The sequence below is a fragment of the Emydura macquarii genome, unplaced genomic scaffold (assembly GCF_026122565.2).
Source record: "Emydura macquarii macquarii isolate MOO-44397 ecotype Brisbane River unplaced genomic scaffold, CSIRO-AGI_Emac_v2 contig_2897, whole genome shotgun sequence".
NCBI lineage: Eukaryota > Metazoa > Chordata > Testudines > Chelidae > Emydura > Emydura macquarii.
In genome coordinates, this window is record NW_027133034.1 from 48093759 (window position 1) to 48381665 (window position 287907).

Here is a 287907-nt window from a genome sequence, read left to right on the forward strand (position 1 = left end):
ATTTCCTCAGTAACTATTCTGGAGGATCTGACTTGTCTAATTTTGATCCAGAGTCATATTAGACCCTAAACTGTACTGCAAAGACCAAAATAAATCATGAAGGCTTGCATTACCTGTTCTTAGTTCTGTGTTAAAGCTCTCTTAGTTTTACCTATTGAACACTGAGATCCAGATCACGGTAATGTGGCCTAATGGAACAAAGGGAACAGTCCAAATGAAACTGAAGCAGACGCTTAAAACAAAACAAACCAGTACACTACACGTCAAGGATGGCTTTTTATGTAAAAGACGTGAGTTATAAGGATAAAAAAATTGAAGGCAAACCACCAACCAACCCCTCAAAGGAACTAAACTCATTGAAGAGAAAATCTCCAATAATTTATTGACCTTCAGTTTCACATTGTGAAAAAAAAAATGCAGTTTTACAAAACCTTAAAATACAGTAGCAAACAGAGACACAACATAAGACATTTTACTTCTTCACTTGTACAGTTTTCTTTTTGTGTGTGAATCACATTTTCAATAGCCAGGGAAGGGGCATTATTCAGCTCTAATCATTCTTATTAGACAGGTGTCAGGCCTAGAGAAAGGGTTTACACAATTATACCAGAAGTGGAAGGCTGTCCTTTGTTGTAAGTTTCTACAGCAACCAGCCCACAAAATAAGAACCTTCCCCTCCTATCCCAAGGTTTTTGTGTGCACTCTGCTGTGAATTGCATTTGCTTCAAAGTGTGGGATATTTTGCACTGGAATGGTCAAGTAGTAAGCCAGAATTCCCACATCAATTCAAAGAGCAGAAGCCCAGAATTTTCCTGCAGGGCCTGAGGCCCACCCTGACTTCAGTTTCCTTCAGCCTACATGCAGGAATTAATCAAGCACTTGAAAGCAGACCACAACTTTGAAAACAGCTGCAGAAAATTCATTCCACTTTCAGAAGTTGTATGGTATTAGAAAACAGATTTCTGTCATAAGCTAAATAGCTATGTATGGTGCAGCTTCTAGACAGAATTATATCCCTTCAATGAAGAAAACAGAGGGAGAACGTAATCAGATGTACCTTTAGTCAAATGAGTCATCCCACTGGATCCAACACTTCACTTCTTTGTAACTTATGTATCCATGGACACCTGTGCAAAGGAGATGTAAAACACAACTCTGGATTTGGGAGCGTATCACACCCACATTGCGCAGGTGTAAATGACTACACCACATACAAGGCAGTGGAGAATACAGCCCATTTACTTTATGGGCTTGTAGGAAGGTGCTCTACCTAAGGGTGTTTAATGTTCAAAGCCAGGTAGAAGAAGGGGATTGATTTTTAAATTTTTATGTTATTTCAACAGCTCAACCTAACCTAGTGGAACTAGAACTGTAACTTGTTTACTATATAGTTGTGGAGTCCCGTTCATATTAAACCATGGGACAACCCTTTAAAAATTCTTCCTTTGTGATAAAATTTAAGGGTGAGCACTATAAATATTTTCAGATGGTAAGCTTTCAAGAGTATAGTGACCTCAGCATCATCTAGAGAAATGTAAACATCAACATTATAACTTTACTTTTCGCATGCATGCAACTAAGAATCTTTTACTTATACCACAGCAGAATACTACGACCATGTTGCTGACCACATCATTATTAAATTGGGCTCAGCAGACTTATGAAAAACACAACACGTGCTTCGCAATGAAATCTGACAAGGAAAGCACCTGTGAAACATAAGAAATGAAGAAAAAAGTGGGCTCATACCGGACTCAAACTAGACTTGAGTAAATAAAATAGGCATTTTTTTTTAATCCTTTGGTTTACCATGATCATATCTGACATTTCTCGGTATGAAAATGTCTGAAAACTTACCTGGCTGCGAGAAAATAAAAGATGCAGCAGAGCTTGAGGATTATTCGTAGGTTCTAGTTTTGCAATTTTTTATACTTTACCCTCATAACAATTGTGCTACACCTTTTGGGTCTTTGACACCATGGCACTCACATATCCCACTTATGTGCAGAGAAATGAGCCAATCCAGTCAGTGCAAGATGTTGCGTTTGTTTGTTTTTTCAATAGTTCACCAATAATCTGTTTTGTTTTTGTGAATCAGCCAGACTCCACTCTCAGTCAGGTAAATGTGGCTATGGTAAATGTCCCTAGTCTAAACCAATAAATAAATAAATAAATAACTTTGGACAATGACTTTCTCGGAGCTCTGTGTACAGAAACTATCCCACACCATCTTCTAGGTCATCAAGAGGCTGCACAAACAGAAAGCTGTAAATGGTTTTGGCTATTTCCAGATTAGGAATTCAAAGACATGAGCAGGGCAATGAGATGTAGCAGGGACACTATCTACAAGACCCACCACATGTAACCTGGGGAGTTGGTGGCCTGAGAAAGTGACCTCCAAGGCTTCTTCCTTTAGTATGCGTGTAATTTAAGATCCTGCCTTGTAATCTTTCCATTTCCGACTGAGGTAGCCATCCCCTCGCTCCCTCCCACCTCCAACTATTACTCAACAGTTTTCTTTCTTGTGTGCAGCAGAGTGAGCCAGAGACCACAAAATGTGCAAAACATACAACAATTCACACAAATCCTTACAACATGAAGACAACTGCAGGCATTGTTTGAGCATGCGAGCACTGAACAATAAATAGCTACCTCTACAAGTAACAGAGCAGGAATGGGACAGTTTAAGTCACTTATAAATACAGGGAGGAAGGAAATCAAACATTTGGGGAAAACTAGTTCTTTTTAGTTCCCCACTATTGCAAAAACTTTTTTATTTATTTTTTTAATTGTGCTGTTTCTTATCAAATGAAAGGTCACTCACTGCAGATAAGACAATAAAACATGGTGATCTAATGGATTCTTCAAGTACTGCCTATAAACAAGTTCATTCCTTTAGCAGTACTCTGCAATGACACAGATGTATCTTCAGTCACAGCAACATCTCATTGTTTCAGACTTGGCCTGCTTCCCCAGCAGCTGGTGCTGACGCTTCAAACTGTCAGTGAGAGGTGACAACCATTTCAAATTTCACACACACTCAGTGGAGTCCATGAAAATTGAGAGTTGTATGTTGCACAACTATGAAAAGGTCTGGTTTTTTTGTTTTGTTTTTCCTTTTCCCCACCCCTCTCTTTGAAGATCTGATTAATGCTGACATTAATCTATAATTACTAGCACAAGGAATCAGATCACAGGTTCATTCTTTCATATTGAAACCAGGTGCTGATGCACCAAAGACAGTTTTTTCCTCCCATTCCTTCATGTCCAGGTTAGATAATTTACAAGGTGCAGATATTTTTCTTCAAACTCAAGACACTGAATGATTTTTCTTCATTAAAAGTTTCTCCATAGCTGAGGTTCCAAGTCTCTTTTCCAAATAATAGAACTAAAAAAAAAAAAAGGGGGTGGGGAGGGTGGGGAGGAAAGATTTAGAGGATTTTAGTGAGACAATATACAATAAGGTTTTCGTTAGATGTCAAAGAAAAACAAAAATCCTTTTTGGTGTCTCTGTGTAATAACTAATTACTGATAATAAATAAACCAACCACAACATTTTGGGTCAGATTCTGCCTCCTTTATTCACCTGGCCTTACTCTGCCAACAGCCCCAGAAACTCCAAAGACTCCATGTAGTAGGGTCGTACTTCAGTACTTTAATCTGCTCCTTAGAAAATTAAAGATTAAATATTATTGGCCAATACTCTATTTTTGCTGGATTTTGCAACACACTGCTTTTTCTGTTCTTGAAAAATGGGATGGGGATATGCTTTAAAAAATGAAAATAACAACCTCATGCAACTTCCCTTCCAGAAAAGCCTCAAAAATAATTAGGGCAATCAGTTTTTTCCACTCATGGGCCAAGTCAAACTAGACTAGATTGATGTAGAAGAAAGCGCAGGGAGGGTGTGGGTGGAGAAAAGGAAGTCTCACACCAATGCCCCCTGTTCACCATGGAGAACTCTAAATTGAATTTATTCGCTGTATAGAAAGTGGACATATTAATCCCCTTATTTAAAACTTCTCTGCTATTCATTATGGCAGAAATCTGTCTCGCTTCTTTTCACATGACAATGCACCATGCCTCAACTCCACACTGGAGTCTTTTTTAAGAGGGAATTATTCTGTGAAAAATATAGTTCTTGGATGCTGAGATTTGGCTTCCATACTTCATTATGAAGCCTGCATTAAGTGCCAGGTTCCAAACCAGACACCGGCCTGATTATTAGAGTAGCTTTAGACAGCACAACTAGAATTTAGGAGGCAGCTTCTGCTGTCATTTACACTGGTGCACATGCAGAGTAACTATTGAAGTCAATGCAGTTCATCTGAATGTACACATATATGTGCAGGAGAGCAGAATGTAGCCCTATCTCTTCAGTGCCGCAATGTCTAAGAACAGCAGGGAATACTCACAGCCTTTGTTTTTGTGGATTTAAGACAGACTCTCTTCATTATTTCCAATGTAATTTTTTTGCAATTTGTTATTGCTGATTAGCGTCTCCTAGACATTCTTCAGACTAGTGTGTCATTTTTTCCCTCTTGAAAAATATATCTCAACACTGAAGCCAAAATAATGTTTCCTGTCATGGGTTGATTAACAAAAAAAAAAAAAAAAAAAAAAAAAAAAAGTAGACTCTTGCAAGGGGAAAATAAAACTAAACCTACTCAAAAGAGCAAAGTTTGAAGGAAGAAACAAAGCAGACTAAAGTCTTCCTAAACTGTGGCAGGCTAGGGCCACACAGCACCATGAAAACAGAAGGTAATCAGAAGTAATTTCCTTTTTGTCCCTCCCACCCACTGACAGAACAGCAGGAGTCAGTAAAAATCTACTTGCTAGATGAGTCTGCCGCACTGGAGAAGTTTCGGTTTACGGTTGTATTCATCCAGCTATCTTACAGGTTAGTGAAGCTAAAGTAATGGCCTTTAACAGGATATTGCAGGGCAAATGAAAAGTGTTTAGTGCCATTATGTTCAGACTACTATTTTTCAGAAAAAAAACAAACCCTCAGTTTTATGTGCTGTAAATTTTAGAACAATGAAGTCAATCTTAGGAGAATAAAAGTCAATATTTTTCTTGGCACAGATCTGAGTCCAGGCATTCATTACTACTCTTCTGATAACACTGAGCCCTGCTGAAATGAATAATAATAGAAACTGGCCAAATAGTGTGGATTTGAAGATGTGTTACCAGCTTTCCGGCTAGCAAGGAAGTAGTCTCAAAGAAGTCTACCCTTCTATTTGCTCTGTTTTTAAGTTATCGGAAGTGTGTGATTACCCTCAGACACCCAGGATATGATCTGCTTCCAGTGTTTGCTATGTTGGATGGAATCCAAGACTCTGTTTTTCTAAGACTAAATTGTGGGGGGAGATGGAAAAGTTACAGGTGGTTAGTCAACTTAAAGGCTGAAGTGTCATTGAAAACATGATCGCTACACTTCCTACTAGATTTCAGTTCTGAGTTGCTACTCTGCAGGGGCCCAAAAATGCACTCCTTACTTAGTCAAAACTCCCATTCAGCTCAAAGGGAAACTGCAAGATGAGGCATCAGCATACCATTGGGTTAAAAATTTCCACAGCAATCGCCAAATTATCAGATTTACCCTGTTACAACGACAATCAGCTGTCCTGCTATTTATTGCAAGAACCAGCTAGCCATCTCCTTGTAGTCTGGCTGCCAGTAAAAGCCTGTCAACATGACCTTCTGAAGAGGAAGATGCTATGAAGTCCATAAAAGCAGCCTGGTATCATCATCTTTCTGAAGTACCTACTTCGATCTGGAGGTTCTAGGTTACTGCAAAAGTTAATGCAAAGCCAATTTAATTATTTTAAACTGTTTTTCCTTCAATAGTTTTTCACAGGCTGGTTGGCTTTATGGTTGCATTATGCAGTATTCAAATCCCTTAATAAACTACTACTCACAGAGCCTGGATCATTTAGACAAGATAGGGTGCTTCTTAGGGTTAAACATGCCATCAGAAGTTGTTTGTAACCATGATGCTGCATTGCACTCTCTCAGAAAAAACCGAGCAATACACACTAAAGCGTGTCATATTTGTCAGTTTTAATGCAAAAAATTGAAGTAAGAACTCTAGAAAATATCAGGGGTTTAGCCTAAGTCGTGACATTATATATAGTCAGACATACAAACACAACTTTCCTTTGAAAAACAAATGTTTCTAAAGTATAATTTAGTAGAATTATACTATATTGGTAGAAGCAGGTGAAATTCCATTGATTTAAGCTGTGTTGCAGGATAGTGGACTTGGCCCAATGGGTTTGTGCAACACCTTACATATCCACTGGTCGCAATGCAGCTGCAGAAAGATTGTCCACACAGAGAGCGGTCCATGGGAACTAGTCACTATCCTGCCACAGGCTCATGATTAGAGTTTTAACAGAAGTCTTTTTAGGTCCTCATGTTGATTGACCAGTTCTGTGTAGTCAAAATACAAATAACTTACTTACCCTCCTTTGAGATACATGGATGAAAAACACTGTGAGCACTAAGTACTATTATATTTGCATTCATAAGTATAGTTTCTTACCTGATAATCTGCAATGGCAACACACACAGAGTTATGAGGGGAGGTGCTTCCACGTGCTGACAAATGCTGTGGGAATTAGCGAATAGGGAACTGTAGTTATGCTGTTCCAAACATCTAATGTGGGATCATAACAGTCCAATGTTTTACATCTTTGAATTCCAAAATAGCCTCCGACTACATACAGTTTGTTTCCAGATGCTACTGCATGGCAGCTCATTCGCTTAGCTGTCACATCTCCTACCTTAGTCCACTGGTATGTTTCACTGTTGAATTTATAAGCCGAGCATGCAGAGAATTCAGTATCTCCCCCCATAATAAAAATCTGGTTACCCAAAACTGCTGCAGCTGTGTAGCGCCAGGGCTGGGGACAGGTGGCTGGTACTGTCCATCTGTTTTCACACTGATCATAACACTGAACTTTGGGCAGCTTGTCATGGCTAACACTGGTACCGCCAAAAGCAAATAGCTTAAGCTTTGCACTAACTACAGCTGCATTGCTTACTCCTTCTCGAAGTGGGGCAACCATTGTCCATTTGTTGGTCACAGGATCATATTGTTCTACTTGCTTTAAGGATACTGAAGGGGAAGCTGGAAGGCAACCAGTTGCTGCTGTGTGTCCTCCTACTACATACAAGCAGTGTTTGAGTTCAGCAGAACCATGCCCAAACCTAGCCACCAGCATGGGGGCAGCCTTTGACCACTCCTCGTGAAGAGTGTCATACACCCAAACGTCTTTGGAGACTCCATTTTCTGATCCTCGGCCTCCAGTGATGTACACTTTGCAGCCGATAGCACAAGCACTGAACTCTTTCCGTGGACTTGGAATGTCAGCCTTTGGAATGATCTCTTTTGCCTTTTGATCCACCAGATACAGCTTGTCACACATAAAGGTCTGGCCCCCCAGAAGAAATAGTGCATGGCCAGTTTTACGAGGCCTGGCACAAAAACTGGTGACCACACCATCATTCTGTAAGATCTTTAGCTTGCATCTTATTGCTTCTTCGACTATCTCTTTGCTTTTCCTTTGCTTAGTGATAAGTTCTTCCATGGCTACGTTCTCCATAAGGTAGATGGCTGGCAAGAGAGCCAGTCTCACAGTTTGCAATAGTTCAGGTAGATAACAGTAGCGTTTATTCAGATCATAGTTAATCCAGTTAATAGCTGACTCATACACTAATCTTTCATCTTCAGTTTCCAGCTCTTCACTAGAAAGGAGCTGCACAACCATGTCTTTTGGCAGCTGGAGAAAATCTTCACTTTTACTGATGGTTTGGAAGTTGCTAAGACACATCCTCCAAGAGAGTTCATAAAGCTTGGTGCACTGGTGGGCATCTGACAATAGCAGCATGCCGAGGCAGTTGGTGGGATGAAGGTTCTTCTCCAGAAACTCTGCACAAGCATCTCTGATATCCTGGAATTCTAACATGTCTCCAGCCTCCAGCAGGGACTCTGCATTCTCTTCATTGATGATAACCCTGGAGGAGTATGCATAGTCCAGCAGAAGTTCTAAGACTTCTGGATGAATAGAATTATGGAAATTGACTTCACTAGCCTGGCTCTCTTTAAGTCCTCCACTGAACATTGCTTCAAAGTAGCGACTACAAGCAGCTAGAACAGCTCTGTGGCAAGGGAAAGTCCTGTTCCCAGCATGGAGAAGTACATCTGTAAAAAGCCGTTGTTGACGAAGAAGGTTCAGGTGAGTAAGGACACTATCAGCATATGATGATTTGTGGAACAAATATATGTTTATAGAGCCAGTGCTGGCTCTAGACTTGCGATTCTCATGCATGCTGACTGACATTTTCTTCCACACCTAAAAATAAAGAAAAATTAAATAAAATTAAGGAGTCTCATGACAAATGCTTATGACATACTTTTTTTTAATTAAAAAAATTATATACATCCCTGATAATCATTGTAAGCAGGAAGACTGTTCTGAGCCTATTATAGACATGAGAGGACAAAGAATTGTATCTACTTCAATGTCTGTTTATTTTTTTTTCCTGATGAGTTTCATAAATGACATGCCCCATTTTATTGCCCAAGAGCAGGTTTATCTTGGGAAACCTGATCTCTCACTTACATGACAATATAGTAGACAAGGAAGACTGAGGGAAAATAAAGACCTAGAGCCGATTTTCTCACCCCTCCCCAGTATAGACCAGCTGATTCATTACACACACACTTGAAACATTCTTCTGCTTTGAATCATAGTAGGAAGAGCTACTGGATAGAATACCTTATGGAATGTAAAAAAACTCGATAGAGAACAAGAACGTACTCATTCCACTTTGATGTTTTCCTTTGATATAATGATTCCATATCCAACAGCAGGGAGTGGGAAAGGTAAGAGAGAGACAAATAACATCACAAAAATATTTTTACACGAACAAAGCTTTATTGCAATATCACAGCTAAACATTACAGAGATCTACATCTTGTATATCTCCAGCAGTAGCCTGCACTGGGTGACAGTACATATGCTTACAGTCTTGGCAGGTTAATGCTGATTGTACTATCTGCTGAAATCAATGTGGACCTGCTGAGTTACCCCCTGAGTTAGGTTCTCAGTGCACAAGCAGTCTGCAGTTGTTGGTTTGGGGTGGGGGCGGGGAGGAATATTCTACATCGCTATCTATGTCCTCTCAAAACCAGCAGTTTTGCTCCCATTTTAAGGAAAACAAGTTACAACTGACCTTGGAAGGATTCAGCTGCACTCCATGGTCCCTTCCAACTATCTGCACATTTATGTATGCTGTATTGGCCAATCCTCTGGATTAAATAAAGGAAGTGGTTGGTCCTGAATTAAGCTAAACTGGTGTGCGATATGGGGACATGTCAGGGACATGGGCTGTGGATTTGCATTTACATAGATCCACTAACCAAAACACCCCTAAATAAGTAGGGCAGGGGGAACTACGCAGCATCCACAGACGTGCATCCACAGACGTACGGAGCAGCTTTACTGGTGCTCTACAGCCTGGGTTGAGGGTGGTGGGGCAGAGATTTGGTGAAGGAGTTCAGCTTCTCTGATTGCCATAAAATTCCCCTCGCTATTTACATTCCTGAACATGTATTAATTAGCAGCATAGAAATAAATAATTCTATTTCCACATGGTTCATACTTTTTAGAGGAAAACTTTACCCATATCTCTGATAAAGAGACTGCATAGGAATTTGAATAGCCTTAGAAGCCTGCATGTCATTCTTTAAAAAAAAACAAAAACACACAAACAATTTTCTGGAATAAACAATATTCCTTTAATTCTTTTAGAAATCATAGGCTGGAACTCACAGCAGAATAAAAACCCGATTTTTCCAGTATTTAATAATTTTACATTTATGTCTGCGAAATTACTGATTTCTCATACACCTGTTTAGGTCTGCAGCATACCAAATAACCTGGGCTATGCCACATGCTAGCAGCAGTATTGCATTGCTCTGCACAAATGGAATACCACAGACAATAGGATGTTTGTGACTTGCCTTTCACTTCATGATCATATAAGCACCAAATGCTGCAACCTCTTTTGCTTTAAGTTGGAACTTAATTTCCTAATGATTGTCACTAGGACTTTAAAGAAGGAACAGCATGAGACAGTGTTCGTCTTTACCAGGCCCAATCCAAAGCCCATTCAAATCCTTTCAGTTACTTCAGTAAGGTTTAGAGCAAACCATTTTCACTGCCATTGTTCAAAAACCATGAGTTGCACAATGCACTTTGGACCAATGTTTTAGGTTAACTGCAGTATCTATAAACACAAGTACAGTACAAGTAGCCACGTATGTTATTAAAATACATGTAACTACTATCACATGGTAAGCATATTTGCATTACCCATTAAATATAATCGCATTACTTGACAAATAATCAACATTCAGCTGACATTGAAGGGTCCCAAACACTAATCCAGGATTAAATTTACCCATTTACCCTATTGCCATAAGGTTATACTGAACATGTGCCTCAATTTCAGGTCTGCTGTAGCACAGAGAGGGTCATGGCTCTAGGTACTGATGCATCAACAATTTAGATGCAGATGAGAGAAGATCAACCGTCAAACATTGTGGAGCCAGATGTTAAACCCTTTACAGAGATTTTGTAATTTCGTAAGTTGTTATGATTCAACACACAACATTCTCTGTATCTGTCTGGATTGATCTGTCTCACATTTAGGGCCCAAATCATGCAACAGACCGATTGCCTCCTGTGTGGTCTGGAGCAACCTCAGTGCCAGCCACTGAAGTCAATGGGAGATGCAGTACTCAACATTTTATAGGATTAGGCGCTTAGGCACCCAAGAGCTACACTTGGACAGATCCCCACACGTATGTGCATCTGGAAATAAGTCAACAGGGGGTCCACGCAAACGCAGAGGTCCACCCATGTAGTGCTCACTGCAGGATGAAGTCTTTGATTGCAAATTCTTTATGTCTGGGACCATGTATCCCTCCTTTACTGCAGCAATGCTAAGCATTCTGACAAGACTCAGTACTAAAAAATAATTAAAAAAAAAAATGTATTAGCATTGATAAAGAAAAGCGCAAATACAGGCATTCTCCTGAGCTGTGTCTGCACAGAACCATGCAGGATCAGGTCTTGAACATGTCAAAATCAAAGCCAAGGAACAAGAGTTATCCCTATGTTTGAGTCTAATGAACTACAGACCCTATGCAGAGGGGCAGGACAGAGGCAGGAAAGTGCAGATTGCTGCATGCTGCCCAAGCTCACCTACAGCCCTAGTAAGGAATACTCCACTGCAAAAATGATAAAGAACACAGAGACTCCTGGCACAGGGAATTCAGGGTTTCACCTCATTTCTATTTTGCACACAGCGGTATCCTAAAAAACAAGATCTTGTCTTTCAGTGACCAAAGCCATTTTTATTAATTACCTGCAGTATTCACATGTTACTCTTTAGCAAACTGTAACAAAAGCATTACCTGTGTCATAATAAAATTGCCTCTTTAGAAGAATTCAAGGTGTGGCAAGTCACATTTTAGCATATTTCCTTAAAGAGAACAAATATATATATTTGTACATCTTCCCCCTCAAGTCTCACCACAGGTTTTTGAGTTGTTCTACAAGTTAATATGCAGAGGCAAAGTACCATTAAAAAAGATTCCTTATACTTTACTAGCAAAGTAGTGTTTTTGTGAAAAAGTATGGTTTGCGATTGTTGACAATGCAATTTGGTCCAAAATGTTAATAAGTATATTCAAAGCTATAAAAATATTCAAGCAGACATCTCTGATTTCTCTATTTGTTGCTGCAAATTATGCAAGCCTCAAATATTTCAGCAGAGGTAATTCATATAGTCACTGAGCAAATGTTCATCTTGAATAAAATGAGTCAACTCCCTTCAGGCAATTTTTCATCAGAAACAATAATATCTGAATGTAAAAGACAAATATATATTAATCACTATTATATATCATTAATCACTAATGAAATAGATGTTGAACCAAGGGACTGAATTATTATGTACTTCAACCAGCTACTTGTCTCAGCTATCTCAGATATGGTAGTACACACTACCGAATGTTCAACAACAACCCTCTGCCCTTCTTTTTAACACCTTTAGATTCTGAAGGTCTCAGCTCAGTCAAATGAAAAATAAGTGTTTTCAGCTATTTACACATTTATTATGTACAAGATACAACTTCCTCTTTGAACACTATAATCTCATCATTTCTCATCATTTCTCCAGTTTTTCCATCATTTCTTGGGGGGGGACACTGTTGCTAAACTATCCATTGCTTTAATTGATCCTTCTTTAAGTTACTATTGCTAAATCTGGAATGATGTCCTGAACTTTTACAGCCAACCCTTTTCTTACACTCCTTCTATATAACCCCACTGACTTCACAGAAGTTACATGAAGTGTAAATGAGGACATAGTTTGTTATTATGCATTAATTTTTTGTACAGTTCCTGGGGTTTTTGCCAAATGCAGACAATTTCAAAATGACTGAATAGTACATACCTATGTTCTCACGTGCCTATAATCTCCCCTTCTCTGTAGTATCTGAACACCTTCCCAGTATTTCAAAACAGAAACAGTATCTGTTTCTTCCCAATCTGCAGGAGAAATAACTTAATTAGTTTACACAGATTTTTGTGTTATCTTTGTGTAAATGAACATTATATTGGTTGTGTGTGAAATATGTCCTAAAGGAAAGAAAAGAAATGGGTTTTGCATTTGATTCTGAAAGTGGTGAAGTCCATGGCCATTCTAATTCTGGTTACTCAGCCTTATTAAAAAGTCATCTGATATTTCTTATGTGCATTTTCCAAATTAGTCATTTGAGAAATTTGAAAAGGGAACGACAAGAAGTCAATATCTAAGGTTAGTATCTAGCATTAAGGGAAGCAAGTGTTTCTATTTGCCAAAGACAGTCACATATGAGAGATGTCTAATGGTTAGTGTAAATATTTTCTTCAAAAGGTTGTTCTGGGCACATGATGCACAAACAGCGGGACCTGCTTTCAGGAGTGACCACAGGATGCACACTAATGCAGAGAATCTAGTCTTAGCGTGGTCTGATGTTGACATCAAGCCCACGTCGTCTTTCAATATTCAATTAGAGATCAATACACAGACACAGGTCAGGAAAGGTCTGTCGGTAGTGAAAAAGGGACGAGGCAGCTGAAAATGCGCACTGACCAGGAGGCGAAAGTCTCCCAATTTACCAGCCTCAGCGCAGCGGCGATTCACGCGCAGGCAGGTTTCGGACATCCCGCAATACAACCCAGCCAGGAGCAAGCGGATCTAGGCATGGAACCGACCCGCTCTGCTAAGCTCGGGGGGTTTTCCGCTCCCTGCCAATGCACCTTTTCAGCCGCCTGGAAGGCGGACCCAATGTCCAACCCGACCCAAGGGCTGTCTGTGGCAATGGGTCCCTCGCCTCGCTCGCCTGCTTCGGGGTGAGAATCAGAGCGATCCCTGCGAGGGGGACCAGGGCAGCCTTCTCCTCGCCACAGCCTCCCTCCCCGGGGCTGGGGAAGCCAGACGCGTGTTGTGCACAGCCAGCAGGGAGGGAAGAGCCGCTGGCTCCTTCCTTCCTTCCTCCGAGCGCTGCCGCCCGTCCCCCCTCCCCGCCTAGCTCCAGGCACCCCCCGCCCGCGAGCCCGACCAGCGACCCCGCAATGCAACAGGTCAGAGCGAAGGAACTTACAGCCGCGGCGCCGGGGCTCCCTGCTGCCTCTCGGCCGCCGCGCTCCGGACAGGCAAGAGGCGGCGGGAGCCGGTCCCGCCTCTTCCCCGGCGGCCACTTCAGCCGCCTCCAGCCCCTTTCTCCTGCCGGGCCGGGGTTGCTGGGCTGTGTGTGCGGTCCCTCCCTAGCCCGGGCTGGGGCCAGGAGAGCCGCGGGCAGCCGCACTCCAGCGGGGCGAGCGCGTGCGCGGAGTGGAGACGCTGCTGCTGCTGCTGCTGCTGCAGGGGGCGGCAGCTCGCCGGCTGCTGCTGCGAGTCTCTCTCTGGCCGAGCTGGCGGCGCGGCGAAGCGGGTATATAGGCTGCTGCGGCCGGGAAGGAGGGACGGTGGGGGGCACATATGCAAAGCGGCTGAGGGAGTGACACGCGGGGGGGCCGGCAAGGGGAGGACGCGAGCCGGAGCGGCTGCAAGAAATGCTGTCACATGGGCCAGAGGCCAGCGGGGGAGGGACGCAAAGCGAAGGGACGCGAGACACACGGCAGGGACACGGGGCACCGCGCCTAGCCTCGCACGAGACCATGTGCGCCCAATGTCCCCCGTGAGGAAGGCCGGCCCCAGCGCAGGGCCGGAGCGCCCCAAATCCTCTCCCGCCCGGTGGACCCCAGTGCAGTTAGGCACGGGCCGCACCTCCTCCTCTCTGCCTCGGCCAGGTCTGCTTCTTGACCCGGGCTCCTCAGTCCAGTAGCTTCCTCCTGAGCCGGAGACAGCGAGGAGCAAAAGGTGGCTCCTCCAGCCTCTGGGACTAAGCTCTGCCCTCCCTTAGGTGCGGCGATTTCCCCTGCCTAGCGCACCGCAGGGATACGCATGCCCTGGAGAGCTCTTGTCTCCGCACCAAAGGAAGGAGGCAGCGTCAGTCCCACTGCAAAATGCTACAGATAATGTGCTAGGAGGCGTACTCCAGCTCTGCAAGACCCTGGGATATGTTGGGAAGTGCATTTTAAGATATGAGATGGACTCAAATATATTTGACGCCCGGGGAGACTACGCTGAGGAAAAATCCATTCTCGAGCTGATTGCATATACAAATATTTAAGCTGTGATTTGCAGAAATAATAAAGCACGACATAAGATTTTTTTAACTTGTGCAGAATTTCCCCCGTGTGCGCATTGCCCAATGCAATGCAAGGGAACAGGGTGAATCAATCACATGTGGGAAGGGAAGCCAGGCTTTAGGAAGCGGAGAAAGCCGGGCAGGACTGTTTGTCTTTCAATGCTTCGCTGAGCCGGGTGGGAGCAAAACAAAGCAGTTGTTGGCAACTCCATCTAGGATCCTCCTCCGTAGAAGAAAAGCAGGCTTTGCGCTAAAAGAAGCATCTGCTGCTCGTAGTTCTAAATTAGCAGTGTTAGCCTAGATTGGGAACACACACTACGTCTCCCTTGGTCTCGGAGCGGGAGGGAAAGAGAATGGGATATATACGAGAGGGGAGAGGCCAGTTAGCAATGAGTCCTCCTCTCCCTCCACCCCCTCCACGTGTTTCCCAACCAATAACCAGCAGCGCATGATTCAAAGCAAACTGCGGTGCTCACAGTGAAAATGCTGCATGCTGGTTTCTTTCTATCTGCAGAGATAAAACACTTGGTTGTGATTGCATTTTCATTAAACCTTTGTAGTTTTATCCCTTAATGCTTACACAATACAGTAATTCAGCAGCGCAAACTTCAGCATGACTATTCTCCAATCAGCAAAGGGGAAAAAAGAAGACTGATTTTAAAAATAAAACATCTAAGTATACAATAATATATAAAAACACTGAGTAGCTCACTACATTTTAATAGATAAGAAATCTGATACTGCCATAAAAGTCTTCAAATTTTCTTCCAAGATATGTAAGGGTTTTTTGTTTGTTTTGTTTTTTAATAGTCTGAGTCTAAAATAACTACAAGAAGAAAATGGAAATGATTTTAAACCTATAGGACAGTTTGGGAAGTTCAGTCTTTCTTCATAATGAAAGAAATGTCATCTGAAGTTGATATAAACAGGCCAGTGGCCAATTCATAAATCCTGTTTCTTTTTCGGGTACATTTATGGATTCAAAATATTCCACAGAATACAGATATGCACACAATCAATTTATATTGGAGCACAACATGAGGAATTCTAGGGAGCCTAGGGACATAAGCTCATAGAAAATGGTTCAATGGTGAGCAAATGAAACAGTAATTTGTTACACAGATTTTTTTTTTAAACAAAATCATTGCATTGTGAAATTAGGCACAATAGGTACAGAGATTTTAAGATATTGCACATCTGTTGATCTGTATGTAATAACAGGTTTAGAGCCTGTTTGGGTATGTGAAATTATCAGAACTCATGAAGGGTAAGCAGCATCTTGTAACAGATGCCATAGCCTAGAAATAAAGGGCCTGATCCAGTGCCCACTGAAGTCATTGGAAAGTCTCTCATTGACTTTAAGAGGCTTTGGATTTTTGAACATTTGGGGGTGGCCATACTGACTGTCTTAGTCCACCCACAACTTAGGCCTCATCCACTCAGCACCAGGAGTTGCACCATTTTAACTAAACTGGTTAGCAACACACTTTCACTTTAGACACAGTTATACTGGCAAAAAAGTCCTTTTGTTAGCATAGTTTATTTCACTTGGGGCAATGGTATAAACTACACCAGTAACAGGGTTTTTTTTGTCAGTATGAACTACATCTACATTAGCAGGGTCTGCTGATATAGCTCTACTAGCAAACCTTTGAAAGTACAGTCCAGGCTTAAGTGCTTGCAGCACAGACTGCAATCTCATATTTAATGCTATTAACAGCTGTGTCCTGGTCTTTGTTGCCTTGTTACACTCTTAACATCATTATTTGGTTAGACTTCTAAATAAACAGCCTGGGGTTAAATGTATTAGCAGCCTTCAATGGTAATTTTTCTTCATTCCTTCCTAATTTACACTTTGACTGAATTAATTAGAATGATCTAATTAACACTGTACAACAGCCATACTGGTGTCAGACACATCTCAGGAGGATATGGCCACGCACACCTCTCAATGGCCCACACCTGTTTTACTTATCAATTTACTTTTATGGGTTTCTCCAATCTGCCTCTAAAATATAGTTCCCATTTGATGTAACCAGATTTAGTACTATATTTTCTTGTTTAATGCCAAAGATATTTTAAAGATATTGTTTGGAAAGACGGCTAAAATACAATGTTTCTTGTTGACAGTTTTTACTGGTTGTCCATTTTATGATAAAAGGAAAAAACTCAACTTTTGAGAGGAAGGGGAAAAACTACATTTTAGATTTTCTTCCAGGGGTTGTAATCTGTGGCCTTCACCCTTAAATGTCTTCACTGCATGGCTTTGAAATGCAGAGCAAAGAAAAGCCAGTTTCAGGTTGAAATTTAGTAGCCCTGTACTGCTCATAGAATTTAAGGCCAGAGCGGACCATCATGATTATCTAGTCTGACCTTTTGCACATTGCAGGCCACAGAACCTCATCCACCCCCTCCTGTAATAGACCCATAACCTCTGTCTGAGTTACTGAAGTTCTCAAATCATGATTTAAAGACTTCAGATAACAAAGAATCCAACATTTACTCTAATTTAAACCAGCAAGTGACCCACTCCCCATGCTGCAGAGGAAGGCAAAAAAACCCAAAAACCCAGGATCTTTGACAATCGACCTTGGGGAATATTCCTTCCCAACCCCAAATACGGTGATTAGTTAGACCCTGAGCATGTGGACAAGACCCACCACCCAAACACCTGTGAAAGAATTATCTGTAGTAACTCAGAGTCGTCCCCATCTAATGCCCCATCTCTAGCCATTGGGGATATTTGCTACTAGCAATCACAGATGGGCCACATGCTGTTGTAGGCAATTTCATCATACCATCCCCTCCATAAATTTACCAAAGCTCAGTGTTGAAGCCAGTTAGATTTTTGCTCAAACTGATCCATTGGAAGGCTGTTCCAGAACTTCACTCCTCTGATGGTTAGAAATATGTCTAATTTCAAGCCTAATCTTGTTGATGGCCAGTTTATATCCATTTTTTCTTGTGTCAACTCTGACACAACTTAAATAACTACTCTCCTTCTCTGGTATTTATTCCTCTGATGTATTTATAGAAAGCAATTATATCTCCCCTTAGCCTAGCCTTTGTTTGATTAGGCTAAACAAGCCAAGTTCCTTGGGTATCCTCTCCTAAGGTAGGTTTTCCAGTCCCCTGACCATCCTAGTAGCCCTTCTCTGCACCTGTTCGTTTGAATTCATCTTTCTTAAGCATAGCAGATCAGAATTGCACACAGTATTCCAGATGGGGTCTCACCAGTGCCTTGTATAATGGGAATTAACATTTCCCTGTCTCTACTGGGAATGCCTCACCTTATGAATCCTAGGACTGCACTAGCCTTTTTCACATCCGCATCATATTAGCAGCTCATAGTCATCCTGGGATCAACCAATACATCCAGATCTTTCTTCTTCTTTGTTGCTTCCAACTCAATAACATTGATAAAACTCCCAAATTAATGGGATTGCACCAATGTGACTAAGAGTTTTGGGGCCTGAATCTCTGGTCATTTACACAGCTGTAAATCATCAGTAGCTTGAAGTCTGGAATTACACCACTGTGTAATAGTTTAAGGGAGAGAAGAGGCAGGCCCTTTGTTTCCATAGATTGATTGATAAATTAGATTCTTAACATTATTGCTTAAAAGAAACCAAACTGCCTTTTTTCTATTCTGTTACATAATATTCAATCTATATGGCAATGATTGCAAATGCTTTTTTGTATTCCTACAAATGAAAATGGATTTGCTTTTAATATTGATATTTTTGAGGCAGGTTTATAACATTGGGTATTTTGGGGAGGAGGGCAAAATTATGCTAACTTGTAATGAAAAAGACGTAAGTCTCAACTTAATTTTTGGGGAGGATAGAGATGGAAAGGACCACTTGCGTTATCTCGTCTAGATGCTTAGAGATGCTTAAAGTTTCATATTGTGTGAGGCACATCATAATCATGGAAGTGCCTGGTAGATCATCTCATCGCTTATCACATTTCTGCAGTAGCCCTGTGGCAACTATTTACGTGGAGGAGTAATATTAGGGGGAAATGTAGCTATGTTTCACTGTCTTTAAAGCAAGTAAGTGTTTCGTAATTTAAAAAAAGATCACTAGTTTTGCTTTTCATTGTGTTTCCCCCATCCATCTGTTATTTTTCTGTTCCTCTCATTTTCCCCTTGCCCTACTTCTCTGGCTCTTTCTTTAGTCCCTAGAGATAGTTGCCCGATTTTTGATAAAAAGAGGACCAGGTGTCAACTCCTGTGCAGAGGACGAGCACAAAGACAATGCACCACATAAGTCACATGGAAGCTCTGTTTTGATTAGTGTGTAGCTCTTACACGGGGTCTCTGCAAATTTCCTTTCTTCTTGTAGGAGTGTAAATAGTTCTTCCATTTTCCCCCACCTTGTCAGTGGTACAACCAACCCTGTTATAAGGGTACATTCTGACATTTAGGGCCATGTGCAGATAAGGTTCAGTGCCGTGTGCAAAGGCGAGGAAAGGCGGGAAATTCCTGCATTCCTATTGGGCAGCTCTGAACTATATTAAGACTGAGAGTCCGGAAGGGCTGTCCCATTTGAGCAGCAGCAGTGGAGTCTTCCTTTGAGACATGTCTTGGACAGTCCGTCCTCAACAGTCACCGTTCTAGCCTAAGAAGAAGATTTGTTCCAGTTTACCTGTTCCTGATCCTGATCCTGGTCTGCCCTGATTTCTTGAACCTGATCCAATTCTCTGTCGCATTGATATCGGTGATTAACACCCTTTAGGGCGAAGTGAAACAGTAATGTTAAATGTTTATTCCCTGTCCCAAGTTTATGTTTTGTGGTGAGGGGCCTTGCTTTTACACCTATAATTATTAATGGTCAACTCCCAAGCAATTTTATTTCCATTTTGTTATTCACTCTTTAATAAATTCATTCAGATTTATCTTTAGTTTATAGTCGACTGCCTCATTGATAGAAATGGGAAAGCAGTGTCCAAATCTAAGTAACAGCGATGTTTCCCTTTTGTGCTAACATTTTGATGCTAGGTTCCCTTCTTCAACCAATGGCTCCAGCTCCATTGGCAACTCCTGGCTTCTCTTCTGCAGATTGCTCTCCTCTCTGTGGTGGCTCTGGTCCCTGCAAGCAGCTCCCATTTTCCTCTTGTCTTCCTATGTAGCAGTGGCCCCCAGTGGACACAACTGTGCTGGCTTCTCTTCAACTATTTTTACAGCCATGCAGACTCTTTGCAAGAAAAAGCCTGGAAGCAGAAAACTGTAGAGGAGTCATCTTCCATCTATTCACAGACCACAAGCCAGTGCTCTGTGGAACTACAGGGACCACACCGACTATAGTTTGGGATCCATTGATCTAGTCTAACCTCTTAGAGTAGGACTGCACTCTACATTAGTCACCTAAGTGTTTTAGAAATCTTTTTCTCAAAGACTTTTCGGGCTAGTCTACACTAACTGTAGCAAGTCTGATGAAGACGCTCTATGCCAACGGGAATGAGGTCTCCCATCGGCATAATAAAACCACCTCTGCAAGAGGCGGTAGCTATGTTGGGGGGAGAAGCTTGGGTCAATGTAACTTACATCACTCGGGGGGGCGGCTTATTCACATAACTTCACTGACATAACCTGTAGTGATGAACAGTATTTCAATGAAAGAATGGAATAAATCATCTAGGAAGGTCACTGAATAATTAAGGATTATGCTTATCTCCACATTTTCTGATATTATCATGTAAAGTGAATGTGTAAAAATGCACCCGTACTCACTCTGAGTGCAAAAAACACATTTGTACAGACAAATAGAGGGACTGCGTGTCTAAGTACTTGTTTATACATTCATAAGTACCAGTTTGTACGTGTATTTACATGGTGTGCATAATTTGGTACATCTGATGGGAGTGTGTATTTTTTTATGGGTGGAATTCAGGGCACTAATGTCTGAAAATTTAGACTTCGTATTTATCTCACCCTTTTCTGAAAAGTTCCAGAAGAGTAGCCGTGTTAGTCTGTATACAGCAAAAACAATGAGAGTCCTGTAGCACTTTAAAGGCTAACAAATTTAATTTCTGCAGGCATAAGCTTTCGTGGGCTGTAACCCACTGTAACCCCAGATGATGAAGTGGGTTACAGCCCACGAAAGCTTATGCCTGCAGAAATTAAATTTGTTAGTCTTTAAAGTGCTACAGAACTCTCATTGTTTTAGCCTTTTCTGAGTTAGTTTTAGGACTTTACTTATTATACAACCTTCAACCTCTTTATTTAATTGCCCCACCTCTTTCACATTGTTTCCCCTCAGGTAAGTACGGCCCTGATCCTGCACCAGAGTTGCCAACTTTGCATTTTAGTTTTTACTGACATGAAGATCTGAAGTTGATTTTTTTACTGACACGGTAAACCTTTTACTGACATCACTAAAAATACCATAAAAATACAATGTCACAATATTACAATCATATCACAATGTCAACAGCAGAGGAAAGGTAGGGCTGCTGGGCTGGAGGGATGGGAAGGGGGGAAAATCGGGGCCAGGGGCAGGAGAAGGAAAGGTAGGAATGTTGGGCCAGGAGACATGGGCTCTCGAGGCCACTCCCGGGCCAAGTAGTTCCAGTCCCACTCCCCACTGGCCGCTTGCCCGCTTAGTGCTGGAGGTGCAGTGACTGAAGCAGCCATGTGGCGCCGGTGGTGGGGCAGGACAAGGAGCGGGCGTTTGCTGAGCCACAGCTGGAGGAGGATGAGGAGGAGAAGGCGGCACATGGCAGCAGCAGCACGCAGCCAGCCAATAGCACAGGTGGGGAGCTGGGCAGCCCCAGTGGCTGGGTGGGCCAGCGGGGCTGGGAGCCAGAGCTCAGGCGGAGCTGCCACTTCTCCCTGCTGGCTGAGAGTCCTGGGAGGGGAAAGACTTGGGGGCAACGTTCTATTTTTCCAGATGTTTTTATTTTTTTATGGAGTAAAATTTTTATGCAGTAAAATTGCATATATTTTTTTTACTGACTGTCCATACATTTATGCATGGTTGGCAACCCTGTGACCTGCACCCAGTTAATGGCAAAGTTCCAACTGATTTTAAAAATGCACAGGTACTGCAGCAATTTCAGAACAGTGGGTGATCCATATGAGCTGAAATGCCCTGACTAGGATGTGTGTTCAGGCCTGAGTTTCAGATTTGATGGTAAGAAAGAAAGAGAGGGATTGTTATTTTTGTTGTATAGTACTTGGGAGACATTCAGACAGTATGGTGATATGGGACATGTAAGTATTGAGAGACAGTTAGACAGAGAATTCTATGTTTTCAGGGCAGACTCAGAGTTATTTTAAGGCATGTTTATGTGAATATAGCTTTGTCCATTTTACTGATGGGCTATTTACCAGGTACAACTGGAAAAAAGCCTACCTCGGAAGCTATCTGAACTTTGCACATCCTCAAGTGAATTTCAACAAATGGATACTTTTTGAAAGCTCCTGCCAGAATATGGAAGTTTTACCGTGGAGTCTCAATTCTCTGCTCTTACTCTGTGAAGTTGGACAATGAGGCTGTCTATGTTTGCCTGATTCCATAGTATTTTCACAGAAATGAAATGTATCATATGGATAAGGTATTTCTGTGGTTTACATCTAACCTTTGAACTCATTGGCTAGAACAGTAGAAGTATGGGTTGGATGAAAGGACTATAAAATGGATAGAGAACTGGCTAGAGCATAGGGCTCAACGAGTAGTGATCAATGGCTCCATGTCTAGCTGGCAACCGGTCACAAGTGGAGTTCCCCAGGGGTCGGTCCTGGGGCCGGTTTTGTTCAACATCTTTATTAATGATCTGGAGGATGGGGTAGATTGCACCCTCAGCAAGTTTGCGGATGACACTAAGCTGGGGGGAGTGGTAGATACCCTGCAAGGTAGGGATAGGATACAGAGTGACCTAAACAAACTGGAGGATTGGGCCAAAAGAAATCTAATGAGGTTCAACAAAGAAAAGTGCAGAGTCCTCCACTTAGGAAGAAAGAATCCCATGCACAGCTATAGACTGGGGACCGACGAGCTGGGCAGCAGCTCTGCAGAAAAGGACCTGGGGGTAACAGTGGATAAAAAGCTGGATATGAGTCAGCAGTGTGCCCTGGCTGGCAAGAAGGCCAATGGCATATTGGGCTGCATTAGGAGGGGCATTGCCAGCAGGTCACGGGAAGTGATTATTCCCCTCTATTCGGCATTGGTGAGGCCGCATTTAGAATATTGTGTCCAGTTTTGGGCCCCCCAATACAAAAAGGATGTGGACAAGTTGGAGAGGGTCCAGCGGAGGGCAACAAAAATGATTAGGGGGCTGGAGCACAGGACTTATGAGGAGAGGCTGAGGGAACTGGGCTTGTTTAGTCTGCAAAAGAGAAGAATGAGGGGGATTTGATAGCGGCCTTTAACTACCTGAAAGGGGGTTCTAGGGAGGATGGGGCTAGGCTGTTCTCGGTGGTGGCAGATGACAGAACAAGGAGCAACGGTCTCAAGTTGCAGTGGGGTAGGTCTAGGTTGGACATTAGGAAAAAGTTTTTTACTAGGAGGGTGGTGAAGCACTGGAATGGGTTACCTAGGGAGGTGGTGGAATCTCCATCTTTAGAGGTTTTTAAGCTGCGGCTTGACAAAGCCCTGGTTGGGATGATATAGCAGAGGTTAGTCCTGCTTTGAGCAGGGGGTTGGACTAGATGACCTCCTGAGGTCCCTTCCAACTCTATGATTCTATGATTCTATGAACAGGATATCAATAAGCATAGCAGCTGTTTCCCAGCAATTCTCTTAAGTATAAGTAGAGTATCTTCAACATCCTCATCCACCCATTTCAATTTAACTAGATTGATGAAGAGGGACACTTTAGTTTTTGTTTTAAAATGAGATTATGTACTCCTTCTTACCATTTATTTGAGTCTTTGCTGTTTTTGTGCATACAGGAAACTATTGACTTGGATTTTTGCCATACAGTATACGCATTATACACAAGGTTACAGGCTCTTTGTAAGGTTTAATCCTTCATTGATACCAGTAGCATTTTTTTTTTTTTTAGTAACTGGAGTGAAAGAGAAATTCACTGTTACTGTAATGCAGCTTCAGTCTCTATTGCTATGTATAACTAAGATCTTTTAAAGGAAAAACAATTTACATTTGAAGAAATTCTACATAGTTATAGGTTAAAATAACCTGAAACCTTGAAATATTTCTGTTCAGAGAATAAAACAAAACTAAATCTTGTAGATTAATTTGGTTAAAAAAAAATCTACATTATCTTTCTGCTTTAAATATTGATTAGATAAGTGAGGCCTTGTCTACACTAGAAAGTGTAGTCGACGCAAGTTACAGCGATGATCAAGAATTACAACACTTGTGCCTGCCCACACAGCACTCCTGTGGCTGAAACACATCCACAGGTGGTGCTCTAGCATCAACAGTGAGAGCTGTGCATTGTGGGTAACTATCCCACTGTGCAGCTTGCCACCTTGTGCCACTAGGACTTGAGGGAAGGCGGAGATGATCGCAGTGCATCATGGGTGTGGGCGCAACATCCCATCATACAGTGATTTCCGTCCTGTCATTCCAGATGATCTCACATTATTACTTTGAGTGAGTCTAGTAAAGATTTGTCTTTGGAGTTGGAAAGAAATGTACTACCTGTATCCAGTTTAAGCAGTGCGATGTACTGCTGCAGTTACCATTTTCTAGTTTTTACCAAATAATGTCATTGTATGTAATTCTAAGCAAATGAATAATTTATGGAATGAGTTTTCAAATTTTTAATGTTGGTGCACATAGCGGTGATAGACTGTAGAAAATGAATTTAAAAAAAACCTAATAAGCCACAAAAAACTCTAAGGCCTTGTCTACAATAGCATTTATGCTGGCAAAACTTTTGTCGCTCAGGGGTGTGAGAAAAAAACCCTCCTGAGCCACATAAGCACTTGTGTGGACAGTACTATGTCAGCAGGAGACACTCTCCCGCGACATATCTACTGCTGCTCATTTAGATGGTGTTCTTATGTCGGCAGGAAAGCTCTCGCCTATGGGCAATGTGTGAAACCCATGTTAGTGTAGGCTACCCCATGGTCCCTCCCATTACACCTGAGGTCACACCCCTTCCACCCCCTCCCTTGTTGATGCCACCACCCAGAGCTGCCCCCCCTTACTGTAGCTGAAGGAACCTCACTCCAGCCAGCCCAGCTGGCCCACCGCAAGTCCTGGCCCGGCAGCCCTGGGTAACCTGTCCCCTCAGTCGTCCTGAGTCCTGGCCAGGTGGCCCCAGCACCCGGCAGCTGCGCATGGCCCCATCCACTCTGGAGCACCAGCCAGGTGACCCAAGTGCTAGGCAGCCTCAGCTGCCCCGAGTCCCAGCTGGGCGGCCCGAGCTACCCCAAAGCAGCAGCTGCGGGGCAGGCCCGAGCTGTGCATGGCCCCAACTGCCCTGGAGCAGCAGGCACAGGGCAGGACTGAGCCACGCGTGGCCCCAATCACCCAGGAGCAGTGGCCAGGTGGTCCAAGTGCTGGGTGGCCCAAAGTCCAAGACCAATGGCTGGCTGGCTTGCCCCTTCCAGGCTGAGTGAGTCAGGAAGAGCTGCTGCCGCACCCGCCTGGGCCTGCCCCTGCCTGGGTTGGGAACAGCAGGAGGATGCACAGCAGGAAGGCGTGGGGATTTAGGGTGGTGTGTGGGTGGAGCCACGCCTGGCTGTTTGGGAAGGCTAAACCTTCCCCTGCCTCTAATACCCAGCGCCCATGCTCTCTCCCATCAACATAATGTGGCTACACAAATGCTTATGCTGGCAAAACTTATGTCACACAGGGATGTATTTTTTCACACACCTGAGCGACAAAAGTTTTGCCAGCATAAGTGCTAGTGTAGACAAGGCCTAATTATCTGAAGCAAGAAACTACACAGAATTTTGTCACTAATATTCTGGAATAAATTTAAAGTAAGGCTAACATTTAAACTCCTTTATTTTTCAGAAGTTCAGTTTTTCTTTACTCTGTCCTATCATTTACCCAGTTTTGCTTAAAGGATTACAAAACCCAGACTAGTGTTTTACATGGCAAAACAGATTATCCAATCAATTAAATGAATTAACAGACTTAAGGAATCTTTTACTTGCTAAACACTCAGTGTCACTCTTCAATAGTGAAAGTCACAAAACTCAGACAGACAGAGTTTTGTACCTATATTTCCTCCCCCTCTTGTAGCAATGCTGCTGAATATACTGGCATATGAAGATACTTGCAAATGAAATAGTATTTTTATGTTTTGGGTGAAACAAGAGCGCCCTCTTATGGTTTCAGGTTAAGGACTAATGCACATAACAGGGTAAAAACACAGAAAAAAAATCCCACCAACAAACAATCACACATCAAAAATTTTCAAATAAGACACAACAAAATATTGCCCAGGATTATGAGACTTGATCATAAACTGATTGTTTGAGCAATCTCTTAGCAGCAGTATGAGTAAACATTAAAGTTATTAAAGAGAGTGAAATCCTGGCTCCATTGAAGTACATCGGAGTTTTGCCATTCGTACATACATAAATATTCATTCATAAAACACCCATGACTGTGACACTGTTTTGCTCCACTTCTTTCTCACTTTGTGTGTGTGTTTCTCCATCCTCATATATCCTTGTCGCCCTCCCTCCATCCCAGTATAGTGAGTTTGGATATGCCATTTCTCTGAGTAGCTCCTCCTACTTTCACAATATTTGGTCTAGAAAGATGAGAGGAGCTGCAGAGAGTTGCTAAGAGTCTACACTCAGTCATGCCCTTGCAATTCTATTGACATCTATAAGGTTGCACAGGTGTAACTAAGGGCAGAATTTCACACTATTTATATAATCCAATCTCCATGCAGCTCCTTTCATTTTAGTAGGTCCCATACAGATGGATGGAGCTGTTGATAGAAAGGTCTGATCTGTAGGCCATAGTTTGTCCACTCCAATCTAGCTATACCAGTTTGAATCAATTTAACTCGAATTTCTGAAACAAATTTGTAGTCGATATTCATTTAAGAACAAATCCCAGCTCCACTGACGTCAATGGGCGTTTTGCCCACAAATTTCAGCACCTTTACTGTTCTATTCCTTGGTCACTCTTAAGCATGAACTGCCAATCATGAAGCACTATGCAGTGATTTTGGGAGGACTCCAATCCTGCTCCCAGTAAAGTCAATGAAAAAATTATTTATTGTCTCCAATGGAAACAGGATCAGGCCTTCAGAGCAGACCACCAAATGACATTTTAACCAAAGGTGAAATTCAAGCTCACATCTCCAGAGCTGACAAGCTAGAACATGACCCACAATAGCACTGTGCTCCCATGTGTGAATCTGTTTTAATAAAGATTTTCCTCTTTTTCAGAAGCCAAACCTTTCACACTTGCTGTTGAATAGTGACGCCACCTGACAATCAGCCTTTAGTAGGCTGCATGCTAATCAAGATAATTAGATTCCATGCTATTATTACATGCAAATGATTTTAAGTGGTGAGAAAACACATTGCAATTTGGTATTTAAAAAAATCCAAACCTCATTTGTTATAGGAAAGTCATCTTCAGTTCTGTAACAAATCATGAATTTTTACTTGCGTCCCTCAGCATGTAATCAAGGGTTAATAGTGCGGATATGCATTCTTTTAAGTTGATTATTCGAAAATTCAGCATATGGCAAGACAGAACTCATCATATTAAGCAGCCTCAGCTGTGCCAGAGCAGCACTTGGCACAGTGTCATCATTCCAGGTGGCTCCGGCACACCCCTTTGCAGGCAGGTGTTGTGTTGCGGATGAGCCCTTTCTTCATGTTTCCCCTCTCCCAGGGTCTCAACAAGTCCAAACAGACCAGCAGATGCTAAAGAGCACCCCTCGTGGGCCAGGGGTGTGTGTGTGTCATTTATTAACTGAAAAGCCGAAACAGAAGATAAACACATGCACTCCAGCATTTCAGCTGGGTAGCTAGGTCATTCTTAGTCCATCTATCCCCTACCTGAGTCCAGTGCTTGCTTCTACCTATGCTCTCTCCCAAGGATTCTCTCAGTTCCAGTCTCTGCCCTTGGTGTTAGGCCTCTTGCCCCTACTGGAGTAATATCCTTCTCTGGAATCACATTCAGGAAGATCCGTCCACTGCAGCTCTTCTCCATAGACAGCCAGGCTGGGCTTCTGGCCATGGTCAAGGAGACCCCTCGCTGTCACTGAGACCAGGCCCTCTTGGATGCCTGCTGACTGCAGCCCTCTGTGTAGGAGGGTCTCCTCTCTTAAAGCACCTCTTACAGGCTCCTGCTTCTGTTGAGTTCCCTGAACAGCTCACCCTCTAGGACTCCTGCTCAGGCCAATCCTATGAGCTCCTCCCGACAGGAGTTTCCTATATCCCTTTGGAGTTCCTCTCTAACTGAGTTTGTGTGACCTTTATTAGCTTCATGGGCTTATTTATTAACCAGCTACCTGGACAATCAGTTACCCCCAGATGGGGCCTTCATTAGGCATTCTTGAGCAGACTGAGTCCTAACTCCCCATAAAGGGGCAGCGGAAAGGGAATATGGCCTATGGCTGGCTATACTCGCTCTTCGTTTGGGTTTAAACCAGTCAGTCCTGGTTTTAAATGGTTTGTCCCGTCTGGTCCTGAGACAAAACCAAAGATGGTTTTCCCTGGCTGTCGGGGGCAGGCCCATGCGGATGGTGGCAGGCCCACACCATTCTGGAAGAAATGGAATGTTCAACGGCCACCCTACCTACACCATCCAAGGATTCCCTCCTACACCATGGGACTCTGTAGGTAGCTACCTAAACAGCTACTTTGTGTCTCCAGAACTGTCCAAAACAGTCTTATCAAAGGCAGAGAAATGGCCATTGACTTCTGTACATTGGGCCAAGTCTTGAAAGGTGCTAAATGCCCTCCACTCCGATTGACATCAATGGGACTGCCTTTATATAGGTATCTTCTGCAGGACTGAGCACAATGTTGGCGATGATAACAACATAGGGAAGTAAGGGTGCTCAGCATTCCCCAAGAAGTGCTGAGCATCCTGCGGAATCAAGATGTGCCCTTAAACAACTCATTTCACGTTTGTCACTAGCTTTGATGAAACTAACATATTTCAGAAACCTGGTAATTCACTACATACTCATGTGCATTTGAAATCATCAGCAGGAGTGGAAAAACAAAGAAGTTCTGACAATATAGTGACATCTGTTTTTATTTCTGAATTGGTATTTTCACTATGCTCACCAACAGAATCCCTTTTCTGACACCTTGTACTTGTTCCAATAAATGTAATGTAGACTACCTTGACACAACATCCCAGGTAACAGCAGTAGCTGCACTGATGATCAAAAGATGCGTGAGGTATTAGGTAATACATCACATGATCTCCTTTGCTGCATATACAGTATATAACCTTCAGAGCTCAGAGAACAAAAGAGATTGTTTATAAACTTACAAGACAGAAAGAAACATCTGTTGATGGTGTTTATGACAAAGAAAACAGTATTATTGTTCAGCCATAATTAAAATCATTCCTGAGCTCCCACAATCCAGAATCCACTTTAAATATATTTTACTTTATTTGAAAACTGAAATTTTCTAGGGTTTCCTTATAATTTAAAAGTGATTTCCCTCCTCCCCCAAGACATTTCATAATAAATCTTGGAATTCTTTTCAGCAAGTACAACTCTGTATAGTAAGCAATACTATTTACAAATGCTGTCTCATTTACTCACCCTGGGCACCCTAGAACAACTTTGGATTATGATTCAAAGTTATATCAGTCCTATTTTCTAAGGATCTTTGTTACAATAATTTGTAGCTGTAACTCTGTTTCTGTGTTGCATTCATGAAAGTCTTATATATTAAATGGCAAACAGCAAGACAAATGCTGAGCAACTCACTCAGTTTTGGTTAAACTCCCATTGTCATCACTGGTAGTTTGCCTTAAATTGTGAAAAAGGATTTCAGCAGAGTGAGCTAAAACAAGAAAGAAGTTTGGTCATGCTGTGGAGATTGTAACAGATAGAATTACACATTAGAAAAATGTAGGAGGAAAAAGCAAGTTCAGGCTCAAGAATTGCCCCAAGATTTCTGGTCTTCACGCCCATAAAAGATACTTGTGCAAATTATTGTGTCATTTGGGTTCCTTTTATGAAGTTTAAAGAATAGGATTCCACAGCAGCCAAGCCAACATCTCCCCAGTCTGTTTTCCATAGTAAAAGTTAATAGTGTAAGGAGAGATGTACTATGAGTACTGGAATGATATTTGTATACTTGTAACATACCCCAAATTCAGTCTGCTCTCCCTTCATGCACTTTTCTTAGAGTGGTCTATAAAACAGTCATTTGGAACTATACATATAGTGTATTTGTTCTTGAGGCTGTATTGGTTTTGTCCAGTTAAAAAGTGTAATAAAAAAGGTTCAAAAGATATCAGAAACAGAGCTGGGCGAAATGTTTTCAGCAAACAGTAAATTTGCCCAAAAAATACATTCTGGGAGTACTCTCACTATTCACAGATAAGAAATTTAGTGAATAGGTTTTTTTGGGGGGGTGGGGAGGGAGAGCCAAAATTTCAGAAATATCAAAATGATTCATTTTGAAAATGTTGAAATGAACCATTTACATTTCAAATAGTGATTAACATTTCGAATTGACATTTGAAAAGCTTCAGTCAACCCAAAACAAATGTTTTTGGTGTTTCATTTTGGCAAGAAAAAATGAAAACATTCTGTTTTCATTTCAAACCTAAACACATTTAATTTTTTTGTTTGTTTGTTTTTGTTTTTTGTTTGGTCGCTGAACCAAAAAGTCAATTATTCACTTGGCTCTAATTAGAAATTGAGTGTTCAGTTAAGGATAATGAAAATGGAATAAAGGATGTGAAACAAAAGAGACTTACAGCAAAGAAGGAAGAGAGTAATAGGGATGTGTGGTGTAGCTAGAACTTAACAGATTCAATAGGAATAGGTAGATGGGAAGCAGATCAGAGTCAAGGAGTTGTAGAGTTGGACACTGTCCCTATTGAAGTAAAAACATAAGAACGGTCATACTGGGTCAGACCAAGGGTCCATCTAGGTCATTATCCTGTCTTCCGACAGTGTCCAATGCCAGGTACTTCAGAGGGAATGAACAGAACAGGTAATCACCAAGTGATCAATCCCCTGTCGCCAATTCCCTGCTTCTGGCAAACAGAGGCTAGGGACACTTCAGAGCATGGTTTTGCATCCCTGCACATCCTGGCTAATAGCCATTGATGGATCTATCCTCCATTAACTTATCTAGTTCTTTTTTGAACCCCATTATAGTCTTGACATCGAAAGGGATCAATTTAAATAACACTAACAGCTAAAATTTCAAAGACTGCCTTTTAGAGATGCACTTAGTTACAATTTCACATGTAAATGCAGGCACAAATAACTGGAGCAATGTTTATTATGAGCCTCCAGTTATAGTCTTGGCCTTTATAACATCTCTGGCAAATAGTTCCACAGGTTGACTCTGCATTGTGTGAATAAATTCTTCCTTTTGTTCATTTTAAACCTGCTGCCTATTAATTTCATACAGTGACTCCTAGTTCTTGTATTATGAAGAGTAAATAACAATGCCTTATTTACTTTCTCCACACCAGTCATGATTTTATAGCCCCCATCATGTCCCCCTTAGTCATCTTTTTTCCAAGCTGAAAAGTCCCAGTCTTATTAATCTCTCCTCATATAGAAGCTGTTCCATACCCCTAATAATTTTTGTTGCCCTTTTCTGTACCTTTTCCAATTCCAACATATATTTTTTGAGATGAGCAACCAGATCTGAATGCAGTATTCAAGATGTGGGTATACCATGGATTTATAGAGGCAATAAGATATTTTCTGTCTTATTATCCATTCCTTTCCTAATGATTCCTGTCATTCTGTCAGCTTTTTTGTCTCCCACTGCACATTGAGTAGTTATTTTCAGAGAACTATCCACAATGACTCCAAGATCTCTTTCTTGAGTGGTAACGGCTAATGTAGACCCCATTATTTTATATGTATAGTTGGGATTATGTTTTCCAATGTGCATTATGTTGCATTTATCAACATTGAATTTCATTGGCCATTTTGTTGCCAGTCACCCAGTTTTGTGAGATCCCTTTGTAACTCTTCACAGTCTGCTTTGGATTTAACTCTCTTGAGTAATTTTTGTCATCTGCAAATTTTACCACCTCACTGTTTACCCCCCTCTTCAGATCATTTAGGAATATGTTGAACAGTACTGTCCCCCAAGGGTTTGTACTGAGACCACCACTATTTAACCTCTCTCCATTTTGAAAACTGACCATTTATTCCTACCCTTTGTTTCCTATCTTTTAACCAGTTACTGATCGGGGAGAGGACCTTCCCTCTTATCCCACGACCACTTACTTTGCTTAAGCACCTTTGGTGAAGGACCTTGTCAAAAGATTTCTGAAAATCTAAGTACCCTGTATCCACTGGAAGTAATTATGACTGAGGCTGAAGATAGCAGGGATCCTAAAAGGTGAAGAGAGGCAAAAGGGACTAAAAATAAGAGTATGAATGTTATCTACTTTTAAAATCAACTCGAGAAATAGCAGTTGTAGTAAGAAGTGAGAGCCCAGTACCACAGCAGTCATAAAAGTAAGGTGGATAGACTGTACTGGGATCACTCATCTATCACACATGTTAAATTCATCCCATTGAAACTCCATGCAGGACTATAAAACAGAGATTGTGCAGGTGGCTTACATGCAAAGTTATTATCTTAATGAGAAAATGTGAAAGGCTGGAGAATAAACATAAAGGAATAATTATTTCATAGAGCTGTAAATTTAACAGAACACAGGCCTAGTAAGGACATAAACAACTGCAAGATCAAAGGATTCTTGGATCCCATTCATTGGAATAATAAATGGAAATTTATTAGTAGAGTTCTCTCTTTTTTAAAGCCATCTCACAATAAATGCATAGTTTAATGTCAGCTTAAATTATATTTGCAGTTTTCTGACAGATTCACTCACTTTTTCAGGTTTATACCTGACACATTGACAGTTTCTAATCAATGGGATACAATTCCCTTTGAGAGTTATTAAAATATACCTTGCATTTAAATGCAATAAAAAGCATGACTGAACATGCCTCTGTTCTTCATAACACATAAATACCACATCTGGTCCATAAAAAAACCCCATGCATTATACAGCGATTGTATGGATGCCAGATCTATATTATTACATAGAACTGTTTTATCCATTTAGTCTAATTTTCCAGATGTTTTATAACTTGTAGACAAGAGTGTTGTCAAAACTGTTGCTGAAGTCCATTCATTTGAAGGGGTAAGCGGGAGAGATGGTGGGTTAAGCTACACAAAACATTTCTGCGATATTGTTAATGGTATGTCACATGACACTGACATATGATGGGGACAATCATCACATTCACTCATTACATCAGAAGAACGTAAGAATGGCCATACTAGGTCAGATCAATGGTCCATCTAGCCCAGTATCCTGTCTTCCAAAAAGTGACCAATACCAGGTGCTTCAGAGGGAATGAACAGAACATATAATCATCAAGTGATCCATCCCATTGCCCATTCCCAGCCTCTGGCAAACAGCAATCCCTGCCTATCCTGGCTAATAGCCATTGATGGATCTATCCTCCATTAACTGATCTAGTTCTTTTTTGAACCCCGTTATAGTCTTGACATCGAAAGGGATCAATTTAAATAACACTAACAGCTAAAATTTCAAAGGCTGCCTTTTAGAGATGCACTTAGTTACAATTTCACATGTAAATGCAGGCACAAATAACTGGAGGCAATGTTTACTATGAGTTAATCAAGCAACTAATGTAATCGAAACTGAAAATATTAGTGCAACGCAGTATTGCCATTCTCAAACATCCAAAGTACAGGAGTCAGACCTCAAAACGTCACGAGGTTGGCTAAAAAGTCATGATGTTTTTTTAAAATAGTGAATGTTCACTTCTCATTATTTGCTTTGAAGCCTTTAGGGATCGCTTTCAAGTTTCCTCCAAAACCATGTGGGCTGGAACTTTTATTTAAAAAAAAAAAAAAAAACAGCAGAGATTTTCATGGAATCATAGGAGTTCTGATGTAGGGGCTTTAGGACAGACACTAAATATTGTGGGGTTCATGATAAACAGTCTAGAGATGAAGGATCTTTCCTTGAATCTATTCTTATAGCTTCTTTTCACAAAAGTGTCACTACCCACATGGCTTTTCCTTTGATGATGGAGAGTGAGGAATTCATATAAAGTCTTTGACCTCCGATCATCACACACAAGGACCACTTGCTTTGAAATCAGTTCTTTTCTGTTTAAAGTTCTTCATTTCCATACCACAAGGCTTCTTCCTCATTTGATGGGTTATTTAGTTACAAGAATATACACAATGTAAATGTTTGCTACTCCATTATAACAGGATACAGATAAGTAAAAACAATGTATGTAACATCCCCTTAATTTTCATGAAGTTTAAACACCAAATACACTCTTACACGTTTAACTGTCATTTTGACCTATTATTTAAGATCTGTAAAATTGTTTGAGTATTGTGTCAGATGGAGTGCAGACACAAATGCTGTGGGCAATGATGCAAGTAACACTTGCTAGTCTATTTACCGTTTGCTCTTATCTCTATTAGCAAGGTCCTCCTCCTATATTTCTGTCCTACTTTTTGTTCAACCCACTTGTTAGGTCTTATTTTATAATGAGATTATAAGCAATTTGGCTTATTCTGTGTTTGTATGCCTAGCTCAGTGGGGTCTCATTGCTCTTTGGGGCATCTAGACAACTGTAATACAAACAGACCTAGGGAGAGGGAGAGAGGGAGAGACGTGGGAGAGAATATGCACATTCATTATTAGCAAAAGGACAGATTTGCTGACAAATAATGTTTCTTTACTTGGAAATATATGACAATTGTTCCTTTTCCTATTCCTGGACAAAAACACACACATTGGCTAAATTAATCTCAAGTCTCTGTACGGCTCTTGCTCATCTAAATAAAATTAATAAATCCATTTCTCCATATTACTGACGTCCTGCTGTCTCTGGTAGTCAAATCGGTCATTTATTCTGCATTGGTACAGTGCCTAGTGCTTTTAGGGGTACTCCAATGTAAACACATAATAATATAATTCAACATTGGCATTTTATTACATAAATTACAGAGTTTAACCTTCCTTTTTACTTTTCTCCATTTATGTCAAAAATTTTCATAGAACTATAGGACTGGAAGGGACCTTAAGAGATCATCAAATCCAGCCCCCTGCACTTAGGCAGGATGAAATAAACCTAGACCATCCCTGACAGGTGTTTGTCTAACCTGTTCTTAAAAACCTCCAATGCTGGTGGTTCCATAATCTCCCTTGACAGCCTATTCCAGAGCTTAACTACCCTGATAGTTAGAAAGTCTTTCCTAATATCTAACCTAACTCTCTGTAGCACGGGGTCCAGTCAGGCCCCGTGGTTGTGGCCCTTCTTCGGGCCCCGGCTCGGAGGAAGGCCACAGCACCTTCCTACAAGGGGGACGTTAGCATCTGTGATGAGTCTAGCGCCCCGGTCCTCAGGCAGGGTGGGCGAGCAAGCAATGTCCTCTAGTCAGGAGAGCAGGGGACGGTAATCACTCCCTGGGTGGCAAGGACAAGGGGGAGGGGAGGCGGACGCAGGCTCACCCAACTCCACTGCATCCCAGCCCAAGGCCTTAGCAGTGGCAAAGGCATTGCCACTGAGCCAGCGGGGCTCCCACCGCAACATGCCGATGGGGCTTGCCACTGTCTCAGCCACAGCTATGGCCGTCCCTGGGCCACTTCCTCCCCGTATCCCCAGGTACCTGTGTCTGTCGGGTCCTCGGGGTCGCTAGGGTACACGGCCCGGGTTAGACTTGCCAGTCCCTCCTTGTCCACAGGCAGCAAGGCGGGGAGCTCCTCTGCGAGGGGCAGCTCCTCCAGGTCACAGGGCTCGGGGGATGGCTCGGCGTCAGGCAGCTCTTCCAGGTAGGGTCCGGCCACAGGGGTGATCTCCCAGCCTTCAGACTCAGGGGACTCACTCTAGTCACTGGGGCCTAGGGGCCTGGCCCAGTCCTGGGGGCTTGTAGGCCGAAGCCAGTCTAAGAGGTCTGGGGGCCCTATCCAACCCTTAATGGGTGGTCGCTTGGGCCGCTCCTGTGGTCCTCACTCCAGGAGGCGCTCACTTGGGGCACCGGCCCGGCCCGGCCCGGTTTAGGCCTTTGCTGCAGCCGACGAGACAGGATGGCACGTCTACCTCTGGCGGCAGCTTGTCTTGTTCTGAGCTGTGGGGCCTTCTTTTTATACTCTCAGCCCTGGCTGAGGCTCTGCCCCTCTGTTGCTGGATTGGTCGGCTGGCAGGACTTATCACTAGTCGGCCTCCCAGTTACCAGGCAGACTGGGCTGCCAGCCCTTTTACTTTCCGGTCCCGTGGTTGTGGCCCTTCTTTGGGCCCCAGCTCAGAGGAAGGCCACTGCACCTTCCTACACTCTCCCTTGCTGCAGAGATTTTTACAAACATAAATAATAATATTAATACCTTTCTCTTATGTAGTGCTTTTCATCAGTAGAGCTCAAAGCGCTTTACAAAGGATGCATCATCATACCCATTTTACAGATTGGGAAACGGAGGCAGAGAGAAGTAAAGCAACTTGCCCAAGGCCACCCTGGCGGCCAATGACAGAGCCAGTTGTCCTGAGTCCCAGACCAGTACTTGATCCACTAGGCCACACTTCCTCCAAAATAGATTAATAAATATACTTATTTTTATGTCAATTTTCATCTGTAGGTCTCAAACCACTTTACAAAAGATACAGTAATATATCCCAGCCTTAACATTCTAGAAAAAATGTAATAGCGAGATCATGGAAATGGACATCTCTCTCACACACCCCACACCAAACTAAATCAGCATGGCTACAAACAATGGTAGGTAAAAACTGTTGTCATTGTCAAATTATATTTGCCAACAATACCTGGCTACTTGCCTGGTTCCCACTATCCATTTTTATAGGCAGAGCATATGTCAATGCCAGCAGTCCTCCAATAAAGGAATCTGCCATTTTAATAATGCTTTTCTTTCTAGTGCATAGGATGGTAACTCAGAGGTTTGCACATCTGAGGCTTTTTAAATACTATTTTACATATGTGTTCCCTAATAGGGACAATGGTTTCCTCTTTTTCCTTCTTTCTTTACCATTGATTTCATGGCATACAGCTTTCTCTCTTGTTTTCTATTGTGTCGTAACTGTTTATTCCACATGTTCTCTGTGTCCTGTTGGCATATGTGCTGTAATGATAACACATATTCTTATTTCATTTTATGTGGACCAGTGTAGGGGTATTTATCCACTGGTTCATTTACTGCTCCATACTGCACTTTTCTTCTATAGTCAATAAAGCGTGTGATAAAATAGAAATGTGCTTTAAGGGTCTAATTCATCCCTCTCTCTCAATAACCAACTAGATGAAGGACTTCTGGAGTTAAAGAGGTTGGGTTTCCTATTTGAGGTCACATAACAAGAGATAATATGATTTTATCTTACATCATAGCTAGGCATTGCAGCTCATCTAGCGCACAATCCTGCATTAAAGCAGAGGGAATGAATATGAATTAGCCAGTACTTAAAGACACACAGACCCACATTCAGCAAAGCACAGATATGCATGATTAATTTAAACACATGCTTAAGTCCTATTGACTTAGCAGGTGCTTAAGTGCTTTGCTGAGAAGGGATGACTTAAGCACATGCTCAGTGCTTTACTGACTTAGGCTCATAATATGACTCTTCTACAAATTTAAGAATCATATCAACCCCCCATAACCAAAGCCGAGATCATGGACATTTCCAAGTGACATTTTTTTGTATGGTAGTTGGGCATCAATTCCTCTGGCTCAGTCCTCTTCCCTGACTCTGCCCTTGTGCTCATATAGTCCCCTTCTATCCCAATCAGTCTGCTTCTAGTTCTGTTGTGTCTTTACTTCTAGTTTCACCCCCTCCGCTCGTACTTCAGAACATTTGTTGGAATTGCATCACATCAGACCATGCCTTCTGTCCCTGTTTGCACAATCCTCCCTCAAAAGACTAGCACTCCATTTGAGACACTTACCAGCATGCTACTGAGTGTTATTTCAGGCATGCATGCCATAAGTTCACTAGTGCTGATAAAAGGTCAACACTTTTCCCTAAGTCCTGGTGATTTCAGACAATATAAAAGGTAAATAACTTAATAAATAAATTGATACAAAAGAATGGGTAGGAACAAACTACGAGCCATTCATTGTCTGAGGCCCTAACTTGATTCTTTTTTTTGCCTTTGTTAGTTTAGCTGCTATGTCATTTTAACGACATTTGATTTCCTTTATTATATACCTTATGCAGCATGGGATACTTCCATGGATAGAAAATTCTGTCCCCATCTCAAACTGCAACATTTACATTCTCATTATTAACTAGAATCTTACCAAAATATCTGACTAGTGAGTTTGTGTCTTACTACTCAAAATATAAATAATTAATGGAATAAGTGTCTCATTTTCATTGATCTCCTGCATAGTAACAAAATGTAGTAATACTTGTTTATTTTGCAAGTATACAAGAACACAGCAAGGAAACAATACACACAAAGCCAAAATATAAGCAATAACCCACTGTTTGCAAATCAGCTAACAACAGACCTAGATAAGACTTTAAGAGCTAATTACACCGCAATACAATTTCATTGATTTCAACAGTTACCTCAAGGACTTAATGAAAGACATTAGTGAGAGTACAGTACCACATACTAGCTGAGATGAGACTTTCACTATTAAAGCATTCATCCACCTTCAATTGAATCCAAACAACAAATCACACAAAAACTCTACACTATGTATAGGGCTGTCTATAAATTAGATAACACATTTTTGGGGGTGATTTTCAAGACCCACCACTTCTAACACTTTGTAACACTGAACAAACAAGCAAAATTAAGGACCCACCAGCTCCTTAAGTGTTACATATTTTACGGACAGCCCCTATGCTAATGGGGTGTAGTCTGCCATTCAATCAGGTTTCCAGGTTGGTCTAACAACCCATATCTTATTTACAATCAAGGAACTAGATACACCTGTATTCTCCCTCTGTGGTCACTTGAGGACAACCATTCTAGACTCTTGTCTCCTCAGCCATCACTTCTCTTGAGTGAAGTCCCACATCCCTCTCACTCCTGACCAGGGTTTTTCCAGGATGCACAGTTCCCTGCCTATCCTGTGATATCCCCAGCAAGCCAGACTGCCTAAATAGGCCACTGTCTGTGCTTTGCTTTTTTTTTTAGAAGATCATGAACAGCTGTAATCGTCAGCAGTTATAAGTTACCACACAGCCTTTTATAAGCAAGCACATTTATTCAGAAGTTGAAAGGATTACAGAGAAAACATATTAAAAACAATACAAGAGCCTACACACATATTAATGAGCTTACCAGAGATCACAGCAAGGGCTCTGGTAGAAGTCAGTCCTTCAAACCCCACAAAGGGGTTTTTCTGTGGTTACAAGTTCATAACAGCCTTAGAACTTGCACAACCATGAATAATTCAGTCTTTACTGTATACAGCGTGCAACCCTGATCTTCAGATTCCAGAAACAGACAATCAGCAGACAAAGGCCCACTCCTCAGAGTGTAGCTTCAGAAGGCTGGGTTTTTGCATAATGGGGGTGGGGAATTTGTATTCACCCCCACAAAATATTTCCCAGGAGAGCCACTTCACACATATTGTTCCAAAAGACCATTCTTGTCTTCACATTGTTCACTATAGTCTTGTGATCTTCCAGACCCACAATTATACATAATCTTTGCATTTAATACAATGGATTCCATTCAATAAGGTTTTTCAAGGATATTGCAGGAAGTGGCCTTATCTGTCACACTAGACATTTCTCCCAGTGATGTGCTGCCAAAATGCTACCGAGGTGTTTCCTCAGAAATTTTCTCCCTTAGTCAATGATACATGGGAAATTCCCCAAGGTAAAGTTCTCTTCCCTCTACCCCAAAAATCTATCAATTCCAAACAGCCATTACTCTCAAAAAATACTGTCAATACTATACTCTTTTCTCACTCCCACCTAAAGAAATAACTCAATCCAGATTCTCCCTTGCCAAATCCATCAATCTTTTCACACCCACCTCTCTGGTCCAGTGCCTTTCAATCTACCATACATCCCCTTCCCCAGTACCTCACTTAGGCTCCACTACATGGTTCTCCCACCCAACTGGTGTTCCTCATATCTGCCATAATGGTGGCAGGCAGGCAAGTTACTATGTGGGCTGTGGATGCACAAGAGCTGGGTAAGAGGGGAGTTGGCCTTCTCTGGTGTTGGCCTGAGTGGTCAGTAGAGAAATTAGGTGGTCAGTTCTCCCCCAACCGGTGGATTCCCACAGGGAGAAGGGAAGGGTAGAGAGATGAGGATACAAATCTCTCCAAATCAGTTGAGGATTGAGCTAGGATGAGTCTATCCTGGCTGGTATGCAGTGCTAGTACCAGCTATTCAGACCTACAGCTGGGGAGGCTGTTACCAGGTGAGCTACAGTGGTTACAAAACTCTACTCAGCAATAGCAAAGCCTTAATTGCTCTCTGCCTCCTTTGTACTTCTGGAGTGGCTGGCAGGGGAATGGATTGATGGGACTATATGGGAATCCCCTGTGCGCACCTAGAAATAATGGTGTGGAGTAGGGGGACACCTTTGCAACAGCTACTGCAGTCACAACAATAGTGAGTGCACTCAGAGAAGGCTGGAAGTAGAGCTGGCCTTATTTTGCCATAATTGTTTTGCCACCTCCGTCCTCCCATAAACTATGCCCAATTTCTATCAATGACTATCACACCACTATGCTTAGCAAGATGAGTCTTTGGGATACACGCTACATTTCACTGACTCATTTTACATAAGACTTGTTGAACGGGAAAGTCTCTATGTCACCCACATCTGCCTGCTTCAGAATTGGAGCCCAACTGTGTATTTTTTTTAATCTTAGCAATCAGTTTGTATTTTCAAGGTTTCCCCAAGGCCAGAAACTTTAAGATAAATGCCTAGATTTCTTCAAACAAATACATTTGTTAGTCTTTAAGGTGTCACAGAACTCTCGTTGTTTTGCTAGGTTCTTCTGTACAAGACTCAGAGGCCAGCTCCTGCAGCAAGAGGATCAGATAAGCACCCTCCAGCTCATCACTGATTTCTGCTTGCAATATATATATATTTTTAATTTCCATAGAAATGCAAAGTATTATTAACTACTGTTACTCGTTTTAAAAATGTCAGACATGGGCTATAAACTTACACAAGACTTCACAAGCATACATAAAAATATGTTCCCTGTCCTAAAAGAGTTTACAATCCAAGCAAGGAAAGACAATCAAGATAAAACTTTGGAGAACAGTCAGATTAGGGATGAGATTTTGTGCCACACCTCCAAGAGTACATCTACACTTCAAAAAAAACAAAAAACAACCCCAAACCCAGCTGCAGCAAGGCTACAGACTCAGGCTTGCGGGGGTTGTGCTACTGCACTAAAAATAACCATGGAGATATTCCAGCTCAGTTCTGAAACCCACTCCCCTTGCAGGGCTTCAGAGCCCAAACTCCAGCCTAAATCAGAATATCTACGTGGTTATTTTTAGCACTGTAAGGTGAGCCCAAGTCTGTAGACTTGGGATCTGAGACTTGCTACCTGAGGTCACGGTTTTTTGTTGTTTTTCTGTTTGTTTGTTTTTTGCAGTGTAGATATAACCTTCATTGAGTTCAAAACTTGCAGCCCTGGGGGAGGAATGGTGGTCAAGGTGGCTATATGCCACTTTTGCAGTCCTATGATTCCAGGCTGCTGCGGAAGCCAAGATGGTTCCTAGTGCAAGTTACAAGCACCTCCCCCAGTTGCTTTATCTCTTAGCAGCACAAAACTAGAATGGTCCATAGAGAAAGTTTACTTTAGTTTAGCAGAAGCATTTGCTAGCAGAAGTAGCATGGAAGCATGATAATATCACCACATGTGAGGCTGCATCTTGATTCACCATTTAAACCTCTTTGTAACTCAGGCCACATGCCCTTTTAAAAAGCTAAAACCACTCCTAGTGGTGCTTTGGAATTTCATAGTCTATTTAGCACATAACATGTTCCAGGTCCATAAACAGGGAGGGTCCCACAGTCCAGGCTCCAACCCAACCCCAAATGTCCACACTGCAATTTTTATAGCCCTGCAACCAGAGCCCCACAGACCCAAGTTAGCTGACACAGGCCAGCTGCAGGTGTTATATTGCAGTGTAGACATGCCCAATGAGACTGGAGAGTTCTCACAGCTGTGGAGATTGTAGCACCTCTCTGACACTAATCCTAGCTGCTACTCCCCCATTTCCTTGGAGAAGAGTAGAAGATCCCCCCCACAATTCTGCCTTCTCCACACTTACTCCCCAACTCCATCCCAGCACTACTCTCTTCTCTGCCCCCCAATATCTTTCCTTTCCCCCCAAGTTACTAACCCCTACATGAGTATATACAAATAAAAGTTAAACAACACAGGAAGTTCCCACAAACAAGAACTTCTTTAAGATGCAGACAAGGGTAAAAATCCAACCACACAAGCCCTTCAAAATAAGGAAATTACAAGTTTGGGGAACCTTCTTTAACATGCCTCCTAAAGGCATCAGCTGAGAAAAATTCAGGAGGGGGATGGAAGCTATGTCAGTGTATAGAACACTGTAAGTGATTATATTATACCCTGCAAAGTCAGAGGGAGGAGTAAAAAGTGGTGCACGTATATCTATGAAAAGTCAAGGGCGGGGGGAAGCAAACACAACTGCCATAGAAATTACACCCCTGATATCTTGCCACCCCCACATCCCATTAGTCATTCCCACCAACAGAAGCCACACCTTCCTTTAGCCTCTGAAACATTAAAATAACAAACACACCACTCACAGACAATACCACTACAGCACCTGAACTCTGATCTTAGTCACATATGTATGTGCACTGGCCAAGTGGGTGGTTTCATATGCTCTTAAGGGAGGTATGAGGATGGAGTTCCTTGTTTTGAATGGTTTGTGTTTCTCCGAAACACCCTTATCTGTTTTTAATCAAGTTTTTGTTTGTGGGAATCTCATCATATACAGGATTTATTAACATAAAGGAGGCTGATGCACACTATTAACTTCAAACACAAAATTGCAAACGCAAAACAGTATGAAAAAAAACCTATGCAAGTCCTCACCATTTATGTCTATTAAAGACAGTGCAGCACTCTTTTAGAAAGCAAGGGTGTTAATAAAGGCCAGATAATCAGCTGGAAGTAAAGTCCTGAGACAATTCCATCTACATTCCTAACCAGGACTCTGGAGCAGTTAAAGACTGCCACAAAAGAGACTACCATCTCAAGTTTTATACTTGACCCAGTGCATGCTGGGAGAGAACTTCACTGGTGTGGAGAAAGTAAATAAGGAAGTGTTATTTACTCCTTCTCACAACATAAGAACTAGGGGTCACCAAATGAAATTAATAGGCAGCAGGTTTAAAATGAATAAAAGGAAGTATTTCTTCACACAACACACAGTGTGTGCCCTGAAGTCAATTAAGGACCTACCTGGGGCCTGTTAAAAGCCTTTCCTTCAGCCAGACAGGACTGAATAGTAGAAATTGTGAGAGTGAGGCAAGCTGCTGAAGAGGTGAGAGGTGCAGACCTGGACAAAAACCAGGAGGGTGCAGAGGGAGGAGTGGAATGCCGGGGGAAGAATCCCACAGGTACAGAGGCTGGGGGAGAGTCCTGTCCAAGCAGGACTGAGGTCCTTTCAACTGAACTGAGTGTTTGCTTGGCGCTACCATGCCCAGAAGGGCTACCAGAGACTGAGAGACTCTCCAGGCACAGAGGCCATAAGAGGCCTGGCTTAAACAGTGTAGACACTTGAGCCAAGTGGCCGTGGGGAAGGAAGCCAGGGAACGAGGAGCATTCTAGAAACCAGCAGCACAAGACTGCTACTTGTAGGGCCCCTGGGTTGGGGTCTGGAATAGAGGGTGTGGCCAGGCCCCCCTCATTGGCCATTCGCTGGAGTAGCCAAAGCCTCAACGATGAGGCGAGAGCCTAGCAAGTCCAGAGACTGCACTGGAAGCAGGGGAATGGCCATTTTGGAGAAACAGTGTTAACTTCACCCACCTTGAGGCAGGGGGGAGACTCTGAGGGAGAAAGATATACCCTGTTCTGTCACTAGAGAAAAGTGCTGGACCCACTATTGTGGAGAAGGTGTTCTGTCACAACTGCTAGTTATTTACTTTAATGATGAGTCTTAGAAGATTAATTCAAAAAGCTCAGTGATCTTAAACATTACATCATTTGTTTTAATCAATTTGACATGACTGTACACTGGCTATACAGGGAGTTGCACTGTGTTACCTCAGGGTTGTTTTTGTTTTCTGAGAGATGGACCTGATCCCTCACTCAACTGACTACAGCCTCTCACCTTAGAGTCAGTACAACCTGCATCAGAGCTAAGCACCAAGTGCTGCAAAGATCACACACATTTGGCAAACCTTCTCAAACAGCAGGATCTGATCTGCCTGCACCCACCAACCAATATCCCACTTGCTTTTCCTAACAGAGTTCCAACCCCAGACCTGTGAATCGAATCCATGCACTTCCTGGTTTGAAAGAGAGTCATGAACAACTGGTGCCACTCCTGACTGAAACAGCCAACCCCTCATTCAGAGGTGGCATCTTCCCTTCCTCCTTCAAACGTGCAAAAGTCAGACCAACACTGAAGAAACTCACTCAAGAGACTTTAATGCTAGCCAACTATCGCCCAACGTCAAACCTATCATTCCTGTGCAAGTTCATAGAGAAGCTAGCCCAAGGCTGATTATTGGCTTCAATTCGGTAGGCTAATAGTCTAAACCTGGCACAATCTGGATTATGCCAGGACATGAAACTGAAGCTGCTTTAATGGCACAGATGGATGATCTCCTCCTGTCAATGGATGGAGGGCAGACAGCTATTCTTATCCTGCTGGGCCTCTCTGCAGTGTTTGACACTGTTGACCATGAGGCACTGCTGTTCTGACTGAAAGGAGTGGCAGGAGTTCAAGGTAATGCATTAAGGGGCTGTCCATAATTTATGTGACACATATTTTGGTGGTTTTCAAGATCCACTCACCTTTTTTAACTCTTTGTAAAACTGAACATAAGAATGGCCATAGTGGGTCAGACCAATCTGGCCCAGTATCCCTGTCTTCTGACAATGGCCAATGCCAGGTGCTTCAGGAATGAATAGAACAGGTGATCATCAAATGATCCAGGTAAAACATGACACAAACATGCAAAATTAAGGATCCCTCCCAGTTCATTACATGATTTATGGACAACCCCAAAAACCATTTGAGTCCTTCCTGGAGGGACACACCCATTGAGTAATGATGGGGTACTGCACATCCAACATTAGACCTCTCACTTGTGAAGAATGAGTCCCTTTTAACATCATTCAATCACTTGGTGAACTAGTCAGATGACATGGACTCAAGTGCCAACAATATGCAGATGACACACGGTTCTACCTATCCTTCACCACATATAATTAAACCTCTCCATCAATTTGGCCCAATGCATGGATGAGATCAGCTCATAGATGAAGAACATTTGGTAGAAGTTGAACCTCAGCATGACAGGGATAATGCTGGTGGGCAGATGAAAGGATTTTGAGGATTTTGCAACCATGGTGCAGCCTTCTTTGATTGAAGGTTCACTCCACAATTGATCAATTTACTGTGTTGTCTAGGAACACTTTTGGATTCCCTGATGATGCTGAGCTCTCACATCACAACAGCCACAAGGTAATGCTTTCTACCATTTCCGATTGGCTAGGACACGCTGCCACATTGTGGTGGAAGAAGACCTGGCTTCAGTTATTCATGCCTTCATCACCTCTTGGCTGGACGACAGCAATACGATATACCTGAGCATGAAGTCTTTAGCACAAACTCCAATTAGTACAAAACACTGTAGCACATCTCCTCACCAACGCAGGCTGCTGTGATCACATCACACCTGTCTTCCACTCTCTACCCTAGCTTCCCATAGAATTTCTAATCAAATTCAAAGTCTCAGTCCATATCTTCAAAGCACTCCATGGCCTGGGCCCTATACCTAAAACACCATTTAAAGCTCCAGGAAGAAGACTGTGGTTGACAACTTTGCTTCTCTGGCACAATGGAACTCTCAACAATAAAAGTAATGCTCACCTGTGTGGGAGACAGAGCCTTCTCTTGGTGTGATTAGAGACTATGGAATGAACTCCTGCAGAAACTAAGGACAACCACAAACCTCAGCACTTTCCACTCCCATTGTAAGACACATTTCTTTGGCCTTGCCTTCTCTAATATAAACACATAGCAACAGGTATATTTAACCACAAAAACCCCAACATCCTACCAAAACAAGACACTTTCATCCACATACTTCTCCCTCTGGGAAGAGGATGAGGGAACAACAAACATGTGACAGATAATAGTCACGTTGCTTAATGCACTACAGACAGCCTGTAACAATGATTCAGAAGTGTGAACTCCTTTCTCCCTAATAATATGAATAGAGTATCAACTTTAAAGACCAATGAGGACACTTTAATTATTTAATTACAGCTGATCAAAACTCAATTTTCATTCCATGGGAAATTCTGACATTTCAAAATTTGTTTTTGTTCACATCTGAATAAAAACAAAAATTTTGGAGCTTCCTGTTGACTGAAAATTTCCAAAAATTTTTTGTTTCAGGTCAATTAAAAAAAAGTCAACATATTCCCATGGAAAATTTTGGTTTGTGACCAGCTCTTTATTCAATCACAAATCATTTCCATGGATGGTAAGAGGAGGGAGTGAAGCACACTGGAGAGGAAATCAGGAATTGCTGCAAGGAAGGAGATGCAGAAAAGAACAGAGAAAATTTACAAAGATAGAAAAGGGGAAGAGAAGCATAGAAAAGAGCATGGGAAGGAAGAGAAAAAGAGGACAGAAACATCTGTGGGCCTAAAAGGGAGCTTATTTTTTTCTCTGAGTGATGAAAGCAATTATTAGGTGTTGAACAAATTATTAGAGCCCTGCAAATCCATGGATGTCCACTTTATATCTGCAGATAGCTGCATTCGCGGATGCAGTTCTATTGTTTACCATCTTTGTGGATCGCAGATTCGATGCGGATCCAAATTTTTGCATCCATGCAGGGCTCTAACAGTGCCAGTGCAGATGTGGTTACATGTAAAAGGTGGAGTGCCGATTGCAGGTTGGATACAAGTTAATTATTGCGGATGCAGATCAGATGAGGATCCAAATTTTTGTATCCACACAGAGCTCTGCAAATAATTAATAAATAAATAACTTTAATTACTATGTAAAGGCCACATTCTGTCCCTGAACTCTGTGCAAATCTCCTACTGACATCTGTGGCCATTCCACTTTGCACTGTCTGGGGTATATAATCCTGACTATATACCCCAACCAATGGAACATAGAATTCCTCCCTTTCTCCAGATGGGTTAGACATCCCTGCTCTATATGGCAAGACACCCTATGAATCTGTGTGCTGCAGTAAAGAAATACGGTTTCTAGATAAATCATATACACATGGGAAGAGCTGGGATAAGAACACCCCACCAGCTACACAAATGTAGGTCTCCATCCCCTGAAAGATTACTCCCTAACAGCAAGCAGTGGTAAGTCTTTTATCCTTCCAGTGGGCCAGTCACAAAATTGCAGCATCACACTGGACCTGGATTTTCAAGAGTAGGCACCTCTGACCTAGGGATCTCTTCATGCCAACTGGCAGAGGGCACAGGGAATGTATCAGATTATACAGGGGTTCCCTCAGTCAAATATATGCATATTAGTTCACCAAAGGGCGGCATGTGAGGTTTCTATCAATAGCCACTAGTCATCATATCATTTTAAAATGTAAATACAGATAATATTTAAGTAGTTATGTATCTATTAAGGAAATTATATTTTCAAAGCCTTACAGTTAAGGCAGGTAAATAGGATATGACATCCTTGGACAGGTTTCTTTCAGGCAGGAGGTAACAGATGTTTATCTCCCTATCTGTGTATTGTCTATTTCACAGTGTAGGTCTATTTTCATACTGAGCCACAGACTAGTCAAGAGAGTGCAAAATCAACAAGAGATTGTGAAATCCACAAGAAAGGAATATACAGGGAAAAGCAACCAGCAGGGTGATGTTGTGTTTATGATTTAAGACAAAGGAAGGGGTTTGTTATCTGAGGAGGCAAAGGAACACACTGCTATCTTTTACCTAGCGGACAAGCTGGCATGTCACATTCATATTCATGTTGTGATGAATAAAGGATCACAGACAGGGCTGGCTGAAAAATGCTGGAAGGACTTTGGGGTGAGCATTGCTCTGTAAGACACAGAAGTATCTAGTTAAATAAGTCTAGTTCCTAAAATGCATGTTATTTTATACGTAATCATTGCTTTCCAATACTTCTACTTGCTCTCATTTGAATCTCTTCTCTTTGTTAAATAAACGGTTGCTTATTTTCACTGTACACATCTAAGTGCCAGCAGAATGGTGAGCTGAGATGGAACTGGGAAGCGGGGGTGTTCTGCTTCCTTGGGAGCAGTGAATCTGAATACCGCCAGTGTCCTGTGGACCAGGGCCTGGGCACTCCAGAGAGATTCTTGAAAGGCTGGAGGGTTGGAGTGTGCCTATTGCTAATCTGCAGAGGGACAGTGGGACCTGCGTTTGTGAGTGCTTGTGTTGCTGTGGCTCGTAGAATTGGGGAGCTGACCCATGACAAGGCTTCCTCATGCTAAGTGTAGATAGTGAGGTGTCCCATAATCCTGACTTCCCCCCAGGCAGTGCCAGAGCACCACAGACATGAAAGTGTCACGGAAGAGCACACCCACGGTGTAGTGAGATGGGCCCTGTCCGTTTATCACAGACCACAAGTAACTCCAGCTGAGATCAAATGACAGTCACCTTGATGCCCAGCAGGGTAATCAGCTCCCCCAACTTCTCCACTCATTGGGGCACAAGAGACTGTTTGGTTAAAGCGTACTGGAGATCAGGATTTTTTCTTCAAATGGTAGAGAGAAACTGAACAGGGCAGGGAAGGAGAGTCCGCCCCCAGGAAAATCAGGCATGTCACTATCCAAGGGTGGGCGTCTAGGTGTGTGTGTTTTCCTCTCGCTCTCACTCATACACACGCAAACGACAGTGATACACAACCCCGGCACCACGCTAGGGAAGGCAGGAACCCACCAGCGCCTCCGAGCTGGGGCGCTCAGTGCACAGCTGAAGGGACCCTGGCGGGGCGCCCCAGGCCAGACGCCGCGTGGAGCCACCGCCTCGGGCCGACACAGGACACGCGCTCAGCGCCGCCGCACCTCAGCAGAGCTCTGGGGGGAAGGAGCCGAAGCCGGCAGCGAGGGCGGGAGGGGATGGGGCACAAGGAGCCGCCGAATGGCCCGTGTGACAGCCTCAAGGGGAATCCGCCACATGCCGGCGCCATGGGCGGGGGGGCAGCCGGAGCTAGAAGAAGGAAGGAACCATCCAGCCAGCCACCCGCGCTGGCCTGCGCCCCTAGCCCGAAGCGGACTCGGATGGAACCTCCCATCTCGGGCGGAGCCACCAGCACCACCTGCAGCCAGGAGAGCTGGAGCCCGCCCGGCTCCGCCTCGCCATTGCTGGCCCCGTGACGGGTGGGAGGCGGAACTCGGCTCGGGGATCACTTGACTCGGTCCGGGCTCGCAGGCGAGGCGCAGCACCGAGCTATGGAGCTGGAGCGGCTGTTCCTTGGGCTTCTGTGCATCTCCGCGGCGCTGGCCGCCTCCAGCCTCCACCAGCCCCAGCCGCCAGAGGAGGAGCTGGAGCTGGAGCTGGAGCTGGAGGAGTCCTCCTACGGCTCCCTCTGGCCTCTGCCCCGCTCGCTCCTTATCCTCCCGCGCCAGCTCCAGCTGGCTCCGGCTCGCTTCCAGCTGGTGCACGGCCCTGGCTCCACGGCGGGGCCCAGCTGCACCCTCCTGCAAGACGCCTTCCGTAGGTGAGGGGCCTGGCCGGTACCGGCCGGCCGGCACCGCACGACCGAGCTGGGGAGGCTGCGGTGCGGAGCGGAGGCTCGTTCTTTTGCGCCCCGCTCGGGCCGGGCGCGCGCGCTCTCTCCTTTGCTGTGGGGTGAAAAGCAGAGTGAATGTGGGGCATGCCGCTAGCCAAATGGCTGCCGAAAACAATTTCCTTCCTCTTGGATGCAACCAAAGCACTACGGAGGGGTAGGGTGTCTGCACTCTGAGCCTCTCCGGACTGTGTGTCTCTTCTGATTGTTAGTTTTTGTAGGGTAGCTGCTAGTTGGGGGTTAGTCTGAAAATTCTGTGCCGGGGTTCCCCATACAGAATTTCCCCAGCTCGATTGCACTGGTCCTGTGCACTGACTGTGGGTTGGAGAGGCCACTGCTCACTTAAGAGCTTCCTTCCCTGGCTTTGCTTCTTATGCAGGTATTACGAGTACATCTTCGGTTATTCCAAATGGCAAAATCAGGGCCAGATACCAGTTCACGCTGGATCGGAGTTATCGCAGCTTCAAGTCATAATTGGTTCCAAAGACTCCGAGTGTGACGACTATCCCAAAATCACATCAGATGAGGCCTGTGAGTATCTGACATGGTATGAACTGTGTCTAGCTGGGAAAGGAAGGGAAAACCTATTTAAATCATACACTTCAGCTTTCTGTAGGTCAGCTTTTTTTCCTTCCACAGCTATATGAGCCATTCACAATTTCCTCACTAGCGCTTGTTTTCTAAGCATACATATCATCTGAATGTAACAGCAGCATATTTAAAGGCTCATTCTGAAACTGAGGAATAGGCTCACCCAAGCTATAAAAGACCTTGAAAACATCACTGTGGTAGCAATCTGACACTGATTGCTTCTTTTATAGCTCTGATGGTTTTTGACTTATCTTACTAGATAAGTTGGTGGAGTGACTTCAGTTTGCATTTCAGGTAAGCAGGTTAAATGGTACAACTCTTAGACTTTGTCTACGCTTACCCATGCTTGTGGTGGTGCATAGGCTACACGTAATTAGGTGTGCTACAGTGAAAAGCAGATTGTGAACGGCTTTGATAGCTGGAGCCTTTCCCTGCTGCCTCCCCCTGCCAGAGCCTTTTACTATTTCTGCAGTCTTTCAGCATGGTGGGGAAAGGCCCAGCTGTGGGGAGGCAGCAGGATGCAACCCTGCTAAAAATAGCAGCATAGACCTGTGAGGACCTGCTTTGGTCCACAGAGAGCCATGTGTAGGGTACGTACCCTAGGGTTCAGGTGTATCGGGCACGCTGCTCGCCTAAGCAGTGCGTCACTGTCTACACTGCTAGCTGGGTGCAGTCCGTACTGGGTCTGTACTGTACGTATTGCCCAAGTGTAGACCTACCACTAGTAGTGATTGATCCTGTAGTAACTGAGACTTCCCCATATCTAATTCTGCAGGACAAGATTTAGAAATATTCAAGACTTAAACATCTGTTAAAATTCTGGTAGGTGGGGGGAGGGATGGTTTCACATCTTCTTACTTACAGTTCTACTTCCTTTTGAAATCACTACATATGCAGTTGAGGTAACTTTCTTAATATAAACACTGGTGTTTAAATCACAAGAAATAGAGGAAATATTTACTGGAATTATTTTCCTATTACAACATTGTACTTCTACTTGCTTTCCTTCTGTTGGGTGGAAGTGGTCCTTTTCAGTAACATAAAATGAATTTTCATTACTAATAAATATACTAGTGCATGTGCAAAAGTACATGCATGGATGCAAAATAACCATATACTACCAGCAGTTAAACAGTATACTACCAGCAATGGAAGTCAGAGTTAAAAGTTGTTATAAGGAAAGGTTAGAATTTGTAGAGTCCTATTCTCTCATTATGTGTCTTAAAATCACTGACTTTTTTTGTTTAAAGTTAATTAATCCCTATTTTATCTTGTTGAGGAAATAACTTGTATTTTGTCAATTTTCATCCAAGATCAGCTAAGTGTAACAGAACCTGTGGCAGTATTGAAGGCAGAAAAGGTCTGGGGTGCCTTAAGAGGTAAGCTGACATTTTACATGCTGCTCTCTAAGGGTTTCAATATCTGAGTGAAGTATTTTGTTCCTGATTGTATAATTAAACCAGATACTTGGCAAGAAAACCACAGAATTACTAAAAGCGTACTCTGAACTATATCTAGTAAGTGAATGTCTTTGAGTGAAAACATCTTTCAGCATTTTATCATACTGTTTAAAGTTCTGTTTTCCTGTAACTTGTGGAAGGAGGATGTTGTCCAAATCCTCCTTAAGCTTGAAATTGAAATCAAGTGTTCACACTGAATCTAGAATTTCTCCTGTTGAGTAATTCTGTTCTCTACTATTTGAAAATAAAACTGGACTTGTCAGTATCTTGGAATTTCTTGGCTCAGAAGCACAAGCTTAGTGAAATCCTCATGCATTACTCTGGAGGGCTGTATGCATGAGTGTTTCCATTCCTTTACAAGATTATTTGGTCCTGTGGAGCAGTCTTAGCACATTTAAATTTAATATACATAGAATAATGGAGAGAAGTTTACTTGTATTCAGGATTAAGAATTTCCTCTTCCCAATTAACATAACTACAGTTGTGTTTTAGAAGGAATTGAGAAGCAGTTTATGGTGGAGAGGAGAACATATCTCAAAGGATGCCTGAAACATACTTTTTAGCTGTGTAAACTACAATAACTGGTGATGGTCCCATGTTTGACTGTGTTTTAGTGACATAAATGTTTGGATTATTCTCCGCAAACCTCAATCTCCCTTGATTTTTCTAGGTTTGGAAACCTTCAGCCAATTAGTCTATAACGGTGACTATGGGACTGTGAGTATAGCTATTCAATAAAAACATGTTCTTGGTAGCAGTAGAACCACATGCTGCTTATTGCTAGGAGACACTTCTACAGATCTTACCTAGAGACTGCATTGATGATCCTCTCCATGATGTCTTGTTTTTAAATGGTCCTCTGAAGCTAGTTAATCTAGACTTCTCACTTGATATTTGGTTAACTTAAAACTTTAGAGGTATCTTCTATTTGAGCTATATTTATGTACACTGCACTAAAGCTGAACTTAATGGTAAATTTTTGACAATCTGTTGTTTTATAACATCTTTCTAATTCTTCAAATCCTGTTTGTAATAGTTCCTTATCAATGAATCACAAATCACTGACAACCCAAGATTTGCACACAGAGGAATCTTACTTGATACATCAAGACACTTTCTACCCCTCAAAAGTATTCTTACAAACCTGGTAAGTTGGCATTTTTGTATTAACTAGTAGTTTGTCCTCAAATATCTACTCAATTCTTGTTGTACATCTTATCTTGACAGACTTCACTAAATCTGTCACTGTAAAACAGAACATTTATAAAATAATCATAGGTGGCTATTTGTTAGGAAAGCAATTAGTGCTAGAAACCTAGAGACATTAACAAACACTTATTTCAATTGGTAGGCAATTTAGAATTGCCTATAAGTGTCTAAAACTAAGTTGGTTGTTAAAAATTAGTTTCTTCTCTGTCTGGACATATAGCACGCTTTAACTTCGAAATTTAAATCTAAAAAGAAACTGATGTGTTGGATTGACTGATGGAAATGCTCTAGATTTAGAGCAGAGGGAATAACATCACCTGGCACAAATATACTTCATAACTTTATTTAATTATAAATAGCTAGAGTAACGGACCAGAAAACTGAAATGTTTGGGGGAAGGTAATTTTGTTCAGTAACTACATGCAAAGGTAAAGGCACTTTCAAAAACAACTATTTAAAAAATGAGAACGGGCAGCAAAAGTTCTCTTGCCATGTAGTAATATCAAACAAGATGAATTTCTCATTCGTAAATGGGATAATGTTTGGCCCATAACTGTTTAAGGGAGTAGGCAAATGAACCCTTATTGAATTAATATTTTTAATTTAGGCCTTCTATTTAGGATTATGGGAATAGAACTATTGGAGGGGCAGTGTGGTTTGGTGGCCTGAATTAGGAAACCTGGAACGGGGAAATTAGTGTTCTGTTTTATATACTAATGTATTGCGAAACCCTGATCAGAGGAGGCTTTCGTGCCAGCTGGGACCCAGAGATGTGGGCAGGTGACTGTTGCCCATCTTCAAGCCGGGGCACGTGAGGCTGTCCCTTGTCTCGAAGCCGGGGCACGGGTGGCTGCCGCCCAGCTCACGAGATGCAGGAGACTGCCACCGGGCTCCCACCTGGGAGCTGGGACCCGGTGGGAAGCGGGGGGGCTGCCGCACGCCTTCCCCAAAAGCCCGCGGCTACCTGCTGCCTCCCAGCTGGGAGCTATGACAGAAGTCGGCAGCTGCCACCCACCTCCCCTTCATGGTGTTTTTCCCCAGGTACCTCCTGCCTCTGTCTTGCATACCCCCAGGGGTACGTGTACCACAGGTTGAGAAACTATGATATAGACCATTACCAATTAAGTTAAAATGCTTGCTCTGTCATTAAGAAGGTGGAGGACGCCATTTTAGCAGACTATTAATGGTGTAGGTCTTAACTTGTCTTGAGAGGACTTGAAAAAGAGAAGGCAACTTTTTTTATAATCCCCAAAGTCGGGAGCCCTGTATATATCACATCTATTCTCAGTACTACAACTCCATGTGAAGAACCTGTATTCATATGGAACAGTTCCAGAGGGGTGGCCGTGTTAGTCTGTACACAGCAAAAACAAACGAGAGTTCTGTGGCACTTTAAAGACTAACACATTTCATTTTTATAGGCATCAGCTTTCGTGAGACTGAGTCTTGTAGGCTTATGCCTACAAAAATGAAATGTGTTAGTCTTTAAAGTGCCACAGAACTCTCGTTTGTTTTTGCTGTGTACAGACTAACACGGCCACCCCTCTGGAACTAACACATTTCATTTTTGTAGGCATCAGCTTTCGTGAGACTGAGTCTCGTAGGCTTATGCCTACAAAAATTAAATGTGTTAGTCTTTAAAGTGCCACAGAACTCTCGTTTTGTTTTTGCTGTATTCATATGGGAAATCTCAATTGCATCCAGTTCCCATAAGAGAAGTATTGCTGCCAAATTAACTGTAAACATGAGGGGAAAGCCAATTTTGACGAAACAGACTAAAATTCAGTTGCACACAGAACAAAGGAGAATTGTAAAAACATGTAGACTGTAGAATCCCTTGGCACACTGCTTGCATCTTAAACACATGGTATTTGGGGAAAGGGGTGGTGATGTAATACCAGCTCACTACAGCACTACATGGAGAATTAGCAGGATATGGTGTGAAATTCAAACTCTTAAATTTCTTAATTTGACAGCTGCTTTCCTAGAGTGCCAGTCAACTAGAATCAGGTTGACTACCTGCAATGGCTGGCTGGAATACAATAGGAAAAACACGTAAAAGCATATACAGAAATGCATTTAGGGTTCAAGATGGTGTGTGGCGTGGGAGGTTGGTGAGGACACTTTGCATTGTTCCATAAAGTGCTGCAGCTGAAACTAGAGCAGGACCAGTAGTAGCACCCTTCAAAACAGTGGTGAAGTGCTTAATTAAAATGTTAATCTTGCATTGTTCGTTGCAGGATGCCATGGCTTTTAACAAGTTTAACGTTCTTCACTGGCACATAGTAGATGACCATTCATTCCCTTACCAGAGTGTCACTTTCCCTGAGTTGAGTAACAAGGTGAGTCAAAAACATCAGTGGAATATTTGAACTTCTTGGCATAAAATCCTCTACAATAAAATATTTAGGCATCTGTCTCATTTTGAGGATCAACACAGACCAATAAGAGGTTGTCTTTGCTTGGCCTAAAACCCCGAGCGCCTTAAAATGCTCTACTGCTGTAGCTCCCTCTGGACTCTCCCAGCCACCGTGTGTGAGTGAGTGTGAAAGTGAGTTAAGCTGCCCTGGTTCAGCAACTCTGACTCCAGCAGCTGCTAGATACACCACAGCCAGTTTCTGGTCTCCACCAACCTTGTTTATTACTAGCCTAGGATCCACAAAACACACCCTTCAGTCCTGAATTTTCCCCAAAATATCTGCCCTGAAATGTCTAGCCATGAACCATTCAGAGCAGTAATAAGGTCAGTTGCTCCTTTATAAAGACAAAAGTCCAGCAGATCGTTGCTTTAACTGGAGTTAATCACTTAAATTCAAATGCAGCACTGGACTGGGTTAGATTAAAAGTAAAACAAGTTTGACAGAGAGGTTTTAAGTGAGTTCATGTACAAGGGATAAAGTCAGAAATGGTTATAAACTAATCAAAAGGCAGACGTGCATCTTAAAGTCTAAAGCTTAATCTAGCAAGAGACCATCTTTGTTCAAGATGGATTTTTCTCTCACCCACAGTTGTCTTCTTTCCAGCATTTTGCTGGCCAGCCTGGCTGTGACCCATCACAGAGATCAAATCACTTGGTTTTCTTGTCTGAAAGTGAAGGATGACTTAGGGGTTCGCTCATCCACTGTTTATAGTTCAGTGAACCTGAACCCCCCAGACACATTAGCTCATGCTGAGTAAAGAAGCTATGTGGTCTGGAAAATAAGGCTGTGTTGGTTCTGCCTGTGCTTGTGGTTGCTACTATGCAAATTATTTATTCCTGCTGCAGCCTCCATTACAAATGAATAGTCCATTGAACTTGGGCCACATCTGGGCTGGGATGTCAGCCGCCTTCCTTTATGTAGGCTAGACCTGTTTATCACCTTTACCTACGCTAGGCTGTCTTTGTCTTTAAACATGTTCTAGTGACATAATACAGAGGAAATCCATAACTTCACATGTAAGATTAACACATGCATTTTACAACAATATTAATAACCAGTGTGGTGGTAGCTTTCCTGTGATATCTTGCAGGGTATATTTTTATACAAATATTATCGCATTAGTGCGTAGGGTGTGAGTAGAGGGGTGTGTAGGGTCACAGCATGTGAACAGTACAAATGATGCATGAAGTTTATTGGCTGGCCTTGAAAGAGAAACATTTGTTCTTTGTCAGTGGTATCTTACATTCAACAGGCATCTGCAGCACCACAGGCTTAGCCCAGTAAATGAAGGTGGTCTTGCAACATATACAGTATTCACCAGTTTTCTTCAAGATTAGTATAAGCCTTGCCAATTGTGCATAATTCACACACAAATTGTGTGTGTGGCTTCTCTGCAGTCTTTTATGATCCAACAAACAGAGCCAATAGTAAGTTCTCCTCTTAAGTGGTTATTAATATTATATAACAGAATATTCATAGTGTACTATGAAAGTCTTAAATGACACTTCTTAATGTATGTCACTATTATGCTGGTTACTAATTCACAGTGGGTCACTTTAGCAATAATGAGGTTCTACTCTAAAGCACACACATTTGGCTCAATTTAAATTGGGTTGGATTACTCTGTTACTGGAATTCTATCCTGTTGAGTCTGACAACGAGAGAAATCTCCCAAGATTCATGCTCTTCTATTAAAAGTTGTTTGACAGCTGCTGATCTTCATATAAAAAATCCAATAGGAAGTGCTTGGGGGTAGAAGCTGTGAAGAACTTATTTAAAATCAAGGTGAGGATGCCATATGGTGCACGTGGATCAACTTTCTTGTTGCTGGCTGCAGTCTGTCCTGCCTCTTTCCAACCTCTGGGTGTGGAAGGGAGAACATCTTGCCTCAATGACCAGTTACATTTTTTTCAATGTCTGTTTCTGCAGTTGTCACCTTTTGGCTATAACTCAGAGGCTTAAGATCCTTTTGATAGCCATGAAGGGTCATGTTGTTGTCCCTTGAGAATTCACTTTGTAACTAGCATCTGCTACACCAAGTCAATAACTGGGAGAGGCTCCTGTCACTTTCAAGCTGCAGCACCATAAAATGGACACACTGGTTCCAAATCAGACAGCAGATGGAAACTGACAGCTAGAGAAATAGTACATTTAAACTGACTCCACCTCTCAACTCAATCAGCATTTTCCATTAATTTGGTCTTTCATGTGGCCAGCCAAAGGGTCCATAATGTTTCAGAACTAGAAGTGCTGGTATGACCAGATATGTGTGGGGAGAAATCTAATAAAACAATCACTGGATAAGCCAGTTGCTATAAAGTCATGGGTTTAAAAATCAGGTTTTCTTGTAACTGGAAATAAGTGACTGATTTGATTTATTAAGCATGATCTAGGACAGAATAAATCTCTTTAAATATAGACCAGTCATTCTTGGTGCATAAAAATGCAGTTCTCACTGTGCTTGGCTGCCAGACTCATTGGACCATAATTATCCCTGGTGTAACTGCACATTATTTGTCACTTGCTTCCAATCTAAACTGAAAGAATTACAAAATTTCAATACTTGCAAAAAAAAAAAAAATTTTTTTTTTTAAGTTCCTGGTATATGTTATAAAAAATTCTTTTAATGTGAACATTTCACAGGGCTCTTATTCCTATAATCACATCTATACTCCAATTGATGTCCGTCTGGTGATTGACTATGCTCGGTTAAGAGGCATTAGGGTTATTCCAGAGTTTGATACCCCGGGACATACAGAATCTTGGGGGAAAGGTAAGATCCATTTCTCTCTAACAAGATTATGACGACTAATGCTTGTATTGAGGGTGAGGCCCAGTGTAATGTGACTATGAATTACTACCCATGCTCAAAGCACTTTATGAAGATTTTGAAAGATGATTTTTTTCAATGAGAGGTAGAAGAATGATAAAAGCCCTGAGAAGGATTCAGTGAAGGTCATGACCTTAGTTTGAAAAACAAAAGTGACACTGGAATCAATAGAAATCACGCTAGATATATGCTGAGCTTTCATTTCCTTGCACAGTGGATATGCACATAATGAAATAAATACAACTATATTGATCTGAATGTGTTAGAATTTTCAGGACTCCTCCTGACATGTTCTAGTCCAATTGCTGTTGGAATGATGAATAATCTATTTGCTGGAGATACTGAGGAAGCTGATTCATGCTCTGGAATACAATTACAGTGAGGAGTGGGAGTCTCACTTTGTTTGTTTGAACTTCTTATTAAGGCAGAGATGCAATAAAATGTAAATATACTACATCATACATTACTTATTTGGGATCAGGTTAATATTCAAAGAACTTGGCTAAAGATTCTGGATTATGGTTTGCAGGAAGTCCTCTTCTGAATACATTAAAAAGGGTGACCACCCTTCTAAATACCTGTCCTCATTTTGGCCCTTCCTTTGTGTATGTACTTGGTGTGAAAGCTTGTCCATTACAAGGACAGTCCATATGTTACCATAACAGAGTTCTATAGAAGTCACATTTTTCCAATAATGCAATTCTCTACCGAAGCATAGATCACAGTGACATTGGGCACTTGTAGATGTTGGGGGTGGTAAACGCCAGAGTAACATTTAAAATACTACAACTGATACTGTACAAGGCATTGGGATGATCTAGAATTGATGGAGGTAGCCATGCCACTCGGCATTCCCGTAATGTCTATTCTGTATAGATTTTTATACTGCGCTTATCACCGTAGCATCTGAGCAGCTTCCCCAGGTGAATTAAGCAACCTGACTACACGTCTGTCACGTGTTGTTTGTTCACATACTTCTCCTGGGAAGAGGATAAGAGGAGTGGAGAGGCTGTATTTTGGTTGGGTGGCTGTGTGGGCTTTTGTTTAAATATACCTGTTGCTATGTATTTATATTAGGGAAGGCAAGGGCAAAGAAAATGTGGAAAGTGGTGACGTTTGCGATAGCCCTTAGTTCCTGTGGGGAGCTCCTTCCACAGTCTGACAGCTGCGGGGGAGGTTCTGTCTCCTGCACAGACAAGTTTTACTCCTATTGTTGAGTGTTTCATTGTGTCAGAGGAGCAAAGATGTCAAGCATGGTCTTCATCCTGGAACTTTAAACAATCTTTTCGGTAACTTGGGCCCAGGCTGGGGAGCACTTCAGGGTCTCAGTCCTTATTTGTGAACTGGATTTAGAAATTCTATGGGAAGCCAGTGTGGAAAGCAGAAGTCAGGTGTGATGTGCTCAGAGTGGCCTGAGTTGCCAAGGAGATGCACTGCAACATTTTGTATTAGTTGGAATTAAGTGCTGACTATTTCATGCCCAGGTATTGTTAGAAATCAATTTCCTTTTTCCTGCTCGTTTACCTGATTGCCGGATCTATCACCGTGTAAACCGACTGAAATCAGACTAGCCAATAACGTATAAACAAATAACTATTTATTAAGGGTGTGTCCTAAACACAATCCCTTTAAAACCACAACAAATAAACATTGGGGTCGAGTACACGATAGGGGAACTAAACCCCAGACCCAATATCACAAACATGACCGCGGGTTCCCACAGTTCATTATAGTATTTACGATATTTCTTCTCTCCCTCCGGGGAGTGCTGGTCACGACACAGGTGAATGCGTCTGCTTCTCTTCCTGGTCCGAAAGCCGTCTGCTTCTCTTCCTTGTCCGTAGCCACGCAACCCAATGACACGCTGTCACACTACCTCTAAGATGGGCAGCCCCTTGCCCTGGCACTCACTGCCTTAAATCACTTCGCACAGGGCCGTTCCTAGCCAATTGGTTGGCAGGATTTTCCCGCCTACTGGCCTTCTGCACACGGCACTTGTTTGTGCACGCGGCACTAGTCTCTATGCACATGGCACTACTTTTTCTTTGGCTTCCCGCCTTTCTCCTATCATTGGGCAGACTTCAAGTCTTGGCATCCTGCCAAGTGTCAGCATCTGACTTATCTAGGTCAGATTCCAAGATGGATTCCAAATCCACGATAGAGTCTGACCTGGACCACAACTATTTACATTTAAGAGAGGGTACATGAAAACGTTAGCTAACAGTATAGCCTGGCATCAGCCAATTTCATGTTACTTTACCGGGTCTATTGAATGAAGTCTGTTCTCCCTTCTGCAATGTAGGGAAACAGGCTCCATTTTCAAATGGGGAAATGAGGCATGCAGACTCAGTGACTTGACTAAAGTCTCACAGGAAGCTGGCAGCAAAGCTGGGAATAGCACAGAACTTCTGATTCCCACAGTTGTCCTTTTCTTTGTGCCATTGCTTATAAACAGCTTGATGCTCTTCTGGGGTGTGTGGAAAAGGTAGGCTGTTTTAAAAAGATAGATCCTTCATCTGCTCCCTTACTAGTACCCAGGAGCATAGCTTTGGTGGGAAACTGAGCAGGCACTAGCATTTGAAGTGATTCATAATTAGGAGGAGAGAGGAATAAGACCAAAAAGCTACATATGCCAAAAAGCTTTTTCTAAATCCTTAACCTATGAATGGTAGGTCCTTTTTCTATAGCCATATCGATGACCGGTCAGGGCAACTGCACCCATATTTCCCCTCAGTGGCCCAGCAAGGTTACCTGTTCTCCTGATCATCACCTCTTGGGTGGAGAATCATGTCTCTCTCCCTTCTGACTGAGGTATTTCCAGGCTGTATGTTTCCCTGCCTTCACTGTGTATGTCTCAGCAAGGACAGTCTGTCTAAATGCTCCTGCTTGCTTTCTCTTCAGAGACTGGTAACAGAACGATTGCTACAGATACATTACCATGCAGCATTTCCTATGCAAGTCTATTTTATTCTTCAGGTGAAAAGCATTACAGAGAAAACTCATTAAAAACAATAAAAGAACCTGTGTGCAAGCGCACGAACTTACCAGAGATCATTCCAACCTCGGTGTTTCTTTGTGGTTACAAGGTCACCACCGCTTCAGCTCAGAACAAGGTCTTCTGAGGCCCCATTAAGCCAAGTCCTTCCACCCTTCCATTCAGGGTGGAGGCCTGCCATAGACCAGAGGTCTTGTCTGTTTGGTGGATCAGGAAGGCTTTTATCCAAAAGTCTTTTCTTTGTTAGTCTCTGGAGAACCCAGTTTGAACTAGTTTACATGTATCTCCCTGAGGGGCTTGAAGAGCTGATAGCAGAGGAAGTACATTAGTGTCCCCTTCCCTCCTAGAGTAGGTACATACAGTGCCACAACACCACATACCCCGTTGCATTTTTAGTACAGTACCCCAAAAGTATTTAACCCTAATTCAATAAGGTTTAACTTAACTCAGTAAATCTTACCTTAATTCCATTAGGTTTGTTTATGATATTGTCACTGTCACAATAACCAAAAAGCATGGCTCTTGGACTGACCTGTGGATGAATGGTAGCCTCCAGAGTGCAATCACATGAGCCAGAGAACTGATTCTGTCCATTTCTGCTACTTTGTTTGGTCCAGGACTTCAGGGACAGCGGCAGAGAGACATTCGAGCAGTGAGCCTTAAGCATACCTCTCTGCATTCCATCTGATTATTTTGAGTCTGAGTGTCTGTCTGGTTGATTAGTTGTGATCGGATTTGTATATGACACTGCAGTTCTGGAGCAGTGACAGAAGGCCACCACAGAAATGTAGTGATTAAAAATAGTAGAGGTACAGGCAATGAGAGAAAATTGGTATAAAAATCCTGCAGTCGGGGAGAAGAAATAGGGGAGATACAAAATAGATAGAATTAAGCAGCCATTGTTTTTTTTAACCTTGTCTTCATAATATTGAAATTTCCACATAACTTTGCACTGGTTTCTGCAAGGAAGGTGTTCTGAGGATGGGTAGGTACCAAGGACCCCTGTCTTAAATTAGTGTACAGTACTAATTTTCACAGCTTATGGCCCAGTTTAGTTCATGCAAGCTGACCCTTCTTGACTTGGTGACTCAGGAGGTGGCACTCCTGCACAACTTCTTCTCTCCTCTTTTCCCTAGTTGCTTCATAGAGGTGTCTTTCTGTGCTTAGTACTGTATGTAGCAATTCAGTTAAGAAAAGTTAGTTAATCTTGGGGTGAGGCGGTAAGGCAGGGGGAGCTTTTTTCTGTATTGAGTTGTTAGAGCTGCAAACAAAAAATTTTGTGTGGGAACCTGCGATCGGAAATCAGCTTTCTAAGATGTCATCTTGAAAACCTAGCGTTGGCTTTGCTTCATTCCTAAACTGACTGTGGCACTTCCCATCCAGGGGTGCATCAAAATCTGGTTTTCCAGGTGGTAGGATGTTCTAAATATGGCACTGAACTGGGCATCAGGAAGTCTTGACTTCTAATTTTGACCCAGACTCCCTCTGTGGCTTTAGGCAAATCATTTAAACCCCATCTTTTTTTCTTGATTATATAAAGTAATACTTAAACCAGTCTTGGGAATATTAATGTTTTGTAAAGCATTTTGCCTAATTAAAGAATTAGAAGTGCTGCATATCCTCTTAATTGCTTCTTTTATTAGGTCAAAAAGACCTTCTGACACCATGTTACAATGGAGAGCAGCAGAGTGGTTCTTATGGACCTGTAAACCCGATTTTGAATACAACTTATGATTTCATGACTGAACTCTTCAAAGAAATTAGTGGTGTATTTCCTGATGCCTATATCCATTTGGGAGGAGATGAAGTGGACTTCACTTGTTGGTATGATCTGACAGTTCAAAGACTGAATGGATGCTGCATCTAAAGTCTGCAATTGTGGCATTTAGTTCAGTGATACATATGGAAAGTAATGCACCTTTCCGTTTGACGTAAGGGCCAGATCTCATGCCCCAAGAGGTCTCCTCTAATCCTAGCTACATAACACCACACATCATAGGCAAAAGGGTTTGCAACTTTCAGGAAGTGAATGGTCTGGTGTGGTGTAGGGCTAATTTGGTCTTGTGATTGACAATTTTTGAATGTTTTAAAGGTAAAGTTGAAAAATGCCTTCATAAAACTAATATGGCAAAAGGGAGCTACAGCCCTGCATAAAAGTGGTGTATGAAATAACTCATCTAAACCAAAATTGAAATCTTAATGCATTGTGAAAACTGAAAAGCAGCTTCTTAAATAAATGGTGTCTTTTTTTCTTGGAAAAAAACCAAAAAAACAAAAAAAAAATCCTTGCCTTCCCTCCACTTGCCCATCTGGGTTTAAAATGACAATAATCCAGATAGCTGCATGCTGTTTGCACTGTTTGTTATTTTAAATGGTGGTGAGCACTGAATAGTTTGTGGAGTCCGTTTGCAAGCAGAAGGAGTGACATATTGATAGAGAAATTAGGTTTGGAAACCTGTCTTGCAGGCAGGGTTCCAGTGGAACTGTGTTGAAATCAAACAGTCTCTGAAATGTTTCAGTTTTGACAAATTGGTAAATTCTGACAAATGTTCCATTGAAATTTTTCCAACCAGCTCTCCTAGACTAGAGTCTGTCTAGAATTGGGAAAGAAGAGTAGTGAAAGTTCTGAAACAAATGTTAGTTATGCAAGGCTGTACTAGTAATTTAACACTGAATACCTATAGTAAAATATCAACATTATCAACTTAGGTCAGATCTAGAAAGGATTTAGCTTTACGAGCATGCTGATTCCCGCCTCTGGTTCCTTGGTAGTCCACCAAACAGACTTGTAGAAGGGGCTTCTGGACAGCCTGCCAGATGAATGGTCCTGGTGCTGGGAATTCATCCCTTTTGGGGAACTTTGGTTTTGTTCTGAATTGGAACAAAACTCAAATTTAAGTTTCAAATTACTAAAATTCTCTGTGAAGGGGAATTGGTGCTTTTTCTCTACCTTAGACTCTAGGTTGTGACATTTAACTCTTGTCTCATCTCCTGCACCTACAAAGGGATCTCAGCAGCCGTAGCACGTAGCTAGCTGTCTCATGCTAAGTAAAAATGGTAGTACTGAAAAGTGGATTTGGGAATCTTCATAAGGAATCAAGATTACACTGCTCATATTTTCCCCTCTTAAGGAAATCTAACCCTGACGTGAGAGAGTTTATGAAACGGCAAGGATTTGGCATTGACTATGCTAAACTGGAATCTTACTATATTCAGAAGTAAGTTGTCTTCACTTTCACCAGCATATTTAATGGAACTTATTTGTTCTTTCTTCCCAGTCCTTCGCCCCATCCTCAAATTCTATAAGCCTTAAAAATACCTCATTTGTTCGACTGCATTAAGCATGTGTGATGAATTACAAGACCACCCATTTTTTCCCCTCTTCAGATGTGGAGCATGAAACTTACAACTTTGTGGTGTAGTGCAGCAGTAACGTTCAAGTGCTTGGATACTAGTGATGAGCATACTCTAAATACATGCATTGTAAATGACAAGATGTACATGTCTTAAACCAGAGTTGACTTTTGTCATTTAATATTTTGGTGGATCCAGGTATAATCTGTCTCCCTCAGAACATTTTTAAGTCAAATGATTCCCTTAATTGTTTTTTGTTTTAAACTAAAAACCCCATCCTTTTGTGATAATGAATCTCTGACTAGTCACCAGTATTGGTTCCTGCTCATGAATTTTCTGACAGTACGGCCACTTCCCTTTCACAATATTCTTTGAGCTAGTGGATGTGTGAAGGACAAGAAATACAAAGATCATGCTCTCTCTTACACAACACTGCACTGTGGCTGAAGCCTGATAAGGTACATACATCACACAGTCTCAATATTTCTGCAGCAAAATCACATCTAAGTCCTGCCCCTGTTGTTAACTATAATCCTTTTTTTTTTTTTTTTTTTTTAATTCTAGAATCTTGGATATTGTTTCCTCCGTTAACAAAGGATAAATAGTGTGGCAGGAGGTGTTTGATAATGGAGCAAAGGTAAGATCCGACAAACGGACAAATCACTTAGCACAGTACTTCAGTAGGCTTGCAAAATGCATTTGTTAACCAAGTCTCTGATCCTGCAAAGGTTTAGGCATGTGAGTAGTTCACTGACACCAATAGGACTGTACAGTTGCTGAAACTTTACAGAATTGGGGCCTAACTTGATGCATAGATTTTTAAGGTCCGAAGGGTCCATCATGATCCTCTAGTCTGACCTCCAGCACATTGCAGGCCACAGAATCTCGCCCACTCACTCCTGTAATAGACCCCTAACCTCTGGCTGAGTTATTAAAATCCTCAAATCATGATTTAAAGACTTTGTTACAGAGAATCCACTATTTACATTACTTTAAACCTGCAAGTGACCCATGCTGCAGAGGAAGGAGAATCCACCCCGGGATCTCTGTCAATCTGATCTAGGGGAAAATTCCTTCCTGACCCCGATATGGTGATCAGTTAGACTGTGGGCAAGACCCTCCAGCCAGATTCCCCTGAGTAAGAATTCTCTATAATAACTCAGTCTTCTCCATCTAGTGTCCCATCACTGGCCACTGGAAATATATGCTGCTAGCAGTTGCAGATCGGCTACATGTCAGTCTCATCATACCATCCTTTCCATAAACTTACCAAGTTGTCTTGAAGCCAGTTAAGCTTTTTGCCCCCACTACTCCCCTTGAAATTAATATTTATCAGAGTAAAATTGCTAGAACAGGCACTTTACCAGTTTCTTTTACAGTACTTGATTTGAAACTGATGGTGCTAAGGACTTCAGAACTTCTTGGTGGAAAGTGGGAAAGGCCGTAGAGTAATCGGTTTGTGCTTGGCTCTCAGAACTATTCCAATGCAGTTTCAGAGTACAGAATTATAGCTCAGATATCTGAAGTGGGAGTTAGAAAGCAGCTTATCAGTAATCATCATTTCATCCAGAGCAACCCTAAGGCCTTTATTTTCAAATACATATTCTAGGCTTCATTTTGTTATAATCACTTTAAAAAAAAAAATCATTGATATTCCAACTCCAAGAACTTAATTTTAGAGAATACTCTCATTTCTTTAGAAGTAAACAAGGAGTGGAAATCTGACATCTTTGAAATACTAGTCTTTATTAAAACAAAACCCCCCTTTGTTTTAAACTAGACTCAGGTGTTTAATAAGACAAATTGCAAAATCATGTGTAGCATTTACTTAGGTCAGTGGGTTTTTTCTTTTTTAGATAAAATCGGACACAATTGTTGAAGTGTGGATAAGGAATCTGTACACTGCAGAACTAAGCCGTGTAACAGGAGCTGGGTTCACCACTATCCTGGCAGCCCCCTGGTACCTCGACTATATTAGTTACGGACAGGACTGGAAGAAATACTACAGTGTTGAGCCGTTAGACTTCACTGGTTTGTGAAAGTGCTTTTAAATTATTAATTTCTAGTTTGGTAACAACCTGTATGTGGCTTTTCTAAGTGCATGAATATCTTTTATGAAAATCCCTTGGCTATCTAGGATATGTCTGCACAGCATTTTGGAGCCTGCAGAAGCGGGTCTTCCAGCCCAGGTCCATAGATTTGGGCTACAGGGGCTGACGCTGTCCTTCCAAAAATAGCTGTACAGACAGCACTTTGAAGTTGTGGTTTGGGCTGGAGATTGGACTCCAGGGGAGGGGGACGTCTAGGTGGCCCTTTTTTCTGGATTATTAATACAGTATAAAAACATGCAGTTATTTTCATTAAGTGCTTAAGACCTCTCCAACTAATACAAAATTCACCATAAGAGAACCACAGTAAAACATGCATGTTCGTTTGTGTTTTTAAAAAAAAAAAAAAAAAAAAAAAATACATTCAGCTATCGAAGGTGAGCAACTGCCTGTCACCATCACTTGATGGAGTAAAATGTTGATTTGCAGACTTTTTGTACTTTGAATACAGGGTGTGAAAAGCAGAAAAAGCTGGTGATAGGTGGAGAAGCCTGCCTTTGGGGAGAATTTGTGGATTCAACTAACCTCACACCACGATTATGGTATAGAACTTCTTGATCACTTTCAGATATTTTTGGAAATGGGATTGAATTAATCCCACAACATATTTAGAATTGAAGGCCAGAAAGAACTATTAGCTCCTCAAGTTTGACACATATAATAGGCCATTAAATTTCACTGTTATCCACATTGAGCTCAATAATTTGGACTCAACACAGCATTTGTCTTCAGACAAAATTGCTGTGTGCCACAGGCAAAGCAGGAGAGACTGGGGTGCCATTAATGCCTGGGGACTGATTAGGTGAGATACCCAGATGATCCATGCTGCAGAGGAAGTGAAAATCCTCAAGTTCCTGCCAGTCTGACCTAGGAGAAAATTCCTTCTTGACTTCAACGGTGACAGTCAGTTTTACCCTGAGCATGTGGGCAGGACTCAAAAGCCAAGCATCAAAGACAGAGGATTCCCTGTATGACCTCCAAGCACTGGCTCCCTCCATCAGATGGTTCTGTCTCCAGCTATGGCCAGTCCCTGATACTTGAGAGGAGGGCTAAAACACCCAGACTATGTCTAGCCAATTGTGCACCAGGTGAAAAACTGCATCCTGATCTCTGCAGGTGAACCAACTGAAGCATGAGATTTGATTAATCATCTTAGTCTCAGTGCAGAGCTGCAAATGTTTTGAGCACTTGAGGGCAAGGCAATGCTTTGCATAGTAATTGGTTGCTAATATAGGTCAGTGGTAAAAATTGTTTTCCTTGGGATCAAGCCTCAATATTAAATTCATTCTGTTCTGGGAAACAGAATAAATTCTTGAAGTTTTGATTTAATTTAATGTCTTTGTACAGGCCTCGAGCAAGTGCTGTTGGGGAAAGGCTCTGGAGCAGTGAAAATGTAACTGATATAAGGGATGCTTATAACAGATTAGTGAAGCATCGTTGTCGCATGCTCAGGTAAGACAGCAGGAGTTAAAGTAATACGCAGCTTCGTGAGAACGAATGAATTTCAATCCACTATCAAGTATGATTCTAAATTGCTTATTTGGAAACAATTCACTCTTGTTTTAGTACATTTACATTGCTGTCTTTGATGCTATGGTTTGCATGGAACAGTTACTGAACTAATATCTATAGTTAGTGGTACTTGTCGAATTAACTGAGTTTCAAAAGCTTTCTAGAAAAGCCATGCCTGTTGGGTCTGTGCAAACATGTCTTCATGCTATCAAATACTCAGACAAGGTCACATACATGGAGGCTATGGCTGTGAGGAGAAAGGTCCTTGCTCTGAGGGTTCTCATTCAGGACAAATGTCTTGACAAAATATCCAGAATTTTTTTTTGTCTAGAAAGAATGCACTAGTTTGCATTAAGACCACAATAGTCCTGCAGAAAGAGGATCAGTAGCCTTCTTACGTAGCTTCAAATCTAGGGCCTGAAATAAATTGCACATGCTTTCCAGGTATTTCTAAACCTTTCTATGGATGATTCAGATTCTTAACTTACCATGCCAGGAATAGATAAACAACTATTATCTGCAACTTATGGTGTAAAGCCACCACAGCCCATACCTAGCATAAAACTGCTACAGAATATCCCAAGGGCAAGATTTGAAAAATTCATCTCCACCGCAACAGTACGGTACTTTCGATCAGTTAAAAGGTGAAGAGCTCCACACTAGTCTTTCTGGGAGAGGACCAGGATAATAGAAGCTATAGCCAGCAGTTGGAACTTGGTAGGAGAAAGAGAGTCTTCTGGACAAGTTGTACCATACATAAGGCCCAGTCTAAATGCACCATTGCACTAGCTTAAACCAAAATCAATTTAAAAACACTTAACCTAATGCAAACCCTTATGTGGACACTGATTTGAACCTTGCTTGAACAAATCAAGTTGAGTGACTAGAGAAGAGTCAATTAAATGTTTTTAAATAGCATTTTGTTAAATGAGGGCAACTCTGTATACCTTTCCTCCTGTATTACTAATCTAAGGTGCTTCCCATTAATAATGAATCCCATCAGAGTCTTGTATGAGAGATTGAAGACAAGGGCTGAGGAGGAATTAAATTGTGTATCCAAACTGGATTATCTGCAGCACGTGGCATGGCATGGCCATAGACTGACCATTTTTCTTTACACCAAACACCTTGTAGGAGATAACAAATGCAGCAAGAAACTAGAGTTTGGAGTAACTTGTGTGTTAAGGCTGGGTGGATAAGGATGGAGACTTACCTGAACTTATCACCTGTTGTTAGCATAGTTGAGACTTCTGCAAAAGTGTCACAGATGAAGGGAACCTTTTATTCTTTTGTCACCATTAGAGATTGTGCTGTAGATTCAGTCTCCTTTGCCAGACCTCTGTGGATGAGGAAAGGAGTACAGGATCTGGTCCAAGAGGTGAATATAGCTGAACTGTTTGATAATAGTGACCCTAATAAAAGAAAATTTAACATCTCCATGGGGGGAAGAAGCACCAAGGAAGCCTACCGTGGTAGCATTTCATTTCAGAAAGGGGAACTACACAAAAGAGAAAGTTAGTTAAACAGAAATTAAAAGGGGTAGTGCCCAAACTGAAATCCCAGCAAGTGGCATGGAACCTCTTTAAAGACGCCATAATAGAAGCTCAATTTAAATGTATACCCCAAATTCAAAAAAGTAGTAAAAGGACCGAAAAAGTGCCACCTTGGCTAAAGAACAAAGTAAAAAGCAATTAGATGCAACAAGGCATCCTTTTAAAAAGAAAGAAGCATACACTCTGGCAAGTGAAGTGTAAAAATATAATTAGGAAGGCCAAAAAAGAATTTGACTCAAAGTATGTCACAAGCAGGAAGCCTGCTAAACAACCAGTGGGGCCATTGGATGATTGAGATGCTAAAGGAACACTCCAGGAAGATAAGGTGATTATGGAGAAACTAAATAAATCTTTGCATTGGTTTTCCTGGCTGAGTATGTGAGGGAGATTCCCAAACCTGAGCCATTCTTTTTAGCTGACAAATCTGAGGAACTGTCCCAGATTGAGATGTCAGAAGAGGTTATAGAACAAATTGATAAACAGTAATAAGTCACTAGGACCAGATTGTATCCACCCAAGAGTTCTGAAGGAACTCTAATATGAAACTGCAGAACTACTAACTGTGGTATGTCACCTATCATTAAAATCAGCTTCTGGCCCAGATGACTGGAGGACAGTTAACGCGACACCTATTTTTTAAAAATGCTTCACAGGTGACCCTGGCAATTACAGGCTGGTAAGCCTAACTTCAGTAATAGGCAAATTGGTTGAAACTAGAGTGAAGAACAGCATTAGACACATATATGAATATGATTTGTTGGGGAAGAGTCAACATGATTTTTGTAAAGGGCAATAAAAAAAAGTCTAGTAGATGGGTGAGGCATGGGGGAGGGGGTCAAGAAGCATGTGGAGTTTCTGCATTAAAGCATTATGTGCAAAACAAGATGATGTGCCTCATCATCTAATCGTAACACTGCAATATTTCCTGCACACTGTGCTACCCTAAAAAGAGAGTAGCCTTAGACTGAAGAGGAATCGAGTGAACCTGACATACATTAGTGTTGGAGAGAAGTCTTGTTCACCAGCGTGTTTCAGCTGTACTATAAACTGGCGTAAAGTGCAATAACTAAAGCTGCATATAAAGGCAAAATGTGATCTATTTTCATGATTCTCCTCCACCTCCATGCTGCTTGTTTTCAAATGGCAGTAGAGCTATGATGTAGCTCCTCCAACACCATGGAGCACCTTGTATTAAGTGTGCATTCACTATATGTGAGACTATTTTCTAATACACCAGTATCTCTAATTAGATCACATACTTTGTAAGTTAAGTGTCAGAGGGGTCATCCATTATTTTATTGCTTTGTACTATTAAGGCCTAATTTGCTCTGTAAACAAAGCTAGCACTGGCATCTTATTATACTACTAATTCCTTATATATATAAATATCTATAATGTATAGGGTCTAAGACAAATTTTGTTTTAACAGACGTGGAATAGCAGCTGAACCCCTCTTTGTTGGATATTGTGATAATGAAGTTTGAGGCCTCTAACTGCTACAGGAAGATTTTACCAACCTACCCAACGTGCCGTTGTGGGAAATGAATCTGCACATTCAGGACCTGAGATTTGCACTGAAAAAAAAAAATCCTGAAAGTTATGTAAATTTATGGCAGAAATCATACATGTTTTAAAATAGAGATGGGTACTAATGGAATAAAAAAATCACAGGTGTATAGAGAATCATGGATTCATGTACTGCACTGTGTCCTTACTATGTATGCAGCACCTGACCTAGATGACTGTTCATAGAAATTCTTCACTCTACCCTTCTTAAGCATGATAATCATGAGATGATTGGCAAACTATTTAGTAGTAGAGGACAACAGAACACAGCCCCTACTGTCTCAGAGCTTATAGTAAACTAGTGTTAAGTGGTAAAGGCAAGTTTTTTATATAAATTTGTGACTAAGGGATATGAACAGTATACATTTGATAAAGTACTTAGTCTATTACAGCTGTACAAGTGTGAGCAATACCAGCTTCTTCCAATGTACTCTGGATAGAGTTGGAGGAATGTTAGTTCATTATCCGTCTCTGCTCAATCCTTAGTCTACTACCTCAAATAACCCATCGGTTGCCAAGAAAACTGTAATGAGACTAAACAATTTCAGATAGACAAATACTGATCCACAGTGAGTCAGAGCTGTAAGGCTACATGACATACATTACCCTAACTCATTTAAGTTATTCCTGAGGGTCAAAGATTCTCATAATCCAGACTTTGGGTTTGTACTGAATGCTAAGAGTGGCAAGAATTCTTCCTTTGAATAAGTTTATTATTAGGCACAGATCGTTTGTGGAATGATCCTGCACTTAACCAACATTTCCTCCTTTCCTGCAAAGATTTTTGTCTTATACAACATTCTTTACTCTAACTTTTTAATCTAAATTTGTTTCATCCGTTAAACCATGATGTTTGAACTGTCCTGTTTGCTGTCTTGTTGTAGCCATGGTGGTCTCAGGACATTAGACACAAGGTGGGTGAGGTAATATAACTTACCGGACCAACTTCTGTTAGTGAAAGTCAGTCTTACACAGAATTCACTCACCTTGTGTCTCTGAGCAACTCTGTATAATACAACATTCTAACATTAAGACAAGTAATTCTTGTTTGCACAGCTTAAAATCCTTTAATGACAATAGCATCTTTCAATGTTCAGCTGAAGCTAAACCAACCGAAGATGCTGACTAGCCCAGCAGCCAATAGTTCATTTTTTATAAGTGAAATATTAACATTTTTAAAACAAGTTTTACTACATACTTAAGTGAGATAGTTCTGACATGATTCAGAAAGCCACATCACCTCTTGTGGGGGATTTGGAATGTTATCTTCTAGTAAGATATCTCCTAATAGTAGGCATGTGCAGTGTAGTACATAGAATATTATAGATCTCAACACAGTCAATTTTATTTCTCTCTCTAGTTCAACTCTCTGCATGCAAAAAAGGAAATTCCAGGATACCACAGCACTTTCATCTTTGGCATTTTCCATTTCCAGGGGAGAGTCATAGCACTTGTTACTTTAAGACAGCTCTAGCCCCACACTCTTTACCCCACCCATTTGGCAAAAAGAGGATATGTGACATACACTTCCTCTAATACAATTTTCTAGTGAGAATAAAACAGATCGTTGTTGTTGCATGGAGTAAAGTGGTCACACTAACCCACTCCTCTTCTGAAGCAGTGCACTTTGCTCTTGAATGTTCATGGCTTGGTAACGGGCTAGTTCCAGTGTAAAAGTTGCTGAGCCTGATGTTAAAGAGCGCAGAACTGTTGAGTAACCCTAGATAAAAACAAACCATATTTAAATGTAATTACTGTAATCAATCAGTTTAGGGTTGGGTGGAGATAAAGCTTTCTGCACTGGTTTAATTTATTACAGTGAGTCAGCTAGGGAGAAGACTATCACAAGCATAATCAAAAGTACAGTACCTCTTTAATAAATGCACTTTTTCACTAGGTGAAAGTGACAGCCAAAGTGAAATAACCATAGTCCCAATATTAAACAAAAGTGTTGGTGCAGCACACTATGAATGATGAGATTTTTCTTTCATAGCTGTATGAATCACACTATTTTCCACAGATCTAAATCCAGACTTTCAGCAAAATCAGAAATATCAGTTCCTGACTTCATCAAGTGAAAACAACTAAAAGAAGAGGGCTAGTATGTATCAAAAGATCAGAAAGGAGCAAGCACACTTTTTTGCTTTGCTTTCACTATTAACATGACCACATACCATCATTTCTGCTAACGGAACAGCTGCAACAACTACTTTGTTATCTTGACGACTCTGGATTTCCTGAATGCTGCCTCTCCTTTGCGCAAGGTCACCAAGCACTGCACTGAGATGATCTTCACACACTGTAATTTCCAGATTCATCAAGGGTTCCAGCATTTGTTTATGGGCTTTCTTCAAAGCCTAAAATTGAGAAGAAATAAATTATCCTTACTCCATTTTAAAATCAAAGTCTTCTAGGGTGTGGACCATTAATGAAACAAAGTTCTGTCTCACACCTTGGGATGTAGGGAATATATGTTCCTGTAGAGGGTATTAAATGAGAGAATGAACCTATACCACACTAAGTGTGTATACACACACCTCCCTTTCCCTACATATGAACCAGAGATGACAACAATTTATTACTAAGAGGCCTCAAGCCACGTCTCACCCCTAGCAGCAGTAGAAACCTATAATATGCCAGCACCAAGTGTTAGGAACAAAAGTATACAAATGTCAAGAATACCAGAATATGGTGACATGAAACTATGCCTATTGCAAGTTAATATGTTAAAAGAAAGGATACATCTGAAATGAAAGGCTTTAAAGCTTAAAAAAGCAAAACATTGTGAATTAATGGTACAGCACCTCACTTTGGAATAGGAGTAAGATTGACAGACGAGACCAAGGCTAAAGGGACAAAAATATTTTGATAGGGAAAAATGGAGGACATATAGGAGCTCAATTAAGCCAAGAACACAACTGACTTCACTCTATGCAACAAGCCATACGTTACATTGAATCTCCAATAATTAACTAATTCTGCCCAGAAGACACCTCACAAAATGGTAAGAATCGGTGTAAAAAAGTTGAGTATATTCCCACAGTGCAATCCGCAATAATCAGGGGGCTCTTGAAGGGGGTGTTAAAGAGTTTATTTCATTCCAATTGATTACACAATTTTATTTTATACAGTGCCTATCATACTTTTAGTAACTAAAATAGTTGGCAAAGTAATACGACTAGTGCTGTGACTTTAGATAAACATGTTATGCACTCAGCTTACAAAGAGTTTTAAGCACTGGAGCCAGTTTTACTGAGAATACACTGCAAAGCCCAAAACAAAAATTCTCATTTTCCAGCTGACAGTAACTGTAGCTGGCGAGTGGTACATGCCACTAAAGACAGCAAAGTGCACAAGTTCAATACAAAGTCAGAATTGATTTTTTTAAGATTAATAGGAAAGATTCTAATATGATATGTGACTTAGGCTATGTCTACACTGACGGCAGCTAAGTCGCCACCGTCAGATCTACTTATCTGGATCAACTGAGTGGTTAGTGAAGTCCTGCTCAGTCGATCCAGAAGTTGACATTATTAATCCACCCCCGCAAGTGGTGCAATGCAGTGAAGACGGCGTGCAGAAGAGAAGCACAGACGTCAACAGGAGTTACGCAAGTTCTTTGCGTACTTTGTGTAACTCCCATCGACTGCCGCCGAATCATGGAGGTAAGTGTAGACCAACCCTAAGTAATGTGCAGAGAAAGGAGAAGGTGCAAGGAACATACTCCAAGAAACTGATGGAAAGTAAAGATAGATAATGTAACGCTACATAAGAAGTAGTTATGTGTACGTTTTTAATCTGTGAAAAATCTACTGCAAAAGATCACAAAAACTGCCAACAGAACACATTGATAAAAGTCTGAGATAAAATGACTTCCAGATGTAGAGAAATTGGTGTTAATTTTCTAACCTGAAAGATTAAATGCTTATCTTGTACACCTTGAGGAGTTTAAATACTTTGGTGAAAACTATCTGGTGGAGGTGACCATCAAAATTCTGAAGGACATCAAACAAGGGGAAAAGGAAGTTTCAAGGCATTCCTTATGTTTTGAGCGTTGTATAATGTCTCTGAACAAGTAGTAAGTTTCACACCCTGCCAACTTCATAAAGGCTGGATTTTTGTCTAATTCACCAACTATCATACTTTCCCATGGAACTGCATTGTAGAATAGTTTTCTAGTTGCATTATACCTTTTGCATACAATGAGAAACACAAGCAGAAATCATAGTCAGGGAAGTTTCAGAGTGCATGGTCATGGAATACAGAGTCACTGCTACATCCTGAACTGGGAATCCCAGGAGTGGTCCTAGATAAAGAACATACGTTAGCATTTCAACGTGTCATGTCGTTTTTCATATTATTAAATCATGGGGAAAGTATTTTGGGATTAATGTGAAAGGTCTGACATCTTCTCTGACCTACTCAGTAGTTGTACTACTTGTCTTACTCCTTTCTCCAACCACCATTTCATCGCTGTCCAACTTTGCCAATAAGGGTAAATAGGCAAATCAGACATAACTTTGTGGTTTATCATCCTCCTTGGTAAACAGTATAAACAATATGTTTCAGAATTAGTTTAATGCTTTAAAAAAAAAAAAAAAAAAAAAAAAAGTCTAAATTGCAGTTAGGCAAATCTTTTTATTTTATACCTTCAGAGAATATAAAATATTTGAAAACCTACAAAACAAGTCAGATGATATAGTAAAACTATGGCATTTTCATGACTGCCTTCCACCCCACAGGTCAGTTCCATCACAACACCATTGTTTATGGAATGTCATAAGAATAATGCACTCAGGGGCATCATGTTGGATATGGAGTCAAATCAAAGTGGGGTTCAATATTGAGGTACTCAAAGGAAAAAAGTGGAGTTTTAAAAATATGCTCAATTCCCCCAAGTTTGAGTAAAAGCACATACTGTGGAAGTTGAGGGAATTTTGAAAATTTGCTTTTGCTCCTGTAATTTTAATAGTGCTACCATGATGCATTTTAGATTTCTGGCTACAAAGAAGCCCTCCTTGCCAATAGCACTCAGATCCTGTAATTTCTAACATTACATTTTATTCAAATACGTACAAAAATTTGATGATCATAATGGTTTCTTTACCTTGAAGATATGAACTATTAATTCCATTTTCTATAGCTTCTTCAAGGTCTTTCTGAAGTGGTTCCATGAAATTGTCAGCATATCCAATGATTGGTGTTACTGATGATCTCTCTCCTACACATGGTTTTACTCCCAGCTCTATGGTCACACAGTGCCGTTTATCTCCTATCGTTCTGTCCAATGTAGCTAGGGTAAGATGAAGCACATATCTGAGATACAGTTTATATGCCCCGCACTTCATCTAAAAGTTAATGTTAACTAGTCATGTCATTAGAAGACCATTTAAAAATGAGTAAGTGAACAAGTTGCAAGGACAGAAAACTAATATTCTCTGTATTCTTTCATTTTACCTGTGGCTTGGACCGAGTTTAGGATGGTTTCTCTATATGCTATCTGAAGAGGTCCTAGATAGGTTTCAATGCCATGTTCCCGTTTGATTCGGTCATGAATAATGTCAATGTGCAGCTCGCCCATGCCACAGAGAATAGTCTATTTAAAAAAGTGAAATAAAAAATTAAGTGAGAGAAAAGTAAACATGCCACACTTATGCTTATATGCAGACACAGATGGGAGCTTTTGGGATGCACTATTTACACTAGAAACTGGCTTATACATACTGTACTGTTTACATTTTAAGAAAGTTTTAAAGATTCTATAAAAAACCCATATAGTACAAGCGGGACCAAGAAAACTTTAAGAAGTATTGTTTTGAGTCACCTATCATATAAAACATTTAAGTAGAAATGGTCATTGTTGCTGCTGCTACTCCAAAAAAAGACATACTATATCAGTTTTGCAATTTAAAGACTGTTTGAACTTGCTTTTAGAGTTTAGAAAAAGAGAGGACTTAAGAAACATGCTATTTACAGAGCACAATCAAGGAAGGTGAGCTCACACTCTCTCTCAATAGGTTGTGTTCATAGGGTTTCATTTTAGTCTGATCTGACACACAGTGCCTAATGGATTTATAATACGAACAACATTTATAGGGCCTTTCACCAAAGGATAACAGAACACTAAAATAACTACTTATATAATAACTATAGGAATTAGGGAACTAAGTGTAAGTCAACAATGTATCAGCAGTCTTACTTGTCCAGTGTCAGGATCTATCTTCACTTTTAAACTTGGATCTTCACGTTGAAGGTAGTTCAATGCATTATCCAAGTCTATGTATAAATATTAAATATTGCTACATGTCAGAGAAGATTTTAGTAACTTGTTAGAACATAATTTCTAGCTATGAACAGTGATGTTAAGTGTTCACGCACAGGATCAGATCTTACCCTCAACAAGAATCAGTGGTATTGTAGGATCGAACAAGAAAAGATTTTAGCCTTAAATTCACACACTAGAAGTCAGCTCTAGGTCAGAGATAATTCTCAACCTCTGATTCTCTCCAATTATCTGAGGCATTTTATACCAGACAAAGTGCTCTGTTAACTGAAGAAGTTGGTTTCTTTATCTCATGCACAAAGCCAGCCTTTACGAGAAAAGTATAGAACCATAGTTTGCCTCATTTCAAAATAATGGATTCTTGACTCAGACAAGGTGTATTAAAGTAGAGTAGACTACTATTTACCATTAGTAGTACTATTTACCACTAGTAGTCTAGTCTACTTTATTACACCTTGTCTGAGTCAAGAATCCATTATTTTGAAATGAGGCAAACTATGGTTCTATACTTTTCTCGTAAAGGCTGGCTTTGTGACCTGTGATGGCACCTTTGATGGGGTGGGTTCTGAGTTACTACAAAGAATTCTTTCCAAGTGTCTGGCTGGTGAGTCTTGCCCATATGCTCAGAGGTTTAGCTGATGGCCATTATTTGGAGTCGGGATTTTTCACTTTCCTCTGTAGCATGGGGCACAGTTCACTTGCTGGTAGATTCTCTGTACCTTGAAGTCTTTACACCATGATTTGAGGACTTCAATAACTCAGTCATAGGTTAGGGGTCTATTACAGGAATGGGTAGGTGAGGTGCTGTGGTCTGCATTGTGCAGGTCAGACTAGATGATCATATTAGTCCCTTCTGACCTTAGAGTCTATGAGAACTGATTTACAAGTTTAAAAAAAACCACGCATTTTGTCAATGTCGTGTTTGGCACTTCTATAGCCCCTTAGAGAATCTGAAAGCATTTTATCAAGGTGGGTAAATATCCCCATTTTACAGATAAGGAAACAAGTACAAAGATTAAATGATTTGCCACTGGTTTCAACGTGAGTCAGCAGTGGAGTTCAGAATATAAACTAAGTCTTCTGACTCTCCGTCCTCTGCTCTAACTACTAGAAGGTAACAACTCCAAAAAAAGTAATGAACTAATAGCTTTGACTTGATTATGCACCTTACAATCTTTGGAAAAAACCTACAATCCAGAAGAATCCAGGAGACCAGATGGACATGCTACACGTTGTGATAGTCAACAAATCTAGGGCTAAGGAGAAAGAAAAGAGGGTTTCCAGAATCAAAGATCCAAAATTGCCCATCAAGTTCTATGAAAGATAAAAAGACCAGTGACAGTGTTCTGTGGATAAATTGTGGTAAGTGACTTCCAAACTCCTCAGCAGCAGAGATAAAGGCTACAGAGGGTGGTAGATAGGGCTGACTGGAGAAAGCACCTAGACTTGGATATGTACTTTCATTCAAACATATGGCACACACTACAATATCTTGCTCTCTCAGTCAGAGGCTGGATACCACAAACCTAATTGTGCAAGTGGCAATGGATGAGGGAAGAAAAAAATGCACCTCCCCCACCCTCCCAAACAAGGTAAGAACCAAATATCTAATCTTTACAGCTTCCGGCCAAAAAAATCATGAAAAGAATTTTAGCAAAGCATAATCAAATTATAAAACATAGCACTTACGCAAAATTATTAAGGGCCTTATTGTGTTACTGATCCACGCATGCAATTCACTGACTTCAACTGTATGTATATGCACAGATAAAGAGTACATATTAAGCTCTAAAACTGCTTAAGTAGCTGTGTGGTACCTCGCTGTTTGGCCATCGAAGGTGGTTCTATTGTACAAAAGAAGACTGGTTCGGGGACCTCTATGCCAGCCAATAAAAGGCTCTCCAGTTCACTATTACAGCCATGCTTTCTCCCAACCTCTCTTCCAGCTCGACGGGCTGCAGCCACAGCAGAGGCCTTTGATGAAACAATGGTGTCTCCTGTGGCACTCTATGCCAAACAGCAAATGACAAATCATGTTGTCTGCAAATAATTGTTTTCTTAACGCTCTTCATGATAAAAACTAAGTAATTACTATAGGTTCTTCTTCCATAATTAAATGAAAATCAAATTAAGAAGGATATCAGAAACTTTAATTCCATAGCTATCCATTCAGTATCAACTGAGTTTTTAGTAATAGTTTTTCTATATCAATGTGATTGTATTTTTAAGAGACATAACATACCACATACAGAAAACAGAGGAAATATATCAACTACATTTATTAAAAATTAATAACAGAAATCAAATGAATTTAAATATATTATACATTCAAAGCAAAAAATATTTAAAGCTAAAAGAAAATGTGATCTTGTATCTCTTATTTATGTGGTAAGGAGCTTTTCAAATAAACTCTCTTGAGAATCAAGTATCTTCCTTTACCTGTTTTAGCCCAACAGTGAGAGCAATATTGCCAGCCATTAGTGAAGATATTTCTATTTGCTGGTCAGCAAAAGGCAACAGAAGGCGACTCATTCTCTCTCTGCAAATGAATTACTCATGTTATCTACTACTCAAATAAAAATGTCAATGCTTCAATGAATATCACACTTCACTCTTACTCACGTGCAATTTTTGTTGATGTTATATACCGCTGATTGAGGTTTCAATGTGCCTGAGTAAATGCGAATAAAAACTAATGGCCCACGCTGTTTATCATGAAGAACTTTAAATGCCAGTGCACACAAGTCATCTTTGTACCACTGTCTGCAAAATATAAGCAACGAATCAGAACAGCAACAACCTCGGACAACTCATTAACGAAAAAAAACAAAAACAAAACAAAACAACAAAACAAATCCTAGTTTCAGTTTTAGCTACGTTTCCATTCATTTAGGATACTATATATTTGGTATTAATTGAGAGGCAGATTTAAAAAAAATTAACAGCATGTGCAAATTTGCACAATTGGGATTACTCTAGGTAGTCCCAATAATAGTAAAAATAGCTGTGCTGAAATATGACATAAATCAGTGGATATTAGAGATGTTCCCTATTGGGCTTTGCAGGGGTATGGTATACATTAGATACTTTTTGGGGGTGAAATTAAGAACAGAAGAGGGCTCATTCAAGGCCTTTTGTGCCATTTAAGCTCCGCAGGAAGGTCATTTTGGAGCACCTCAGGCTACTTCATAATAGTTGCAAGCCTATGATTGCTCCTATTAACAGCCAGCATGCACCAGTTCAACAGCATCAAACCTGGCAGACCATGAAATAATAATTCACATTTATAGTTTTTAAATGCACTTAGCTATGAAATAGTAGCAGTTTGCTCTGATAAATGCAGCTAAGGGCTGGGCTTTCCCACAACTTAAAAAAAAAAGAGTAACAGCAATAGAGAACTTTATAGGGAAGAGACCTAGATTTTATTTCCAGCTTCATTGCCAACATGCTGCGTAACCTTGGCAAGTCACCTAACCTGTTGGTGTTTCAGTTTCTCCACCTACAAAATGGAGAATAATATTTACCCACCTTTGTAAAACTCCTGGAACCTCAAATGAAAGGTGGTTTACAAATGTAAATTATAATTAAATAACAGGTTTTGCAGTCAAAAATATACACACATGCTTTGGATAGTACTGGCTAAGTAGCTCCAGTACTCCAGTATATTTTTATGACTGCACATCTTAGTGTTATTCCCTGTGTAAAACAGCATTTCTACTGGATAAAAAACCTCAGTAAATACTTTTAAAAATATATCCTGATTGTTTATGATTTCCAAAAATTCTACATTTTCTCCTTGTAATTTCACCAATTCATTTTCCCAAAAAGTTGTTAAATTGCTTTATCATCTCATTACACTTACAGAAAGTCATAGGAACGCTCGTTAGGTGCAGGTAAGTACAAAGCAATGGCATCCAGTAAAGGCTGTACTCCTTTATTCTTCAGTGCGCTTCCACAGAACACAGGTACTGCCTTCTGTGCCAGTGTTACTCTACGTACAGCAGACTGTAACTGCAGAAGGAGAGAAGAGTACTTTCAATTTAGGTATTTATGATTTAGCCTTTTTTAAGAAAAATTTTAATACAAGGAAGCGGTGAGGAAAATTAGGGCACAATTCCAGAAACCCTCCACACATGGGCCTTTCACTGATTTGAATGGGAGTTTTTCCTCTGAGGGCTCGCAGAAACGTGTATAATTTGTAATAACTGTAGATTACAAATCAGGTGGTTTCAGGATGGATAAAAAAAATCACGATTTTAAAAAATCCTATTCAAAATTTAAATGATTTCTTAATTTAAATCAGTTTTTTTTATTCACATATGTTAGTTCTTTATTATGTTCCCATTTAATAGTCTTAAATTGCTGAAATTGATGTTTTTTACTTGTTTCTTTACTTTCCTATTGTTAGAATTTCAGATAGAGATTTTTTTTTCCAAGGAATTTCATAGTAAAAGTGCTCATCTATCCTGAAAAAAACCCAGTCAAAGACCATTATTATAGCCTTACTGTGAGAGCACCACAAACTCAAACACAAAATTGACATGCAAATGGCCCAATACTGTATTTGCAACCAAAAATACGTCAGGAGATCATGACTTCAACAAATGAAGAAAACTGAAATGCTTCAGACAGGTTACTTGCCTCCATCAGTGTTTGTATTTGAAATTAATAGGACTTGTGCTCCTGAGTCACATAGGGTACGACTATCCAGCAAAAAAGAAATCCATGCAGCAAGTCTTACAGCCTGGATCAACTGACTACAGGAAAATGAACCCTATTTGCAAGGTCTTGGAGCCCATTCTCCAACTTGAGTGTCTACATGGCTATTTTTACCCCCATAGGAGTTGACCTAGGCTCTGAAACTTGCTGCTGTGGGTCTTTGTTTGCTGTGTAGACATACCGGTAGGTGCTTTTGAAAACCTCACCCGCAGATGTCTAAATATGGGCTTAGGAGCCTAACTTTAGACTCCTGTTCACAATTACTTAGGATATGTCTATACTGACGGTGGCAAAGTTACCACCGTCAGATCGACCTTTCTTGGATTGATTGAGCGGTCAGTGAAGACACGTTCAATCAATCCAGAAGTCGATGCTGTAAAACCACCCCCTTAAGTGGCACAGTGCAGTGAAGACACCACGCAGAAGGGAAGCACAGCTGGTGACGGGAGTTACGCAAGCTACTCTTACGCAAGTAACTCCCGTCAACTGCCGCCGAATCGCCAGGTAAGTGTAGACCAGGCCTTAGTGAAAATCTAAATAACTTTTCCATATGAACTATGAAACAATTTAATGTGGCAAAGATTTTTGGGGAAAAAAGTTGTTTTTAAAAAATACAATTTTAGCTCCTGCTGCTGCAAACACCTACATACATAAGTAACTCCAAACAGATGAGAAGTCCTACTGAATCAATGGGGCATTTGTATGAGCAAAACCGTACCTGGTTAAGTGTTTACAGCGTTAGGGCTTTGATTTTCAATATTTCACTTTTTGCCTATCGCAGTTTTATAAGCCCCAGTAAGATACCGTTCACCAGCAGTGGCTTTAAAAAAAATCCAGAGTTTATAATATAATGTAGTTCATTATAAATTTTAATCTAATCTAAAGTTACAACAGCACAAATTTTCAAATAAAGCTAATTTTATTTTTACTACAAAGCCTCAACCTGTTTTTTGCCCGGATATTAAAATAAAAATCAAACGATCTTGATTTAAATTTTCTCCACCCTCGCTGGTTTTGATTTTAACAATTAACCTTTCTGTTGGAATGTAAGTTATAACTGATAATACCATGTCCCACATTTTAACTGCTTTCCTTACATTTTAAAGGGTACCATGGGTCTATATTTGATTCTGGAAGGTTAGAGTATTTCAAACTACTGTGACTGCAGCTGTACAAAACTCACATTGGTGTAATAACACTGTGCAAAAATAGTAGCCTCCTCCAAGAGCCTGATCCAAAACCCATTGAAGTCTTTCCTCGGACTGCAATGGGCTATGGATCAGACCATAAAACAACTCCATGTTTAAGTGCTGCAACAGATAAAAGAGCCCACCTTAACATCATCATCCTGGGACCCAGATCCCATGATTTCAGAACAACAAAGTCTCATAAGGCAAGGACCATCTTTTTGTTCTGTGTTCGCACTTAGCACAATATGACAAGGACCCCAAAGGCGCTACGGTGGTAGTAATTAATAAAAGATAATAAGGCTGTCACTATTTTCCCCCATCCCTGATAAGTGGAAAGTCAATCAAGGAGCTTTATATCAGACATCCGTCCTGTGAAGTTTAAACATCCAATCAATTCACACCAAACCAAATTCTGCTCTGAGTTACACTGGTGTAAATCCAGACCCCCCCAAAGCAGAAAGTGGCCCATTAACCTCTCCCTCCAATATCCACGTAACTTTAAATAAAAATCACCCATAATAAAATTAACTTATTTTTATTAATTATGTCCAACGTGTTTGAGAATCAGATTCACTAGCAATATCAGATGAAGCCTTATATTATAAAGTCTGCATATAACACTGCTTGTTAAATTCATAGCACGTTAATCACCATCTAAACTGGTTTAATGTTTTGGTACCAAAAGAAAAGGAAACTGAACAAATCTTAAGATATTTGCTGCATCACACTTAATCCATATGCACAAGAGAAAAAAATTATCAGAATGACAGCTGGTAAAAACACGCAGTCATAGTAACTGAACAGTAAATATTTACCTTATCAGGTGGTAGTAAGTCAAAATTTTCACTAAAATCTCCTAAAACTAGCTCGGCAAATTCATCATCCAGATCTGCAACCTGCAACCAAGAATATTTCTGCATTATCTGCAATTATTATTCCACAGTTAGCCCAGCAATACTAGCTATCTGGGCCAGAAAACTAATGGGGAATGAAGCTTTTGCAAACATTGAAAATTATGGTTTCAAAGCCTAGGAAGTGTAATTTGTACAATAAAGTACAATAAAATTGCTAAATTGCAAGTGTAATTTGTACAGTAAAGTACAATAAAATTGCAAAAGTGACAAGATTAGCTAACATTGATGAAATCTGAGTTACTGAGAACCTGAACCTGAATAAAAATGGTTTTACTTTAGAAAATAATTTCAGTTTTAAATACATTGTTAAAAAGAATGTTTCCCTCTTAAGTTACAGAATCTGTTAGTTTAGAACAATATTTTAATATGCTACCAGACTAAAAGAGTAGACTAAAGCAACCTGCTTGGTTCTGAAGAAAGAAATCTTTAAAATGATAAATGTCCATTAAACGCTAAAATGTCAAATTTGCTAATATGCACTCTCTATCTACCCACAACTGCTAGTTAAGACAAGCTTTTTCTGTTATTTTTAGGTACTTTAGAGAGCTATCTGGGATTTTGAGGGATTGTCGGGGGAGCAAATCCACAACGGGAAAAAACAGAGCCACTGGGGAAACAGTTCTTCAAGAAGGGAGGGGGAAACTGCCGGCTGACTTAAAGTTGCTGGACAATATATTAGACCCACAGACAATGATTTCAGCTAACAGTGACAGCTATGAAGGGCTCAGTTACAATAAATACTTTGCAGCTGTACAGGATTATACTCCTCTCTAATGGCTAACAGAGCCACTGATCAGCTAAAACTGATAAATATATATATCGGAAAATAGGAATCAGCTAAAATATGAAAAGTAATATATTTACTTTGTTAACTAAATAAAAATGCTACAAGTTTTTGTATTCCAACTATTAAATTTTAGAACAGCATTGAATGGACAGCTCTCGCTCACAGAAAGGAGGGGACAATAAGAGTATCAAAATATGAAACATTTTAGAAATACAAAGTTATCCAATCATCAAACAACCTTACTGGTTCATCAAGTCTGATATCCAGCTTCTGAGAAGTACCAGGGAATAAACACTCTGCCCTTATATAATGCTTTTTATCAGTGATACCAATGGAAAGCCCTTTGATAAACAGTGAAGCCCTACCATCTCCATTTTACAACTGGAGAATGAGAGGAACTGGGTGACTAAATAACCCTCCCGGAGTGATTTTGCGAGGAACATAAAACAGGTCTCCCAATTTTTAGTCTGACACTCTGATCACTTCATTTCCATCTCCCATATCTCATGTTTTAGAGGAATTTGAAAATCCACAATAATCTACTTAGCCAGTTGTGCAATGCTACAAATACATGGGTGGAGGGCTCCTTCACCATTACAATAAATCAGATTATAAAATTTAACCTGCATATCTACAAATATTAGAAATTATACAATTATCCATTAGTTTGTTTATTCTCCAATCTACAGTTTTTACTCTTATAAATATCATCAGAGTTAACAGCATCCACAAATCTCTGTATTTTGAGAGAATAAGCCCCAATGAAATGCAGCAAAATCATTCAGACTGGCTAACCACTCTAATACAATTTATATGAGTTTATTTCAAACACAGTGTGTGTGTGACATTAGAATTTATAGCACAGGAAAAGAGACTCTTTGAACAGACTGATCACAAAGATTCTGCCCCGCTTACAATGTCAGAGTCACAGAATTTAAGGCCAGGAAGAACCACTGTGATATTATATTAATTCTTTGGATCCAAAAAGTAGCAACCTAAACTGAATCAACTGTACCACCTCTATGTTATAAGACTTTTATATAGAAATAGATTGAGTTTATATCTTGTCTTCATAGCACAGTAGTGCAGAAAAGATTCCAAAAATTGCAGTTTGCATAAGGGAAGGATAAACTTATGGCTAACACAAAGTACTGGGAGTTAGGAAATATGGGTTCTTCTAGTCTCAGCTCTGTCATAGACTTCCTGCATGAACTTCGCTAAGTTATTTAATCTTTCTGTACTTTAGTTTTGTCATCCTTATGTTGTCATAAAATAGGGATAAGTACCTCCCTTTGTCACATAGGTATTGCTAGACTAAAGGATTCAATTCTGCTTACACAGTTTTGCCACTGACTTCGGTCAAAGTAAGTTTGGGCCTTAATTTATTAATGTTCATGAAGTGCCTTGAGACCTTTTGATGGAAGGAAAGCAGTGTAGATATTCAGAGAATTTTAAAAATTAATATATTTTTAAGTACTTTACATATTTACTTTAGAAACTTTACTTGTTCTATTAAGGCATTTCTTGCATCTTTGACTTCCTTTAACAATTCAGGATCATCAGTTTCTGTCAGGAGTTTTTGCTCAAAAACTTTTCCATCATCCAGACTGGAAGCGGGGTTCCAAATAATTTGTTCCTTGGACACTACATCAACCAGTCCCTTGAAGGTCTTTGCCTCACCAATTGGCAACTGTAAAGAGAAAGGGAAAATTACACATTTAGAAAACAGTAGTATGAAGACAAAAACTACCTGTCTCACACACATTTATTCAACAGTAAAATTAACACTTCAAATAATGCATGTTGAATTTTGTTATTTATATGCTATTTCAATCTTGTGCATGTATTTATGTTTTGTTTGTTGTGTTTATATTTTATATAAAGATAATTAACATTACATTTCTTAGTTTACCTGTAAAAGCAAAGGTTGTGTCTTCAACTTTTGTTTGATGCTTTCAACAGCATAGGTAAAACTATAATAAAAAAACAGATGTTAAAAAGAAGAATTACCCATTTTAATGATATATATAATGATACACCAGTTTATCAGTTGGTTTAATATTTCTTATTTACTGCAAAACTAATTCCACAATTTAAAAAAAACCTTTATTTTCAATAAGAACACACACACACTTTTTTGCATGGATATTTAGCAATATAGTTTTTTGCTAGCCACTACCACTGTGACATTTTCAGCTCTACTTAATAAAATGTGCAGCTTGATTATAATTAGAAATATTCTTCCAAGGCAGCCCTCTGTAGCGTGCTTATCATTTCTAAATATTTTTTTAAAAATAGTGGTCTCAGTACCTTGCCCCATTTTTGTCCATCTTGTTTAAAAAACAAATGCGTGGTATATGATGCTTGTCTGCTTGTCTCCATACCGTCAGAGTCTGTGCCTAAAGCAAAATGACAGAAAACATCAAAATGCTTGTCCTGGTGGCCAAATGGCAACACACTGATGTATGAGACCCGGATGCATTTTCTCATCTCAAACTCTTGCTCCCTTGCTGCAAAGGTAGAGAGTTCAGCATATACAGGAAAAGGGACTGCATTGAACTGCTCAGCCACTACTCCTTGACCTATTAAACTGCAGCACTGATGGGCTCCAAAATGAGCCTTATCCCACCAGTCTTCTCTAAGCTGGAAGGAATGATCGTGCCCCAGGTTGAAGCCTAGTGGATGACAGGGATAAAATGAAGGTGAAATGGAAGCAATCTAAGTGATATGGGATACTCCATAAGGAAGAAAAACCTAATACATATTCACACTACAAATATTATTCTTAACATATCAAAGGGCACACAAAGTAAATAAACACTTGTATAGCTATGGGTAGGCCACCAATTTTTACTGCAATTGGGCTGGCATAACAGTAGCAATCAGTACAACTTGCACATTGCTGGGCATTTCTAATATTCATTTTTTTATTAAAGCAAATTAAATCTGCTGTATTAGAAATAGTTCAAATATAGAAGTCTAGTCTCTTAAAACATGGGTGAAGTTAATACAAGTTTCCTGTGTATTAGTGGATGAATAGAACCCTTGGCTCTAACTTTTTTTTTGTTATGCAAAAGCTTCTCTCCAACATGGCAGCACATACGGTGCCACCCAGGAAACTCAAATTCAGGCCTGCCCCCAGACTTCTGCACTCTGGTCTGATGGTCAAACTATACATTCAAAGAGGGACCTCGAGAACCTCCAAGGAGAAACAACATCCTGGCTGAAAATTAAAGTAATTCTCTACAGTTAAATTTGATGTGAGAAATTAACAATTACTTATTTCTTCCTACAGATGAAGCTAGCCAAAACGCCTTAATGCTCTCAATCTCTGCATTTGCTATGAAAGACCAATGGGAAAAACACTTAATTTTCCCTGTCATAGGGAATAAGAAAGCTCTCATTACTACAGAAAATTGAAGTTTCCACATAAAATCAGATCTCAAAATTAAGAGCTCAGTTGTCTGAAATCAAATTTTGCCTGATCAAAACCATCAGAACATGAACAGCAATAACACAGAACAGGGTCTCAAAGGAAACTACCTCAGCCTATTTGAAGTCATCACATGGCAAAATCTTCACTGCAAGTGAGTAATATTTACCTCCACACCAGCTGAAGCATCAAATACAGCCACTGCACCATCCAACACTCTCAGGGAACGTTCAACTTCCAGTGTAAAGTCCACATGACCTAAATGATTTCAAACAGATAAAGTAGTAAGTTAGATCTAAAAAATTTTTCACCCTATTGGAATGGCAACACTTCTTTAAGTTTATAAAAATGCACACACTCAGTGCTATGGGCTCACATATATTCATCACAGAATCATAGAAATGAAGGACTAGAAAGGACCTTGAGAGGTCATCAAGCCCTGTGCTGAGGCAGGACCAAGTATGCTTAGATCACCCCACACAGGTGTTTTTCTAAACTATTCCTAAAAACCTCCAATGGGGATTCCACAAACTCCCATGGTAACCTATTTCAGTACTTGCTCAAAACTAATCATACCCAATATTTTTTACCTTTCCTAATAAGTCAGGTTTTTCTAAATCTTGTATCTTTTTTTTAAGCTCTCTCCAATTTGTCCACATCTTTTTTAAAGTGTGACAACCAGAACTGGACACAGTATTCCAGCTGAGGCTTCACCTGTGCCAAGTAGAACAGGACAATTACCTCCCATCTCACATAGGACATTCCTATTAATTCACCTCAGAATATTAGCCTTTTTTGCAACTGTGTCACATGTTGGCTTATATTCAATTAGTGATCCACTATGACACACAAATCCTTTTCAGCAGTACTACTTGCCTTCCAGTTATTCCTCATTTTGTAGTTGTACATTTGAATTTTTCCTTTTTCAGTGTAGCACTTATCTGAATTGAATTTCATCTTCTGATTTCAGATTTGTTTTTCAGCTTGTCAAAGTTGTTTTGAATTCTAATCCCGTCCTCTAATGTGCTTGTAACCCCTCTTGAATAGTACCGGACCCACAACTAATTAGTGCAGGACCCACTAGATACATCCTCACAGTTTGATAGCAAACCTACTGATAACTACTCGAGTATGGTCTTTCAATCAGTTTATATACCTCTCCTTATAATGATTTCATGTAAACCACATTTTCCTAGTTTGCTTATGAGACTGCCATGTGGGACTGTGCCAAAAGCTTACTAAAAATCAAGATATAACCACAACTACTGCTTCCCCCCATCCACTAAGTCAGTAACCCCGTCAAATATGGAAATTAGGTTGGTTTGGCATGATTTGTTTTGACAAATCCATGTTGACTACTACTTATTAGTCCATTATCCTCTAAGTGCTTACAAATTGACTGTTTAATAATTTGCTCCGTATTTTTCCAGGTATCAAAGTTAGGCTGATTGATCTATAATTTCCCAGGTTGTCTTTGTGCCCCTTTTGAAAAGGTAGGTACTATATGCTGGCCCTTCGCCAGTCCTATGGGATCTTACCTGTCCTTCCGTGAGTTCTCGAAGATAATCGCTAATGGTTCCAAAATGGTTTCAGCCAATTCCTTAGGTATCCTAGAGTGAATTTTGTCAGGCTCTGTTTTGAATACATCTAACTTGTTTAAATATTCTTTAACCTGTTCTCTAAAAAACCTCAGCAACAGTTGGATCCAACATCCAACCAACTGAAACCTCTGAGATTGCACAAAACTTTAAAACCAAGATTCACTTTCTAAGCTACCTGAGCCCAGCCATTCCTCCCCACCACCAATAGGAGAAAGCCCGACAGAACATATTCAAAATACTGTACCTGGTGTGTCAATCAGGTTGATTCGATAGCCTTTCCAATCAAAAGTAACAGCAGCAGATTGAATGGTAATGCCACGTTCTCGCTCTTGTACCATGAAATCCGTTACTGTGTCTCCATCATCAACATCTAATCGGTACGAACATATAACTATTTCAGTTTGGTCACATAACTTTACATTTTGAATAATCTGCCTTGGACCAAAGTAAAGATGATGATGATTTCTCCTAGACCTTATCTACTTTGTATTCTTCCAAGCCATGAAAACTGCTTCTGATCCAAGGAATAGACTGATAAGGCTATTGGTAATGCCAGCTGATAACTAAACTTCTCCTTTTAAAAAAACAAATGCTCTGGAAAAAAAAAATCTAATAAAACCCACCTCCCCACTCATGGCTGAATCCTGGCTCCCCACTCATGGGAGAATTCTACTGAATGCAGCCACTGGGAGGAGGGGGAAGGGAGAAAAGGGAGGCAAAGATGCACTTATGCCACCTTTTTGTTCACTCCCTCAGACCTGTGGATTGATATGAGCTGGTTTGTGGCTCCCCCAACTCCCATGTAACTTTAAAACAGTCTCCGAGCTACTCTAAGTTGTGTTGGCAGATAGCCCCCAACAGGTTCCAGCATATGGAGATCACCAGAGCACAGCAGCACTCCTGCTACCCACTTTTTCCACCAAACACTGCCTATGCCAGTGGTTCTCAACTTGTGGCCCGGGAGCCAAAAGTGGCCTGCCTGGTCTTCCAAGTGGCCCACCACTCCCCTCCCGCTGGCTACAGAAGGGAGCTGCTGCCTACAGACCCATGCGGAGCGCATTGCCATGGGGCTACAAGACCGGTGCAAGCTCCTTACTGCGGACTGAGGACCTGTCAAGATTCTTACTGGCCTAAAATGTGTATACATGTAGTCTAAATATTGACACTGACATGTCCTAGAATGCCAGAGACCATACCAAAAAATATGTTATACATTGTTCTGTATAATGGAATATGCAATGTACTTTCATTGCATTTCAGTGTAACATAGAAATGACCGATTATATTTTATACAACATATAAAATTAGAGTGGTCTTACAGAATATTAATTTTTGCTACATTTCTCAGAGCCACTAAAATAAAAACAGCAATTCTAACCTCCCAGTGCTCTTGTGTATCCAGAATAGTATAACATTCTCTCTGTGGTTGTAGTTTTCCCTGCATCAATATGAGCCATGATGCCAATGTTACGGATCCTGTATACAACAAGCAAAGGCACTTAATGTAATGTAACATTGCTGCATAGAAAAACAATCGTCATTCTGATCAATTAAATTACTTCATGATCAAAAGTTAGAGGTACCTCCCCTCCCAAATGATTGCACAAATGATATAGTTTGTGCATAACTGTAGTTTGTATACTTGTAATATTTTGATGTTAAAATATGGTAGAACTATAGCCCTGGGCTTTCTTCCACATCACCATTAACCACCATTTTCAAAACAGATGGGCACAATACTAAAAAGATTAAATTTTAAAGAACACGTTTGTACTACAGTTTATATTCAGATATCAAGCAATGGAATCAGAGAGAACAGAGAGCTAGACTGAATGCCACAGGGTTCTCACTGGCAACCAATGCTACCAAGATCAGAACAGATTGGAAGTCAATCAATATATACATTGATCTTTTCACTGAGGGTTCAAATCCAGGGCTCATTGAAGTCAATTGAAAGACTTCAGTTCTCCCAGTCTGAGACCCCCTCCACCTGCTTCCTTAGTTCCTGCCTCCTTACATTTATTCCTAGTATAGATCCCCAATTCCCCATTAAAAGAACAAAAAGAATAGTTTTCAACTGCAATTTAACATATGAACAGATTTAAGCAGTGGTCACTACAGTGTTCTATGGTTCTTTTGCCACACAAACCATCATAATATCTATTGCTTACATACAGAAATTAAACAGGCAGTACTTACTTAGATATAGGAGGGGTAATGATTGAACGCAAAGATTTGACATCTTCTATTGCAGAAAAAAAACAATGGTCAAAACTTAAATTCTCAGTGTATGAATGAACCCTTTTAATTTTTACAAAATAATTGCATGTAAGAAAATTATATAACAGACTATACACACAACCACAACCCATGACAAAACTCTGTTCCCTGTATCCAACCAAACCTCTAAAAGGAGTGTTCTTCACTTTGAAGAGACCAAGGCCTGGTATATACTTAAAAACTTAACATAGCTATAGTGTTCAGAGATCTGAAAAATCAATACCCTGAGCACCACAGCTATGCTGACCTAACCCTGGTGTAGATGCAGCTAGGTCAACGGAAGAATGCTTTTGTCGACATAGCAACCATCACTCAAGAAGGTGGATTACCTACAGTGACAGAAAAATCCCTTCTGTTGCTGTAGGCTGCATCTATACTACAACATTGTAGCTATGCTGGTATAATACCCGTAGCATAGACATGGTCAAAGAAAAAGAGTAGACAGAAGCTTTTCAAACAGATCTAATTTAAGAATAACAGTGGAAAATAAGCTAAAGGAAATAAATAGATCACCAAGAAGAAAAACAGAAGCTCACTGCACAGCATCCTCAGCTAGACATTGCTGCCACTAAATCTCAAGCTTCAGTGGCAAAAACAAGTGTTAAATAAATAGTGCCATGGTTTACGTTAATTTTGTAATTCAAATTGATTAATAAGATACTGAAATGTTATTGTTACTTAAACTGCAACAGCAGTTTTTCCTGTAAAACCTGAAGCAATGTATTTTTGGAAAAGGGACATAAAGTGACTGAGGTAAAAAAAAGGGGGAGGGGAGGGAAAGGAAGTTAATTTTAGTATAAGATTTTTACTTTAAAGAATTTGCCTCTCTCAAACCACTTTGAGAAAGTTTGTGAATTCAGAGACAAGCTAAAGTTTAAAGCAACAAGTCTTCAAATGGCTTCCTTAAGTAACAAAACTAAAGCACTCCTCCAGTTATTGAATTTCACAGGACTAGACAAGAGCTGCTTTAAATTGTTTTTATTTATCTGTGGTACACCAAACAGGATTAACCAATTTTTAGATTAACTTCTCTTCACCCATGGAGTATAGAAACCAATTTACATTTTTTACATCAGATATTTGAACTGGCTTTTTGTAATTTAAATTAAATATAGATTTTTTTATAATAAACCTATTTAAGCTTCTTTGTGAAACTGACAATTTATAGTAAGACCTAAATTTATTATAATCTAGTAAAATCATATAAATTATATACAAAAAATACATAAGCAGTATATGTTTGCCGCCAAGTTTTAAAAAAAGTCAAACCTCTGAACTAGTGGAAGTCCCTGGCTTGGCACCTTGAACCAGAGTTTGTTGAAGTACTAAACGAGCTTTTAACAACAATAGCTTCTTCTGCAGATGCAGAGAGAATATTTTATTCACTTCAGTTTATTCAACTAATTCAAGTCAATTATTAGTTCATTCAAAGTTAAGAAGCCAACTGGGAGTTTGAAGAGGAAAACAAGCTTTCTTGCTTTTTCAATCTATGAATAAAAACTGGATATGAGAGGATGAAATCTACTAGCCCTAAAATCTGGAAGGATATGGGGACCACAAACAGTTCAATTAATTAACTATAGATATTTCCTTTGTTTAATAAAATCAATTAGTTGTAAATGCAAAACATGTTTTGATAAACTTTTTGATAAATGTTTATGTATCCAGAACATTTACACTATTTTTATTTGTTTAAAAAAAAAAAAAAAAAAATTTGTGTGCATTTTTAATTGAATTCCTATTTCCATCCAAATAAAATGTGAAAAATGACAAGTAAAAATGTAATCATCTAGTAAATAAGAAATGTATCATTCACCATTTTCTAACATAAAAAAATTTAAGCTTAAGAATCTGAATACAAATTAAGCTGTATAATTTCTTAAATAAATGTGTATAGATCTATTTCATCCTCCTAGCTAGCAAAAAGAAGCACCAAATTTAGCATAAAGGCTATATTTGGCTGCAAATCAACATGTTTTAATGGATACCAGACAATAAAAATCAATTTTTGTTTAGAAAAATAACTAAAAATTACAAACACAAAACACAGTAAAAATCGATTATTTAAATCACAGTTTTTGGCTTCTTCACCATCTATAGACTGTCCTGTTTATCTAAGAAAATTAGATAGAATCTACCTATTGACTTTGGGAACAGATAATTTGTTTTAGGTTACCTTCTCACCCCAGGGAAGGAGCGACCCTTATAGAAAGTGAGCTAATCTGCTGGAAACTCTCAGAGAGAGAGAAAAATTTCTACGGAACACACATTGCCTTTTTACTCCCCAGTTTGTAAGATAAATATTCATCATTCATATCTTTGAGATCTCGTTTGTTAAAGTCATGGTGTCCAGTCAAAAGCATGGAAAGGATTTCATGACAAATAATGTGGGGTGAGGGAAATCACCATTCTGAACTTAAGTCACAAGGCAAATGTATCAACAATTTAGTCTATTGGAGCTTTGTTTCTTCAATTGTAATCTTAGTAATTTGTGGATCAAATCAGTTGTCGTACAACACACCAGATCACTCATCCATACACCGTGCAGGTGCAAACACACATACCTACCTCTATCATGGGCAACTTGTATTAAAGACAGTGCTGTAGGCAATCATAAAGCCTCTGTTATCAGATACTTAATACTATTTGTGTTACATACGTACAAAGAAGAATAAATTGTTTCTCTTTTCTCAGATACATGACATTAAATCTTTTGTGAATTAAAATCTCTGACAGCATACGGTGCATTAAAGTCATCATCCTCATCTTGTTTCCAACATCAGTTGTTGCCTCCCCTCTCCATTTTTATCAATAAGGTTCTGGAAAAAGTGGTCTTCTTTCCAAACCCCTCCCAAAACAACTTCCCCAATTGCTTTCAGTCTGACTTAACTAAACTACTCAGGAAAAAAAAAACCCATCCATTATTCACAGAATCATAGAAATGTAGAGCTGAAAGGGATCTTGAGACATCATCTAATTCAGCACCCTGCACTGAGAGGCAGGACCAAGTAAACATAAATCATCCCAAACAGGTTTGTCCAACCTGTTCTTAAAAACCTCCAGTGACGGGGATTCCACAACCTCCCTTGGAAGCCTTTCAGTGCTTAACTATCCTTATAGTAAGAAAGATTTTCCTAATATCTAACCTAAATCTCCCTTGCTGCAGATTAAACCCATTATGTCTTGTCATAACTTCAGTGGACATGGAGAACAATTGATTACCATCCTCTTTATAACAGTCGTTAACATTTTTGAAAACTGTTACAAGATTCTCTCTCAGTCTTCTTTTCTCACGACTAAACAAAGCCAGTATTTTTAACCTTTACTCATACCTTTTAAACCTTTTATCATTCCTGTGGCTCTCTCTAATCTGTCCACATCACAGTACACCAGCTGAGGCCTCACCAATGCCGAGCAGAGCAAGACAGTTATCTACTTTGTCTTACATATGACACCCCTTTAATATATCCTAGAGTGTATTGTTTCTTTTGCAACTATAACACGCTGTTGTCTTATATTCAGTCCGTGATTCACTATAACCCCCAGATCCTTTCCAGCAGTATTCGTGACTAGCCAGTGATTCCCCACTTTGTAGTTGTAAATTTGATTTTTCCTTCCTGAGAGTACTACCTTGCACTTGTCTTTGTTGAATTTCATCCTGTTGATTTCTGACCAATACACCAATTTGTCAAGGTCATTTTGAATTCTAGTCCTGTATCCAAAATGCTTGACATCCACAAATTTTATAAGCATACTCTCCATCTATTACCCAAGTCCTTAATGAAAATATTGAATAGCATTTGACCCGGGAAAGATCATTGCAGGACCTCACTAGATATAAACTTCCAATTTAACAGCAAATTTAAATTAATTTTTGTTTTCACAGAAATTTTCTGACCAGTTCCCTTTTAACAAAGATTCAATAATGAAACTGTCCTTCAACGAGCTAAGAACCTTTCTCTCTCTAACCAGGATCCCCATCTCTCTTCACATGCTACATGCTCAAGGCAGATTTTGATATTACCAGCCATTCTATCTTCACTGAGTATTACAAGCTAAAAGGCTCGGTCTCCAGAATACTTCACTCATCATTTGATTCTTAAATGCGTAAACAGTTTCTTTTTTTATTTTTGCTACCAGGTTTACATTTTCCTCTTATGCTCTCTGCTATGCAATGACTCATGGCTCTGTCTTTCAGCCTCTTCTCTACTCTGCTCTTTTCATGCTTGACATACCAAATGTTATCCACAAAGGTTGTAAAACTATAAGATTATAAGAAAGTATAATTTAGAAAACACTTTCTTCTATTTTCTTTCTACTACAGATAAATTAAGAAAAATACAAAAACATACAAAAACAATTTAAAGTATTACCTGGTGGAAAGTTGTAATTTCTTTGATGACCACCTTGTGATTTGAGTCTTTTTACAACCATCGTTCTTGTCCACCTCCAATACATACACTTTAAAGAAAAAAAAAGTAGTTACACTTTGAAGAAATACTTCTTGCACTGTTCTTTTCCTAAAAAGACTATTAATGATCTCTGCAGCAACAGATGTGTGAATAATCTGATTATGCATTCATGGTGAGCTATTCTGAATAATGGTATTTTGGACACTTGCAGGCATCTCAGCATTACTCACTAGAGTCAAAGACCAAAAACAAATCCAAATCCAATGGAATTTGTAAAGCCTAATGAAAGTGCAAGTCACAGTCAAAAGCTATACTGAAATCAATATAAACTGTCAGTAACAACTGTATTTAAACACATACAAGGAGTGAGGCAAAATGATATACTGGACCTCACTGGAATTACATGTATAAACTAAAAAATTTACAGAAACTACCTTTTATTGAGGTACATATATACATACAAAAACCCTTCTACCTATTTCTGAGCTTCCCCAGAAACTATTAAATAAAAACCTATTTTGATATTTGAAACAAAATGCATATTAAGCATCATTCCAGACATTAAAATATTTATATTTATTCAGATTGGCCTAGAATATCCCATTTTGCTTAAAAGAAAATATTGAGCAACTGCTCACTGGCAAATAAAAATCTGAGAAAAGCTTACCTCATTGCAGAAACTTGATGCTTTCAGGACATTCACTGAAAATTTCCGTGCAACTCTCAACATTATTGCTCTATTGTCCACAGCTGTACCCTGTCAATATAAGCAAATATTGTACAAAAAGATCATGATCCAAATTAAGTATCTGAACTGTTTGCAGTCTAGTCAATGGGAAAACTCTCAATGGCCTAAACGGGAACTGGATTGGGCCATATTTTATTAGAAACATACAGTAATGCCAACAGATGTTAAAATTGATTTACATGTACATCTACAAAACAGTGTAAAGTTTCATAAAAAAAATTTGCTAGTACTTAATTTGTAATCATTAAAGTATTTAATTTAAAAGCACTGGCCACATGCAGGCCAAATGGCCACTGAAACTCCTGGACCTCAGGACTAAGGTCCAGAAGCTGTACATTATGCCTCTAATTTCTGAGGACGAAATATGGTTTGGCAGCAACAGCATACCAGTTCAACTTTTCAACAGCATCAAATCCATTACACAGCAATCAGACTCAAGGAAATATTCAGTGACTCAGGCTCCCCGTGCAAAAGACAAGTTATTGCATGACTGACTGACTATCAGTCAGCAACGAAACAATTCTAAAAAGGAGCATGGCCCAAAGGCACAGGCTTTTGCTGATCTTAAGGTGTACTTGGGAACTCAACCAGAGAAATGAAAAGAAGTCATGTCACGTGACCCACTTTACCTCCTTCACATGGCAACTGGAGATTGGTTAGAGGAAGGCAGAATCCTCCACAGCAAAACAGCAACAATTGCTCATCCTCAATTCTGCAGTTTGCTGGGGAGAAGTAGGGGCAGAAAGAAGAATGGAAAAAATTAAGTTATCTCCTCCTCCTCTAGGTTGGACAAACTGGTATACAAATTTTACCACTCTCTACTGGCATCCACAGTGTTATTACTACAGCTAGTAGCACTGTAAGAACTCTCAGGGCTAATACCTGGGCTTATGAACTGTGCAAACTCTCAATTTTTTTTTATCTCATCCAACTGCTTAAGATATGCTGTAACTACACACACTCTAGATATGTTTTTGATCTTACTATATTTTTATTTCTAATCGGTAGAGACAATTATGAAATTAAAAGAATTAGCATTAGCTTAAGAGCTGGTCTACATCAGAGCGTTTTGTTGACAAAAGTCAGCTTTTGTCGACAAAACAGTGGAAGTGTACAGACTAAAATGCTCCTCCCACCAATGTAACTCCCCTGCTATGCCAACATAATAAGCCCTAAGCCTCTCAGTGTGGTTTTATGTCTGCTTAGTTATGGCAACATAGTGTCAATGTAGAAGCTGCCTCCCTTACATCCACTGTGGGGCTGTCACTCTTGTCAATTTCACTAGTGAAATTGACAGCAAAGCCTCCCTCTTCTTCCCCAGAGACCTGAGCAGCTGGTCTCCGCTCTGCTCTCAGAAGACTAGGCAGCTAAGAAGCCTGGGTTTTTCTCCACCCACTTGCCACAGGGAGCTGGGGCAGCCTTGTCTATTTCACAGCTCAGCCATGAAATAGACATGGCTGCCCAGTTCCCCAGGGGGAGCAGGATGAGAAGCCAGGCAACTAACGCCCACGCCCAGGAGGCGAGAAGCCCTGCACAGTTTCCCCCTAGGAACTGGAAGGAGGGGAGAGGCAGCTTCCCCTGGCTCCTGGAAGGAAATGGGGAGGGAAGAAGCCTGGGGCTGGCTCTCGACAGGGAAACGGATGGTGGGGGTAGCCCACCGGAAGCCTGTGGGGGGGGACCAGGCTCTCAGCTCCCCACACTGTCCCTCTTAGATCAGTGGAAGTGCTCCTGGTGAGGAGCTATGTTAGGTCGATTTATTTTTCTAGTATAGACAAGGCCTAAGTTTGGTTAAGAAAATAATATATTTGCTTTATGGTTTGTGCTAGTAAGACCCCAATCAGCAAGTAAAAGAAGGCTGTGAGAATAATAAGTAGTATTACTTATTACTTATAGTGTGGGAAGGATTCAAAAAGTAACTAATAAAATAAAGAGCTGCAGTAACAAGACAAAGAAAAATTGTCTTTAAGGAAACAAGAACAAGAACTTTCTCCTGCTCTGCTGATTAGCAAGGAGGGAGGAGGAGATGAGGTAAGAAAGGCAGCGAGAATAAACTTCTTCAAACTGAGTTTTTGCTAAAGCTAACAAGTTAACTGAAGGTGGAGCAAAGCAAGCCATAAATCTGAAGGTTCTTTGTCAGACTGATGCATGCCGGTATAAGACCGTTTTCTCTAGATGTGGCCTATCTGTAAGTACTTTGATCACATGCTTATTGAGACTGTTACTGTATTAGGTGTAGTGACTGCTTATTTCTGGGCTATTAAGCATGTTTAGTGCAATTGTATAAAATACCATTTGGCCTTTCGATTTAAAAAAACAAGTTTTGGTTAAATTAGTGTCTATAGTGGTCTCCCATATAAATATTGTCATGTATCATTACTAAGTCCAACATCTTCAGAATAACAAATGTAAAAAAGTTTGAATTAAAACTTGAAATTAAACACACAGCAAATCTACATAACCTTATTTTCCCATTACTGTTACTTCCCCTCCTCTCCATATAGGTCATCTTTATTTAGGCCTTAATCATGCATTGCAATCCATGCAAGCACAGCAGTCCATCCATGCAGATCACAATGCTGCTTCAGGCATACTGAGATATCTTCACAGAAAGGTTTGTACTACAAACACCACAAAAGGGCCCTAATCCAGACTGGCACCCTTGTGCACTACCACAAAACAAATAGTCAGCCTAAAGCTTTCCATGTAGTTCCATGTAGTTTCCAGAGAACTACAGACTGCTCAGCCTCACCTCAGTCCCCAGAAAAATCATGGAGCAGGTCCTCAAGGAATTTATTTTGAGGCATTTGGAAGAAAAGAAGGTGATCAGGAACAGTCAGCATGGATTCACCAAGGGAAAGTCATGTCTGACCAACCTGACTGCCCTCTATGATGAGATGACTGACTCTGTGGATGTGGAGAAAGTAGTGGATATGATATACCTTGACTTTAGCAAAGTTTTTATAGGTTCTTCCACAGTATTCTTATCAGCAAGTTAAAGTATGGGTTGAATGAATGGACCATAAGGTGGATAGAAAGCTGGCTAGATCATTAGGCTCAACGGGTAGTGATCAATGGCTCCATGTCTAGTTAGCAGCCGGTAACAAGTGGAGTGCCCCAGGGGTCAGTGTTGGGGCCGGTTTTGTTCAACATCTTCATTAATGATCTAGAGGATGGGGTGGATTGCACCCTCAGCAAGTCTGCAGATGACACTAAACTGGGAGGAGTGGTAGCTACAGTGGAGGACAGGGACAGGATAGAGTGACCTAGACAAATTGGAGGATTGGGCCAAAAGAAATCTGATGGATGGAAGAATCCCATGCACTGGTACAGACTGGAGACCAACTGGATAGGCAGCAGGTTGGCAGAAAAGGACTTGGGGGTTACAGTGGACAAGAAGCTGGATATGAGTCAACAGTGTGCCCTTATTGCCAAGAAGGCTAATGGCATATTGTGCTGCATTAGTAGGAGCACTGAAAGCAGATTGAGGGATGTGATTACTCCCCTCTATTCGGCACTGGTGAGGCCACATTTGGAATAGTGTGTCCAGTTTTGGGCCCCCCCCACTACAGAAAGGATGTGGACAAACTGGAAAGAGTCCAGCAGAGGACAACAAAAATGATTAGGGGCTGGAGCATGACTTATGAGGAGAGACTCAATGAACTAGCCTTGTTTAGTCTGCAGAAGAGAAGAATGAGGGAAGATTTGATAGCAGCCTTTAACTACCTGAAAGGGGGTTTCAGGGAGGATGGAGCTAGACTGTTTTCAGTGTTAGTAGATGACAGAACAAGGAGCAATGGTCTCATGTTGCAGAGGGGGAGGTCTAGGTTGGATATTAGGAAAAGCTTTTTCACTAGGAAGGTGGTGAAGCACTACCTAGGGAGATGGTCAAATTTTCACTAGGACGGTAGTGAAGGGTTACCGAGGGAGGTGGTGGAATCTCCATCCTTTGAGGTTTTTAAGGTGCAGCATGACACAGCCCTGGCCTAGATGGTTTAGTTGGGGCTGGTCCTGTTTTGAGCAGGGGATTGGACTAGATGACCTCCTGAGGTCCCTTCCAACCCTAATCTTCTATGATTCTAAATACAGTATCTTTTTACATTAGATTTCTCCTTGATTTAGCAATTTATAAAATTGTCTCTGTAATGACAACGCTGGCTGCAGTTACAAACATTGGCCTGTTATATCACCAAGGCCAGCCGAAAGGCAGCTGGTTGTGAAGTTAAAGCGCTAGACTAAGCGTCAGGGTTAGATTCCACAGACTCTTTGGGCAAGTCCCTTTGCCCCCCCCCCCCCCCCCCCGCCACTCAGGTCCCCGCCCTGCCTCTCGGGGTCCTGGGAGATTCCGCTTTAGCGATGAGCCTCATAGAAAACTCCCTCAATAATGACCCCCAACTAGCAGGGATGCGGGACAAGGGGCTGCGCCCGGCCTCTCCAGCGCAGCGGCTCGGTAGGTCACACTCGGTGCCAAGTCACGGCTCCGCAGCCCGGCTCGGCTGACACTCACCGGCCGCAGCCAGGACACCCGCTCCCAGAGCCGCCTCGCCCACTCCGGCCCGGCCTACGATGACGGAGCCCGCTCAGGCCCCGCTGTCGGTGCGGAGAAGGGCACCCGAGGGTAGCCGGTATCCCCGAGGGGCAGCTGGCGAACTCCAGGGAAGGCCTGACCCCTCCTGTCGCAGCCCCGTGCGGGCGCTTGCTTGCTTGCTTGGTTGGTTGGTTGGTTGGTTTCCTTCCTTCCGCTTCCTCCCCCGCAGCCCGCCTCGAAGGCGGCGAGGAGGCAGCCTCTTCCCAGACCGTCACGGTGTCTTTTCTCTCCCTCCCGGCCAGTCCCTCCGACCCCTCTCCTCGGGTTCCGATCCCCGGGAGGGAGGTTCCTGCTCGGCTGGCGAGTCAGCTGCCGGCTTATGATTCCGGTTTTTCTCGATGCCCCGAAGCGAGTGGAGAGGAAGGGAAGGGCCTCAGGCCGGCGAAGTGTGGGGTGTGCCTGCCGCTTGCTGGGGCGGAACGAAGGTGCTGGGGCCGGAAGTGGTTCTGCCCGGAGAAGTTTCCCCGATGCACCATAGCCTTTTCCTTCGCGTGCGGCGTCGGGACCGGACCGTGGGGGTTGAGACTCGAGCGCGAGACGCCAACCGCCGAGCCAAGCCCCTCGCGCTAGGCCGCCATGGTGAGGAGGGACGGACGGCTGGGGAACTAAGGGGTGCTGGGAGGGATGAAGAGCGACTCAGCCGGGGGGGCGCTGTGCCTGTAGTGGGGCCCGGGCCCACTTACTCTCAGGGGCTGCAGAGCCGGCCTGGCCCGGGAGCAGAGGGGCCCTGCGGCGCCCTTCGGAGCGTCACGTCCTGGGAGCTTCTTTCTAGGAGACAGGCTGGGCCGGCTCCAGGGGGGCACGAAAGAGCCCCCGCCCCTCGCGTCAGCACCCGGGAGAGCAGCAAGCTGGGCGGTTTGCGCCCCACGCTCCCGAAACCCGTGGTCTCAGTCTCCGGTGCGGACCCCGAGGCAGCTGATGCCTCGGTGAGCTCTGGGACGGGCCCCTGACACGCACCGCCCTGACCCGGTTCCTACAACCCCACCCAGTAAACCTGTCCAGCTGTTGCTTCTCCCAGCTCGGGCTGGAAAAAGAAAATATTTTATATCTGTTCTGTAACAGGCGGTGCTCTGATCTTGTGAGGTGTAGATAGACAGCGATGTAGACATTGGGCACTTAAGAGGACTTACCGTCTTGTAAATCTGAACTGGACCTTCACTGCTTATCACCTTCACCATGCCAAGATTGCAGTCCCCTATGGTTAAACTAAAGCACGAGAAAGGACTGTAGGGCAGAGGAGGGGGAATACACTATAATAAGCCTTTGTTACATAGGGGTTGGATCCAGGAGCGAATACAGGACTTCTATTTTGAGTCATCCTGAAGTTGGGAGCATGAACCTTGCATAAAGTTGCATAGTAATTAAAATTATGGTAGCAGGTACATCTCATTAATTGCAAATAGGATATGAGGGGCTGGCATATTTACTTCTGTTACTGATTATACATGTGACCCCCATCACCATAGTATGAGTACTTCACATCCTAAACTCTGTTTATCCTCACAACTGAGGTAGAGAGAGATTATTATACCAACTTTTCATTGGGAATGAGGTAGGGAAAGATTATTATACCAACTTTTCATTGGGAATGGGAGCTAAGGCCCAGAGAGAGACTGATTTCCCAGAAAGCGTATGGTAGAGTAAACAATTAAACCTGGGAATATCTGCTCTCTCTCTCTGGGAGAGAGGCGGTGCTGCACGGAAACTCTAGGACCAGTCACGCTTCAGCAAACAGCTTATACTGAAGATTGAATTATGTTTTTGTTTAACACTAAGTTGACCTCAGGAATGAGGTAGGTGTAGGCTTTAAAATCTCCCTGTGCAGTCTATCCAGAATACTGCAGGATGCCCCTCTGCCATTTAGCCCTGGTCTACACTTACTTGGAGATTTGGCGGCAGTCAACAGGAGTTACGCAAGCTACGCAGAGTAGCTTGCGTAACTCCCATCGACTGCTGTGCTTCCCTTAGGCGCACCGTCTGCACTGCGCCATGCCACTTGAGGGGGTGGTTTTACTGCATCAACTTCCTGATTGATTGAGCGAGTCTACACTGACTGCTCGATCGATCCAGAAAGATCGGTCTGACGGCAGTGACTTTGCCGCCATCAGTATAGACATACCCTTAGTCTCTCTTTCAAATTTGTGATACTAAAGTAATTTTTGCTTGTACAGTGCTGTTATCAGTCCACTATTAATTGACCATGTCACTTGTAAGATGCTTCCAACAGTTTTGGATTCAGTTATCTCCAAGAAGTATTCCTTGGTCAGATCTCTGGTACACACTATGCAGATAAGAGGAAAATGGAATATATTGTGCAAAAAGCTTCTTGTCACACTTTATTAACTTAACAAAAATATCTCCTTGCATATACAGCCACAGAACGATTACATAGAGTTACATCGCAAGCGATATGGTTATCGCTTGGATTACCATGAGAAGAAGAGGAAGAAGGAAGGCCGTGAGGCTCATGAACGATCAAAGAAGGCCAAGAAATTGATTGGGCTGAAGGCCAAACTCTACCATAAGCAGCGCCATGCTGAGAAGATACAAATGAAAAAGACGTGCGTATTAATTTTTCCTTTACTTTGTTGAGTTCTCCTGATATTTTAAGGTTGGGACTAGACATAGATGTAGTTATGAATTATTAAACTACTGTCCATAGGAGGCCTGTTTAAATTGTGCACTAAAACTTGAAAAATGGATATGACTCGCAGGAACAAATAATCATTTTGTGTTATAATTAAAATATTTCTCCTAGCTCTCCCCTATCTAAAGTGTTCCTACCATTAGATGCTAGCAGTGAACCTAGCATCTAGCACTAGAAGCACCACCAGTGATGAATATTAAACACTGGCACTGCTTCTAGCATCTAACACTGATGTACCAGGCTAGCGGGGGAATTCAACAATACAAGGGAATGCATTTAAGGGCTTGCCATGACTCTCATTCATTCAGATATGTATCTGTTGCCTTCTTGTAAACTTAACAGAAAAAACACTGCCATTTACACCATATTAGTTGGATCTTTAGTATGGTAATTTATCTTATCTTAAAAAAACCTGTCAACTTAAAATCACACTTCTGTTTGAAACTTTTACCCAATATGTTTGCAGATAACACCCACAACTACCTATAACTGAATTAATAAGAAAAATACTTTGTTTTTTATAGCCTGTCCATTTGACAGCATTTTGTGCATAGTCAATTTTGGTCATAAATCCTGCAGTTGGAAATAAGTTATCTTTAAAAGAGAGCCTCTGAGCAAACATAGGGCTTATGGTGAAAGGCCAATATGATTGTACACCCTGAGGATGTTTTTCTGAATACTGTTTTTTGCCTTCCAGCATTAAGATGCACGAAAAGAGAAACACAAAGCAAAAGAACGATGAGAAAACACCAGAAGGAGCTATACCAGCATACCTGCTGGATCGAGAGGGCCAGTCCCGAGCTAAAGTCCTTTCCAACATGATCAAACAGAAACGAAAAGAAAAAGCTGTAAGTAACAATAGAAAAATTCAGATAATTGCTATATCTAGGCTTTGCTTAATGACCATTCACAGTATTCATGCTGACTTTACTTGCAATCTGGAGGCAGTCTGAACAGTTCTGTAGGTTTGATTGGCATCATGTTAAGCACTTTTTTTTTTTTTTTTTTTTTTTGCAGTAAATGTAAACTCAGTATATTGGTACCTCTAAAAACTCTTAATGGCAGAGCTACTATGTCAAAAAAATAGTTAACAAGTATATACAGTAACTTGCTTTCATGACATTTAGCAACAGTGTTAAATCACCATTCACTTTAACAGAATATGGGGAGAAAGAACATTCAGTAATGTTGATTCTTGCATTTAAAAGAAATTGCCAAAAGAACAGCAACTATATAACAGATATAAAGAATTCAGATGTGTGAGACAATAGTGTATTTCCTATAGCTAATTGTCCCATTTAGTCAGAATGATGGTCAGTGTCTTTTATAAATGTCTATTATAATGTTTAAGTTGCTACACCTTAGTTGTATAAAAAGGAGGAACTATCATTTTCCTTTAGCAAAACTGTGTTTTATTCTTTGATTTCTTTTCCCTTCCACTTATCAACACTTTAATAATGCTACTGGCCCTTCTTTTTAGGGGAAATGGGAGGTTCCTGTGCCGAAAGTCCGTGCACAGGGAGAAACAGAAGTTTTAAAGGTGATTCGTACAGGAAAGAGAAAGAAGAAGGCCTGGAAGAGGATGGTTACCAAAGTCTGCTTCGTTGGGGATGGCTTTACTCGAAAACCACCTAAATATGAACGATTTATTCGACCAATGGTAAGTTACTTGTACAAAAATACAGTTTAGAGCACCTTTGTAGCACTGAGTCAGTACATAGCATTTGTGAACAGTGCCTCTCTCCCATAATGAAATATACTGTGGTGATCATTAAGGTTAAGATTTTGTCATGGTTATTTTTAGAAAAAAATCAGACAGGTTATGGGTAATAAACAAGAATTAATTGAAGCCCGAGACCCTGCTAGCGCTGGAGCTGCAGTGCGGGGCTAAAGCCTGATCCCCGCTATCTGGGACTGACAGCTGAAGCCCTGAAGTCGCAGAGGTCAGAAAAAATCCTGGAATCCATGGTGGACTCATAACCTTAGTGATAATCCAGAGTTAAGGTTGAACTGTCATAAACCAGTCACTTTTCTTGTAGTTTCCTTGTAGAAGCCTAAATTATAGAAATATAGGGCTGGAAGGGACTTTGAGGTTTTCTAGTCCAGACCTTTGCGCTGAGGCAGGACCAAGTAAACCTAGATCATCCTGACAAGTGTTTGTCTAACCAGTTTTAAAACCCTCCGATGATGAGGATTCCGCAACCTCCCTTGGAAGTCTATTCCAATGCTTAACTGTTATTCCCTTGCTATGATAAAAGGGGCCTTGTGATTGGCCTCTTTCTCTGTAGTGATGTTTCTATACTCTTATGTGGCAACTTCTGAGAAGTTAGTAGGTAAAAGTAGTAGAACTGAAATCTGATGTATGAAGAAACCCCTGAGTTCTTTCAGGTAGGCAGTGGCTCAGTGAATAGGGCATGGGTCTGAGACTCAGACCATCTGGATTCTATTCCCAGCTCTTCCACTGGCCTTCTGGGAGACCATGGGCAAGTCACTTCACCACTCAGTGCCTCAGTTTTCCCCATCTGTAAATATGTTAATGTTACTTACCTCTTCGGTAAAGTGTTGTGTGATTTCTGGATGGAAAAGTAGGACAGGAGGAATGACTGCATTTTAAAGTTTTACAAGGGATGCTTAGAAATGAAGAACTTGAGCCTAAAAAACAAGAAGAATGTGAAATACTTTACCATTAGCTCCTGATTTCTTCAACATAGAGTTGGAAGGGACCTCAGGAGGTCATCTAGTCCAACCCCCTGCTCAGAGCAGGGCTAACCTCAGCTAAATAATCCCAGCGAGGGATTTGTCAAGTCGCAGCTTAAAAACCTTTAAAGATGGAGATTCCACCACCTCCCTAGGTAACCCGTTCCAGTGCTTCACCACCCTCCTAGTGAAAAACTTTCCTAATGTCCAACCTAGACCTACCCCCCAGCAACTTGACTGTTGCTCCTTGTTCTGTCATCTGCCACCACTGAGAACAGCCTCGCTCCATCCTCCCTGGAACCCCCTTTCAGGTTATTAAAGGCTGCTATCAAATCCCCCCTCATTCTTCTCTTTTCCAGACTAAACAAGCCTAGTTCCTTCAGCCTCTCCTCATAAGTCTTGTGCTCCAGCCCCCTAATCATTTTTGTTGCCCTCCGCTGGACTCTCTCTAACTTCTCCACATCCTTGTTGTAGTGGAGGGCCCAAAACTGGACACAATACTCCAAATGCGGCCTCACCAATGCCAAATAGAGAGGAATGATCACTTCCCGTGATCTGCTGGCAATGCTCCTACTAATCCAGCCCAATATGCCATTAGCCTTCTTGGCAACCAGGGCACACTGCTGACTCATATCCAGCTTCTTATCCACTATTACCCCCAGGTCCTTTTCTACAGAACTGCTGCCTAGCTTGTCGGTCCCCAGTGTGTAGCTGTGCATGGGATTCTTCCGTCCTAGGTGCAGGACTCTGCACTTGTCCTTGTTGAACCTCATCAGATTTCTTTTGGCCCAATCCTCCAGTTTGTTTAGGTCTTTCTGTATGCTATCCCTACCTTCCAGGGTATCTACTACTCCCCCTAGCTTAGTGTCATCTGCACGATATGCACCAGCGAGTATCCTTCTTCCCATACTAATTTTTAAATGATGCATACTAAAAATGTACAAATCTAAATAGTCTGTGGAGAATTATCTAATCTGATCATTTATCAGGATTGAACAAATCTGACATTTTACAACTGACAGGTGACTTTTTAAAAAAAATACCAAATCACTTCAATCATTTCTCACCGTAATTCCTTAAAATACAGGAAATTATGGAAATGGTTTTAGTTGGTCAACTTTTTTTTTAGTAATGGCTTTAATTTTATGTTTATATAACAGGGCTTACGTTTCAAGAAGGCTCATGTAACACATCCTGAACTTAAAGCTACTTTTTGTCTACCAATCCTCGGTGTAAAGAAGAATCCTTCTTCCCCTCTGTACACAACTCTGGGTGTAATTACCAAAGGTACCGTCATTGAGGTGAATGTGAGTGAGCTTGGACTTGTGACACAAGGGGGCAAAGTTATCTGGGGTAAGTATCCAACAAGTAGTTACTAGGTGTATTCCATAACTAGCCTAGAATTTTAAGGGAAAGAATAAAGAAATTTAAGTCTTATTTGTTATATTCTAAGCATGTTGGTCTTAAGCTTTCAGTTCACCTTTTAAATGTCAAATTATTTAAGAACCCAAAATCAGCAATACACCAAATATTTGAAAATTACTTTCTTACCTAAGATTTGATTTTCTGTGTCTGACATTAACTAGTAGCCTCTATCCTGCAAAGACTTAAGCAGATATGTAACTTTATGCATGGTGAGTAGTTTCTTTTGTTTCAAGCATGTGCATAAGTGTTTGCAGGATCAGGACTACTGTTTCTAGCAGTTGAAGTCATTACAGCTGACAAATTCCTAAACCCAAGACATGGCAGGTGAGAGACCACTTCTTTTTTTTTAAGGGTGAATAAACAGCCATTTTTTGGGTCTAACCTGCGACACCCAACCTTTTCAGACTACTGTATCCCTCCCTTTCAGAAGTCTGATTTGTCTTGGGTACCCCCAAGTTTCACCTCACTAAAACTTACAAAATCAGACATAATACAAAAGTTTCATAGCACACTATTACTGAAAAATTGCTTACTTTCTCATTTTTTACCATGTAGTTATAAAAAATCAATTGGAATATAAATATTGTATTTAAATGTCAGTGTATAATATATAGAGCAGTATACACAAGTCGTTTGTATGACATTTTAGTTTGTACTGACTTCACTAGTGCTTTCTATGTAGCTTGTTGTAAAAGTAGGCAAATATCTAGATGAGTTGATGTACCCTGGAAGACCTCTGCATACTCCCCCAAGGATACGTGTACCTCTGATTGAGAACCATTAGTCTAAACATTTCATCATCATACACCCAGAGCTCTGGAGGCTGCATTTATAAATAAGCTGAAAAATGTTGTTGCTAAGTTGAAATCTCATTTTTGTTTAAGAATGATTGTTATCAACAAAATGCAGTTCTAATATTGCAGTTTGTGTTTTGGAATGGGGGTCCCCCAGACTATACAGGGTGGAATTGGTGGAGGGGACTTTTAAAGGTGAATAAACTTAATTTGATTCTTTCAGTATTTAGTTTATTTTATGTAGTAGCAGCAGCTGTTGGAAGATGACACTTTGGAATAAAGTTTTTTTTGTTTTTTTTCTTTAGGGAAATATGCACAGGTAACCAACAATCCAGAAAACGATGGCTGCATTAATGCAGTCCTCCTTGTTTGAATGGGGTCTTAATAAATATTGCACGTGGACTCTTACAAACTCTTACTCAAGGAAAGTAAATCAAGAAGTTTGCAAGGAATTTAAGACCGTCAGCTTCCAGCAAATCAAGTGTCAAACTTGAACCCAAGAGAGGACAGTCAAAGAATGTATAAACAATCAAGTTCCTGAAAATCTTACAAATATGGAAGCCCAATGGTATACAAACTGTTTGTTCCTTTGAACATTATAGAATAAAGTCCATCAGTTTTCCAATTTTGTTTGTTTTGTTGGGACAGTTATATTTTTTTCTCAACTTGTTTCTGTAACTAATTGCAGAAAGATAGCAACCATCCCTTTCAATGTATGATGCAGGAATAATTTAGAATTGCTACAGGTAGAAGAAAAGTCAACTGAGGTTCTTGACAGTGGGAAATAAGAGGGCAGTCATACCGATTAGGGCATACTAAGTTGGGGTCCTAAAGGTGGATAGAAGAGCAGAGGAAACAGATACAGAGAAGAAAGTTCAAGTTGATGATGTTCCAGCAAATATTGCTGATTGTCGAAACTGCACAGCACACAGGGCCTGTTCTATCATATATCTAGCTGACTTAAGCTTACCTGCTTGTGGGAAAACCCGATAAAGAGGGGGAGAAATGTACCCCCAAACTCCACAGGTTCACATGTTCATCTGGAGAGATGGAAGAGAACATGGAAGAAGCAATACAGCTGGGAGAAGGGAGGGGCCTAGTTGCATAGTGATATCTTGAGCAGAAGTAGTACCAACATTTGGTACTTGCCTCTAAGCAACCTGCTGGGGTCAGAACAGCAGTTAGAAGGGGAAAGGGTCTGACTTGCAAGTATTAGCCATCTGGAAGTCTGTATACTTGGAACAGGTTTTTTTCCATCACTCATGCTTTTGATGCATGGATACAATCAAAAGACGTGTCTATCTTTAACCTTTGCATGAACCTACTGTCTTCATCATCACTCCTCCCACTCCATCTCCACAAATTTCAGCCACAACAGAGAAAGAAGTAGGGCCTGAGATCACAGCTTTGTGCTTCCAGGCAAGGAAGTTACAAATGCAGACTCCTCAGTATTCTTTGATTTCTTTGCTGCCTTGTTTCCTGATAGATGGCAGTATCTAGTTAGTGTACATATAGCATCTGCTGAATTTTCTAGGGGTGAAAGAAAATACTAGCTGATACCTACAGTTAAATCAATTATCCTTAACTTACATTTGTTTTTAAAAAGTATTAAAATAAATTCTCTAGTGAATGTGTAAATTCAGGGATTATTCTTAAATTCAAATTAGCTCAAATGATATTTGAATTAACTTTTGATTATACACTAAATATTTATACAGAATGCAATTAAACTTTAAAAATAAGATTTTTTCCTGTTGTAATACTGGTGGGAGATCATGAATGTATCAACAAGTTGTAGGAAAACTCCTAGATTATTTGTAGTTAACTAGTTATGTGATGAGTTATTAAAACTAATTTCCCTACCTTTTTTGTATATGTTGAAATATGCTTTAAATCAATTTGGAAAAGTAGAGCCTTTTCACTAAGTGACAAAGGCTTGAATTACTCAGAATAAGTGGCTTAATTTTTAGAGGTACGTAATTTTAGTCTATGATCAGTCAGAGATATAAAAAGACCCAATCAGGCTTCATGTTTATTAGAAGACATGGCTAATACATACACTATTATGAAGTTAAATTAGACACAACTTCATTTTGAATTTGTAAAAAAAGATACTAATTTTAATGGTACTTGTTGATGCAGTTACTACTACCCCATTACACTTGTAAGCAGTAGACTAGACATATACTGATTCCTGGCTTCTCTCCTACTTGAGGTATGATCCAGTGAAACTACAACTATCACCAATGAATATCCAGTCAAAGATGTTAAAGGTCAGTCAGCTCACAAGATAACTTGTATTTACCACCTACTCTGTCTATACTTGCTTGAAGCCCTCAGCAATTATATGTATCAGCTATGTTATGCTGACGGTTTAAGAAGCCAGAGGTAGTCCTAAACAAGGAAATAATTTGCAATTACAAGTTATTTTGTACATGTAGAATATATCACTACCAGTGCCTTATGTTGCATGATCACATTTCTAGCTCCATAATGGTATAGTTACAAAGTTAGGAGTTGTGGGATAGAAGGCAACGTACAAAATGGAATATAAATTAAGGCCCCAAACCTGCGAATATTTGAATGCAGTCTGTAATTCCACTCTTAAATAGGCTTTATATTAAACACATTGTTGCAAGCTCCTGCCTTATTTTTAAAGCCCCAGTTTCTGGAGTCAGGTAATTACATGAGAATCAGCTTCAATTAAATAAAACAACAACAAAAGTTCTAGCCCTCATAGCTCCAGAGAAAAGGGCCCAGAGACCCAAAGATATTTAGGCTCTCAACTTCCATTGATGTTAAGACCTTTGAAGATCTGGCCCAACCTGCTCACTCTTGACTGATTTTTCTGGGCTTGATTCATTTATTTGAATGCTTTGGGTTGGTGGTACTGGATATATAAAAAGATATTCTACAGACAGCCAAATGGGACTGCTGATAAGCAAAGTGAAGCATATGGACAATGCAAGTGTCTGCAGAACTGGTACTTAAGTCCATAAGAAACTGCAATTAAATGGGTCAATCCAAGTGCAGTTTAACTAAAGCTTCTGTCTAAAGTTGTGTTCATGCACTGACTGGCTTAACTGCATTTCTTTTTTAAAAGCCAGAATTTGAGAGTCTGTTTTAGAAAAATCTTGTCAGAGCAGTGTACTTCCCAAGACTATGCCTTCTAATTGGTTAACTGTAGTTTTCAGACAAACATTCATACACTGAATGAACAAAAATAACATGACTGATTTGAATTGAATGAGGATCATAAGCAAATATAGTGTGTACCGATATTTGCTTAAGGAAAAAGAAAATACATTTTTGTGATGATAGACTGGCCTCAATCCTTCCCACTTTCCCATCTGAAATGCCAGCTGAATTTGTTAAATATTCACATATAGGAAGTGATGAACAATTAGACAAGGATGTTTACATGTAATTGTGGTCCCCACTTGTGAGACTACTATCTCAAATACATGTGTTAACTGCTTTTCATGCTGTAAACACAAACCACTGCATAATATAGTTGCTGCCAATAAGGACTTACTCCAGCAATCATGTCCTCATGGCACCATTTAGAGCCACATTGGTCTCACTGGAGGGTTCACACAGGTCCACCTGTATGGATACAGTTGCAGGATCAAGACCTGGATGTGTGACCTCTACCTTCTCTTAATTTATATTTTTGTTCCTCCAATCCATGGAGGATCACATGTTGCAATTTGTATTTTGTTACTATTTTAAACTTAAGGTTAAAGAACCTTTAACTCTGGAAGATCTGTTTAAGATATGTATGAAATATCCAGCATTGACTGTATAAATTACTAGTTGTACCTTAAACCACCAGTAAGTAAATAATTAATAAGTAAATAATAAATAAGAAAATTAAATGCAGATACATGAGGCTATAAAATGAGGGGAGAGGGGAAATAAATTTTATCTTGCAGTTCACATTTTAAGACTGCAATCCTAGGGCTTATTGAACAGTATTTTTCATTAGGTGAAAAGTTCAGATTTCTAAAGCCGAGTAAGATATTTTAATATGTATTTATTCTATACTCTGGTTAGTTCCATGGTAGTATTTAAATTATGGATTAAAGCTAACAGTTAAATACTGACATTTGGAGAACTATAAATTGTACCTTAGTGAGCTAAAGTAATTGAAAATGTTTGCTGTTTAGCAAAGGGGACTCAAATACTGAAACCAGGAAAGAAAAGTCACAAAATATAAGTTTAATTACTACTTTGAAACATTTCAAAAGCCATCAAGACAATACCAAAGGAAAGGCTAAAAATACTATAACAAGACTCAACACAGTAATCCAGAATAGCAGTACATCTTCCCTAAGAGATTTATAAACATAGTACCACATGTTTAGAAAACACAACACCACATTTAGGAAAATAAATTTAAAATGCATCTCCTTGGAAATGAACTTTGAGAATGGTGCATCACTTATCAGAATGGAGAACATAAGCTGAAACATGGACTATTTATTGCTTGCATATGTATAACTTATGGAGTGGTGTTGATATCATTGCAAATGAAATCTAATTACTGAAGTCCAGGGAATATTATGATGGTGGGGAAAAAAACATAGCAAAGAGTAAGGGACAGAGCATTTACCAAGCTAAAAGTAAAACTCCATTTCTGAAAGAAGATATAAATATAAGTTTAATGTGATGGATTCTGGGAAACAGGATGAGAACAGTAAACAAGATTTCTGCCTGAAATGAACATAGCCTTTACAAAGAAAAGAATATGAATTTGTGGGAAACAAAACAAATCTTTATGAAAATTAATGAGCAATACAATAAGACAAACTAATGTTAGGTTTAAATACAAAACCATTTATCATCTAAGGGTGAGGCTGAGATCATAAGTTAATGTTCTTTAAGCTCTAGACTAAATAAGGCTCAAGAATAATACTGCTTGCTTTAGTTGTATATATATTTTGTTCCATGGCATGTTTTAGTAACATTTGGTACAAACTGTATAAAATCAAACACCGTTCTGATTTTGGATTGCTGGTGTGGTAAGACCTTAAAGTGTCTAACAGTTCAATGGTAATCTGAAGCAAGACAGACAGTATTTTACTTCTGTTAAGCCTAAAAGAGGATCATTTTATTTCCCAAAGTTAAACTGTTTTCATTGGCATGCTTAATTGTAAATGGTGATGTTCTCTTTGCAGTAATATAGCAGAAGGTATATTTTAGACTATTATGCTATGTTGCAACTGGACTTTCAGCACTGTGATGAAAATTAATTCTTTTGTGCCAGTAGCTTGATTTCACCAGCTCATTAACTGCAAGATGGCTGATACCAAAGGAGTTACTTTTTACAAAGCAAATATGACAGTTAGCTCAAAGGACTGGTGAAATCTTCTCAAGAAGTGGGACCTCCCTGTTAGCAGCAGAGTGACTAAGAATTCTTAATTATGCACCTGTTGTCCATATCCAGTTCTTCCTAATAATCAAGGGCCTGATTCTGATCTCAGGTATGCTAGTTTTACAGAAGCGTAACTCCTTTGGACATCAATGAGTAACTTCAGTTTACACCAATTTAAGTGAGATCAGATTCAACCCCTAAGACTGCTCTTGCTGCCACTGAAATTCACTGAAGTCAAGTGTAGTTTTACTGTTAAAGTAGTGATGGGTGCTAATTTTACAACTGCAAATTTAAACTTTCAATGCACAGGAAATATCGGCATAAGCCAATTCTGGGTTATCCATAGGGGGGAAAACCACACAAATGAACTGACCTTTCAATGCAGCAAGCCAAGGTACATTGTCTGAAAAATATTGTTGTTTAACACAATTGAAAATATGATTATTTTCCTCCTTATGAAAGTGAGTTTTAATTAAGATATTTTTGTATCTACTGAAGTACGCATGAGTTCATTACTCTTTACCAAAGCTTAACTCTTGGTAACTAACAGCCTAACAACATTCATATCCTCCACTTTTTAAGATTTACTGTACACAAAAAACATCTTAGGCCAACCCCACTGCCCCCAAGAAGCCCCACTCTTGCAACAAAAAAGTAGTGTTTTCAAAAACTGTCTATTATTACAACAAATCTTAGCACTAAAAGAGAAGCCACCGCATACATAATAGAAGGTTTTTCTTGTGTGCTTTATAGAAAATGTTTAATTGGTTTTAGAAAGGCTGAAGGTTCACTTGAATATTTATTTATAAACACTCAAGAAAAGTTTTGCTTACGCCTCTCATCCACAATGTTCATATACAACACATGTACACTGACAGGAAAAGTTATAACTAAGTGCAACATTCTAAGAAATCCAGATATAACTCAATGATTCTATGCACCCCAGTTCCAGAGCATACACAATACAGGCCCATAAAAAACCTGCACCCTCATTTTAAAGTGAGTGAAAACAGTTTAAAAGAACAAGGGTGTTTCACCAGCTAAATAAGATAAGAAAGTATCTAAAAAGTTAAACTGTACATCCATAAAATCAAAGCAGATTCTAATACTTGTTTCATAGAGAATAAAAAGATCATTGATGTATTCAAGTGAACCTTTTATTTATAAATCCTAAGAGAAATAAGTAGGTACCTCCAATTTTGAGATATTTAGGAGCCAAGTTTTGCTCATCTTATAAAATATGTAAGAGTACAAATAGACACATTTCTTCCTTTCTCTGCATGCACCACTGTTCTGAGTTATTCCTGAGTTTTTACCCATTATTGCAAGAGCTTCATTATTGGACAGAAATAAATGGCGATTTAAAAATATATAATTGATGTATGACATTGCAATTTGAGTCAAATGTGTTAAGACTAAAAGGCATCTCTGAAGATGGGATAAAAGGGACTATTCAGAAACATGTGTGAATGATCTGGGTTTTTTTCCTGCCTACTCTGTCTTAATGCTGCAAGCTTGGGTGTTATTATCCAAGAAATACCAAACCGGAAAGCTGTTATCCCAGGAATTACATCAGAGTCAGGGTTATTTCACTTTTCCATCTACTGCAACCATTTCCCTCTAGTTATTCAAAGAGACAAGAGTTTGGCATACAAGAATGTTTGCTGCAACTCTGACTAATGTTTACTCTACACTAATGAACTGTTACAATATACCTGGAATTTTTGGGCCCACATGAGTCATGCACCAGACAGACATCACATCTAACGGCTATTGCATGTATCAGGTAAGTATTTAGAAGATACCAGTCACCACCCTCTATTCATCTCATTTCCAGCTGCAAAGTGATTTTAAGCTATTTTTTGCAATGTGACACAGTAGGTGATCAAGAACCAAACCAGCATGTGTACAGAGTTAGAGTGGCAGTCTAAACAGTTTTGTAAACGTATGGGCAACTCAACACACAAGTAAAAGTAGATGCTGTCAAACTTATGCTTAATAAACATTGAATTCTGAAACTATAAATATATAACTTACCATATAAGCATAATTAATGCTGCACTAAAAAGCTTCATTATTATAAGTGCACACTGCTAGACATTGTTTTGACAGTGCTTCAGATCAGTGACCCAGCTGTTTCTTTTTCATATAACAGGGGATTGGGAAATAGGGGTGGAAAATCAGTTTACTTAAAACGTAACACTGTACGTTATTTTAGCCTATTAGGTTGTCAGAGTAAGTTCTTGTGTATGCTCCCTTTCTCTTGAGATCAGTATTTATGCCATATATTCTTTACTCTGTTCTCTGGTAGTCTATATGGGGTTTTTCCCCTCAAGGGGAGAATACAATTTTATAAACATCTGGTGTGAAATCCTGGCCTCATTGAACTTAATGGGTATAGAATTTCACAGTGGTGTTTTCTTCTAAGAACTTTAATCTTAAATGTAAATGCTGTTGCTCTGCTAGTACAACCATTACGTTTATTCAGCATTTATCCTTTATAAAAGGAGGAGACTGGCCATTTACTTCCATACCCTGATGAAGCTCATTGTATAGTGGTTAAAAATTCGAGAAAAGCTGAGGAAAGGTGGTGAATTCCGAAGGGAAGTCCAACCCAAACATCAGAATACAGGTGTATCCTGTGTCTCATGCGGTTTAATAATACCCTATTGTTTTAAACAAAATAACTTACAAATAGCTGGATTAACAACCGACTTCATTGTTAAGCGGGCTTTCCTTTCTTCTTGGGTGGTCCTTTGTGTCCTTTGGCCTTTCTTCGTAAGTTCCTCCGATCTACTATTGGTACCTCAATTTCTGCTTCTTCTGAGCTGCTGTCGGCAGCTCTCTCTGCTGCTGTCTGCGTGTACTGATCCATCTGCTCAGAAGACTCTTCAGACTGCTCTTCTGATTGGTTCTTTTGTCCTTCCGAATGTTGCTGGAATGAGACATCCTCAAGTTCAACCACTATCAAAGAACTCTGACCAAGAACTGCAGGGGCTTCTTGTGAGTCGTGCCCTGCGTCCTCACTTTGTTCTTCCAATGAGGAAGATACATTGGGCGATACATTTTCAGAAACTGGTTCTTCTAGTGCTTCAGTTACCACGGAGTTTGAAAGTCCGTTATCAGATGGTTCTTCCTTTGGCACTGAAGCTACTGTCTCTGCACTTTCAATAGATGATTTCTTCCTTTGGTCTACTTGCTGTTCCTCTTCAATGCCCTCTTTTTCCATAGATATGCTTTCCTCTGTCAGTATTTCTGAATCAGTTGTGTTCATAACCTGAGGAAAAAATAAGAGTCAAAACAATCAAGGGAACAATTCACATGTTCTTGAGATGGTACACAGAGTCTGGGCCTTCTCCTGAAAGATGATGAGCACTCTCAGCTTTCAGTGGGAGCTGAGGTACTTAACAATTTACAGTAGTGGGTGCAGCATTAACAATACACTCCTTCCCATCATAGAAGCCAGCTTCCTGGCTTAAGGCCTTGGCATTATCTGATTTCTCTTAAAACTTTGAAATACAAAAATTCAGAGGATCATTCAGACACAATAGGGTACACTTTGAAATTAGTGCAGAGGAAGCATATGGACATTTGATTTCTGGACCCATTCCAATAACTAGCATTCTGTATGGTGCCTATAACTACCTGTACCTTTAGATTGTAAATTCCTTGGAATGTGGATCTCCCTCTCTATTGTATCACACATAAGCTGCTTGTTTTCACTGTGAAGGCCCTTCAAGACCCATCCACACCCTACCTATCATCTCTCCTTCAGAATCAAAAGGTTGACTCCCACCTCCGATCGGCCCATAATGCCGGCCACTATTGCCCACTGTTCAATTTTCAAACAAACATCTTCATGCTTTCTCCCATGCTGCTCCCCACTCTTGGGAGGAACTCCTCATACACATCCACAAACCTACATTATCCAGTTTGAAAACTCTCCTTAAAATTCTTGCCATAGAGCCAACAAAAAACTTAACAACAGTTAGGCTGCTGCTGTACTTAGACCACTGCATCATGGTGACCAATATTGTCTCATTTCCTTGTACTCCTTCCTGTCTGTATCATCTCTTCTTTTAGATAGATTGTAAAACTCTTTGGGGCAGGGACCATCTTTTTGTTCTGTTTTTGTACAGCATCTAGTACAATAGGGTTCTAGCCCCAGACTGGGGCTCTTAGATGCTAAATAACGTAAATAATACTTTTTTTATATTTTACCGGCAATTAATTGGTGCAATATATTTTATTTTACCCTACTCATTTTATCAAATCTAAGCATTGGGAGAAATTACTAGCCACAATAGAGGGATGGCTTTTGGAATGTGGGTATATTTCCCTAAGATACTAGGCCTGGTCTACATTGCAAAATTAGGTCAACTTCCATCAACCATATAATGTATGTATCTCCACTGCCAGGTCCGTTCCGCTGACCTAACTCGCCGGAAACATCAACTTAATAAAACCACCTCCACGAAAGGCGTAGCACTAAAATTGAAGTGGATGTTTGAATGAGTGGTAGTATAGGCAGAGCATTGTGTAAATCGACATCACTGGCCTTCGGGAGCTGTCCCACAATGCTCTGCTGTGACTGCTGTGGACACTGTTTTTAACTCCACTGCACCACGGCCACATACACAGGAAACAGCCCCTCCCCTGGGCAAGCCCTGGGAAATTTTGAATTCCCATTTCCTGTTTGGTCAGTGTGGAGAGCTCGCCAGAACAACTGATCATGGCGACTGAACACCACAAACGCGCGCCAGCCTAGAGTAGATCTGAGGCGTTGGATCTCATCGGTCTGTGGGGAGAAGAGTCTGTTCAGGCTCAGCTCCGATTCAGCAGAAGAAATGTTGATATCTACGAAAAGATATCATGGGGCATGTTGGAGAAGAAGGGGCACAACAGGGACATGCAGCAGTGCTGCATTAAAATCAGAGAGCTGCAGTAGGCATATCAATAAAGAAGGGAAGCGAACATTCTGGTTCATTACCAAAGACATGCTGCTTCTACGAGGAGCTGCATGTGATTCTCAGTGGTGACCCCAACACTGCCCTCAGATGCAGTGTTGATATCTCGGGGGAATCTGAGTCCCGGCTCAATGACGATAAGACTGTGGACAAGGAAGAGGAAGAGGAGGACGAGGAGAAAAGGAGGCAGGCAAGTGGGGCATCCATTCTCCCTGACAGCCAGGAGTGGTTTTTAACCCTGGAGCAGCCCAGCTGAACAAAGGACAGCATCTTGACCAACCGAGATGCTGGGGAAGGCACATCTGGTGAGTATGTAATATAAATCACAGTGCTGGAATTACATCCTTTGTTGAGTTCAGGTTAATATGAAAAACCTGGTGGTGGGGGAGGGCTTCCTTGTTGATGTTCTAGTTATGCAGAGGGTTGCTACTGTTTATGTGCACAGGGATGGCTTGTGAATCCTCCATGGATATCTCCAGAAAAATTTCATGGAAGTACTCTGCAATCCTTTACAGAAGGTTTCTTGGGAGGGCAGCCTTATTTCTTCCACCACGATAGGACACTTTCCTACAGCACTCCGTTATTAAATGTGCTGGCATCATCACAGAACACAGCATAGCAGTATAACGCATACGCTTGCAGCAACTGCTCCCTTTACGTCTGTATTACCCTCAGGAGACTAAATATCACATAGGGTCACCTAGGAGAGATGGTACAAATTTACAATACCCACGATCATACCAAAAAAACCCAGTGCATGTGATTCCCCTGACCAGGATGGTTTATTGGGTCCCTCAACCACATGTTCCCCAACATGAGTGGGGGTTAGGGATCCGGGAATGGGTGGCCATGTATTTTCTCCTGGGCGATTTCTTCCCCTCCCTCCCCATTCTTTTCTAGGGCTGTCTCCTTCAAAAAACAAATTTTGGGAGGGAAAGCGCTGTTCCCTGGTCATGTTGCTGGGCGATTGGGGGTCTTGTCCACAACACATTCTGTGTTCCAGATTTCCCAAAACTGGAGGCACAAGCCCCTTACTCACCATGGCTGGCACACCAAACAGACCTGTGGAAGAGTTTGGGATTGTGATTCAGTGCTACCATTCACTTGAGAATAATAAGGGGAGTTATTTTTACATTGCAACCTTGCTTTTCATCCATGGTATGAACTAACCATGGGTGCATTGTGCTTTGTGTGCCTTACGGTGGAAAGCATGGCCTTCAGAGCATCCTCCACTCCTGCGGAGAGGCTGTCACACATTATAAGGCACAAAAAGAGTAATTGGGATGACATGTTCAATGAGATAATTAATGCCTCCGGGGCTGCTGACACAGAGCTAAGGAGCCTGGAGGATTTCATTGTCTGAAAAACTGGACATGGACAGTAGGAGAGCAACCCAGGAGCATGAGCATGCCACGCAGGATGAGATGCTGCATATAATGAGGGATCAATCACACATGTTGAGGTGTCTGGTTGAGCTTCAGGAACAGCGGCAGCAGGACAGACTTCCTCTGCAGCCCTTGCAGAACAGCCAGTAACAAGCACCCTCTTCCCAAGCCCCTACGCCCAACCATTCCAGGAGGAAAGCAGGCAGGGTGCAGTATGTGCTCCACTCAACACTGGGGGAGGGGAGCAGGAAGAGAAGGCAGCTTTTCTAAAATCCTTTAATGTGTGGGCTTTGGTGTTTGAATAGATAACACCGTTTTTTTCTCTCCTCAGCTCCATGACACTGGTTGCTAACAGTTATTTTCCTTTCCCTCCACTGTTTCGGATTTGCAATAAAAGTGAACTTCTTTGTAATGAAGTGCTCATGGGGACTGCTGGTGGGGGAAGGGGAGGTGCAGGGACATTGTTGCAAGGGTGGGATGGAATGGGAAGGCACAGCACAGATAAGTGATGCAAATTACAGTTGCTCATTACAAAAGCGGGTTTTCAATGCCGCTGAGGTTCAGAACTCCTTGGGTGTTACAGTTACAGCAGCGTTACACTGGTATCTGGCTGCTTCAAGTTTGCGGCCAGCCTATCTGCCTCCATAACCAACTCAAAGGAAACTTCTCTCCCTTTGTCTCACACACATTATGGAGCACACAGCAGGCAGCTATAACTATAAGGATATTGGTTTCACTGAGGTCTAACCTAGTGAGCAAACTGAGCCAGCAAGCCTTTAAACGTCCAAAAGTACATTCCACCATCATTCTACATTTGCTCAGCCTATTGTTGAACTGCTCCTTATTGCTGTCCAGTATACAGCTTCATGAGCAAGGGGTAGGATGGATCTTCCAGCATCACTATTGGCATTTCATCATCATCAATGGCTATTTTTTGGTCTGGAAAGAAAGTCCCTGCTTGCATCTTTCTGAACAGACCGGAGTTACTAAAGATGCATGCATCATGCATCTTTCCAAACCACCCCATGTTGATGGCAGTGAAGAGTCCTCTATGATCCACCAGTGCTTGCAACACCAGGGAAAAGTATCCTCTTTGGTTTATGTACTCTGTGGCAAGGTGGTCTGGTGCTAAGATAGGAATATACGTGCCATCCAGGGCCGTTTTAAGACCTTCGTAGGCCCCCTGACCGAAATAACTAATTTTATTTTAAGCTAATAATAAATAGCTTTTAAAATAAAAATAAAAAATTATATATTTAAAATTTTCATAGGCCCTGAAAGTTTTGTAGGCCCTAGGCACTGTGCCTATTGTGCTTAATGGATAATACGGCCCTAGTGCCATCTATTGGACCCCATCATGGCAAAACCATCCACTATGTCCTACATGTTTCCCAAACTCACTATCCTTCTTATCAGAAGTCTATTAATGGTCCTACACACTTGAATCACAGCTGATTTCACGTTGGATTTACGGACTCCGAACTGATACCCAACTGACCGATAGCAGTCTGGGGTTGCCAGCTTCCACAGAGCAATGGCCACTCGCTTTTCCACTGTCGGAGCAGGTCTCAAGTGAGTATTCCTGTGCTTCAGGGCGGGGGACAGCTCTGTGTAAAGTTCCATGAAAGTAGCCTTACGCATTCAAAAGTTCTGCAGTCACTGCTTGTCATGCCAGACCCCCATAACGATGTGATCCCACCAGTTGGTGCTCATTTCCCGGGACCAGAAATGGTGCTCCACCAAGTTCAGCTGCTGTGCGACAGCCAGCAGCAACCACGAATTGTTTCGTTTTATGGCTTGTGGCAGGGCAGCTTGAGTAACATCGCAATTTTCCATGCTGCAGCTCCTCATCCTTGGAAATACTGCAGGATAAGTCATGAGGTGTTTGTGATGTTCACAAGGATAGTGCACAGCTGAGCTGGCTCCAAGCTTCTCTGGCAATGGTGTATGCATGGCAAAGCCAGGATTTCGAAAAATGGCATGAAAAAAGCATTTGTCAGGTTATCATCAGGAAAGGGAGGGAAGGAGGAGGGAGGACATTGCATCATAGGAGGCTGAAGACCTTCCCAAAAGCCTTTGTGGCTTGTTGCACTGTGGGATAGATACTCAGTGCACTGCTCCGCTTATCGATACAAGCGCGGCTGGTGGGGACGCACTCCCCAAATGCAATGAGCATGGTGTGATCACGCCCAACCAACTTCCTTAGTTCGGCAGGTGAATGTCGACTGAAATTAAATCGACTTCACTTTGCAGTGTAGACATACCCCAAGAGATGTACTTGAGTATTGCTAAGGGAGATTGGACCAAAAAATCGTTTTCCTTAATTTTAATGAGCACAGGTTCCTTGCTACTGCATATTACAAAAACAGCAGTCTCGTATTTTTTATTTATGGATTTTGCCATATGTTCTGATAACTGTTTTTGCAAGTAATTCATGGCCTACACCTATTAAATAAGTGTAATATATCCATTGCAGAAAAAAAGACACCTAAAATATCATTTTGTTGCACTCCCTCACCTTATCTGATGTAGTGTCTTCAGAAGATTTCACTGAAGAGTCAAGGATTAATGGAACAAACAAAGTTAAAGATTCTTCTTCTGGACTGTCAGACTGTAATTTTGATTCACCATCTAGTATTTCACTAGCTGTTTCCTCTTCAGTCATGAGTGATGTTTTGATGGTCTCTTCTGTTAGCTCACCATTGAGTGGCTCCAATTCAGTTTCCTAAGTGACATTCATAAAAGTCAAGATAGGGTACAACCACTGTTCAAAACATCTGAGTAACAAACTCAAAGGCAGAACTTTTGCATAGAAACACTGATCAGCAGGGTATGAGGTTCTACTAAGTCACCGATGTTATTTCTAGTTTTAACTTCAAAACTTCTGTTACAGAGTAAAACTGTTGTGCAAACAGTGGTATTTATAATTGGTTTTGGCTTTTTTTAAAGCATAAACATTAAAGCAAGCATTTTCAAAATTTACAGGAGTCACTGAGACACTTAAGCCATTGGTTCCCTGAGGATCATCGAATTTTCTTTAGAGATACTGGACCAGATTCTGGCCTTTGCTCCAGCTACTTTGTGCTGCCAGAGTCAACAGGCTAGCTGGGGATTCACCTTACAGAAACTCTTGTGGACTCAAATGTTCACAGTAAGTATGGAGGAAGTTTCTCTGACCCCAATTCTGTACCAGCTTTATCTTCCAAATGGATTTAAGATGTAGACCCACATAAAGCGCATGTGATAATTTCATATAGCAAAGGCAAATATCACGGTAGCAAGGACCCCATTTGCCACTAAAGGTTGCAATCTCCTGCTCAGATGTGGCTGGAAAACTTCCTCAAACCTACCATCACCACTTGGGTCTTATATGGACTGAGCCTCAACCACTCTCAGATCTTACCACTTTCTCATTTTGTTTTTCAGGTGGTGATGTACATAGCTCTTGTGTTTCCAATATTGATTGGTCCTCATTTTCAGCTACTGTTTCCTCTTCATTTGCATCTACATTTTCTTCAGTTTCTTCTACTAACTCCTCTGAGCTTTCAGATGTACATGCTACAGGTTCCAACCTGCAACAGAAAATAAAATAAATAAATAAATAAAATAATATTTTTAGGTTAATTTCAGTGACACTTTTAAAGATGGGAACTTTCTTCCACAGTAAATTAATTTTCATTAGTATAATACACATTCATCATATAGTAGTGGGAATAAAATTATATATTAAAAATTACCAACTCCTAACTAGATAGCTATTCAATTAGACTGTTGCAGCAATATCTAAAGAGGCCTTTATCTTGTTTCCATTGAATTCAAAGCTAGAAATCAGGAATACTTTCATGAGGGCTTCAAGTTTCTGAAATTACAAAATGCTTATCCTTTAACTATAAGAAATTTGGAACCTGTGAAAAGAGACCCAGCTACTCCCAACCCAGATACACCAATATCAGTCTTAGGTGACTTAATTGTTTGAGTGCCCTTGTAGAATTAAAATGATCATTAACTTCATATGGTTTATAAAAGTATAACTGAATTAGAATTCAAGATAGCAAACAGCACGCAGATTGGCTGGAAAGAAAGCTTTGCTGTATCCAACCGGTAATGAGGTCTCAAATGTTTACTTTTTATTTTTAGGCTGATGGAATTTTTCAGCTTTAAGTGCACTTAAGTTTTATATATGAAGAAACAATAGTGTGCGCAGCTGACTTATATTCAGTTGTTTCACAAATGTTATAAAACTACACACCACAGTCTCTCAAGGTGGATTAGGGCAGTGGTACCATACAATTTTTACTACAAACCCCACTATCCTGATTTTCAAGAACAGTCATCAGCTTCCCAAGTATCCAACCAGCCAATTATCTACGGCTACAAATCTTGAAGCACTAATTGCCAATCTGTGGAACTGGTGGTTAGGAATCACTGAATAAATTTCATATATTCCATACACTGTACATCTTACAGCACCACATTTCTAGAAGTGCATAATAGCAGGACAATATCTCTTTGGTTCCATATAGCAATTCACAAGGAAAGTGAAAAGCAGACCATGAAAATGTGAAGCTACTTAATTCTGTTTCACCAGACTGTCACTTGCCGTGCTAAGTCATTTGAGCTGAGTCAGGTTTCAGTAAGGAAACCCATCCTTCCCCAACAAGTCATCAAAATAGATGTCAGATGGATGTGCTGCAGGAATGCAGATATTTTACAGAAACTACATTCCAATGACTATGATGAAGTGACTTGGCCTCTTGTTTCTCTCGCCTCCATTAGAGATACTATCCTAGCAGAATACAACCAACTTCCTTTGAATTATTCTATACTTTTTTTTTTTTTTTACCAATTCAAACTAGTTTTGGAGCCTAACTAGAAAGTAAAATTCTCTTAATTTTGTTATATATTTTGTGTCTTGCCTAATTGCTTAGGTTGCCATAGCAACAGAGCTTAGCTTGTTATCACAGCAATAGAGTTAGACTATTAGGGGATAGCTCAGCCAGTTCTGGCTGGTTTTAGTGTTAGTTCAATAAAGACTTTTCATGGGTTTGCATCTCTCTGTGTTCCGTGCTGATTTCTCTCTGAATACAAGTACTTTCCAAGGATTTAACATAACCAATTTCAGTTAAGAGCTTTTGGTATTTGTGGTTTTTTTTTTTTTTTTTTTTTTTAAAGCAAAAAGGTTACTTACCAGTAACTGATGTTCTTCAAGATGTGTTGCTCATGTCCATTCCACTATAGGTGTGTGCACGCCTCCATGCACGGTTACCCGGAACTTTTTACCCCTTAGCAGATCCCATAGGGCTGGCTCCAGTGCCCCTGGAGCCCCACGTACATGCCTTGGTATATGAGGCACTGCCGACCCTACGCCCCCTCAGTCCCTTCTTTCTGTCAACTCCGGCAGTGGGGACGGGAGGTGGATTGTGGAATGCGCATGAGCATCACATCTCGAAGAACATCAGTTACTGGTAAGTAACCTTGTTTTCTTCTTCAAGTGCTTGCTCACGTCCATTCCACTACAGGTGACTAACAAGCAATACCTTTGGAGGTGGATCGGAGTTATCGGTGAGCTGCTCTGAGCACTGCTGTGCCAAATCCCGTGTCCTCTCTCGCCTGCTGGACGATGGCGTAGTGGGACATGAAGGTATTCACCGATGACCGGGGGGGCGGCTTTGCAGATGTCCTGCAGGGGCACTCTCTCCAGGAAGGCTGTAGATGAGGCTTGAGCTCTGGTTGAGTGTGCAGTGATGGTTCCCAGAAGCGGCACTCTCGCCTGCTCGTAGCAGAACTTGATGCATGATGTAATCTACGAGAAGATGCGCTGGGTAGAGACAGCTGAGCCTTTCATCCGGTTGGCCACAGCGCCGAAGAGCTGTGTCGATTTCCGGAAAGGCTTTGTACGCTCAATGTAGAAGGCCAGGGCTCGACTCACATCCAGGGAATGCCATCTCCTCTCCTCTTCCGAACTGTGCGGTTTGGGGAAAAAACACGCAGAGAAAAATATCTTGGTTACAATGAAATTGGGAAACCACCTTGGGTAGGAAGGCTGGATGTGGCCTCAGATGGGCCTTGTCCTTATAGAATACTGTAGAAGGGGGGCTTCAAGGTCAAGGCCCTAATCTCGGAGACCCTCCTGGCTGAGGTAATGGCCACCAGGAAGGCTACCTTCCATGAAAGGATAAGCAGAGAGCATGAAGCCATGGGTTCAAAGGGGGGCCCTGTGAGTCTCGAGAGGACCAGGTTGAGATCCCAGGGAGGCACCGGGTCATGGACCTGCAGATAAAGCCTCTCCACCCGCTTAAGGAACCTGACCGACATGGGATGGGAGAACAGCGATCTCCCCTCTAGCGGCTGATGGAAGGCCGAAACAGCCGCCAGGTGAACCTTCAACGAGGCCAGCAACAGACCCTGGTGCTTCATCTGGAGCAGGTACTCCAGGATCACCTGTATAGGTGAGAGGCTGGGTGGAATACCCCAGGACTCTGCCCAACAGGTGAACCGTCTCCGCTTAGCCCAATGCACGACCTGTGTAGAAGGCCTCCTGCTGCCCAGGAGGACTTGCTGGACCCGCACAGAACAGGCTCCTTCTCCCTCCATCAGTAACAGAGCCTCCAGGCCGTGAGGTGCAAGGAGTTCAGGTCTGGGTGCAACAGGCAACCGTGGTCCTGGGATAGAAGGTCATGTTGCCTCGGGAGTTCCAGGGGTGGAGCAACCGAATGGTCTAGCAGCATGCTGAACCAGCGCCATCTTGGCCAGGCCGGAGCGATGAGTATAATGTTCACCCTGTCCCTCCTTATTTTCAGCAGGACCTTGGGTAGGAACAGAATGGGCGGGACGCATACATGAGGCCCCCGTTCAGTCCATGAGGAACGCATCGGAAATCGACCCAGTCTTGCAACCCTGGAGTGAGCAGAACTTCAGACACTTCGTGTTCCAGGCCGATGCAAATAGGTCCACTTGGGGAATGCCCCACTTCTGGAAGATCATAGCCACCACCTCTGGGTGCAACAACTAGTCATGTGGCGGGATAGAAACAACCTGCTGAAGCAATCCGCCTCATCGTTCCTCACTCCCAGGAGGTAAAGCAGTCAAGTGGAAATTGTGCCTCACGGCAAAGTCCCACAGACAGGTAGCTTCCTCGCAGAGGGCTGAGGAGTGCGCTCCGCCCCCTGCCTGTTTATATAAAACATAGCTGCAATGTTGTCCGTCAGCACTTGCACCACTCTGCCTGTCAGGAATCAGAGGAACACCTTGCACTCAGCTCCTTCACGCTGATGTGCAGGAGCCTCTCCTCCCCCAACGAGAGCCCGAGTGCCTAGGTTGGCGCTGATGTGGGCTCCCCATCCTACATCCAAAGCATAAGAAATTAGGGTGACTGACGGGATCAGTTCCCTGAACAGAACGCCCTTCATCGCTGCCCTGGGAGTCCGCCATGAGTTTAGGGAGGCTAAGACGGGTGGAGGAACTGTGACCACCCGCTCCCATGGGTGTCTGCTCAGCACATATCCCGAGGCAAACCATACCTGAAGCAGTCTGAGCCTCAGGCGAGCTAGTCTCACTACATACGTGCAGGCCGCTACGTGGCCTAACAGCTATAGGTAGTGCCTGGCTGTTGTCGTGAGGCATCGGTGCAGCTGGGAGATGATAGAGACCATCGCCTCGAAACGTGGCTGAGGCAGGAAGGCTCTGGCCTGGGAAGCGTCCAGGGCTGGAGGCTAGGGAGACCATGCGAAACCTGAGTCATCTGACATATTTGTTTAGACGACGCAGGTCTAATATGGGTCTCAGACCCCCTTTGGGCATAGCACCCTGAGACTATCCCAAGGACCCAATGGTCCGAAGTGATCTTTGCCCCTTTGGGATAGAAGGGCCTCAATCTGTTTAGGAAGGGGCGGGGCGAATCCAGGAGAGCATTTGGGGCGCCACCCTCGGGCACACCATCAAAATTGTCTCCTCTGGTTCCCCGACCTCCTGGGGGCCCCTACTGAGGAGCTCAGGACAAGCTGGGGGGCTGATTTCTCCTTCTAAACCCTCTCTTCCTATCCCTATTCCTATAGGGTTGAAAAGGCCTGGGCGGAGGCCTTGGCTGCTGCTGCGCCTGGGTCTGAGATTGATGCCTGGAAAACTGGGGTGTGTACAGGCCCAGGGAGCGAAGCGTGACCCTGGAGTCCTTCAGACCATGTAACTTCACATCGGTCTGGTTGGAGAATAGGGCTGACCCATCAAAGGGGAGGTCCTGAATAGACTGCTGCACCTTCTGGGACAAGCCCAAAGATTGCAGTCACGAGCACCTTCTCATACCGATGACGGAGGCTATGGCCCTGCCTGCCGAGTCAACAGCGTCACAGGACGTCTGGAGCGCTGCCCTAGCTGCCATGGTTCCTTCCTCCACAATGGTGCTAAAGTCTGCAGCCTGGTCCTGGGGCAGGGCCTCAGTGAACAGCCTGAGGGAGTTCCACAGGTTGAAATTATATCTACCCAAGAGGGCCTGATGGTTGGCAATCCTGAACTGCAGGCTTGCCGTGGAATAAACCTTTCTCCCAAACAAGTCCAGCTTCTTATTGTCTTTGTTCTTGGGAATGGAGCCTGGATGACCTTGCCTGTCTCACTGGTTAGCCGCATCTATCACCAGGGTTCCCGGGGCGGGGTGAGTGAACAAACCCTTCGGCTGGGACATAATATTTTTTCTTGGCCACCTTTGACGTAGGGGTGACCGAGGAAGGGGTTTGCCACAGGGCCTTTACAGTCTTAAGGACCCTTTTGTGGACTGGGAGGACCACTCTCCCTGGGGCAGCTGCCGCCAGCACATTAAAGAGGCTATCTTTGGCCTCATCTAACTCCTTCAGCTCCAGCCCCAAGTTGGAGGCCACCCTCTTGAGCAGCTCCTGGTGTGCCCTCAAATCCTTCAGCGGTGCCGAGTGGTCCCGGGAGGCTGCCTCGTCCGGTGAGGAGGAAGATTACTGCCAAGGTGAGTCCTGTGGGTGCGCCCCCTCCTGGAGAAGGGTTGCACCCGTTGAGGGTCCCTCCATGGGGTCCGACTCCTCGTCTGGGTAGTGGTGTCTATGGACCTTCTCCTGTGCTGGAGGCACGGACTGCACCCCCAATGACAATGGATTGGGGCCCCGGCCCCATCTGGATACCCCAAGGGGCCCAATAAGGCCATCGTTGCGGCCATTGACCCTGGGGCCAACCCGGGGCTGACTGCGCCACAGGCTGTGACACTTTGTGGGGCGTCGGCTCTCCCAATGACTGTCCCCCCAGGAGACCCCAAGTCACTAGACCGGCGGTGCCATATATGTCCTCGGTCCCGAGTGCCCTTCCCTGCCGGGGACCGCCCTCTTGACACCTCCAACCTGGAGGACGAGGACTGCCTCCGTCGCCGCGAGTGGTGCCGACGAACAGAGGTGCATTCCGAAGAGCTAGAGGTACTAGAGCGTCGTCTGGGTACCTAAGATTTCCGGTGCCGCTTGCCTTGCGGTCCTGCAGACTCTTTCGGTGACTGAGGTTGATGCCGCTCCGAACTCCTCGGTGCCGAGCTGGACTCTGGCAACAGGGTTCCGTGTCATGGACTGCGCGGTGCTGGGTCCTCCGACGGTGACCAGGTTCAGCGCCACCTCAGTGCAAGCAAACTCCTCAGTGCCAGGTCCTCCAGCAGCGACCGGGTTCTGCACCGTCTAGGTACAGGCAAACACCTTGGTGCCGGGGATCTGGAACGAGACCTCGACCGGTACTGCCTCCTGGCATGCGCTGCCTCCAGTGCCAAGGATCGACGTCGGCGCCGAGAGGGAGACTCCACATTCTGTGCCGGAGCAGGTCGACTTGACGACGCCAACCTGGAGCAACTGCTGGGGGAGTGGCTCTGCTCTACCTTCGGAGACAGTCAGGCGGGAGATCTTCCTCCCCATATTGGGGATCTCCACCGCCATTCAGGGGGACCCAACGCAGGTTTCCTCCATGACACTGGCCCCCTCTCCCTCAGCGGAGGGTGGAGGTGGCGTGGGCAAGGCCAACAAGGCTCTTGCCACCTGAAAAGCCTCCGGGGTCGACGGCATCAGCAGTGGCACTCTCCCACTCCCAGTACCGACAGCGCAGGGGAGTGTCCACGCTCCGCATGCTGCTTCTTCCTCTTCAGTGCCAGCGATGTTGTGCAGTGCCATGTCTAGGCCAGTGCCGGCAGTGCGCTCTGCACCGAGGTCATGCTCGGTGCTAAGGTGGAGCAGGCTGGCATGGACGCCGAGCGGAGCGCTGACTCCATCATCAGGGCTTTCAACTGGCTCTCTCGGTCCTTCTGAGTCCTCAGTTTAAAAGCCCTGCAGATCTCACATTTCTCTTTCCTGTGGGCTTCCCTCAAGCACTTAAGACAGCGGTCGTGGGGGTCGCTGAGTGGGAAGGCCTTCCCAGAGGAGGCACATAGCTTGAATCTTGGTGACCGGGGCATGGCCCGGCCACTCTAACTCCCCGCAGGGACTTACTTTATCTCTAACTACACTTAACAACACTTAACAACTACTTAACTAACTAAAACTAACTTAGAATATCAAACAAGTTCAAACAAGGGGAATAGCACTTGCCGCAAGCAAGGCTAGTTCCAGCAACCGTCACAGGTGGAAAGAAGGAACTGAGGGGATGTAGGGCCGGCAGTGCCTCATATACCATGGCATGTGCGCGGGGCTCCAGGGGGCGCCAGAGCTGGCCCTACAGGATCTGCTAAGGGGAAAAAAGTTCCAGGTAATCGTGCACAGAGACATGCTCACCCTATAGTGGAATGGACATGAGCAAGCACTCAAAGAAGAACACTTATCTTCTCCATGCGAGCCTGTGCAATCAATGTTTCATGATTTCAGTGACCCTTCAAGAGTTTTTGTACCATACAACTTAGAAGTCAGAATACAAAAAGCTATCTGTGTTCCCATTTTACAAACACCACACAAACCTGACAACACTGTCACAGTGAAGTGTATTTAAACTTTGATTCTTCAAGACATTAGTACAATAAAAAATGCTTAATGTGCAACTAGTCACCACAGTGTTGTTCATGTCGTTCCCAGTATCTGGTGAGTTTATATGAAAATAAAAATCATTGCTTTAGTGTGATCACTTGAGAGTTGGCAGCTTACTTTTTCCCCTCGAGTTTTATTTTTTGTTTTTAAAGTAATCAGAAAATCAGACGAAAGCAGGGGAAGAGAAGGTATATCAATTTTTCTTTCTAATGGGCTAGGAAATTATTCATGTGGTACATGAATAGGCATCCCACAGCTTTGACACCACTGAAACTGCAAAATGAAAAGTGACATATTACCTGCTCCCTGACATCCAAAGAAGGTTTTCATCCTCTCCTGAATGAGTTTCAGTTTCAGATTCCTGGCTTCTCTTTCCTATCCTGGGACGTTTTAAATGACTGCTTCGTGTTCGAGTGGAAACGGGTGTAATATCAAGCTCTTAAAGATACAACAAAATGAATGGAAACTGAAGAATACACATACCTAATGGATCTGCACACTAAGAGAATAATGTTAGTATTTCATAAAAGTAGGAATATGCTGGGCCTAATTGAAAAAGCGTGGCTTTTTTTTTTTTTTTTTTTCTTTTTAAATAAAAATAAGATCAAACAATGTTTAGGCCTCACAACACCTCTAAAAGAGGTATTACTATTTTATCCATTTTGCAGATGACTAAATGAAGGCACAGAGAAGTTAAAGGTAATGGTGAAAATGGGCCATTACCCTACTAAAATTTAAGAACCATAATATTGATGATCAACATTATTTTTACCTTCAGAAGTGCTTGCATGGGCATCTAAGGTATCTTTGCCTTTTTGAGAATCAACCTAAAGCAGAAAAACATATTGGACTTTAGAAGTCTGAACCACTGGAAATTCTATTCTCATGACCAAAATGCCTTCATCTCCCAACTCCCAGTTACATACTGGAGTATTAATTCAATGTCGCTCTTTGGGAGAGTGACTATCTTCAGAAAAAGGAGCAAGTGAAAAAATGGTATTTAGAATCAGATCTACTCTCACTGACAAATACACAGTTTTACTATCTCAAAGCATCTATCTTGGGATTATCATAAGAAAAATCAACGAAGATAACAAATCTTCATTACTGGTGATGATGTGGCAGCTGGGTAAAACAGCATCAGCCTTAAATTCTAGGTGTAGTCTGCAGAGCCAGCAGGTAGACAAGTCATCTTTTTATTTATGACCAAACTGGATCTGCAATCATTGAGACACAAACATCCAACCCCACAAATCTATTTTTACAATCACTTCTCAGAGTATAAGCTTCTTGTTTTTAAAAGAGAGCTCTCATTAATGATATTGTCCTACATTAGCTGCTTTAGGTAAACTAGCATTAAAATGAGGCCATGTCCATCTGCACTGCTCCAGTTCCAACCTAACCCCAAAGACTTCTGCTGCAAGACCCAGTGGGTTGCAATAAATACTTTGATATGAGAGATACCTTCAAGTAAATTTAAACTGAGGGGTTTGTTTAATTATATATTAGTGTTACAATCACTTCAGTATTCCTTGTGTTTTTATACAGATAGACAGATAGATAATGCAATACATAGGTACACGTGGGAATGCTTTTCCACATTATTTTACAATCCTCCTAAGTCTTTAGTGTGCTGCAGAATTTTGTATTGATAGTGCAGTCATCAGGGAGAAAGTTGGTTCTAGTATTTTGGAAGGGATTGGAGTGCTTTGGGATTCTGGCCTCCAGAAGGTATTTGAGACTTTTGACATTGGATGCATTTCCTTTTTCCTTCCAACTTTTGGGCAGGGGCACAGCTGACATGACTTTTTTTGTAGGGCTTGAATTCCTAATCCATCACACCAGCAAACCTTAACAGTAACTAAATGCTGCACTGCTCCTTCCCCCATAATATATGACTGCATCCAACAACCTTATAATAAGTGCATTACTCAGATGTTTCTGCTAAAATGATTAGCAGTGGAGTGACTTAAATCATCATAATCAAGTTTCAGAGTTAGAAACTTATTGTTATGAATGGCAGCTCTCAGAGTTATTGTTTCAGGCTGTTTACAAACTCAAGAAGAAAACACTATCTGTTTCACAGAATCAGACGATTAGGGTTGGCAGGGACCTCAGCAGGTCATCTAGTCCAACTCCCTGCTCAAAGCAGGACCATTCCCAACTAAATCATCCCAGCCAGGGTTTTGTCAAGCCGCACCTTAAAAACCTCTAAGAATGGAGATTCCACCACCTCTCTAGGTAACCCATTCCAGTGCTTCACCACCCTTTGAGTGAAAAAGATTTTCCTAATATCCAACCTAGACCTCCCACACTGCAACTTGAAACCACTGCTTCTAGTTTTGTCATCTACTACCACTCAGAACAGCCTATCTCCATCTTCCTTGGAACACCCTTTCATGTAGTTAAAGGCTGCTATTAAATCTCCCCTCATTCTTCTCTTCTGCAGACTAAACAAGCCTAGTTCCCTCAGCCTCTCCTCATAAGTCATGTGCTCCTGCCCCCTAACCATTTTTGTTGCTCTTCGCTGGACTCTCTCCAATTTGTCCACATCCTTTCTGTACTGGGGGGCCCAAAACTGGACACACTACTCCAAATGTGGCCTCACCAGTGCCGAACAGAGGGAAATAATCACTTCCCTCGATCTCCTGGCAATGCTCCTACTAATGCAGCCCAATATGTCGCTAGCCTTCTTGGCAATAAGGGCACACTGTTGACTCATATCCAGCTTCTTGTCCACTGTAACCCCCAGGTCCTTTTCTGCAGAACTGCCTAGCCGTCGGTGCCCAGTCTGTAGCAATGCAATTGAATTGTTTGCATTCAGTTTCCCTTTGGGAGGTAACCTTCTCAACCATGAGCTTGAGACACTTACATTTTAATTTGAATACAAAATTTAGATTTCAGTATTGAGGCTTTGTGCCTAAGGCACTGGTCTTGCATAATTAAAGTTAACGGGAGATTTGCCACTGGCTTCAATGAGAGCAGGATCCAGCCCTAATTCTGTAGCCATGCTGAGAACACAGAACTATGGTAACATACAGAATGGATCTCACTGTATTAGGAATTTAATGTTAACTCTGTTTATTCCCAAGTGCGTTTTAACTGGTTTGTACAACACAAATACATACTTTATTAACATGCATTAGTATTCACTATACGCAAGCAGCTTTATCTTTCAGTATTTTCCATCTCTAACAGCTGCGTAATAGTCAGACAGAAGTATTCAACTGCATATCCATACATGAGTGAAATTTGGCTGAGGTTTCAACTATGCACAGAAAACTTGCATTCCTTCTGCAGGGGAACTGAATGCAGGCCGTGCACTCTACATCATATTTACCTACAACACGATTATGCACTTTCATGGCCACTTATCTTCTTAGACTGACGCATCTGATGCCAGAGAAATGCTGCCTTTGCACTGTTTGTGACTACAGTGCTTCTAACTAAGGGCAGGTCTATCCTACCGCTTCAGTCCTTCTAACTTACATCGCTCAGGGGTGTGGAAAAAAGACATCCCTACTGAGCGACACAAGTTACAGCGATCTAAGCGCTGTCCACACCGGTGCTCTGCTGGTGGAAGTCACTCTCCTGTCAGCATACATCTTCACCAGACACGCTGCAGCTGCACCGATGTAGTGCTTCTAGTGTAGATCTGCCTGAAGTATCATAGTCTGGATATTCACACATCCCAAGACTGGAGGGTGCAGGAAGAAATCTGTTGAAATACCTTCCTGCCCCAAACCTATAACAATCTACCCATGAAAGCTACTAGATATTAAAAAAGCCATCTCATACCCTAATAGCATACAAAGAGAGCATAGGCTGAAAAAAATGATAGTACAAGATGCATCCTAGTGTTCTATTAATGCTAGGTGAATTTGCAACGTGTAAGCATCAAGCTGATACCGCTTCACTCAAAAAGGTAACATTAACTCAAGTGTAACAAAAGCATCTGTCTTTCGTAGCTCCTGAGACCCACGTCGGTTTAGTTCAACTACAACACAATTCCATAATAAGTATGTTTCTGGCTTTGTCACTGAAGCCTCAATGATGTCTTTAAGGGTTATCTGATAAAGTCATGGGTTTTGTCAGACTGGATGGCTCAAAAGAAAGGCAATAGTCCAGGCTCATAGGCCCAGAGAACACTGAAGAGATACTGGAAGTCCAAGCTGGATTCCTGGAAAGAACATACTGAGGCAGAGAAGCACAGGAAAATGGGGGATAAAGCAGGAGAATCAAACAAGGAGGGCACACACTTTTATTAAATTCATGGATTTTATAAATGATTTCCTAGGATTTATCTGTATTTTTCCCAAAAGTTTATCCAGTACCATTGCTCTTTAATTAGAAATGGATTATTAAAAAATATATAACTTCCTATATGGAGACCCATCTCTTCAGTAAAAGATTTTACAGAACATATAATTAAAGAAGACAGAAGAATATGAAGATATAAATTATATAATTCTGTAAAAACTCTTGGCTTTTACGTATACAGACAGCAGTGTGTACCTACCCTTAGCTGCGTTTCAATCTCTGTGCACCGTTCACTTCCCATTTCATGGCCACTTCCCATGGCCGACTGCAGAAAACACTCCTCAGTTTGGGAACTGTTATTTTCTTTTTGAGAGGCTCCTGCTCTTAGAAAATTCAAGAGGAAAAAAAAGTGCAGATACAATTTAAATAACTTATCATCCACTCTGAATGTAAACTCACATAGGGCCCAAATCCAGCTACCAATGAAGTGGGAGTTTTCCAATGATTTCAGTGAGAATTGTTCATAATGGGAACTGTCTACAAAAATTATTGTAGCAAATTACAGTACAATGTAACTTTACTTTTCAAGTTTCAAGAGTTTCCCGGCTCTGTTTCCAAAGCAGCCTTACCTATAGTTTTGAGCATTTCTCTCTGCAATACGCTGCTAATAGGTGTTCTCTGGAACCAGTGTCCTGCTCCTTCAACTTCCCATAGAAGATCATGATCCCCTGGATACTTTTCAAAATATTGCTTACAAGCTGAACAAACACAACACAACAAAACCACATCACACAGTATGTACATCTGTAACTCATTTTAAGAAATGATTCAAACACTATCCTATGGAGTTAATGATAATCTAACCTTCTACTTTATCATATTTACAATACATAACATACAAAAAGGAACTGAGCCACCAAGATGTGCACATGTCTAACCTGAGTAACTACATGGTAACATTTCTGTAACCCTCATCCTTCTAGATCACAGTCCCTTCCTTTTATTTAGCACCTTCCATCATTGTACAATGTCTTAAATTTAGATTGTAAGCTTAAGGGGATAGGGACTGTAGTTCTTCTCCCCACCCCATCTTCTAGGAAGCACTTTTGGGTGTTATAATAAGTAACTATTTTGTGCTAGTTTGTGTCTCCAAAGTAAAAGGAAAGATTTCTTCCTCAATTAAAAAAAACCTTGAATCCCAACTTTCAAAAATGAATCCTAATTTACTATATTGCCTGTCACTTTACGTGACAGTTACAAGGCTATTTGTTTCTAGAGTTTTAAAGTGAACATGGATTTAAAGTTGTCTACCTATCAGGGAAATGCTCTTGAATAGTGCGTGCAGTCAACAGATTCTGCCAACCAATGTTACCAACGGCTTCCATATAAATTACTTTGTGGGAATGCAGAGGAATTGGCTTTGGCACTGTTTATTACAACACACTCACCATTAACCTTTGGTATTTCCCTCCCCCTCCTCTTAAAGTCCTACTGGTGAATATTTCATCATCTGACTCAAACCAGACATCTTCCACACAACTCGACCGCAGCATGCATTGAGAAGGAAGCACACAACAGCAGGTATCACCCACATTCAGAGAAAAATGATGCTAGCAAATACCCATTTATATGACCCCATCGCTCTCACTGAGTGCCTTACTAGCATTAACCAAAAAGCTGAGAGGGAGCTGCTACCAGCAACAGGTGGGGAGAGCTGGCGCCACCTGTCACCATTCCTGCTAGTGTTTGTTGTCCTCTTCAAAGTAATCAGCTACTATTTCTAGTGCAGGCCCTGCAGATTGGCCCTTTCCTAAAGGCTCATTTCTGCAGCTAAGGCAGGGGGCAGGAGACAGTGTATGTGTTCTGGATCCTGTACCATCATCCCTGGAAATTGTTTCTGGCAGTAGAGAGGACTCTGACAGCCAGTATGCTTCGTTTGGGCAAGTGCAATAAGATACTCCATATCGTATTAAATTGCCTTCATATTGTGGCTTTGGGACATACCACAGTTTCAGGAACCAGTGACCTTCTTTCCATACTCCACACACATTCTGGGGTAATATCTGCCCTCAGAGCTTGTCAATATTTGTACCTCACACGTGAACACTTCAGTTATTCCACTAGTTTGGATTCTTGTCACCTCTGTGGCAAGATCTCAACAAGCCAGTACCTGAGAGACAACCCCTCATCCCATTTATTTAATGCTAACTAATGTTACAATTAAACCAATCTCTGTTGTTACTTTTAAAACTGAAGGGAAAAAGCATTATAGACTTGGCTGTAAGTACTCTGCCCAAAACAAGTGCATCTGTGCAATTCCAAAAGTGGCAGTCAGAGAGAGCAGGATTTTGCTGATGCCCACAGACAGGCACAGCTCGAAAATGTACTCTCTCTTCCTCTCAAAAGTGACCCTCTAAAACTCAAATCTCAGCTTGACTACAGTTCAAGTTCTAGAAGTCAGAGCAGATCAAAGCAGAACCAGGCAAACCATGTGGATGCATATTGTTTATTGTAGCAGAAAACGAGTGTAAGTGTAACAAGAGGATATAATATTAACCAACAGAAATTCAAGGATCACAAGAAAATAAAGCAGCATGCACATTTTCCACCTGATTTTTTAAGGTTAATTGAATAGCAGGCATATTTCATATTTATTTAAATTTAAAGTTTGTCAAGAACTTTAAAAAATTTAATCTCTGCCATGTTGAATTGAGATGGGAGTATTTATCTGGAAATAAGCAACAGTGGAGAAGACTGGGAAAAAATTGCTGCGCTTACCTGTGTATATGAAAGATGACAGTGGGTAGCGAAGACCAAGTGCGTCTTCAGTAAAGGAATCCACAAAATCCTCCAACATCATTAACCCAAAATCCTTCCCACGATGTTTCTTTCTCACAAACATTGTGTCCAGCACTGGAAGCTGATAGCTTTGGGTAAGATAGGAGCTACATATGCTTCCTGAAATCATGGAAAAATCATACATCAGTTACTGATTTGTCATAGATGTAGATCATCATCAACATATAATAGCTTGGCTTTTACTGTATCCTGATAAAGGCAGACGTACTGTATCATAGTAACCACATTCAGCCACTCACTGGTTTGTTGGGCAAATTTAGTGTTTTTTGCAGCTTTATAGCAGGCAACAAAATGTAAGAAAGGTTGTCTGGTATAGTGGCCCGCTGCTGCACAATAAGGAGTGGAAGGCTACAGAGGACAGAGTAGCTGTGGGAGGAAGGGAAGGGGAGGGGAGAAGAAGACACACTTTGGAATCCTGCTGAGTTATTTCTTGAGGAAAACTGAAAAATGGAATGCAGAGAAAGGATGGACGAAAAAGCCAAAACGCTCAATCCAAATGTATTCTCTTTATGTAGATTAAAAAAAAAAACTAACTGTTTAAAAAACAAACCCATGAGCATGGAAGTCAACTCTCATTTAGGTACTAACACACAAATCATCACCATCATCATCCTTCTCCTCCCAACTTTTCACAGGGTATCAATAACGCTGAAGTCAAGGCAAAATTTGATAAGGGATTTTTCCATAGCATGGATTACACATAGTAATTCTAATTAAGAACAGATGCACTGTGACACAACATAGCAATTTAAGTATTGGAGAATTCTTGAATGGTAACCATGGACTCACTGGTATCAGAGTAATACATGTTATTTATCTGGAATTATATTACAATAGTACATATTGATCCCAAGCAAGGACCAGGACCCCATGGTGCTAGGCACTGTGCACACAAGGAAAAGGTGGTCCCTGCTCTAAAGAGTTTACAGTCCAAGTAAAATAATAATATACATCTCATATACAACTTTTGTCATAGACATTAACTAACTAGTCCTCACCATACTTTTGTGAGGTCAATCACTATTATCATCTTCATCTGCCAAGCAGGGAAAATTCACACAAGAGGGATTAAGTCATTTGTCTAAGGTTACACAGTGAGTCCATGTCAGAGGTGAAATTAGAAAAACAGGAGTGAGTCCCAACCCTGTGGGGTCACCACTGGACTACATCTCAGTCTATCTCCACAGAGAGAGGAAAAAAAACATGAAGTATAACAGTATTTCATATACAAACATAGATACTGAACCATTTATTCAGTCTTGGATATTTATTAGCTCAGGATTAGTAAACAGTAGAATAACGTGAAAAGTACATATACTTTCATGATCTAATTCCCACATACATGGAACAAATATTTATTATAAACACCCCTCCCTCCCTCAGAATCTAATAAAGTTTGTTGTAACAGAAACTAGAATAAAGTAATAACATTTCAACCAAGAAGTCATTTTTGTGACTTTTGTGTTGGCTTAACTTTTAGCTTGAAAACTGCTCAATTAGGACATGTACAAACCTGGGCAGTTTCATAGCTATGTTCACAAAGGCACAATATTGATAAACAGAATAAAGACATGCCATCTGCCAATTACCTTCCTCACAGGAATTGCCATACCGGAACAGATCAATGGTCCTTCTGGCCCAATACCATGTTTCTGACAGTGGACAAAGCCAGATAATTCAGAGGAAGGCATAAAACCCTTCTGGTGCACTTAGCTGTACAACAGTAGCAATTCACCACTAATTTCCCTGAAGTTAATCCAGGAGTGGCCAAAAACCTTCTTCTGAGGCTAGGATAAAGTTAGGATGTCGGACCATACCTCATTGGCCCAAAATTAGGTCTTCTATTATCTACAGAGAGCTGTCAGCATGATCAACAAATTATTTACAATTAAGTTATATTTTATTCTGCAAAAGTTGAAAAATGTAATCAAGTTTTGTAACAATTATAGGAAATTCATAATGTGTATTTAAGCAATGAGAAAAAATAAGAAGAAATGTTAATGGCACAGAAACATGCTACTTAAATTGTAAGCTCCTTGGGACAATCATTTTATTTTGTGTTTGGTCAGCAACTAGCACAATGGGGTTGTGGTTTGTGACTGGGATCCTAGACACTAGTACAAGACATATAAATAAAGAACAGCAGTAATGAGACCTGACCCAACAGCCACCCTGAGATCAACTTGAGTTCTGCACACAAGGGGACTGCAGGATCAGATCCTAAATGTGCACAATGCAGCATTAAAGTTTGTAACTTCCACTGCCTGGGTGAATTTCACCCTCACCAAATTATCTGACCGAATCCAAAATGTATTAAACTGTGCACAAAATATCCTCCCATATAACCTACATATGTCTTCATGTAGCACTACTGTACATTTTCAATATTAAAAGGGCATAACACTTGACAATATTTCTGCCTCTTGAGTTATAGGAATATAAGAGGAAACTACTTACCTTCATAAATGGAGGTTCATCAAGGTGTGTGGTCCCTATCTGTATTCCACTGTGAGGTACGCATGTGCCCCATGCACTCAGAGCTGGAGAATTGTGAAAGCAGTGTCCGTCAGTCTACACATATGCCCTCACTCTCTTCGTGACTCCAACCAAAGAGATAATAGGTGGGGCGGACCAACTGCTCCTCCAATTCCTTCTCTATTGTAAAAGATGGTTCAAAGCGGAGGGGAAGGAGAGTGGGTAGTGGAATACAGATAAGTACCACACATCTTGAAGGACCTCCAGTTAAGAAGGTAAGTAACTTCCTCTTTTTCTTTGAGTACTGGTTCCTATGTGAATTACACTGTGGGTAAGTGCAAACAGTATTCAAAATAGGAGGAGGGTGCAAAGATATAGATGGCAAAGCAGAACGAAAGACTGCCATTCCAAGGGATGCATCAGCGGAGGAGGCCTGTCCTAAACATAATGCCTCGCCAACATGTTGATGGAACTCCACGTAGCAGCTTTGCAAATATCAAGTAAAGGTACTTCTTGAAGGGATGGCATAGACATCACTTGTGCTCTTGTGGAATAAACCCTCACCCCATGAGAGAGAGTGAGATTAGATAGTTGATAACAGAGCAAAATACAGCCTGAGATACATTTTGAGATTCTTTGAGACCCAAACTCTTTCCGCTACCGTGACAGACAGCCTGATTGGTTTTGTTATCTGTTATTTGTAGATGAAAGGATAAAAGCCCATCATATATTGAGGGAATGAAGCCTCCTTTCTTCTGAGGATGCATGTAGTTTGGAAAGAACACTGGTAGTTAATCAGACTGGTTCAGGTGAAACTCTGAAAATACTATGGGAGTGAATTTAAGGTGCAGACGTAATGAAACCTTGTCTCTATGGAATATGGGGTAAGGAGGATTTTGCCATCAGCACTCCAAGCTCACCCACTCTCCTGGCTGAGATGATGGCTACTAGGAATGCATCCTTTGTGGATAGGAGAGACACAGAACCTGTAACTAATGTTTCAAAGCAGGGCTTAAATTCAGCTGGAGCTGTCCAGAGTGGAACTCTGGTAAATATTTTCAAACCCCCTGGAGTTTTTATATCATATTGTGGGGGTGGGATGCGGAGGGCTCTGGGAAATTAGCTATAAGAATTTAAGCCCTGGTTCAAAGGGAAGCTTAGTGAGCACAGAAAGAACAAGGTTCAAGTCCCATTGAGGAGTAAGTAGGCTTTTTTTTAACTGGCAGAAAGACTCTGATTAGGCCTTTCCAGAATCTATTAATCAGTAGGTGCATGAATAACCCTGTTGTGGATAGTACACACTGATTGCTGCTAAGTGGACCTGTAAATAACTGATGGAAAGACCTGCTGTTTTTAGGGAAAGAAGGTAGTCCCAAAATAAGAAGAGAATGTTGCGCAGCTTGTGCAGTAATTGAGGTTCTTCAAGATGTGTCCCCCTATTGGTGTTGGTGTTCCACTCTAGGTGTCGGCGTGTCCTCACCTCCTTAGATTGGAGATTTTTACAGTAGCGCTCATCCAGGTCGCGTATGTGCAGCGCCTGTCTCGTGGTGCCATTAGCACCTCTTTTGGCACATGCGACCCAACCCCGTGTACCTTCTCTATGGCAGAGTCCCTTCTTTGAACTCCAAAGTAGAGGGGAGGAGGGCAGGTAGTGGAGCACCCACAGGGATGCACATCTCGAAGAACCGCAGTTACTACACAAGATGAGTAACCTTCTCTTCGTCTCTGAGTGGGGTCCCTCTGGGTGCTCCACTCTAGGTGACTCTAGAGCAGTGCCCCTCATTTGGTGGAAGGGACTTCGGAGTCAGTTGGTTGAGTAGATGAAAGTACTATCAGGCCTATTGACAAGTTCAATCTGGTTGCCTCGTCAATGGCATGGTGTTTTGTAAAAGTATGTGCTGAGGCCCACATGGCTACCCTGCAGCATATGTCTGTAATCAGAATGTTGCTGAGGAATGCTGCAGACATGGACACTGCCCTGGTGGAATGTGTTTTGACCTCTTAGGGAGCTTGTAATTTTTTCTGTTTGTAGCATGAATGGATGCACTACTTCAATAATCTCTGATTAGAGATGGGCATGTCTTTTGTGCAGTCTGCAATAGATAGGAAAAGTTTGTCAGATTTCCTAAAGGTTTTTGTTCTGTCTAGTTAAAAGTCTAGTGCCTATCTGACGTCCCAAGTGTGCAGTATAGCATCTTGTACATTATGATGGGGCTTTGAATAGAAGGTAGGTAAGTGAATCATTTGGTTTATATGAAAGCCCAATGTAATTTTTGGTAGAAATTTTTGGTGAGGTCTGAGCATGACCGTATCCTTGTGGAAAATGGTGTAAGGTGGATAGGCCATGAGTGCCCCAATTTCTCCTAAGCGGTGGGCTGCTGTAATGGCTATTAGGAATGATCTTTCATAGACATATGCATAAGTGAGCACTTTGCTAAGGGCTCAGATGGTATTTTGGTAATGGCTTGCAGTACTAGGTCTCATGGGAGTACGTATATTCAGGTATACCTTTTGGATCCCCATGATGGATTTACCATTGGGTGTGTAAACACTATTTTATCATTGATATTGTCATGGAAAACTGTAATGGTCGCTAGATGAACCTTTACAGAGCTAATCGATAAACCCGATTTTTTAAATTCTAGGACAGAGTCCAGGATAGTTGGAATGGATGCAGATGTGGGGATGATGTGCCTATCTTTGCACCATGAAGTAAATCTACACCACTTCTGAAGATGTTTCTTGTTGTCAGTTTCCTGCTATTTAATAAGATGTATTTAACCTGTTCAGTGCATTCTAGCTCTTCTTGGCAGATACGGTTAGGAATCACGCTGTTAGGTGAAGCTTCTGTAGATCTGAGTGGAAGATCCGGCCTTTGTCTTGAGATAGGAGATCGTTGAGAGGTAGGAGGGTGATCAGTGTGTACATCGACATCTGAAGTAGGTAGGAATACCAGATTTGTCTGGGCCATGTGGGTGCTATCATTATCACTGTTGCCCTGTCCATATATATTTTGTGGATGACTGAGTATCAGCAGAATGAGTGGGAATACATGAAGGAGGTATTTGCTCCAATATAGAAGAAACACATCCCGCATTGATCCCTTCCCATTCCTGCTCTTGAGCAGAAAAGGGGGCATTTGTGATTAAGCGTTATACAAAGAAGTCGAAGGATGAACCCATTGTCAAAAACTTTTTTCAGAACTGCATTGTTTTAATTCCCACTTGTAGTTTTGGCTGAATTGTCTGCTGAGGGCTTCTGCAGTGGTGTTCTGGCATCCCACTACGTATGCTGCTGATATATTGATGTTGTGTTCAATGAACCCAGTTTTATTGCTTCAGTGCATATGGAATGGGATCTTGCTCCTCGTCGATTTATGTAAAACATGAACGCGATGTTGTCTGCCATTATCTTTACCGTCTTGTTCTTTATCAGTGGAAGAAAGTGGTAGCACGCGTTGCAAACTAAGCGTAGCTCTAAGAGGTTTGTATCGTATCGTAGGGTTCCGTAGATGTGCTCCCCAGCCTAGCAGGGATGCATCTGTGGTAATCATAACCGAGGTTGGTGGTTGAGAAAACAGGATTCCAATCATCATATTGGCCAGTTGAATCCAACATAGTAATGATTCTTTGATCTTATTTGGCATCAGTGTTCTGTTTAAACAGCGCTTGTGTGGTTTGTCAGTGGTTAATACCCATATTCCTGTAGGCAGCACATGTGTAGCTGTGCATGTTGGACCTCAAAGAGAGTGGCTGCCATATGCCTCAGCAATTGTAAACCTGTGCGTACAGTTAATGTTGGGCTGTTTCTTATCGACAGTGTTAGATCTATTATGGCATGGAGCCTGGCCACTGGTAATGATGCCTTGATTGTTATTGAGTTCAGGTCTGATCCTATGAATTCCAATTGTTGTGCAGGGTTTAAAGTGGACTTTTCTATTTTTATCCTGAGTCTTAGGTTTTGAAACAGTGACATCATTCGTTGGGTAGCTTGAATAGCTAGTGGTTGGCTGTGTGCCTGTACTAGACAGTCATCTAGGTACCAGAATATTGTGATTCCTTCCCTGCATAGATGTGCTGCTGCTACTACGGCCAGCACTTTTTAAAAAACCTTTGGTGCTGTAGAGAGGCCAAAGGAAATACCTTATATTGGTAATGGTTGTGTGCCAGTGCAACTCTGAGAAAGCATCTGTGCACTGGGTGGATAGTGACATGAAAATAAGCATCTTGGAGGTCGAGGATTGAGAACCAGTCCCCCTGTTCCAGTGCCAGTATTATGATAGACAATGTGACCATCTTGAATCTTTGTCGTCTTACGTACTTATTTAGTCTTCAAAGATCTAGTATGGGTCCCCGTCCTCTACTCTTTTTCTGGATCAAAAAATAGTGGGAGTAGAAACCTTCCCTGCATGCTGTTGTAGAACATGCTGTATTTCTCCTATAAGCAGGAGACGGTTCACTTCTCATTGTAACACTTGAATGTGAATGGGTCCCTAAAGAGGGATGGGGAGGAGGGTTGGGGAGGAGGAACAGATATGAAGGGGATGGTATACCCCAAACAGATGATCTCTAAGGTCTATTTGTCTGATGCAATCTCTGCCCATTTGTGATAGAAAGACTAAAGTCAAATTGGGTGGTCATCATTGTTGGCAGTGGATGGTGAAAGAGGTCATTCAGACCCTCAACCAAAATTTCAAAATTGCTTAATCAACGCCAGTTGAGAGGTTGACGATGTCTGGTGAGGTTGTCAATGTTTTGGTAGTCTCTGTTTGTTCCTTTATGGATTGTAGTGTCTCCAGTGTGAGTACTGTTGGTACCTACATGGATGTGGCTGAATCCTATATATTTTTCTCCTCATTGCAGGTGTATAAATTCTGAGGGTGCATAAGGTTGCTCATGAGTCCTTCATCGTGTGAAGTACCTCACCAGTTTTCTCCACAAAGATCTTATAAAAAGGGACATCTTCTATCTTGGTCTGTAATTCCTTGGGAAGGCCAACAGAATGGAGCCGTGATGCCCTATGCATGACAATCGCCATAGCTGTTGTTCTGGTTGCCATGTTGGCCACATCAAGGGAAGCCTGCAAAGTCAATCTTGCAATGAGTTGGTCCTCAATTATGAGTGATCTGAATTGTTTTGTTGTCTGGGATGTCAATGATAAATTCAAGTATTTTCATGTAGTTGTTTGAATCATAATTTGACAACAGAGCTGCATAGCTGGCTACTCTTAATTGTAGCATTGTGGATGAATATACCTTCCTGCCTAATAGACCTAGACTTTTAGATTTTCCCAGTCTTTGTCATGAGGCATCAACCTTTGTTTGTCTCTCTGGTTTGTGGCATCAATAACCAGAGAGTTAGGGGGAGGATGTGAGAATACAAGTTCCATCCCCTTGGCAAGGGCATAATACTTTTTATCTGCCCTCTTACAGGTAGGTAGGATGGTAAACGGTGTTTGCCAGATGTTGTTGGCTGGCTCCATCAATGCATCATTAATAGGTAATGGAATCTTTGATGAGCTTGTAGTGGGATTCTGTGATTTCCTCAAGAGGAATTTCCAGGTCTTCCGCCACTCTTTTGAACAAGTCGTGGAAATATTTAAAGTCATGGTCAGTGAAGGGGGCATTATCACTTCATCTGACGAAGTGGAGGAGTCATGCACGGGAGGTGACATGTCCCCTTCCTCCTAGGTATTGGCTCAGAGACCAGATGGAGCAGATCTTGTAGAAGACCTGGGTCTGTATGTGTAGGGACTGGGGGTCTACTGTAAGCCCTAGTAAAGTTTGACCACGTGTCCTAACTTAGCCATTGCATGGGATAGGCATGGGTGGTCCAAATCATGGTGGGCCGTACCATGGATGTGCGTGACGTCCAGAGTGTGGTGTCTAGCTGGGCACTTCAGAAATTGCTCTGGTGGGGGAGGAATGTTGGGAAGAGAATTCACCTTCCTCATTCTTGCTATCATCTCCACTAGAAAATGGGATTGGAGAAAGAGCTTCATCATGTGCAAAATGTACTGGGGATGCATCTGTCTCTAGCAGTGGAGGCTGTGGTGATGATGTGAGTGTCATCCCAGTTTGCTACAGTGGTGCCATTTTTCATTTCATGTTTGAGTCAGTGCCAATGTTGGAGCCATGTCTCAGATTGGTGCCGTACTTGGCTCTGATGCTGATGTCGGTGCCGACGCTGATCTCGGTGCCACAGCTGGTGCCAAAACAACTGCCATGCAATTCATCGGTGCTGTCATCACCGCAGTCGGTGTCATAAATTCTGTCAGCACCGAAGTTTTTTCGATTGGCAATCTGGCCTGCAGTCTTTTTTCCATTTTTTTTGTAGGTGCTGTATTGGAGAAGGTCGCTTTAATTTTACCTCTCTACTCCGCACTGGGACATTACGAGTCCTTCGGTGCTACAGCCCGCATAATACCTGAGGAACCTGAAGCCTCATAAGTACTTAATCTTGGTGGTTTTGTTACCCTCTTCTTTGTTGACTCCCTCCAAGGGGAGGTTGAGGCTCTCTTTCTTGAGAGTCTCTGTTTTTTCTGTAGAGGGCTTGTCTGGCCCCGAGTCAGAGGAGGGTCTCAGTGACTTTTTCATAAGAATAAGTTCCAGTTGAAGATCCTTCCCTCTTCTGGTTCTAGCCTTGAGGTCCTTGCAGTGTATGGATGTATACATGACCCTCACACAGGCAGCAGACACACTGGGAGTGTCCATCTGATGCTGGGATGGCATCTCTATATGACATACACATTTTAAAATTTGGTGTACCAGGCACCTTGTCAGATGTTATGAAAAAATGGAATCTACTCTACACCAAGGGGGAGAGGAGAGGAAGCTATTTATTTTTTTGGAATGGGAAGACAGTAAAACTAATTACTGACTAAGCTAACCCGATTTCTAAAGCTATAAGTAAGAGGACGAGTTAAAATAAGAACTGCTGAGGGTTCTGTCTCAGAACTCAGATGGTTGAGAAGGAACTGGAGGGGATTGGGTCACACATGCCAATTCATGCATGGATTCTTCCACCATAGGAGAAATGATATTACTTTGGTGTGAACAGCTACTATGGCATTCGTGGACTGTTGATTTGGTGAGTACGCTGTTTGAAGCCACGCTTCCAGGCAATGGATGGTACTGGAGGCACGACTGTCATCAAATTGTCGTCTGGTATCGACAGATCCCTAGATTTGTGGGCTTTCTTGTCATGCCTCTGAGACTTAGGATATTGAAATTTCTCTTGGATTGAGCTAGATGACTTGCTCAATTTAGGCAGAGCTCTATTCGACTTCTAAGTAGATTTGGAGAAAGATTTAGTCTAATATTTATGAAAATGCTCCTTGCTCTCCTGTCAAGGTCCCACCAAGGGATCTGCAGGGATAGACTCCCTCACTCTTGAGCTGGACATCATGGCACGAGATGCAAACCTTGCTGAAACAGGCTGAAGTATCAGAGATCCCCTGGCCTGGGTACGACTGGAGTCTTAATGTGAAATTTCTGCCCTTCTTGAGTATGACTGGGGAATAAGCAGCAGATACTGCACCCTGCCATGACAGTGCTTTCCCTATGGCAGTACAGGCAGCACTGATGGTCATCGCTGACTGAGGAGCATGGGCAGGAAGCACAAACTTTGAAGCCTGGAATCCTGGGCGTAGTCCAGTACCCACCATGGCTGCTAAAAAGACTACAGGCAAACTTTTCATTCATTCAATTCATTCATTCACTCACTCATACATAAATGACTAAGTGATTCAGGAGCCTAAAGTCACTTTTGAAAATTTTACCCAAACCCTTGCCTGCTCTAAGAATTCAAGAAAAGATTCATGCATCAATTACACACATTAGTGCACCTTAAAAGTTCTGATAAAGGAGTTTAGTTTTCCATTACTTTAAAAAAAACCCACATAAATAATATTAAAGTGTTTTTACCTGTAGGTTTAACAGAATAAAACCCGATGGCCTCTCCTTTTTTCCACAGAATCTTAGCATAGTCATTGCTACTGTGACAGAGGAATGGGATCTCATTTTGTTCTATTTCTCGCTTCCGATATATAATTCGATTCAGGACATAAAGAACCACCCTCTCTCCAAGAGTCTTCACCTATGGAAACACATAAGTACATTTAAATGTGCAACAATTAAAAGGACAACATCCGTTTAGTTGAAGCTTAGGTATAGGAGGCTTATTTTCAGAGTGCTGACTATCCACAACTCCAGGTGATGGCAGCAGGAGCTGTAAATGATCAGCACTTCTGAAAGATCAGGCCTAACGTTTTTTGATGGGTGAGAAGTGCTCAGATGCCATGGTGACAGGCTCTCTATAAAATCACAGATTAGATAATATCAAGCTGTGCAATGCACTTTTAAAAAAAGTGTTCTGATGATTTAAAGGCTTTGGTTTTTTTTAATTTAAATAAACACAGCATTTTTGGATTTTAAGAAACATTCGCCAAATACAACAGTACTGTATCAATTGTCTGACTCTTCCCTGGCTAGCATGAGTTTGGAGTGCTACAGAGAACATGTGCTCAGATCTTCTGGGAGGGACCACATAACACCTCCATTATTGTTGGCTGTAGAGATATAGCACTCACCAGGGGATGTCAGGGTTAGATTTACCCATGTTCTGCCTTTCCCCCATTAAGGATTGAAGGTCTGCTGAAGAGGTCAAAGGGGATAGCTCTGGCTGCAGCAGCAAAGTTGTGTGCGCTCTAAATGGACTGAGCAGCAATGGGGCTTCTGCAAGCTGTGTTGTTGTTTTTTTTAACTAAGTTTTATTAAACTCCAGTTTTTCTCTAATATGGGACTGTAACACTGAGCGACCACAGACATGAGAAGCTGAATGCAATGATCTGAGCTCTTTAAGAGATGAACCTACCTGAAGCTGCTGTAGACTATTCCAGAAGAATCTACCAGGGAAGACTGAATTGTTTGCAAGCATTATGGCCAGAAAAGAGTTAGAGATCCTTCACAAGGGGTAGAAGGACTTTTATATCAGCCAAAGCATGGCCATTTAAGAGAGGCCTGTGACTCTCTGAGCATTTCTGGGACAAGCTGCAGTGAAACTGCAACAAAAAAAAACATTTTGTTTTAATCAAATATATAAGAAGCAATTTAAATGTGCAGGAAGAGTTGAAAGATCAAGGATTTTATACACTGGTGACATTAAAAGATAAGATTTTACATCTCATTGCTATTGCAGAGGAGCAAACTAACAATTGAAGCAGAGACAACTCAGAACCAGTATGCTAAAAAATTATGATTGCTTGAAATACAGTTTCAGGAAAGTGTAAAAATTAAAAGCCAAACTCCTGTGGAAAATCTATCCCCCCCCCCCCACCCCAACTCAGAAAACAGAGCCAATTTTAAAGAAAGACTTTAAAATAACAGGTCCGAGTGGGAACTCCCACCAAAAGGACAGGGTAAGCCTAAACAGTCTGGTTTATCAAATTGAAAGTGTGATTCAAAAAGGTTACACTGAGGCAGAAAGCACGGAAGCTGTGATCAGGGCAGTTTGCCCAAGACTGAGCCTCAGGGGCTACCTGGAAGGAAAAATTAATCTGAGCCTGCCAAATCTTAAAGTCCTATTACCAGGGGAAAGATGCAACTGAACTTTACCCGCAGCCCTCAAGAAACAGCACAAGATCCCCAAAGAGACCGCTCAGGATTTCCTTGTGCAAGCACTTGATTTGAGACAGACAATATTATTTACCTCACAAGAATCTGACTCTGACCTAAGATATGACCCTGTTCTTATACAAAACATGCTTCTCAATTCAGTCCTGACAGGATTGCAAATGGCAACATTTGGACTGTGATTTGACCTTATTTAAAAAGATAATCAGGCTGCAGATGTCACCTTGTTTGAGAAGCTGCACAATGCTGCAAGGCAGAGAAACCACTGATAAGTAGAGAAACCGCACAAGGTGGGGAAGGTGCATGTACTAGGGCAGTAGCATGTAATTCTGTACAAGCACCCTACACAGACTACTGGTCACAGTGTAAAGCAGCACATGCTCCTAAGGGAAAAGAAGTCTCCAAAGGTGACTTGTTGACAAATCAGAAAAGGGAACTGAGGACCAATATTGATTAAATCAAAGGTTTGAAAGCCAAAATCAATATATTAAAGCAATCTGCCCAGGAATGTGACAAAAGAACTGATAATAGTAGGAGCAGGTGGGTGAGATTATTCAACCAGCTTCTGCTGGTGAGAGAGACAAGCTTTCTCATGTTGGCAAGGCAAAAGTGGAAGCTCTTGTGAACTTCATCAGAAGCAACAATTCAGATGATCTATGCATGGTTAAAGTGGAGAGAAAGGATGTAATTATGGATGTGGTCATTCAACATCCTGACAGATGAAAGGAACACAACGAAGTCAGTCCGTCAATGGTGCTTGGCAGGAATGTGGGAGAAGAGCCCAACTGGTGAGCGGCAGACCTTCCCACAGCAGATATAGGTCCACTCGCCAGATGGAGGTTGGAGCACATTCTGCTTCCTGGTTCACCTATGGGCCTCAGCCTGGGCTCTCTGATGACTCGCCGCGATGACTGCACTAGCACTGACTCGACTTCTCCAGATTGAACGGTTGTGGGCAGGGCTCCCCAGTTGTCAGTGGGAATGCTGAATTTCTTGAGACCGTGCTTGACCATGTTGCTGTATCGGAGCTTTGGCCTTCCTCTGTGTTGCAGGTAGTTCTTGAGTTGGCCATAGTGCACAACCTTCGGCAGACGATCTTGAGGCACGCGCTCCATGTGTCCCAGCCAGCCAAACCTGCGAGCATCCAGCATTGTCTGCATGGACTGCAGCCCGTTCTCTCAAGAATCTCACTGTTAGTGATCCATTGGTCCCAAGTGACTCCAATGATGTTTCTGAAACAGCAAAAGTGGAAGCTGTTCAATCTCTACTCCTGCTTGGAGTATGTGACCCAGCTGTCACAGCTGTAAAGTAAAGTACTGAGGAAACAAGCCTGATAAATGGACACCTTTGTATTCAGGGTTAGTAGCTTGTTGTTCCAGACATGTGAGGTAAGTTTGCCAAAGGCGACTGAGGCTTTGCCAATTCTCACATCAAGTTCTTTAGTAAGGCTAAGTGAGCTTGTTAAAGTTGAGCTAAGATAGCAGAAGTGATCCATGTTGTTCAGAGCTTCATTATTGATGTAGACTTTAGGTAGGATGTTAGTGCCTTGTGACATGACAACTGTTTTCTTAATATTGATTACCATGGTGAACTTGATACATTCATCAGAAAACTTATTCATCATGATCTGTAATTCATCAGGTGAATTAGAGATGAATGCAGCGTCGCCTGTGAAGAGCAGATCCCGAATAGCGAGCTGGATGACATGCCTTTTGCTCTGAAATTGCCTGATGTTAAACAAGCTGCTGTCTGTCCTTGATTCAATTAGTACACCAGATAGATTGTTTCCAAAAGCGTACTTAAGAAGAATAGAAAAAAAGATGCCAAAGCCAGTAGGCGCTCAGACGTCGCTTTGCTTCATGCCAGTATCAATGCTAAACTCAGACGATGTTTTATTTTCATACTGGATAGTTGCCTTCATTCCCTCATGGAACTCCTTAAATAGGGAGAGCACTTTTTGTGGACAGCCAATTTTCAACAGGATCTTGTATATGTCATTCCTGCTAATCGTGTCAAAGGCCTTTTTTAGGTCAGCGAATGCTACGTAGAGAGGGGCCTGTTGTTCACGGCCTTTTTCTTGCAACAAGCTCATTGTGAAGGACATGTCAGTCATAGAGCATCCAGCTCTGAACCTGCACTGGCTCTCAGGATAAACTCTCTCAACAAGGACTTGGAGTCGTTTCAGCAGGACCCTTGCAAGCACTTTGCCAACCATGCTGAGCACAGATATCTCTCAGTAGTTGTTGCAGTCTGCTCTGTCCCCTTTGTTTTTGTATAAAGTAATTATGTTTGTATCTTTCAGGTCCTGAGGTACGTGGCTTTCTTCCCAGCAAGTGCAGAGAAGTGCGTGGATGTCACTCGCAAGCCTCCTGTCTTTAGGAGCTCTGCGGGGGTATCTGATCATTGCTTGCTGCTTTTCCAGGTGCAATCTCTTTGATAGTTTCCTCTACATCTTCAAGAGTTGGTATTTGGTTCAGCTCCCGAAGGATTTATACCTAAAGGAAAAATCACTAATATAAAATATTGGGCTCATGCAGGCCTGGATAATGAAAGTTTAGCAGCAATATTTGAGCCAGATGCCGCTGCTCAGTGGCCTGAAGATTCGGACATAAAAGGAACACTAATCAAATTACCTGAAGGATCACTTTGCCAGATAAATATCCCTGTGAGTAACCCATCAAAATATATTATTATTTTGAAAAGACAAACTGTGTTGTGAAATTTACAGCAGATTAAATCTGAAATTCCAGTGGATACTCAGCAGATAAAATCCTTACTGGTGGCATCAGTATCAAAAGAGAGAGACAGTGGTACCCAGGATCAAGGACTAAAGGCAAGCCTACACTTAAAAATGTTGCATCGGCACAGCTGCACCAATGCAGCTGTACCGCTGTAGGGCTTTAATGAAGATACTCTAAGCTGATGGGAGAGAGCTCTCCTGTTGACGTAGTTAATCCACCTCCCTGAGAAGCGGTAGCTGTATCGATGGGAGAAACTCTCCTGCCAACATAGCGCTGTCTACATGAAGGGTTAGGTTGGTAAAACTAGGTCGCTCAGGGGTGCAGATTTTTCACATCCCTGAGTGATGTAGTTATACCGATATAGGTCTGTAGTGTAGACCAGATCTAAGCCACAAAGAGAACAACCTCTAAGCAGAAGGGATGATCAAGATCTATTTGGACCAGTAGTGAACCTGAGCCATTTATCAGAGATGCATGTGAAAATGGTCCAGCAGGTGCTAAAAGAGGAGTCCAGTCTTTCTCCAGAGATGATAGAGACATGGCACAGATCCCTAAGTCTGCAGCTTCATACTGAGTTATATGACCAGCAACCTGTACAGAAGGCTTACATCTCATTGCCTCATCTACTATAAAAAGAGATATAGGAATATCTGCAAAAGCTCCTAAAAAGGGGATGGATCACAAAATCAAAGTCATCATAGTCATCACCAGTGGTATGTGTTTGGAAAAGGAATGGTAGTCTAAGATGTGTTGACTATTGGAATTGAAAAGAAAAACTATAGCAGACAGACAACCCATTCCTCAAATCCAAGGTGTTCTGAATGAATTAGAAGGTAAATTTTGGTTCTTTGTCTCTGATCAAGGCAAGGCCAACCATCAAAGTTTCATGAAGAAAGCAGTCACCTCACAGCCTTCATTACTGCATGGGGTATATATGAATGAGTTAGAATCTCATCTGGTTTAACAAACACACCTGCTGCTTTCCAGTGGTGTATGGAAGAGTACCTTGCACATCTTAGAGATGAGATGTGTATTCCCTACCTGTACGATATCCTTGTGGACAGTGGCACTTTTGAAGAACTGATGGAGAATGTAAGAAGAGTTGCAACAAATACAGAAGCACAGAATTAAGCTGAAAGCTTCTAAATGTGAGCTCTATAAAAGAGATACAACCATTCCCAAGTAATGTATCTACTGAAGGTTATAAGATGGATCCAGCTGGCACCTTGTCTATTTGTGCTCTTGCAGAAAAACCACCAAACACCACAGGGGAACTTCATAACTTTCCTCGCCTACTGTCGCAGGTACATGCAAGCCTTTTCTCAAATGGCAAAGTCATTGTATGACTTGACTGCTCATTGGAATCTAACACAACACTATCAAAAAAGGACTGAGAAAAAGAAAAAAAGCCAAATGGCAAGGAAAAGGATCTGGACAGATATCTTCCAAATAGCCAGTTACCTCGACTAAGCAATATCAAAAAGTTTTAAACCAACTGATTAACTGCCTGCCAATAGTAGCCTGCCCTGATTTTGCCTTATCCTTTATCCTTCATGTAGGTGCTCCCAATAAAAGATTAGGTGCAGTTTTACAAAAACATCAGGAAAATAAACAGAGTCTCTGGTCATGGGTCCAGAACACTAACTGCAGCTGAGAAAAAAATAGCATCTGCATTTGGGAAAGCCATTTTTAGCTTTGAAATGGGCTGTAACTGACAAATTCTGTGACTACCTCCACTATGCACAATCCTTCACAGTTTATATATTAATAACAGCTCACTAATCTGTATTTCCACCTCTGCCAGGCTGAATGCCACAGCACACTGGTGAATTGCAAAATCAGCTGACTTTAATGTCAAAGTCAGATATCATCCGGGAAATCTAATAGGGAGACAGATGCTTTATCCAGCGCACCCCTTGATGTTGTTAGTGCTGTCATACAGTACTTGGAAGTATAAAGAGATGGCAAGGTATCTTAGGCTATGTCTACACTGCAATTAAACAGCCACAGCTGGCCCACATCACTTGACTCAGGCTCATGGAGCTATAAAACTGCAGTGTAGATGTCTGGGCTCAGGCTGGAGCCCAGGCTCTAGGACCCACCCCTCTCACGGGTCCCAGGGCCAGCTCCAGCCCAAGTCCAGATTTCTAAAATGCAGTTTCACAGCCCCACAGCCCAAGCCCTGCAAGCCCGAATCAGCTGACATGGGCCAGCAACAGTTGTTTTATTGCAGTGTACACGCACGTCTAGCAGCTATTACCAACCCTTAGGCAGTAGAAGACTTCTCACTGGGAATTAGTCCACTATAAAGCCTATTTAAAAAACAGACCTTTTGGCAGCTCAGAAGGAAGATCCAATTATTGTTATAATTCATTGTGTGTCAATGGGGCACAAGCCAAACAACCAAGAGAACACAGGAAGATGTGTTAAGATTTCCACCTTGATGCGTGAGTGGTAGGGTTGCATTTGGATACAGATGGACTATTTTATTAGAAAACCAAGTTCCAAAATCCACTGGCATTACCTGAAAAATGCAAAAGGCAGGCACATCAAGAACTACTTGAAGATATGAGACATATAGGAGCAGAGAGAGAAATCAGTCTCAAAAGAAATGAGTTTTATTGGCCATAGATGAAGAGCAACATGAAATATTATATCATTAGAGTCTGTACATGCATCAAGCAAAAGAAATCTCACCAGCCTACTACGACTCTAACAAACAGTTACAACAGAACCATTTGAGCTTCTATCAATAGACTTCTTGCATCTAAACAGAAACAAAGGAGGATATGAATACATCTTGTCATAGTGGATCACTTCACTAGGTTTGTCCAAGCCTACCTTACTGCCAACAAGTAAGGCAAGATTGAGCAGACAAGATCTTCAATAAATTTGTTTTAAAATTTGATTCCTTCAAAAGGATCAATCATGACCAAGGGACAGAATTTGAAAATAATTTGTTCAGAAAGTTACAGCAGTACTGTAAACCTGAAACATCTCACACAACCTTATACCATCGACAGGGCAACAGGCAGATAGAAAGGCTGAAATGAACTCTACTGGCAAAGTTGAGAAGCATACCAGAACAAAAGCCAAATTGGAAGGACTCTCTTAAATAGGTAATCTATGCCTAAAGTGTACACAAATTGAGGCTGCAGAGTTTTCATCCTTCCATTTATTATAATGAAAACCACCACATTTGTCCATTGACATAATATTTGCTTTATCTATAAACTCTGAATCTGTATCTGGGGACCATAAAGATCATGTTGAAAAATGGAAACAGCAGATGAAAGAAACTTAGGAACTGGCATCAAAATATCATAAAAATCTGCTACTTGTGGTAAGAATCATTATGATGAGAAAGTACATGAGACTGCCCTCTTACCAGGTGACAAAGCACTTTTCATGAACCTTTCACAGAGAAGGGGACTGGGCAAATTTAGATCTTACTGGGAAGATAAAATTAATGTAGTACTTGAAAGCAAAGCAGACAGTCCAGTCAATTAAGTAAAAGCAGAAGACTGAAAAGAATGTGTTAGAGTTCTTCTCTGCAATCTTTTTCTTTCCTGTGACTTCTTACTGTGATGTTTTGGGGATCACCCAGACCAGGAGGACTCCTCTTACCCTCTGCCATGTAATCTTGGGAGAACAATGCTATGCTGCCATGGCTTAGAGCCCTGACACCACTAGCCAGTACACATGCATAAAGGTCTCACCCTGACTTCCACCAACCTAGTCACTCCTTGTAGTGTGACCCTCAACAACACTTCCAATCCAGAGTCTCCCATCTGCCTACCCTGAGTTCTTAACTACCAGACACCTGGACTTCTCTCCTCTGGTTCCTCATTTCCAAAGGTGTGAAAACAACCCTCAGTTATCTGTTCACTTTGGCAAACACATGCCACAGTTTGCTTGGGGTAAAAACAAACAAGATGTTTATTTAAAAGAAAAATAACAGATTCAAGATGAAATCATAAGAAAAAGCAAACATATAGAAGCCACACAGAAGAAAGACAACTTCAGGTTTTATGCTTCTACATTAGATAAATTGCCTTTTCTAATACAAGTCACACATTGCTTTTGAACAGTTTCCCAGCATTTGTTAGCCTGGGTGTCTAAACGTCTTCCCATTAACTGTAATGGTCCATGATTTGTCTTTTCCTGGGTTGTGCAATCATTACTTGCATCTGGTTTTGTGTAAACGTGTCTTGGGAGAAGCCCCCTGCCGGCTGTGAGGTGTACCTGAAATTGCTTACTCTTTGGGGTTCAGACCCCCTGTTCTCTCTTTGGGGTATCTGGACCCTCAAAACCACCACAGCAGAAGACACCGGAAACAAGGCAAACTAGTGCAATAAGAGAATGAGGACAGGAATTGGTATTCCATAGTGAGAGTGAAGATGAACTGCATTACGTAATGGTACCAAACACTGCCCCGGGCACAGAGACTCTGAATCCAGAGGCAGAAACATTTAATCCACATCCTTGTTGATATAGCTTGACCCCTTGATTGCTCTGCTAGGAAAAAGTTTAGATGTCTTTCTAACACTCTTTGCAGATAAAAAGACAAAACCCTTTGGACATCTAGAGAATGCAGTCATCTCTTTTCATCTGAGGTACACCGTTTTGGAAAAAATACTGGTAAGTGGATTACCTGACTCTCATGAAATTACTTTAGGAATTAATCTAAGGGCGGGGGGGGGTCATAATGAGACCTTTTCGTCGTAGAAAGCAGTATATGTTGGGTCCACCATGAGCAATCCCAGCTCACCAACTTTTCTGGTTGACACTATAGCTATTAGAAAGGCCACCTTCAAGGATAGATGGACCATACAGCACTTGGCTAGAAGCTCAAAGGGGGGGGGTTAGTGAGAGATGACAGAACAAAACTGATGTCTGACTGAGGTGGGAACTTCACCAATGGTGGACAGGATCTGAGAATCCCCTTCAGAAATCTAGTTGTAACAGGATGAGTGAATATTGTACGGTTATCCACTGGAGGATGGAAAGAGCTGACTGCAGTTAAATGCACTTGCAGAGAACCGACTTCAGGGTAAGTAGATACTGTAAGAGAGCAGGGACCCCAGTGGATTCTGGAGATAAGTTGGGTTGGTGAGCCGAAATGGAGAAACACTTCCATTTGCTGAGCAACAGCTTCTCACCAAGTCTTTTCTACTTTGGTTAAGGATGGATCGCACCCTTTTAGAATATGCGAGCTCTATTTCTGATTCCCATCCAGATACCAGGCCCTGAATTGCAGTAGTCCCAGACTGGGGTGCTTGAATCTGCCCTTGTGCTATGTTAGATGGTCCAGCAATGTGGAGTGTTCATGGGTGGGAGAACTGAGAAGCTTCAGCTGATCTGTAAACCAAAATTACCTTGGCCAGTTGGGCGCAATCAGTATAATTTAAGCTCAGTCCTGGCATATCTTTCTTACCCTTGCACAGAACTGCTCTGTAGCAGTACCAAGGAAATTTCCTGTTCCTCCACAAGGTGAAAAGGTCTCAGGCTGGTGTTCCTCATTGGGCGAAGACATCAAGAATCAAATTGTGAATCTCCCATTTGTGATTTGCAGAAAAATGTCTCCCTGTATTTCACTTAACTCATTCCCAACCTCCTCCCTCAGAAAGGTACTCTAACAACTGACAACATTTTTTTTTTTTTTAAAGAGAGCAGAGAGGCCAGCAAGCTTCTGCAGTAGTACAATGCACAACAACCATGATGTGCCTAATTGCCAAGGGCCCAGACAGCAGGAGTCTCAGAAGGTAACCCTTAAACCATTAACAGCCAAGTATCTTACATATGAGAGTGCTGCACAGGAGCAATGTTGTTTTGAAGAGGCCAGCTAAACAGAAAACTAATGTGAAAAGAACCCCAGCTCCTTGATCTCTGCTGATTTGCCCATGACAAGATATGGCCTACCTATCTATCTGCACCATTCGATTCATATCCAAATCAAATCAAAATGTGCAACATATCTCAGATAGTTAGCTACATCCCATTACATTTATATAAAGTTGTCCTTACAGAATAAGAACTATTAAGATATAAATGTTGAAGCTCTTTACCTGCTGAAGCCCTTCTCTAGAAGGGATAGACGTTCTCACAATGTCATTGATTGCCCACCACTGGTCTGCAAGATACAGGGCTACAGCTTGAAAGGAAAAAGATGGATTTAAAAAGTTAGTGTGTCTTGACATTTTGAAACTTAAGGTTTTCATTAGAGTTACTAGTTATACACTATCGTTACCAAGTTATAAAAGACATATTTTAAACTGTAGTAAGAAGCACATTAATGCAGTTTTTTTTCTTTACCACAAACAATGTGCTCACTGCTGTACAAACACAACATGAAGACACTCTCTGCTCTGAAGAAATGATGATTTAAAAGGACAGTAATTGAAAAGGCAGGATATGCTTGGGAGCCAGAGAAATAACAGGTTATTTTTTTAAATTTTTGCTTCAATTGTGGGCATCACAGAAAAAGCAAATTTAAAAAAGGGGGAGAATGTGAAGAGGGTGGTAGAATGGTGATTTAGCATGGGGGTGGCATAGACAAATTCAGAAAAGAATTGGGAGCAGGAGGCAAGCATAGCATTGAGGCTGGCACAGTGGAGGACTAGCAGTTAAATGCAATAAGAGATGTCAGTTGCAGCTGAGCTATATAGGGTCTTGAATGCAAAGACAACAAGTTTGAACTTGATGTCGTAGACTAGAGGGGGCCTGAAGTGATAGATCAGTGGAGGGACTCACCTCCTACTTGACAGAGGCGGAAGATGAATTTAGTAGTCTCATTTTGGATGAATAGGGGAGGATGGCTGGTATCAAGGAAGCCACAGAGGAGAAAATTCAAGGGAAAGTACAGGTTGCATTTAATTACCATGCACATTAAATCAGGAAGGCACCGTCTTTCATTTTGTTACACATCTTCCGAAATTAATCTAGCTGGTTCCGCTCTGTGATACAGTAATTTCACATTTATTTGAATTGTGGATAAGAATCTACAACAGAAATTACCAATAATATGAAACGGGAAGGAATGGACACTGCATTCAAGCTGAAAAAGGTAATTAGTTATTGCAAGCGAGCATGGAATGAGTCAAGGATTGGTTACATGTATTTGCCACAGAAACAAAAGGCTACAACATTTAGATTAGAATTTTAAAATGAAACCTGTGATCGAGTCCTCTGGTGCAAATAAAGCAAGAACTTTGTGTGTCTGATCTCCACCGTAAAGAGGAACGAAGCCTACAGTTGACAAGCTAATAGGAATCTGAAACAAGAGTTTAGAATGGGTCAGTGGACTCTTGCTAACATAGCATTAGTAACATATATAGAGCACGCTAAGGAGGACAAGAAAGCCATGTTTTAAATTTGGGTGCTTACAGGTGACCTGCAAAACCAAAAAAACCTAGATTTTGGCTCTTTTTTTTGCTTCTTTATAATATAGATCTTCTTTATAAAGCTAATCTCTAAGGTGCATGCGTGTTGAAGGGAGGAGAGAGGAAGGAGGTTTAAAAGGTTTTTCCTCTGTTCCTCTGAACAAGCCAAACAGAAAAAACAATCTAAGGAATTTACGTTTTGTCCATCCTGTTTCTCCTGGATGATTCTATCAATGACTGAAGAACTAGTAGGTTTATGACATCAGATACATTAGTCCACTTACTCAATTTTAATAGGCCAGGCTTAAATTTGGCCCAAGGATACATCTACATTGCAAAAAAACCCCAAAACAACCAACCAGTGGCAGTGAGTCTTAGAGCCTGGGTCTACAGACTCAGGCTCGCACAATGGCACTAAAAACAGCAGTGCAGCTGTTGCCGCTCAGGCTAGATATTAAGCTTTGAAACCTGGGGGAGGTGGATGGGTTTCAGAGCCCCAGTAGCAACATCTACACTGCTGTTTTTAGCACTGAAGCACAAGCCCTGTGAGCCTGAGTCTACAGACCCAGGTTCTGAGCCCTGGTCTACACTTACCAGGCGATTTGGCGGCAGTCAACGGGAGTTACACAAGCTATGCAGAGTAGCTTGAGTAACGCCTGTCAACTGCTCTGCTTCCCTTCTGTGAGGCATCTTCACTGCACTCACCACTTGAGAGGGTGGCTTACCAGCATTGACTTCTGGATGGATTGAGTGGGTCTTCACTGACCACTCAATCGATCCAGATAGGTTGATCCAACGGCGGTGATTTTGCCTCTGTCAGTATAGACATACCCTGGGACTCGTCGCCACTGCATATAAATATATGTAATTTATTTTATTTTATTTTTTAAAATTTATTTTGCAGTGTAAACATAACTTAAGTGGCCATCTAGGGATTCCACTGGTTAACAGCCTCTGATCAGGAGCATGATGGGGTGATTTCTAGTTGCTCTATCTTGTGCCAGAGAACCGTAAAATGCAAAGTTGGCATACAGTCCCTCTATATGTCTCTCTTTTCTCTCTACTATTAGGTCCCACACTGAACAAAACTCAGCCTAACATTATGACCTGGCTCCAAGGAAATGAAATTCTCCTGAGAGGGGAAACCATTTTTATTTATGTTCATATCTATTTGACTCAAAAGCTGTATGAACAACTGGAAGACAAGCTGTCTTTCTTAAAGAGTCAGTCGACACCTCATCCTCAACTAAGGGCTAAGGAAGCGTCAAATGCATTTTGTAGAATCTTCTAACAAAGACTTCCAGGAAACAGGAAAGAAAAGACTTGCTTTCCTGATACACAAACTCAAATTTTCTTCCTTTGCAGGTCAAGTCACCTTTAAAACAGGTGAACACTTCCCATGTTTTGGTGCTAAAATAAGCACTTCAGTTCCCAAATGCTCATTTGAGCACCAAAATGTGGCATTAAGGCACTGGCATATGAAAACTGGGACCACTTAGTGTCTTCAGCAAAAGGATTTTGAAGTTATTTAAATTCAAATATTTCTAATATTTAATGAAGATATTTGAGAAAATATGTACATATAAAAGCATTGTTTGTGTGGTGAACAAAAGACTAGGCATTCAGACTATGAGAAAGATTTGCTTGCTTATAAAAGTTTAAAGCTTATGATATGCTATGGCTCAGAATTATTTTTATTTTTATGCACACAGCATCTGCATTTACCATGATTAGAGAAAAGTGCCTAAAACTCTGCTTTGCAAGTAAGGACCCCTACTCCCATCCAGAGTCCCACTGGCCTCTCTTACTCTCAACTCGTTAGTTAAAATTTCACACCATTGTTACCACAGATCAGCAGTTCTCAAACTGTGGGTTGGGATCCCAAAGTGTGTCGTAACCCTGTTTTAATGGGGTCATCCAGGCTGGTGTTAGGCTTGCTGGGCCTAGGGCTGAAGCTGAAGCCTGAGCCCCACTGCCCAGGGTTGAAGCCAAAGCCCAAGGTCTTCAGTCCTGGACTCAGGTTATAGCTCCCCCACCCGGGGCTGAAGCTGTCAGGCTTTGTCCCCATCACCCCATCGAGCCAGCCAAGGTGGCGGGGCTCAGGTTTTGGTCCCCCTTCCCAGGGTTGTGCAGTAATTTTTATTTTCAGAAGAGGATCATGGTGCAATGAAGTTTGCGAACTGCTGCCATAGATTTTAGCAAGTGGGAGTGCTTGTAAGACAGACCCGATTTTGACCACTACATCACAAAGACAGACTAAGTGAAAAGGTGGGTCAGATCATAAAATTCCAGCAGCCGGTCTCTATTAGTGCCTCCACCAGTACAGTGGCTCTGACAGCACCAGGGAAAGTTTTAGGACAAATAATCCAAGTAGACCCCCTTTTAGATGTCAGTGGAAGAGAAAAAGATCCACCCATGCAGATCACTTTGCAAGACTGAAGCATAAATGACCAACTAGATGCAGTAACTGCAAGCATAAATTAGGCATGTGCATTTCTGTGATTAATTCTAGCAAAGAGTTTGCCTGATTCGCCGGTTGAGATTTAAAATGAAAGAGAATTGTTCAATATACATATATCTATCATCTGACAATCTGAGTGGCTGATGCAAAGATCCCACTTGGTATAAAACAATGTGCTTTTTGGTGTTCCAAAGTAAAATAAGAAAAATACAATTTAAAAAAAGATAGGAACATTTAGAAAATATAATACTTTGTTAAAATAATGAGTATTTAAATCAGTAGACACGGACTGGTTTTATCTGTATTTTTACTCTAAGTTCAATTGCAAATAAAGAGAAAAATCTGAACCGATTTATTTCTTAGTTCTTACTTTGATGTTGCTGACAAGAGACAAGAACTCTGGATTCTCTGGATCCCCACATCGAAGGTCAGACATGTAGTCTTCTGCAGAACTCTTTAAGTCTTCATGACTGTAATTATCCAACACGTCCACAGGGAATGCCATCCCCTTGAAAAATTGAACGTACATATATTATTGTAGATATACCACTCAATATATGCCTGACGTTATCATGTCATACTAAAGATAAAATTAGAATGAGTTTATTAACTAGCACCTCTTCTTTTCTGTTCAATTTTATTGGCAGCAAGGCGCATGAATCACAGCCTCATGCCACGGTTTGTCACAATCACCCCCAAACAATGTGTTTAATTTTTATTTCCAAATGTTATTTAGGCAGAATAAAGTGGTGTGTGTTCCAAAGCAATTTGGTTAATTTAATTTATTCTTTCTTTTTCTATACATTTACTAAGTTGCTGTTGCGTAAAGTACAACAAATGCATATAGAGCCAAATCCTCCATCACTTCGCCTAACCAGAATAAAATGTTTTGTAGAGGTGCTGCAGAGAACAGAATCTTCTCCACACTGATCCAAATGCTTCAGCCTCCCAAAACATGGCCACTGCCTCCCACTTATGCAGGAGGGGAAGTAGAGAGAAGGGAATTGGCCAATGGATCCCTGTAGATATCTGTCCATGGCCTGAAGCAGTGGTTCTCAACTTTCCCAGACTATTGTACCCCTTTCAGGAGTCTGATTTGTTTTGTGTACTCCAAGTTTCACCTCACTTTAAAAACTATTTGCTTACAAAATCAGACATAAAAATACAAAAGTGTCACAGCACACTGTTACTGAAAAATCGCTTATGTTTTCATTTTTACCATATAATTATAAAATAAATTGATTGGAATATAAATATTGTACTTACATTTCAGTGTATAACATATAGAGCAGTATAAACAAGTCATTGTCTATGAAATTTTAGTTTGTATTGACTTCACTAGTGGTTTTTTTTGTAACCTATTGTGAAACTAGGCAAATATCTAGATGAGTTGATGTACCCCCTGGAAGACCTTTGTGTATCCCTGGCTGAGAAACACTGGCCTGAAGGACATGTACAGATAGTATGGGGGCTTTCCCAGGTGATGAGTTTGAGTCCAGGGATCAGGTGAGCCGAAAGCTAAAAAGCCAGTAAATAGCTCAGTTAGATATCTGCAGGAAACAGGATCTGGTTTATCTGTTTGATTTATGTAAGACTTTTGGTTTTAAGAAATTAACCTATCCTTAAAGAAAGGGATGGAAATTCTTCAGCTGGGAGCTTTATTTGATGCCCTAGCTGTGAGGTGGCCCACCAATTTACAGTTACAATAGACTGGACCTAAGAGGAAATTGGGTTCAGGTGGGTGGGGGAGAAAATGACTAACAAGTCACCTGGAGGCTGAAGTACTGCCGGCAGTAATGGCAGCAGTAGCAGCTTCTCAACACTTGGAGAATCTTTGATTCAGTTGTCCCCAGTGAAAGCAGTGTCAACTTACGCCTTCTCCTCCAAGTATCACAGGCCAGCATTTACACTCCCAAAAGAGCACAACATAGGACAAAGAGGACCTCATTTTTAAGGGTTCATCCAGAGCTTCCACATGCAGTGAACTACCATAGCTAATCAATTTATATGGCTTCTTTATATGACTTTTTCAGATATGAGCAATCAAGATTTCTCTGGGAGAAATAGGGTCAGCTCTTCCACAGTCAAAGGGCAGACATTTTTTTCCTTTTTAAAAAACACAGCTATGATTTAGTCACAGATTCAAATTGTTGTCAAAGCAAGGTTTCGAGGAACATTTATAAGAAAGTAATATAGCTCCCCCATATTTCTTTCCATTTTCTCTACTTGCCCTTCACTTTTTTGTCTGTAGCTTGGCCTTCTTACTTTTTTTTTTTTTTTAATGTCTGCTTTTCATCTGTTTTTCCATCACTTTAAAATTTTCCCCGATAAAAATATGTCCTTTTCTGATTCAGCCCACTTCTCCCCTTCCTCTCCCTCACTGATTTTTAGTGTCAGTATTTTCTCTTACCTTCCTTTCTCTCCCTCAGTTTTCTCCACTTCTTGATCTCCCCTTCATGTTTACTCCCCTCTCCCCCCACCACCACTATTATCTCTCCATCCCCCATGATATTATTCACCATCCCCCTCCCCTGCCACTCAGCTATCTCACTCACTTCTACATCTCTCACTCCTCCTCACTCCAGAAAGATATTCACTGATGCCACTATTTTTGAAGGAATGGCAGCAGGCAAGCAAGCCATCTGACAATGGCCATTTCCCTCCCCCTGCCCTATGGCAGTGACAATGAAAGATAAAATATGCAAGCAGACAGCAAGGGGCAATAAGTGCAGCAGCAAAAGAGACAGCCTTGTCTGCCTACAGCTGCCACAGTGCCCCCTAGTAACCAGAGCAGGAGCTGCAAGAGAAACTGTTCAACCCTATGGGTTCTCCTCACCTCTGCCAGATCACACACTAAATACACTTTGCTCTGTCTACGCTAGAGTTTTAAAATATATTTGCCAACACTTTAAAACCCACCTTTTATTCTAGTGTGCACAAGCCCTAAAGAGCTGGAATTATCCTCCTGTCCCAAAGTCCTGAGAACCTCATCCTCTACTCCCCTACCTTTTTCTAGCTTCCCAACTCCACACTGAATTCACACACTCTGGTGGTCCTTCCGTGCCATTATAATTTCACCCTTCCCTGCCTAGTGGCCTTAGAGAGAAGAGTACAAGAGACTAGTTTGCACAGGAGATTAAGAAGCAAGGACAAAAAATAGTCTTCATTATAATGAAGGAGGATGTTGAAATTGCTTGTTAACATACAGACTCCATATAAGTCTATTACTTCCGTAAAGCCTACTTTCAGGGAAGGAACTAAAGGAGGAAATGTGTGAGATTACATGTCACTGGAAAACACTGATTGGATGAGGCTTTAGAGTGAGAGTTTAGCTGCTTCAAGCTAAGTAAGATCCTAGGATAAAAGCACAAATTTCACTACAGGCAAAAGTTAGTTCCAGCTGCTAAAGAAGAGATGAAGCTTAGAATCTTAAGCCAGTAAATTTTGCTTTAAGGGAAATAAAATCACCTGAACAACTAAAATTTTGGTTTTCCATATACTGGCGGAAACAAACTACCCAATAAACACCCAAGTTTCTGACCTAGTATGAGAACAATAAGGAATGACAGAGGCTCACTTCAAGTTACATGACAATATGAGATACACAAGCCACAGGCTGTTGCTAAAAGCCTCTAGGCCTTCATTCTTGGCATTTTTAGAATTAAATAAGGCCTAATCAAAGCAGAAAACATGTAGCTACAGCTGGCTTATTGAATGAATTTTTTGATTGCTAAGCCATTGTGAAAACAAAACACATCAATATATTTGTTTACATCTAAAAATGGACAAGAAATAATCAGTTCTTGTTTTAGGAACATATTAATAGGCAGAAATTTCCTCCAACATCCTAAAAGAACATTTCTTCTATTCAATAACTGGTGATTATTTAATGAGTTCTGATCCCTGCTGTTTCTCAGGGTTGTTTTTTTTAAAACACATGTACTACACTAAACAGAAAGGAGAACAGAAGTGAAATACTTATCAATGTTTAAAAAAAAAAAAAAAAAGGCAAACTTTTCAATTTTATTCCCTCCCACTTTCCTCCTCAATTAAACCAATGAATTTCCCATTTAAAATAGCATTCCCTATAGTGTTTGTGTAAGAAAATTGTATTTACAGAGCTACCATATCAGACCTCAGCAGAAAGTTTGCCCATCACTGTTATTCATCATCCATAATTTGGAATGTGCTGCAGATTATGCATCTTTTAAAGCAACAGTTCCCAAACATTCTCAGGGTGCAATTCATATCTTAGAGTTTGCCTTGTAGACTACCTCCCCTCTCATTAAAGAGTATTCCTGAGGAAATCACAGTAATTGCTTACATGGAGAAAGATTTAGTGGATTTTTTGCTGTCTTTTAATACAGTTCAGCAGCTGGACACAATGAGAGGGGCCAGCAATACATCACTAGCTAGCTCTCTGTGAACCAGCAAGTAGCCCCATGAACCAACATTTAGCAATCTGTTGGAGGCAAGGCAAACTCACTGATCCCAGCAATAAACAAGTTCCATTCCCATCTGCTACGACAATTTGAAATTTCACATTTTTAAGATTCTTTTGGACTAGAAAGCAAAAACCATGAAGGTTTTCATCTCCAGAAAGAAGTTGCTTATATCATTCATATTTGTGTGAATTATTGTTCAGATTTTCAGGTGAGAGAGCCTTGCACATATTCACAATTCCAGGTTTTTTGCTTTTTGGGGGAGGGAGTTGGGGAGCAAAGGGGCACCAAGAGCAAAGCAGGTCCTCATCGTGAACCTTATCACTCCCCCTTTTTTTTTGTTTTGTTTTGGTTTTTTTGTTTCTTTACGCTTCTGTGTGTTGCATGACTGCAAAACTGTCATGTCAAATCTTTGTCATGTCCTGTGGGATTGTGCTCCGTTCATGAGATAACCCTCTGATTGGCCAGGGAATAGTCTGGCTGAATGAGCAAACTCGATGTAGCCTTAAGCAACCTAACGCATGAACAGCATTCATGCAAAACGGATATTAAAGGGGAAAGAATGCCTAAATAATTTGTTTTTTTAATTAAGCAAATAATGCAATTCTTTCTTTCATTAAAACAAAAGCCAAATATCACTTTATCTCACTGTAAATGCACCATCTTGCATAATGGCATTCCAGATATTAAAAATTAATTGTATTAAAGTCATATGTACTACACTTGCTTCAGCATGAAATAGATTGAGACTTTTTACCCTTCCACTATAAATTATTATGCTAAAAATGGCACCGTCTTTTTTAGAAACAGCTGTTGTAACAGAGAGAGTCTGAGATCAATTCAAGGAGCCCCTTGAAATACCACATTTAACAAGATGAGTGAAGATGATTTCTGGGTGACTTTCCACCATATTCTAATTCCCACACACAAACCTTCATTAGCTTAAGTGTTACGACTTTAAAATTATTCTCCATTCATTTAAAAAAAATAATAATGCTGACAATCTTGAAAATATATTCAAATGGTCAATCTGAATATTAATTGTGACTAATATTCTCAGTCTGATTTCTGAAAATATTCCTATCCACCAACATGTGTGTGTACACACGCATATGCACGGGCATGTGTGTAAAATCATCACAAAGTTTCACATTAACTGACCACATGGTAATATTTGTTAGGTTTGCATCAAACTTTCCCCTTCTGAATCAAAGTTTTACTGCATTTCAGTAACTGCACTGGGATAAAAAATTAGGTACTCTACAATACAAGGAAAAATCTTGGGGGTAATTTCAGGTCACAAGAAGGGATGAAGGAGGGAGATAGCTCTAGAATATTTACCGTTTATGGTGATGATCACCACAGAAATACATCCATAGATGGAGGTCAGGATGTGCAGGGTTCTAATATATACTAATAGATCATAAGGAGAATAGAAGGAAGGAAGTCATGCTGTGGGAGAGAGGGCTGAGTTTTTAGACAAGACACAATGTAGCCTAAGATACAGAATACTGGCAATCTTTGAGTGTGACAGCTAGGTGAAGAAGAGATTTAATTTTTGAGAAGATTCATAAACCTTAATTGAGAAATTTCAAGCCTTCATACATTAGTTTTTGTCTATTATTTAAAACAATTTTTTTAGAACTTTTTTTTATTCACTGAAATAACCTATGTACGGATCCTGCAAATACACCATCCATGCCTAACTTTACCCAAAATAAAGTGAGCAGTTAGTCATGGCCAGCATCCAGTGCTCTAACTCAATTGTTGACAACTTTCTATACAAACAAAGTAGTATACAAAGTAAATTACACATATGGAACTCCCATTGCAGTGAATTGGAGTTCCAGGCCAATAAGTTCAGAACAAAACTAGGCCCTAAATGTGAATTATACAAAGCAGCATCTTATCTACCACATGCACGTAAAGTGCCTATCCTGAAGAAAATCAGATATGGACTGACCCTCTCATTTTCAAAACCATCAGACTGCCCAGACAAAGAAAAAAAATGGCTGCAGGGAAGCCAGTTTATACTTCTACAAAGAGGGAAAGTTCCCTCCACTTAAACTAATCCCTAGAATTTGGGGGAAAGTACAAGCTCTTCACTCCTTGTAAGGAAAATATTTCAAGCCACAACATACACACTATACCAAACTCCAAGCGAGCTATTCCAAAAGGGAATGCATTTTATGGGAGGATAGTGTGGCTGCAAAGCCACACCAACCTATGCTGATTTAAAAAAACAAAATCCCTCAAATTCTGATGCTTAACATGCACTCAGCAAATTCAGCTTTCATTCAGGTGCAGTGTAGACCTTAGAATACAGAGTGCCCTGCACGAAAAATGAAGGACAATTAATCTAAAACTAAAAAAGTTATACTGTTACATACTCTAAGGCAATGTTTCTCAATTATATTTCGCTGTGGCACCCTTGAGCGGCCATGCGATACCCTCTGCCGACAAGGCCAGGAAATCTTCCCCTGTTCGGCGGCGCGCTCACGTCGGTTTGGCGGCGTGCTGCCAGCTGTTCCGCAGCACACTATTTGAGTTAATTTCGGCGGCGCAGTTCCACTTTTTCACGGAACCCTTCAACTCATCCCGCAGAACCCCAGGGTTCCGCGGAACACTATCTGAGAAACACTACTCTAAGGGGTTGTGTGTCACAGATTTACAGTGCTTAAAAATATTTTTTTTGCTCCTTGTTGGGAATATGAGGCGAAGGGTAATCTAGTGGTCAGGGCGCTAGCATGGGACTTAAGAGACCCAAGTTCAGTTCCCTGCTCCACCACAGATTTCCTGAGTGACCCTGGGCAAGTTACTTACTTTCTCTGTGCCTCAATTCCCTCTCTATAAAAATGTGGACAAACCCTATCTTACAAACTTGTTGTCAGGATAAATTCAATAGATTGTGAGACTATGTTAATGAGGCCATATAAGTCCTTAAGTATTTAAATATAACACTAGCTTGTAATATTAAAAAAAACCAACCTACCAAGAACCTTTATTACAGTAAAAAAATAACTGGTACAGTTATCACTGTAAGGTCAAAATGTGTGTCATGTGGGCAGCCAGTGAGGCTGCACATCAAGGCACCAGAGAGTCTTTTAACCCCTTCCCTCTCACTCCCCTCCAAAACCAACCACACACAGCTCTTTCTACCGCCTAGACTAGAGTATATATTTGGATTTCTTGATAATTGCAGGGGCTTAATAAATGAAAATAATATAAGGCTGGAAAATCCCAAAGTTTTAAGAACTAAATAGTTGGTTTTAAAGAATTCATACAAAAATGCTCGCCTTGCATCTTCCAAATGATTATGAACCACATCAAAACACTAAAGTGAGCAAAAATTCCACACTTCAGATAATAATGGAGTTTATTCATTTTTACACAATATCAACATTGCAGAATGGCTGTAGGTCTCCTAACCAATTCAGATGAGTTTCTATTCTGAATTGTCTAAACACAAAAAACCTACAGCGCACACATGCAACACTTTTTAGCAGACAATTTTCACTACCATATTTAGCATTAGCACTTCCCTGACAAATATCTCAGTATGCTACACAAACTTAAAAGAACAAAAACCCATAAAATTGATTTTGAAATATACTGTATAAAAATCCAAGCAAAAGCTGCCAAAAATTAGACAGACAAGCAAAGCATCATAATTTATAAAACAGAGAAAGGCTTTGTTTATAAATATGCAACATCCAGTTAAATATTTTTTAGATTTTGAATGATTTAATCCTTGTTTATCATTAATTCCTTTCAATATTAAAATTGTATCATCCATTCCTGTGTAACAAAGCAGAAAGAGAACTGCAAGCTTGCATTACAAAGCATTTTTAAGAGGCCCCAGACAAACAGAAACAACAAAGCTGTGAAAAGGATAATCAAACATTTGAACAAAATGAAAACAACAATGGCTTCAAAAGGAACTGATAAATGAATACCACTTTTAATTTCTATGATGCCTTCTATCAGAGGATCTCAAAGCACTTTTCTAAGGGCTTGTCTACACTTACCTCTGAGATTTGGCAGCAGTCGACCGGAGTTAAGCAAGCTACGCAAAAAATTTGCCTAACTCCCATCGACTTCTCTGCTTCTGTTCTGCATGCCGTCTTCACTGCACTGCGCCAATGGGAACCGCGTTCCCGTTGACGCAGCACTACGCCACTTGAGAAGGTAGTCTTAATACGTCGATTTCTGGATTGACTGAGCGGGTCTTCACTGACCGCTTAGTCAATCCAGAGAAATCGATCTGACGGCGGCAAATTTGCCACCATCAGTGAAGACATAGCCTGATATTAGTGAATTTAGCCTCAATATCCCCATGACCCAGTGACTTGCCCAAGACTGCAAAGGGGATCTGTGGCAAAGCCCAAAATACAACTAGGTTCCTGACTACTTGTCTTACACATTATCCATACCATGTTAGCGGGGCTTTTCTCACATACAACTGCTAAAAGACTACAAACAATGGGACCACAGAAGCTACATAAACCTGGATTTGGAGATTTAAAAACTAAAAGAGAAAAAACCTTAGAGCAGCATATCAAACCCAACAAGAATATATGGAGTGAAACCTCCATCAAGGATCCCCTCATGTCTTCATTGAACAAGAAGTTCCCCAAAAGTATCCCAGAGCTTTTGTTCATCATTAGTATAGCTAAAAGGCCATGTCTCTTAGTGAGCTGAAATGTAATGGTTCTTTGAGACAAGTTTCATTATATTATTGAAATATATTTATATTCCTATTTTAAAAAAATGCATAAACTTACCTTGATTATGGAATTTGCTTCAAAATCCCTTCATGATGACATTGTGGAAATTAATTGAGACCTGTACCTCACGCTCTTTAAGATAAAAGATTCCACATGAAGACAAGTAACTTCTCTGGATCTTAATACATCCTGTATTATACTGATGACAGAGAATAAAATCTCTTGTCTAGAAAACATTGTCAACATCCAAGTGCTTCAGATTAATACACCAATGACATTTTGTAATCTGTTTGAAGCTGCTTACACTGTTCTGGGTTAGTACCACAGACAAATCTGAGATGCTGATTTGAAAAACAGAAGTCAATGGACACTTTGGGGGGGGTGGTAGGGGTGGGTGTGTGTCCCCCCTGCCAGCTCTACACTAATTTGACAATGATTAATCCTTGAATAAGCAGAACTTCAGTGGAGATCTGAGAGACTTTTCTGTGCATGGCCTACAGGACTGGGCTCAAAGTGTGGGGTGGTTTATTTTTTTTTAAGTCTGAATCTAAACATTGGATTCTGCAAGAGAATGTCATCAGCATGTAAAATACTACATCACAAACTGTTTTCATTCTAAATCCCAACAGAAATATGAATATCTACATTAAACTACATTGTTCTTATGCAGAAGTGGTCTCTGAGAAGTGATTAAAAGGTTAATTTCTTATTCTTAAAATGGAAGATCATCACCATTTAATACCCAAGGCCACCTTTACCATGTGAGTATTACTAAATGACATACAGCCACTACTGCCAAATATTTTTTAACTGGATGTTAAAAACACCTTCATGTTGTCAGTATAACAATTTATATATTACTTTTTCTATTAACATAATTAGGAATTTCTTCTACCCTAGATTCACAGCCTGAGAAAAACACAAACCCTGAAGACAAATACATTATTTAATATATAAGAACACCACTTATACAGCTCTTTACATCTTCAAGTGCTTTTTCAACACTCAGTAATCGATTAGAGTAAAATATTGCACTCATTAAAGTCTATGGCAAAAATCAATGACCTCAATGGGAGCAGAATTGGGACCACAATTAATTGTTATAAACACAGATATGGCAGAGTACAGTTAAAAGAAGCATGTTCTGTAACCAGGGTGGATAAAAATCAATGATTTTTTTTTAAAATAAAAAAACGGATTTTTTTAAAAATAAATAAAATACTAAATTTCTCTCTCATTTAAAAAATAACAGTAACAATTAAATCTCATCACAAACATGCTAAACCTACATAGTCTCATAAAAATAAATTAATGGCTCTAGTCTGCCCAGCCTAACTACCAGCTCATGCTTCTTGAAAGTTCTGGGCTTTCAGTTTCTGAATTAACGGCTCTAGTCTGTCCAGCCTAACTATCAGCTCTAGTTTCTTGGAAAGTTCTGGGCTCCCAGTTTGTTTGTTTCTCAGCAGATTAAAGTCACATGTGCAAAGGAGAACACAGGCTGGATAGGATTGTTGTTCTGTGCTTATGTGGTGGTGGAGCTGAGCCAAACAACACCGAGGAGTTAGTTAAGACACTCTCTTAAAGACAGAGAGACAAAGGAGGGAGGCAGAGTAGAAAGGAACAGTGGAGTGGACTGGAAAGAAAAAGGGAAGACATTATTCAGTACGCACACAGCTTCCTATATTCCCCCACACTTTTGCCACAGAAAAAACTGTCATGGCTTCTGGGTGTAAGAGAGATCCTATCTGGGAATATTTTGAAGAAATTTCTTCCCTGGCTAAAAAGGAAAATATGTCAAGTGCAAGCAGTTCAAGAAGGTGATGCAGGGCCCAGTTGCAAGAATGAAACATCATAATAAAAACTGCTTATTGGGAGAAAATGATATGGATGAAGATGTGGATAGATCTGAAGAACAATGTGGATCAACTGGTTAATAACTTAAAAAATTCACTTTGCAACGCATAATTCTTCAAGACTCTCTCTATGCCTTTAAGTATAAGTGTGATTTAACAAGTAAATTCCCAAGCTGTTTGCTATGTTGGATGTTGCTAGAAAAAAAAGTTTAGCTTAGCTAATCCTTATGGCTTATGTAATTAGTTAACTAGGTTTAGAATCTATCACCCAAGTACATGGTAGAAATCTAGTATTGCCAGTTACCACTGGGTGTCATTTTCTTATTTTATATTACATAATACATGCCTCTTATTCTGGAACATCATGGCCACAGACCATAATGGTGATGCCATAAGTTTATTCCCTATTTTACTTCAGCATAACTCTGCTTTTCCAAGGGAACCCCATCCTATACTTGTTTTCTCAAAAAACAGAAGTGCCAATGAGTTCTATGGGGCTTACTCCAAAATTAAGTGCACTCTAAGTGCAGTCAGTCTTTGCTTTTTTGGTAATTTGGAATCGGATCTGCATCCTTGCTGAAAAAAATGTAAATGATTAACTGGATAACAGAGTGAGAAGAACTGAGAAGAATGACTATTAAAATCATTTTTTAATTTTGTTTCAGGATCCCACTTAAGCATAAGAGACTTTGACTGTGACTGTCTATCTGCAACAACTTCAGAGTCATCCGTTGGTACTTTTAGCAGCAGTGCTGCAACTAAATGTATTTCAGACAACAAAATATCAGTAGCAAGCAAAAGATTTCAATCATCCAGTAAAACCACCACCATGGATGGTTTTGTAGTAAGGATCAGCAAATACCAACAAGACACCATAGATGAAAGATTGCTCAGTTAATTTATGCCACAAATTCTCCTTTTCGCATTGTTACAATAAACACTTCATTGACATGGTTGAGTCTTTATGACCAGGCTATACTCCTCCTGGCAGAGCACACATTGGTGGAAGGTTGCTAGATACAGCGTATTAGAAGGAACTTGAGCAGTATGCAAGAAATACTGAAGAGAAATTTGCCAGTTTAAGCCTTGATGGGTGGAGCAATGTACACAATGATCCAGGAATATGTGCCTGTGAGACAACAGAAGATGGGCTTGCATATCTTTCAGAAACAATAGATACATCGTAAATGCCCACATAACAGAATATTTAAAAGAAGTGGCAGTGAAAGCTGTAATAAACTGTGAACAAATATTCAATTGTCACGTGTGCAGTTTTGTCACAGACAATGCTGCAAACGTGGCAAAGATGAGAAGATACTTAGAAGAAGAAACAGAAGGATGCTCCTTAATAACATATGGTTGCAGTGCCCATTTACTGCATCTTTTAGCTAAAGACTTAAGTATGTCTTCTCCAGGAATAAAAGAAAATGTTGTTGAAGTCCCAAAATACTTCCATAATAACCATTTTGCTTCAACTTCACTGAAGAAAGCAGGAGGATCCAAACTAATTCTCTCTCAAGATGTTTGATGGAATTCTGTGGTTGATTGTTTTGAACAATTTATTAAGAACTGGCCTATTCTCATAAAACTTTGTGAAGAAAACCGTGATAAAATAGATGGAAGTATCTCATCCAAAGTATCTAACATTGGATTAAAGAGGAATGTAGAGGATATGTTCAATATACTGAAGCCTATATCCACAGCCTTAAACATCAGAGAAATTGTTGATGCATTGCTGATGCTGTTGAAATTTGGAAGGCACTTTAAGAGACATTGAAGAAAAGAATATCTCACCAGAAAGTTAAACTGCAGGCAATAAAGAAGCGAATGGATCAAGCACTAACTCCACCTCATTTTCTCGCGAACATACTCGACCCCAGATATAAAGGTAGATGCCTAACTTCTGAAGAAGATGCTGCTGCCATGGCATGGGCATCTCAAAATCACTCCTCAGTTATGCCAGTCATAATAAATTTCAGGGCTGGAGCAGAACCATTTAACAGTACATGTTTACTGATGATGTTTTGAACAAAGTCACTCCCCTGAATTGGTGGAAATCATTAGACAGGCACCTTGAAACAGAGTTCCTTCAGTTGCTAAGCCAACGTTTCACAGCAGTAGCTTCCTCTGTAGGCACAGAGAGAATATTTTCATCATTTGGTATTATTCACTCAAAGCTAAGAAATCGAGTTGAAAAAGCAGGAAAATTCATATTTCTGTTTCAGTCTATGAATAAAAATGACAGTGGGAGTGAGAAAGATGAGAGCTAGTTGTAGAAGTTTTAAGGAAAGCATATGTTTAGTGCTGTGATGACTTGTCTGTTCGTTAATAAAAAATAAAAAATTAAATTAAATCTGAAAATTAAAAAAAAGTTTAAGGACAATCGTAAGCCAGCAACTCAGGAGACTACTGCAATTGCAAATGTGAAACATTTATGTAACATATAAGTTTTAGTTTAATAAAACATAAATGCTATTGTGTTTGTGATTTAGTTCTTACCATTCCTAATGTACTGCTGCTGCATTTGCAGCTTGACACAGGTAATGAGTATTATGTACTATTTCCTAAATTAATAAAAATCAAGTTATCTAAAAAGGACACAAAGTATACTCTCCTAAATGTTGTAAAATGCTGCATTGAGTTGTAAATTAACGTTTTAGTAATCAGATTTGCACCATTGTTTAAGAAATATGTGCAGAAGTATCAGTGGGAAACTTGATTTAAATCAATGATTTTCTCTTGGTGATTTAACTCAATCCATCCTGTCTGTAACTGAACTTCAAGGACTTAATTCAGCAGTTCCCAAACTGTGGGTCGTGACTCCAAGTGGGGTCACTTCATCAGCAGATGGGGTGATGGCAATCCCGAGCATGCAGGACACCATTTTACAAAACGGCCTCCTCCACACAGCGTGATCTCACACACACTAAATGCATGAGGTCATGTCGCACGGAGGATGCTATTTTGCTCTACAAAACGGTGCCCTCCATGCAGCATGACCTCGCACACACCGTATGTGTGTGAGATTATGCAGTCCAGAGGATGTCATTTAAAATGGCATCTTCCTTGCAGCATGACCTTGCATGTACAACGTGTGTGAGGTCACACTGCAGGGAGGACACCATTTTTAAAATGCAACTTCCATGCTGTCTGGGATAGTGGGAAACATCACATCTGAAAATGGGGTCATGCAGGGAAAATGTTTGGGAACTGCTGCCCTTATTAAACAAAGTATTTAGTCATGTGCCAAATTTTAAACACATATGTAATCCCACTAAAGTTATTTAAGTGATTAAAGTTAGGCACATCATTATCTTGCTGAATCAGAGGCTAAATTTCCTCATTGATGATTCAGGTAGACAATATTTATGTGCTGGCTTGAATTTACATGTTCTGCTCCATGTATTCTCATTGTAATGAGAAAATCACCAGGTTCCTTAAACAGTAATCTCCACCCTATAAGATTTCTGCCAATTAACATCCAGGGCACCTTCCTATAATGAGAATGGGCCAGAAGTCTTCTAAATTAATTGTGTTTGACAGCCTTTGAATAAGCAAAAGTTAATAATTAAATCTGAATGAAGAGTTCATCCATCTTAAAATTATTTCAGCCATCTTCCATCTCTGTCACTCAAGCTACAAGTTAATGCACTATTTCACAAAAACAATCTAACATTTGGTATGTCTTTGCTAATATTTTACATCTAAATGCAGACCGCTATAACTAACTGCCGCAAAAGGGATTTTACTTCATAATCTATATTCTTGCTGTAATGTTCTCCTGATCTGCCTTGCATCCACTCATTCCTACCCTTATTCTTCTTCTTAACTGCTCTCTCTTCTGGCTCTTTCCCTTCACAATTCAAGCATTCTTCAGTTTCTCCTTTCTTTAAAAAAACCACACTTCACCCCCACTTGCCTGTCCAACTACCTCCCCTTCTCCCTTTCATCTCTAAACTCACCAAATGCAGGTCCACAATAGCTGTCCGGACTCCCTCCCCCCTTCCAATTCCCATCCTAGACCCTCTCCAATCCAGCTTCTACCCTTTGCCCTGCACCGAAACCACTCTCACCAAAGTCTATAATGACCTCTTTTTAGTCAAAACTCAGAAGCAGTACTCCCTCTTTGTCTTTCTTGACCTGTCAGCTGCCTGGCAGTAGTGACCATGCTCCTCTTCTTGAAATCTTCACCTTCCTTGGCTTATGTAACTCCATTCTCTTCTACCTAACTGCTTCTTCAGCATGTACTTTGGAGGATCCACCCCATCTCTCCTCCAACTTTCTGGGGTTTCACAGGCTTTGCCCTTGGTCCTCTTTTCTCATCCACAAACATAAACTTAACTCTCTAAGCTGACAACTCACAGATCTACCACTTGACTCCAGACCCATCTCCTTCTTACAAACTAAAATTTTGGCTGGTTTCTCAGCCATCTCTTCATGGATTCTAGCCAACAGCTCAAACTCAACATGGGCTAAAACAGAACTCTTAATCCCCATCCTGCAAGCCCTCTGCGTTAGCTTCTTTCTATATCACTGTGGACAACGTTACCATCCTTTCTGTCACACAGGCCCATAACCTGTAAATCATCTTCAACTCAGACCTCTCTCTAGGGCCTCACATCAAGGCTATGTCTAAATCTTGCAGATTCTTTCTGTACAACACCTGTAAAATACAACCTCTCTTATCCATCCACTCAAAAAACCTTTTGTCCAGGTAATCATCTTGATTACCACACATCTTTTTCTCTCGCCTTGACAAAGGAAGTCTTATCCCACTCATGCTCAATCAAAATGCTGCTGCAAAGATCATTTTCCTAGCCTGTCACTTAGCCATATCACCACTTAGCCTCCCTCTGGGTCCCTGTGCCAGCTTCCCCTTCTCTATCACAAACAATCTGCTGCTCTTCACTTTCAAGACCCTTCACAACTCATCCCCATTCCACCTACCATCTCCCATTTGCTACCAAAATACTGATTCCCACCCCAAAATGGCTCATGATGCTGGCCTCCACAACCCACTTGTTAAATTTTCAGTCAAACACCTTCATGCTTTCTTCCCAGGGTGCTCTTCATGTTTGATACTAGTGTCCCCTAAATATCCACAAAACTAGCTCATTATCCATCTTCAAATCCTTTCTCAAAACTTTCCTTTGCTGTGATGTCTTGAAAAAACTTGACAAGAGTTAGGCTGCTGGTTTGCTGAGACCACTGTCTATCATGTTCTCTCTTTGGGTATGTCTAAGCAATTAAACACCCACAACTGGCCTGCATCAGCTGACTTGAGCTTTCCAGGGGAGGGCTGTGGGGCTATTTAATTGTGGTGTAGACTTTCGCTCTCATGCTGGAGCCCGGGCTCAGGGACCATCCTCCACCACAGGGCCTCAAAGCACTGCAAGCACAAGTCAGCTGAGTAGACATGCCCATTGTTTCCTTGTACTCCCCCACTGGTCTGTAATCATATGTTATCTTGTCATACTGTAAGCGCCTTGGGGCAGGAACTTCTTTTTGGTCTGTGACAGTATAGCACCTCATACAATGGAGTCCTAGTCCATGACTAGAGCTCCATAATACAAAAAATAAACAACAAGGAAAGCCTACAAGGAAAGTAGGCAACCATCATCACTTGCACATGTTTCACTATTGTGACAAAAATAGCAAAGTAGCACCACATACCCGTTTGGAAACTGCTGTTTTTAAAAGTTGGGCTTTAACAAAAAAAACAAAAAAAAAGAATTTGCAGTTTACATTTGTGGTAGGTTTGTAATCAAGCAGAGTAATTGAGGGAAAGGTAATCACCGCAAAACAGCTGACAGCTTCATTTTCATATGTACTATAAAGGGCCACGCTTCAGCAGGGGGTTGCCACACATCATGTTAACCCACAGTGCCCCCTGAAGCAAGAACCAGCTGTGGAGGCTGAGACAGAGAATACAGCCAATCCAGACTGCAGCAGCATCAGTACATCTTTGCTGTATATGCTATTAGTTATGGTTAGTTAACTAAGTCATCCTAAAATGTGCCTCAGTTAATACTGGAATACTGCACTTATGCACAGTCTTCAATCTAAAAATATTCAAGCATATAAATTAAAACACCTTAACAAAATAAGATTCACATAAGGTTAATGTTTTATGTTAACGAATATTGACTTACGAATCATTACTACTACTAGCCATTGGCTTCAATGGATTATTTGTATATGGTGTCAATAATTTATATTCTGATTAATAAAGATAAAAATGTGGCTCTAGAGCTTGAATGCATATATTTTATTTTAAGAACAAAATTCAATTGAGCTAGCACTCCTAAAACTCTAGTTTAATACTCATCCTACAAGTACCACATATTAAGAAATTGAAAGACATACTGTAGCTGAAATACAGCACTCTTCAGAACAGTACTAGACAAATACTTGTGATATTATTATTACAGTCATTCCTATAGGTTGACTGGTAGGTAAAATATTGTGTTAAAGAGACAACTGAATCTGAATGTTATCTGATTCTGTTATCTATAGTGAGAATTCGCTAATAAAGAAAGTTATCATTTGTATACATTAAAAATGTAATATTGGTGTGCCCCAGGGACCAGGAGTAATGGTGTTCAAATCACCATTTGAAATAAAAAAAGCAGGGTGAATTGCATGATACTCAGATATCATGATGAAGAGAACCATTTAAAACAAGATGACAGAATTTGCTAGCAACACAATTATTTAGGTTAATCAAAACTAGGAAGGATCAGGGAACTCCAGAAGAATTTAAACAAGCCTTGGTAACTGAGCAGCAAAGAAAGAGAAAGTAACTTAAAAGATAAAAGGAAATACATATAAGAAGGAAGCCAGAGACGCCACCCATAGTGCTCAAAGAGGACTGCATGATCAGTGGCATGAAACATATTGCACTTAGGCAAAGAGGATAAACATGATGAGGAAAGCATTGCCAGAAGAGCAGAGGTGCTCCCAGACCATTCTGACAGGAGTAGTTTCACGTCACAGTATGACTGGGATCAGCAAAAAGACATATTTTATAGCAATAGACTAGAAGCTAATAAGATGTTAGGCAGAGGATATAGAATACTACAGAAGAATTTATAATGGCCCTACTGAATACCAATGATACATTCACACCTTTAATGCTGTATTCTGTTGTTGTCCTTTCATTTCAAGAACGACATAATGTAACAAAGGTAGAGGTGAAACATGGGTAGGAACAAACTGTTTCCTGGAACAAACACTCATGAAGTGTCTACACTAGTGTTCACAAAAATGTTAGTTAGCACGTATTAACTGGCAATCAAGTAACATGTTACAACAAAAACTCTGGACAAGACTGGTGATAATTTGTGTGATTGGCAGGTGAAAGAAATTCATATACAATCCTCTCCCTACTATATCCTAACTCTCTATTCATCCTGGAACTCTCCTAGAATCCCACATTCCTTTGTGGGTGTGTCCTATGTTCCCTCTTCTAAGCCTGTGTCTTGCACCACTGCTTTAAGCTACCCCATATATCTCCCTAATTGTTCAACCTCTCCTGGTCCCACTCCAGGCTGAAGATGGGCTCTCAAGCTACAAAGTATCCTCAGACATTCAAAATGGACTGAAGGGTTTAAGTTAGAGAAGAGCTGAGACCCCTTCCCTGTAAAGTTACAGCTGCTCATTTGCACTTTGGGGATGGTTTTAAGCAGCCGTACAGTCAAATTAAACAAGCCTTATGTCCTCCGAAGTATGCTGAACAAACCACTGCTCAAAATAAGATACTGTACTACACAGACTATTGGTCTGTGCCAGTAATCAGCATTGTCAATTATCATGATTTTACCTCAAGTCTTGTGATTTTTGGTGTCTTTGTTAAAGCCCCATATTCTGGAATCAGGTTTTTAAACCAAAGAAGCTTTTCCATTAAAAAAGTTAAAAGTTTCTAGCCTTTAGGCCTTCAGAGAGAAGCCTGACATCATGAACCCTAAAATGCCAAAACCATAAGGCCAAAGAAAAAATGTTTACTATTTTTCAAATGTCATGATTTCTAAACCAATCTCAGGATTTTTGAGCCCTTCTTTGGGCTAGCAATACTGCAATATGGCAGTGGTTATGCTGCTGCTGTGATGCACAACTAATAGGCACTTGAGGATCTCTGAAGTTTTTTATCAATTTAAAAATCACCCAAGTCCCAACAGAAGAGTAAATGTACTGGTTAATTTCCACCAAAGCTCTAAGAACGGCCATTCACACTAGCAAGTATTTATTCTCTAAACTCCCTTGCTGAGTATATGTAGAATTACAAAGAGCCAGACAAATCATTTGTCTTCTAACAACATAGTGACTCTACTAATCTAACAACTGTTATATCTGACAGCCTGTGTACAAAAGTATAAACTAACTATGGTTAGCACAGCATTCTGTACCAGTTGAAGTTCATTGAAAAGTATATTCCATGCCTAGAAACGGCCACTGCTCTCACAAGTGTAAGTAATCATCTCTATGTTAGTTTTCAAATCTTCTTGCATTGCTCCAGGGTCTACTGATTTAATGAAGGCTCCACCCTTACTGGTTGTGTAATTTTTTTTCCCAATGATTGCACAGAATTAAAGAAACGTGTTAAAATGTGTTAATGAAGCATATCAATCATCTTTATTTTATTTGATTTCATGAAAGCTAGCAAATATCAACAGCAGCATCAAGTTCTGTTCATCCTGACCTGGAGCTGGCAATTGCAGCCATGCAAACAGAAGGGCTTGCCCACATGGATGTAATTATAGGACCTGGTCCCATGTTACTACAATGTGAACCTCTTATTAAAGTCTCATTTTACTATTCAAAAATACATAGCAGTCATAAAAGACACACATAGAACTATAATATTTGATGGTATGAGCAGACATAGAATACTAAATGACAGTTCACTATAAAGTCCACTCACTAGACTCATCTCAAGGATTCGATTTTTATTTAAAAAATAAAATTCCCAGTTATTTTCAAAATCCACCCCCCCGCCTCCTCAAAAAGTTAGTTTTGTCTGTTCTTGCTAATTTTGGAATAATTTTAAGGCAGCTTTGAAATCTCCAACTTTTGAGAAGACTGGGGGGATACATTCGAGGGAGATATTTAAAACCTCTCTTGCGGAAACCGCAGACTTTTAGACTCACAATTTGAGAGTTCCAATTACAACAAAATGTTAGCTTTATTATTCATAGTCATTAAGTGAGTGTTGGGTGTATTCTGTCATTTAAAAAAAAAGTCAATAAGCACAAAGAAAACTGCAGAGATGCCAGACAATAGTTATGGAGGCATAACTACCCTTTTGTGCCTTCCACTTCAGTAATTTTTAAAAGAGTGCAAGGGGAAAGAACAAGTTATCCAGTCCCTTTGCACTGAGAGTGGCTTATACCTATAGTGACATTCCTACAAGCAAGAGTTTGGGTTTTATTTTCTTAATTTGCAAACAACTTTATTACCAGCTTAATGTTACAGTGTGAACACACTAAAGGCCATGCATGGATAATAAAAAGTGCCAGAGTGAGCATGAACCTCACCATTATTAAAAGTATGCAAGCTATTATCTGCCCCAAATTTTACATTTCACAGACCACAATAGAGGATGACTAATACTTTTGGGAATGTACTGACTGATAAGATTTGATGTCTGGGTTACAACTTTGGGGGAGGAGGAAAGCACATCTCTATGCCGGGGTGAAGGAACAAAGCGCACACACAGTCAAATTACCAAGCTTCTCAAAATATTTTTGTGTGCAATTTATTCTCAAAGGAGCTCAAAATACAATGAAGTGTAAGTTCATTTCATTTTAGATCTTAAACTATTAATATTTTTAAATACCTGTCACTATAGTGAATAATACCTGTGAGCGATCACCACGGCTTTGTATAAAGGAGACGTACTCCTAACACACCAAACCCTACTGCATTTAAGAAGTGATGCAAATAAAGCGTGGTTGTACTCTGAAAAATTACTCTGTAAAAGTGATACCATGAGACTCCATACTTGTCTCTCAATGATTCCAGATCAATTATACTCTCTTTCTATATATATAAAAAGCAGATTTTTTTAAGTACCAGCCCTGCACACTCAAGCAGGTTCTTTCCAATTTGCATCTCACTAGTAATAAATATTCTGCAGACCAAATTTTGCCCTCAGAAACACCCGTGCCACCCCCAGTTACCTTACATTGGCTTGTGCAAATAAGACTGTCAACAGAATTGATTACTAAGATGAAGACAGACAAGCAAGAAGAGACTCAAGCTTACTCTTTCTGAGTTGTACAATCTTTACAGTTCTAATGGGAGTAAAAAGTGGTTAAAAAACCCCTCTATTTTAATAATTAAATGTGACTCAATACACACTTGAATCCGATTAATAGGTAAATTCCCATTTTACATATTCACTTTTCAAAGTAAAACTTCTCTGTGGAGTCATGTTATCAAGTGTTCTAAAGGCAACCTTTGAACCACATCCAACTATTGTTGGAGAGATTAAGAGGATTAAGTGGAGAAGGTACATTTTAAAAACTGCTCACTATTCTATCAAATACATATGGGGTCCCTGTGTAACAGAGTGACTTTGGTTTCCCTAAAGAATGGAGGCTAGTCAGGGTCACATTGGAGGAAAATTTTATTATTAAACACAAGCAATGCCCTCAGTCCCAGACTATCAGGCGGTTTCTACAGAAATGACCAGCAATAAAATCATTATTGTTGAAACAAATCACTCTCATTAAGTTTCAGAGTTAACATCATTAGATATTAACTGAAGAGTTCATACCTCTTTCAGACCTATTGTTCCCAATTAATTTACATATTTAGTAAGATAATGGATAAATTCACATTCATGAAGTTTTTTGTAACCATTAAATTAATAAACCAGAAATTATTTTAACTGAACGTTTAAATTCTACAGATGCTGATGAAGCAAACAGAAAAAGCGTTGGTACAGCCAAGGCTTGCAATGATAAACTGACAATGCACTCAGTTTCTGTATGAAAAAGTTGAGGGAGGGGGAAGACACAGACTACAATGATCTCCAGTAACCTTTTACCAATCATTCAATGGAGCAGCACCGATTGTATTCTGTTGATCATCCTGCCATGACAAATACACCTCTTAAAAAGTGGAACAGAGATACCACACTTGAGTCAATAGTGCTGCGCAATATACCAAAGTGAATACCTGTGTTTACGGAACAGATAGCCAATACATAAGAGAAGGAAAAAAGTCTGGACACAAAAAAGAACAAGCAGTATCCGCTGGACAATACTACTGCGCACACTTGATTAATTTTCGTCAGGGTACACATGATTAAGGGGGGCAGAGGGAAAGGAATCAAAACTCATAAGACTGCCAAAAATGGCCATTTCCTATTTGGTGTTATTGTTAAAGACTGATTTGATTGAACAGTTTACTCTTCAGATATAGTGATTAAAAATAAGTATAATGTATATTACACCCGAGATCTCTTTTAAGGTTGGTAAAAGCCATTGCTCTAAATCAGGCTTCCATGGGGTCATCCCCACTTTTCCCAGAGCTGATTTGGCCCCCTACAAGCAGACAATAAGGCCTGGCCAGCAGAAGTTAAAGTCACAGCCTCTTTTTGCTTTATCAATGACTGCTCAGCCCAAAGTAAAACGCTTCCCTGCAGGGCAAACGAAACCCACAGCTGGCAAAGGTCCACTGTACAATGCCCGCCTTTTGCAAAAAACACCTGGCTGCATCAAATATAGGTTAGGTGGGGCCAGAGAGGGGGACCATTTCCTTGGAACAAAGATAAACTTACATAAAACTTTAGTATTATGCAACATCCAGTCCCTATACATTAGGGTGGACCCAAGTCCTATGAATCGAAAGGGTGTGTGTATGGCCTCCTTACAGCCCCCCTTTTATTCCCACCTCTCCAAAACATTATCTCCACTGATTTTTGCCACTGCCTCTTCAAAGTGCCGCCTTTGCCTAACCCGGGCGGCCTCTAGCTCGTGCCACAGCGGGGGCCAGAAGCGGGATCCAGGCAGCCCAGCGCTCCTTGCTCCACCCCAGCCTCCCACCGAGCTCCACCCCTGCGGATGCTGCAGCCCGGGATGGGGGGCGGCCAAGACCGAGGAGGAACAGGCCAAAGCGCGGGGCCGAGACCAGCCCTTGGCGGCACGAGCGGGGGAGACGGAGAGAGGCCGGCCCAGCACACACCTGGTGGTGCAATGGCCTACGGTGGGGGGGAGAGATACCGGCAGCGCAGCGCAGGAGCATCTCCCCCCCCACGCCGACCAGGCCTTTCCGCCCACCTGCCCCGCCGCCGCCACCGCTACACGCCACCCCCGGACCAGCGGCACCCTCATTCCCGGCCGCGGAGGAGGCCGGGCGCCCGCCAGGCCCGGCTCATTAAGGAGGCGGCTGGCAGACCAGGCAACAGCAGCGGCAGGTTAGCAGCAGGCAAAAGCCGCGCGCCAGCGCCCCAGCGCCCCCTCACCTCGGCCGGCCCGACGCCTTCGCCTTCGCCTCGCCGCTGGGTAGGGGAGAGGAGCAGCAGCGCTGAGTGTGCGCGCGCGTGTGGCTGAATGGAGGCTGCACCGCCGGGCTCGCCTAGCAGCGTGGCCCTGTCTCACCTTCTGCTTCTTCCCACCCTGGCTCAAAGCCGCCGCTGCCCGGCCCCTGAGATCATCCCTGCCTCCCTCCCCCCCCCTCCTCTGACGCAGTCATTCCGCAACGCCTCGGCTGGCTCCCCGGAGCCTGTGGTACCCACCGTACTGCCCAGCCCAGCCTCCGCGCTCTCTCGCAGCCTGCCAAAGCGGGCACAAAACCCAGGAGCCGGGGCTTGTTCGCTGAGCAGGTCTGGGGCATGACAACACGGGTCAGCAACAGACTTTTCCCTATTTTCAAAAGACACGGCACGATCCTGCACTAATGAATGCAAATACCGAGTACACTACTTGTGATGTGGTGTGATCGCCTGCCGTTCAGGGAAATAAAGAGCAACCACAGAGAAAAGCAGGACAAAGCTGATTGTGAGGGACAGCACGGCATGCTTGATTGATGGTACAAAACGAGACATTTGTATCAGGGCGCAAGCCTTTGCATAGCTATTGCAGAAGTACAGGAAAAGCTGCATTCTAAATTGAGTGAGATGAGAAGGGGGGGATGGTAGACACCAAAGTGGGGCCATCCCTTAAGATAAGGAGCTGGTGGTTACCCCTCTGACTGCTGAATGCAATGGTGTTTTAAAAAGATGCATGTTAGTACAATAACAGGGACATCCACATTAATTATATTCTCATTTTATAGCAGTTATATTTCCAAAGTGCTGTAACACTACTGAAATCTATCAGATTACAAGAGGGTTTCTGAGAGGCAGAATGGAAAATTTCTCCTTTAAAAAATTATAGGGACAGTCTTAAACAAAGAGCTACTTGTATCCAGGGTCTACAGATTGTGGCCTTTTGATCCTGTAAGTAGATTCAAATGGGTTAGACCCTTGAACCCCGCCAGAAACCATTTGGCTCCAATGGGGCTCCTTGTGGATTCCAAGATCAACCCCCACAGCTCTGCTTGCAGGATCAAGACTTACATTAATATCTTTACTGAGTCTTTTTATCCCTGAGTCTTGCTGATGTTTGTGACTCCTGTATTGCTGCTTTTTGCAACAACTATAACAACAAAAAGTAACATAGAGCTACAAAACATTGGAAAACATGCTGCTTTATATAACAATACAAACAAGGTAAATTAATGTGATATTAAGAAATGTGGATTTACATCCACAAGTAAGGAAATTCAAAAGTTAATGTTCTCACATAAATGTTAACTCAGCTACATTGTACAGATATGTGCATAATGATATGTATGCACAATATGCATATATTAAGCACAAGAATCATTTAAAAGAACAGTCGGGTTACCGAGTCAAGCACTCAAAATGCCAGAATTAAGATTGCCTATGCAACCTTAAATTGATCCCCTTGTGTGTATGCATTATGATTTAATCTTTAATTCCATGATCACATACTATTTTTCCCACAAGATCCTGCCAGATTCAGTGCACAGGATCAATCTGCTGTGGTGATGAACCAGGTTTATGCAGCAAAGGAAGCTGTTATCTGTAAAATCGCTGCCTCATTTGTTGCACAAGTTGGAAGGTATGTCATGAATGAGGCAGGGACCTACAAGAAGAGAAAATACAGTTTCATTGTGAATGATGCCCTAGAGAACTGGATTCTATCCCTGACTCCGGCACAGAGTTCCTGTATAATGCTAGGCAAGTCGCTTAAACCAAACTTTTCAGAGGTGGTCTCTAATCGTGTATTCCTCGTTTTCTGGGTGTCCAATATGAGATTGATTTGGAGGACTGCTGAGCACTCGCAGCTGCAAATAGGCCAGAGGGAGGTGGCTTTGAATATATAAAGTGCTATATAATGTTAAGAACTCTGAACCAAATCATGTCCTAGGCATCTCAAATTGGGCACCCAAAACTAGTAAAAAAAAAATTTATCTGAATCTCTTTGTGCATCAGCTCCTCGTCTGTAAAAAGAGATTATATGTCACCTCACGGAGGTGTTGATATGTTTCCCCTTTTGACCAGAGCAGTTAGCCAAGATTTGTGGTCTTGTGGGTTGCTTCCATTAGGAGAAGAAATTGATGATAGAGTCTAGCATTTCTTTGCTGCAATCCTATTTATTTACAAAGAATAAAGTCCTGTGTCCCTGAACGCAGTAAGAATCAAACAACAGTAGACTGTTTCTCTGCTCACAGTTTCAAGCTTCTTTCCAGCTAGCAGTCTGCCCAAAAGCTCCACGTCTTAGCTTTTTCACAAGGTCACAATACAAGTCCTTCTCTGGGTATGTCCCAGGGTTCCTTGTTGACTTTGCTAGTGTTTCTGCTCCTTCTCTCTTACACATACAATCAAATTAATCCCCCACCCTTGTATTTATCATACTCCAAGGAAACACCTTGGATTGCACGGTCCATCCTATCACTGTCCAGGCTTGCATGTGGTCTAGTCCTTATGCAGTGGTTTTCCATTGTTTCAGCTATCATTAAATAAAGGGTAATTTTATTGTTTTCTCATTTAGCCCTAATGGAAGGCAGCTATCATGCCCAACAGCTTCAAGTAGGTGGTGTGATTGCCCAGTCCCCAGCATAACAAATTAATGTCCGTGAAGCACTCAGATACTATGAGCACTGCAGAAAATCCCAAGAGAAAGTTAACAATTCTGTGTTCAGAGCAGGGTTTGAAAAGTGTGTAAACAGTGAACAATGAGGATAAAACAAAATCTTAAATAGCTGCTCAGTGAATGAGTATCATCCCTCCTGTGCAGTGTCTGATGGGAAAAAAACAGTATGTGATTAAATAATGCATCATAATGCATACATACAAGGGGACCTAACTTTTGATTACTTAACTTTATTAAGGTTGCAAAGTAATTTAACATAGCTTGTATGCAATTCCCTACATTTTATAAAAAGCAAACTGAAAAAACAAATTCTATCGGTGGCATCATATTGACAATTACATGATTCATCAGCCAGGTTGCACCCTTTAGAGCCACTACACAGAGACCTCTGCTATTTGAATAACTGACAGCAATACCCCCCCAATACCACAGCTCCTTGTCAGATCTATCTCCTGCCTCCGACTTCTTCCCAGTCCCAGTTTCTTCCAAGTTCCTCATCCAACTTCAGCGTCCCTCAACCCTCACCACTGACTTCCAGTTTCCCCTCCCCGACTGTTTCCCCATCCCAGTCTCAGTCCCAGCCTACAGTTCCTCTTCCCAGCTCCCAGCTCCTTGCCCAACTAGTCCCAGCCTCAGCCCCACAACTCCCTGCGTGGTCACTGTAGGCATGGTACACATGCAACCTGGTCAGCACTGAGAGCTTGTGGGTGGCTGAGCATACTCAGACTCATAGACTCTAAGGTCAGAAGGGACCAATATGATCATCTAGTCTGACCTCCTGCACAACGCAGGCCGCAGAACCTCACACATCCACTCCTGTAATAGACCCCCAACCTATGACTGAGTTATTAAAGTCCTCAAATCATGGTTTAAATACTTTAAGGTACAGAGAGTCCACCAGCAAGTGAGCCGTGCCCCATGCTACAGAGGAAGGCAAAACCCTCCAGAGCTTTTGCCAATCTGCCCGTGGGAAGGGGGGGGGAGGCAGGAAATTCCTTCCTGACCCCAAATATGGCAATCAGTTAAACCCTGAGCATGTGGGCAAGACTCACCAGCCAGACACCCAAGAAAGAATTCTCTGTAATAACTCAGAACCCACCCCATCAAACATCCCATCACAGGCCACTGGCATATCTATCACCAGTAGTCAAAGATCAGTCAATTGTCAAATTAAGCTGTCCCATCATACCATCCCCTTCATAAATTTATCAAGCTCAGTTGTGAAGCCAGATAGGTTTTTTTGCCCCCACTAATGCCCTTGGAAGGCTATTCCAGAACTTCACTCCTCTGATGGTTAGAAACCTGCATCTAACTTCAAGTCTAAACTTCCTAATGGCCAGTTTATATCCATTAGTTTGTGTGTCCACATTGGCACTGAACTTAAATAATTCCTCTCTCTCCCTGGTATTTATCCCTCTGATATATTTACTGAGAGCAATCATATCTCCCCTCAAACTTCTTTTGGTTAGGCAAAACAAGCTAAGCTCTTTGAGTCTCATTTCATAAGGCAGGTTTTCCATTCCACAGATCATCCTAGTAGCCCTTCTCTGCACCTGTTTCAGTTTGAGTTCATCTTTCTTAAACATGGGGGATCAGAACGGCACACAGTATTCCAGATGAGGTCTCACAAGTGCCTTGTATAGCAATACTAACACCTCCCTATTTCTACTGGAAATACCTCATCTGATGCACCCAAGGACCGCATTAGCTTTTTTCACGGCCACATCACATTGGCGGCTCATAGTCATCCTTTGATCAAAATATGTCCAGGTCCTTCTCCTCTTCTGTCACTTCCAACTGATGCATCCCCAGCTCATAGCAGAAATTCTTGTTATTAATCCCTAAATGTATGACCTTGCACTTTCCACTATTAAATTTCATCCTATTTCTATTACTCCAGTTTACAAGGTCATCCAGATCTTCCTGTATGATATCCCGATCCTTCTCTGTATTGGCAATACCTCCCAACTTTGTGTCATCTGCAAATTTTATTAGTACACTCCCACTTTTTGTGCCAAGATCAGTAATAAAAAGGTTAAATAAGATCAGTCCCAAGACCAATCTCTAAGAAACTCCACTAGTAACCTCCCTCCAGCCTGACAGTTCACCTTTCAGTATGACCCATTGTAGTCTTCCCTTTAACCAGTTCCTTATCCACCTTTCAGTTTTCATATTAATCCCCATCTTTTCCAATTTAATTAATAATTCCCCATGTGGAACCGTATCAGATGCCTTAGTGAAATCTAGGTAAATTAGATCCACTGCATTCTCTTTGTCTAAAAAGTCTGTTATCTTCTCAAAAAAGGAGATCAAGTTGGTCTGGTATGATCTATCTTTTGTAAAGTCATATTGTATTTTATCCCAATTACCGATAACCTTGATGTCCTTAACTACTTTCTCTTTCAAAATTTTTTCCAAGACCTTGCACACTACTGAGGTCAAACTAACAGGCCTGTAGTTACCTGGATCACTTTTTTCCCCCCCTTTCTTTAAAATAGAAACTATGTTAGCAATTCTCCAGTCATACAGTACCATCCCTGAGTTTACAAATTCATTAAAAATCCTTGCTAATGGACTTGCAATTTCACGTACTAGTTCCATTAATATTCTTGGATGGAGATTACCTGGCCCCCTCCATTTAGTCCTATTAAGCTGTTCGAGTTTGGCTTCTACCTCGGATGTGTTAATCTCTACCTCCATATCCTCATTCCCATTAGCCATCCTACCACTATCCGCAAGTTCATCATTAGCCTCATTAAAAACAGAGGCAAAGTATTTGTTTAGATATTCAGCCATGCCTAGATTATCCTTAACCTCCACCCCATCCTCAGTGCTTAACGGTTCCACTTCTTCTTTCTTTGTTTTCTTCCTATTTACATGGCTATAGAACCTTTTACTATCGGTTTTAATTCCCTTTGCAAGGTCCAGCTCTACTTGACCTTTGGCCTTTCTCACTTTATCTCTACATAATCTGACCTCCAGGAGGTAACTTTTCTTGCTGATCCCCTTCCCCCCATCTTCCACTCCTTGTAGGCTTTCTGCTTTCTCTTAATCACCTGTCTGAGATGCTTACTCATCCAGCTTGGTCTACAACTCTTGCCTATGAATTTTTTCCCCTTCCTTGGGATGCATGCTTCAGATAGTTCCTGCAACTTTGATTTGAAGTAATTCCAAGCCTCCTCCACCTTTGGATCCATGAGTTCTTCAGTCCAGTCCACTTCCCCAACTAATTCCCTTAATTTTTTTAAGTTAGCCCTTTTGAAGTCAAAGACCTGAGTCACAGAAATATTTTTGTTTATCCTTCCATTTAGTTTGAACTGAATTAGCTCATGGTCGCGCGAACCAATGTTGTCCCCTACAACCAGTTCTTCTATGAGGTCCTCACTACTCACCAATACCAAATCTAAAATGGCATCCCCTCTTGTTGGTAACTACCTGGTGAAGGAATCTGTCAGCTATCATATCCAGGAAAATCTGGGCCTTATTATTACTACTAGTACTTGTCTTCCAGTCTATATCTTGGAAGTTAAAGTCTCCCATAATCACACAGTTTCCACTAGTATTTACCTTATTAAAAGCCTTAAAGAGGTCTCTATCCATGTCCAGATAAGATCCTGGTGGCCTGTAGCACACTGCAAGCATTATCCCAGGGGAAGCTCTAGTAGCTTTCTTCCCCAATGTGATTTTCACCCAGACATGTCTTATCAATTCCATCACTTCTAATTTCTTTACAGTCTACCTCATCATTGATATTCAATGCTACTCCACTACCTTTGCCTTTATATCTGTCTTTCCTAAACAGCATATACCTTTCAATACCTGTACAACAATCATGACTACTATTCCACCATGTTTCTGTTATACCTATAATATCTGGTTTCACTTCCTGTACCAGTAGCGCTAGTTCCTCCATTTTGTTACTCAGGCTCCTCGCATTGGTATACAAACATCTTAATTTTTGCTGTTTGGTTTCACTCACGTTCCTTACCTGATTTGGCCCAGTCATTCTACTGCCAGTATTGCCTATTAGACTGGTATCTACACTGTCCTTCCTCTTAATGTTCATTCTGCTCCTCACGTCTGTGTTCTTTCTTACTTCATTTTTCTCCCTCTCAATGCTAAAATCAGGCATGGAGATTACCTGGGCATCTCCCAACCATCTCCCCCCAGCTCCCTAGTTTAAAGCTCTCTTAATCAGTTGTGCCAGCCTCCATCCTAGAAGTGCATTTCCCTGCCTACTCAGGTGAAGTCCATCCCAAGAGAACAGTCCTCTGTCCATGAATATCTCCCAATGACCATACATCCCAAAGCCCTCCTTATAGCACCACTGCCTGAGCCATCTGTTGATCATCAGAATCTTGTCATGACTGTTGTCCTCCTCTAGGGACAAGCAGAATCCCACTGAAGATCACCTGAGCCTTGATTTCCTTAAGAATCTTCCCCAGCCTGGCATAGTCTCCTCTGATATGTTCCAGCGAGAATCTAGCTATATCATTTGTACCCACATGAAGGACAATTAGTGGATTCTTTCCCGCTCCCGTTAGGATCCTCTTCGGCCTCAGGACCACATCCTGTATCTTAGCACCCGACAGACAGCACACCCTTCTGTTCCCTGGATAAGCTCTGGTTACAGGCCTGTCTGTTCTTCTCAGCAGGGAGTCCCCAATCACATAGACCTGCCTTTTCCTGGTAATGGCCTATCCCCTGTTCTTTCTGGCTGCAAGTCATCTCGTCTACTATTCTCCTTTGCAATCCTCTGCAACCGTTCCTGTGTCCTCCTGGGGCTCTTATTTGGTGGTATCTCCATTGGCTCATCCACTCTTTGTATAGGACTTGCTGCTCTTCTCTTCTTCCTTGCCCTCCCACCTTCAGCAACCACCTGCTGTGCCTCTTCCTCATTTTCCAACTCCACAAACCTGTTTCTGAGCTCTATTTCTCCTTCACTAGCTTGTCTTTTCCTCTGCCGGGTTCTCTCAGTCACATGCTTCCTCTGGCCACTATCCTCACCCAACATTCTCCCCTTAGAGTATGTTGGTCCTGCTTCCATCTGCAGGTCTTGGTTTTTCCCTTCAGCCTCCTCATTCCTTTGCTCCATCATCTGCTCAAACCCCCTTCTTTAAACTCAACCAGAGTTTCAACCTGCATATCCAACCCTCGAATCTGCTCTTCCATCAGCTCTATGAGGTGGCACTTCATACAAACGAAGCTCTTTTGAGGTACTCCCTCCAGGATCATGTACATCCCGCAGCTTCCACATCCAGTCATCTTCTTTGTCTCTTCCACTGCTTGAGTGACTACCATTACCGCCTCTGTATCTGTCATAGCCTTTCCCCCCAGTTCCTGTCAGTGAGAGACACAAAAACAAAAACCTCACCAAAACAACCCCCAATGAGCACCCCAACAATACCAGACCACCACATACCCCCCAAAAAAATTCCCCTTGCAAACTCCCCTATTTTCAGCTCTGTTGCCTGGCTCTGGCTCCTGTACCGCTATCTGATTGAGTGGCTGCCTTTATAGAGCCCCTAATTAGGGAAGCCCTGTCCCCTAATTAGAGTCAGATGATCTCAGTACACCACTCAGTACCAGCTCCTGCAAACTGAAGGGGAAAAAAACAAAACAAAACAAAAACAAGCACACACAACTCCACAAAACTCATCCACTACCCCGAAGGCCCACTCAAATGCCCCTGTTTTCAGCTCTGTTTGCTAGCTTCTGTGCCACTCAGTAAGAATGGAATCACCAGAGATTTTAGCTACTAAAACGTTTAAGAAGTCTGAGCATGTGCAAACTCAATTTTTTCAAAGGCTTCTAATAGGCGGATTTTCATAGGAACAGAAAAAGGAAAACCTAAGGCAACCCTTGCCAAATTTCAAGTCTCTACTCCAGAACAAGGAGTACTAACACTTTTCAAAGAAAAAGTTGTCACTTTTTTTAATGGCAAAACAATGTATTTTTCCCTAGCCTCGTTCTTGGAAATGGCTGAACAGTTTAGGCTAGAACTTTCCAAAAAGTTCAGCCTGAAGTAGATACCCAGCATGGAAAATTTAAACCCAAATGCCTATAGTTTTGCAAAGTTATAAGCAACTGAAAAAAGGGTCCTATAATAGGAAGTGTTGTGCAACCTTAAGAGGTGATACTGCTAGTGATGCTTATAAGTAAAGTACACATCTAACAGCATATTATGAAATATTGGAAATACTCCATATGTTGTGTGTGCAGTAGGCAACTACATCGTACCTTAACATTTGAACATCCTGACTTTTGTGGGTTTAAATTTTTAAATGGGTGAGCAGGGGAAAAATGACTGAAGCTATATTTTTGCTTCTCATGTAGCATAAGGAAAACCTGATAGCAGTTTTTGTTTGCTTTTGATTTGTTTGGTTGGTTTTCTGTTGTTTTTCATTTAGGATTATCAGGAATATTAAATGTTTTATTCTCAGTTTTTGCTGGATGACTCCTTGGAAGACCAGTAAAGTGGAGCAAAATCTTTCTTAACCTTCAGTAGAATGGATAGGGATGTGAATGAAGAATGTTTTATCATAACTATTTATTAAGCATTTGAGCTAAATGACATTAACAAAATCGGCGCTTTAATTTAATTAAAAATACCTTCCCTTTTCAGTTGCTCAGGATTCAACTCTCTTGGGACTTTTAATGTCAGAGTTCTAGTCATCCTTATAGTTTTCCAGGGAAACAAAGGGATAGCTATGATCTGAATTTTTAGTGAGCGGAGAGAGTTAGAAATAAAACAGGGAAAAAAGCAAACATTTCAGGCCCTCTTTCTACATTATAAAGAGACAATAATCCTCAGATGCTTACTTCCTTCACCTTCAACGTTGTATTCAAATAGTTTTGCATTTCATTTCCTTACTGTTTTTTTGTTTTGTTTCTGTGCTGTCCCTTATTCATGGAAATTGCTCCCTATAGAAATCCACAAAGGTATCATGTTATCCACCTTCTTAAAAGTCACCTTTCTTGTAATCCCTACAGAACTGTTGGCAATGGTGAGGCGCTTGGTTGTGACCGCTGCTTTTGATCAGTGCTTTTTACACTAATCCTAGTCAATTTACTGTGAGTTTGCGCGCCTCTCATCTGTTTGTTGTATCCAAGAGTTGTCTCTCATCTCAAAGTTAAAACCCAATTCTATGAACACTTATGCACGTGTTTCACTTTTCCACTTTGAGAAGTCAGGATAAAGTTGTGTAAGTGTTTGCAGGATGGGAGGCCTTGGAGTGTAAACCCTTTGGAGGAGGGAACATCTCTAGTATATATGTGTACAGTACCTAATATAATGGACCCTTATCTCTACTGCAATATGAAGCAATAATATTTTTTTAAATGAAGAAGAAGAGAAAGAAAAGATGACAAGTATCCCACCACATACCCCCTGTCTGACGAACAACAGTTCAGTCTGACAATCCCTTCTCTCCTGCCACAATCTCCTCCCAGGGCTAAATGGCTCAATATACATATGTGTGTATATCTTAAATGTGTGATCAGATCGTGCATTCAGTGCAGGTGTGTGAACTTTCTTCTAATCATATGTTCAACTGATATCTAATAACACACTGAAATATACATATTTGTATAAACTATAATTTTTGGTCCTGGGAGGAGATGGGGTCTGGACTTGTCACTGGAGGAAATCAACATTTAAACATTTGGTAACTGGGAAACAGTGACAGTCATATCACTCGGGGGGGAGGGACGGAAGGATAGAAGGGGTCAGGAAAAATATTTGTGATGTCAGAAGGGGTTAAAATTACTCTCCATGGTGAGGGATTTTTGAAAAATGCCTCACAGTAAATGGGGAAAACTGCAGTGCAGTGATGGGCTGTAAATGCAAATAAAATGTTCAACCTATCTTAAATACTTTAACAGTAAATATTTTTCCATTAACTCATTTGGTTCATTTAGCAAACTACAGAGAAAAATTAAAAACTATTAAACCCTTAGACAGATACACATATACATGCTTGCATGTACACACGTGCTCACACATACGTTCACAGAAAATACATCATCATGTTCCTGATTGTGGTTGCTAACAGGGAAAAAAATTGAAAAGAAGACCTGCAAATATCAAACAACCAAACTGCTCACAGTTGTCTGACCTCTTCAGGATTGTTTGAAGACCTAACTGCAAGGATGCATCTAGCCTATTACTTTTTGTCTGCAGACAATGAGTCAAAGATTGAGGGCTTGTCTCTGTGGGAAATTTACCGGCATAACTATACTGCTATAATGTATATCACCATAACTCCCTCCATGAACACACACATTCTGGAATAGGTATGCCTTTTTCCAGTTTAGCTTATACCACTTCTAAAGCAATGAAAGAGTTTTCACACAGGGAGTTATACAGGTATAACTAGACTGGTATAATTATACTGGTAAATTTCCCTGCATAGATTAAACCCAAAGTTATAGGCCAATAAGTTTTGACCAAGGTACACAGATTTGCAGACCCCCTTCTCTCCCCAACCCTTTCTTTATACAAAGTTCTGATAGGATTAACGTTTCACAAGCCTAGGGGAAAACTGCAAGAGAGTCATTGTGCAAAAGTTAACGTGTATACAGGTGTTACCAAACAGAGAGGTTTTACTAATTTTCCAAATGCACACAGGGCCCATTTGAATATCAAATGTAATCAGTATAAGTACTCACAAATAGAAACACAAAATTAACTATACACATGCAAACAAACACAAAAAAGTCATTTGCAGATATATGTGATTTTATAACAATTATTTCAGAAAAAGCAAAAGTAATCATGACATCTCCTTATAAATATAAATACAACCCCACATATACAAGCAAAGTCTACATACACCAAAGTGCATGCATACAGTACATACACAGACACGTCTAAAATACCTGTCTGCATTTATGCTTGGTTTTTTTACACTAATTGTGTCAAGTTTGCATATGAGTTCCAGCTCTGCAGTTTCTACCCTAACTGAATTGACTTTGTTAGCACTTGCCCTCCCCATTGTTGTTTCTTACCCTTGGATGTATATATATACCTCCTAGCTGTGATTTCCATTTCATGCATCTGACGAAGTGGGTTGCAGCCCACGAAAGCTTATGCCCACAGAAATTTGTTAGTCTTTAAGATGCTATAGGACTCTCGTTGTCTCTTCTTGTTTGTTTCTTTCCTTTTATAATAAACCTTTAGCTTTAGATACTAAAGGATTGGCTGACAGCGTGGAATTTGGGAAAGATCCAAACTAATATTAATCTAGTAATATGGCTGACCCTTTGGGGATCAGAAGAACTTTTTGTAAAAGGGAACAGAATTTTAAATAACTTATCTCTTTACTGGACCTAGTGGCTGACTGGGAGCCAGAGAGTGAAATGTAATAAAAAGGGTTGTGTTTCTTGTTTTTGTTTCTTGATAACCAGAAGCATTGTTTGTGACTGTGGTTGGGGAATCTAACTTCAGTGTTAGACACCAGGTTTGTGAGAATCTGCTGTCCTTTTTGCAGCCTGCCCTGACTTTGGCATTTTCAAATGAGCTACCCTAGAGACGTATGGGTCACATCACCAAGCAGTGGTCTTCAGAACTCTCCTATTGTTCTTACATAACTGATGCCCAAAAGGGACACCGTTAGCTGTTGGAGTAAAGTTGACTTACGTATTGATCATTTCTTTCAATGAGCAATGAAAGTTCCAAAACCAGAGTAGGTACCAGCCAATCAATCTAAATGTTGACCAATTCCTCTTTCTCCTCATGCCAACTTTAAACTTATACACTAAGACCTTGTCTAAAAGCTTTGCCAATATAGCTAAGCTGGCGAAACCCTTCTGCATCTGTACAGCTATGCCACTGCAGCACATCTGGCGAAGATGCTCCATATCGATGGGAGAGAGATGTTCCATTGGCATAATAAAACCACCTTTGCGAATGGCAGAAGCTCTCCTGCCAACATAGTGCTGTGGACACAAGTTCTTATGTTGGCATAATTTATGTTGCTCAGAAGGTTAGTTTAGTCACATCTCTGAGCAACATAAGTTATGCAGACATAAGCTGTAGAATAGACATAGCCTAACTCAGGATTTGAACTAAGTGTGGAATCCAATGTTCACATATAAAAATCACATAATTTATACAAGTAAGGGGTGGGGCTGTGGGGATCTAGATAGGCACAAGAAGGACAACTTGCCATCTACACCTATTCATCTGTTTTCAGACAGTTCCAGCTAAACTCAGTATGGCGCAAGTTTCTTTTTGTTAAGGAAAGAGAAATATTGTGCATATTCAATATGTCATTTTCAAACATTCATGTCTTTATTTCAAAGCCATGTTTTGAACTAATGCAATAAAGTTTTCAGTACTCGCTTAGGAGCAAGAATATGCCAGGTTTGAATGTATAAAGTTAAGGCATTTTTGAGTTATTCAAATGCAAAAAACAAAAGGTGAACTACAACAGTTTAAAAACAGCATAAGGCTTTTGGCAAGCTTCCAAAAGTAGAAAATAGAATAGTGTAATTGTTTTGAAAATGGAATTTTCTTAATGAGGCATGGGCTCGAGTGTTCTGGCAAACACTGGCTGAGATTTTGCTGAGTTATGAAGATTTGCACACACTCGGTATGTTGGGGTTTTTTTTAAGACAATGAACCACCAGGTTTCCAGAGGAGGTTAACCATGCTGCTTACATAGGCACACTTCACTGTGCAGCAAGCCTGCGCATCTCCCAAAGTTCTCATTAAAACTCTGAATCCTCTGCCCAGCAGCCAGTCCAAGCAGGCATGGTGGGCACTGGTTACATATACAAGAGTTGAATGCGGGGGTTGGGAGGGCAGAATCCCTCCCCTTGAGGCCCTGAAGCAGCTGGAAATCTACTCTTGCAGAGCATGCCCTAGTCCAACAGCTGAAGTAGGAGTCACAGACCCTAATTAATCTCACCTGCATAGCAGAAGGATTTTTGCAGTGCCCGTTCCCTGACCTCGCACCACTCCCTTCTTCCAGACATGCTGCTATGCAGGCATGCATGCCTAGTGAATTCCATGCCACAGAGGACAAAATCGCCTGCACAGCACCCTGACAGCTAACACAACCACTTGTGCAGCAGAACCACACAAATATAAACACATATGTAAAACTACTGAAAAAATGTGTCAACAGTAGGTTGTATGATTTGAGACATAGCATATGATCATATAACTAAAGACCCGAGATGAAATCCTGAACCCAGTGAAATCAATGGTAAGACTCCAACTGACCTCACAGGGGCCAGGATTTTACCCCATATCTTCAAATCAAAGGCAGAAAGCGGGGTGGTGTTAAGTTTGCATGTTGATGTAGGAATATTGCCTATCCTAGCCCTTAAGCAGGTGTAATTTTCTGAGGATAAATTGCACATGTGGACTAAAAGAAGGAAAATGTATGCAGTGAGATTTAAAACAAAAACACCAGACAACACTTTTACAATTTACAATGTACCTTTACTCCCAATGGTAAATATTAATTTATTATTACAGATCAGACATTTAGTAATTATTCTGAGGAGCTTTTTTATTTCTGTTAAATGGACACTGTTGATTTTAAAACCCTAATTTAAAAAAATAATTTCCCTTCTTGATTTTGTTACTTAGAAATATCAGGGTGAAATTTGTTTTAAAATCCAGTTTGTAATTCGCCAGTTTTACAATTTATTTTCATATGCTAATTCCTACGCAGACTGAGAAGGTGTGTTTACACATCCTGGGATTTGCTGCTGACGTGCACCAGCATGACATCAGCATTCATTGCTCTTGAAACCACATATGCACTCCCCAAGAAGTGTGTGTCTCAGGAGAGCAGCTGCAGCAATGCATTAGAGAAGTGAAAGAATAGGGGTATTAGATTTGCTTTTCTTTCCATGATTGTCAAACAGCATTCTCTGTATTTTGGGGGTGCAGTAACCAAAAAAGTATTTTCAGAGAGGGAATGAGGCACCATACCAGTGCTGCAATAGTATATTGGGGGTGGCTGAATATTCCCCCGCAATACAATTTGGGAAGATCCCCAGCAATAACATTTTAGATAAGGCTTTTTCTACACTAGCACCCATCATTTTGTGGGGGTGGGGGAGGTGTGACGGATGTAGGAGAGTAAAGAGTTAAAAGCTGGACAAATGGTGAGGCCTAAGCTACAGGGAATGGGGTCATGACATGGGCAAACCTTGTTTCTGTTAATTGGTGTGAATTCTAGTTAGAGTTTGTTATTTCTCTTCTTTTCCTCGCTTCCTGGCCATCTGCGAGGGATGAGGCTAATAAAATCACTATCGCCACTCCTGCACAAGACCTTGGTGGGAAGAAAGCTGTATCTTTCTTCCCCCTGGCATACCTTTACTTCAAAGAATGTTAGTGTAAAATTAATAGGTTTGAAGATGATGTGTCTGCCGTCAGTATGGTAATCCTGTAAACAAAAAAGGGGGCGGGTATAACTGTATTCATTATGTAGTTGTTAATATTAATTTTATAGGTGTCAATGTAACCAAATAAGGGTCTATGGGAAGTTGCTGAAAATGTATACATTTACATACTGTTATGGATAAAAGAATTGTAAACTAACCCCCTCGTTGCTCACTTGCAGTGTCGAGGTGGAACGAGCAGGCAATAAAGGGTTCTGTCTCCCCAATCCACCACAGGGACAGCCTGTTTGGTTATTTCTAACAACGGAGTCCCACAGAAACAGTGTTCTGGAACCACTTGGGGTGAAGCCAGTCAAGACTCTAGTGGAGTGAATCTACTATCAGGTCCCCTCACACCAGTGCAGCTGCCTCCTGAATCTGACCTAGGAGCGTTCAGCACCCTGGCTCCGCCTGGAGCTCCCTGCAGTGAATCCCACAAAGGGGCCATGCACTCCTCTTGCAGTCAGAAGTGATTCACAGCCAGCGTGAAAGTCAGAACAGTTTCTTAGTTCTCAGGATCACAGCGTAGAAAGACTTTGTTAGCAGGTGAATCAAAAACTTACAGCGAAGACAAACTGAGAAGCACCAGAACCCCATTCTTGGGTTCTGCCATGCGATCCCCCAAAGGGGACTGGCCCTTCCAGCCTGCCAACCAGCCCATCCCAGACACACACCCCCACCCTTCCCTTGCTTTTGTCTGTTTTCCCAGGCAAGGAGGTCACCTGACCCCTCCCCTGTTCTCCAACACCTTTTGCGTTGTTTGTGCCCAGGTAGCTAAAGGCAGCCACACCTGCCCTCTAGTGGTCCCTACAAAGATCACACACCCTTAACTCCGAAATACATGAGTAATACATAGGGAAACTGAGGCATACACAGTATTCAGAGAAGACATTAAGAATATCTCCACCTCATCACAGGAGCGGAAGAATGAGGGGGTGTCCAACATATTACTAGGAATTTCCACATCTGCTACCCCGCAGCAGCTGGGGCTCTCAAAACAGCCAACTTTTGCCCAGCATTATGTGTGACATTTATTATTAATGCAAATATATACAAGAAATATACAAGTAGTATACAAATATATACAAGAAAATATACAAGTTAATTCATAAAAACGGCCATACTGGGTCAGACCAATTGTCCTTATAGTCTAGTATCCTATCCTCTGACAGTGGCCTGTGCAAGATACTTCAGAGGAAATGAACAAAATAGGGCAATTTGTTGAGTAATCCAACCCGTCATCCAGTCCCAGCTTCTGGCAGTCAGAGATTTAGAGACACCCAGAGCACAAAGTTGCATCCCTGGACCTATCCTCCAGGAACTTATCTAATTCTTTAACTCATTTAATTATTTGCAGTTTGTAAATGACCATAAATTTCATCTTAATAAACTCTGCCCCATGCAGTAGCAGAGGACAAGGAGACGGAAAAAAACCTCGGCACCTAGGTGGATGCTGAAGGTGGGAGTAGGTGGGCCTGGGCTGTTTGGGTGGCGCAGGGGAGCCAGGATAGCTGAGGACTGTAAGAGGGACTGGGTGGGTGGAGATGGCTCGGGGAAGCTGGCGTTGTGGGAGTGACTGGGCAGATGATGGGGACAGCTCAGTAAAGCTGGAATTGTAGGGGTAACAGCTAAGGGAAGTGGGGGTGACTGGGCAGCTGAGGGGGGTAACCAACGTGGGGACAGATAAAGGAAGGTGGGTGTGATGGTGATTGGGTAGGGGACAGGGATAATGATGGCTGGGGGCAGCCGGGGATGGAGGGTGACTGGGTAGGGGCTGGGGACAGCTGAGGAGGCTGGCTGTGGGGAGGTGACTGAGATCAGGCAGGCGCTGTATGGTGTCTGTGGTGGAGCACAACAGGGCCCAGCTCCCTGGGCAAGTCAGCTGCAGGGCAGCAGTCTAGGGGTAACTGGAGGCGATGTCCACAAGGTAGCTGGAAGGAGAAGCTAGGCACAGCAGGGGCAGGATGTGGCTTTATGACGCTGGGGTGGGAGGCTACGTGGAGCTGGGGCTACTGCCGACTGGCTAGGACTAGCCACTCTTACCTGTTCCCACCTCTTCTGCTCCTCCAGGCCCTGTCTGCTCCCTTTGTGCTCTGGTCGGCAGGAGGAACAGCGAGGCAGGGGCTACTTCCCTGCCACCGCAGCTGGAGTCATTGTGGGTTATTTTCCTGCATCCCCTGAGTGCATTCAGTTAAGGTTGGTCTGCGGGAACATGTGAGAGAGTGGCAGCCTGCATGCATAGGTGTCAGATGAGATGCACGTGGACAATCTGGACTCTCAGCTACTGACCTCCCAGAAGAGGTGTGTTTGACTCGGAATGCATGCTTCCCTGGAAGCAGCCTCTTGTCTTTCTGGAGAAGCCCTGCCACAGTGAAGACTTGGTGGGTGTGCTCCAAGTTCAAACTGTTCCCAGAGCTCTGGTGTCTCTTCACATCCTATAAATCCTTGGCCTTTTCCACATCCCAGCCTGAGTTGTTCACCTGCCAAAAACACACATGGTGAAGCAAGATAAATGATTGCCAATACAGAGAGGAATGTGGTGGAACAGAGTGTGTGACCATACCATCTTCAAAAATACACCACTAAATTTAAGTTAAGGGCACCTCTTCAATTTAAGATTTTGAGTTTAATTTTTTAAGGTAATTGGCTAGTGTAATTTTGTACTAGATCCTTCCACCAGGAAAGAAACTGCTTATCTCATCACGCACCACTGAGAATTTTCCAGCTTCATGCGAGAAAGTGTTGTGCTGTAGATTGTTGGAAGGAACCCTCAACTCAGCCGATGTAGAGGGAAGGAGTTAATAAATTGCAGTAACATTGTTCTTAAAATTAGACTTAGAGTAAGGGAGAGTACAGAGTTACAAATTTAGAGTCCTTATCCTGCAGCCCTTAGTCATGCCATGACAAACAGATATATCCATTTTCCCTTTCCCTTTAGGGAAATCCCTTTCCGCTTTCCCTAAAACTAGGGTCCCAGTCCTGTAAAGACTTACACACTTGCTTAACTTCGCACACTGGGTACTCCCATCAAGGTCATTTTTATTTGCTTATATTATTAGCATATCATTAAATTGCTTTAAGATTAATTTTATTTCTAGCTAATAGTTATTGTTCATTCAATTAGTGTGATTTAGATTCATGACTCTTCTGTTATATGTTCCATCATCTGTTGATAACTCTGAAAGCTCTTATACATATCAGTGGTGCCTTTATTGAAAAACTCAGACAAACCATTGACCTCAGCTGAGTATAGAATTTAGTTTGTAGTCTCCTCTCAATAGATGTATGTAGCTTATATTAATTATGCTACTTAAAAGTATACTGAAAGCAGAAGACCTGATTATGTGATGTAATAATGGTATTTCTGTATACAAGGTCTGTGCACTGCCTTTAAAATTTATTTCAGGTAACCCAATTTAAGTTCTTTTACAATAACAGATGACTATATTTCTGCATGTGATTTTTCATTTCTGGCTAGCAGTGACAAAGCATATAAGAGAAGGAAGGAATTTATATGCAACTCCAAAATATGCCCACATTAAAAAAGTGTTACAAAATAGTCAGTTGCTTCAGTGAAGGACAGTTCTGTAGACAGATGCCAGCAGGCAGGATCCAAAGTAAAAACAAACCCACCCCACCCAGTGTCATATTTCAGAGTAGAGGTGGTTGAAAAAAATTCTGACAGAACGTGTTTTCCATTGGAAAACACAATATCACTGAAATCTCAACAGGAAGTTGTTGATTCTGACATTTTTTGAGTGGAAAAAATTGAAATTAATTGTTTGCTCTGTTTCAGTAATATTGAAATAAGGTGAATTTGTTTAGACTATACCATTTTGCTTAATTTTTGACAAGTCACATTAGAATATTGACATTTATTATATTTACTATTTCAACAGTATTTATAAGATAAAAATGCTGTGGTTTGAAACAAAAGGTTTTGACATCAAAACTAAATATTTAAATAATCTCCAAACAAAATTGCCTGTGGAAGAAAAATTCAGTTTTCTGACTATTTCAGATAAGTCAAGTAATGTTAAATAACGCCTTAGGACTGTTGCAGTTATTTTTTATTTTTAATTTAGGTTTTAGAAGAGCAGTTGTAGAATAAACATACACCCAGCTGTATGCACAGATCTAACTGTGCAGTTATGGTGTATTAATCATCATAGTATCTGAGCACTTTGAAGAGGCCCCAGAGTGATCTGCAAGAATGTCCCCATTTTGCTCCAGGCAATTATATTGAAACCAAAATGCTGTTGTCCCAGTTTCAGTATAATTAAGACACTGCTTATTAGTCCTACCTGCAGTCTCCCTCCCTACAACACCCCTCTGTGTAGCTAAAATAAATTTGGAGAACAGCTGCTTTGGCTCTGACACTGCATTTCTATTGAACTGTGTGTGTGCTGATAAACAATGAGGGCCAGGGTACCCTTTAACCTGGAGCCTTGCAGATCAGGCCATCAAACACATGCAGAAGTTTAGGACATTTGAAATTGCAGGGAGCATTCAGACAGGCAGAATGTAGTTATCCAAACTGAAATTAGGTCAGGCCATTGGGATTACAGTATCCCAGTTAGAAAGGACATGAGATCTATAAAGGGACTTTTTTAAAAAGATTGCCAACAGAGTCCAACTTTGTTTCTGCTTTTAGAATTAGCCATTTTTATTATAGAGATAACTTCTTCAATAAGTTTGGGAAGTATACAAGTATAAGACGCAATGGTTAACATTTTCATTTGACCATTCAAACATTTTTGTCAAGAGTTCATTTGAAATTCATGTTATTCAATCTAAAAACTCAAGACTTCCTCTGTGCTTACCAGTTTTATTAAACCAAAATAAAATTCAAAAGACAAAAGTAAGTTACGGAAAGTAACAAAAAAAGTTCCATGATAGGAAATAAGAACTGAACGTATGAAGTCTAACTTGGGACACTCAATATTTATCAAACTAAATAAGCAAATTCAACAAATGTAATACATATAAGTTATTCAGGCATGATTGCAAAGCATTAACCTTGCTTAATTCTATTCTTCTACCATGAGAAGAAGCTTTTTTGTCCAAAGATGGTTCCTTTTAAGGTCAGGCAAGTTTATCCCAATTACTATTTATGGACTGATAATGACAATCAAAACTTACCACTAAAATTGGAAATTAAGACCCAGATCCTGCAAATAAGCTTAGCTTTAAACAAGCAAGTCATTTTTGTTGATTTCAGTGCCGTTCTTAACCATTCATATTTGGCTGGGCCTTCGAGAAATAGGTAGATTCTTCAGTTCAAAAGGTGACAGTGACTGTAGTCTTTTCTAGTAATGCAGATGGGCTTCTCTTCATGGACTGAAAGGGTAAGTCTACACTACAATTAAAAACCTATGGCTGACCCATGCCAGTGCCTAAGGCTCGCGGGTGGGATCCTCCAAGGGTCCCAGAGCCTGGGCTGCAGCCTGAGCCCAAATGGCAATTAAACAGCCCAAGCCCCATGAGCCCAAGTCAGCTGGCATGGGTCAGCTGCAGGCTTTTAATTGCAGTGTAGACACATGCGAAGAGAGACAGTTAAAGATTGTGCCTATTTTCCAGCTGGTCTGAGTGTTACCGAAAGAAGGGCTGTCTTGATGGTCATCCAGGCTGTCCAGCTGTTGTTTCGCTTACAGAAGGAAAACAAAGGTTTTGAGATCAGTGGGATTTTCTATTCAGAACTGAGGGATGCACCTTGCTTTTGCATCAAAGAATGCGGGCCATAATTACAGGTTGGGGGACTATCGTGGAAAGCAGTGACTCTGAAAATATTTTGGGAGTTGTGGCATAATCAGCTGAACATGAGCTCCCAGTGCAATGCTGTGGCCAAAAGGACTAATGCAATTCTTGGATGCATAAACAGGGGAATCTTGAGCAGGAGTAAAGAGGTTATTTTACTTCTATTTGGCACTGGTGCAACCACTGCTAGAATACTTTAAGAAGTGTTTAAGAAGGATGTTACTAAATTGGAGAGGGTTCAGAAAAAGCTACAAGAATGATTAAAAGATTAGAAACTATGCCTTATAGATTCAAAGAGCTCAATCTATTTAGCTTAACAGAGAAGGTTAAGGGGTGACATAATTACAGTCTATAAATACCTCCATGGAGAACAACGCTGGGTGCCTTACAATGCTTTGTTGCTGTAGCTCCCAGTCTGGGATGCTCACAACCAGCTCACAATCATGCCGGTCACACTCTGAAATGTGTGTGTCTGCTAGACAGCCCTACTTCAGCAGCTCTGACCCCTGAAGCCTGCCTACAGCCCACATCCCCACTCTGGCTTCCACCAGCCTTGATTACAACCAGCAAGGTGATCTCAACACACCCTCAGACCTGAATTTTCCCAAAACCGGGTGCTCTGTAACATTCAGCTCTCTTCTAGACAGTTCAGAGAAATAATAAGGTTTATTTGTTGAGCTAAAGACACAAAAGCACATCACCGCTTATTAATCTAACTGGGGTAAATACATCCTTCCCTTTCAATGTTGCACTGAATTTGTCTCTAGTAAGAACATTTAAAAAATGTTACACAATAGGACATAGGTGATGCCAAGTAAAAAGAATAAAATTAGAAAGGATTAAAAGCAAATAAAAGTGAAAACATGCATCTAAAACGTACTCTAGCAAGGTACAGGCTTTGTTCAAGATGTTTTCTCTCACCAATCTTCCTTCTTCTCAACTATGGCTGACTTTCCCCTCAGTCAGAACCTTCCACAGAAGTACAAGGTATTGGCTTCCCTTGTCTTCCTAGGTAGAAGATCTTTATCTAAGCAACTACATTCAGTTTCCAGAGACTTCAATCCCCCCTTGGTTGAAAGGCCCATCTTTCTCAGCTTGCAAGAGCTCTGTTCCCTTGTGTTAGTCTAGTGATGGATGCCAAAGATGGCTTCTGTCCTTCCTTATATCTTCCATAGTTCAATGACTGTTTCAAGAGGCAGGATGACCTCATGCTGTTTTTCCCTTCCTGTGGGCAGAGGCTTCCCATCCTCTTGTATGTGTATGGGGTGTCCATTATTTTGCTTCTACGATGCTTAGATAGTAGATAAAAAGCTGCCTTCTCTCCTGTCTGGGAAGGAACCTGTTTCTCCCTGGTTGGACACAGACTTTACAGCATAATATCATTAAGTATCTATATTTTCTCATATAGTGTTCATACATTTCACAATCACCAGTGTGTCATTAGCTTTCAGAAGAGATCTCACTTTATATACTTTTATAATATAGTCTTATTGTATACAATCAGTTGATTCAATCGCTTATTACTTGAATTTCAGCCCCCTTATCTTTATAGACTAATAAACCATTGCAATGGCTACTTCTGAGGGTTACCAATCAAAGTAAAGTTTATTCAAACTGTGAGGAATATGACATGGAGTCTGGTGGTGAAGGAAGCTCCATAGTCTTTCTTCTTCCACTTGTTAGCTTTGTTTACCTAATATGTAAAACTGGACCTTCAATTGTCTTTGCCTGAAGGTCAGGTGTAAAAGTTTATACCCTTATTTTCACCCCTTTTACAAGACTATGATAAATTTTGCACAAAGCATGCCTTGTGAGGTATCATTCAAAAACTCATAATTTGCTGATCATTATTGTCCTGGTAAAATATTTGTGGCAACATTGCATGTGAAGTTATAAGATTCCTCTGTATGGTAGACATGTTCCAAGTCTGGGGAGTAGCCACAAACCAGTTCCTCAGAGACAAAAGGAAAGCTGACACTTTATCCAGGTGTCAGCAAAATCAAATGGAACATCACCTGGTTAAGTGGCTATTCTGGAAAGAGGGTGTGAGCGAGAAATCTATATCTTGATGAAGAAATAGGTTCCTGACCACACGGATTTCTGTCTCCCGAACCTCAGCTGGAGATGATTCTGGAAGAAGAGAAAGAACTCTAAGAATGGAGAGCAGACACTCTATGTTATCTCTCCCTTTCTTTCTCCCCACAGCATTGTCAACACTTGAGGAACAAAGGAAGCAACATTGGACTGGGAAGGGATCCTGACTGAAAGGAATTCAACCAATAAGACTGCTGAAACATGTGGTGAGAGAGACTTTGCTTTGAATTCATTTAGCTTGTTAAGCATTAGTTGTGTTTTACTTTTATTTTCTTGTAACCAATTCTGACTTTTATGTCTCATTACTTGTAGTCACTTAAAAGCTCTCTTTCTGTAGTTAATACATTTGTTTTATTGTTTTATCTAAAACAGTGCATTTGGATTTAAATGTTTGGGAAACTCTATTTGGGATAACAGGATTTGTGCATATAATTTTCTATTAAAAATGACAGACTTTATATGAGTTGTTTTTTCTGTCACTCACAATGAATGCTTCTAACTGAATGAACTGTTAAATGCTCCGGAGTCTGATTGTGGTTGGTTTTGCAGTGCAATGTAGGAACTACAAAACTGCTTTGGGTTGTGAGATGACCTGCTTTTAATGGATATCAATAAAAGTTTATTATGTGAGTGGAATCTCTAGTCCTCTGTCTAGACCTAGGCTGAATGCTAATTAATTTGGCATTTTCTGTAGGAAAAATCAGCTTTCTGATCAAACTTTTAAAAAATGTAAGAATTTAACTTGGGTTCCAAGCGACTTACAGCACTTACAGTGGAATAACTCTACCATATTCATATGGAGGCTTTTAAAAAGAGAAATTTTTGCAAATTGAAATGAAATGAAATGAGGAGCATTGACCCACATGCTCATTCTTTTCTTTATTTTAAGTGAATTTGGTGTATGTAATCGGTTCTGGATTAATGACACTAAGAAATGAAATGGTATGTTTTTATTCTCATAGAACTAAATCATGTGTATAAATGACGACTAGTATTAATGTTTTACATTCTGGAAACCTAATGAATATATATATTAAATAAAATGAATACATGGTATAGGAACATTGCAGCTGAAAGAATGAACTCCAAGTGCCCCAAAGGGTAAAATATAACACAACGCAAACTTTGAAGTGGGAATAGGGTTGGGAAAGAAAAGGTCTGATGTGTATGAAGTGTACGGCTGTGACTTTAAAGCTACATTATGGGGGGAAATAATTATCTCTTTCCTCTAGATGGTGCTGTTTTAAAACGGTTTGCAGTTTTTTAAAAGTCAAATTTATGAAAGGGAAACTGTCCTTTCACACTCTGATCTGATAACTTCCTATTTTTTTGCCCAATCTTAATTAAGATATTCAAACACATGATTGATTTTTAAATATAAAGTTTGTGAATTGTTTGCTTAAAGGGCTCAATCCTGCTAAGCTTCTCTTTGGAGACACAGAGTGAAGTCAGGAGGAACTCTATGGATTCCTTGTAGCCTTAACAACGAGAGTCCTGTAGCACTTTAAAGACTAACAAATTAAATTAAATACCTGTAGTCTTAGCCTCTAAGAGGTATGCTTCTGACCCCCACTTCATATGCAGAGACCCGTATGGACCTTCAGTAAAAACTCCTCAGAAATGAGGGACAAAGAGGACCACAGAAGTGACTGACTGTATCACTACTACCACTTTTTGTGCCAGAGAACGGTGCGATCTTAGGGAATCAGTCTCAATTTCTCCAGCATCTAATCCTGGTTCTGACACTTGCTGTTTTATCCTGGGTAAATCACTACTCTCTCTGAGACTCAGTTCCCCATTTGTAAAATGTGGCAGATATTTACCTGATGGGTATTGTTAAGCAAATAGGAGTGGCAAACACAGGAGTTTTGGAGAGAGTTTGAGAGGCTTGCTTTCCAGGTGTGGGTTGAAGTGCAAGTTTGGTGGGTGTACTGGAAGAAAGATTCTTGAACTGTTACCATGGAGCCACCAAGGAAACAAAAAAACCAGTGAGGAGGTGTCGCAGTTCATAACCACCTCAGGCAAGAGGCATCCTTCTCCACAGAGGGAGGCAGACTAGTATGGGCACGTTGTGGAATTCCACATTGCTAGAAGTTTCTACTAGCTACCAGATCCTGATCATGGAAACTGAGGAAGATATCTCTGAAGATCCAGCTGGTCAAATAGATGGAGAGGTGTAAATGACACAGCTATGGATGGCTGCTCAGCCCAACACACAAGAGTATTAAGTGTGCCCACAAAGATCTCCAATCTGCCAATGAAGACAAATGATTCTTCTTCGGGATTCTGTCCTAAGTAGAATGGAAGGAACATTCTGCAAGAAACAGACAACAGGTTGGTGTGCTGTTTTCCCAGAGTTAAGACATGAGATGTGATTGTAAGTTTGGACAGGTTTCTGAAGTTGGAGGGCAAGGATCCACTAGTGATAATATTTATCAGCACTAATCCAAGGCCATGGAGCCAGGGGGTGCCAGCTGGACCACAGCCCAACCACTTTTTGCCCTGGCCAAATCTGAGTGGTGCTTCAACCCCGTATGCCAGGTTGTGATGGCACTCAATCAGATTTGGCCTGTTATGACCTGGTGCACAGGGTCTCAGCACCACTCAGATGGATGTAGGGATTCATGTAGCGAGGGAATGGCTGTAGAGATTCATGGGCTGAGAGGGGGGGAGTGCCTGAAAAGGGAAGAGAAGGGTAAGGTGGGAGGTGATGCAAATCTATGTCCCCCATCCCCCACAGTTTAATGGTGATCTGCAGCCCTTGGCACTAACACTATTTCACAGGATATCTCACAGATTAGAGACAACTTCAGAGAACTTGGAAAAGTGCTGAGGGAAAAGAATGTCCAAGAATCTTCTTGGAGATCCTTCCTGTCCCACAAGTAAAGAAAGACAGAAAGAGAAAGATTCTTGAGGTGAACCACTGTCTAAGTAAGTGGTGTAAAATTTGGTTTTGTAGAACATTGGTCTCTCTTCTGTGGGGATAGGGGATTGCCTCCCTCTCAGTAGAATGGGAACCGACCATTACAGGACAAGCTGGTTAGACTAGTCAGGAGAGCACCAAACTATTTTAACAAAAGGGAAGGGTGAAAAAAGGGAACAAATAAAGACTTGTTTAGCACAAAAATCAAGAGGTTGAGAAAAAAATTCATCAAGGCACCAACAGATGTGAAGAGAAGAAATTCTTTAATTGCCAATACACCAATGCTAGGAGCCTGGGTAACAAACAAAAGGAACTTAAAATTGCCCATTTATGAACATATGTTCAACCCAGTTGGTATTACTGAAAACTAGTTGGTGTCTGCCACCAAATCACAACAGAGAACAGGATAACTGGCTCCTTAAGCACTTATCTATAATATGCGTTATCTTCAATATGAGTGAATGTTGGCAGGCTCATGCTGCCAGTACTAAAAGGTCCTTGGAACTTCTAAATATTATAGATATTTTCTAGCTCAAAAAATGTTACATTCAACACAGGGGAATTCTATGTTAGGCCTCATCTTGACAAATAAAGAGGAATTAATCAGAGAACTAAAAATTATCGGTCGCTTAGGTACAAGTGATCATGACTTGATCACATTTGTAATGTGCAAACAGAATAAAGTCCAAACTAGTAATATATAAACTCGGTGCTTTAAAAGGGCCAATTTCACAAAGCTGAAACAATTATGAGCCAAATCAACTGGGAGAAAGAATTTTAACAGAAAAATGTGAATGATAATTGGGAACTGCTTCAGAATGTTTTACTAATGCCCCAAAAGCCACAATCGAGAAAGATGATGACCCTGATTAAAAACCAACCTGGCTTACAAGGATAGTGAAAACAACTTTAAAAAACAGGAAGAAAGGGGAAGTTCATAGTAATGAATATAAATCAGAAGATAAGAACTGTAGAAAATTGATAAGGAAAGCAAAAGAAAACAAGGAAAAATCTGTGGCCAGCATTGTTAAGGACTATAAGGAGTTTAAGTATATTAGGAAAAAAAGGAATACTAACAATGATATTGGTCTATTACTAGATGGAAATGGTAGAACTGTCAACAATAATGCAGAAAAGATGGAAATGTTCAATAAACATTTCTGTTCTTTTTTTGGGAAAAAGACAGGTGACATAGCAATAACATATGATGGTGATGAAGTATGCCTGACATGTGCGGAGAAGCTTACCCCCCCTGCAGGGTTGGATGGGTTGCCTGCTCTCTTGAGTGGCCAGTGGGGGCCTGGCAGCATTACGTGGCAGGAGCATAGCCAGACATGATCTTCTGGCAGGGCCTCTGGCTGATGGGGTGGGCTGGCCGAAAAACCCAAACAGTTGCCAAAGGCAACTGGAGTGTCCAGCAGCTTAGTGATTCTCAGCCGATCGCTTCCCAAACGTCTTGATTCCGGCCATGTGACCAGAAGCAGGAAGTTCGGGAAGCCACCAGCCAAGAAAGCTCCAGTTGCGCAGGTAGTTCAAGCAGAGCTTGAGTGGGCCTGCTTTCAAAGCTGGCAGTATTTGCATGAATTGTTCTAGCACCACGACCTCTACCACTCGGGTCCTGTTGAGTTCTTAGGAGCTAGCCACCTCCAACAAAAGTCCTGCATGTGTTGGGCCATGGTTCTTTGCGGAACCACTGTCAATAGGTCTCTGGGGTGATACCTGTTTGATCCTATATAGCAGCTTTCACTTGGGCATAGTGAAGGCCTTCAAGGCCTTGCGAGGGTCAAGATTACAGTGGCCTTCTGTGCTGGGCCAGTCAGATAAGGTGCTAGTAGGGTGGCCCAGTGTTCTGGCGGCCAGTGGACTATTGTCACAACCTATTCACAGGTGACAGGGAACACCTCAGGTTCATCTCTAGGCCCCATTTTGGTGAGCCTCACCATCAGTCCCACCGGGGCGTCCCCCAGCCTACCCCCTGAGAAGACTGGTCTTGATGGTGCTGCTGGCTGCAACAGTGTCACCACCTTTTGGATCATGTGTTCATATTGGTTCTGGTGTTGGGCTGCCAATTCCTGCGGCAGCTGCTGTTGTTGTTCCTGATGATCTATCATTTGGAGCTGGTGTTGGCTGGTGACCTGCTGCACCAGCTGGGCCTGTTGCTTCTGCTGGGCTGCCTGTTGAGGCTGACTTTCCACTTTAAGAGTTTCTCAATGTCCATGTCTGGTTGGAGGGCTGGTCTTGTGGTCTAATCCCCTTTTCTGGACCTTTCAGCAAGTCCTGGTCGATGCCTGCATTCTCCACTAGGTTGTTGGGGGGATGGTACACCCATCATGGGCGTTGGGTCATGTATGCTGGAAAGGCGGGGAAAAGCAGTGTAACCCCTGATTAGGTCCCCCGTTGGTGACCCTGACTCTTAAATGTGGTAATACAGCCCAATGGCCAGAGTGGACAAGGTGGTGTGGCCTAGTAGCCAGAGTCAATACAACGGCCCTTCCGAGACAGAACAGCACAACCTAAAGGCTGGAGTCAATATGGCGGCCCACCTCTGTGCTGTAATGTGGCTATTGGCACATTGAGGGAGTGGGGCACCGCCAAAGGGTGTGTAGTGCCCAGAGTAAGGGAGGCTTGGACTCTCCCTGCTCTTCCCAGGCTCAACCTAGAGCCCTGGCAGTGGCAGGGGTACTTGCCACTGAGTCAGTGGGGAACCTCCTCAAACACGATGACTGGTTCCTCAGTTCTCCAACCATAACACCATTTAAGTCCCCTGGGCTACTTCCTACCCTGTCTTCCACGGCAATAATCCACAACACCCCCAGGGCCTTCAAGGTCTTCAGCCAGTGCCACTTCTTGTGGCTCAGTCCCTTCTTCAGTTTGTCTGCTGACTGGGAATCCATCTGGGGCTCAGTGTGGCTTAGCACCAGGGTTGGAGTCTGCAGCAGCTCCCTGGGGAGAGCCGTCCATCTGCATCCTTCCTTTTCAGCGGCCCACCAAGACTCATCTGGGCTGGGTGGCTTCCTCTTATACCTGTCCTCCAGGCTGAGCACGTCCAGCAGAGGCAGAAGGGCATGGCCTCCTCAGCCCACAGTGCATCGTTAACCCTCTCTGGGCCAGGGCAGGGCTGGTGTGCCATCACATACACATTAAAGTGATTGATCTCAATGTAATTGTAAAGAGGGAATCATCACTGAGCATATGTTATTATTGGCATCCCGGATGAATTGGTTCATGGCCCTACACTATTTAACATTTTTATCAATGACCTGGAAGAAAGCATAAAATTGTTATTGATAAAGTTTGCAGATGACACAAAGATTGGGGATGTGGTAAACGAAAAGGACAGCTCACTGACACACAGCAATCTGGTAAGCTAGTTGCAGGCATACAATATGCTTTTTAACACAGCCAAATGTAGTCATGCATCTAGGAACAAAGAACGTAGGCCTTACTGACAGGACTGGGGACTATCCTGGGAAGCAGTGAATCTGAAAAAGATTTGGGGGTCATGGTGGATAAGCAGATGAACATGAGTGCCCAGTGTGACCTTGTGGCCAAAAGGGCTAATGCGATCTTTGTATGTGTAAACAGAGGAAATTGAGTAAGAGTAGGGAGGATAAATCACCTCTATATTTGGCACTGGTGTAGCTCCCCCTGGAATACTGTGTCCATTTCTGGTGTCCACAGTTTAAGAAGGATGTTGATAAATTGGAGAGGGTTCAGAAAGAGCCTCGAGAATGATTACAGGATTGGAAAACATGCCTTCTAGTGATAAACAGATTGAGCTCCTCAAGTCTGTAATAAATAGAAGCATGGGTGATGTGTGAAACTCCCGTTCAGGGAGGATAGCCCATGGCCACGCCCCTTCCACCTGAGGGCACGCTCCTTCCGACTCCTGCCTCGCCGGTGCTCCAAGCCCCCTGCCGTGGCTGGAGGAGCCCCACCCCAGCTGGTCCAATCCGCCAGCACAGCCAGCCCACCCCTGGAGGCCTGAGTCCAAGCCCGCCAGCAAGCCTGAGTCACCTGCCTTGGCCAACTAGCCAGCCTGAGCCACTGGCCCCAGCCCTGGGCAACCTGAGTACTGGGCAGCCCCAGCCCCAGAACACCGGTTCAGGTATGGCCCTGGCCCCAGCCCTGGAGTGCCAGCCAGCTGCACGACCCCAACACCGGAGCACTGGCGGGCTGTGGCTCCAGCCCCGGAGCATTGGGCAGCACAAGCTCCTGCCCCAGCCGCCCCCAATCCCTGACCAACGGCTGGCTGGCCCACCCCTGCCCGCTTCGGGGAAGAGGCTGAGCAAGGACGGGAAGAGCTTCTGCAGCACCTGCCTCCCAGGACTGGGGCCATGAGGGAAGCGTGGGATGCAGCAGGAGGGGGCGGGGTTTTGGAGCAGAGCATGGGTGGGGCCACACCTGGCTATTTGGGAAGGCTAAGCCTTCCTAGGCCTATGATACCCACCACCCATAAATAGAAGGTCAAGGAATGACTTGATCACAGCCTATAAATACCTAGATGTGGAACAGAAATTTGATAATAGAGGGTTTTTCAATGTAGCAAAGGTATAAAAAGATCCAATGGCTGGAAGTTGAAACTAGACAAATTCAGACTAGAAATAAGGTGCAAGTTTTTAACAGTGAGGGTGATTAACCATGGGAACAACTCGCCAATGGTTGTGTTGGATTCTTCCTCACTAAACAATTTAAAATAGAGTTTGGTTGTTTTCTTAAAAGACATGCTCTAGTTCAAACTAGTTCAAAGGTATTAATTCAAGGAAGTCCTATAGTCTGTGTTATATAGGAAGTCAGACTAGATGATCAGTGTGGCCCCTTCTGGCCTTACATTATATGAATCTATGAAAGGCATAGTTGACTAATGGGCCAATTCCCATTAAATCAATAGGACTTCTCAGGTAAGAAAAGTGAATAGGATTTGCCCCACTCTTTGTACTATTAAGGTTAGGGAATGTTGGACGTGGGAAAAAAATCCTCAGGTGTCTCTTGTTACTAGCCCACTGCTCCATCTACTTGACACTCCCTCTTTTTAAGAATGAAAATTCATTACTGATAAGTTCTGAAGAGTAAGATTTTAACTGAACATGGAAACTGTTTTACAAAAAGGTGAAAAGTTTCATTCAGCATGTGCCTTATTAGTCAAAAAACCTCTTTGCCATGAATATTTCACCCAGCTCTGCAGTGCTTAATTTGTAGTGAAAGAGGAGCTGGAGCTCAAGCAATTAGGTGCTAGGGCTCAAGGAATTTTTTTTACATTCATAACTGATGCAGCAAGCCCAGACGTGCCGGGGTTATGAACTGCCACTCCTACAGGGACTGGGGCTCACCTTGGCAAGCCTTGGCATAAATTAAGCATTGCAGCTCTGGCCCTTAGAGTGGCAGCTTGCACTCATTATGCTGAATGTATGGGTATTTGATGTCCCTGTCCGAATTTTTTGTAGCAAGTTGAATGAGCAGCTGGCACATTGCCACATCATGATACCTGATTATTATTGTTTGGTGTTGTTTCTTTTTTGTTGTTGTCTGTGCAATATTTTGTATTTAGTAGAGACCCGAGGCCTCTTTACTTATAATGGTCTTTGTTGTTTTGGGGTGAGATTCCATAAGAGAGTTAGGTACCTAACTCCCATTGCTATGAGCATACATTGCAAAAACTGTTGCAGGGAACTTACATTCTCTTTGGCCCTGATTCAAGAAAGCAGCTTTATCCAGGAAGGGTGCTTAACCATGTATTAACTCTAAATATATGCTTAAGTCCTTAAGTCCATGCTTAAACACTTTTCTGAATAGGGATGACAAGCATATTTTTAAGCGTTTTCCTGAATCAGGGCCTTCTACTGATTTATACTTGCATGGGAAAAGTCTTATTTGAAAGAAAGTATCTTGTGTACAGGAAATTATAAACAGCAAATTAAGAGAGACAATGTAATTTTAGACCAAGAAGCTGCTCTGTGAATTACATTTTTCAGATGTGAGCAAATCGCATTAATCTCTATAAATGAGCCACTGGGGACATGACAGAAGATCATAACATTGCGTTATAATTATATTAACTACATTATGATTCAGTATTACAAAACTTGTTTCACTGCTATGTTGATGTCAAATAAGGAGGCATCTGTTATTAGATTCTGGTATTCTTTTAATGCACCACGTGTGACTGTGCAAATAAAATAAGGTATTGTTTTATGTGATATGCTCAAGGGACCAAATTCATCCCTGGAATAATTCTACTGACTTAAAAATAAAGACTATTTTTGGCCCCATAGCAACAACAGAGCAGTAGACAAATGAGTAGAGCTTTACTTTTTCTGTATTGTTAAGGGAAAATCCAATAACAAATGAGTTTGTTGTTTATTATTAATGTGGCTAGCGGATGGAAATAATTGCATTCATGCCTTGTCATACTCTTTTCTGGAGCTCAAAAACAACAAACAACTATTGTGTGCACCAAAGAATTGATGCAAGGAAGGGGAAGTATCCTAAAAATCATCAGAACAGGCATATGTTAAATATTACATGGGATACATTCATATGCAAACACTAAGGCTCCAATACTGCAAAGAGAAAAGCTAGCATTGGCCTCTGCACCCCCACAAAATCCCACTGAAGTACTGTACGCTCCTCAGAGCAAGGACTGCATCTGCCTATCTGTTTATGGAACACCCAGCATAATGGAGACCCAATTCTGAGTGGGGTTTTGGGAGCTACTGCAATAGTAAATCATAATAGTTAATAACTACTATTTCTGTTGCAGCAAGGCCATGCTAGCACTATGCAGGCTATAATTACTAGAGGTGGGATTTTCAGAGGTGCCTAAAGGAGTCTGGGGCACAACTTCCATTGAACTTCAGTGGAATTTAGGCTCTTTTTGAAAATTCCAGCCTAGACTTCTAACACAGTATATAATATAGTGTGTGGTGATATGTAGATATAGACAGAAAATCCCTGTGACTGTGGCATGTAGATATTTTAATATTTTTTTAAAATCCACTTTGCAGAAAATTCCCATTCTCTGCATTTAGGTTGTTTCCTCCTATGTCCATTACTTCCATGAAGAAGTCCTCCTATTATCTAAACCTTTGTTTATTCGAACTGTGATGGGATGGTCGCCCCACACCAGCCCTGAAAGGGTTAAGGAAGCTGAGAAAGGGCCAGTTAATGTGATAAGCCACACATGAGAAGATTGGGCTGGAGAAACCACCCCTGATTGGAAGATGAAGCTCAGCTGAGTAGGTGTGGGCTGAGCTAGTATAAAGCAAGGAAGTGGCAACAGACATGGCTGCAGAGAGGGAGCCTGTAGACACTGTCTGGATGTTAGAGAGGGAGGGAAAGAAACCCCAAGTTGGCACAGGGTATTCATTTACCACACGTGGCACCTCTTCCTGGCTGTTCTGGGCATTAGCTCTCTTCCACGTCCAACGCCTTGCTCTGCGGTCTCAACCCATTGTCTGTCTGTCTCTCTCTCTCTCTCTGCCTCTCTCTCTCGGCAGCCCCTTTCTTGCTTCCGGAGCTGCAGCTCCTCTTTGTGACTTGGCCCTCTGGCCAGGTCACTGTGTGGTTTCCCCTTCAAGGGTATAGAGCCTCACTAGACCTTGTGTCCAGGCAAAGCCACTCTGTCAGTGGCTAGTAGGGGAACTCCGAGTTTCAGTCTAATGACCCTACAATGTGCAGCCAATGTCTGCTCAATCCCCAACCCTTGCTCCTCTCTCCCTGGGCTGATTCCTACTCCGCCTCCCACGGGGTCTCTTCTCCACTTTTCTCGGTACCTCATTCCCTCAGGAACAGGCTCCCAAGAGTTCTACTCTTTCCCTGAGCTCTCTCCTTTTCTCTCTAATGCACAGAAGGTGTCTGCAGATATTCCCACTGTAGCCACTTCTGTTGCCAGCTTTCTGGCTTTATACTAGTCCAGCCCACACTTGTTCAGCTGAGCTTCATCTTCTGATCAGGGGTTGCTTCGCCAGCCTAATCTCCTCATGTACAGCCTGCCACACTAATTGGCCCCCTCTCATCTTCCTTAACCTTTTCAGGGTTGGTGTGGGGTGAACTTCCCATTCCAGTTCCCCAGATGTTTTCAATAGTTCCTTTTTGTATTCTGGCAGCACCTAAGGACCCTAGCTGGAGCTGGTGCCTCCTTGTGGTAAGACTAGAAGACAGACCCTGTTCTGAAATGCTTACCATCTAAAAGGCAAGACAGATACAGACAAACAAAAAAGTAATGTCAAAAGTTCAATACAATTTCCCCTAGTTTCCAGTTGCATAATAATCCAACCCTCCCCTCTGTTCAGCTCCCAGTTATATTCTTTCACAACCCTTGCATATCTCAAACATACTCCTTTCTTTCTACCTCCCTCCCCTCAGGAAAACACTCAACCTTCCTCTGTTTAAATAAGTTAATCACAAATCCCCACTACCTATGTGTGGCAGGATTGCCAGCCCCAAGCATTCCAAAACCACGAGTCAGGCCCTACACAATCACGAGTGGATGAAAATCATGGGAATTTTAAAAAGAAACAGTGGGAGGGGAGTTCTTTTTACTTGCCTTTCAGTTTTTGAGCCTTTAGGATACGCTTGGGCCACATTTTCAAACTTTTCTTCACAATCATGAAAGCTAGAACTTACTTACTCTTACTCTCACAAAATGACATAGCTGGCATCTGGGGCTTTATGAATCCTTCCCCCCCAAATATTGCATATGCTCCCAGCTTCCCCCTTTCAGCAGAGGGGATGGGAGGGGTCTTACTGTCATCTCTAGGTGTTGCTCCCTGGGTTCTACTGTATAAGCATTTACAGGAAAATGCCATACAAATTGTGTACTTTTCCTATTCGCTGAAGCACCTGCACACCAAATTTAACTCACCTAGACTATTTGAGTAGTCTTGAGTAGTCACTATCGTGAGTGAAGAAAGTATAAATGTTCCAGAAGCTCTCTGAAGGTACTGAATTCATAGTGCATAGTCAATGACTTCATATGCAAACCTGCATAGGATGAGAAAAATTAAAAATCTTTTTCAAAATGGAATATATTCTACCTTCATCATTACTTTAAGGAGATAAACATTTTGAGGGTTACAAAGACAAGAAGGTTATCTTGTACCACTCTAATCAAATCTAGATTAATTGCCTTACTTTACAGAGTATTAGAGAAAGAATGCGTCGTCCTATACAAGAGTCCAGTAATCAATTGTAATGTTTAAGATACACGTACACAGTAGTTTGTTTTGTAATTATTATATAGATTTGCTGGAGTTAATATAGGTCAAAGCAAAACTAACTGTATTTAATTGTTAGGCTGAAGATAGCTGCTGAAACTCTTTGTACTTCGGAGTCTTTTCTAAGACAGAAATTATTTACTTGGGCAATGTGGAGCCACTTTTCTCCATTGTTAACAGATGAAATTCTAATGATTCCAAAACCAAGTTAGCGTAGAGAAAATCTAGATGCAAAGGTAATCTTCAGTGATTACTGCTGTCAGTTACAGCAGATGAATTAGGAATCTGGATCCAACAATCTCTTTCCTGGTGATTTTACCAAGGCTAATAGAATGACCTTGCATGAGATTTGCAGCAAAAATCCCAGTGGACAAAGCAAACCTTGTTTATTGAAGTCTTTTGCCATTGAGAGTTTTGCCATTGACTACAATGTGAGCCAGAGCAGTCTCTATGTTTTGGAAACATTATTACAGTTTAAGGGTTTCCACATAAAATTGATTTAATCTCATTTTGTGAAGTAATTATGGTGTCCTAGCAGAATGTTGGGCAATGCTGCCATCCGTTCAACCATGTTGCATATGTGTGCTCAGTAGTTGTCTGAGTAAAGTAAACTATTTTTGACATAAGAATATAAGAGTACAAGAATTTCTATGTGCCATTTCCATCCTCTCAAACGTTATTTCATTTCCTTCCTGTACCAGATTAAGCAAGTTCACGCACAGTCTAAACAGTCTAAACAGCAACTTGCTTCAGAAGATGTAAACCTTGCTCTCTCTATCTGCTTTTTTATTTTACTGTACTTATTTACCATAAGCTTTTGTTAAAAGCTGCTGTGCAATCTCTGGAATTCTCTTGATTAGTTAAAGCAATACAGATACAATTACTAATCATTTTGTAAGACTTCTATCACGTGCCTACTGTATGTTCCGGATAAGTTTTTATCTGAGATTAGCAGTATGTTTGTCCAGTGTAAATTTTATTCAAACCAGTTTATAATTTCTGTTAGGGTGAGAGAAACCATTATGAACATACTGAACTTTTAACATGAATTAGCCACTAGGGGACAGCAGTTATCCTGCTACTGTGATGCATAATAAATAATTATCAGGGCTAATGTAGCTATAGATGTCAAAAGTAAATGTATTGTGAGATGTCTGAAAATAAGATGTCTCCCAGTTTACATGGGGAACTACCCATCAGATTTAGTTAATCAGATGGTATAAATAAGAATTATTTATGATCCAATAATGAAAAATACAATAATCAATGTTAAAGGTCTTTATAGAAAACTGTGATCCAATATTTAATTCTATTAATAATGACAAAACGCTATTTATGTGTAACATCACATCGACACAAAGACTTTTAAAGACACAAAGGCTATGTCTACACTGACGGCGGCAACTATGTCTACACTGACGGCGGCCGTCAGATCGACATATCTGGATTGACTGAGCGGTCAGTGAAGACCCACTCAGTCGACCAGAAGTCGATGTTATTAATCCACCCCCACAAGTGGTGAAGACAGCGCGCAGAAGAGAAGCACAGCAATCGACGGGAGTTAGCAAGTTCTTTGTGTACTTTGGGTAACTCCCATCGACTGCCGCTGAATCGCAGACCACGCCAGGGTGACAAATTTGTCCCTGGTATAACTCCATTGACTTCATGAACAGGATTGAATTTGGTTCATACTGTAGAGAGGTTAAAAGTATTAAGTGACACAAACTTGTGAGTACTTTTATATATAGCTATTTAAATGGTGTCTAGACATAATGCCATATTTTCAGGAAAACCATTCAATTAACTCCTATGCTGCAGCTATTGGGAATACCCAGAGGTAGCAATTTCCTGGTTGAAACTTGTGACCACTTAATAAGTTCAGTTATTTTTCCAGCAGAGTGGGAACTAAAAAGATCACATTTTTGCAATTGCAACTCAGATATATTATACATAAGATTTATGTAGGAATGCTATCAAACTGAGCTTCACTTTTGCTGCTGTTGAGTTTCCCCCACATTTTCTGTACAGCTCTCCTCTTCTGGTAAGAAATTGGGTCAGTCCACTTCAAGATTTCTTCCAAAGATTTTAATCTGTGACCAATGTTTGCATTAATTGATGCAATGCTTCATTACCCTTTAATGGATGTTTAAACAATAGGGCCTTTTGCTAATGTGCTTTGCAATTGCATACTGAGATCAATGCCAAATTGAAAGCAAGACTCTCCCATAAACACGGTCTAAAACCAGACAATGAATAAATAAATGCTGTTCTTGTTATTAGATATTGGCTTGAAACACAATAGCTTTTACATTTTCCCACTAGAGTTGATAAACATTTGTCTTGTCCTCAGGAAAGAGGTATAGTGCAAGACAAAGGATACAAGTTTTCCCTTGCATCATGTGAATAGAACTCTTTACTAATTGGCCTGGATAGTCAATCTATCATTAAGGGCATGGTGGTTGAAAGCCATAGGAGACTAATGAAATATTTCAAATAGATACAATGAATAAACAAAAACAGGTACTGTCAACCCAAGCATTCAAAATTTGAGAGTTAAGCCTGCCTCCTCCCCAAAAAATCAAGATATTGGCTTACAAATAATGAGATTTTTTAAAAAATGAACTTCAGATTCTTTTTATTTGCATTCTGGTTTTCAAGCCTTAAGGGTTCATGTGTTCAAGCTTTTCTCCACAGTCATGAGGACTAGAAACTTACTTAAAAAAAAAAAGATAGCTGAAATTCTCACATTGTCACACAACTTCTGGGCTTGGGGACTTTAAGAAAAACATCAAATACCACTAGACTTGCAATAAAACACTTTAGCAACATTGCAAAACTTAGAGAAATTCTTAATAGACCTTTCTGTGTGGAAATAATGTTGGTTTGCAATTAAAATGGCAATATTATTCGATATATTAAATATAATCAGATAATCACTTTTCTTATGAGTTATATGACGTGCTTAACCTCACTGGTTGTGTGTTAAGTAACAGGGATGTGTCTTGCAATAGTTATCGGACAGTCTAACTTTTAATGGGCCTGAGTGAGAGTAGTCTCCACTTTCTGCAGACTCTACAGCAGAAGCGTCAAACTCATTCTGCGGAGATCAGTGCCCACTGGCAGCCTGCACACAAGCTTTGTGGGAAGGCTTTAAGGAAAGTGTTAGCGGGGTGACCCATTATATATCTGACACAAACCAAAATAGCCTTTTCAGTAAAGAATTTGATCTTGGAAAAGAAACTAAAATCCGATCCACAACAGATCACTGATGCTTCTAGAGAGACAAAAGCTCAAGCTGAAAAAATGTAGTGGAAGATTTTTTTTTAAATGTCTAATGCAAAGTAAGGTCTGGAAAAGGTTTGCTGCTATAGCTATGCTAGCATCACTATAGTAGTAAACAGTTTATACTGGCAAAAAAGGGTGTTTGCCAGCATAGCTTAAACCAGTTCCTCAAACAGAAACTACACTAGAAAAAAAACTCTAGTAGAATTACTCTAGTGTACTCTAGTATAATAACTGTCAGTATAATTGTGTCTGTGAATAAAAGTATTCCAAAGCTCCCCCAATCCCGCCAAAAAATTCAACATCCCTAACCAACATTGCTATGCCGTAAAAGTTTATAGTGTACACCAGGAGCACATCCCATTGATTTTAAATGGGACTTGTGTTCCTAAATCCTTTGGTGCTTTTGCAAATCTCCTGCTTAGTTGTAACTTGACAACATTATCACATCTAGAGTACAAGCAAGTCTCTCAATGTGCCCAACAACTGTTTATATTTGGAAAAAAAATGCTTTAAAAATATATCGATTTAATAATGTGTCAGCTATTATGCCTACCATTAGGATGGCAGATAAAAAGAATACAACTCTAGGAATACACTTTTTTTCTTTTTAAGTTCTACAAAAAATGTATTCCCATCATGAATTCCTACTAAAAGATAAATATTAAATTCTTGGAGAATTTAAAAATCATGCAGGTTATTGAAGAATAGAAAGTAGAGTTTGAAGGAGAAGTGTCAACAGACAAAGTTCAAAATGTTATAAGAAACTCTCCATATGACTAATCTCCAGGGCTGGGCAGCAAGATCTTTCAGTTTTTTCAGGAGCTTCTAGTGTCTTGAATACTTCAAATATTCTCCTACTTCCTTGAACAGGGAAAAATTGTCCAGTTCCTGTTAGGAATGCAGTACAGCATCAATAGTCCTGATAAAAGACTTTTTTTTAAAATCATAAACATTATGTATAATACCAACCAGTATAATTAATCCAGAATATAAAATATTAGGTGAAGGTCTAGCAAGTCAACTCTCTCTGATAGGGTTTTTTGGGACCATATTTTTGCACTGCTAAATACATTTAATTTTGGGCAACAATTTATAACCTCCATCAAGCAGTTCTGTCATTCTCCATGTGCTTTCCTTTATTTGAATGGCACCTGATCAGACACATTCTCCTTAAAGAGTGGCACCAAGCAAGAGTGTCCTTACTCACCCCCTTTGTTTTGCTCTAGCCATTGAACTTTTTGTGTGAGCAATCAGATTTTTCAGAGGTTCAGAGCATCAGAAGCGATGATAAAGAACATATAAAATTGCTGTTTTCACAGATGACATCCTGCTTTATCTTAGTAATGCACAAGACTCTATTCAGTTATTTCAAGAAGTCTCAGATACCTACAGTATAAAGTATATTTGGTTTATATAAAATATGACAAGTCAAAGGTGATGTCCTTAAGCCACCATCCAGTGAGACAAGTGAAATTTTCTATGCTGATGCTCCCTTGAGGCATTCACACACCTGGGGGCACAAAATATTCAGCTTTTACTATGATGTCAAATCTGCACTTCTTTTTATGCACATGACACCAAGTCTTCCAAAGGTGGCAGAATTTGATAAAAAGGAGTGTCCTTCCCAAGCATTGTACTTCCTACAAGTCCTCCCATTATTTCTACCTCATGGATAGAAAAAGCAGCCATTTTATATGGCATGAAAAGAGACCAATAATCAATCTGTTGGGACCCAAAACACAGAAAACAAAATAAGTTTTAAATAAAGCAGGACAGCAGGAACTAGAAGTAGACAGGAGTCTGGGAAGGTAAAACAAGAACCAAGACCAGACAGGGAAGTAGGGCTCAGGTAAGAAGGAGGGGTCAGTCCATCATTACAGCCAGCCAGTGATTCTTCTAGTTGCTCAGAAAGCTTCCTGCTGTTACTTCCTGGTTTATATAGCACTCTTTAGCCAGTCATGGGGCTTCATGTTTCTCCCAATCAGGAGCTTTGGTGGCAAGGGCCTCTGCAAGCTAGACCTTCACTGGCCCCTTCCCCTGCTACTGGAGTGAGCTGCTAGGTGACAGCTGTGGCCTGAGTGCTGCCTGGGGATCCGTAGGCCTGGGCTCAAGGCCTATGAGTCTCCACATCAATCTAAGTGCAGTGTTGTTCTTGAGGTTTACTCCACTCAAGTTGAGCTATGCAGTTCTGCTGAAAGTGTCCAGTACCCTATTTATTTATCACCCATTTTCTTTTAGACATCCTTCTGATGGCAGAGAAATTGAAGAAACAAAGAGCAAAGGACATAATTCAAAGTCAGTAACTCCCCTTGACTTCAAAGGGCTATGGATCAGGTTCTACAAAAACAAAGAATAAGCAGAAAGGAACCCTCATTTCCACTTCCTTGCTCTAACCACTAGACCACCTCTTCCTACTGTTACTATAGTGATTACCAGTATACCAGTCATTCTCTTTATCAACCTATCAATAGGGCTCATTGTTTGAAATGTCAGATTGTGAACGTGTTTCCTGATAGCAATTTCTAAGAAGAGCAAAAAAAGAGGATGTATTGAAATAGATTTACTGTGAAACTTTGAAAAAACACAGGACAGAAAGCCTGCAGTGGTGATTAGTTCAGGGAGATTTCCATAACCCCCTGGGTAATATTTAAACTAAGATGTTTCCCTTCAGAGCACAAAAACATTTTCTCTGCAGTCCATTGGCTTCTCATTTCTATTTCGATTGCACACTATTGTGTTTTTCTCTCTTTTGTTATGCCTGTAGTGAAGAGATTCTGAAGTGGAGAGATGTCATATCCTTTGTATCCCTTTTCCAGTGGGGAGGTCTCCTTGTATTCCTTCTCTCATATTAGAATCTCATCTAACTTCATTATATATTAAACATGAAAAATCTATTCCCTCTCCATTGCACTAATTTATTGCTTTGCTATATGCATTTCTCAGCATTGTAATACAGTGGTACAAGAGCAAGATGAAAATTCAACTTGCATACAAAGTCTACAGCAATGTCTGGGTACTGATGAAGGGAGGAAGATGCTAAATATAGAAATTAAATTGCTTCTATAGTTAAGATAGAGTGAATTAAATATTTACTACAGAAATTAAATACCCTGCATGGCATTTAATCAGTAAACTGATGGGTCATGTTTCCAAGTATAATAACAGAAAATAGATTGTTCAATATGTTTTCCAAGTGTGGCTATGATGATTTTGAGTATTTTTTAAGATTCTGTATATTGCACCCATAAATCTGGATCAGACATTAGAGGCTTTAGATCATAGTGATTGTTTAGCCACTAGCCAGCTGAGGATTCACCCCAAGGTCTACCATGGCTTCTGCCAAACCTGGCACCCAGGAGCTGAAAGTCAACTGGGTAGAGGTTGCAAAGGCAAAAATCTGCCTGAGTGCACCATGTACAATTCTGCCCCAGAACCATTGTATTCCATCTAAATTATTTCCTGTTTGATCAGATGCTGTAGCGTAATTTTGATTCACTGTTCTGTTGGCATCTGCTGCAATCCATGGATAGCTACCCCTCTGAATCAATGGATAGAATAGTCTAAAACAGGAGAGGGAGCTCTCCCTTCACCAGCTGAGGAAGAGGAAGAGATATGGAAAGCCGCTCCTTATCCAAGCCAGGGAGCTCCTTCTTATTTCAGAAGGGAGAGCTGACCTCCCTTCACTCCAAACTATTTGAGTCATGGACACTGCAGTAGCTCTCTCTCCACCTTTGACATCTAAAAGTAGTGCTTTTGGAGCTCTCTCTGCTCCATCTCAAGCACAGTTCCAAAGGGATCTTGAGGGTCTCCATTCCTTTTATTTCTGGGATCATTGTTTTAATCTGTTCTTCAATCTACTATGTGTCCTTTACCCAGCAGGCAGGGCAGGCTAGTACGACAGCGCCCTTACTTCTGGGCATAATTTATTCATCTACACCAATACCGTGATTCCCCAGAAACCAGGTGATAAAGTCATTCTCCAAGTGCTACAATAAACATATCGCAGGTTGTACTCATTTCTCCCTGATCCAATGCCCAGTTCTCCAGGCCTCCGCTGCCCAACTTGGGGTCAGCTGACCAGTCACAGTTGCACTGGCCTCTTCCCTCTTAAAGGACCAGTGCTACCGTGTGACAGACTTGCACATGGGTTTCCCAATACACAGGCAGTGCTGGCCCATTAGGGGCTCTAGGCAGAACTATTTACCCTGCCCCACACCCACACACACCCACACCCACACGCAACACATACTAAAAAAGCAAATAGGCGACCCCCTTGAGCTGCTCAGTGCCCAAAGCAATTGCTTAGTCTGCTTGTGCCTAGCACCGGCTCTACCCACCTCCTGGGCAAGTGCCCTAACCACTAGGCTATTGGCTATTCTGGGAGCTGGATTTCTGTCGGTCTCTTGTGTCTTTTCACAAAAATATTGGAAAGGTCTAATTTTCATTCTGATATGAAATGAAAACAAGCGTTGAAACCTCTACGTTTGTCATATAACAAATACCTTGTTTTCTGGGCAGCCCTATTTCTAACACTGAAAGCCTGCCTCGTTTCCCTGAGATTCACTTTGTGCCAATGAATGCTAATACATTATATTAGAGAGACAAGGTGGGTGAGGTAATGTCTTTTATTGAAGCAACTCTGTTGGTGAGAAAGACATGCTTTTGAGCTACACAGAGCTCTTCTTCAGGTCTGGAAGAAGTACTGAGAAGCATAGGTGCTGGATCTAGGGGTGCTGTCGCACCCCTAGTTTGAAGTAGTTTCCATCATATTCAGGGTTTACAGTTTGGTTCAATGGCTCTCAGCACCTTCACTATACAAATTGTTCCAGCACCTCTGCTGAGGGGAAAAGGTACTCAGTACTTTCCAAGACCTGTAGAAGAGCTCTGTATAGCTTGAGATCATGTATCTCTCACCAACAGAAGTTGGTCCATTAAAAGATATTTACCTCACCTACCTTGTCTCTCTAGTATCCTGGGACCAACGTTGCTACAACAACACTGCATGCAATAAATTTATATAGCTGGCATGTAGCACTATTGCCATCATAAACGCTACAGATGTTTTAATATTTACTGAAGTCTGTATTGGATATGTTTTGCTGTGCCTAATATGAAACAAGTGGCAATAACATGACAGGCTGGATAAAATATTGAGTGCATTTGGAAACAAGTTTTGAAACCTGAATATTTCAGCATTTGTGCGTCTCTTCTTCAGATGCGTAAGTGGAAGCCACTAACAAGGCCTAAAGTTGCTATGACTCCAGTTTAATACAGTATAGCAAATCCTGAAAATAAATAAGCTAGTTTCGTTTGAAGGTGCTAAATAATTATTATTTTGGAGCTCCCTTTTCTCCAAACACATAGCATAGGAGACATCAAATTAAATAACCTCACCTAATTTTCTTCTCAGAAGAAAAAAGGAGAGAGAGAGAATCACACATGATAAATACTAATCATATTACTTAATGCACTTTTGGAAGGTGCTCAGATCCACAGTGATAAGAGGAGTGTAAGAATCTGATAACACTAGACTAAACTCCCAAAGTGCTTACAGCATATATGACAGAATCAATTCACCTACCACTGAAATGAAGTCATACATGGGTTGGAACACCATTTAACAGCACCCAGTAATGTTGGACACAGGGTTTGGAACAGAGGGTTAGAGAATACCACTGAAATTGCATAAATGTCATGAGACATATAGCAAGAAATTAATACCTGATTTGTACTGCAACGTGTAGGGAATGCTGTATGGTTCCACAGTGCAGACACTGCCCTGTTGCCTCTGGTGTGAGTGACTTTCGTTTGACTGTTTAATTGTGCACTGTATAATTTCATGCTCTTGAATTTTTCTTTCTTTTGTCGTAATTTTCATAGAGAAACACAGAATTTGTTGGTAAAGAAAACCAGTGGTCCATCTAATGGAATAATGATCAGACCCCTGCTACCCCCAAAAAATATTTAAGATAGAGTTAGGGTCTATATAAATATTTAGTAATTCAAAGCAACATCATTACAATGCTAGAGTTATTAAAAACCTCAGAAATTTGAAAATGAGTCGATTCATAGTTAAGAAACCCTTTAACTTTGCCCCATGTATCCTTACCCAGTCTCAGCCTGTGGCCCCAAAGCAGATGGACACCTGTCCTATAGTCTCTCATATACATTTCTATGATGGGCCACAAGGCATCATCTATGGACCAGAATGCCCAATCTACCCCAACCATCCCTCCCTTTACAGATTGGTTACTCCACTATAGGTTCCTTATTCAACCTCCCCATGTGAATCAGACTCCCCAGCCTGCAGACATAGACCTCACCTCCACTTTACCTGATTCAGATTATCCCATTCATGAAACTAGGTGGTGACTCAACAGTTCTGGTTTTTGTTGGCTTAGCTTTAACAGGTCCTGCTGACTATTAGTTTACTGTGAATCTCAGAGACAGTGATCTTCTAAATTGTGTTTTTCATACGTAAAGTGTGAAATTAAAAGCTCCAAATCTGGAGTTCTGAGAAATGCATTTTGTCAGACCCCAACCTGACTTTCCTATCCCCCGCTCCAGGGTCAGAAGAAAGTATAGCGCTTTTGTAATGTAACAATACACTTTAGTTCAGCACTAAAAGTAGCATTCAAAGATTATAGGATGCCCTTCTATCTTTAGCATAAATTGAGCCTGATAAATATTAGATTAATTGGGAGAGCAAGAAGGTGCTTTATATAAACTAGAGAGTATCTTCAGACCAACTGTAATGAGTGGCAACATAAAGGCACAAATATGCATTTAACAGAGATGTTAAACTAATCTAAGAGCGAAACCTAAATAACTGGTGTGTTAATGCCATCTTAACAAGACAGATGGTTCCACTGTAGTTTGCAATGTCCTGTAACAGAGTCCCAGCCCAACATAAACCCAATATCCAGAGACAATAAAGGTAATGTTAGTGTGAGACAAACATCCTTGTTGAAATCAAAGGGCTGGATTTTTCTCTCACTCCCACTGATGCAAGCAAGATCTCCTCAGAAAATCAATGGAGTTTACATCTATGTGCAACTAGTGTAAGCGAGAAAAGAATCAGTCCCCCAAGGAAGATACAGAGAATCCAGACAGCCAGTGCTGTGTGTTGTCAGGTCCCAAGTGTGCAGCGCACCACTAGAAAACTCAAACCACACTGAAACCAAACCAGCCCCCAGACATAAGATGAAGAAAATATTCATATTTAGCTTGTAAAAGAAAATGGCGCATAAGTCTATGCCCAGACAGGATTAGTACCAATAGAATACATACAGTAAAGAAAAAAAATGCTCCTGCTTCCTTTTTAATTTTTTTAAGCTTTGGCATCTCTTCACCATACTTGAAATCCAAAGAATTGCACAATAAAAAAAATTAAGATGAACAATTACTTGTGGCTTTACAGAATCAGATTCTGCACCTCTCAGGAGACACAGCGTTAAGCCATCTTTATGCCTCAGTTTCTGGGCTGCTCTGAGGGTCAGTGTGGCTCGCAGTGCAAATTAGAAAAGCCTAGGAGCTGCTCAAATTTAAGGTGTATGAGGCAGGGCCTGTGTCTTTGTAACATGTTTGTACAGTGCCTAGTACAATGGGGAGCTTGTTCTCTAGGCACTACTGTACTACAAATAATGATGATACAGCAGCCTTATCCGGATGTCTCTGGGCTGCCGAAGCATAGCGCACGCTAGTCACTCGCCATCCTATATACTATACCGCCGCATTGCACTGTGGGGCCCCCTTTATGCTGCTGGAGTAATATAAGGTGACCATAGTTGGGGACCAACAGTTGCCCTATACTGCACAGAACTTTTCATCCAAGAATGTCAAAGTGCTTTGCAAGCATTTACTAAGAACAGCCATACTGTATCAGACTGATGGTCTATCTAATCCTGTATCCTTCCTCCAATAGTGTTGTATTTCAGATGTTTCAGAGGAAGATGTAAACAATTAATTATTCTGGGTTTCAGATCCTTCCTGAGCTTCTGACTCATTCTTATCTGTAAAGCGTGAGTAACGATACAACCTCCTTTCTGAAGTGCTGGGAGAGCTATTGATGAAAAATGCTGTATAAGTGCTGAGTATTGTTATTAATTATTATAATATGCCCTCTAGTCTTCTGAGATCTCAGCGAAAGGGGATTCTGGAACCTGCAGCTTATGTGGGTGGGAGTGTTGCCTCTTTCTGTTTGCTTCTGCAGCCCTTGGCTCTGCAATGCTGCCCCCTTAGATCAGAGGATAATAGAATTAGCCCCTTTAAAAGTGGATTTTAAAATCCTTTTTATTACACAAAGCCTTTGGTACATCACATTGATTTAATTTATAGTTTAATACTCATTTGAATGATGGCTGTCATCTTCTCTGGTTTTAGTCATTTAGGTCTAGAGCCTATTTCCACTGAGGTCAGCAAAAGTTTTACCATTGAATTCAACAGGGAGCACGACTGGTCCCTTACACCGTATTTGTTATTGCAAAATGTGATACATGGGCTGGGTGTATTTGATCTTGCCTCCATGTGTTGGCTGACACATGTGTTAGTTACAAAAGCATATAGGGAACTGTGGTATACAGGCATTCCCACAAACTGGTTTGCCCTGTGAATGACATAGATCCAGCTCCCCTGTGCCAGAACAGGTGCTCCCATCTGAGCTCCAATTAAGAGGGTGGGGGCAGCACAGGGGGCTATAAAGGACCAGAAAAAATGTGACCCAGGACCCCTCAGTGCCAACTGGCAGAGGGCACAGGGGGTGCTTAGCGTTTTACAGGGAGCCATTTGTGTGCCATTTGCACATTGTGCACTTCACGATGTAGATCTATTTGCATACTGAGACAGGTGCAAAATAAGAGATTGTGAAATCTGCGCGAGAGGAAATCTTTAGGATGAAACAGATAGCAGAGGGTTATCCTGTTTATGAATAAAGGCAAAGGATTGGTCTGGTATATCTTGTGGTGCAAGGAAATACATAGGCCCTTTCACCCAAGAAGCAAACTGACAGCATGCTTGTCTCATGAAAGGAGGGTCACAGTTAAGTCTGGCTGTAAAGCGTCGCTAAGGATTCTGGGTGAGCAATATTCTACTAGACATGAAAGTATCTTGTTAGGCTCTAGAATGTATGTTATGGTTTTATTTCATATGTCACCATTTGTCTCTAATACTTCTGCTTGCTCTTACTTGAATCTCTGGGCTTTCTTAAATAAATGTACACTTGATTTCACTAAAAACGTATCTAAGTGCTGTGAGTTAAGTGGAACAGTGATCTGCAGTGAAACTGGTAAGCTGGGGTGTTCTGTTGGTTTGGAAGCAGCAAATCTGTGACTACTGCAAGTGTCCAGTAGAAAAAGGGCCAGACACTCCAGGGAAGCTTGAGGGTTGGGGTGCGTCTATCATTAACCTGTAGAGAGACAGTGGGGCCTACGGTAACTCATAACCCTGGGTACCTCTGGGAAGCAACACAGAGATTCAGAGTGAGGAAGAGACCCAGTGAGTTGGAGAGATCTGGTGAATCAGAGCTGCCTGAATGGGAGTCAGGGGCATTCTGCAGACATCTCGGCCTTGGCTCCACCCTCAAGAAATGCTGTGGAAAGACTATTGCAGATTAGAAAGAGGGAAAAAAAAAACAAGAGATGACATATTTGTCGAGCTCATGAACACCTCCGTGGCCGCAGAGACAGAGCTTAGAGCATGGCGGCTGATCTTGTCCCACAATATGGACATGGACAGGGAGAGTCACAGAGAAATGCAGGAGCATGATCGCAGTACCACGCAGGAAATGCTGTGAATCATGCGGGATCAGGCAGACATGTTCTGGTGGCTTGTGGACCTTCAGGAGGAGCCGAGGCAGGACAGAGTCCCACTGCGGCCCCTCCATAATACTCCTCAACCGAGGGCTTTGCTGCCCTCCCCCGCTCCTGCCCCCAAGAGGTCTTGGAGGAGATTGGCCAGGCTGCAGTACGGGCTCGCCTCCACCCCGGTGGAGGTGAGCAGTAAGCTGCGGCAGACACATTGACAGCTGGCCAGCAAGCAACCACATTACCTCTTGAGACAGTGAATGAACACTCCCCTCCTTCCCCCCTGCCACGACTTGAATGATCATAAATAAAAGTTTACATCATTTCAACACATTTCTCTATTAAATCATATCTTGTTCTGGAAGGTACAGATATCGATGGGGTGGGGGGTGGTTTCACCAAAGGCAAACAACATACAGGCACAGAAATCAGTCCTGCATCTCATTGCAGAACCTGGTTTTCAAAGCTTCCCTAACGCAAAGCACTCCGCGGTTAGCTCTCAGTGTACTGTTGGCATCTGGCTGCTCATAATTGGCAGCCAGTCTTTCTGCCTCCACAGCCCAACCCTGGGGGAACCTTTCACCCTTCGCTTCACACACATTACGAAGAACACAGCACGCAGATATCACCGAAGGGAGGTTCTTTTCATTTATGTCCAACCTAGTGAGGAGACTCCTCCATCTGCCCTTTAAACACCCAAAGGCACATTCTACAAACATTCTGCAACTGATTAACCTGTTATTAAAACACTCCTTGTTGCTTTCAAGGTGCCCGGTGTACGGCTTCATTAGCCAAGGGGTAAGCAGGATCCTCCAGGATCACTATGGGCATTTCCACACCTTCGATGTGAATTTTTTGGTCAGGGAAAAAAGTGCCCACCTGTATACTAGAGAATAGCCCCGAATTACGAAATACACGTGTCATGCACCTTCCCAGACCACCCCACATAGATGTCAGTGAAACGACCCCTGTGATTCACATGGCCCTGCAGAACCACGGAAAAGTACCTCTTGTGGTTTATGTACTCGGTTGCTAGGTGGGCAGGCGCTAAGATAGGGATGTGCATCCCATCAATTACCCCCTCCCCGCCGCAGTTTGCAAACCCGTCCACTATGTCCTGCACATTTCCCAAAGTCACTATTCTTCATAGCAGAAGTCTACTGATGGCCCTGAATACTTGAATCATGACGGTGCCCACTGTAGATTTACTGACTCTGAATTGATTCCCAACTGAGCAGTAACAGTCGGGGGTTGCCAGCTTCCACAGAGTGATGGCGACTCTCTTGTCCACCATCAGAGCTTGTCTCAAGTGAGTATTCATACACTTCAGGGAAGGGGCCAGCTCCAAGCAAAGTTCGAGGAAAGTGGCCTTTCACATACAAAAGTTTTGCAGCCACTGGTCATCATCCCACAGCTGCATAACAATGCAGTCCCACCAGTCTGTGTTTGTTTCCCTGGACCGGAATCGGTGCTCCATGGACTTCAGATGATGCACTACAGCCTGCAGAAATCGTGAAATGTTCCATTCGATGGCTTGTAGCAGGGCAGCCTCAGTGGCATCGCATTTGCCTGTGCTTCGGCTTCTTGTTCTATTTCAAAAACACTCGATGATAAGCTGCGATGTATTTGTGATGCTCACAATAATAGTGCAGAGTTGAGCTGGCTCCATGTCTCCACAGCAATGGCGAGCGCAGGGAGTAAAAAAACAGCACAAAAACAGTTTTCCTGTTTCTTTGGGGGAAAAAGGGAGGGGGAAGCAGAGTTGCATCATGGGACAATGACACTCGTCCCAAAAGCCACCGTGGCTAATTGCAATGTGGGATAGCAACCCACAGTGCACTGCTTTGAATGTCAATACAAGCATGGTGAGTGTGGATGCACGAGACCTGCGCAAACAGTGTAGTGTGTACGTGCTGCTGTGACATCTAAAAATTGGCAGGTGAAAGTCAACTTTAAGTAAGTCAACTTCACTCAGCAGTGTAAATATACCCTAAAGCCATTAATCGTTGCTGATTTTTGTCCATGGAAAGGACTACACCACTTAAGGGAGAAAGTGTTCTATTAATATCCATTAAAAACAATGTGTCCTTGGGAAAACACCTCAATTCTCAGCACAGCAAATAGAAACCAGTAGACAGGACAATGGAAAAGGTCACGCAGGATGACGTCACTGAAGAATTATCTCGTGGACCTCTACCCCACACACTTCCACCACCTTTGCATCTGTGAGTGCTGGTGTCAGAATGGTCACACGGCTGGGTTATCAGATAAAAGCTGCCTAAGGAAAAACAAGGTTACTTACCAGTAACTGTTGTTCTTCGAGATGTGTTGCTCATATCCATTCCAATGTAGGTGTGTGCGCGCCCCGTGCACAGATTCCCGGAACTTTTTCCCTAGCAAGCCCCGCAGGGCCAGCTCAGGCGCCCCCTGGAGTGCCGCGCTCATATCGCGGTATAAAGGGCGCTGCTGGCACCGCGGGTCCCCAGTCCCTTCTTTCTGCCAACTCCGACAGTGGGGACGGGGGGTGGGTTTGGAATGGATATGAGCAACACATCTCGAAGAACAACAGTTACTGGTAAGTAACCTTGTTTTCTATCTTCGAGTGATTGCTCATATGCATTCCAATGTAGGCGATTGTGTAGCCGTACCTTGGAGGAGGGTAGGAGTTATCGGTGACCTGCTCTTGACAGCACGGCTCTGCCGAACCCTGCGTCCTCCCTTGCTTGTTCCACGATGGCATAATGCGACGTGAACGTATGGACTGACGACCAGGTCGCTGCCCTGCAGATGTCCTGCAGGGGAACCCGCTCCAAAAAGGCTGCGGAAGAGGCCTGGGCCCTAGTGGAGTGTGCTCTTACCGCACCTGGGAGGGGTACCCCTGCCTGCTCATAGCATGCCTTAATGCAGGCAGTAATCCACTTGGAGATACGCTGGGTGGAGACAGGTGAGCCCTTCATCCTGTCCGCCACCGCTACGAAGAGCTGTGTCGACTTCCGGAAAGGCTTGGTCCTCTCAAGATAGAAGGCCAAGGCTCGCCTGACATCCAGCGAATGTCCTCTCCTTTCCTCCTCCGACCCATGGGGTTTTGGAAAGAACACAGGAAGGAAAATGTCCTGGTTACAGTGGAACTGAGACACCACCTTAGGCATAAAAGCCAGGTGAGGCCTCAGCCGGACCTTATCCTTATAAAAAACCGTGTAAGGGGGCTCCGAGGTTAACGCCCTCAGTTCGGAGACCCTTCTGGCCGAGGTGATAGCCACCAGGAAGGCTACCTTCCATGATAAAAGGAGAAGGGAGCATGTAGCTAAGGGCTCGAAGGGGTGGCCCATCAGCCCATTGAGGACCAAGTTGAGGTCCCAAGGTGGCACCGGGTCCCGCACTTGAGGGAAAGTCCTCTCCACCCCTTTAAGGAACCTTACCGACATGGGGTGAGAGAATAGGGAGCGGCCCTCCATGGGTTGGTGGAAGGCCGAGATGGCCGCTAGGTGTACCTTGAGGGAGGCCAAAGATAGGCCCTGCAGTTTAAGCTGCAGTAAGTACTCCAAGATAGCCTGTATAGGGGATAGGCTTGGGTGCAGCCCTCTCTCTTCCGCCCACCCCGAAAACCTCCGCCACTTAGCTTTATATGTGAGTTGCGTGGACGGCTTCCTGCTGCCCAGGAGGACCTGTTGAACCTGCATGGAACAGGCTCTCTCTCCCTCCGTCAGCCACAGAGTCTCCAGGCGGTGAGGTGGAGGGAGTCCAGGTCGGGGTGCAAAAATCTCCCATGGTCCTGGGAGATCAGGTCGCACCTTCTGGGTAGCGGAATCGGTTCGGTGGTGGAGAGGTCGAGCAGCATGCTGTACCAGTGCTGTCTCGGCCACGCTGGGGCGATCAGGATGATGTTCGCCCTGTCCCTCTTGATCTTGAGGAGAACTTGGGGCAGGAGCGGGACGGGGGGGAATGCATACATTAAATCCCCTGTCCAGGGAACCAAAAAGGCATCGGACAGAGAGCCCGGCTCGCGACCCCTGAGCGAGCAGAACCCCGGGCATTTCCTGTTTTCCGCTGCAGCGAACAGGTCCAGATGGGGAGTACCCCACCGCTGGAAGATGAAAGCCACCACGTCCTGGTGTAAGGACCATTCGTGGCGGGGAGAAAAGGATCTGCTGAGGCGGTCCACCTCGTTGTTTCGTACCCCCGGGAGGTGAGAGGCAGATAAATGAAACCCGTGCCTCACCGCGAAGTCCCAGAGGCGAATAGCTTCCTGGCAGAGTGACGAGGAGCGTGCCCCTCCCTGCCTACTCACATAGAACATGGCTGCCGTATTGTCTGTGAGGACTTGGACTACCCTGCCCCTCAGGTATTGGAGGAAAGCCTTGCAGGCTAATCGGACCGCTCTGAGCTCGCGTACGTTGATGTGCAGAGCTCTCTCCTCCGGTGACCAAAGCCCTTGGGTGCCCTGGTTGTGAGAAATGTGGGCTCCCCATCCCCGATCGGATGCATCTGTAATGAGCGTCACAGATGGGGTAAACTCTCTGAAGGGAACGCCCGTCATCACTTCCCTCGGGTCCCTCCACCAGTCGAGGGACGACAGAACCTGTGGGGGAACCAGGACCATTCTAGTTAGAGAATGCCTGTGTGGTACGTATACCGAAGCCAACCAGCTCTGGAGAGGTCTAAGCCTCAATCGTGTCAGTCTTACTACATATGTAGAAGCTGCCATATGTCCCAACAGCTGCAGGCAGTGCCTGGCTGTCATCACGGGGGACAGGTGGAGATCAGATATGATGGCTGCCATCGCCTCAAACCTCGCTTGAGGGAGGAAGGCTCTGGCTTGTACCGCATCCAGCCTGGCTCCAATAAATTCTATACATTGCACCGGAGTGAGTGTGGACTTCTGCTCATTAATAAGCAACCCCAGTCTAGCACACAATTCGCGTGTGAGAAGCAGACTATGCTGCACATGCGAACTCGACCTCCCCCTGATCAACCAGTCATCCAAATACGGGAAGATTTGAACACCTCTACGGCGCAGGTGGGCCACCACCACGGCCATACATTTAGTAAACACCCTGGGTGCTGAGGAGAGCCCAAAGGGTAGGGACCGAAACTGATAATGGCGTCCCGCTACCACAAATCTCAAAAACCGCCTATGGGCCGGTAATATTGAGATGTGGAAGTATGCATCCTTCAAGTCAAGGGCGGCATACCAATCCCCTGGGTCAAGGACCGGGATAATAGTGGCGAGGGAGACCATATGAAACTTAGCACGCCTAATATACTTATTTAGGCGACGGAGGTCCAAAATGGGCCTAAGGCCTCCCTTCGCCTTGGGGATTAAGAAATATTTAGAATAAAATCCCCGGCCCCGCTCGGGCATTGGGACTTCCTCCACCGCCCCCAGCACGAGGAGTGACTCGATCTCCTGCACTAGGAGACGGACCGAGGCTAGATCCCCAATGGGGGACGGCCTTGGAGGGGCGTTGGGGGGGGAGGCTGTAAGCTGGAGGGTGTACCCCTTGGCAATCACCTCCAGGACCCACCGGTCCGTAGTAATGGCTTCCCATTCCATAAGGAAAGGGCGAAGCCTATCCGCAAACGGCCGGTCAAGATCCCAGAGAGAAGGAAGAGTACTACCCTCCTGCTCTGGGTCAAAAACGTTTATTGGATTGATTACCCCCTTTTGCAGGCCCCTGCTGGCCCCCCGCAGAGGACCCCTGACGGCCACCTCTGCTGGGACCGCGGTAGCGCTCACGACCCCTCCTCTGCTGGGCGGGTCGAGGAGCCGGCCTGGGCGGGGGTGGTGGTTGCCTCTGGGCCTGAGGTCTGGACTGCTGCCTGGAGGCCTGAGGGGTATACAACCCAAGTGACTTCAGGGTGGCCCGAGAGTCCTTGAGTGCGTGGAGTTTGTCGTCTGTCTTCTCCGAAAACAGACCCAGGCCATCAAACGGCAAGTCCTGAATGGCCTGCTGAACCTCCTGAGTGAGGCCAGAAGCCTGAAGCCACAAACAGCGGCGCATCACGACCGCCGAGGCCATTGCCCTACTGGCGGTGTCCGCCGCGTCGCTAGCAGCTTGTAGCGCAGCGGTAGCCACCGCAGCCCCCTCCTGGAGGACAGTAGAGAAATCTGCCTCCTGGTCAGGGGGCAGCTGGGAGGCAAACCTCTGCATCGAGGCCCACAGGTTCTTATTGTATTTCCCAAATAGGGCCTGGTGGTTTGCTACTCTAAACTGCAGCGCCGCAGTAGAGTAGATCTTCCTCCCGAATAAGTCCAGCTTACGGCCCTCCTTGTCCTTAGGGGTGCTACCCTGGTTCCCCTGACGGTCCCTCTGGTTGGCCGCATCGACCACCAGGGAGCTTGGCGCGGGGTGGTTGTAGAGGAACTCAAATGGTTCCTTGGGAACGTAATATTTCCGTTCCACCCCCTTGGAAGTGGAAGGCAGGGAGGAGGGGGTCTGCCAAAGTTTCCTTGCGATCTTCATGACATTGTCATGTACTGGCAAGGTCGCCCGGGAGGGTCCCAGAGAGCTCGAGGGCCCAAAGAGGGAGTCCTCCTCCTCGGACATGAGCTTGAACTCCATGCCCAAGTTCTCAGCAGCCCTCTTTAGGAGGTCTTGATGGGCCCTGAAATCAAACAGGGGCCCCTTACGGTCCCTTGCTGCTGCCTCATCAGGCAAAGATGAGGAAGAGAAAGGTAGGAGTGCAGTAGAGGGTCCCTCCCCTGGGTCCAAATCCTCCGAACCCTGCTCTTGAGCCTTAGGGGCCGGGGGTGCTGGGGGGGCCACCACCGATTGCAGTGACACCGAGCCCCGGGGCATAGGGGCATTCCAAGGTCCCCAATACGGCCACTGCCAAGGGCCCTGGGTCCACCCGGCGGCCTGCAGGGAAGGCTGATGCAGCCGCACCGCCTTCTTGTCACTGGAGCCCCCCGTGCGCCGCTTATGTCGCCGACGCATGGAGCGGTCCGACGAGGACGACGTGGACTGGTACCGACGTCTGCGGTGCCGGCGATACGAGGAGGTCGGGGATGACGACGACGATGCACCAGACCTGCCCCTACGGCGAGAGGACTTGCGGTGCCGCTTACCCCCTCGAGACCGAGAGCGGTGCCGACAATGGCGACGCTGAGGGGAGTCCAGTCGCCCCGATGTCGGTGCCCGGGCCAACACCGGTGCTGGGCCCATCGGTGCCGGAGCAGGCAGCGGTGCCGAGCCCATCGGTGCCGGAGCAGGCAGCGGTGCCGGGCCCATCGGTGCCGGAGCAGGCAGCGGTGCCGGGCCCATCGGCGCCGGAGCAGGCAGCGGTGCCGCCAGATGTGAGTCGCTGCCTCTCGAGACGGCCGACAGCGACCTGGATCGGTGCCGGGACGGGCTCCGCACCGAAGATTGCGAGCCCGAATTCCGGTCCCTGCTCAGATCCGAGCTGGACCTGCGGCTCCGGCGATGGACTCGGGACCGCCCACGGTGCCGAGTCGCTCGACGACCTAGAGTCGGAGCTCGGTGGGGAGCCGACGCTCTCCACCCTCCGTGACCGTCTGGAAGGAGACTTGGATTGGGAGCGTCTCCAACCACCGGGACCACCCAGCGCGGGTTTGCCCCGAGACGCAGGTCCCTTGTCCCTCGGCCGCGGGGGGGGACGGAGGCGTAGGCAAGGCCATGAGGGCTCGTGCCACAGTAAACGCCTCCGGCGTCGACGGCCCTTGCAGGTGCACTCCCCCACCCCCAGGAGTCGGGGGAGGCAGCCCGCGCGGAGACCCCGGTGCCGGAGTAATCTCTACGGCTCTTGGCTGGGGCGTCTCCGTACTCTCTCCGCCCTGCGCGGGCCGGGGGGAGTCTTTCGGTGCGGCCAGGGGCCGTGCCTTCTTCTTGGGCCCCTTCGAGGCCCGCGGCGGTGCCGAAAGCGGTGCCGGTGCGGGGGCGCTCCGCACCGACGACACACTCGGTGCCGACGGAGACCGGGACGGCTCGGAAGCTGGACGGAGCGCCGACTCCATCAGAATTGCCTTTAGCCTCGCGTCCCTTTCTTTCTGAGTCCGAGGCTTAAAGGACTTACAAATTTTGCATTTGTCTCGACGGTGTTCTTCGCCAAGGCACCGGAGACAGCGGTCATGCGGGTCACTGATCGGGAAGGCTTTACCACACAAGTCACAGTTTTTAAAGCCTGTGGAACCCGGCATGACTTCCTCGTAGAAGGAACCCCGTCCGGGGTTCTATACCTTATCACTATAACTAACTAACTTATCTAACTATATAACAACTACTGAACTAGTAAGAAAAAACTAGGGAATGAGCTACTTGCACACAGCAAGAGGCGATAGTTCCAGCAACCGTCACAGGCGGAAAGAAGGAACTGGGGACCCGCGGTGCCAGCAGCGCCCTTTATACCGCGATATGAGCGCGGCACTCCAGGGGGCGCCTGAGCTGGCCATGCGGGGCTTGCTAGGGAAAAAGTTCCGGGAATCTGTGCACGGGGCGCACACACACCTACATTGGAATGCATATGAGCAATCACTCGAAGATAGAACAAGGTTCTTTTCACCAGACTTGGTGTTAAGATGCAAAGGCTTTGTCTGCCAGGTAAAGGGAACCCCAGCTGCCACAGCTGGGATGAGCCTCAGAAGGTGGACCTATAAGACTTTGTTACATTGAACAGAAATTTGATAAGATAATAACCTAAGTTTGTCTTTGTCTGCCTGTGTCTTTAGTATTCTTAGCAATGTGCAAATATCTCCTGCTTCATTTTCATTCGATTAATAAAGCCTACACGTGTTTTGTACAGGGTCAGACTGAGCATTGCCTTATTGGGTAAAGGAGGGAGATCTAAGGAGAAGCTGACCTGTGGTATGTGTCCAGTCATTTTGGAACAGAGGAACTTGGATTTTCTGTGACATTATGGTGAAGAGGGCTTAATATCAGAAAAGGGCCTGATACTACTTGGAGTCAAGAGAGACTAGAGTTTCCTAGGGGACTGTTTAAACTCTATACTGAGGCTGGCAAAAGCCTATGGAGTTAATAAGCAGTGTGATTAGTCTAAAGAGTTAAAAACAACTGGCACTGGGTTAACTTAATTGTTATTGAACAATCTGTCCTCAAGTGGAACACATGGTGTTGAGATACCACGGGCCATGGCACCTTTTAACTTATTTTCCAATGAAATGACATTAGACCCAGGATCTGACTAACACTTCTAACTACCCAAAATAAAGTCCAACATGCATGAGCGACTGAGTGCAGTTCAAAAAGCTTGCACCTGTGGTGGTCTTATTTTATGTCTATATGTACCTATAATTTGAAAGGCAATGTGAAACCATTAACTAGAGTAGACACATGTACAGTGTTCTATAATCCTCATTAACAGTAATTTGTGCAGTTTGGGAGCTATTTTACAGCAGTCTTGATTGAAAGCTGTTACAAGACAAAGACATACACTGTAACAATTTTTACAACACATGCACAAAGATGTCAGGGACCTGGGGCAGAGTCAAAAACATCTCAAGGTCAGCACCAGTGGTCAGAACTTGTATTCCATTTTCAGAACAAAGGTTGGACTCCAGGTCAGCATCAAAGTTGATGCTGGGAGTTTGGGAGCAGAGAAGCAGAAATCAATCATGGCAGCTCACTAGTGATCCACATTGTTGGCTGGATGCTTCCTGGTATGCCCCATGAGATGGTATGGGATAAAGAGGTCGATAGGAAGCCTCCAAGGCAGTTGCCAATTGGGTGTCTCAGGTGAAGTTTTTTGTGGCGTATGTCCGCTGGAATTTACAGGTTGCAGCCAAGTTATCACAGCTGCTGCATGGCAGTGTGGAGGTGTCTATTGCCTGGTAGCTCCACTGACCTGAGTTTTAGTCCCACCAATCCTTATAAAGCATGTACACTTCCTTGCTAATTAGGTGGTCCGTTTCAGGAAGTGGTCAATTGACTGATTTGGGTCATTAGGCAAGAGCATTTCTGCGTGTTACTTACCAGCATATATTTATTCAGCCATATGCTTTCAGCTCAGTTATTGTTGACACTGCAAACACAGGTAGAGCGAAAATTGGATGCAAGTGTTGTCTCTCCCTGGAGCCCTAGAAGGCAACCTGAATTGCAGGAAAAATAGAAAGATACAGTTAAAGGTGCCTATCTGAAATAGGTACTTGATTTCACCAGGTGGTCATCCCAGGACCTCAGTTTTCTCCCTTCCAGATGTATTTGGGAAACAATGTGCTGAAGGAGACAGGCTGTTTATCCTATTTCTGGTGGGTGATCCAGATTGGTTCTTCTTCTTGGAGGTGCTGGTATGGACCAATCCAAGGTAACCCATATTTCTTCTGAAGATTCAAAATATCCAACTAAAATGAGAGCGGTCCTGTTCCCTGATTGGATGGTGAAAAAGGACATCAGTTTTTAATTTCTTGCAACTGGGACTGGAATTTTCCACTCTCTGTGTGTAACAAATCTTGTCACACTAGCTTGTGAAAGACAAGTTAGACCATAACTGTTGGTACAACCACTTTGGGACATACCTTGTATACTCCGTAAGTCACTTTCTGTGGGCCCCTTTGTGATGCATGACTTAGCCAATTTTGCAATTAGGCTTGTTCAAGTTGCAGTTTCTTCATCAACACTCTCCTAGCTGCTGAAATGTCCAGTTTAAAGTGTAACAATCAACACAAATCACTCCATATTCTTTGATGCTCTTTAAACTTGGTTTAACAGTCCATTATTCAAAGTCACTTCAAGAACTGTTTGTGAGCCAGAGCAGCTGTATAAATGTTTCATTTCTGTTCTCCTGGTTTTAACAAGAATGATAGGATCTTGGTGTGTATGACTGAGCTAACTCTACGCGTTATTAAACAGTTACATCTCTGATTATTCCGCTCTGTGGTCAAATGCGCTTACAAACACACTATTTGATTTCAGTTCCTTTTATTTACTGCTTCTTTCAGCTCAGGTTTCATTAACTTGCTAGCGTAAGCATGCTTGACTGTAAATATTAACCTTACTTCTTCACAAGGAGAAAGCAATATGTTTTGTTTCCCTAACAGGATTGCCCATAAGGTAAATCTTGTCATTAAAATTTACAATGTTCTGCTCACAGCCATATCACTCATACTAGTTGACTTCCCTTTTAGACACATTTTAAATGGTCAGATTCTGTCTAGTTCCCTAATTTACTACTGTATCAAACACATCATATAATATCAGTGTTTGATATTAATGTAATATGATTTTTCATTTATTCATTAGACAGGGAAAAAGGGAAATCTCTTTAGCTGTACATCCTTGTGAAAAGCTGCAGCAGCTGCGTTTTCACAGGCTATTGAAGAAATCTTGGTGTTAGACATTAGGTTTTATTTTCTCAGCCTTCTGTTCCATCTTTACTAAAAAGCCTTGAGTTCTGGGCAATTCTTAAATAGCAAGAACTCATATTTTTGGGGCCTTAGTTACTACAACAGAATGCAGAGTGGAGGAGCAAGGTGGCTGTACACCACCTTTACGCCTTCCCCTCTCTAGGATTCTGGCGATAATTTGGCCCCCCAACCCAACTTTTAGCAATGTCAATGCTGCTCAAAATTGCACCTAGCTGCAACGGCCCGCCATAGGTCACTCTGGCAGCCAGGGCTTAAAAAAAAAAAAAAAAAAAAGTGCTGTTGTGCTCTGACCTCTCTCTTTGCTACACTCCCTCCATCAGGGACTGTGATTGGTGTAGGGCCAGCACACAGACTAGTGCTTCCTACACAGGGTGGAATTATCAGTTGAACACTTAGAACAGCTCTGATTCAGCTTTGCACAAAGCAGATTTTGGTACCTTTCCTTCTCAGTCTGTCACATCAGTAGTTGATAACGAAGTCTTCTAGTCTAGTCAGGTTCTTATACTGTGCCCAGCACCATGGTATCCAGGTGACCCAAGGGCCCAATCCTACAAGTGCTGATTGCCTTCAACTGACATTGACTTCAATGATCATTGAAGGTGCTCAGTCCCTTGCAGGATTGGACCTTAAATTTCGAGTCAGTTCATTGATGCTTCTTGCAACTGTTAATTGAGGCCATCAGTGAAGGGCTCTTCAGAAACTGATAGCTGAGCCCTGGGGTGGCTGAGCTGGGTGGATGTACTCACTGGAGTACAAAATCAGGAGGGCAGACTAGATGACCCTGGGCTCTTCTGGCCTTAAATCTACAGCACTATGAAGAGATTTCAATCTTCCTTTGCAAACGGGGCAGCAGGAGGGATGGTGAGGGCAATTGGGGGCATGAAGAACCAAATGACTTGAAAGGTACTCCACGCCACTACAGGTTAGCTTACCTGCTCCATGTGTCCTTGCCTCACAAAGCACAGACGATAGGTTTTCAGAGGTGTAGTGTACTCTAGCTTGGTTGCAATAGCAGTTTAATGCAGTTTAATGCATTAATGCAGTTTAATGCAGTTTAATACAGAATGCTGTGCAGCTTCAACTGCTAAGATAATCCCTTTAATGCATTAATGCAGTTTAATGCAGCTTAATACAGAATGCTGTGCAGCTTCAACTGCTAAGCTAATCCCTTTTTAAAGTGATTTGTCTTTTTGCTTGTGGGGCTAGACCCAGAGCCACGGAAACCAGCTTCACTAACCACTAAGATAAATAATTTTAATCTTTGATCTTCACAAGTTCTAGCTGCATTCTGTTTCTAGCCCCTTTGAATGAACTTGTCCACCCTGATTCTAATACGTTACCATGGCGCCCACTTTACTCAACCGTGGGCAGGAAACAACCACATATTATTCTCAGGATTAAAATATCCATGCACTACAGAGCATGAGTTATGCTCAGCGGAGAAATGAGACAATCTTCATTACACTAATGATGGTAAAAGCTTAATTTGTCTCCTAAACCACTGGAGAATGTTTCTGATTTTTCAGTCCACAGAATACCATCGGAATACACGGGCATCACCGCCAGTCCAGAAAGCACTGACAACCTGTTGTAGCTTGACTTTTGTTGATGGTGGTGTCACATTACTGCAAGAGGAGGAACAAACACAACTGCCTTGAACAGGAGAAGATGGTCAAATCATGCCCATGGGACCCCGGAGAAAGGATATAAGGGTGTGCCTGATCAGGAGTTAGCAGGCAAATAGATATGGGTCTGCTGCCTGTAGCCTGAGTCAATAGGGTCATCAAAGACAGTTCTGGGATTCTGACTGTGGGAAGTTATTTTTCTCCATGTGTTATTTTCTGTAATGGTGTAACAGGGTTAAACCGCGAGAGCTCAGCTGCAGACTTGTCCAGCCCAAATTCAGTGGCTGAGGGGGCAAGCTTGCTATCTACCCTCAATGGGGAAACTGAGTCAGTGCTGGGAGTGTGTGTGTGGCCAACAATCCTGCTGGGTGCAGTAAGACACTGGTACAGCGAGGAGATACGAAGGGCCAGAATTTCACTGAGAGCGGGTTAGGTTGTGGCACAGCTAGACGGTGTTCTGACACAGAATGCTTCTGGGAACAGACAGACACTGATACAGCTGGCAGGTTCTGTGATCCAAAGAACCTTCCAGGGAAACAGAAACTGAGGCACTGCCAACAGGTGACTTGTGTCAGACCTCCCCTGGAACCAAGAAGGTTCTGGATAGTAAAATGTGCTGACAAATTCATGATACTTGGCAAAGGGTGGGGAAAGCCTCTGAGGGGTCTGAAGCAACTGCTGGGGTGGGTATAGATGGGAAAGAGGTGGATAGTATCCTTTAATTTATAGTTTCAAGGTGGTCAGTTGAAATGTACTTAAAACCTGAGGGGGATAAGTGAAGGAAACATACCTCATCTGTCCCCAAGGGGCTGTGAACAGGGAAACTGACCTGTAATACGGTCATGAAACTCTATTTTGGTATGATCATTGTAACTGTTTACTGACTGACTGTATGAAGTTCAAATTAATAAGTAGTAACAAAAGGTGCTCTGTCTAGAAGTGGGGTGCCACAACTTCCCTAGAGTACTTGTCGTCTACCCCTGCTCTGTTCTTTTTTGAAAGGGGGAGAAATGTGTTAAATTGGGGGTTCTGTTTGTGCCACTTCTGAATTGTGGATGATTTTGTATCATGATATTACTGTGTCATGGGAAACCTAGTATTTGGTCCACTCTGAGTTAGCAGGGTTGTGTCACATCTCTGCCAGGCCAAAGACAGTGGTGAGTGATCAGCATTCAGAGAGGGTCTATTCAAAGTAACTGGGAGAAGGCAGTTCCTTTTCTTCTTTACTGAAAGGAGGTGATGCGGGGGGAGGTTGAAAGTAATAGACAATTATCAAAAGGCAGATGAAAAGCAGCAGGTGACCCCCGCAGGATTCTTTAAAGAAACTCAAAGGAGGCAGGGGTGAGGAGCCACTTTGCACCAGATTCAACCGAGGGAGGCTGCTGCAGGGGCAAAGTAGGCAATGGGATAGAAGAGATCCCCAGGGAAGGGTGAGCTAGTGAGGGACATTGTGTTTAGGGTGTCCTATTGTTTTGTATCATCTATATCCTGTGCTTTACATGGTTAAATATAACAAGTATAAAGGTGTCAGACTGGATGAGGCAGGTGTTTGTGTTGACTGCTTCACAAATACCATGTACACCTTAGAAAATTAAACTGTAAACCAGAAGCTTCATGCCTTCTGGGTGGAGTTCTGGGAGAGGGATATGTTGTAAGTACCAGGGAGTCTGAAGGGTCAGGGCTGTGCCCAGGGGGGCTAGGTGGCTGGATAGCAGGGTTCCAACACTCAGAGGGGGGTGCCAGAGAGAAGGTCTGCACCATAAGTGTGTGCCTAGGGACCCCAAGATTGGAACAGTGGTTGGACTCCATTCAAGCTCCAGAAGCTTGAAACACCTCAGGGATCCAGAACGGCAAAGGCTTGGATTTCCCTCCCAGCACACCTAATGGTTGGCCAGGGAAGGGTGCTTGGTAGGGAGTGTGACAGAAGATCACACAGTGACCTGATACTACAGTGCTTAGTCCCATGACTTGCCTAAGAGAACTTGCAAATGTAAACATACAGGCATGTGATGGTCCCGCCCCTGTCAATAGGGCTCTCCAGTTCCCCTGGGAAAGGCTCACCTCCCTTTCTGCCTGATTATAGCTGCTTTGTTCAGATGCAAGGCTGTAGGGAATAAACACCACCAAATCAACCTGGTAGCATTCTACAGCCACCTTATGCAGACAGAAGCAACTACACGGGGTGCAAGGCAATGGAGAAACAGGATCATCAGGGACATCCTGCTGCACCATTCATTTTAATGGACATCCCACTGAAAACAGCCAGTGAATGAAAAGGATTTTGACTGGAGAAGCTGATGGATTACTCTACTCATGTGTCATTTTAGGGCTCGATTCTGCATATTTCAGGTGCTAAGTGTTGCACTTAAAATGACAAGTAGAAAGTGATGTACAGGCTAGGGAATGTAGGGACACCTGGTCCTGCATAGAGGTATTTTCACTAATGCAACAACCAAGTGTCTCTGCATGGCAATAGGTAAAGAGGGACGTATAATGATCAGAGCATAGGACTGGGGCCAGAAATTCCTAAATTCTGACACCTGGCCTATCTCTGGGATGGCATCATGATGATTAGCTAATGCCAAAGTGCTTGGTAGATGAAAATCACAAATAATTAGTATTTTTTCCCACCAGCAGCTGTACCAAAATAATGAGTTTTGTTGTCGGTAAACAACTGAGATGTATTTCAGAAAGTATAAGATAATAAAATCACATATATAGCAACGTATGTCCCATGTATTGAAAATTCACATATCCTGAAATTCTACTTCTGATTCTAGTGTTTTCTTCTTCACATGAGCAAGCTAAGACATTCATATGACCTCTGATACAGGTGATTTAAAATACATTGTTATTTCTGATTCTTCTTGTAGAAGCTCAAAAGAGCTAGTTAGTTTTCCTCGGGCTGAAAAAAAGACTGTTTTCAGTATAGCATTTATAGACAGAGCTGTGAAACATTTAACTGGAAATATTTCACAATTCACTGATTGCATCTAGTATTTAGTAGTTGCATCCCCATGGAGAAAATTGCCTACCTTCTAAAGGTTCAGATTCATGTTTTGAGAAACGCAAATGCACAGCCTTAGCACTTAATAGGAAACTAGCAAGAAGCCTCAGTGATAATCTAATCTATTGATTTTTTCCCTGCTGCTTTTTCTCATCCATTACAGCATTGCAATCACATATTTTCTATTTGATTCTCAGTTAAATATTTCACACTGTACACATACACACTCACCAAAATACTAGTTTATTCTGAGCACTGAAAAGCCAATTTTGTGCTTTTTACATTCTATAATATTTCAGAAGTTGATCAAACTTCTAAGATGGTTCATAATATACAGTATGAATAAAACGATGAATACATATGGTATTTAACAGAGGAAGAATGTGGTTCCTGTCTTAGAAGCTAAGGGACTGAAATTCCTTAGTCAGCCAAGTAGTTCTTATTCATGAAATAAAACCTGTTGGGCCAGAGTCTGTTCTCATTGACATCAGGTTAAATACAGAGTAACTCCACCAAAGTCAATAGAGCAAGTCTGAATTTATGTTGGTGTAAATGAGGTCATAGATTCGGAGGTTATGTCTACACAACAAGCTAAAGATGGGGGTTCTCTGCTCGCACACACACACTCGTGCTAGCACTCATTGAGTTACCATGAACATAAAGAGCAGTGGAGCCACGGTAGCATGGGCAGCAACAGAACAGGCACAGCTTCAGTTTGTCAACTTTGTATGAGGCACGGCCAAGCCACGCCTCCGCTGCTGCCTGTGCTGCTGCAGCTACACAGCTCTTTGTACTCGCACTAGGTCCCTGAGAGCTAACATAACTGTGGACTTGAGTGACAGGGAATCACTCCTAACTGCTAGCATAGACTTAACCAAATATATTCCAAGACCAGAAGGGATCATAGTGATCTTCTCATCTGACTCTCTGTATAGCGCAGGCCATAGAATTTCCCCCAAATAATTACTAGAGCAGATCTTCTAGGAAAACATCTAATCTTGATTTTAAAATTGTCAGTGATGGAGAATCCACCATGACCCTTGGTAAATTGTTGCAGTGGTTAATTACTCTCATTGTTAAAAATTGATGCCTTATGTCCAGTCTGAATTTATCTGGTTTCAGCTTCCAGCCATTGGATTGTATACTACCTTTTGCTGCTAGTTTGTAGACCTCATTATTAACTATTAGTTCCTCATGTAGGTATTCATAGACTATAAAAGTCATCCCATAACCTTCTTTGTTAAACTAAGCAGATTGAGCTCCTTGAGTCTATCACTATAAAAGGCATGTCCTCTAACCCTTCAATCATTCTCATGGCTCCTCTCTGAACTCTCTCCAATTTATCAACATCCTTCCGGAATTGTGTTCTTAAACAGCTCCCAATTATCATTCGTATTTTTCTAATTAAGTTCTTCCTCCCGGCTGATTTGCCTCATAATGGGTTTCAGCTTGATCCTTTTAAAGCACCAAGTCAGAAACCAGCCCTCCGATTTCTCTTGAGCCAATGCTTGAGTAAAGCCTGCTCACCTTCATAAGGGCTGCAAGACTGGGACCTAAGTTAAAACATTATTATATGACGACTGGCAAATGCAAAAAGAACATGTGGTTGCTTTGATAGACAATGTGTTCATATTTGAAGTTCTGCAGGATTTATTTATCTTCAATTATTATTACAAGGTCTCTGAGGAAATGATTAGGGCTTCAGAGAAGAAGTGTATTCTAAAAAGGACTCAAATGATAAGTGGAAGGTCAGCAAGGGGGTTCCTGGTGTGTAGGGCATCAGGGAAGAGGGTGTGGAGAAAAGAAAGAATGAGCCAAAAGGAATGGTTAGTTGTGTTGCTTGAGCAGACTGGCAGGAGATGAGAGCAAAGGCTAGCAATGCTGATTTGCGTTACATAAGACCTTGAGGAGGAGGCCGAGGGGCCTGATTCCCAATGCGGTCCCCTGAGGAAAGGCTCCCAGTGTAGAACTAGTGTATGTGTCTCTCTGCTGTTCACACTTTTTGCAACATCTAGCAATGGGGCATTTGGAGAGTTAGATCAGGGCAGGAGGAGGAGTGACCACAGTGCTGGGCACTCAGGCTATTTTGGGCTGCAAAACAGCCCAAAGGCAGCTGTGAGACACATCTGTGTTACAGCAGCCTGGAGCAACATGAAGTGTTTTGCTATCAACTGAGACAATTGGGCCAAATTCTGCTAATGATTACAGCGGTATATATCTGGAGTAATTTAACTGAATTCAATACAGATTCCCTTGATTTATATCACTGTACATGAGAGCAGAATTTGGCTCCTTGTCTTCTACCATGGAAATGTTTGCACAGTGTGTGGGTTTTTAATAGTAGTTTTCAAAATCCCTGAAAAGACCACGTAATGTATAAAAGGAAATCCTTAGGATCTAACTCAGGAACACTTCCTTGGTGTCAGTGGGAGTTTTGCCTACATAAGGATTTTATGGAAAGAGGAAGCCTGACTCTTCATTGCTTTGTAAGATACCAGTGCCCAGTAAGCATAAAACACCACCACCAGCGTTAGTAAGTGAACAGTTCTGATCTGGCAGCATTTTCACACTCCATGAACTGGAAATCCAGGTCTTGAGTGAAGCTCACAGGAGGACCAAACCCAATACACTCTATTTGCAGTATTTGATTTTTTTTAAACCTTCCCTTTAGTATGTGTACTAACCCCTCCCAACTCTGACTGACTTGAGAGCCACAGAAAAATAAATACTTCTGCAATAGCTAAATAAATATGTACCTCCTCTGTCCATACAGAAGGGAGAGTCAAAATATTCAAAACAAGTCACTCCAAGCTTTCCCAGGTAATGCAAGGTTCAAAGAATCTGTGTTCTTGACTCCACTGTCTGCTAGTTGCTTTCTTACAATGTGATGATACAGGCAATTCAACCATTCAAATTGTCTTTGTTATTTTGCTACTGAAAGCATAAATTGTACCCATTTTGTGCATAAAAGGATTTACGACCCATGATATTACTCAACATGCAGCTACTTCAGCTGAGGCAACTTTCTGCTCTGGGTTTACACTAATGTCAACCCCACAGGTTCACACTTATGAGCCAAGCCTTCAAGTTTGAGATCGGCTTAAAAATCATGAGATTTTACACAAAAAATACATTTGTGGGGTGTTTATTTGCCTACTTGTTTTTGAGTCTGTAGGGTTCACTTATTCAAGTTTTTAATCCATAACCATGAGGGCTGGAAAATGCACTTTTAAAATAAAATGACAGAGGTGATGCTCACAGTCCTATAGTTCTAGGGCCTGTGACTTTAAGGGGGGGGGGGAGAAAGACCATCAGGAGAGCTGGGAGCACTGAGTTCAGGCCTTAATGTAGCAGATACCAGCCCTGTGCTGTTGGAGTATATGTTGCACCTACATGGTCTTTCTGGTGTAGTGCACAGATTGAGTAGCCAGACCAAACTCCCTCTCAAATAAATAAGTGGTTCCAGGAAATCTTGTAATGTGAATGGAAACCTAATGGTGGCTGGAGGCAAAACTTGTGGAATTCCTCAGAGCAGTCTGTATGGATAACCTCTCACTCCATCTGCTCCCTGTGCATGACTGACAGCTCACTAACCACTATAGGGATAGCCTAGGCAGCAGGAGGGAAGAACTTCAGTCACACATAGTGCTTTTCTCTTAAACATGGGATTTTACGTTTGCCTTAAAGTCAAAGCTCCCTTGCTGTTATCAGTTCCCACAGCAGTGGTGCCATGTCCACAGAAGCAATGGTCACTTTAAGGAAAACAAAAGACGTGTTCACTAGTGGACAATTCATGTTGTCTTTCAAGTATTTCAAGCATTCCAAAGCACTTCTGATGCCTGAGCAAGTGCCTGCCTGGACCCTGGCCTTTCTATCTGATCTGAGCAGGTCCCCTGAGGACAGTTGAATCTGAAAGAGCAAGAGGCTTTTTTGGAGTGGTATTCTTTTGAAAACCAGGGGGGTAATTATGTTGTATTAGTCCTTCCACTTCAGACCATGCTACATTCTACTATCCCTATCTCCTCCCTCAAGCCTTAACATTTGGCCTTTCTTCCAATAAATCCCTGCACAGTACACAGCAGGGAGTGTGAGACTGGTGATCATCAGTGCAGGATAGGTATGGATGCAAGTAAAGTTTGTCTCTGCACTGAGCAGTTGGATTCGACTTGAGTCCCTTCCATGTCTGTTCACTTACTCTCTAGACAAAGCATGGGCAAATAGGAGCTGGGGTGAGCAGAGAATGAGGGTGTGAGGAGACCAGCATAATACCCTGCCTGGAAGGCCCTGTCTTGGCTAGCAAAAAAGGGATATTTTTCCAGTCATGTTAGTACCATTGAGCTAAAATGCAGCTTTTTGGCCCATCAACAGGATAGGATCTCTAAGATGCACTTAACTACAAATTCCTCTCTTTGGTCTTATTCATTCTACCCATAAGGAAAGAAGAACTCATCAATGCAGGATCAGGGTCTCCTATGCTCCTGCTCATCCGTGTTTACCATGTGCTAATAATATATTGTTATGAGTTTGGTGAAACTTTGTTAATGGGTTGAATTAAAGCCCCCTTGAGATGGATAGGTATGTTAATTTCAGTTAGTTTAGTGTAACAATAAGCCTGCATTGAAGACAAAAGCTATGTGTGAACCCTCAGTTTTTGGCTGAGTATTGTATTTTAGTGGAGCGAGGAGGGGGGGGGGGAGGAGGGGAGGGGCGATGGGAAGAGGAGTAAAGGAGAGAAAACACACAAACTGAAATCAGAGGCGAACAGAGTAAAGAAGAGACAAGAAAACCATGTAGGAACCTGTAAGGACAGTGTGATCTGGAAAAAGAGAAAGAGCACATGCACTTTTGCAGCTGGTGTAGCTAAGGAGGCTTGGGACTATTAGCTAAGTGACTTCTCCTTTTATTCTTGCTTCCTTCTACATTCAGAGACATAGGACTTTGTACAGTCCTTCTAAATAAACAAGATTACATAAAAAAAAGTCTCCATCAGTTTCTACTTCTAACTAGAACATCTCCAGGGTCCCGAACATTTACTTCCTTTTAAATTTATTATTTATGCCAGTCTTCACTAAGAATGTTATTCAATGGACTTTACCCAAAGTAGTGTTGTGAGAATCCGTTCTTCTTAACTATAGCACCTGGCTTACAAATTATAAGCATAAAAAATTCTGTGAGTACAAGCCAAAAAAATCCACATTCCAAGCCTTTCCCTGGTGAGGCGAAACAGACTCTACTTTAACTGAAACACAAGACAGAGTGCAGGACCAGGGCCCACTTGTGCAAAGTATTGAGGGCCTCTGGTGAGCCGCCGAGCACTCAACTCCCAGGAGGTGTTAAAAGGACTCCATTGGAAGTTGAGGGCACTGGAATCTACACAAAGGGATTTCAGCAATTTGTAGGATTGGGCCCTTAAATCTCACTGTTACATTCAATGCCTCTACCACAGAAATGTTCACACTGTGGGGTGTGCCCTGCTAAGAAAATGGAGGATTGTTCGGGGGCAGGGGCCGCGGCGACACCAGGCAGCTCAGGCCAACACCCCAATTCACCTCAGCATCAACACCTCTGCCCCCAGCGCTGGCTTTGCCCCCAGAGACTGTCGCACGCACCTTCCCCCACTCTCAAAACCCAAGGAGGGAGGGACAGATATTGGGTGGGGGGTGGGGGGCACAATCAAAAACTCAAAAAGGAGAGCTTGGCTCAAAGTCTGAAAACCACGGCTCCTCCATTTCAAGAGGCTGAAGTTGGTTCTTTATTCATGGTTCCCAAGAGTCAATTCAAAGGCCAGAAGTATTTAAAAGTATAGCAATGTAAAATTCAAATTTTCAGAAATGTCAGATTAATGGGACTGAATGTAATGGAATTGAAGTGAGTAATTCATTTAATAATCAAATGAGGAGCTGGGTTTTGACTGACAGTGTATGACAAAATAAGTCCTGGGTCACCCCAAGTGACCCATTCCCCGTGACTGTCAGATTGTTCTGAAGAAGCTGCAAAAAACTTAGTTGATTACTTCCCCCACACCCTTGAAGAGCTGTTCCATGAAATGCTGTATGGGCAACAGAGTAGATTATGATCAAATGGTCCCTTCTGGCTTAATTGGACTCAGGTGTTCCTAACTGACCTGTGGTTTCCCCTTCTCATCTTGTAGGGAAAAGGGCTTTTATCATTCTAGGGCTAACATACCTGTATTCCACCACCCTCTTGCAGCCGTCCAGCCTGACTTTGTCACAGTTATTTGTATAAATAGTTTATTAAAGCAAAGGTGTTGACATTACAAATACAAACAAATGGAACAAGTTTGTATGTTTCCACAGACTTGATCAAACTGAGAGCTGGTGTTTCTGTGATGGAGTCTTGGAATTAAAAAGGAAAGAAAATGGAGATATTCCAGCCACAGATGGAGAGTCATCCAAGTTCCTTGGAAAAGAAAGTGTACCAAGCCTTACTGCAGCTGTGTGAATCTCAAAACACTAAAGACACTAGCTGTTTCAACAAACTGTAGTATATAGGAATACTGTAGTATCCCTTTAAGTGGTTTGTGAGCCTTTTAGAGGCACCCACTGTGTTCTATGATCTGGAAGCCATCAGAAACTAGGCAAAGCAGCAGTGTGCTTTAAGCTAGTCTTGTGTTTGTACCTAGTTAATAAAGCATGATTATTTGGAAGAAAAATGTGCCCCAGTACTTCCTTCATATTGTTTTTGCTGAGTAATGAGCAAAAGACACAACACACTTAATGTTCACAAATGTAACCATTTTCCTGTTCTCCATTTGTCTAAGGAAATCTGTCGGTGTGCTTGTCAGTTCCAATATCTAGCTGTCCATATAATTTCTGTGAAAACATTATAGATTTGCAACTAGTTAAATATGACTTTCCGTTAATTTTTATATGCCTTCAGAAAAGGAGATACAATATTTGGGAGAGTTTAGCTCAGAAAAGAAACTCTGGCTATGGGCGTCTTCCAGCTGTCCTCAGGACAGTCTGATGGTTGCAGAGATGTGTCACTTGGGAGTGACCAGACTTGTATTGTCATATACAGTCAGTCAAAACCCAGCTCTTTATTGGATTATATAATAACTAACTCCTAATTTAAATGTTTCTCTCATTTAATCACATTCATTTAAATTTCAAACAAGTCTTACTTTGATATATTTTAAAATAATTTTGTCCTTTGAATAAGGAGCTGGGAATAAGGAACTAACGTCAGCCTCATTAAAGAATCCCACTCCACTACTATGGACGCACTGGAGCAGGGACTAAGGACCAGATTTTCAAAGGTATTCAGTACCTGAAGATGCAGATTGGAGATTTTGAAAATCCTACTAGGCACCTAAGAAGGTTAAACACCAACCTTCCATTGATTACAATGAGATTTGCCACAACTCTAGCCAGGAGTGCCAGTCATTGGTGTAGCTGCGCAGGTGCAGCCTGTAGTGCAGACAGCCAAAGCCACTATTTGCACCAGTGGAGTGGAGCAGGAGTAAACTGGTCACCAATTGGTGGCTGCGTATTTGCCCTGATTACAAGATAAAGCTTCAAGGTGCTTTTGAAGACACATTTGAGGTACCTCCCCCAGACTGAGGTATCAAGCAAAGGCAGTTTTGGAAAAAAAATTGATAAATTAAACAGTAATAAGTCAACACAACCAGATGGTATTCACTCAAGAGTTCTGAAGGCACTCAAATGTGAAGTTGCAGAACTGCAGTATACAACCTATCAGCTTCTGTACCAGACAACTGAAGGATAGCTAATGTGATGGCAATTTTTAAAAAAGGCTCTCGAGGCAATCCTAGCAATTACAGGCCAGTAGGCCTAAATTCAGCACCAAGCAAATTGGTTGAAACTATAGCAAAGAACAGAATTATCAGACACAGATGCAGCTCTGGCTTTACATATTCTGCTGCCCTAGGCAAAATAAAAACCATGTGCCCCCCCTCACTGCCCCCCAGCAGAAAAAATTGAGTATTTGCAGGGGTGCAGGGGCTGTCATTCTTGTCAGTTGTCCACTGGAGCAGTGAAATTGACAAGAAAGCCAGGGGCAGCTGGAGCCTGACTTTGGGAGGGGACAGGGCAGCTGCTGCCCACCGCCAGCGGGGACATGGGTGGCTGCCACCCACTTCCCGAGATTGCCACCGGAAGGTGGAGGTTGCCACCAGGCTCACAGCTGCATGCTGGGACCGGGCGACTGCAGCCAGAGTTTTTTGCTGCCCTAGGCAATTGCCTATCTCGCCTATGGCTAAGGCTGGGCCTGCATAGATGAACCTGATATGTTGGGGAAGAGTCAACATGGCTTTTGTAAAGGGCAATCGTGCCTCATCAATCTAATAAAGTTCCTTAAGGGAGGTCAAGCAGCATGTGGAAAAGGGTGATCCAGTGGATCTAGTGTACTTGGACTTTCAGAAAGCCTTTGACAAAGTCCCTCACCAAAGGCTCTTGAGCAAAGTAAGTGTCATGGGATAAGAGGGAAGGTCTTCTCCTGGATCTGTAACTGGTTAAAGAGATCGGGGGGGAGGGGAGTAGGAATAAATCATCAGTTTTCAGAATGGAGAGAGGTAAATAGCGGTGTCCCCCAGAGATCTGTATGGGACCAGTACTATTCAACATATTCAGAAATGATCTGGGAAAAGCAGTAAAGAGTGAGGTGGCAACGTTTGCCAATGATACAAAATTACTCAAGATAGTTAAATCCATTGGCAGCCGGTGAATCCCCTGTTAGGGGAGGCTAGCCCATAGCCCCGTCCCTTCCACCTGAGACCATGGCCCTCCCGCCCCCTTCCTCACTGCCAGCCAGAGCAGAGTCCCCTACCACAGCTGGTGGGGAGGAGCCCCACTCCAGCCGGCCTGAACCGCCAGCCCCAGCTCCAGGCAACCAGGGCCCCAGCCGGGCATGGCTCCAGCTCCGAGTCCCAGCCGGGCAGCCCCAGCACCACATGGCCCCAGGCTGCCCCAAGTCCTGGCCACACATGGCCCTAGCATTGAGCATCCCTGGCCACCCTGGAGCACCAGCCAGACAGCCCCAGCTGCCCAGAGTCCTGGCCTGGTGGCCCCAGCTGCTCCAAGTCCTGGCTAAGTGGCCTTAGTGCCATGTGGCCCCAGCTACCTCATCCCCCAGCCAGCTGTGGCCCCAACCCCCGTCCCCACCTGCTTCGGGGAGGTGTTCAGCTGAGCATTAAGACTGGGAAAAGCTGCTGCTGCAGTGCCCACCTGGGACTGGAATGCAGCAGGAGGGGGCAGGGCCCCAGGACAGAGCATGGGTGGGGTCACGCCTGACTGTTTGGGAAGGCTAAGCCTTCCCCTGCCTATGATACCAACCACCCATGGTTAAATCAAAAGCAGATTGCGAAGCATTCCAAAGGGATCTCACAAAATTGAGTGACCAGGCAACAAAATGGCAGATGAAATTCAATGCTGATAAGTGCAAAGTAATGCACATTAGAAAAGAGAATACATACCAAATGATGGGGTCTAAATTACCTGTTATACTCTTGAGAGAGATCGCTGACTCATTGTGGTTAGTTCTCTGAAAACATCAGCTTTTTTGACTGCTGCTGTACATTGAGCAAAAACATAACCACCATTAAGAAAGGGCTAAATAAGACCCCAAAAAAATCATAATACCACTCTATAAATCCATGATCCACCCACACCTTGAATACTGCCTGCAGTTCTGTTCACCCTCATCTCAAAAAAGAGATACAATAGGAATGAAAAAGGTACAGAGAAGAAGGATAATAAAAATGATTAAGCATATGGAACAGCTTCCATCTGAGGTGAGATTAAAAAGACTGGGACTATTCATCTTGAAGAGGAGATGACTGAGTGGAGGATATGATCGAGGTCTATAAAAATCATGAACAGTGTGGAGAAAGTGTTATTTACCCCATCCCATAACACAAGAACTAAGGGATCACCAAATGACATTAACAGGCAGCAAATTTAAAACAAACCAAAGGAAATACTTCATACAATGCATAGTCAACCTGTGGAACTCATTGCCAGGGGATTTTGTGAAGGCCAAAACTATAATTAGGTAAGTTTATGGAGGATAGGTCCAGCAATGGCTATTAGCCAAAATGGTCAGGGATGCAACCCTATGCTCTAGAATGGTACCCTAAGCCTCTGACTGCCAGATGCTGGGACTTGGTAATGGGAGATAGATCATTTGATTGCCCTGTTCTGTTCATTCCCTTTGAAGTGTCCGGCATTGGCCACTGTCAGAAGACAGGATACTGGGCTAGATGGACCATAGGTCTAACCCACTATAGCCATTCTTGTGTTCCTATGTTCATATAATCCTGTTAGAAGTGGGAGCAATACCTCTCCTGTGAATTAGACCTATTTTATTTTACTAAGCAGCAGCAGAGCCAATTCACTGATAATTAAGTCAAAGGCCTGCTCCCCCTACCGTATATCTTGGGCTAATTGTGCCTAGATCAGGCAGCTGGGTGATGTTAGTGGAACAAAAGGGATCCCACATCTGAATGTATACATTTGGTTAGCTAAGCATGTAGACAGCTTCTCATGCCTTCAGCAAAACTGGATTATGGGGCTTGCCGATTTTGCTTCTTGTCAAAGAAAATGTATCAGAATCTGACCATCCTTTCCTTGGGGTATTGTTAGGCAGCGACAATTGTAATATAAATGACATGGAAGTAGCAGAAGCTGGAGGCCCAGATTTCTTCCCATGTTTGGTTAGAAATATCAGCACTTAGTGACAGTGGCTTTTTCATATTAAATGAGACAGAAGTGAGTAGCGACTTTCATGGGCGAGACAAGCGCAGGCTGTGGTCCCCCTCCAAATGCAAGGACGAAGCTCTTGAGAGCTCTGTGGGCCAATAAGAGTATACAAGACACCTCCTCAGAATTGTGTGGGATTGCTGTGACCCCTATGTCTCACCTTCCCAAAACAACAAAAGACACTCAGGGGAGCTACTTTTGCTGCCTGACATACCAGACATAATCACTAGGGTCCTGTCCTGTCCATGGATAATATAGGCCTTTCCATTCCCTTCTTATGCCACACTCTCTACAGCGCATTCTTATTCAAAAGGAAATTGTACAGGTAAAGGAAATATTTTGTGACCGGGTAGGAATAATATTTTGGTCACTGGCAAAAAAAAACAAACAACAAATTAGTATTTATGGTAACATTAAATTGAATGGATAGTCTCTTTGTATTCCCTTATGGTAAAATTATATAGCATTGAACAGGAATGAAACCAATCAATATATGATGGGTTCTATAGATGTTTTAAAACATCTATAGATAGGATAACATTTCTATAGGTATTTTAAAAACCATACTATAGAATTCTATATCAGGGGTATAATTTTCTGTTAATCTTTCTATAGAATTTCCTTTAAAACACCCTATAAAAATGATCATTTTCTATAACATTCTACAGAGCTTTTCCATAGGTTTATTTGTCCATCTAAATTCTAACACTGTCCCATCACTGTTATCTGAATGCCTCCAAAGTGTCCGAGCACTTTCACTGGGAAACAATGCAAAGTCCATTCAGACAAAAATCTTTTGGTTTTGTTTTTCAGAAAGCATAGAAGTCTTTTTTCTATAATGGAAGGAAATCTTTGCCCATTATATGAGAGATTGCTGGGTGGCTATAACCATTATTCACAGTTAATGGTTATAAGAAATAAAACTGATGCCTGTTAGACTTCAGTTTTCAACTGCACAGTGAGAATTATACTGCCTTTTTATAAATAAATTGGACTCCTTAGGTCTCTATGGAAAAGGATGATCCCCTCTCTGTTCTTTGCCATGAGGCCTCTATACATGCCACCCAGACACATTGCCCTTTGCTGCTGCTTCACGCTAACACATTACAAACTCTTATTTCATTGGCTGGCTTTAACCACCTCACTTCTCTTTCAGAAGTGATTACTTCTATGTTGTCTTCTGCGTTGTTGTAGCTGTGTTGGTCCCAGGATATTAGCAACATGGTGGATGAAGTAATATCTTCGATTGAATTGGTGTTCAGACCTGAAGAACTCAGACAAGCTTTTGTGCTTGCACAATCTCACCAATAAAAAGTTGGTCCTATAAAAGATATTACCTCACTCATCTTGTCCTTCTAATTTCTAAGCTGTTTTGGATACCTTCTCCCAATACATTAGCTTGCATTTTACCAAGCAGAACCCCTTTTCATCTTTCACCTATAAGTAACCTCACCTATAAGTAATTTTCAGCACCTGAGTAGTTTTCAAAGGGCAGGTGGTTAACTGCTTTACTGGATTGGGTCCCAAACTCCCTTTATATTATTACTCTGTCCTCACTGATGTTCACACCACTTTCCAATTTTGCATCATCTGCAAAATTCATGACCATGTTGCTTATCCTTCACTATCAGATTATTAAAGTAGTAAATATGACTGGCCCTAACACTGATCTCTATGGCATGTGAAACAATGCCATATTTATCATTCACTATTTGAGGCATTTCTCATGCCATTAGGTCAGTGATTATAGCAAATGGGTGTGACCCACCCATATTAGTGTTGTGTGCTAATCCCAGTGCAAATAATTGTATTCCATTACTCTTAGCAACTACAGTCACCTTTGCCCAGGTAGGCTGACATACTGAGAATCTAGGAGAAGCTTCTACAGGATGCTCCTATTACCATGCCTGCAGTTTGAGTCACCTGGGATTGAACGATTTGCCAAGGCCAACTCTGATAATCCATGTGAACAAAGTGGTGCCATGAAAAATATGTTGTAGGCAATATTGTAATAGCTTTGCAGATATAAATACACATTAAAATCAGACACAATGGATGTCATACAATCACTAGAGCAAAGACGAAATGTGTGTCGTGCACCTATTGTGCCATCACATTTCAGTTTTACAGCCAGTCCTAGTTTTTAATGTGGTAATCCCCAACCCTTCCTGTACTTCCCCCCAGTCTTACTAAACGCTACTCATAGAAGCCTTCCCACTAGCCAAGGACAGGGCTAACCTCCCTTGCCTGCAGCCTTTCCCACCTTGTGTTGTGAGTTTTTAAAACTAAGCCCAATCAGTGTTTGACCTGGAGGTGTCCCAGGAATAGCCAAGTATTGCAAGACATGGTGCTGATTGCAGGATGTGCGGATTCAGTGGGTGGCACCTATTCCCTGTATGTCATTGCTGAACTAAAGGGGTGACAGTGCTTCTAGCGTCTTTTGAATGGGAAAACCAAGCTCATTACAGCTTGAGGTCATTAAAGGGCTTGTGTCATTTTTCACAAGAGTAGAGGCTGAATCCTAGTATAAGCCTCAGGGCTGGAAGCCTTAGACGCTGTGTAACTCTCCACTCCTTCTAGAGGGCATAAAGGTAAAAGCCATGTCTAGCCAGCTTTATTTACTTTAATTATGTTGTTTACCTAGAATTCCATCTATTCAGTGTGTTGCACTCGTTGGAATTATTTATGGTTTGATGGCATAAATAGATATTCTTGTTGGGCTCTTGGAAGGGCATAGAAATTGTGCAGGCTATACCCTGGAATGAGTGGGTCACACTGAATTTACAGGTAGAGGACTCTGGTTTGATAACAAAGCAAGCTCAGTAAGGTGGAGGAGAGAAAGGATGCAAACACTGTACCCAAGGTTTCTGTTTTGCTCTGGGTTCTTCACCCTGGAGAAACTAGACTAGATCACTCTGCAGCAAGAGCAGAGCAGAGCAGTGAGATTTCACAACAAAGCCTGACTTCATCAGCAGTAGTACAGATCTGACTGTGCAATGACTCAACATGTGTCAGTAATGCCAAGATGACTCACAGCATCCTTGTTGCCAAAATTTGTTACTGAAGAGGAGATGCAATCTTTATAAAGGACCCGATAAAGGTATCGCCTTTGGGTAACACACAAGAGATAATTAATGTATAAACAAATAAATAAATAAACCCTTATCAGAACAACTCGGTGGTTAACACCTCAAAGACACAAAGCCTAGACCCCAAACAAAAACGTTTACTTCTTACCATTGTAACCCACAATCTACTTCACTGCTCTTCCACAGAAGCCATAAGGAGTCAAAACTGAACCCAAACAGGAACCAAACAGGACAGAAGTCACTGGGAGAGAGACAGGAACTACAGAAAGGACAACAATGGTGATGACAGTGAGAACAAAAGGAACGAGGTAAGTGTCAGGAACAGGTACTATCGGATTTTCTTCTTCTTCTGATCTTCTCCGCTGGAACTGAATGCAAGCACGAGCTGCCACTAGGGCAAGGAGGAGGAGGAGAACCAATATGGAACAGGGAAAAAGAGTAAAATGGCAAAATGAGCCCAATATCCCAGCCCATGCAGAACCGATATCACAGAACTAGACCACTAGCTGTACAGTGGAGCAGGCATTTTTGAAGCAGTTTTCTCTGCACCGGAGTGGACTGGCATGAGAGCGCCACACTTTGCCTATCACGGAATCTAATTGGGCCCAGGAGTGGTGGGTTTAGGTGGCTGGGACTTGTGATGGGATTAAGAGATCTGGACCTATTTAAATTGAACAATTACTTTTTAAAACTGTGGTGATGACAAGACTCCTGATGCATTGATTTGGGATGCTCATTTTCTGATGTGTAAGTATATAGAGAGGTTTCATGTTTGTTTTTCCTTTTTCACCAGATTAAAAAAAAAAGATACTTGTAGTTTCACATTCCCAAAAGACTCAGCACGCTTGAGTGGGGAAGAGTCACCGGCCTACATATCCTATGATGCACCACAGCCATGGGATTCTCATGATGAGCCAGATATTAATGTTCACCCGACCTGAAAGAAAATATTTAGTTTTGGGTAGACAAACTGAAAAGTTTAATTTGGAATGTTAAAACTTTCACATTCTTGAAGTTAAGAATTTTTCTTTCTGCAAAAAGCTTCAATAGTTTGTTTGTTCTGCTTCAGGATGACAAAGTGTTGCATTTCCACGAGATGGAAATTCCTTCCCCCCCACCCCAGTTAGCTCTAAACTGGATATGGTAGTGTTTCTCTGAAATATTACCTCTAAGTTGTTGCTCAACTTAGCTGTGCACTGTTAAACAGGTGTCCTGTTCCCCACCCCAGAAGTGGATGCACTTCTGTGATGGGTAATTGATTCATGAACTGCACATACATTTTGTGAAGGGCTTTTGGAGGCTCCATTACAAAATATGGAAGAATTTTAGATGTTTTTTCCTTCCCTGGAGCCCATTACCGTCATTCTGAGCATTAGCCACAAGGGGAGGAGAAATGAGGTACTCCAGACCGAGAAGGGAATGAACACAAACACTCCTAGCCATTACTAGCCCAGGTAGCTTAGGACACCAGCTGGGCTCCTCAAATGGCAGCATGCGTGACGAGCACGGAGCCAGAAACCAGCTCCACTAGTTATGTAGTTTTTCATGCAGACGTGCAGATGACTTTTATAGAAATGTGCATGTTACTAGCTTAAAGTAGGTTAATGTAGTAGGGAGAGAAGATGGGCAAGTTGTCATTTGAAAATGACTTTTCTAATATCCTCTTTGTTAGCTCTCTAAAGACAGTCGCAGTATCTGTATGTTCAGTGTAAGTGGATGCATCAGGAATGGATTCAGTATTCTTGCTCAGGTCCTGATAGGATTGTGTGTTTGCTGGTTGTCCCAGATTCTGAAGCATAAAATAGCTTTTTGCTCTGACCAAGTTCAGCCTTAGGAGAGCCTGCTGCTCCACATGACTGTCCTCACAAGGCCCCCCACCCCCAAGAACTGCTCTATGAGCTCTTTGGACACTGTAGGAGAATTATCTGCTCTGAAGAGGAAAAAATGTGCAGAACAGACTATTTGAGTGTGTCAGTCAGGATAGAAACCCTCCCAGCATGACCCTGAAGATTGCTCCTGTCGTGCCTTCTCTCAGGGAGGGAAGTTGCTATAAAATAACAGAGAAAGGTTCACAGTGACCTTTTCTGGGGTGCTGCGTGCTGCAGACATTCCCAAGGCTGATGCAGAAAAGCATGATTCATTTTAATAAATTATTGAAGCAAAACAAAAAACTTCCAGAAATAAATATCGCAGCAGTGGCTGTTGTATTATTAACCATACATGTGCAGATTGAAAATGTATGCTAAGAAGCATGGAGATGGAAGCAAGTGTGCATTCATAGGAATGCTACACCACAAAAGGACGGACGGACACCTCTTTTCCTATGAAGAACCCATTCTTGTAAAGAAGTCTTTTTAAAAAAAAAAAAAAAAAAATACTAGAGTTGGGGTTCAGTCACACAATTTGGATATGAATTTTGGTTTTCCCCTAAATTCTGGAAGTTGAATCCAGTCCATGTCTATGTGGTTTGACACTTACCTTATTTGTTGTGCTTTTGGAGCACAGAGTTGGAGAATGCAACAAGGAAGCACTCACTTTCCCACTGGCAATAGCTCAAGATCCTTTTTACTAAAAGCAATTTATCTTCCTACAGCATTTCACAGACAAGTAGAACAACAAAAGCCAGTCTGGAACACAACACTTATCAGCTAGAAGGAAGTAAGCTGGGTTAGGGAGTCGACAAAAGAAAGAATGCTTTGGTGGGGGTAGATATGAAGAGGTTTTGTCTGAGATAAAGTTATTACCAGTACTTACAGCCAAACTCTGCATTCGAATATACATTCGCCATTCTTATTAGTGCTTCAGAGAATTTAACAAACATTAGTAATATCTCACACTATGGTGTAAGATATGGTAGCTGATATCAACATCTACAGGGAAACAGAGAGTGACTGGGACTAGCTGGAAAATTTCTCTCCACAGAAATTTGACTTTTCATTGATAAAACAAACACACCACCAAGCCAACCAACCAACCACAGTCTCATCTGAAAACCAACATTTTTTCAGTTTCAGGCAAAGTTTTCATTCAAAACTTGAAACTTTCCACAGGACACAGATACCTTGAGGGAAAGTCATGGAGTCAAAAAACCCAATTTCCTGTTGAAAAACAGTTTCAACTTTTTTTTAAACAGCCCTAGTGGTGACACACTCAAGACAACAAATAGTCAGGATGAGAGCCAGGATTAGAAGTCAGGAGTCCCTGGCTCCTGGCCTGGTGCTAGCACCACTAAACGACCCGTCCTATTAAGAGAAAGACGGTATAGTGGCAAAAGGAACAAGGAGATGGTAAGGATCTAAGATCAACCAGAGTCAGATGGATGGAAAGAGCAGATATCGAAGAGTGGTGTCATGACAGTATCCCTGATGTAAGGGGAAGATGTAAACTTCTAGGTAAGTGAAGTTACCTTGGCATAAAATAAAGATTTGTAAGAGCCCCTCTGTGAGAAACTTGCTAGGCTGGACACAATTCATTCTGGGCTAAGTAAAAGAGGTCAGATCACCAAAGGCAGTTTAAGGTGCTCATCATCTCTCAGGATTTGATGTTTGAGGCCTGATTCAGTGAGATGTTGAATACCCAGAATTCTGAAAAAACCTCAGCAGACAGGGTACCTAGTGGAGTGGTGTGATACACAACAAAGAAGCACCTCTCCCCTGATGGAGAATTAGCAGCAACCAAGAAGCCACAAGTGCTGGGTTACCCTCTTCCAGTAAACTTTTTTTCCCCAAGCACACCTTTCTAAGGTTGGACCTTTCATTTCAGCAAAGCTGTTCTGAAGTGGCCATTTTGCAACTGGTGGCTGCCCTCACGCTCTTCTAGCTGGCAAGTATCTTTAGTCCTCTTTTTTTCCTCCCCTCTTTTTTTTTTTTTCTTTTTTTCCTTACAGTTGAATTTCTGTTATGAGTTACAGCATTAGTCTATTCAGAGAGAGAGTGCATGGCAAGCTGGGATGCACGTCTACACTGCACTAGCTTGCCATGTGGACCCTGCTCCCATGCCCTAAAAGTTTTATAGCATGCTTTGATCTACCTTTTTTCCCCTTATTAGTGTACTTTGATCTACTGCTTTAATACTACTAGAAAATACAGCAGTAGATAAAGGCGTACTACAGAACTTTTAGTATGCAGCAGCAGAGTTCACATGGCCAGTTAGCATGCAGCAGGCTGGAGCACTGTAAACTTAACACCCCAGCTTGCCATGCACTAACTCTCCATTTAGACACTGAAATGTCTACGGGATCCTTATAGGATCACAAGCTAGTTGTAATGTGAGGAATATGACGACAACTAGTTAATCACCACAAACAAAGCCACTAGCTCTACAGGGGATAAGACTCAATTGGATGCTCTAATACCTGTTTTTGGCATGTACTTGACAGGAGCGTTTTGGAGAAAGTGAACCCTAAATGTTCAATTCCTTTATTTTAATTTTAAAAGTAGCTGTTATTGACATCTACCATTGCCTAAAGCTCACTGGGCATAAGGTATATTGCTAGTTCTTGGCAAGCAGATAATGAGCATGAAGTGTACTCAGGGTATGGAAACCCTGTTTACTGTGATCTTCTAAAAATGTTCATAATACCCATGGTTGTTTGTTATGTTTGTGTAGCTGATTTAAATGCCAGGAGACCTTGTACCACCTTTCAGATCCAATGGTAAGCCATTACAAAAATGACATCCTAGAAGCCTGTATGCAGTGTTGTTATAGCCATGTCAGCCCCAGAATATTAGAGACACAGAGTGGGTGAGGTAATATCTTTTACTGGACCAACTTCTGTTGGTGAGAGAGACACCTTTCAAGCTATGGACCTGAAAGACAGCTCTGTGCAAGCTTGCCTCTCTCACCAACAGAAGTTGGTCCAGTAAAAAATTACCACCTCACCCGCCTTGTCATTCTAGAAGCCACATGCACTAAGTCGCATTGGCCCCACCAACAAAGCAGCAAATACATTTCATCTTTAACATAAGCTAGGATATCTAAATAGGTCTACTTCAGGATGGACGCACCTAATGGGCTGCAGTGATGTCTTTCAGTAAACATACAATTCACATATATTAAAAGAGGTACTATTAAATAGCACAGCCCACACATTGTGTCTTCCTTTATGCTGTGCTAGCCTAGTAGGGGTGTAACCTTCAGATTCTAAACATCTATTTATTTTTTAAGTCACATTGTTGACAAGGATATTTTTAAGCCATTATTTATAGTAAATTCTGCCATATTTGTACTCTGTGGCTTCAAACCCAGATACGCCGCATGCAGAGGGAGAACAAGCTAGCTCATCCCAGAGCTACGCTGGTCTCTGGACAAGGTAGAAGTCACCCTCACGTTCCATAAGGAAATGAGTGAGTTAAAAATTAATGTTGGCCATGGAAATAGACAAATGGGTAGAATTTTTTTTAAGCTTTTAATGAGATATTGCAATAGACAGGAAAAACCAAAAAAGGAAAGGCATGGGACCATCTCTCTTTTAATACATATTTTTAAGTGTGTTGCTCTTTTGAAATTAGCAAGATTACCTAAAAGTAGCAAAATAATGTGCAGGCTAATAAATGCTGCATCCAACGTTACGGACAAACATCACACCTGCTGTAAAAAAAAAAAAAAAAAAGCTGGTGCTGCTCTGCTGCACTCAGGTCTTACACTAGGTCTAGGCCTGCCGACAGGGGAATCAAGGGGGGGCAATTGCCCAAGGGCCCAGGTGGATGGGAGGATAGAGATGTGTCCTCTTCTCCTCCACACATATCCCTTTCCCCAGGCCCTTGCTGCTCACGCTCTCTGTCCCTCCCAGGAGCTGAGAGTGTATTTATTATGCACAATGCAGGTTCCCCAGGTGGCTGAGGAGATGGTATCTCCCTCCAGAGTCCAAGGGACCCAGGAAGCCAAATAGCAGATAACGCCCCATCAGCCACCCGGGAACCTGCATAGTACATAAGAAATAAGCAAAAACTTCTGGCGGAAGCCCCCTCGGACCTCAGCCATCCTTTTCTACCGGGGGGGGGATTGACTGTTCTACCCTGAGCCCTGAATTGCTGTTGGTGGGCTTGACTAGGTCTGTATTTGGCCCTTTGTTAATATGCAAGTCCCTAGTCCTGCAACTGTGTTTGTATGGACAGACCTCTGCACCAGCATAGCTTCCCATTGAAGTCAGTATGGCTCCAGGCAGTTTCAGGGGGTCCCCCCATGCAGAGCCAGTGGCAAGAGTGAAGTATAAATTCATGTAATATAACGAAAGCCATTGCCAGTTCATTTAACAAAGACCTAAAATATTTATAGCCACAGATATGCGATGCTGACGTTCATCATCGGGCAGTGGAATATTGTGAAGAAACAACAGTATAGCTTCAGTACATAAAAGTCATCATAAATAAACTTGATGGATCAGATTCATCTCTGGTGTAACACCATTGTAGCTGTTGGTGTTGCACCAGACATGAACATGGCCCCTAGATTCAGAGAGGAGAGGTGTGTATATAGTAGAAGATACCTAATGGCATTAGGAGAGTTCAATTTTTCCATGGCTTGTAGTTCATATTTTAATTGAAGTTTCTCCCCCTATCATTTAATTAAATTTCATGTGAAAGACCCTGCACGATGCCTGGCAAGCAGGGGTTTAAAGTACTCTCAGGCAACCAAAGGCTTCACAATTTCCCACAATTATGCTGGTTAGAATTCCCTTCAAGATACTCCTCCTCCTCCTACCAGGGCTAATTGTTAGCAGGTCTCAGATTCCTGTAGAGGGTGGGAATCTAAACACAGTTAGGATAAATTATTCTCATTGTCTCAAGTGCTATTCTGCTTGGAAAAGAGAAATCAAATACAAGAGGAAGTGTTAAAGAAGTGATGGTGCAAAAATGGCACCTATTGATTGATGTTCAGTTGCAGGATGTTTATTTTTCGTGATGTGTGACCCAGCAAGATTGAGTTTGTTATCACTAGCTGTTTAAAAAACAAGTTCTTTTTTAAAAAGGCTATAAATAGATGAACAACTATATTCTGCATTGTTAGTGAAAGGATGTTAAAACATAGCCTCATAAAGAGCTCATTATGCAATGATCCAATGTAGATAGAGGACTGTTGCATCAGCATTTCAAAATAAAGGTTGCTAACTTCTCATTAAGTATAAGAGATAGAAGTCTTTCTGGCCACTGCTGCTGCTGCTAACTGGATGTCCAGGAGCAGATGCTGATCTAACAAGAGCCCCAGTTCATAGACTTTAAGGTCATAGACTGTTCTAACTGGGTCTTTCTACACTAGACTTTTTACCTTGAGGCCTGGCCTTCACCTGAAAGTTTTACCAGTAGCATTATTTTACTTAGGGCTGTGACTGTCCACTGATCTAGTTATACTAGTCCAAGCCCTAGTGTGTTATACTAGTATAAAAAGTATCTTACCATTATTGTTTATTCCCTTTACTGTCTTAGAATAAGCTAATAACAAACTTAGACAGTCAAACAAAAAAGTTCCATTCAATTACATCACATGAAGGTGGACAGCTAAATATTGACAAATTTTCCAAGTGCTTGTATACAAATACAAGAAGTCTAAATACTAAGATGGGTGAACGTGACTGCCCAGTATCAAATTAGGATATTGGGATAAATAGGCATCACAGAAACTTGGTGGAAAGATGATAATCAATGGGACACAGTAATACCAGGGCACAAAGTATATAGCAATAGGACGTAGGGGTTGGGGGGGGATGTGGGGGAAGATGGCTCTATATGTGAAAGAGTCAAATAGAACAAAAATCTTAAAAGAATCAGACTGGAATCTCTATGGATAGAAATTTGATACGTGAATAAAAGTATATTAGTAGGAATATACTACCCTTCGCCTGACCAGGATGGTGAGAATGATTGTGAAATGCTCAGGGATATTAGAGAGGCCACAAAAAACAGAAAACCCAGTAATGAGGGAATTTCAACCAGAGGTGATGTGTGTGTGGGAGTGGTGGCGGTGGTGTTGCACACAGGGTCATGTGCCCTCCCAGATTTCTGCCAGCATTTATATGCTTTTCCTTAAACTCTTCTGCATGCCATCTGAACCTTTATATTGTGTCCCCCCTCCCACCCACCCATATACTATCAGTTACGTGTCATCTCTGATTTCAACTATCCCCATATTGACTGTGTACATGTCACCTCAAGACAGGATGCAGAGATAAAATTTCAAGACACCATTAATGACTGCTTCTTGGGGCAGCTAGTCCTGGAACCCACAAGGGGAAAGATAAGTCTTGATTTAGTCTTAAGTGGAGAACAGGATCTGGTCCAAAAGGGAATATTAGCTGAACCACTCAGCAACAGTGACTAATGTAATTGAATTTAACACCCTTGTAGGTGGAAAGTGTCAAAGAAACCTAGCACAGTAGCATTTAACCTCAAAAAGGGGAACTACAACAAAAATGAGGAGGCTAGTTAAATGGAAATTAAAAGGAACAGTCACAAGAGTGAAATGCCTGACAGTTGCATGGAAGCTATTTTAAAAAAACATAAGAGGCTCAAACTATATGTATTGCCCAAACTGAAAAATAAGGAGGACCAATAAAAATGCCAACATGGCTAAACAGCAGAGTAAAAGAGGTAATTAGAGGCAAAAAGGTATCCATTAAAAACTGGAAGTCAAATCCTACTGAGGAAAGTAGAACAAAGCATAAACTCTGGCAAGTGAAGTGTAATTAGACAGGCCAAAAAAATCTGAAAAGCAACTAGCTAAGGATACAGAAACTAACAGCGAAGAAATGTATAAGTACATCAGAAACAGGAAGCCTGCCAAACAATCAGTGGGGCCACTTGATGATCAAGGTGCTAAAGGAGCACTCCAGGAAGAAAAAGGCTGTTGCAGTGAAGCTAAATTATTTTTGCATCAATTTTCACTGAAGAGGATGTAAGGGAGATTCCCATATCTGAGCCATTCTTTTTAGGTGTCAAATCTGAGAAACTGTCCCAGTACGTGGGGGGGTCCATAAATGAGGCTTTGAGATAAATTGATAAATTAAATAATAATAAGTCACCAGAACCAGACAGTATTCCCTCAAGTGTTCTGAAGGAACTCAAATATGAAATTGCAGAAATTGTAGTATGTAACCTACTGCTTTAATCAGCTTCTGTATCAGATGACTGGAGGATAATCAATGTAACCCCAATTCCGGTAAACCTAGCTTCAGTGCCAGGAAAATTGGTTGAAACTCTAGTATACATGAATACAATACGTTGGGGGAAGAGTCAATATGGCTTTTGTAAATGACAATCATGCCTCACCAATCTAATAGAGTTCCTTAAGGGAGGTCAAGCAGCATGTGGACAAGAGTGATCGAGTGGATATAGTGTACCTGAACTTTCAGAAAGCCTTTGACAACGTCCCTTACCAAAGGCTCTTGTGCAAAGTAAGCAGTCATGATATAAGAGGGAAGGGCCTCATGGATCAGTAACTGGCTAAAAAGATTGGGAAAAAAGGAATAAATGGTCAGCTTTCACAATGGAAAGTGGTAAATAATAGGGTACCCCTCAAGGATTTGTACTGGACTTGTGCAGTATAACATTCATAAATGATCTGGAAAAGGGGGTAAAAAGTGAGGTAGCAAAGTTTGCAGATGATGGAACTTTTCACATGATACTAAGTTACTCAAGATTGCAGTCTGCTTTGGACTTAACTAAAAGTTAAAGGGATCTCACAAAACTGGATGACTGGGCAACAAAATGGCAGATGAAATTCAATGTTGACAAATGCAAAGTAATGCACATTGAAAAACAATCCCAATTACACATATATAATGATGGTTTCTAAATTAGCTGTTACCACTCACGAGACAGATCTGAGTCATTATGGATAGCTCTCTGAAAACATCTGCTCACTGTGTAGCGGCAGTTAAAAAAACCTAATAGAATATGAGGAACCATTTGGAAATGAATACATAAGACAAAAATACCAATGCCACTATATAAATTCATGGTATGCCCACACCTTGAATACTTCTTGCAGTTCTGGTAGCCCCATCTCAAGAAAGGTATTAGAATTGGAAAAAGTACAGAGAAGGGAAAGAAAAATGATTATAGGTATAGAACAGCTTCCATATAAGGAGAGATTAAAAGAGACGGACTGTTCATCTTGGAAAAGTGACTAGTATGGGGGGCTAAGATAGAGGTCTATAAAATAATGAATGGAATGGAGAAAGTGTTATTTACCCCTTCATAGAACACAAGAACCCGGGTCACCCAGTGAAATGAATAGGCAAAACAAAATCCCAAACAAACAAAAGGGAGTTCTTCACACAATGCACAGTCAACCTGAGGAGCTCATTGCCAGGGGATGTTGTGAAGGCCAAAAGCATAACTGGGTTCAAGAAAGAATTAGATATGTTCATGGAGGATGGATCCATCAATGGCTATTAGCCAAGATGTCCAGGGACACAATCCCATGCTATAGGTGTTCCTAAGCCTCTGACTGCCAGAATCTGGGTCTGGATCAATTGAGAAATGTCATATTCAGTTCATTTGCTCTGACTGGTCTGGTACGGTCACTGTTTGAAGACTGGATACTGGGCTAGATGGACCATTGGTTTGATGGCCATTCTTATATTCGTAAAGCTAAGTTATGCACTTTTATACCTGTAAAAAACTTTTCACAATAGTGGGAGTTAGACTGCTTTAAACTCTGGTGACACAGTTAAAACAGTCTATTTTTGTGCAGACAAGCCCTGAGTTAATGGACTGTCAGTTAACTCAAGGTACTTAACATGTTTGTAATAGATCATGTGGACACTCAACGTATTCCACACTTCAAATGTTTGTTCTTTTCCCTAAACTGATCACCAGTCAAGATTTTATAAACCTCTATCATACCCCCTCTTAGTCATCTAATTTCTAAGCTGAAAAGTCCCAGTCTTTTTAATCTCTCCTCATATGGAAGCTGTTCCGTACTTGTAATAATTTTTGTTGCCCTGCTCTGTACCTTTTCCAAATTTCAATACATCTTTTTTTAAATGGGACAATCAAATCAGCAAACAATATTCAAGGTGTGGGCGTACCATGCATTTATATAGCATCATTATGAAATTTTCTGTCTTAGGCAGAAAGATGTCTGAGGTGCCTGAGGCAGGTATACTGATCCATCAGGAGCACTGAATCTCCATAACCTTCTGGTTGTTTTCCCCATCCTACTGGCATTTTTTTAGTCTTATGAGGGTTGAGTCACAGCCACTTAGCATTCATCCTTGGCCCAGTTTCTAATCAACATTCAGTATGTGGCTTGGTTGCCTCAAATGAAGTAAGGAACAACTGATCAGTAGTGCCTTCTAGAGCCTGTTAGAAAAAAGTTATATCCTTGTGTTGTTTTCATGAAAACTAGACAAGGGAAGCATGATCAGAAGCTTGCCCAAAATGTTAATACAATAAGAAATATTTATCCTGACAATAATTCAAGAGCTTTCACCCAGTAGCCAGGGGGAAGAGAGTAGGAGTCTGTCATTAGTAAGAGTGTTATTTCACTATGATTACAGTGAAATAATGTAACCAGCCAACATTTACAAGCCAGCATAGAGTTTTCTTATCTCTTACTTTTTGGATTTTGCAGCTTTGCAATGGTGTATATCAAGTTCCAGGAAATGCACTGGGTGGAGTCTATAAATGGTGCAAACATGGTTTGTTGATGTATTTGGGGAAGGATGGGGGACATCTTTCTGTTTACCATTAAGCTTTGTATCATGATAACTTAATGGATTGTTTCTTGTTGGAGTGCATAGAGGTTTATCAAGATAAATTCCCTGAAGGTTCAAGTTGGTAGAGAAACCACCTAACAGTACATGGACAGAGATATTGAACTCATTGAGCCAAATCCACCATGATGTTCCTATAGCTTGACACCACTTTGGCAATACAAAGCAGCTGTAGGATATCCTATATGGCTCCCATTACCATAGTGTCTGAGTGCATCAAACTCTATTTATCCTCACAACATCCCTGTGAGGAGGGATCTGCTATTATCCCCATTTCCCACATGGGAAGTTGAAGCACGGAGGTCTAGATCCACAAAAGGTATTTGGGCTCCCAACATTCACTGAAATCAATGTACATTGGGAGCCTAAATACCTTTGTAGATCTGGGCCAGAGAAACTAAGGCCTGGTGGATCCACAAAAGGATTTAGGCACCGTCTCATACTGCATCATAATACCCAACTTTTAGGTGCTGGGGGGTGGTGGAGGAATCACAGGAACACCACTAAAGCCTGGGTTAGATATCTAGGCTCCCTGGACAATGAATGGGGAGAGATAGGCATCTTAGAATGTTATCTACAAAAGACAGCACATTAGGCAGGGAACCCCTAAGCTAGCCAAAGGTGATGAGGGGTGTGTCCTAAACCCCACCCCTCTCATGGGCATTGCCACCTGTACTCTTCCCTACAGCCTGGGCTTATCTTTGCTAATGATACAGCCCAAACCCTTGTCCTTGCCTAAGTCATTTCTTGGAAGAATGTGTAAGGCAAGTATCTAACTCCGCAAAACAGGAGGATGAGCTGGGCCTCCCGGCACTTATAACTTTTAGCCTTCTCCACTCCCCTGGAGTGTGGGAGATCCAGGTTCAAGTCCCATCTCTGCCTGAGAGGGAGAGCTCTATTCAAATCCAGTCTCCCCAACAGAGAAATTGAACCTGGGTCTCCTCACCTTGCATGAGAATGTGCTGAGCCTGAGCTATGGTATAATCTGCTGTGGGGCTCCCTCATTCTCTCCTGAGAAAGCAGTTTCATTGGGGGTAAAACTTAGAATCATTGGGCCATAGACTCCAAGGCCAGATGGACCAGACTTCCTGCAAAACTGATTCTCATGCGCCCTCTATCTGTAGCCTGATAGTTAGGGCACCTACCTGGGAGCCTCAGAGCCCAGTCCTCCACTCCATTTTTTTGGGGGTGGGGGTGGATCAGAGCCAAAGTGCAGGGGCAACTTTAGAATGGGTTCCATTGCACCCACAGAAACAACAAAACCAAGGGTGCCAAACCTGAGCAACAGTGCGACCTCATGAGCCAGGTCACAACACCCGGAGTGGGGAGCCAGGCCAGGAGCCATCACTCCAGGGGCAGTGCAGTTCAGGCTCACTCTCCAATCCCACCCCCTAGGGCCTTCCTTCTGCACTGGATTAGGATTCAGGTTGTGGTGCTGGGGCAGAGTGTGCTGCTGCAGGTGGTCTGTGCTCTCCTTGACTACAGCACAAAGCCATGTCCAAGCACAGCTTATGTTATTGTACCCATGGAGGCAACATCTGCTTCTGCCCTAAGTGACTTGCCCATGCGGTTGAGCAGAGAAATGAATACCAGTCTCCCAAGTACCAGGCCAGCACCCTAATTGCTGGGCCATCTTTCTTATCTGATTCAAAGTGGCAGAGTAGCACAGAGCACCTGGAGTGTACTGCTGAATCTAGCTCACCTACCTCAAAAGGCCCAGTCTTGCAAGCCCTCCTTGCATGGAACTCACATTAGAGTTCCAGGAGCAGAGGTCCTTGCAAGATAGAACACTGTTTATTTGCTTGCTATCACCTGGCAAAATAAGGGAAGTCAGAGGAAAGCAAAGAAAGGAGGGAGGGAGTGAACAACGACTTAGACTATACAAGTGATCCATTTTGGTTTACAAGAAGCCAAATTGTAGCAAGCCATACCTTGTATTTATATCCATACAGATTGTAACTGGTGATCTAAAGTTTTCTTCAAAACAGCTGCAGCTGAAAAGTCATCCAGGGAAGTCAACTTCAACTGTAGGGTGGTAGTGCCTTGTTCATACTCATGAACAACTTTATCAGCACTTGCCAGCTATTTAAGATACTTTAAAATTGACCTTGATGCATACTATTGCTGTTTATCTTCTAGCAAAGTTTCATAAGGAGCTTTCTTCTCAGTAATTATACTCCTAATTCTATAGTTAGTTAGAGACAAAAAATGAGGGGCAAGCTGGATACATGATTAAAAAAAAAAAAAAAAAAAAAAAAAAGTATTTGGTCCCATCCCTAATTCTTACTCTCTAGGTCTTGACACCTTGCTGAACTGCCCTTATTTACTGTTTCTTGCTTTTAAACCTTGACTTTTTTGTATTTTAGCTTTTTCCTATTTTCAGGTTGTTTGAGTTCTTAAAATTGAGAAATGAGATCATTGAGGTTTATTTTGATATGCAGTAGATAATGTAGCTGGCAAATAGTAGTAATTTCCACCTTTGTCCTACAGTTGTATTGGATGAGTATCTGAATAGCCATATTTGCCCCTTCAGCATCTCTTTTACAATCAACTTTGTTAATTTTAATTTTCACCTTGCCAGAAGCATCCAAACTTTGCTCTACTGTGTGCTACTTTGGCAACATACCAAGAACATGTAGTAGATTTAAGCCACCCACAAGTTAGTACAGAAGTGTAGACCAAGCAGAGTTTGGGTCCTAGCTCATACTGCTTAGCTCAGAGTGGATAGTGTGTGCTAGGAAACGGAGGCTGCACACCTCTATTACGGAGAGTTGGTTCTGAACTATAGTGTAGATCTCTGTTGCTAGTGGATCAAAACCAACTCATACATTGGCCAGCTTCACATCATATTATAGTCCATATGACAGAATCAGAGCTGCTCTATAATTTATGAATATTGTATGTTGCCATGGCTACTGAGGGTGTTTACTGCATGAATATATTCATTTAGCAGTGGAGGTCAGTCAGGAAAGACAAGCAGGAAGGTAAACAATGGCTCAAGATAAGCTACTCCTCATTAAAACACTTAGGGGTTGTTAGGAGAATGCAGGTCAGGAAGAGCTGCAGGAACACAAGATCAAGAGCACTTATAGCAGTTGAAAGAGGGACTAAGGCAGGAGGGAAGCGGTTGTAGGGGAGCTGTTCCAGAAAACCAGACTGACACAGACACCTGCTGGGGTGTCTGAAGAAGGTAGGCCTGCCTAGATTCCATCAGGAAATGGCAAGCTTGAAGATAGACCAGTGTAGAGGGTTTTTAAAAGCCTTTTTTCTTATGCTTTGTTCCCATTATGGTCACTACATACTTGGGTTTACGACAGCTGTCTGGTCACTGTATTCACCACGGGCCATATACACCTAAAAGGAAGAGCCACAAGTGCTAAATCCATTCTGCTGGGTAAGCACAGCAGATACAGAGGTTACTGCAGCTCAGAGCTCGGTGTAAGAGTGGGAGAAGTGCAGGATTGCATCCCAGGAGAGGTAAAGGCACAAGCTTTGAGACCTGGGGGACAGTGTGTTCAGAGACCAGAAAGGGGAGAGATGCAGCTAGCCCGGTCGTGTGCCTGCCACATTGATACCAATGGATTGTGAGTAAAGGCTACAGAATCAGAGCCACACAGCCTGAAACTGCAGTCTGTTCAAGTTAGTGTATGAAAGTGGATTTTGGGATGAAAAAAATCGACATTTCTATAAAAAGCTAAGCAACCAACATCAGATGATCTAAGGACACACAGTATTGTCTTTATTTTTTCAGTGTATTAAGTTATTCATTAATTAATACTAAAGTGGACAAAGCTATCATAAAGACAAGAAATACAGAATTGAGAGAGAGGGAGGGAAGAACCATGCTTGGTTGAACTGGTGGCCATAGCATATACTCTCAGAATTAAATTAACAAGTCCCCCATTCCAGGGATGAACTTGCTTTCTGTATGGGGCTTCTGTTATATTCCAGGGTGCCATCCAGATCAGTGAGAGGTTGTGTTGCCCCCTGTCCCGCAACCACAGGTGCCTTAAATGCTCTGCTGCTGTGGCTCACAGCCCAGACACCAAACAGCCAGCAGACACAGATGAAGTTCCCTGAGGGCATGTGCTGTGCAGCTCTAGTTCAGTGCTCTGACCCTAGCAGTTTCCTTGTCACACCACAACCACCCCACCCTGTTTACCACTTGCAGACATGACCCCAAACACACTCCCAGTCCTGAAGGTCCCAAAAACCATCTGCCCTGAAGAGTCCAGCCCTCTCCCAGAGCACTCAGAAATAATAGGGTTTTTAAAGGTGCAAAATAGACAAAAGCCGTAATGAGCTTATTAGCGTAACTGGGGTAAATACACCCTTGCCTTCAAGCACAGCACTGAGTTCGTTTATTGTAAAACCAAGAATTTATTATTAGTTAAAACACAGGTTAAGTGACACTAAGTAGAAGAAATAAAGGTTAGAAAGTAGGAATACACCTGAGACCAAAACTTAATTTCAGCCAGTCACAGTCTTTGCCAAAGCAGGTTTCTCACTATAATCAATTTCCAGAGACATCAAACCCCTTCACTGAAGGTCCCATGAGATCTCAAGAGCTCTGGCCTCTTTAGCCCCTCAAATGATGGATGCCAAGATGGCTTCTTCTCTCTCTCCTTATACCTTCCCAAACTTACTGTTTTGTTCTCAGATTCAAGATGATCTCATGCTGTTTTTCCCTTCCTATGCCTCTTCTGATTGGTATGTAAATGGGGCTTCCCTTTTTTGAGGGGGTGAGGGGGGGTGGGGTGGGAGGACACACCTTGCTTAATTGCATTGGAAACAAGTAGATAGCTACCTTTCCTCCTGTCTGGGAGAAAACCTGTTTCTCCCTGTGTTTGGCCATGGACTTTAAAGCATAATATCATTAAGTATCTATATTTCCTCCTATAGTGTTAATACAAATATTTCAAAATGATATTAGCCATCAGGGTGTCATTAGCTTTCAGAAAAAGTCCTTACTTGATAGATAATATTACTGTGTTATAAAAGTGTATCAGTTGAGGTTCAGACCCCCATCTCCCCAACACGCTAGGTTAATGGCTTTGCTTACCTTTTATGCAAATGTGCCTTCATTGTCTCTGCCTCACAACCAGACCAGTCAGCCAAGCAAATACAAGCTCCTTTTCCTAAGGCAGACTGGGTTTATGCATTGCTTGCCAAACACGTTAAGAACATAATTCTAGCACATATCCATAATTCTTTGCACACACCTCCTACATGCAATCGCTCAAGAATATTAATTTTCTAATGATATCTTACAGGATACCTTTTAGATACAGCTTATGATGACAACAGCATCTTAGGTGTAGTAAGTATGATCAGACCTGACAAGAGTTGTTTTCACAGAACAGTGAGCCACAAAGGCCCTCTGCATCAGAGTCATTGTCATATGCTTATTGGTCTCAAAGCCTCTATAGTTTGTAATTAGCAACTCTGCCCAGTGAGCGGAAAGGAAATCTTCTACCAGGGTGAGCTAGTTACTGCTTTTCCTCAGTGGACATCACGGAGGTACATCATATTTTCTTCCTTTCTCCAGGTCTGTATGCTGGAGCTGACAGACACAGTTTGCTGTCTTTAGCAACACCAGTAGCCCTGAGACTCTGATATTGTTGCTCAGTGAGTTATTTCCTAAGCACTGAAGAGTGAAAACTGCTCTTCATCCACAGTTACAATATAGACTGCAAACAGTGTCTCAGCAGAGGGGGATCAGCTCTAGTTGGGGAGGGGATAGATCAGTCTCCATGCCATTGGCATAGCTGGCAATGGTACCAATTAGTGTCACTTGTGGGAGCAATTGTTCTACGGTATAAACACCTGTCCAAGAACTGGACTGAGATCACTTCACTTCAGCTGGAGGCTTTTATTTCAATCTATCACCCTATTTGCTTGGATATCTGGACTCCCCTGCTGTTCAGATTTATGAAGTGCCTCAACATAGGTGAATGTAAAAACTTTGCAGCCAGGGAGAGGCAGGATGTAAAGGCTGCTCAGTTTTAAAATGATAGAGCAACCCAGGTAGCTCTGGTGGCCACATAACATCAGAAAATGAGCAAAGCTGTCTGGGTTTCACATGAGAACAATGAAGGCAGCATAGGAAGGGACACTGGGTTAATTTATGAACTATATGCATGGTTGTTTTGTTTTTTTTAAAAGACACCTTCATTAAAAAAACCCCACATGAAATAATGGTTCATACAAGCAGATTGCAGGATTATCGCCAATAAAAAACACTCAAGAGAATACAGGTAACAGAGCTAAAGGATTGAACCTGGTTTTGAAAGTTGTGCCATGCCGATGAGTCCTAAGAAGATTAAACAACCAATAGTTGCACTGGCATAAATCCTGTTCAGTTGTTAGGGAGGGTGTTTGAACATTTGCATATATTGTCAGAAGCTTTTCTAACTCCCAGGAATTTTATAGATTGTGAGCACTGACAACACACTGAACCTCTGGATGTGCTTATGGTTTCACCATGCACAATCTGCAGTTTTGTATTTCCCTGCTTCTACCTTCCACAACCTTGTTGAGCGTGAACTTGAAATTGGAGTTTCAAATAGTACACGCTAGTTAGATCAAACACTGTCCAGCTGGCCCAATAACAGCACTTCATTTATTTATAAAGCATTTTATTCCTGCTTTGTTGGTATTCAGTCAGGCACTAGACACTTTAAATTAATTGGAATGACATTTATTCTAAACTAAAACAGGTTCCCTCTTCCCCCCCCTCCCCCTCCCAGATCTCTCACCTACTTTATTTGTGGTATACAGAATTCATCTCCTTCTGCTGAATTTTATCAGCACCGTTTCTTGACATGTCAAACATATCTCTGCCTCCTTCAAGTTCTGGTTACTACTAAGCCTCAGTGATGAAAATTAGCAGAGTGGTGGAATAAGCATGGTTTGTGAGCAACGGGAATAACTTTTCCTTGAAATATGATGAGGCAAACTGTGTACCATTTTTTAGCTGTGCATCCAATGGCCATTAGCTGCACGAACTCAGACCTCAGTACATCCAAGCACATGCTTACTCCCCATTGAAGTCAATTGAATGACACTTAAGCAGAAGTCTAAGTGCTTTGGCTGAACAGGGATGGACTGATGAATCAAGGGACCTTAGAACAGTCATGGGACTGAATAAAAGTCCACATTTTTCTACTTGTTAGACACAAGTCCAGAACATAAAAGTCACCTCCTAGGCATTAGCAAAACAATAGATTAGCACAGTATCTGTGGAAACTGGAAAAATAATTAAAAGCAAGTTGCCATAGGTGGCAAGTTGTCTGGCTGCCTCCACAGCTCCTCTCACAGCTATGCAGGGCTTGGCAGCAAGGCAATGGCTAATTTCCTCCATCCCACCAATAATCATTTAGTTCTACATTTGGTAGTTTTCCTGTTTTGATTCCAGATAGGCCAGGAATAGTCTATCCCCTGCCAGGGCAACAAGGAATCTAGTGACTCCAACAGAGGGTCAACAGTCCCAGGGCCCTGCCCCCGTTGCTCCAAAGTCCTTACTATCACCACTGCTGCAGAAGACAGGGAACTCAGGCCTACCCACTACAGCCCAAGGACCCTGAATGAAGCAACTGGAACAAGTGCCTCCCAATCCCTACCTCACCACTCCTGAAGACTTTTCTCACACTCCCATTCCAGTTGTCCCACTCTGAAAGGCCAGGACGCTTCTCGTCAGTCTCTAATTGAAAAAGTTCCCTCCACAAAAGTTCCCTCAACTTCCCACACCTGTCCTTGCCTCTGCAGCCCTTTGATCCCCTCAGCAATTAATCTCAGCTGAAGAGACAGGGAGGCTCCCTATTAACACCTTAGTAGCTGGAATAGCATGGGGGTCTAGTCACCCCATGACAGCTTGCTTTTAATTTTTTCCCCTAGTTCATACAGACATGGTGCTAATCTATTGTTTTGCTAATGCACAGAAAGTGGCTTATCTATTCTGGACATCAAAATGGTCAGTGGTCCCCAAACTTTTTATCCCACACACCCTTACCCCTATTCCACACCCTGCTCCCCCCCACCTCCAATCCCACAGAGACTTCAATCCCCCGGAGATCATGGTGGGGGGTTGGGTGCCAAGGCCACAGCTGGGCACTGCAACTGGGAGCCAAGACGGGGGCTAGATGCTGAGGCCACAGTTGGGGCCAGGCATCAGGTGCTGCAACTGGGGCCTGAGGCATGGGCCAGGCGCCAAGGCCATGGCTGAGCTGGGAGCTGAGGGCAGAGGGGGCTAGGTAGCACTCCCTCCCCGCCCTCTGTGGAGGCTGGCCCTGGTCGCACCCCACTGTTTGGGGACGTCTGGCTTAGAGTAAATGATAACAATAGTTTTCATTAATCAGTACAAATACTTGTAAAGTTCCCAGTGAGCTGGAACTGCTGTAGTAAAACGACAAGACAATCTTGTGAACAAGAGCAATGCAAACATACTAACTTCAGAACAGAAACATCTCATGGTTTCAGTTATACCATTCTGCATCATTGTAGAAAGAGTATTTCTATTTGAAAGCCCCCTTAAAATCTCCATCTCCACGTGACAGAGAAAAATGCAGACCTCTGACATTTTTCACCTTGCTTTCCCCCTTAACCGGTGATTCAGTCTTCATGTATCTGGACCGTGTCTGTTTCCAACTGTGAGATTTCCAATTCCCATTATGTTTATGGACAAATAAAGCTCACTGAACCTCTCTGAGATAGCTGTGTCCTTATTTTACACCGTTTAAAAGTAATGATAATGCTACCTGCATGTCTCTGTGTATGTTCTGTTCTCCCTTCATTACTTCAAGCAAAACTCATTCCATCCTGGAGAACTAACTGAGGCAGAAGAAAGAGAGGTGAAAAAACAGAGATACTGCAGCATTTAATGAAATTTCACTATTACAGCATACACTCTGACATGCAGTCTCTAATTGTAGCCCACGGAGGATTCTTTAAAAATAAACTCAGATGTGTTTGGGTTCCTGTCAAGAGAATGCATTAGATGAAGAGTGAAAATCAGTCACCTCTTTCTCACATTTTCACTTCTTTAAATTGGCTTTAAATAAGCAACACAGAAAATTCCATTAAAAACCATTGATCTGCTTTGGCCAAAGAAATTCTGTATGAAAATGACTGTTTTCTCAGCTGCTGGAATATTCTTCTGCCCTCTCTGATCCAAATATTGTAATTTTCTCATTAGTATTGTTAACCCTTTGCCAAGCAGGAGCAGATTCTTAAGGCTTTGCAGTGGGTCTGATTCCTGGGGGAAAAGAAATTGATGAAGCTTTAGGTGCCTTTCTTCAAATCCATATTTGTTCTCAAAATGTACCCAAGTTTTGTTTCGCTCGAGCAGAGGTGATGACAACTTCCAAGCTGCAAACAGGCAATTCCACTTGCAGAAATCCCAGTTAAGCCATTTCCATGTCTGGCTCTGTAGTCAGAAACCCAGCTTTCTCTGTGTTCTAGACACATTGTCTGGGTCCTGCATGTTTCATCTGAGAATCATCCCAGAACTCATTGGGTATGTCTACACTGCAGCTGGGAGCGAGTCTCTCACAGTGGGTAGAAAGACTTATATGCAAGCAGGGCTTGAGCAGTGCACTAAAAATAGCAGTGTGGCTGTTGTGGCTTGGGCACCAGTTTGGGCTCTCAAGCCATCCATCCCCTCGGTCTGAGCTCGGATGGCTAGCCTGAGTCTTTGCCGAAGATGCAACGTCCACACTGCTAGAGCCCGGCTACCACAAGTCTGTCTCCCCAGGCTGTGAGGGTCACACTCAGCTGTAGTCTAGACATGCCCTTTGGGGCAGGGACCATCTTTTCGTTCTGTGTTTGTACAATGGGGTCCAGGTCTGGCAATATAAATAATAACAGACAGGTTCACTTATTATTCATAGCCACTGGAGTTGGCTTCTGTGTGAATCTCAACCCAATCACATGTTGAACCAACAATGTTTTAACAACCAAGGCATGGTTACTGTAGGAAGACCTTATAGGGTCTTTTGGGGAAGGCCTTTTCAGAAAGAGTCCCGTATCAAATACTTGTTTATCAACAATTCATAACATTTATCACCACCACCTTTCCCCCCACTTGTTCACTGAGTTTCATCAGTGTCCTTGGTGCTGTAGTATAATCATAAAAATCACAGGACTGCCCCCAAGG

At 41.9% G+C, this 287907-nt stretch overlaps 5 protein-coding genes across 11 annotated transcripts; 2 read left to right on the plus strand and 3 right to left on the minus strand.

The window, feature by feature from the left end:
* Positions 1-262: 262 nt before the first annotated feature.
* On the minus strand, positions 263-14651 carry ENC1 (ectodermal-neural cortex 1). 5 transcript variants are annotated; one of them, XM_067568488.1, is made up of 4 exons: positions 14392-14651; positions 12535-12629; positions 6548-8360; positions 263-3388 (listed from the first exon to the last, which is right to left on the minus strand). In XM_067568488.1, exon 3 carries the CDS (start codon positions 8346-8348, stop codon positions 6579-6581), a length of 1770 nt encoding a protein of 589 aa, XP_067424589.1. In that variant the 5' UTR covers positions 8349-8360; positions 12535-12629; positions 14392-14651; the 3' UTR covers positions 263-3388; positions 6548-6578. The 5 variants fall into 5 exon arrangements, with proteins under 5 accessions (XP_067424589.1, XP_067424588.1, XP_067424586.1 ...); XM_067568487.1 differs by having other exon boundaries at positions 6548-11941; XM_067568485.1 differs by lacking the exon at positions 14392-14651 and adding an exon at positions 13727-13842.
* A 34853-nt stretch (positions 14652-49504) lies between these two features.
* HEXB (hexosaminidase subunit beta) lies at positions 49505-71642 on the plus strand. Its single transcript, XM_067569109.1, is given in 14 exon segments — positions 49505-49858; positions 50307-50458; positions 51832-51897; positions 52649-52695; positions 53015-53125; positions 55428-55529; positions 58251-58380; positions 63076-63256; positions 64564-64650; positions 65351-65423; positions 66643-66817; positions 67346-67436; positions 68242-68346; positions 71389-71642. Coding segments are annotated over 14 exon segments (1644 nt in total). The 5' UTR covers positions 49505-49589; the 3' UTR covers positions 71444-71642.
* Positions 71643-72073: 431 nt separating this feature from the next.
* On the minus strand, positions 72074-102571 carry GFM2 (GTP dependent ribosome recycling factor mitochondrial 2). 3 transcript variants are annotated; one of them, XM_067569108.1, is made up of 22 exons: positions 102397-102571; positions 98522-98614; positions 97812-97901; positions 97106-97193; positions 92652-92694; positions 91831-91928; positions 90697-90822; positions 89021-89109; positions 87729-87817; positions 87331-87391; positions 86923-87108; positions 84533-84613; positions 81671-81819; positions 80431-80571; positions 80248-80347; positions 79626-79815; positions 77725-77801; positions 76983-77121; positions 76633-76818; positions 75716-75831; positions 73700-73882; positions 72074-73245 (listed from the first exon to the last, which is right to left on the minus strand). In XM_067569108.1, exons 3-22 carry the CDS (start codon positions 97872-97874, stop codon positions 73117-73119), a joined length of 2334 nt encoding a protein of 777 aa, XP_067425209.1. In that variant the 5' UTR covers positions 97875-97901; positions 98522-98614; positions 102397-102571; the 3' UTR covers positions 72074-73116. The 3 variants fall into 3 exon arrangements, with proteins under 3 accessions (XP_067425209.1, XP_067425207.1, XP_067425208.1); XM_067569106.1 differs by having other exon boundaries at positions 92652-92697; XM_067569107.1 differs by lacking the exon at positions 102397-102571 and having other exon boundaries at positions 92652-92697; positions 98522-98852.
* A 326-nt stretch (positions 102572-102897) lies between these two features.
* NSA2 (NSA2 ribosome biogenesis factor) lies at positions 102898-110670 on the plus strand. Its single transcript, XM_067568890.1, has 6 exons — positions 102898-103056; positions 104851-105038; positions 105822-105972; positions 106605-106784; positions 108982-109174; positions 110346-110670. The coding sequence occupies exons 1-6, from the start codon at positions 103054-103056 to the stop codon at positions 110411-110413; spliced, it is 783 nt and encodes a 260-aa protein (XP_067424991.1). The 5' UTR covers positions 102898-103053; the 3' UTR covers positions 110414-110670.
* A 3627-nt stretch (positions 110671-114297) lies between these two features.
* FAM169A (family with sequence similarity 169 member A) lies at positions 114298-188179 on the minus strand. Its single transcript, XM_067568891.1, has 13 exons — positions 188067-188179; positions 164946-165083; positions 161906-162005; positions 160801-160886; positions 150285-150456; positions 139805-139984; positions 137656-137784; positions 137286-137404; positions 133539-133593; positions 133066-133204; positions 125173-125341; positions 124288-124494; positions 114298-118694 (listed from the first exon to the last, which is right to left on the minus strand). The coding sequence occupies exons 2-13, from the start codon at positions 165078-165080 to the stop codon at positions 118140-118142; spliced, it is 2046 nt and encodes a 681-aa protein (XP_067424992.1). The 5' UTR covers positions 165081-165083; positions 188067-188179; the 3' UTR covers positions 114298-118139.
* Positions 188180-287907: the final 99728 nt, after the last annotated feature.

Excerpts from the sequence above, each read along its gene's own strand:
- GFM2 (XM_067569106.1), bottom strand. The coding sequence starts at position 97,874 with ATGTTGAGAGTTGCACGGAAATTTTCAGTGAATGTCCTGAAAGCATCA. Across the intron at positions 89,110-90,696 it reads CAACCTGATTGACACACCAG|GTCATGTGGACTTTACACTG; the intron begins GTACAGTATTTT and ends GAAATCATTTAG. Across the intron at positions 77,122-77,724 it reads TAGATCCTGACACTGGACAA|ACTATTCTCTGTGGCATGGG; the intron begins GTAAGACTGCTG and ends TTTTTTAAATAG.
- NSA2 (XM_067568890.1), top strand. Across the intron at positions 105,973-106,604 it reads AGAAACGAAAAGAAAAAGCT|GGGAAATGGGAGGTTCCTGT; the intron begins GTAAGTAACAAT and ends CCTTCTTTTTAG. Across the intron at positions 109,175-110,345 it reads AGGGGGCAAAGTTATCTGGG|GGAAATATGCACAGGTAACC; the intron begins GTAAGTATCCAA and ends TTTTTTCTTTAG.
- FAM169A (XM_067568891.1), bottom strand. The coding sequence starts at position 165,080 with ATGGCATTCCCTGTGGACGTGTTGGATAATTACAGTCATGAAGACTTA. Across the intron at positions 133,594-137,285 it reads AGATTGAAACGCAGCTAAGG|GTTGATTCTCAAAAAGGCAA; the intron begins GTAGGTACACAC and ends TTTCTGCTTTAG. Across the intron at positions 118,695-124,287 it reads AAGACACTACATCAGATAAG|GTTATGAACACAACTGATTC; the intron begins GTGAGGGAGTGC and ends TTTTTTCCTCAG.
- ENC1 (XM_067568488.1), bottom strand. The coding sequence starts at position 8,348 with ATGTCAGTCAGCATGCATGAGAATCGCAAGTCTAGAGCCAGCACTGGC.